Raw genomic sequence first — 288,358 nt, forward strand, 5'->3', positions numbered from 1 at the left:
AGATCTTGTCTCTATATAACACAAGGTAGTAGTTATATATAGTGATATTTTCTACCAAAGGTTCATGAGGTAGATACTGTGAATCTTGAGTACTGGCCAACATATATGTTAAACTTGTATGAATACATATAGAAATCTTTATGCATGCTTACAGCTCTTTTGAGATGGTTTCTCAAAGAGCTAGTACTTGTAGTTATGGTGACTTCAGAGCCATGAAATGGGAATTTTATGCATTGATGGTAAATGGAAGGCACAACTCACATCTCATGTATCCATTTTCTTCTTAGCAGAATATTATAAGCTAAGGGAATGTCAAGGACCTGACAAGTGACATCCCTTTCTACAAGACCAATAGGAGAGGTAACACCACAAGACCTAAAGATTTTTGCTCAACATCATCATATGCTTTGATAGTTATCTTACAATGGGGATAATTGGACTCTTCAAAATACATATAGAAATATTTTTGCATGCTTAAAGCTCCTCTAAGATGGTTTCTCAAAGAGCTAGTACTTGCGGGTATGGTGACTTCAGAGCCATGAAATGGGAATTTTATGCATTGATGGTAAGTGGAAGGCACAACTCACATCTCATGTATCCATGGTCTTCCTAGCATAATATTATAAGCTAAGGGAATGTCAAGGATCTGACAAGTGACATCCCTTTATACAAGACCAACAGGAGAGGCAACACCACAAGACCTAAAGATTTTCACTCAACATCATCATATGCTTTGATAGTTATCTTACAATGCTAGTACTTGTGGGTATGGTGACTTTAGAGCCATGAAGTTGGAATTTTACACATTGATGGTAAGTGGAAGACATATCTCACATCTCATGTATCCATGATCTTCAGAGTAGAATATTATAAGCTAAGGGAATGTCAAGGATCTAAAAAGTGGCATTCCTTTCTACAGGACCAACGAGAGAGGCAAAACCACAAGACCTAAAGAACCTCTCCCATTGGTCCTATAGAAAGGGATGTCACTTGTCAAGTCCTTGAAAAGTGCTAATACTTGCAGGTATGGTGACTTTAGAGCCATGAAATGTAAATTTAATGCATTGATGGCAAGTGGAAGCCATAGCTCACATCTCATGTATCCATGGTCTTCCTAGCAGAATATTATAAGCTAAGGGTGTTAGGAATAGGGTGTCTCAACCTTGGATAATTCCTATTCTTATTATTTTTTTGTAAAATGTATTTCTTGCAAATAATGTTGATGTGTCAGCATCTTGAATTGTGTATAAGGAGATCATTGCCAAAACGGTTATGACAGATTCCTATGACACGTAAGAGCTATGTTAGGAAGATTCAATGACAGGTGAAGATGTGTGGCAACTGATACATTTTTTGAGGTTCCTATTTTCTCAGAGAATGGTAAAACCCTAATATGGTTACCTTTGGGAGTAGCCCTAAAAGTGAAGCGCATGTTATAAGCATTTTTAGGGTTGCGAAGAGGTTGATGTGAAATAGTGTATTGTTGGTACTGTGAGTTGCTACTGGAGTCTTTTTTTGTTGCTATTGAACTTTCATTGCAAGTGTATTGTAACCTTGTGTTGAAGATAATACATTGTGCAGGTTCTGGAGGGGTGGGGTTGTTTTACCAAAAGGTTTTTCCCCACCGACAAATCTTTGTATTATGTGTTTCTTTCTCTGTCTATTTTCTTTATGCTTGCTTTGTTGAAATATTTTTGTTTACATGATATTGAATCTATAAGTGTAAAAGATTTTAATAGGATTTGCACCATACTTCTCTTAAGAGATTAGTGTAGGAAGCTATTTCCGCACCTGAGTTTCCTTACAAAGGGAATGTCAAGGACCTGACAAGTGACATCCCTTTCTACAAGACTAGCAGGAGAGGAAACACCACAAGACCTAAAGATTTTTGCCGCGTTGTAAGATAACTATCAAAGCATATGATGACATTGACCAAAAATCTTTAGGTCTTGTAGTGTTGCCTCTCTTGTTGGTCCTATAGAAAGGGATGTCACTTGTTAGGTCCTTGACATTCCCTTAGCTTATAATATTTTTCTAGGAAGACCATGGGTACATGAGATGTGAGTTGTACCTTCCACTTACCATCAATGTGTAAAATTCCCATTTCATGGCATCTTTAAGTCTTGTGGTGTTGCCTCTCTTATTGGTCTTGTAGAACAGGGTGTCACTTGTCAGGTCCTTAACATTCCCTTAGCTTATAATATTCTGCTAGGAAGACCATGGATACATGAGATGTTAGATGTGCCTTCCACTTACCATCAGTTCATAAAATTTGATGTTGAGAAAAAATCTTTAGGTGTTTTGGTGTTACCTCTCCCGTTGGTCTTGTAGAAAGGGATGCCACTTGTCTGAAATTCCCTTAGCTTATAATATTCTACTAAGAAGACCATGGATACATTAGATGTGAGTTGTGCTTTCCACTTACCATCAATGCATAAAATTCCCATTTCATGGTTCTGAAGTCACTATACATGGGCACATCTCACATCTCATGTATCCATGGTCTCCCTAGTAGAATATTATAAACTAAGGGAATCTCAAAGACTTGACAAGTGAGTAAGCCTCATCTATCCCCCTCTTGTGCAATATGTCTTGATCAATTACGTATTTCATAGCTTTTAGCCTCAAATATGTTTTCTCTTTGGGATTCATTCCTTTTGGACAATCTCCATATGTCAAGTAATAGGCTACATTGGAAAACCATGAGTCAGTGAGACTTACCAACAATACTTGTGGTGATTCCTCTTCTTTAATTGTAATAAGAGTGTTCTCAAAAATCAACTTGCATAGGCCCTTTCCTCTTACCAAGTTGGTCATCTTTATATCAATGTCATATTCTTGCAACTTAAATACCCAAGTGGCTCTTTTATTTAATACCACATCTTGTTAAGTCTAGATACTTTTCACGATAGCTTTAGCAACATAGATGACAGAATCAGAATGTAGGAAATAATATCTAAACTATTTAACTTCCTTTACAACAAAAAATGCTTTATTTTCAATGAGTGGATGTTTCAACTCATGGCTTTTCAAAGACACACTCATAAACGTGATTGGTGATTCAATACCTTGATTATTCTTCTATGTTAGGATACTTGATAGCATATGTTCAAAAGCATAACAATATATGATGAAGTCTTTCTTAAAGTCAGAAATTACCAATGTCGGAGCCAGAGAAATAGATCTCTTAATCTCCTCAAATACTTTCTTCCTATCTCCATTCCATCTAAGACTTCTTTCTCACTCATCATCTTTATTATGTCTTTCATAAGCTCTACAAAATCTGGCTTGAAAGCTTGAAGGAAATTTACCTGGCCAAAAAAAGATTTGACTCCCATTTTATTCACTAGAAGACTCAACTGTTAGATAGCCTTTACTCTTTGAGGATCTATTTGAATTCCCTTTTTTGACATGATATGTCCTATAAATTTCCCCTCCTTAATAAAGAACACTAACTTTTTAGGATTTAGGGATATCCCATGTTCTCTACACCTTTCTAGTATAGTAAATAAATCTTTGAAATGATTTTTTCTATTCTTAGAAAACATAGTCAAGTCATTAAGACAAATTACAATGATTATGTCTCTTAAGTCCTTAAAAGAGGAATTCATGGATCATTGAAATGTAGCATTGGCGTTGATGAGGCCAAAAGACATTCTACTATAAGAAAATGTGCCCAAAGGGGTTATAAAAGTTGTTTTCTGTTGCTCCACCTCTGCTACACTAATTTGGTTGTATCCTAAAAAACTGTCAACTATTGACATCATTTCTACTCCTGCAACCTTTTGAAGTAAATTCTCCATTATGGGGAGTACATAGTTATCCTTGAGACTAGCTTGATTCAGGTTGTGGAAGTTCACATAGATCCTTATTCTCCATTTTTATTCTGCACTAGGACTATATTAGCCACCTAGGTAGAGTGTTGGATGGAGTAAATAATTTGTGCCTTGAGAAGCTTTTCTACCTCCTTTAGAATAGCTCCATATACTTTAGGATTGTAATTTCTCAACTTTTTCCTAAGGGAACAACTTCTGGTTTCAACAAAATAGAGTGTCTGTACTCTCCATTTCTGAAACTTTTTAAATCATCATAATTCCAAGTGAAAACATCTTTAAAATTAGTTAATAATGATTTAAGCTTGTCTCTTTCTTCTGAAGAAAATATTTTTCCAATAGAAATCCATTTCTAATCATCACTGCTCTTGACATTGATCTTATCATATTCTTTGTTTGGTATAAAACCTTCACTCTTTTGTGAAAACATATTTTCAAGAGAAACTAACCTAGGAGGAATTTTGTTTCCTTTTAACTGAACTATCTCTTGAGGGTTCTAAGTGATATTCACTTAGTATTTTCAAAGAACCTTCAAAATAAGAATCAACAAAACATCTTGCATAGGTCATGAATTATTCAATCTGTTTATCATTATCAAAACCTGCCAATGACTTACATTATTGGGAACACTAGGACAATAAACCATCTCAATCCTGTATTTCTTCTGATCAAATTATGGATGTGGAAGAAGTAATGAAGCCGATATTGCTAAAGAATCTATTGGGGAATTCTCACCTTAGGGATATCCTTGATATTGAATGCATCAAAGGGCTAAATATTGTCCCATACTAGCTTTTGATATCGTTTTACCTAGTCATTCTTCACAACATAAAGACTTGAACTTGTTTTATAATTAGTTCAACATCTCGTTTTATAGTGAGTGATTTTATTCCTTTCAAATTTTCTTTATGAAATCCCAAAATAAGTGCTTCATACTCCAAAGTATTAGTGGTGTTAGGGAAATCTAACTTGAAGGAATGTGTTGACATGTCTCCTTTAGGGGAAATTAAGACAACATCATCTCTTGATCCAAAGCTAGAGCAACTTCCATCAAAATCCATATTCCACATTTATTCTTCCTCCAAGTGATTTACCTCTTCTTTAGAATAAATAAAGTAATTACCAAACTAAAATTCCTAATACAAAATGTGAGATTTTGGATAATCTAAAGGAAACATTGTGTATTTATTTTTCTCCTCAAGAGTTAAATAGACCTTCTTTCTACCAAAAGGATAATTGTTGCAGACTAGTCCATTTTTATCTCATCCCCCATGTCTTTGTAAAAAATTCTACTAAGAAACATTCTATAATTCATTGGTATTTCAGCGACCAAAATGGTTGATTTCAGTCTCTTGTTAGGATACACCACCAAGACCGTTTGTGCATCCTTTACCTAACCTATTAGAGGCACCTATTTTCCATCCATAGAATATAATTTTCCATAATTCTTGGTAAGAGTTAGTCCTAAGGCCTTGGCAACAAAAGAAGGCATTATATTGTTAGAAGCACCGGAGTCGATCATGCAATTACTAAGTTTCCTTCCATTAAGTAACAAGGAGATATAAAAAGGATTAGGTTTTCTTTCTTGATTGTCTATCTCAAGAATCATCAGAATCTCAAGATCTACAGGTTGCTCTAGGGTATGCTCATTAGTTGAAACAAGTGTTTCGTTAGAATTATAGGTTTCTCCAATGAGTTGGGAATTATTACATGGCTCAACTTTTAGTCTATCTAATTCCTTAGGATTAGATTTTAAGTAATCAACAGTAGATATAGTAACAATAGAAGATTTACAAAATTGAACTATATCAAAGGAAGCATAAGAACTTGAATTTACAATACTCTTTTTAGGAAAAACATTTATAGTACCTTTGGGAGGGTCTTCAGTAGGCTGAAATGAGTCTTTCACTTTTATAGCTCATGAACTCAAGCCTACTCCAAGAGTAAATTTGGACACCCTTTGACCTCCTATCAATATAGAACATGAGGGATCATTTGTGGCTAATAGAACATCTCCACTCTAGTTTGAATTGGACTTGTATTCTAGAAAGAATACTTGTGAGGTTCTCATTTAAGGTCAATCTTATTCTACTTCAGTAACAATCCCATGTTGATCTTTAGTTCTTTCATCTATAAGAGGCTTAGCTAGTCCATACATGTTTCACCATCATGATCTGTAGTAACATGAAAAGAACACATTACTTCTTTACTAGGGGGGCTTCAATCTACAACTTATTCTATGGGCCAGGCAACTAATAAGCACCCCTACCCTGCTGCACAGGGAAATTGTTTCATCTAGCTTGATTCTAATATTGGTTTGGATAAATACTAGGCCTACCTTGTTGTCTCTTTAGGGTGATAACATCATTTACTAAACTTTGGACCATAGGATTTGTACTTATAGACGCCTGAGGGTTTGAAGTTTGAATGTCTCTCCTCCATTTTCCTACAATTATAAAGTTATCCTCTAATTCAATGGCTAATCTTTGGGTAATGACCAAATAAATTGGTACATTTGTTCTCATCTAAAAAGAAATATTAGGGGGCATCACTCCTATGAAGAATCATTTCTGATTCTTAGTGTTGGGTCTTGAAGTTGTGGGAATTCTATCTAGAAGTTTGTTGTATTTGGCCACGAATTCCCTCATAGGCTCATGCATTTCTTTCTTAAGTTGGGATAATTGGATAAGGAGGGAATTACCTAGTTTTCAAATGTGCTTCAAATGCATGAGTCATGGTATCCCAATTAGTTATGGAGGCATGCAAGAGGTGATTAAACCAATCAGTTGCAGCATCAGTAAAGGTTTAAACAAAGAGTTGAATAGTGACATCTTTAGTAGGGATGTCCACATTCTTGCAAGATACTTTAAAAGTCTTTAACACCCTTGGGCATAGCTCTAAGGTCCACTCTTAGTTGGAGAGGCCCATTTTGTTGACCCCATAAAGCCATATGTGGATTGACAATGTTCAAAGATTTAATATTTATGGAGAGAACTACAGTCTTAGAGATATTAAGGGCTTGCAAAGCAAGAGAGGGATATATAGGAGGTGGTGGAGATGTAGGCCTACTAAATGACTAAACTTTCTTTTTCCTTCTTTTAGTATGATCAAGTTTGAAATCAATTAATTTTAAAGCTTCAAAGTCATCATCGGTTAGGCCTCTATCTCTATCTATCCTAGTATATCTTCTCTTGACCAACTTTATCAACCTTTCTTATTTAATCTCTCGTAGATTCTTGGGCTAACCTTTCTACCATAGTAGCTTCTTGAACCATAGGAATACCTCTCAGTCTCTCACCAATTTCTTCTTCTCTTTCTAAGACTCGAGCAACTTGGGCATATTTTTGATTACTTACTCTTTCTCTCCAAGTTATTTCATTTAGATCTAATATGAGGTCTTCCTAAGTATTATTAAAACCAATATTAGGTTATAAAATAGGGAAAATATCATAATGTGGGAGTACCATATTAGAGCATGATACTAGTCATTATTTGTGAACTACTCGGTCTTCTTTGCTCAAGTTCCCCAATAGAGTCACCATAAATCTATTGGTAAATATATTTTTCTTTTAAGAAAAAAAATAAATCAAAAGCCTCTAACCCCAAATTCATAAGACAAATACAATCTTCCAACAGTTGAGGAATACTATCTTCTTTAATTTCTCTCTGAATTTTAGTAAGGTTCAACTCCATTGTTAGATTTTCAATGAAAACATTCACTTAAGCAAAGATTAATTTTAACCAAAAAGTAGTAAGGCTTCCCATCTATTCTTGGATAGAGCGATAATCTAACATCAACTAAATAAACCAAAATTGAATAAAATGGAGAGAACACATAGTTTCTCTATCAATTGCTTATTCAAAAGAAATATGTAATAAAAGGATTATCTAACATATACACCATATAAGTATCAAACATCAAAAAGAGACCCAATACTTCAATACTAATTCAGTACTAAATTGGCAAAGAACAATCCAAAGCATATAATCCTTGAATATATATAAGATCAAATTCATCCAAAAAAAATCCTTGTTCTGGTATAATGCTAAAAAACTCTTAAAAAAATTCACACAATGACTAAAATATATTTATAGTTCATAGCATGATATCCATTAAAAACTGCCAACCCCTCACACTACTGAGTTTCTAGCTTAAATAAAGTAATGTCTGAGAATCTCCATCAAAACTTGATTCTTGAATAGTTTAAAAATAGTAAAAATAACCAAGTTTTGAAATAGGTACACGGACCCCAAAAGTAACTAATTTAAAACTAGAACTTTAAAAGAACATAAGGCAAAGATTTTCTAAAGAGAATCAACATCGGGCTTCTTCAATGACTCTTCTTCTTCCTCATCATTGTCTTGGGTAGAAGGTTCCTATGCAAGCTTCCAGACTCTATATGCACCTATGAATTTTGACATGGCATTCTTGTTTGGGCTCTTTATGCTCTATAGGCAAATCTTCCACATATCCCTCTCCTATTTCATTTGGTGACTCCATCTAGATATTCTGGGAATTTTTGGCTGCACATGTTGATTATAGTTTCTATTTTAGCAAGTTTAGTAAGATCTATCATGGTCAAGTCAAACCCATTTTTATTGCATTTAGGTGTTCTTCATATTTCTCAACTAGTGCTTCTACATCTATGCCTCCTTCTTTGAAAGGTGCCAAAGGAATCAAATTGATGGTCTACAAATCTTTATTCACACTATCCTAAATAGCCTTAAACTCCTCTTTGAAAGATTGTAAGTAGGAAATGAAAGAACTAAAATTAGAGACCTACCAAGCTATGTTCTTTCACAATATATAGATCAGCCCTACATCCACCAGCTATAAAGGGTTTTCCAAAAAAAACTACCAACCCCTCACAATATGATATCCATAAAAAATTGCCAATCCCTCACACTACTAAGTTTCTAGGTTAAATAAAGTAGTGTCTGAGAATCTCCATCAAAACCTAATTCTCAGATAGTTTAAAAATAGTTAAAATGACTAGGCACATAGACCCCAAAAGTAACTAATTTAAAACTAGAACTTTGAAAGAACATAAGGCAAAGATTCTCTAAAGAGAATCATCATTGGGCTTCTTTAGATACTCTACTTCTTCCTCATCATCTTCTTTGGGTCCTTGTGCAAGCTTCCAAACTCTATACACACCTATGAATTCCAACATGGCATTCTTGTTTGCACTCTTTATGCTTTGTAGGTGGTTCTTCCACATGTAACCATCCTATTTCATTTTGGTGACTCCATCTAGATATTTTGGGAGTTGTCGGTTGCACATGTTGATCATAGTTTCTATTTTAGCAAGTTTAGTAAGATCTTCCATGGTCAATTTAACCCCATTTTTTATTTCCTTTAGGGGTTCTTCGTATTGTTAAACTAGTACTTCTACATCTAAACCTCCTTCTTTGAAAGGTGCCAAAGGAGTTGAACTGATGGTCTACAAATCTTTATTCATGTCATCCTAAATGGCCCTGAACTCTTTTTCAAAAGATTATATGTGATAAATGGTAGATCTAGAATTAGAGACTTGCCAAGCTATGTTCTTTCGCAATATATAGATCAACCTTGCATCTACCAGTTGTAACAGGTTTTCCTCCAAGAATTTATTTGGACCATAATCCTCTACATCTCCTACCTAAGTATTTATAGACGATAATCTTTCAAATTCTACTTTCCATACTATCATTTGTATACGAGCCTCACCTATCACAACTTCAGCAAGAGTAAATATTTTGTTCAGGTCCCATATAAACTTGGTAAGCAGATTCACCACACCATTTATCCAATTATGGATGATAGAAATTATGGCTTTCCCCTTCTTTAGGTCATTCATTAGTTGTTGATTTCTAGGTGCATTGGGATCAAATGATGGCTGAGATGAACCATCAGTTGCTGAACCCTACCCTATTAATGACCTTATGTATTCTACCATGGTATGGATTTCTACCTTCAATTTCCTCTTTTCAATACCATCCTTCTATGATTGTAGGATAATTTTCTTAGTGGATGATTCTACCCAATGCTCTTTTTTCTCCTAATTTATCACACCCAAATTGGTTTGAGTAATCTCAAAATTATTCAAATCCAGTGCACCTATAACACCTTTTTGATTATAAGTGGCTACCTTAGTAATATTCTTTCCTATTTCTTGGTCAAACACTATCTAGGATAAGCTCTTAGTTCTTTTTTATTTTGAGGTTCTAGTAGTATATCTACTCAACATCTTGTCAACAAGAAAGAAAACTGGAACTAGGCTCCTATTTTTGTTTATTGAGGACACCAACCAATTTGGTGTGGAATCGGGGACTTTTTGAGATTCATTTCCTTTAATTGGAGTATTCAAATTTTCTATCCTCTGAGGAGAGGTTCCCATATTCATATGGACCTGTTGAAGATTATCAATGAGCATACCACCCATATCCCTATCAGGTTTACTATCAATATGAATAGCTTCACTAGACCCAACAGGGGTTTAGTTTATATAATAAGCTTTTTGCACCAGGGGAGGGTTACTAACCTGCATCCTATTAATCCTTGTTGATCTCCTACTACTTGCAACTTTGGAATGAACATTAGAATAGGATTCAACTAATTTTCTAGCATGTTGGGTCTTTTTCATTATTAACCAATAATTTTCTCTCTCAAACACATCTTTGTTCTTTCAATAATATTGTCTTCTTCCTCATAATCCCATGTTATAACAGCTTTGCTAGAAAACAAAGACTCAGTTATTTGAGTACCTATTAAATTTTCTTTATCTTCTTTAATATCAAAGACATCTATATCCAAATCTAAATGGAAGAGCTTAATTTGAGAAATGGTCAGCCTACTATATTCTCTCCTCAAAACCTCTAGTTCATCTGTACAGTCCTCCCAAAGATATTCAATATTAGGGATGTGAGAAAACTTCATCTAGGATTCAAAAAAGCTATGAGATATCCTTTTACTATCAAAGTTTTTCCTAGCATGATATGAACCAAGATGAAAGTTTATTAAATCTAAGTTTATGCATGTAGCATCCTCCATACTCCTGTAGGTTAATTGCCTAGTTTGAGGGGGGAAATGACATCAAAAACCTCATCATTGAAAGACTTGTTTATGAATGAAATTAATTGTCAAGATACCTTTTCCAAAATGAAACAATCAAGGGAAAATCTAGGGAGTCTTAAAGGCTCCTCATCAAAACCACCTATACTTATGTATGTGAACTTGGGGAATTGGATTTAAATGCTACTAAATATTAATTGAAAAAATTTCTAAGATTCAAAAGAGAATCTATAGTGAGGAGAACCTTTCATTTCAAAACACAATTTTCTTGAGAAAATGTCGTAAACCTTCCTGAAATTTTCCAAGACCTTGTCTCTATGTAACACAGAGTAGTACCTATATATAGTGATACTCTCTACCCAAGGTTCATGAGGTAGATACTAAAAATCTTGAGTATTATCCAGTTACATATTTGTTAAGTATGAAGACATATAGAAATCTTTCTTCATGCTAAAATCTCCTCTGAGTTGGTTTATTAGAGAGCTAGCAATCAATTTAGCCAAGTCTCAGAATTGAGACCCTTTCAAAACAATCTAAACATAAAAATACATCCATTCTTCAAAAGAAGACACATCTAAAGAACCACAATTTGGTGCAGCAAGACCTTGACATATTGAACTTGTGAGATCATTTGACCTTTCTTGAGAATTTTGGGCAAACTAGAGCCACCTTTGTAAGGATTCTCAATCCAACTCTTTGCAATAATATTTCTATAAATATTGGACCTTTCTAAGAATATAGCCAGTGATAAAGTAGGAGTAAAATCTGCAAATTCTTGCTCTTCAAGATGAAACAATTTGGACATGGTTTTCCCTAGAGATATTCAACAATATGCTTCTATCCTTCCTAAGAATATTTCCACTAAGCATATCATACATCTGAATACATTCCTGAACAAGTTCTAAACATGGGTATGTAGGTGAGAAGGTAGAGACCATGAGAAAATTAGTATCCAAGACTTTGGTGGAAATGGGATCTGCAAGTTTCTCACACAAAATTTATGTTACCCCTCCTAGGTCAACTCCTAAAAGGTTTGTGCCTGATACAATGAGTCACTTACTACATCAATTGTGGGTATTCCCAAAAATCCCTTCTCATTGCTTGAAAATTAAAGGAGAAAAACACAATCTTCCTGCTAACAGGTGGAAGAAAAAGAGCCAAAGAACACAAGATCTACCTAAAGAGCATAAACTATGACAACAACAAAAGATGGTTCTCCTATCTCAAATTCTTGGTGCTGACACTTAACCAACTGAAGAAGTTATTTTTCTGAGAAAGATAAATCTTACTCAAATATACTCCATAGTGAAGATAAGGCATTAATCATGGGAAGGAAAAAATGAATTACACATGTCACAGGAATGGGATGATGTGACAAGATGACACTTGTCATTAGATACAAAGCAAGTAACTTAAATGATATGTTACCTCCACATGTACCAAATTTCCACTTTTTCCCTTTGAAAATAAATCTCAATATTCTATTTATTGATTTCCTTATTCCAATTTACTACCTCTTCATAAATGATAAAGACACACATGAGTGTGTCAGAGCTGATGAGTTGTCTAGTTGTAGTGCATCTTCTAAGAATTGAACTTTGTGTCACATAAGGCTAGGAGCCACCAATAATATTGCATGAAGACTAAAAAATGAGTTGAATTGTTCAACCTTTTGAACTTATTTCAAATGGTACAAAGGGTATAAGAGGTTCAAGGATTATTAAAGAAAATGAAAACTTGAAACATGACCTCAATCACTATGTTTACAAAGGAGAATTGATGAAAAAACTTGGTCAACAATAGGCTTTGGGGGATGGAAAGGACAAGGCTCGTAGATGGACAAATGAAAAAAGGGGTATTATACCACAAATTAAATTTGACACTTGGCATAACCAATTGTTCAAAATAACCATTTGAAAATAGAAGTGAACCAAAACTAAAGAATAAAGATGGTGACTCTGAGAAAGAGAAATCTTGAACTAACAAGAAGCTATAAATACCATATATATTTAATTTTATCATCTAAACCTTAACAACTTATGGGATGGGATAATCGTAAAAGATAACTCCACTCCACTACATCACATACACTTCTCATCATACAATATGTTCCATAAGATAAATTAAAAAATATTCAAGTAGCCTAAGTATAAGATGACTATGGCACTTGGTCAATAATTCCTCTAACTATAATCAATGCTCACTCAGTTCTTCAGTAGTCATGTAGTAAGATGGTTGAGAAACAAGCTCTTCTCTAGGGATGAGATCATTGTCACATTGATGTGACATACTCGATATCTCATCTAGAAATACATTAGAACACTCAAGGAGGAGTGGGTGATTTCCATATGATACCTCTCGACTATCAACCCCATCCATGTCACTAAAAAAGACTTCAAACATCTGACATCCTATCTCATACTATGTTTCAATTATTTAGCTAAGATAATCTAGATTGAAATTGATCTCTAGTCCCCTCTACAAACTCCACTTATCTACCTGTTTCATCAATACAGTATACCAACTTACATGGACAATCTATACTCATCTAGTGAGAAGCTAAACGGTCCATACCCAACACAATGCCATATAATACTAGTGATAGGATGAAAAGATCAATGGTGGTGGTGAAGGTTCTTACATCTAACACACAACCACAAGTAGGGGAATCCATGGTCACTTTAAATCTCATGGTCAACTAAACTTTCCACTTATTAACTTGTTGTGCTACCACTAGCCCACATTGCTAAATACAAGAGGGTGAAATAAAAGAATATGAAGCACCATAATCAAATAAATTAGTGGTAGAAATACTATTTAATACACCTTGACATGGTTGCATGGTGTAGGAGTACCTATGATGATCAAGAAAGACCTATTCAATGGGTGCCCCAATTTTTTTTCTATTTGATCTATAAGACCCTATAGGTCCTCTGATGTAAGCATGGTATGGAGTATCTAATATTGAGGTCAAACTCTGGGCTTACATGACCATTAGGGACATTTAGGGCCATTTTGGTCAAGCTGGTTCAAGGAAAAAATATGTAGTGTAATGATCCAACTAGATCCAAATTGGCATAAAATTTCCTAATATAATCCTTTGGAGGGTTCTGGGTAGCTAGTTTTCTTATTTGGAGTCAATAGGCAAAAGTTACAAAATTGACAAAAAGTTGTCAATGCAACTCTTGTACAAAAGTTGCAACTTTTTAAAATTGGAATTTCTAATGGCTAACCAATTCAAAAAATAGTTAGATTCAGCTGGAATAGTTCTATGAAGAAAATATAAGGCCACTAGAGGCATCCTACAAGTGGTTGGAGAAATTTGATGTGGTTAAATCAATAAAAGACTAAGATTTTTTTGTTTTGCTGATTGTTGTACATTTCCATTGTATGAACCTGGATTGACCCTATGATCAACTTAGTATGGATGGATGGTAGGGTGTGTTAAATCTCTTTTCCATTTTATTTGAATTCATTTTTTAAAGTTTGAAGTATTCTAGGAATAAATCTTGATCACTATTTTGATAAATAGGATCAACTTATGGTTTTAGATTAAAATGTATTTAGTTTGGTTTCCAACCATTGAAATAAATCACATCCTTTCGTTGGAATTCAAACTATGAGAATATATTTTGAGACTCATGTAGTTTTAGGAAGGAAAAACTTGACAATTGCAAGATATACCAAGTTGTAGCCCAACATCTCTATGCACTCAAGTAACAACAAAGTGAGAGTTTGATTGTAGATGAATATTTGAGTGGTTACCTCTAATCTTATATGTGACATCTTGTAAAGGTATCCTTTGAATATTGGCAATGTACAAATATTCCTATAAAATATCATCTAAAAAATACAGGGCCATATCCATATGTTTGTGCTCCCTCCTAAGGCTACGTATATATTCTAGAGTAGGAAGATGTGTAGCTCTATAAACCTCATCACTCGACACAATAGGTGCAATACTGGATGACACCTCTAAAGATGATCTAGATTGACTGGGTCTACTCATAATATATCTACCTAGAGTGTCAAATCCAATGCTACCAGCTGTAATTGTAATGTGTCGTATCTTATCAATTGCTTTCCTCTAAGAAGCAATAACAACTCTATTAGTAGTAGTGGCCATTTTGGGGGTCACTGCTAGAGTCATCTAACCCACCAATTGTGGAGGATTATGTTGAGGTTGACCATCTTGACAATACTAATCGCAATCTACAAATCAGCTATATCCTTGACCATAATATCCTAGAAGCTCTAAATAGTTCACATTATGCCCCAAATAGAACTTCATGTACAACTGTTGGCAACATATAATAGTATTTGGTCATTATTGGGATAATGACCATGTGCTGTGGGAAATTAAGGGTATATCATGCATGCAATATATGTCATAACACATCTTGTAACCTGATATTCCTTCACCTATTTATGACCCTCATAATATAGGAATACCCCTTGTTTGATCATCTCCTTAGGACTAGGGTCTCAACCTGGGCTAAGGACATATCACTTGAGACCTCTACTCTGAGCTCTACAAAAGTATTATCAATAGATAGTGGCATGAATGTAGTTTTTGATCTAAGTTTATTAATAAGATCTCAAAGACTCATAAAAATATGCTCACAAATACCTTTATTTAAATGATCATCAAATCTATCAATCGATTGTCTAAGTTGTGCCACCTCTATACATGCTCAATGGAATGTATTGTCTAGATTAGGAGTGCAAGAGTAAATAGGGGATACAACACATGGTCTTTGTCCATGTCCCTATCCCTCTCCCTACCTCTAACCATGTCTATGTCCCTATCCCTGACCCTCAGGCTACCCATGATCTTGTTCCTAACCTAGAGGTTGTCCTTGATCCTATCCATGTCCCTGATCCTACGACAAACCATCATCCTATCCCTAACCCTAAGGTTTCCCATGGTCCTATCCCTAGACCTAAACTCTATCATGTAATGTCATCTACAAGAGTAATATGTGCAAATTAAATGTTAAGCGGACCCTACTAAATGCTAGTGCATATCTTATTACATCTTAAGGGGCAAACTATTAGGTGTTAATTTATCATTTAAATTAAGAGGTCCTATTAGGCCCTAAGACCATCCTATTATGGATTTATATGTCATATTACATCTTAATCTAGGTCTTATTAGGGGTTAATAGGTCAAATTAGGTGTTAATGTGTAGATCAAAATAAATATTGAAAGAGAAAGAGAAAGGGAAAGGAAAAGGGAAAGGGAAAAAGAAAGAAAAAGAGAAAGAGAAAGAGAAAGTGAGGATAGAGAGAGGAGAGAGAATGAGGAGAGAGTAAGTAGAGAGATTGGGTAGAGAGGAAGGAGAGAAAGTGAGAGGGGAGAGAGGAGAGAGAAAGGGGAGAGATAATGAGGAGAGAGAAAGTGAGAGGAGAGAGAGTGAGGAGAGATAAATTAAGGAGCGAGAGTGAGGAGAGAGAAAGTGAATGAGAGGAGTGAGAGAGAGAGAGGTGAGAGAAAATAAGGAGAGAGAAAGTAACAAAAGAGGGTAAGGAGAGAGAAAGTAAGGTGAGAGAAAATGAGAGGAGAAAGAGTAAGAAGAGAGAGTGATAGGAGAGAGATAGTAAGGAGAGAGAAAGTGAGGAGAAAGAGTGAGAGAAAGAGAGAGAGGAGAAAGTAAGGAGAGAGAGTGAGGAGGGAAAAAGTGAGAGGAGAGAGCTAGTGAGGAGAAAGATAGTGAGGAGAGAGAAATTAAGCAAGGAGAGAGAATAAGAGGAGACAAATAGGGAGAGGAGATAGAAAGTGAGGAGACAGAAACTAAAGAGAGAGTGTGAGGAGAGATAAAGTGAGGAGAGTGAGAAGGGAGAGAGAGTGAAGGGAGCTCAACAAAAGTAAGGATAGAGAGAAAGCTCAAATAGAGAAAGTGAGGAGAGATAGTGTGGAGAGAGAAAGTGAAAGGAGGGAGTGAGATAAAAAAGTTTTTTGTTTTCTATCTAGCTAGTACTAGATTGTTGTTTTTTGTTTTCTATTTAAACCTAGAGTTTTTTATTTTCTAAACCTTTTTTTTTTCCAACTATAGTTTTAAATATTTTTTTTTTCCATATTTTCTAACTATAGTTATGTTCAAAACTATCTAATATAATTTTAAAAATACATATATATATATATATAAATATAAATAAAAGGTACATTGAAAATAACTAAACTTTCATTAAAAATAACTAAACATTCATTAAAAATAACTAAATATTCATTAAAAATAATTAAATATTCATAAAAAACATAAAACTAAAGAAAATACATACTTGAATGCTCAAAAAAGGTAAAAAATGGTAGATGGAGATGCCTATGCAAGCTACGACATCATAAACTTTTCTCTATGCCCACTAGTCCACTAATTGGTCGAGACAAGAATGAGACAAAAAGGAAAAAGTGGGAATTTAAAGGATTTTTTGATAACATTAGGAGCTTTGAATGATTCCCTAGGCTTCATTTGAAGCCCCTATGACTAAGCACCATGTAGGGCTTCGAATGAAGTATTAGCTTCAAGTGAAGCCCCTATGAACCTTCATTCAAAGGTCAAGCTTTATTCAAAGCCTCTAAATACTGGAATTCATACTTTCCATCCAATTTCTTCATGATGGAAAGTGGGAACAATTATCATGGCCTCACCCCGCAAGGATAATAAATCTCAAAGAGTGCCCCATATTCTTCAAAGGGTGATAATACCTAGTAGAAAAAGAACTACTTCTTTCATGATCATAGTAGTGGTTCTCAATTAAGGAACTATCACACATGGTATCTCATCAAGTATTATGCAAGCTCACACTTTGAAAAAATTACAAATTAAAATGTCAAAAGGGATAGTTTCTATCACTCCATTGCACCTCAGAAAAGGAAACTTTTGGTAGAGTTCATGATGTTATCAAATGGTCAACATGATCATGTTATAGCTAATTATCCACATTATTTAGTTTAGGCCTCTAGTCAAAGATAGGATGCCTTAGAGCCTATTGTAATTCAAATAGAGTGTTTGCAATAATGAATAAACAATGGGCCAAAGACCAAGGGGCATTCATTAAAACCACATGTTTTTTGGGGGCATTTCTATTTTTATTTATTTATACAAGAGACATAATTTTTTCTAAAAGGTAGAGTAAGATGTTCTTCATTATTTTATTCCTCATTATGGTTAAACTCTTTTGTCACAACTTCTTAAGTTTCACTCCAACTCTCTTCTTCTTCTCCATTTTCTTATTCATCCCTTTTGTTCTGAATAATCTTGAGACATCATTAATTAAAGGAATTAATTAAAGAAACATAATACCACATACATCTAAATGAATAATCTCTAAAATTACCTTAACTTTATAACTCCTTTAGGAAATGAAGATATATTTTGTTTACCAAATAAACATTTCTCACAAAATTTTACTCTTAGTAACAAAATAATCATAAATCCTGTCAACTAGTTTCTTATCTAGAAAGGTCATAAGACATTTTTCACCCATGTGACCCAATCTATGGTGTCACAACATACATGCATTTTCAGTCTTAGTTTCAAAATCTTTACAATGAGTAGAAGAATGTAGCTTTAATAAAGTCCATATTCTTGATCTTTTAGCAATTTACAAACTTCCCCTTGTTGGAAATCTGATTGAAAAGATCATTGTTGAACAAGGAAGATTGTTTGCAAAGAGGGAGATTGTTAATAAAGAATGTTTTTAATCATTATTTTGTCACTAATGTCAAACTTGATATTTTTTGGAATAAAAATTGCTTATAAGACCCAAGTACTATCACTTAGTTGATTGATGAAGAGGATTTAATCAGCAAGATGTAACAAAAGTTCCTAAGGGAAAGGTTGAGTTATGGTTTTGTAATGAATTGCAAGGATTAGTTAAGACAATGGTAAAATAATGTATTGATAATACACTTGAAGATAGAGAGGTTGGCCACACTTAGAAACCTTGAAAGAATAAGTTGTAACAAGGTTGTCTACAAAGCTTAACTGAGTTAATTAGTGAGTGCCAAGCAAGCCAATTCATGTCGAGCAGATTTTTAATTAGTGTCGAGCAAAAGGAAAATCTAGTGTGTGCCGAGTAATACAGAAAGAGTTGAGCAAGTTCAGGTGCTGAGCAAGTAATAAGTGTTGAGTATAAAAAAAACTTAGTGGATGTCAAGTGAATCCACAGTAGATGTTGAGCATTAGTAAAATGTAGTTGGTGTCGAGTAACATAGTATGTGTTGAGCACCGAAATTTCATTAGTGTTGAGCTGTTGCATTATTTGAAAAGTCAAAGATTTGCCAAATCTAAGCTGACAAGTTTGTTACGTTGAATTTTCTAAACCAGATGGAGGATAAGGATGATGAGATGGTGGCACAAAATTTTAGGTAAACCATTTTTGGGCAAATTTGGGAGGATTCTTCATGATGTTTCTAGAAGAAACAAGATATGGGGTAGATTCATTGAATCCTACCTAATCCATTCAAACTAAAAGAAAGAGTGAGAAGATTCAAGAGAGAAAAGTATTCTAGACTTCTATTTAAGGAGTCACAGGTCAAGAAGCTAGATTTGCTAGGTTGAAGTTGTTGAAGGGTGTCAAGGAGAAGGCATCGAGAAGAAGGAAGAATAGAGCACAAAGACTCTACTTCAATAAGTGGCCATAGAGGAGATTGTACTGGTACATCAAGCATGGAGACTCAAGGAGACAAAGCTTGAAAGGAGGAAAAGTTGTTAGAGCTAAAGAGACTGAAAGCCAAGCAATGTTGTGAGCTAAACAAAGATCTAAAATCTACAAGTTAAGTTGTGAGTTGTATTAGGTCAAAAGCCCTTGTTGTTACTCTCTAACAATTGTATTAGTTAGAGTAAAAATCCTATGGACTTAGGTTGGTTTAACAGCCATTTGTAAATCCTTTAATAGGGTGGCATTTTGAGTGAATGTTCTAAAGTCCTCTAACTAGGCCCACTTCCATCAAGGTGGTTAAATCCTTTAACCAAGTCATATTTAATAGTGTGTTGTAGCCTTTAACAGGGCAGGCCTTTCACAGGGCATCACTTTAGAAGACTAAGAATTGAGTAGCATGTTACTGGTGGTTTTTCTCAAATTAAGTTTCCACATAAATCACTGTGTTATGTGTTGATTCTTCATGTGTTGTTTTTGCATATTGATTTTACAGTAACTTGCTGAGTAGTAAATTTTAAGCTTGGATGCATGAATATTTTAATGGGCTCACTTCACTTAATGAAATAGTTTTATTAGGACATTTGGACCTTGAATAATTGATTCACTGTCCCCCCCCACCCCCTCTTAGTTATTCTAAAGCATTTTTAACAATTGGTATTAGAGCCATCTGTTGATTTGGTTTAAAGATACTAGAAACAGGAAGATCAAAGATGTCCAAGAGAGAAGTTTCCAAGCTCAATAGAGATAACTTCACTACATAGAAAAAGTTGATGAAGCTACACCTTGGATCAATAAGTGATCAAGCACAAACCTCAATTGAAGTAGAACATGTTAATCCAATTGTACCCACTGTAAAAGATATGAAGAAAAAGAAGGAACACAATTAGGCAATGCTAGAGATTGCCTTTGCCCTCAACTATGATGAATATGATGACATCAAGTGATGTGACTTCACATTCAAGATGTGGAAAGCCTTAACTAATATCTATGGAGGAGATCAGAATGTTCAAAGAGAAAAAAGAGAAAGCCTTAGAGGAAAGTTTGATGACATGAAAATGGAGGAAGGTGAGAATGCTACTCAATATGCCTCTAGAATGAAAGAAGTGCAATAAGAAGTTTAGGTGGTCATTTAGAAGATAACATTGTTAATAGAAAATTATTAAGAAACTTGCTCCCCATCTATGCTATTAGAGTTTCAGCCATAGAAGAGTTAAGGTGTGTACCAGGAAACACACTAACTTTTGGAGGAATGGTAGCAAGACTCATTGCATTTGAGTTGTCCAACTTTGACAACTACACACCTGAAAATCTTGAATCTACTTTCAAGGTGAAGATATCATTAAAAGACACTGAGGAGATGAAACCAAAGAAGAAGAAGAAAAAGGTAAAGTATGCATCCAATGACAGTAGCATAGATGAAGAAGATGTGGAACAATTGGAAGCATTGCTGGCTAGAAGATTTCATGGAGGGAAAGGTAAATTTAAAGGTAAGCTTCCTATCATTTATTTTAATTGCAATGAAGTAACACATATTGCAGCAAGATGCACACAAATGAAGAATTATAGAGAAGGCAAAAAAACAAGAATAGAAGAGAAGATGATAGCAGAGATTACAAAGACAAAGGAAAAAAGTGTTACATTGTTGAAGAAGAGGATTCTGATGAAAATGATGATGAGGTAGTCTATGTAGCCATAAAGGATGAGTCAGATGAAGACGAGACAATAGAACTGGTAATCTATGTGAAAAAAAATGACAAATGGATCATAGATAGTGGATGCTCACATCACATGACAGGAGAAATAGGTAAGTTTGTTACCTTTACTCAATATGATGGAAATAGTGTTAGATTTGGAAATGATGCTCCATGTCAAATCAAAGGAAAAGGTTCTATCAAACTTATAGAGAAAATCTCATGTGATAATGCATATTATGTTGAAGGGTTGAACTATAATCTACTAAGTGTGTCACAATTAGGCAATATAGGTTGCAAAGTAGAATTTGGAAACAAATCTGCCAAAATCTATGACATTGATAGAAATATGATAGGAAAAGGTGAAAAAACTAGGAGTATTTTGTTTTACCTAGATACGGAAGATGCATCCTATTTTGTTGTTAGATTTGATGATGTGTGGTTATGGCATAAAAGGCTATGCCATGTTAACTTTGATAATCTGATTAGCATCAGCAAAATGAAAAAATTCAGAGGTTTGCCCAAGCTGAAGGAACCTGAAAATACACTGTGCAAACAATGTCAACTAGGAAAGATAACCAAGTCAAGTTTCAAAAGTAAAACCTACACTTCCAAAGAAGTACTATAGTTAGTGCATGCTGATTTATGTGGCCCAATAGAAGTGCAAAGATACCAAGGAGACAAATACATAATGATGTTTATGGATGACTACTTTAGGATGATGACTACCATGTTCTTAAAATAAAAAACTAATGCATTTCAAATCTTTAAGTGGTATTTGGCTAGGGTTGAGAAAGAAATAGGAAAGATTCTAAAGTGTCTAAGATCAAATAGAGGAGGATAATTCACATCAAAAGAGTTTGAGACATTTTGCAATGACAAAGGAATTAAAAGACAAACATCAGCACCAAGAACTCCACCTCAGAATGACATTGCAAAAAGAAAAAATAGATTAGTGATAGTCTATGCTAGAACATTAATGATGGGGGAAGATGTTGCTCTAAACTATTAGAGAGAAGCTATAAGTACAAATGTCTACACCCTAAATCAAGTACAAGTCAAGAAAGGTACAAATGCAAACACCTTTTGAATTATGGTATGGTCACTCACCCAATGTAAAACATTTCAAAGTATTTGGTTGTAAATGCTATATTCTTAAAGATTCTAGAAATGGAAAGTTTGATGCAAAGAGTGATGAAGGCATATTCTTTGGATATTCCACTAGAAGTAAAGCATATAAGTGTTTGAATACTAACACTAACAAGATTGTCGAGAGTGAAAATGTAAATTTTGATGAGCATGTAGAAGCTCAAGTTGATGAAATCAAGAAACTAGAAGAATAAAAATCCTTTGTATACTTCTATGAAGGGATGCCTAATGAAGAAGAAGCTACCAATCAAGTTGGGAATCATCAACAAATTTTAGTATCAACCGAATCATAGCCAATGAATGTCAAGCTACATTTAGAAGCCGAGTTGCAGAATGAAGAAAATGCACATTCTGATTCTGAAATCAGTACACATGAAAGAGATGATGAAATATTTGAAAGAAATGTGCATAGTGACTCTAAAATTGAAAGATCAAACATGAAAAGAAGGATAGAACCAAGACTATCCAAGTATGTGAGAAGACATTACTCTGCTAAACAAATCATTGGAGACAAGGAAGCTAGACCAATGACAAGGAATAGACTAAGAAATGAATCATGTCTACTGAGCAGGATTGAGTCCAAAATAGTGAAAGATGTACTACAAGATGATAGTTGGCATAAAGCTACGGAATAAGAAATAGATCAGATATAGAAGAACAAAACCTAGACCTTAGTTCCAAGACCAGCTAATAAAAATGTGATTGGTACCAAATGGGTATTTAGAAAGAAGCTAGATGATAATGGTGAGATTACAAGAAATAAGGCCAGACTAGTCTATAAAGGCTATGCACAAGAAGAAGGACTAGACTATGGGGAAACATTTTCTCCTATTGCAAGGACGGAAGGAGTAAGAACACTACTTGCATATGCTGCCTAAAAAGGTTTGAAAGTCTACCAAATGGATGTAAAATCTACCTTTTTGAATGGTATACTAGAAGAGGAAGTCTACATAGAACAACCAGAGGGATTTGTTGATGACAACAACAAGGATATGGTTTGGAAACTACATAAAGCACTCTATGGTTTGAAGCAAGCACCTAGAGCATGGTATGAGAGATTGCACAAATATCTTGTGAAGATTGGATTTGAGAGAACAGATGACAACAACAACCTGTATATCGAGGCAGAAAAAGGTAATAATATTTTGATATCTAAAATCTTTGGTGATGACATAATATTTGCAGGAAAAGATGTCTTATGTAAAGATTTTGCTGATCAAATGAAACATGAGTTTGAGATGTCAATGTTTGGAGAAATCAAATTCTTTGTTGGATTGCAAGTACATCAACTGAAGCATGGGTGACCTAATCAAAATATATCAAGGAGATACTCAGGACATTTGGCTTAGAAGATTCAAAACAAGTCAATACACTAATGGTAACAGGACATAAGTTATCCAAGAATAATGAGTCAGCTGAAGTAAATCAGACAATGTATAGATCAATGATTGGAAAGTTATAATATGTTGTGCATAGTAGACCAGACATTACATTAGCTATTGGAATAGTGGCAAGAATTTTTGCAAACCCAAGAGAAAATCATCTTATGGCAGTAAAAAGAATACTAAGGTACCTAAAAAGAACATATGACTTTAGATTATACTACAAGAGGAGTGAAAATTTTGAGTTAAAAGCCTACACTGATGTAGATTGGGGAGGTAATATTGATGATAGAAAGAGAACCAGTGAAGGAGCACTTTTCTTAGGTAAAAGATCGGTTACTTAGACGAGAAAAAAATAAAGTTGTACCTCACAGTCCACAATAGAAGCTAAGTATGTTGTTGTTGCTATCAACTGCACCAATATTATATGGATCAAACATTTGTTGCAAGGTATGAAGGAAGAGGTAACTGAACCTGTGATACTCTATTGTGATAACACAAGTGTCATCAACATATCAAAGAATCCTATGATTCATGCCAAAACAAAGCACATTGCAATTAAGTATCACTATGTAAGAGAATTGGTAGATGACAAGCAAGTGAGGATGGAATATGTTAGCTCAAAGGAACAAATTGTTGACATCTTCACAAAAGCACTACCTAAAGATGCAATTGAGTATCTTAGAGGTAAGTTAGGGGTGATACCCCTATCCAAGGATTTTTTCCCTGCATCAAGCAAGTTGTAAGTTGAAATGTTACAAATTGATGCAGAGGATACTTACTTTGGGTTTTTGCCTGAAGTAACTAAAGTGCTAAAGTTCCAAATCAGTCACAAGCAAGGTGATAGAGGGAGAAATTGGAGTTCCTGCAAAATCTATACTTGCATGGTAAGATGCTAAAATAATGTATCTTTGACATTGTTGTCAAAGAGGGAGAAATCATAGAAACTAATCAAATCTACATAATCAAATGGACAAAGGGAGAAGTAGTTGATACCAGAATAGCAAAAACTGATCAATTCATATAGAAGAAGAAATACTATGCAGAGGGAGAAATGGCATGGCACATTTAAAGAAATAGAATGTAAGAGGGAGAAATAGAAGTTAAGAAGAGAAAATCTAATTAAAGTGGTAAGCTACATAAAAGAGGGAGTCATATAGTAACTAATCATACATGCAGAAGGAGAAGAAATAACAAAAAGGAAACAACATCTAAGAGGGATAAGAAGAAGCAAAGAAATCAGGATAGTAGTTTAGAGAGGGAGATGTGAAACCTAATGAAAGTAGAAATGGTAAAAAAATTTCTTTTTGGCATTTGATTTATTGTTTAACCTAGTTAGCATTTTGATACCTTGGTTGAACAGTTTGGTTTTCCATCAATGCCAAAAAGGGAGATTGTTGGAAATCTGATTGAAAAGATCATTGTTGAAGAAGGAAGATTGTTTGCAAAGAAAGAGATTGTTGATAAAGAATGTTTTCAATCATTATTTTATCACTGATGTCAAACCTGCCATTTGTTGGAATAAAAATTTCTTATAAGATCCAAGTACTATCACTCAGTTGATTGAAGAAGAGGATGTAATCAACAAGATGTAACAAAAGTACCTAAGGGAAAGGTTGAGTTATGGTTTTGTAATGAAGTGCAAGGATCAGTTAAGACAATGGTAAAATGATGTATTGATAATACATTTGAAGATACAAATGTTGGACACACTTAGAAACCTTGGAAGAATAAGTTGTAACAAGGCTATCTGCAAAGCTTGACTAAGTTCATTAGTGAGTGTTGAGCAAGCCAGTTCATGCCAAACAGATTTTTAGTTGATACCGAGAAAAAGGAAAATCTAGTGTGTGCCAAGTAATACAAAAGGAGCCGATCAAGTTCAGGTGCTGAGAAAGTAATAGGTTTCAAGTATCAGAAAAATTTAGTGGATGTTGAGTGAATCCACAGTAGGTGCCAAGCATTAGTAAAATGTAGTTGGTGCCAAGTAACACAGTATGTTCCAAGCAACAAAATTTCAATAGTGCCAAGCTGTTGCATTATTTGAAAATTCAAAGATTCGCCAAATCTAAGCTGACAAGTTTGTTACCTTGAATTTTATAAACTAGATGGAGGATAAGGATGATGAGCTAGTGGCACATAATTTTAGGTAAACCATTTTTGGGTGAATTCAAGAGGATTCTTCATGATGTTTCTAGAAGAAATAAGATATGGAGTAGATTCATTGAATCCTACCTAATCCATTTGAACTAAAAGAAAGAGCAAGAAGATTTGAGAGGGAAAAGTATTCCAAACTTCTATTTAAGGATTCATAGGTCAAGAAGCTAGAGTTTTTGGGTCAAAGTTGTTGAAGGGTGTCAAGGAGAAGAAAGAGACTCTACTTCAATAAGTGGCCATATAGGAGATTGTACTAGTACATCAAGCATGGAGACTCAAGGAGACAAAGATTGAAAGGATGACAAGCTGTCAAAGCTAAAGAGACTGAAAGCCAAGCAAAGTTGTGAGCTGAATAGAGATCTGAAATCTACAAGTTAAGTTATGAGTTGTATCAGGTCAAAAGCCCTTGTTGTTACTCTCTAACAATTGTATTAGTTAAGATAAAAATCCTATGGACTTAGGTTGGTTTAATAGCTGTTTATAAATCCTTTAACAGGGTGGCATTCTAAGTGAATGTTCTAAAGTCCTCTAACCAAGCTCACTTCTAATAGGGTGGTTAAATCCTTTAACTAGGTCACATTTAATAGTGTGTTTTAGCCTTTAATAGGGAAAGCCTTTCATAGGGCATGACTTCAAAAGAGTGAGAATTGAGTAGTATGTTACTCATAGTTTTTCCCAAATTGGGTTTCCACATAAATCACTATGTTATGTGTTTATTCTTCATGTGTTGTTTTTGCATGTTGATTTTACAGTAACTTGCTGAGTAGGAAAGTTTAAGCTTAAATACATGAATAGTTTAATGGGATCACTTTACTTAATGAAAAAGTTTTATTAGGACATTTGGACCTTGAATAACTGATCCCCCCCCCCCCCCCCCCCCCAGTTATTCTAAAGCATTTCTAACACCCCTTACCAGCCTACAACTAGAATTATCAAATGTCACATGCATTCTAGAATCATTTTTCTTAGAAATGGAAAGAAAATTTCTTATAAGATCTTGACTAAGTAAAACATTATCATTTAAAAGAATCCTTCCATCTCTAAAGTATAAATTTACCTTTCGTTTCCCAAAAATCATAACCAAGGTGCTATCAAAAAGAAAAATGTATCCTCCATCATATTCCTTATACTCATTAAAAAAATTCTTATGAGGATTCATATGGTAAGAAGCACTTGAATCAACAAGCTAGGCATCATTACAAATAAAATTATCTGAAGTAAATAAAACATTTGAATCATGATCAATTGAAGAATTATATGTCGAAGCATTAGTGCTCTTTTTCTTATTTTTTCAATCCTTCACATTTCATATCTTACCACAATTCCAAATTTCTTCTCTTTCCAAGGGTTTTAGAATGTCCTTTTGACTCATTTTTCATCTTCTTATCCCATTTAACATCTTTCTCGCACATGTAAAACATCTTGGGAGCCACCATTCATAGTCTTTGTCCTCATCTCTTCTAAAAGAAGAAGATGAACTATACTATCCATCTTAGGCTCATGACTATCACTACATATGGAAATAACTAGGTAGTCCCAAGAGTTTGGAAAAGAGAAAATAAACAAGATACATTTATCTTAATCTTCTATCTTAACATATAATGATGAAAGATGACTTAAAATCAAATCAAATACATTCAAATGTCCAACAAAAGAGTCACCCTTTTTCATTTTCAAAGAATATATATATTTCATTGCAAATATATCTTGTTCTACAAACTCTTAATTTGATAGATATCACATATTTTCCTCCATTTCTTGTAGGTTGTGCCTCATGCAAAGACATTCAAGAGTACAAAGTATAAAATACACAATTGAATGGTTCACTATTCCTTCTTGTGTAAAAATTTCCACTCCCCATGTGATAAGAAAAATCCTCTAGTTTTCTTTCTTCTAAAATTGGAAATCATTGATCACTTTCTTCAAGGAGATCTTCAACTCTCAACTCCCACATTTCATAACCAATACCATTAAAATTCTCAATATCTTGATGAGAGCAAGAGACCATGTTAGAAAAAATTCTTGGTGCAAAGGTACCTAGGATGATCCATTAGGGATCTTGATAATAAAAAAATTCTTTTATCATGATTGTAATAAGGCCTTGTGATCCATTTGATTCAAAACTAAATTGTAAGGTCTTAGTGCTCTTGTTATTCATTCAATAGACAAATAGGCTTTATTGGGGTTGGTGGTAAAAACAAATCAAACATATGTAGGATGTGTAGTATGAGCAATTGTAATCATTTTGAGTCCTTTAAATCTTAGTTTGTTGGATTAAGTTGTCAATGAGTCACAGTGATGTGACAAAATGCAAAAAAATTACAATGTTATAATTGTTGCATAAAATTTGTTTACAACATTAACAACTTCTTATGTCTCCAATGGATAGTAAGTTGGAAAGGTGGTTGTATTTGGTTATATGGTGTTCATGAGAAATTTCAAACCATCTATGAACAAATTCATACGTAATGTTGAAGTTTTGGTATAAATTGAAGTTTTTGTCTCCATAGTTTTTTAATTTTCCTAAGTTTTTGTTGTTGTTTAGTGCAAGTATAAAAATTTGTATGAATAGATTCAAGGAAGACCAATGCATAGAATATTAATGTGATATGTTTAATTTACTTTACAGTTGGTTTGAACTGATTTGAGCTTGTAGTTTTCAAGTTACATACATTTCTTTAGTGAATTGTTTAGGAAGTTTTCAAACCCTAAAGGTTTGGATTCAAATGGATGAATCCTAACATTCCACCATGGAAAATTCTTAAGCCTTTGGGTAATTTTATTAAACATTCTACCATATCTATTGGAAGTGGTTTTGGAATGGTGGAGGTAATATTGGAGAAATTTTTTGATTCCCTAGGCTTGGCATGACCTTGCAACAAGCCTGGTTTATAAGAAAGGAATTAAATAAGAACCTTTGTCATGTGTGGGTACAACCAAATGGTGAATTTGGAATATAATATGATAGAAAGACATAAAAGAAAAATTATTGCCTCACCTTGTATTTACTAGTGAAGAGTTTGAGTCTATATGTCATTAATTATCCCTATTAGGCCTTATTGGCATAGTCTTAGGTGACCAGGTCAAACAAAGTACCCATATCCAAATTTGAGATATTTATTATAAATCCCAAAGGGGTATATAAAAGTATGATTTTTTGGTAGTTTTGTTCAATTATATTTGTATATAAAGCCCAAAAAGATAGGTTGGAGGGCTGATTCCAATTAAGTCTCTTATTAGGCCTAAATTGTGAACTTTGAATTATGGGTTTCTAGCAATGTATCAAAGGTGTCTAGTTGGTGGGTTGTGGTCATCTAAACATGAGGAAAAAACAACACACTTCCTCTTCTATGTTGGTTAAGATTTCCTATTAAGCAAGGGGTTAGGTTTTTTGCTTGAACGTGGATTGTAAAGGTTTGTGATGAGGAGTTGAATCTCGTTAGAAATTTTGGATTGCTTAAGGGGTTGCTCAACATGAAAGTACCAAAGCAACCTCAATATAAGTGATATAACCTTGAAGGGTTATCATTTAGGACCATTATTTTGTGCCTAGTTATATCCACTAGAGGAACTACCCAAGAAATGAAGTAAAACTCTACTCCCCTACATCACTTTTTTATATTTTCAAAAAAACAATGCACAAAATAAAAGCTCCCATTGGAGCAGAAAACCTTCAACACTTAAAGAGAAAGGCATCCATCCATCAATTTTTTTTAGCTTTGATACCAAATTTTCTAAAACAAGCTGAATAAATCTTGCAGTAAGAACTTAAATTGATTATTTATGCAAATCTAAACCTTGAGATTAACCATTAATAAAGTAATTGCAAAATAAAAAGAACTAGAAAGTCATTGCACATAAAACAACATATTTATATCGAGAAACCCTTTCAAGAAAATCTATCCACCACTAAAAGAGAGGAAAGTATAATACTAATCCATGGAAGATTACAACAACAACATACATCTCTGTAGATGTGTGAAATAAATCTAACAATACTCTAGTACCCAAGAAACTCAACAAAACTAAAAGAATAGATCTATCTCAAGACCCCAATTTATAGGAGTTTGTGAGCATAAATACCATTGTGGTATCATAAAACAATGGGTAATAAGATCACCTAGAGAAACCTCATTCCCACCCCCAAAAATAGCCTCTTAGAGATGTTCTTACAATTCTCAAGGTATCTTTCTTGCATGTCCAACTGTATAAGGAGTCTATTATAAATCATCATAATTGTCAACATACAATCTTATAATAGTTATCATTATTATCATAGATACTCTCATAACCTCTATAAAGTGTCCAATTACCTCAAAATAAAGGATTTCAAGAGGTGACACGTAGCTATTTTGTGTATTTTTCCTAAATTACAAGTGGTAAAAGTAACTTTTTCTTTTCATGGTCTCTTTCACCATCATTAGTTAAATAGTTCCAACTTCAATGGATAAAATACAAAATATAATGGAAAAATAATAAATTAAGAATTAATAAGTTGATGTAATCTAAATCCTAATAGTCAAAAGTCCTTTGAAAGCATAAACAAATCCAATTATAAGAGGACCAATCTAGACAGAACCATATATTCACACAAATGCATCCAATTATAAAACTAGAGTTTTTCTTGGTAGAAAAGGTAAATATGGATCTATGCATGCCATCTATTACATTAATAATAGTCTTAGTTAGACCAACTAAGAAATTTCTAGTGGTTTATAATGCAATTAGAAAATTCAAACACTACATTATTGGTTATAAATTTTTTGCCCATACTAATCATGAAACTATCAAGATCTAATAATTAAAAAAATTTGGAAGGCGTATTATTAGATGGTTAAATTATTGAAAGAGTTTGACATTAGCATTGTGTATGAAAATGTAAGGACAATGTACTTTGTGCTTTTCCATGAAGATTGATTATAAAGAGCCAATAGAATATGCATTTCCAAATGAACATGTATTTTCTATTCCATCCAATTATCCTTTGTTTTTAAATCTTACAAACTATATGATAGCAAGGAATTGTCCTTAGTTCAGCTCAAAAAAAAAAACTAATGTGTGAAAGCTCCAAACTTAAATAAATTGATGGTATGTTAGTTAAAATATGTCATAATCACATGATGATTGTGTTTTGTGGGAAGTAAGATGTATATTATTCCTTAATATATTTTTATGATGAACCAAAACAAGGTCACTACTCTTTTGTCTAAATAGATCACAAGATCCTTGATATTAGATACTACTAGAAAAAAATGTCCAAATATCTTTTCTATTATATAAGGCATTATGATTAACTCCAACATATGAGAATCTCAAACTCTACAGAGATCTCACTTCAACCTTAGATCTCTTTGGATCCTTTCAAAAGTAGGGAATTGACTTTGTAGGATTAGTTGAGGGAAAGCAATTTTTAAGGAGTTGATAGAGCTACAAATTATTCTTACAAGAAGCACTTTTAGTAATGATATATTTTTCATTTAGAGAAAAAATAATTTTTCATTGATATATGATAGATGGTGAGGTGGAAACAGTGGATCAATTATTGTGAACCATGAAGTATATAATATAAATTGGTGATTTCAGTTGAGTGTTAGATTCTTGTGTCATCTTGCACGCTTCCCATGGAGACTTTTTCTTATCTCCCCCTTAAAAATTTGAATTGATTAATTTTGGTCACACAATTTTTTTTTTATCTCATGTTATTCATCATAAATATATGGAAAATTATGTGTATAATTAGATCTCGATTTAGCCACTTGTCTCAAGAGTTAGATAGTGCCATGTTTGTGCTTGATTATATCATTTGGAATGGATGTTGTAATATGGTTTTGTGTGGGGATTATAGAGTAAGAAAATGACCAAACCACTTCTCCATAACTAATTTAGAGGTGGGTAAGGGGTATTAAACACCTCCCCTTAGCTTGAGTGAATATGGAGGAATTTTGGCACAAGGACAATTCTTATCTCTTAATAGAAGATGTAGTCTCTTTTATAGGTATTTTTTAATGTTTCAAATGTATATTTTAAGTTGAAATTTTTAGTCCTTTATTTTGGGAGTAAAATAGACCTTGAATCTTTAGTTTAAATAAATCTATAGTTAGAAAGACATAATATTATTGCATCCATGCAAATGATAGAATTTTTTTTTGGTAAAATGAAATGTTATACCTAGTTATGTCAAGTTCTTGCTTGTTTTCAATATGTAGGTTTATGTAGTTTTTTTTCAATTTTAAATACCCCATTTAGACTCACAAGTGATGTAATCTATTAAAAATATAAATACTACTAATAAGATAAACCATATCATGCACCTCAAATGAACGATCAAATCTTTTCTAGTTTGCATATTGCTTCTATTGGTTATGTTCCTTAAGTATATCTTGTTACTCCAACAAGTAATAATATTGTCAATTAGTGTCAAAATGTCAAGAGACAAGTGATCATAACAACTGAGTTACCATATTTCCCATGAAATGAAGGAGGAGATGTACAATTCTTGCTATTAGACCCAAGCTCAAGTACTTACTGAGTGATTCTACAACAATGAGCATTCAGAGTATACCAAGCTACAAAGAGGACATTGTGAAAGATTACACTAAGCTACAAAATATTAGAACACTATATTTACCGAGTGATACAGAGGCTACATAAAATTTTGAATCGGCACAAATCATGATGCAACACAATCATATTTAGAAAGAGAAATGGTTTGCACTAATCAAGGTAAATATCAGAAGAATAATTGATTGTTGCTAATTTCAAGGCTAGAAGGACCTATGATAAAAAATGATGAAAGAAGAATGAAATGGTAAATAATTATAACCATTGATTAAAAATAATGTACAAGTCTAGAAATTTCCAAAACCTTAATTAGGTTAGATAGAAAAAATACAAAAGGGAAACTATAAAATGACATGTCAAGAACAATTTTAAAGTTATTGTTGTTGTTGTTGTTTCTTAGAAGATTGAGAAGTTATTGATGCTATTGAGAGGAGTAGTAAAGTGAGGAAGAGATATCAAAGCTTAGTATAGAGGTTAGAGATCAAAGATATAGATAGTATAGAGAGGAATTAAATATCTATCATAGAAGTTGGCAACTAGAGAGAAGAAGAGGGATCTAATCTTGCAAATTAAGTTGCTACTATAAAGATCATTTGTTAATTCTTTCTAATCACTATAGTAGTTTCCTAAATCGTTGAAAAATGTGGACTTAATATTCTTGTATGTAAATCTCTTAATTGATGACACACTTGAAGAGTGTTGTAAAATCCTTGTAAAAGGTACATCCTTATAGGTATAATTGTATACTCCTAACTATGTAAGTTATCAGAAGTGACAAAATATTGTATCCCTAACAAGGCACCTTCTTACTATAGTAGTGATACCAAATGATTTTATTATGTGTTATTTTTTTTTATCTTATGTGTTTATAGTTGGTGAATGATGAATTAGTTAAGTTACTTTCATTAACAAAGTATTATGATAGAAGATTATTGATTACTGAGTTGAAAAAGGAAAAGGAAATATTTTCAATTTGTTTAAGGATAAAATATTTAAAGGGTACTAATTCACCCCACATCCCCCTCTCAACATCTTATCCCTCATAATTATTCCAATAATTAGTATCATATCTTTAAGTTCTCTTGCTAAAGATTTTACCACCTGAGAGTAAAAGATCTAAGTCATCAATAGGTATAGGCTTGATAAGATTATTGAGAATCAGATACTGGAGATAAGGATGACAATGAGTAAAATAAATAAGATGAAAGTTGTAGTGAGATAGTCATTCAAAAGAAGGAAGGAAATAGCTCATAAGACCAATGAAAAAACATATTAGGAGGAAATCATGAAATATTTATCTAATGGAAATATGTATGATGAATTTGACACTGCCATAGCTAATTTACTAGAGAAAAAACACAGTCTTACTAAGTAGGTTAAATCGTTGAATAGAGAAAAAAATTATATTCTACTAGGATGTGTCAATTGATGGATAAAAGAGAAAGGATAAGGAGGATAAGAAAATGATTGAAGAATATAAGTGACAAAGAAAATGATTGAAGAAGATAAGAGACAAATCATGACAAGACTAGATGCAAAAGATGAAGAAATCATAGGGTTGACACATAATCATTATGATTTGGTAAATGAAGTACTTAGTGCAAATACTAAGATCAGGAGGAAGATGGAATAGATTATTGTGCTAAGAATTGGGACTAAAAAACTGAAGAGTGAACTAAAATTTGAAAAATAAATCATTGAATGAATGAAAAGATCATAAGAAAGTGTCAAATTATTGAATGAACAACACAAAGGATAGAGGCATCTAAGAGATATGTATGCACTAGGTTATCCCAAGTGAGGTAAATCATCAAATAAATATTAATAGATGAATGTGTACGGTAATCCAAAGCCAAAGAAACCTACTTCCTATCATTATGGAAGTCCTAGACACAATACAAATGTCTATAGGAGAAAAATTGGTAAAAAAATATTACTCAAAATTTGATGGTTATTTTATCATTGCAATAAGTATGTACATGAATAATATGAGTGTAGATCTAAGTTTAGACAATCATTGAAGATGTATGAACTTACTAGTTAATACTAGACTTGCAATATATTTTGACACAAGTCACAAGTATGCAGATCATTGATGAAAAACAATTGGAAAATGAGAAACAAAGGTAATGCAATCAATGGGGTTACAAAACATGGTATTCATGTACTGCATGTGGAAAGTATGGTCATATTGTTGCAAATAGAATGAGATTACACTTTAGAGGAAGATCTAGTAATTGGAGAAATTTTGGTATTCCATGTTATCATTATCACAAGGTAAGTCATTTAAGTAAGAACTGTCGAAACTGAGTGTCACCATCAAAAGAAGAAGATCCAAAAGGTAAAGGTAAAGTAAATGTGGATGAAATTCATGAACAAATGAACAAGATCTGGAGAAGGAAGTTAGAAGAGAATGAGACATCAAATGAAAAAAATGGTGACACCTCATCTACTAGATTAGGTGTAACCACCAACTCTAACTAAGCCATAGAAGAAGGCAAGGAACTACATTGCTAAATATATATCTCACACAAGTTCCTAGAATTAAGTGGAAGGAAGTCCATATTTGCATAACATTTGATACACAAGCACAACACATGAAGTTTGAAAGTTTTGCAATTTGGTAGAATAACCAAATTTTTTGGTGACTAAGAGCTAACAATGGTGAAAGAGATAGTAATACTTAAGGTTTCATAATGTTTTACCCAAGTTTGATACAAGTTCACTTCTTTAACTAAGTAACAATAGAAATGGGAAGTGGTCAAGCAACTAGTGGTAACTCAGTTCATTAAATATGGTAGAACATTGACTATGATATATTTAATGTACCCTAATGGTTGTAAATGTAACTTTATCACATATATTGGGGTTTTCAATTTTTATTGTTTTACCCTACACTCGAAGAGAAAAGAGAAAATTTGATTGACTTGTGCTAAGAATCACTTGCAGAAGCTTAGTAGTGTGAAATTTGTTAGCAAATTTATGCACCAAAGATAGTTGGGAGAAAACATAGCAAAGAATAAGTATTTACCATAACCCTACTAGAAAAAAATGGCTTCAAGTTTTACAAGTGTGAAATGATAGACTAAGGAAAAGGTGAATCTTGTTAAGTTGATTTAGAATGATGCATGTGAAGAGCCAAAATATAAGTTATACACAAAAGTCACCACACTAACTGCTACACCCTTAATATTGGTGTATATAGGGTTATGAATAGTCAACTTGTGGCTATTGTAATCCTTAATTAAGTAATGTACCATTTATTATATTATTATTTAGGTAGGTAGGTCAGCCTAGGTATTATTTAGGATTGTGTCTATTCAACCTAAGCATAATTAGGTAGATATAGGAGGTTGTGAGTTTTATTTCAAGATCATATTGTGAAGTGTGTTCTCATTGGAGATATTTGGAAGTTTCCCCTTCAAAGTGGCCTATTACTCTCAGCTATTATCAATTATTTATATAATATTTCATATTATTTCTTCGATTGTGAAAGTTATTTCATTACAAGTGGTATTAGAGCATGATATTGGCACCATAGAAGCAAGATTTTTTCTCAACATTGGGGCAATTTTGAGAAGAGCATAACTTTCAAATTTTAGCAAATTTTTCAAAAGATTTTAAAGGGTTTTTGAAGACTATATTGAAGAAGCTATAGTCCAAAATTTAGAGGAATTGGAGAAAATTTGAGAAAATTATTGTAGAATTACTATTTCTACACAATTTATTAAGATCTACATATCTCTCACATCATGTCGAATTGGAGTATGACTTGTATTGGGTTTTTGAATATAGATGAGCCTACATTTCAAAGCTTGGAGAAACTGAAGCAAAAATAAGAAAGTTATTACAAAATTAGGAAAATTCGCTTTCAAAGCAGCAAATTTACCAATTTTTTGGATTTTTTCTAAGGGTACCTTGGCCCTAAAGCTACAATGAAAAATAAATAAATAAATCAGAGAATTTATATTTCATTTGTGTGATTTATTTCAAAAATATTGGTTTCCATCATGTCAGGGCCTCCAACAAGAGGCAAAAACAATGCTACCACATAGGGAAATCTTCTAATCAAGATTGGGAATCAATAGAGGATGGTAATCCCAATGAGGAAATAAGAAAGTTCAAGGAAGAGGTTAAGAGGGATATGTGTGATCTACAAGGAGATATATCAAATATACAAAGCATGTTAAGCACCTATATGAATGAAACAAGGAAGGAGTTGTCAAGCAATCAAGGTGAAACCTTCAAGTCGATTAATAATGGCACAAATTTTAATACTTCTATGGGATCTAGGAATTTTTTCCAAAGATGGATATGTGAAAATTCAATGGAAATGATCCTCTAACATGGATAAATCAAATGGAGAATTTTTTTGAGGTACATCAAACCCCATATGGACAAAAGGTCATGATGGCCTCCTTATATCTAGAACCAAATCAATTCATTTGGTATTGTTGGCTTTGTACTCATAGAAGGAAAAAGGGTCTCACCATATCATGGTCAAATTTTATAGAAGAAATCCAAGAACAATATAGTAATAGTGTGATAGAAAACTTCTTTAACCAACTTGCTAAGCTTCAACAAACAAGATTGTTTAAGGATTATATTCAAAAATTCCAAAATCTATCCTTAAGAGTAGATACAATTATAGAAGAGAACTTGATTTATTTATTCTTGGGTGGTCTCAAGGATCACATTCAACATGAGATATGCATGTTTAGTCTTAGCTTAGTAAATGAGTCTTTTATATTGGCACACAAGGTAGAGGAGAAGTTCTTGATTCCTAGAAAGCAAGGTGCTAATGTGAAAAGAGAAAAAGGTTATTCAACACCTTACCTTGCTCAACCTACTAGGTTGAATCCACAACAAACTGATGAGAAAAGGGGAAAATGATTGTGTTTTAATGTGATAGAAAATACAATCGAGGACATAAATGTAGTGTAATGAAATTGTTATATATTAAAGGTCCAATTAAGAAAGAAGAGGTTGAGCCCCATATCAGAGGAGGATAGGGAGTCAAGTGAGGAATCACTTGATTCTCAACCAATCATTTATTGTCATGTACTTTCAAGTTTTAGTACACCAAAAACTCTCAAGGTATTGGGTTTTTTAAACAATCAAAAAGTAACATTGTTGATCAACTTAGGTAGTACTCATAATTTTATGAACAAAAAGTTGGCAACTCTTCTAAATTGTTTTATATAACCAGCCCCAGAGTTTCAAGTTTTGGTTGTAGATGGGGGCACAGTTAGTTGTTCAAGGAAGTCTCATAGAATCAAATTATCCATGGAAAATTATCAACTTGATAACCCAATGTATGTGATATCCATGGGTGCGATAGATATTGTTTTGGGAGTACAATGTCTTACTACATTGGAAAAAATTGAGATGAACTTCCAAGAACTATTTATGTCATTTCAATCAAAAGGACAAGTAGTGGAGCTAAGGAGATTGAAGGAAAAATTCCCACAAATGGTAAGCTCTCATCAAATGCAAAATTTTCTTAAGAAAGGAGTGCATGGATTTGTGGCCCAGTTATCTTCATTAGAAGTCTCTCAATCTAACGGTCTTACTCATCCATATTTACAAGCAATAATTGACCATCAACTAGTGATTCTTGGAGATATACCTAAAAGACTTCCTCCCAAGGGGGGTCATGACCATGCCATACAACTAGTTCCAAGGAGCCAACCACCAAATGCCAAGCCTTATAGGTACCCACACATACAAAAAAGTGAGATAGAAAAAATTGTTGAGGAAATGCCAGAGGCAAGAATTATCAGGCATAGCTAAATTGCTTACTCTTCACCTGTTGTGATGGTGTGTAAGAGGGATAAAACTTGGTGCATGTGTCTAGATTATAGAGTGCTCAATAAGTACACCATTAAAAATAAATTTCCTATTTCATTCATTGATGATCTTCTAGATGAATTAAATGAAGCTATGCATTTTACCAAGTTAGATCTTAGATCAAGTTATCACCAAATTTGAATTAAGGAGGAAGATATTTACAAGAAAATGTTTCAAAATCATGAGGGTCATTATGAATTTTTGGTGATGCCATTTGGTCTTACCAATGGACCATCTACATTCCAAAGTTTGATGAATTCCATTTTTAAGAAGTTCTTGAGAAAGTTTGTGTTTGTGTTTTTTGATGATATATTAATTTATAGCAAGACTTGGGAAGAACATTTTCAGCATGTAGATCAAGCATTAAAATTACTCAAAGATCATCAAATCTATATTAATCCATCCAAGTGTTCATTTGGTCTTAAGGAGGTGGAGTATTTGGGACACATAGTTTCACATGAAGGAGTAAAGGTGGACCCTAACAAAATTAAGGCTATCATGGAATGGCCTATTAGAAAAACCATGAAGAAGTTAAGGGGTTTCTTGGGATTGATAGGGTACTATAGAAGATTTATGAATAATTATGATCATATAGCAGCAACCCTTACCACTCTATTGAAGAAATATTCTTTTCATTGGAATGAATTTGCTAATGTAGCATTTGAGCAATTGAAGAAGGCTATGTGTGCAACTCTAGTGCTTGCCACTCCAGACTTCACCGAGGAATTCATTGTGGAATGTGATGCTTCTAGAAATGGGATAGGAGTAGTTCTTATGCAAGAAGGTCAACCAATTACTTTTGAGAGTCATCAATTAAGAGGTAAAAATCAACTCAAACCTAGTTATGAGAAGGAAATGCTAGCAATCCTTCATGTAGTTAAAAAATAGAGGCCTTATTTAATGGGTTGAAACTTCAAGGTTAAGACAGATCATGATAGCCTAAAATATTTTTTGGAACAAAGACTATCTTTGGAAGAGCAACAAAAATTTGGTCATAAGATGTTGGGATATGACTTTGAAATTGTGTACAAGAAAAAGAAGGAAAATATTGTGGCCAATGCACTTTCCAAGAAGGATGAAAAAGATGAAGCCTTATTGTGTGCCCTTTCAATATTGCAAGAAAATTGGGTGGTAGAAGCCAAAGAAGAGTGGAAAAATGATGTTGCAACAAGTAATCTCATCAACCAAATAAAAGTTACCCTAGTAGTTCAGATAAGTTTTGTTTAAAGGGAGATATTCTTTGGTATAAAGAGCACTTGTATCTCTACAAGAATTCCACTCTTAAACACAAGATTCTCAAAGAACTACATGAGTCCCCAATTGATGGTCATTTAGGATTTTTGAAGACATATCATCAAGTCAAGAAAGATTTTTTTTGGAAAGGGCCAAAAGGCGATGTTCAAAAATTTGTGTCTGTATGTTTGGTTTTTCAAAGAAATAAGGGGGAAACAATTAAGACACTAGATCTCTTGCATCCTTTATCTATTCCTAGCCAATGTTAGGAAGAGGTATCTACAGACTTCATCACAGGGCTTCCAAAATCTAAAGGTCATAATGTCATCATGGTAGTAGTTGATTGCCTCACTAAATATGCACATTTTATTGCATTATCACATCCTTTTACAACAAGTATAGTGGAAAATTTTTTTTTGGAGAATATCCAAAAGATGCATGGTACACCTAAGGTGATCATTAGTGATCGTGATCCTATATTTACTAGTCACTTTTGGAAAGATTTATTATCATGTTTGGGCACTCAATTGGCTCGCAGTTCTTCATATCATCCTCAATTAGATGGGGAAACTAAGGTTGTTAATAAATGTATGGAAGGATATCTACATTGTTTCACTTTAGAAAAACAATCTCAATGGGTAGATTGGCTACCTCTTACAGGATGTTTGTATAAGACTTCTTTTCATAGCTCATCAAAAATGTCTCCATTTTTGGAACTTTATGGATATCATCCTCCTTCCATCACATCATCATTAAAGGTGTCACCAAGGTTTTAGGCAGTAGAGGACCACTTGCTTCATCAACAATAGGTACTTTCAGGACTCAAGGAGAATTTAGCTATGGCATAGAATTGATTTAAACAATAAGCAAATCAACATTGTAGTGAAATAAATTTTGAAGTTGGGGACTGGGTCTTCTTGAGATTGCAACCTTATAAAAAAAATTCAATGAAGAAAAAAAAAAGGAATAATAAGTTGTCTCCAAGATATTATGAGCCATACCAAATCATGAAAAAGATTGGTAGTGTTTCCTACATGCTTGAGTTGCCACCAACAACAAAGATACATCTAGTTTTTCATGTTTCTTGTTTAAAGAAGGTAATTGGATAGAATATTCCTACTCAAATAGTACTATCAAAGCTTGATGAAGAAGGAAGAATAATTTTGGAACCAGAGTGCATTCTTCAAACATGCACAAAGAAGCTAAGGAATAGAATCCTCACTCAGTATCTCATCTAATGGAAGAACTTACTAGTTGAAGAGGCCACATGGGGGGATGAGGAGTTCATTCAAAAGAATCCACACTTGGTTAGCATTGAGGACAATGCTTCTTTCAAGAGAGGGAGCATGCTATGCCCTTAATATTGGTGTATATAGGGTTATGAATAGTCAACTTGTGGCTATCTTAATCCTTAATTAAGTCATGTTATCATTATTATATTATTATTTAGGTAGGTAGGTCAGCCTAGATGTTATGTAGGGTTGTGTCTATTCAACCTAAGCATAATTAGGTATATATAGGAGGTTGTCAGTCGATCATATTGTGAAGTGTGTTCTTATTGGAGATATTTGTAGGTTTCCCCCTCGAAGTGGCCTATTACTCTCAGCTATTATCAAGTATTTATATAATATTTCATATTGTTTCTTCTATTGTGCAAGTTATTTCATTATACCAACAGACAAGGTGGGTGGCCTATCATCAATTCCACCTAGGGTTTTACTTGTTAATGATCCATTCTTTTTATCAATGTAAAATTGCCAAAATTGGGGATCATGAACTAAATAAGGTGTATGGGGAAATGTGAGTTGATGGAAATTTGAAGGATGGATATAAGCACTTGGAAACAACATGTCTCATTCATGCTCTACATTTTCCTAAATTTAAGGAAAACTAGATTCAGATAGTGTTGAGCAGAGTACATGAAATGCACATGTGGCTAGATGAAGCAATAAAGATCACAAAAGATATTATTCATATGTTCACTGGCTACCTTATTATAGAAAAGATAAAATCCATTTGAACGACATCAAAGAATGAAATTTAAGAGAATACTAAAACACAACGGAATGTAAGAGGTCTAAAAGTGGACATCATAACTAATTTAGAGATAAAATTTGGAGTTTATGTGGTTCCATACAAAATATTTCAATATAGAAGGATCGATAGTGTATTATGCATGGAAGTTGACCTAGGTTACAAAATTGTGAAGAAAGGAGATAAGTATGATATTGTTGAGCTATAGCTAAAGCAACTAGAAGATAATGTGAAGACTATTTGAGTTCCTTGGACTAATACATGCATGTTTGGTTCATTTTTGGTGCATTTTCTTTTATATGTAAAACTATTTTCTATATGTTTGTCAAGTGAACTAGAGGATAGATACCCCAGTAATTTATCAAATCAATTAGTATATCCATGCACTAGGCAAGAATTTTTAAAGTGTTATGAGTAAATATTTGAGATTTTCAAGTTGATAATGAATCAAAGATTCAAGATACCCCAAACATTGGTTGAAAAATAATATGAAAATTTTTCTTTTAGTTAATACCGATAACATGCTTTTAAAATTTTTACTACTAAGGGTTACATGGCTTGAACCCATGGACTATGAGGTGAACATGAACTAGGCTAACAAGGATATTGAAGCTCTTTTGAATGAGTTAGTAAACAAGGATGCCCTATGATTTGGGACATACGAGGAAGCCAAGGAAAAGATAAAAATGGACATGGTGGTCACCAAAATTGGTAAGAAATCTAATAGGATGATGAGTACACTTGAGAGTACATTTGGTGGAAGTAAATTTGACCAACCATTAATGATCACTGAAGGGAAGGATAGAGATGATGTAGGAGAAGAGGGTAAAGGAAAATCCATTATTTTTGTTGAGCTACAAGATGTGAAAGGAAAGAAAATACCCTCAGCTACACCAATAAGACCAAAGAATACAAGATCCAAAACCTAAGCTACACAAGAAGCTACTCCAAAACTAAAGAAGGGTATTGTTAAAATCATGAAGCCCACTCTACCACAGGTCAAAACATATCAAAAAGGGAAGCAACCCCCCAAGTCATCAAGAAAACATATCAAGACACCTATACAAAGAAGAAGAAAATTCATTATAAATATGATGATGATGATGTTGATGACAATGAGAGGACTGAATCTAATGAGGTAAGTAATACCCAAGGTATTGCATTAAAAGGGCCTAAAACCATAGATTAAATTACACATGCTCTTAGTGAAAATAGTGGTGTAATTTCTTTGAAATATTATAAGTATGCAAACATGAATGATCATGATAAAAAGAAAATAGAAGATGCTCTAATGAAAAAGTTCAAATATACACCACTGGAAATTGGAGATCAAGTCTGTGATTATCTATATCAAAGAATTGATAGTCAATGGAAATATGCACTCAAAATTGAGAAGGAAATGAGAGGAAGGGAATTGGCTAAGATTATGCTAGATTTTAGTCTGGAGTTTATCACTTAAGATTTGGAGAAATACAAGAATACATTTGTACAAAATCATAGAGCCATTTGTGTTTTATCCAATAATTTTCAATTGGTTGATGAATATTTTGAGATAATCTAGAGGCAAGTTTACAATATTAACAATCCAAATAAAATCATTGAAATTGATGATAGCCAACCTTAGGAGAATGTTGAACTTGATAATAAGGAAGATGATAATATCAATTTAACCCCACAAGACTTTGTAGATTTTGTACATGAAATAGTCCATGATATAATAGGAAATTAGGAAAGTGTAACCATTGAAGAATTGATATATGTGGATCATGTCAAGAAAATTAAGAAAGATGAAAACTTCAATGTAGGAACTGAGTTAGACACTAAGAGGAAATCACTTACTGAGCCAACACATGAAAATATACCTAGTTTTGATTCAATTATTGAGAAAATCTAAGCATTTCCCAAGCTAGAAGAATAAAATGTAAGTGACATTCCAATTGGTTCTTTACTTATTTTAGAAAACACAATTCTCATGAATACCAAGGGGAAACAAATGAATGTAGACATTGAGAAATGAACACAAAATACACAAGGTGAACAAGAAGAGAATACTGATGCTAAACATGCTCAAACTAGAGGAGACTATATAGAGTCCAATGCATATATCTTTGCTAGAGGTGATGGAGCACCATTCCAAGGAAATTCAAGTAAGGGAATGATTTGGAAAGGTCAATTAATTGTTTCAAATGAAAAAAGGACTATAAGACTTACTTTTCTAAGTCAATTATCAAGTTTTTTTAATCAATCCAATATTTCTACAAATGTCAATTCTACAATTACCTAAATTCAAGATATAGGAGCTATCAAATGGGGAGTCCAATAATAATGAGGAAGTGAATCCACTATCAAGCATGGATATAGTACCATTTTTAGCACCACTTCTTGTATATGCGATTGAACCTTTGAAAAAAGGGGAGAAACCACAAAAAAAAAACTAGAACCACATTGCAAAATTTGGAAATTCAAGTTCTTGTGCCATAGAACATCTCATTGAGCACTAGTAAAGGAAAGGAAATCAAGACCTGAAGAAGAAGTAATCACAAGCATTTAGGTGTAACCGATGATATTTGAAGAGGAAATTGTCATACCTAACTAGGACCCTAACATGTTGGATGATGATCAAATGGAGATTTACACCGAGCTTTATGAAAGAAATAAAGAACAAGAAAATTTGAGGAAGGAGAAAAAATAGGTACTTCATGATGTCAAAGATATATTGCTTGAGGATGTGCTCAAAATTAAATTGAATAAAAAATCCCCTATTTTGGATCAACTTTTACATATTGTTGATTAACTAAATGATCTAGATATAGACACTCAATCCAAATTATTGTGGAGAAATGAAAAGAAATTTGAGAACAAGGTATTGGAGAAAGTTTCTACCAGAATTTCTATTGAACAAGTGGCTTTATCCACTTATGTTACTCAACTAGAGATATTGTAAAAAAAATTAAAATGATTGTCTCAAATATTGTGTGATATTCCCTCTATCACCAAAGATGTCAAGGATAAATTATATAAGGTCAAATAGGACACAAAGGAAAGTGCAAATGAACTTAAAAATAATCCAAGAATGTCATCCATGTACTATAACTGAGTGAGATTCTTCATAGGCCTTCAACATGATTTATTACAAGAAGAGAGGAATCAAAAAATAGAGATAAATGAAATTCAAGCATTTCTATTACCTCATCTTGAGGTTATGAAAAATTATATTAAAGATTACAAAGTTCTCATAGCTACCCCAAGTCTTTCCATTGCTGATCACATGATTGATCTTCAAGCTAAACTAAGAATTGAGAAGTAGAGTATAGAGATGATAAGGTCCAACATGGAAAGCACATTGGAGATCATATTGAAGAGCCATAAGGAGTTTCTTGACTACTTTGGATTGCATCCAAAGCAAGTATTTTTTAATGCTAAGAGTTATCTTGACATAAGTGTCATGAAAGGGGGGAAATATGTTTCTCATCTTAGTCAATATGTTTTGATTACGTAAAAATAGGTTTTAAAGGACACAAAACCATGTATAAAGTATCATAGAAACAAGAGCATAGAAGCTTAGAAAATAGAAGGCCTCGTAGCCTAAAAAAGAACCGACTAGACAAGCTAAAAACAAGAGGCCATATTACAACTATGCATTAAAAAATAGCAAAAGGAAAGAAAAAAGACAGCCCCAAGATAGCCATAGTGTCTTTAGAAGATCCACTATTTGTTCTGCTAGGATGTTCATTTTTTTTGTAAAGGCTTTCATACCATGCAAATATTTTTCTTCTACACCCTCATTCTTCTTGGAATTAGCCCTTGTTCGCTTTCTCTGACCCTAGTCCTCTTTTATATCCTTAGAATCTTGGCCTTTACCCTATTATAGCTTGTTTAGTAGGGTGTTAAAATTATCATCCATGGTCTCCAAGATAGTGCAGTTCTGATCGGCCAATTTCTTGACTGTTTTCTCCAAGTTACCCACTCTAGTATCTAGATCATCCACTCTTTTTTGAAGGTCATTACCTAGCTGGTCTAAATTTTTGTTCTTTTCTTCAATAGGTGGAACATGTTTCATCAAATTATTTACCTCTTCAACATTGCCTATAACCTCAGAGATTCTATCAATGTATTGACCTAGAGTCCTCTCCCCCCTAGTTGTCCTACTGATCTTATCAAAATCTCTCAAGATGTCCTGCATTTTCTACTTTTGATTGTTAATATCCTTCATCATAGTCCCTAGGTTACCAAAGATTCCCTTCAAAAAGCCCTGGTCTTCCTCATCCCTATTATGCACAAAGTAATCCTCATGTCCCCCCTATTTGTTCCTATCTAGCTCAACCTCCTTAAGCTCTTTATTAGCATCCAAATCTTGAGCAATCACTTTTTTCCATTTTCTCTCCACCCTATTAATTAGGAGTTCATCATCAAAGTGGACAGAATCCCTTTCAACATTCTTCCCCTTATTTCCCAAAACCTTACTCAATGTTCTTCTCTTCTCAATACCATATTCCTGCTCCTCTTCAGAATCAATGTCTTGTTCAAAATCAATCTCCTTATTCTTCCTTTTCTTTCCTCTTCTTTATCTCAACCTCAGCAATCTCATCCTTTGTGTTCTCACCAAATTTCTCCTCTAGTTCACTTCCCTTTATCTCATAATCTAAAGATTTCTTGCTTTTTTGGGATTTATCCACATTTTTGGATTTTAGAATGTTGATGACTAGAACCATTAACCCCTCATGACAAGCATGATCACCCTCAAGATCATTTTTAAAGGCTAAAATAGAATTGCCAAAATATTATCTGAGGTACAAGGTTAAATTTAGCCTAACCCTATGCCTAAAATGGTTAACCAACATAAAATGGTGTCCATATATTTTACTAAAGTGACCATCTAAAGTAAGATACTCAATCACAACAAATATAATAAATATCCAAGGGCAAGAAGTAGAACCAGGGCTAAAGTATGAATTACCAATTTTCACTGGCCTATTGTGCTCCTGAACCATTTCCACAAACTCTTCAACTACCTGATCTTAAAGCTTCTTGTCTTGGTAGAGGTTAATACCCGCAGTGTCAAGACCCACTGCTTCAACAATAATATCTTTAGAAACCTCCATCCTCTGATTACCCACCAATATACTCCCATCTTTCCAAATTTTAACAAATTATCAGGTAATAGTAGGGTTACTACTTTTTAGTTTCTCCATAAACCCTATAAAATTCCCCTATTCCAAAATGTTCCAATCTCACTCTTCTTCTTTCCATTCTTTGTAGCTCGCCAGTTAAATTCTCTTCCTCCTTCCTCCCATCTTCTTCACACTAAGAAAAGGGCTATCACTTCTCAAGAACACCCACTACAATAAAAGACTAGAATCAAAATTGCAGCCACGAATTTTAGTGGGAAAAAAGATCCACAATATGTGTGGTAATGAATGACAATACATTGACCATCTTAGTTAATATGTTTGTGTGTATATATTTTGGAGATACAAGGAGACATTATATATACTGCAAACTAAAGTAGTTTTGAATTTATTTTTTAAATACAATAGTTATGCTGAGGAAGCATATGTATAGAGGGAGTTAGCATAAAGTTGAAGTTATTTTTGTACATAGTGATTTTGTCATTAATGTCAAAGGGGTAGAATATTACCCCTACAAGTAATCATATGGCCAATTAGTGTCAAAATGTCAAGAGACAAGTGTGCATAGAAAATGAGTTATCATATTGCTCAAGAAATGAAGGAGATGCATAATTATTACTATTATACTTGAGCTCAAGTACTCGCCAAGTGATTCTACATATATCGATCATAAGAATCAAGAAGAGACAATACTGAGTAGTCAGAGTATACTGAGTATAGAGACTACTAAACTACAAAGAGTACACAAGAAAAAGACTACACTAAGTGACAATATATTAGAAAACCATATTTATCGAGTGATATAGAGGCTACATCAAATTTTGAATTAGATCAATATCTGATGCAACATGATCATACCAAGTAGAAAAAATGCTTTACACTAATTAATATAGAAATCTGAAATAATTTTATTGAAGAATGTGAATTGATTATTTCTGATTTTAAGGCTAGAAGGATGAATGGTAATAAAGGATGAAAGATAAATGAAGTCATAAATAATTCTAACCATTGATTATGATCAAAGAAAAAGTTTGGAAAGTTCCAAAACCCTACTTAGGTTAGAAAATGAAAAGGAAAAAGGAAAACTATAAAAGAACATGTCAAGAACAATTTTAAGGTTGTCGTGTTATTGTTTCTAAGAAGATTGAGAAGTTGTTGATGCCAGTTAGAGGGATAGTGAAGCAAGAGGGATCAAATTTCAGTACAAAGGTCAGAGATAAGAGATATTGAAAATATAGAGTGGAATTACAAATGTATCATAGAAGGTGATAAATAAAGAGTAGAAGAGAGATCTAATCAAGAAAAGTAAGTTGCTACTATAAAGATCATTTACTGCTACTTTCTAATCACTATAGTAGTTTTCTAAATCTTTGAAAAAGGTGGACTTAATAGTCTTGTATGTAAATCTCTTAAATGAGGACACACTTGAAGAGTGTTGTGAAATCCTTGTAAAAGATAGATCCTTGTAGGTATAATTTTATATTGCTAATGAAGTAAGTCATCAAAAGTGGCAAAAAATTGTATCCCTATCAAGATACCCTCTTACTACAATAGTGATGGATTTGTGGGTACTATCCCCACTATGATTTTCTCATCAACTTCATAAATATGTCAAAATATTGATATGACCTATCTATCCATTGGAAAGAACCCTTTTCAATCAAATCTAAAAGATGAGATGAATATTGTGAATACCCCTTCATAAATTGGTGATAGAAACCACATAAACCCATAAATCCACTAAGGTGTGAGAGATTCCTTGGTAGAGGCCAATCCATAATAGCTCCATTTTTTGTGTATCCACACATAAACCCTCAACACTAATGATGTGTCCAAAATATAATAACTTGTTCATCCCAAATTCACACTTAGATATTTTGGCATACAAGGAATCCTTCTTAAGGATTCTCAAAATAGTATCGATATATCTTAGGTGCTCCTCCCAAGTCCTATATATCAATATATCACCAAAAAATATCAGCACAAATATCTATAGAAGACCTTGACTATCTAGTTCATGCAACACTGAAATGTAGCTAGTGCATTACTCAAATTGAAAGACATAACTTAGACCTCAAAATTCCCAAAATGGCACCTAAAGTATACCTTCTATATGTCATCCTTCATGACATGAATTTGGTGATACCATGACCTCAAATCTATCTTTGAAAAGTAGAAGACTCCATGTAAAAAATTAATCAACTCATCTATATGGGGAATTAGGTACCTTTTTCAAATTTCTTCTTATTCAACTCCCTCTAATCTATGCAAATCCTAAAAGTCTCATCCAACTTATTAACTAAGACAACTATTGAAGAAAATGGTCTATTACTAGGCCTAATATATCCCATCAAAAGAAGCTCATTAATTGATGTTTTGATTTCATTCTTATACATCTTTAGGTGCCTATAATGAGTAATTATCACTAGTTTATTTCCTTCCTCAAGCTCTATCACATGCTCCATTCCCTTATTTGGTGGTCTTCCTACTAGAATATCCTCAAAAACCTTAGAGTGAATGGTCAAAACCTCCTAAAACTATGAGGAATAATCATGCTTCTATTATGCACTATCTTCTAGTATCATCACAATACCTATTTCCCACTTTACCTGGTCATGTTGAATCAATTTCTTGACTCACCTAAGTGACACTACCCTAAGGCCTCTACTGGAAACTTATCTAATCATCATCTTCTTCCCTAGATTTTGACACTTCAAATACATTCTATCAAGGTTGAAAGTAAACTCATGTAATTATTTTATCCAAGTCATACCAAGAATAGAATCATAATCTTGCATATCAACAATGAAGAATTTACCAATCATATCACACTCTTCCATCTATACTTGCATGTCATTAATAAAAACTAGTGCTATGCAATGAATGACAACTATATATAATCACCCTAAATCCTTAATGTTATTTTGTTTGAATTTGTGTCCTCTTAACTAAATTATTTGATACAAAACTATGTTTAGAACTTGTATAAATGGAGGTAATCAGTTTTTGCCCCTATATTACACTCTCAACTCTAAAGGTTATCTCTTCGTCATCACCTAAGAGTCATTAGATTGTTTTCTTGTCACCTATTTCTTTACATGTATCTATTGCTTCCTTATCATCCTCTAAATCAGATTAAGCATCCTTGTCTTTTGAGACTAACTCATCTATTGAAAAATACTCTATTAGAGTTTCATTAGCCTTCAAACTACATTTATGAGATAAGTCCAAGGGTTCACTTTATTGGAAGCATAATTTATTCCTTCTTAAATCTTTAATATGATTATTATCCAACTTTTTTGTTTCATTTTTAGGTGGAGGAACTTTCTGAAAAAAGAAAAAGAAATCTTATCTCTATCTCTTTTTTAAGTAGATCTATTAAACTAAAATTTATCCATAGAGGACAAAGGCTCCATGTTCCTAGCCTTTTTATAGTCTTCTTGTAAAGTGGTTGGGTCCAATACCTTAATCCATCCATTAAGAGGCTCTACACACCACTAACCTTCTTTAGGAAATATATTAACTAAAAGTAAGAGTCTCTAAATAGCAAAGTAAGTTTCTACTAAACCCCATTGTTTTAGCTAATCTAAGTCTTTAAATTGAATTTAATGGTATTTCTTGTTAGAACATTTGATCAATGTCTTCCTAAAATAAATATAAGAAGTAATATAGTTATGGATCAAAATAATAATGCTATGGTGCCACCACTCATGTTAAACCATCTAAATTTAGTGTTACTATGGCCTCTTCCTTTGGCATAGGATTCAATTAAAAATACATGACCACTTGTTGCACCCATGATTTGGCAATCATCTTATCGGAACCATCAAAATACAATAAAGAAAGCTTGCTATTTTCTTTTTGCAAATAAAACTTTTATCCTCTACCACCTATCTGAGGCATGTATTTTTACTCTCACATTCATGTACTCTCTCAAAGTAATGGTTTTCATAAACTCTTCTTCACCACTTTCTCATTCTCTCCTAAACTAAGTGTACAACTCAACACTATGTGGCTCTTGACCTTGTTGAACTAAAAAATGAGGTGGAAAGCTAGGCACAATGGGTCTTGAACAAATAGTTCTTGTTAGTGTGGGTGCTTGCTCAAATTATCTCCAACTTGTACTCCTTGTCCATCATGTATTTTTTTATTTTCTCCATTCTAACCTACATTATTTCCATTGTTTCCACCATTATTTCCTACATTATAACCACCTTCATTTCCATTATTGTTCACACCTACATTCACATTAACACTCATCTATCTAGCCATAATTTGAATTAAAACACCCATTCATTTATTTTGTTCATGTGGTCTTTTTAACTAGTACATTTAAGCCCATTTTTTGACAAACATTGATCACTTTTTATTATGCCAATGTGTCAACAAAATGATGAACCCTGCTAGGAACTATCTTTCATTGGAAAAAAAAATTAGGAATGATGACAAAAACTAGGAATTGTATGTTTGATGAATATTCATCAAAAAATGACCACTTCTCTAGCTTGCTTTCAAATCATACATCTATTGTTAGTGCATTATAATTACAACAAACATTTATTAAATGTAATGAATTTGGTGTTGGATAGACAATATTGTCATCAACATATTGGTCGAGATGTTTTATTACAATACTAACAATATCGAAAATTATCCTCAAGGAATGGAACATGTTATTGATGATGACTTTTTTTAGAATCGTGATATTGGTGTCAAAACTCTCTTGTATTTCTTCACAATTCCAACAAAATACCCTTTGGAGGTTTGAGGTCTGAAGGGACCAAAATAATTTCTTGGAATTTTGAAAATAATAGTAACACATTTGCATCTCATCAACAATGAAAATGAAGGTATTTAATATAATAGTCACTTACACATTTAAACAAAAAGGGAGACCCGATGTCTAGAATCTTGAGATTCTAAGATGTATGAGTGGGATTTGACAAGTATCATATTGTGTGTGAAAATGAAATGAATCTTTATGTTTTGAAGTTTTTACCTAAATATCACCAAGTCCTGTGTGATGGAACAAAAAACCATACTTCCCAATAGGATTTCCCTGCTAGCTATTAAGAAATCATATAAAAATTTATACTTAAGTTAGTGGCTATTATGTTTATCTAATTTCATAATAGATAGCACTAAAATCCTATTGGGTAATATGTTTTCTGATCCATGATGTAGGACTTGGTGATTTTTATGTGGAAAATTCAAAACGTGAAGATTTAATTCATTTTTACACATGATATGATACTTGTCAGATCTCACTCATACCTCTTCACAGAATCTCAATACTCTAGGCATTGAATCTTCCTCTTGTTTCTAATGTTTAATTGAGTATTGTATTAAATAACTTCATTTTTACTGTCGATGAGTTGTGCAAGTGTTAATGGTTTTTGTGGTTACATGATTAACAAAATATGTCAAGCAATTATTTTGATCCATTGAGCCCTGAAACCTCCATTACTATAACTAAACACTATTAAACTAGGGTTTTAGGGATCCAAACAAATGATTTCATACCTTATATTGTTGGAATAATGTTTAGCAACTCACATCACATCTATATTTACAATATATCCCAACTCTATTAAAATTACTTCCTTTATGTTGTTTGATGATACATTCATATTAAAACCATATGAATTTGCTTGTCTTGCTAAATTTGAGTCGACCATGTATTTAAGTTACAAACACACAGCTATTGTTCATAGAAAAACTCTTATATTTTAATATAGGTTAGAACTTACAAATAAGTAAGGCTTCTAAGATTCTCAAATTTTAAAGGTGTATTTCCAATTAGGCATTTCTATGCACATTTATATGAAGCACGTGAAATTGGCACACAAATTTCAAAAACTTGAGGAAAATTATTCATAAAAACATACTTTCATGTTGTATAACTTACAAATAATTAAGATCAAAACATGAACTAACATTCTTTGCAATATAAGATTCAAGTTGATTCTTAGCCAAATTTATGGATAAATAAAAATAAAGCATTAAGAAAAAATCCTAAGATAGACAACAATTTGTTCAGTTCAAAAATGTTTATTAGTCATTTTCTCGATGTGAATTCTCAAACATATAGATAACTTACAATTCAAAAAAATCTTCAAATTACCCCAATTCCAAAGGAATCTTTTCTAACAGATGATTATGATTTAGTTTCTTTCACATTCATACAACTTGAATTGATAAATAAGCAATGGATACATTCAGACATGATCCTAAATTATTTTCCACATGAGACACCAAGGTAAGAGGAGCACCTAAATCCATTCATTATTTTGTAATTGAAATAATAAATAGAAAAATATTCAAAAAGAATCCACATTATTACATATATTGTAGATATCTCCACTTAGTCAATTCTGGGCCAAATCCCTAAAATAAAAATACATTGCATTTTTTTTTTAAATATCAAAGAAACCATCCACAATACAGCATCTTTTGGGATGGATAGCTAATTGGATCCAATAAAGTTATATTGATAGATCATTTATAATCCAATCTCTAACTAAAAAAATCTTTAGATTTGGAATCTCTAATAATGCTAAAGGTATAGGCCTCATCAATTGATTATTCTTTAGTATCCTGTAGAAAGAATTGACCTATAATTTGGTATATTGATTTACATATTTAAACATAAAAATATCAAAAGTTTAAGTTAACCTTGCACAAATATAATTAGGTTTGAGGATGACCTTTAACAAATATATAGATTTCCACAAACAATGAAATCATATAGCGAAAGATAATGAATTTTGTAAGAAGTCATGCAATTTTTTTGTATTTTTCAACTTTGATATAGAGAGGGATATATTGCCATCTAATCCATTAAATGAAACATCCTTGCACCTATAGATAGTCAAAAATAGTTTTTGCCTACTCTTTCATCACTTTTACATCCTAACTTGTCTTGTTTTCTCATTTCTCTAACTTTGATATTTTTGGCCAACTTGGTCATCATTCAATCAAAATGAAAATCATCTTAGAGAAATTAAAAACCATTTCAATTTCATATTATCATCATCAATCCTTTATGCATCATTACATCCTTCAATGCCTTATCAATATTCATTAGTATGTATTATGTGTCCTTAACATTGTTAGAAAGTGAATAGAAGGGAATAATGAATGATGTGTGAATAGAGTGAAATATGTGAGGGGGAATGTAGGACCTATCCTTAACCCAAATTCCTAAAATAAATGATCCAAATTGATTAATCACAAAGAAGTGATCAGTGCACAAATGAATAAAAACAATGGAGAATATGAAGAAAGGAGGAAATCCTATAATCTACTATAGAAAGCATGTACTTGAAATATTCAATGAATAGAAGATAAATATTAACCTCAAAGTAGGGAAAATCTAGAAAATGTTGATTTCTGATGTTTGTGCATAGTTTTAAGAAATTCTACAACCTGCTCTGGACTAGAAATGTCAAGACAAAGAAAACCCAAAAAAAATTGTCCTTCCAAGGGTAGTTTGGCCTTGACCCAAATAGCGAGGGACAATCTTACCCTGGGGTACAATCTTACCCCAAAAATTCAACCTTGACCTATAATGATCTAACAAAAATTATGTTCACAGATCTCAAAAGTTCATCAAAAAGGTTATCAACCCCAATTTGGAATCAACCTTGAAATGTAATTGAAATTGCAATATGTATAAACAAGGTAAATGGAACTATTCACCTTGATTATATTGAAATCATTATGGAGGATTTGAATCCTCGAATCCACAATTAGGGATGCTCCAAATGAATGTAGGATGTCTCAAATCAATGGCATTAGATCTTCAACACCAATCTTGAATGGATCTTTAGAATGGGATGCTTAAATGAATTTGGATGAAGAAATATTCAATAAGAGGGCTCCATAGAGATTAAATCCTTCAATGACTAATAATGGATCTCCTTGATGAATTGGATCTTTAATACTTAAATGCTCAAATGCTTGAATGATGGACGATGGATCATCTGATATCATAATGTGCCTTAGAGAAAATGAGAGGAGAAGGCTTCCTTATATAGTGTTCTAGGGAAACAACTTCTAGAGAGGATGGCATTGGAGAATTAAATCCCAATTAACCTTAACCCATAGAATGGACCTAGGTTAAATGCAATTTAAGAGTTTACCATTCCAAAATCTGAAACAATTGACCTGGAAGCAAGAAAATGAAACTTTTTGAAGCCCAACATCCTAAAACCTCTAGAACTTAAAATTTGGACCTAGGATCAAGGTTAAGGTTTACTCTACCCAAGGTTAGGGTCAAGGTCATCCTTAACCCATTAGGCTATCATTGACCCAAAAATTCAAAGTCTTTAATTTCTTAGAGAAAGTTGTCAAAAAGAGGCTAGAAATAGTGGGAGAGAAGCATCATAGGGGGGAAATAGCTAGATCCATGCAAAGACCTATTCAAGGTGCTTGGCATGACCTCAAACCACTTACTTAGAGGGCTAAATGCTCTTATTATGGATGCTTCCATTTTAAGATGATACATTAATCCCCCACTTTAGCAAGAGTATGGACTTGATACAAACTCTTGGTAAAGAAGATTGTAATGAAAATATAATCTTATTAGAATCAGTAGGACAAATAGATCCTCAAGCCCCCAAGGACTTAAGTCTTTTTCAACTCCAAGATCAAAAAAAGAGAGACATCTCTAGGAAAAGAGAAAGAAAAAAAGAGTGTGATTAACTCACCCAATGAGAACTTATGTCCCATTTTGAACCACACAAAGAAATGACACAGCTAGAAAGATGAATTTGAACTACCTAGTGAATGTGGCTACTCACTAGTCAACCCATCAAGCATTCACCCTCAAGAATATTCTATTCTATAAGAGTAAAACCAAAAAGAAAAAGAGATCCAATCTTAAGGACACATTTGACCTTAAGGGATCAAAAATTTTGAAACTAGAGGGATCAAGAGATCCTAAAATATAAATCCATGCTTTAAGGATTAATCACTAATCCAAAAAGGAAGAAAATGTATCTTGAAAAATAATATGTGTATCGAATAGTACGTGTGTTAAATAGGTGAGAAGAGCATATGTCTGCATGTTAAATTCATTGCTAACACTTTAACAAGAGCAATGGCTTTAATAGAAACATAAACAACTCCACTAATTACATTTCCACTACGGGATGCCCCTAATGAAGAAAAATCAAGGGAAATACATATAAACATATAGAGAACATAGAAGGGATCTACCTATTTTGGGGTCAGTATGATCATAAGATAATATATATGATATTATTACAAATGAATTGACATCATTCCCCAAAGAAATTAGAACTAAAATCACAAAGGAAGAAAGGTAACATGAGAGATATGAAGAAGAATCTTTTTGGACCATGACCTGGAGACCAAAAATAATCAGTGCTACCAAGTTGCGGATCCAAGCAGATTACACAAGGAAATATTTACAAAAAATAGCATAGGTAAAAAATAACATGAAATAACATATGGAAGAATAGAGATACATATACAAGAAATTTATAATGGATTTGATTCCTTTATCACCTTGCATCAATAGAGCAAGGGTTTTATAAAAGAATCTAACAACATTTAACAACCACATCACAGGAGAAGGACAATACAATAGGCAAACACACAACAAAGCTACCATAAAGGACAAGCCAATCAAGTGTACCTCCTACACTCCCCATCTTGTTGTTTATCATTTAGGGAAGGTGGGTAACTTGCAAGAGGGACTATATCCAACATAGTAGGAGTTGTAGCCAGTTCCAAACAAGGATCCTCTTCATAATCACAATGTTTAATTCTAGGTGTAATTGTTAATTGTGAGGAAAGTATTTTAGGTAAATCAATGTTAATGTCAATAGTTTCATATTCATTATTAACATCATTAGTATCATCAAGAGTATCTTCTTCATCTAGATTAATCAACATAGGATCTAAGATATGAATAGAATCATCAGAATCATGCATCTTAACATCATTATTAGCATCAACTTCTTCTAACACATCATGCATAGTTGTATCCAAAGAAGGTAAGGATTTTTGAAGAACAGAATTATCAGCTTTATCTTGAGCAAGATTCTTCTTATGACATTCATTAGCAAATTGATTACATTTCATCTTATTTGAAAAAATGTTGAGAACTAGGAGAAATTACTAGATCCTTCAAAGGTTCTATAGGAGGATCAATAGCGAACAAATAAGTAATAGGAGGAGCTTGATCAATAGATGTAGAAGCCATAGATAAAGGAGGTATGGAAGGTGTAGGAAAAAGAGCACAATTAAGATCCATAGGAGGTAAGCTTAACTCAAGAATCTTACTATGCTTATAGGCTTAATATGAGCAAAAAAGATGATCAGGTCTAGAAGGACATGAATTAGGTAATGAAGGCCAAAAGAAGTCAAGGGTAGCACAATCTCTGGGCCAAGAAGGGTGATATAAACTATGATTAACCATCTTCACTTCTTCATCATGAACAAATTTAAGACATTTATGAATAGATGAAGCAACAATATGCATGGCATTTAACCATGGTAAACCAAGCTTAACTTGAAATTGATCAAAAGTAGAAACAACAAAGGTAGTGTTCACAATTATTCCACAAAGTTCAACTGATAAATTAATAGAACCAAATGATGGATAAAGAAAATCATTACAATTTTGAATCCACACATCACATGTATCATAAAAATTGCACTACAATCTTTCAAAAAAAGATTTTTTTCATTAATAACATTGACTAAGGATGTAGGATCAACAAGACAACGATGAGTAGGTATCTGAAAAATCTTAGCATAAATATAAAGGGGACTATCGAGACCTTTAATAGTCTCAAAATCATCAAAGGTAATCAAAAGTTCTCAAGGTCTTTTATTCTTAGGTTGTTGTCAAGGTTTAGGTTGATTTGTTAATTTAGGCTTAGGTTTTAGTCGAGGTTGAGATAAACCTTGAGATTGAGGTGGAGATATAGATTGAATAACATGCTCCGCTTGATTAGCAATGTGATTAAGATCATCCATCATTGAGTTATACACAATATCCATAGAAGATAGTTTAACAATGGTATTAGTATCATGTGTAGGTAAAGGATTCATATAGATTTGAAGATTTTGATTAGGAAGAGAAACAAATTTGTTCCCACTACCATCAAAATTATCAACAAATATAGCATTAAAGTCAATTAAATCTTGAACCTTGTCTTTTAAAGAATAACAGTTCTTAGTATCATGACCATTCTGATGATTATATTGACAAAAAGCTTTAGGATCACAAGATTTAGATGCAATCATAGTAGGTAAAAGAGGCCAAATAAGAGGTAAAGTAATCATATTAGTAGTTAACAACCTATTCGTAATAGAATGTAAAGATTTTGAAAGAGGAGTAAACATGCAATTTAATCAAAAAATAGTGGATGCAAAAGTGGCATTGTGAGATGCAACAACTTGATCAAAAACTACATTTACTTGTTTGTTTATCTTGACATAGTTGTTGAATTTTTGAAATTTGTTTCAATTAGGAGCAGCATCAGTTTTATCACCAAGAACAAGAGCCATTGGAGTATTGCTCTCAAATTGACTCACTTGTAATTGGTAATGATGAAGCATTGCACAAAGTTATTGAAAAGAGAAAAATTCAGTAAGAAAAATCTTATCTCTAATATCCTTTTACAGATTTGAAATAAACATATGTTGAATATCAATATTAGGAAAAAGATAGGAAATCTAAGCATGTAAAAGCTTAAATCTACCAATAAATTTAGTCAATTTTTCCTTAGAACTTTTTTTACAATGCATCAAATCACTCAAAGACACTTGTAGGCCAATATTGTTTTGAAATTGTTGAATAAAAGCATTCACAAGTTGTGGAAATGAATTAATAGAATAAGGAGGCAAGGAACAAAACCATTAAAATGCCTTGTCGTGAAAGTTTATAGAAAACAACTTGGCTAAATCCTACAATCATGAGCATAATCACTACAAAGGATTTGAAATATTTTAACATGATGAACAGAGTCTCCCTTACCATTTTAATTCTCAAGATGAGGCATATTGGCTTGCTAAGGAATAGTAGTATGAATGATATCTCAAGACAAAGGACTTCCCATGTCACAAGTAGGAATACTAAATTTGTTGTGAGTCAAGGATGCAAGTTGTTGTAAAGATGACACAGTTTTAGCCAAATTGATAAGTGTTGAATCATTAGAGGAAATAGGAGGAATAACAACATTAGAAACACCAAGTAAAGTGTATGAAGTTGTAGGATGGTGATCCCACAATAATGGGTTCCACTTTTTGACTAATTTTGACACTAAAATCAATATTTTTGAAACAAACCTCACATTCGAGTGACGATATCTCTAAAACAATGAATAATTTCAAGATGACATAAACTAGTGATTTCTAGTACTTTGTTCCTACTTTGTAACCATATTTTTTAATTTTAAAAAAATTATTTAAGTCAAATTTTTCTTCTCCTCTGAAAAGTGGTACATATGAAAAATCAATATTTTTAAAGAGTGATAGTTCATTTGACACACATAACTTTTTTCTAGAAATGATAATGAGGTAATTCTTTCAATTTTGGATTTGTAACATCAATACCCAGAGGATTCATTTGGTTTGATTCAATTTGGTTGAATATTGTATAGTTTATGCAGTTTTGAAGTGACATTAATCGTAATTTAGACATACATTCGTTTTGACACAGATAACTTGAACTCAATTTATCATAAATCTATTTTTTTTTAATAGAAAGCTATCTCAGCATCCTATTTCCTAGGTATTTTTCAAAAAAAATTAACCTAATTTACAAATTTTCCTGAAGTGTCGAAGATAGTTGATGTTCAACAGTTAATGAACCTATAATAAGTTAAACTCATATTTGAAAGTATTAATGAAAATAATATGTATTACAATTATAGTTGTTGGAAAGCTTGCTCCAAGCAGCACAAATTGGCAATTTTTATTTTATAGTAGGAGATCATTCAATCTCAATTTTGGGGGTCAAAAGAGCCAATTTCATTTTTTTAAGAAAACAACACCAAAATTTTATAAATTGACATGTTCGTACAAACACTATGTTCGCACAAACGTATGAGCAAAATAATTCGGCAATTAGAAATTTAAGTTAACATGTTTGCACAAACATGTAAAATAATTTTTGTTCACGTGAACATACAAAAAAATAAAATTTATCAAGAAAATGGAAAAATGGAATTTTAATTGCAAAATTGCCATTATAATATGTTTGCATGAACATATTAATAAGGCATGTTTAGGCAAATATACCTTATTTAAACTCAATATGTTCATGCAAACCTATAATTGTTGTATGTTTGCACGAACATAGTAAAATTCAATATGGCAATTTTTCATCATTTCATGATTTCCTTCATCCCCCAAAAGTGGTACCTAGTATTGTGGGTTCACCAAGGAATGGAAGACACAAATGGAGGAACACTTGGAAATATAGTTGTCATAACATTATAATAAGTAAAGGGAACATTATGATAAGAAGGTTGTGATGTAGGAAGGGACATGGAAGGAACACTCATATGAATATAGGGAATCGTTGCAATCATCAAAGAAGGTATATAGGTAGGAATACTAGGTAAAGGAATAGAAGAAGGTTCTATACCAAGGACAAGAGGAATCAACCCTAAATCTTGAGCTACTTGAGCTAAAGGTTTAACATTTGAATGCACAAGGTAAGTAATACCATGAAAGAGGTTAACATCTTGATCACTGTCGTGAAGAACTTTCTTAAGAGCCTCTATAGCTTGAGTAGAATCTTGATTATGGTTTTCTTGAATGAGCCAATTACCCATTTTATCAAGTTCAATTGAAATTTTTTGCACTTGTTCAAGAGGAACTCTTAAAGCATCATCTTCATCATGAGATGAATAAGAAGAGTTTTGTTCAATAATAGGATTGGAATTAGGAATAATCATTCTCATCTAGAATCCTAAGGAAAGGAGGAGAAGACTTAGGATCAAAGGTACCCATAAGTCTATGACTTTATCTAACTAGAAGATTAGAAGTGGGACTAAAAGTAGTAAAGCTCCATTTTCATGCATGTAGCTGCTCCATTTTCCTATGGAGCCCTTGGAATAGTTTTTTGTCTATGAATACCATTAGTGGAATAATAATCTTCAAATTCATGACTGCAATACTCACCACCATTATCAGATCTGAGACATTTTAATTCTTTTCTAGTCTCATTTTCAACCAAGCATTTCCATTTCTTAAAAGTTTGAAATACATCAGATTTCTAAGGAAATAAACCCAAACTTTTCTAGTTGCATTATCAATAAATGTAACATAATAATGAGAGCCACCAAGGGAAGACACTTGAGATGGTCCCCATACATTTTTATGCACTAGCTCTAATTTCTCACTTTTATTTTCCTTTTGAGTCTTCACAAAACTCACTCTCTTTTGTTTCCATACACACAACTTTCATAGAAATCCATATTAACACATTTAAGAATTGGTAAAACTTTCTTTGGATGAAGTACCTTCATACCTTTCTCACTCATGTGCCCAAGTCTGTTATGCCACAACATTGTATTAGAATCTATAGCAGCTATTTTATCTCCCTATTAACTGCAACAACTATTTCTGAACATTCATTTTTTTCTGAAACAATCAAAGTAGAAGGAACAATATGACCTGTACAAAGATATAAGGTGCCTACTTTCACACCTTTTGCTACTACAAGGGAACCTTTTGAAACCTTCTAATATTTATCATTAAAAGTAACTACACAACTGAAATTAAATTCCTACTCAACCTTGGAACATGTCTTACCTCATGTAGTAGCTAATAATTCCCATACTGCAATTTAATCTTAACTTTTCCCTTTCCAACAATCTAACAAGATTCGTTATCCTCCAAATAAACAAGCCCAAAATCCCCTTGGACATAATCAATGAAATAACCTCTATGAGGTGCAGCATGAAATAAAGCACAAGAATCTAAAACCCATGAATCATGAACAATTTCTAAAGATAGAAGAAAAGCATCCTCTTTAGATTTGTTACTTACCACATTTTCCTCCTTGTTCCTTTCTATTTTATCTCCATTGTTCTTTTGAGTCCAATGATCTTTCTTCTTATGCCCTAATTTCCCACAGCGCCAGTAATCTCTCGATCCTCAAGATTGAGACCTCTTCCCCTTTGACTTTCCTCTTGATTTCTCATGATTTCTAGAATTATTTCCTCTCTCATTCATTATGCCTCTACCTTGTGCATTCAAAGCACTTCCTAATGTGGATCCACCTGAGGTTTTACTACAAGTTTCTTCACTCAAAATAACACCAATCACATCATCATATTTTAGGGTACTAGATCCAAAAATAGAATTACTCACAACTATTACCAAGCAATTCCAACTTTCAAGCAAAGAACATAAAATCAAGAGATCCCTAATTTCTTCATCAAAATTGATACCCATAGAAGATAACTGACTAGTAATACTATTAAACTCATTTAAATGATCTACAACGGATCCACCTTCTATTATTTTTATATTAAATAAATACTTCATGAGAAATACCTTGTTTAAAGCAAAGGGATTTTCATATAGGTTTGTTAAGGTTTACATCAACTCTTGTATTGTCTTCACTTTTGTAATATTAAATTCCATCGATGGTGCCAAGCATAATTGAATAATTCCAAGTGCCTTTTAGTCTAAAAGATCTCAGTCATCATTTTTCATAGATCCCTAATTCTTGGTTTTTCCTTTCAACGTCTTCCATAAATCCTTCTGATAAAGATAGTCCTCCATTTGCATTTTCCATAACTAAAAGTTCTACCCATTAAACTTGCCAACCCTCAGCTTACCCTCATCTTCCATCACTCCCACTCAACCATGAGACCTTCCTACAAAGGATCGCTAAAAAAAATGATGACGATCTAGCCAAAAAAAATAACAACCATCTAGCTCTGATACCATTTGTTAGGATTAACCCTAGACAAAAATAACAGTTACATGAAAATATAACCAATACCAAAAACTAGTAGATCACATAAAAGAGAACACAAGACACCAAGATTTAATGTGGTTCACCCAATTCTTGGGCTACATCCACCCAATTCTTAGGCTACGTCCACCAACAGCAAGTCCAATATTATTATACAGTGATTATAACCTGACTACAATCTGTAATCCCTTATACCTCAATACCACCACAAGAAGCTAAAATATCACCATTCATCATGAAATCCCTGACCCTAAGCCTTTTTATACAAGCTTTTTTTGCTTAGAAAATTAGTGCTAGAATAATAGAAAAATAGTAGCCGACACCTTTTACAATAGAAGGGCATTTTTGGCTTTGAGTGTGCTGCCCTTGAATACCCAAGCAAGGGTGTTACCCCTCAACCCCACCCTATACTATGATAGAGAGCACACCTAGGGTGATACCCTAGGACCTCGTAGGGGCACTGCCCCTTGACCTTGTCTTGGGGGTACAACTCCCAAACTCTTATAGAAATAATCTAGAAGGAATCATGCTAAATAAACCTCTGAGTTTGATTAGGCTCCACATCACAACGCCTGGAAATGTAATTGAAATTTTAATATGTATAAACAAAGTAAATCAAACTGTTCACCTAGCTTATATTGAAATCCTTATGAAGGATTCAAATCCTTGAATGCACAATTAGGGATGCTTCAAGTCAATGTAGAAATAAATGTGGGATGTCTCAAATCAATGGCATTAGATCTTCAATACCAATCTTGAATGGATCTTTAGCATAGAAAGAGGCTTGAATGAATGTGGATGAAGAAATCTTCATCAAGAGGGCTCCATAAAGATTGAATCCTTCAATGGCTAATAATGGATCTCCTTGGTGAATTGTATCTTTAATAGTTGAACGCTTGAATGCTTGAATTTTTGAATTCTTGACAATGGATCATCTGATATCATAATGTACCTTAGAGAAAACAACAGGAGAAGGCTTCCTTATATAGTGATCTAGGGCACAAACTTCTAGAGAGGCCTATATTGGAGAATTAAATCTAGATTAACCTTAACCCCTAGAAATGGACCTAGATTAAATAAAATTTAAGAGTTTACCATTTCATTATCTAAAACAACCGACCCAAAGGTGAAAAAATGAAAAATAAAACTTTTTGAAGCCCAACATCCTGAGACCTCTAGAACTTGAAATTTGAATGTAGGGTTAGGGTTGAGGTCAACTCTTCCCTAGGTCAAGGTCAAGGTCATCCTTGACCTAGGTTAGGTTCGAGGTCAACCTTGACCCATCTGGTTGTCATTGATCCATAAAGTTAAAGTCTTCATTTTCTCAGAAAAAGTTGTTAGAAAGAGGTTAGAAATAGGGGAGAGAAGCAAAATAGGAGGAAACAACTAGATCCATGCAAAGACCTATTCAAGTTTCTTGACATGACCCCAAACCACTTACTCAAAGGGCTAAATGTTCTTATCATGGAAGTTCTTCCATTTTAAGGCAATACAGAAAGTAAATTCCACCAAGATAACTAAGAGGGGTATTACTTAAGCATGTAAAAAATATAATCAACAACCATCAAAAGATACTCATACACAATAACACCATATATGTTGACTAGGGAAACCCTTGATTAGATGGAGAACCCTGGTGGGGATGGTACCCACAAAATGATGTACTAATATAAAAGTTCTGTATTAGAGGATGGACCTTGCTAGGAGTCAATAAAATACATTTAGGACATATCAGGCCCCGTTAGGAGTTTTTCCAACCCTATTAGGAGTTGTAGAAGGAAGATGGACCCACTATCCAAATAGCTCCAAGGGCAAGATCACTAAACTCACTGTCCAACTAGTCTCCATATTATTCCTTGCAAAATGATAGAAATGTATAGATCCTTCTCTCTCCTTTGACTAGACCAAACCTCTTCTAATCTTGATAGCACATTACCAACTTCACAATCAATAATCCCTTGGGTCACTTACTTTCATTTACCAAATACTCTTCTCTTGTTTGTATAATCAACACTACACATATATCTCCAAACAAGGAAAATATCCTTCCTTTATATCATGTCCTCAAAATAATTCCTTGAGTTGGCCTTGATGCTTTACCAATTAATTATAATAGGACCTCATTAAGATATTATAGAACTTTACACCTTTTCACAATTACAAATTACTGTCGGCTCACAATCTTTACAACTTCTCACACATGTGACTTTTGACCTTGTATGCTTGTTGACATCATCATCAAACTATCTTTTGTCACTTTCAAACTACACTCATCATGATTCTATCTCTATTAGGAGATACAATCCAAACATTGGAAACTATTTCTTAGATACTCTATCTATATACAACCTTTTATAAATCAGGTATATCTTCTACATGTCTATGAATTTCTTCATGTACACTTAACCACTTCATCAGGACACAATGTAGAACACATCCTTAACTGTGCTTGACCAGATCATCAATACTTTGTCCAGGTGACCCTATTCTCTCTCTACTACTCTGCTAGTCTTTATAGAAATAATGTTATGTTGACATTAATGACAAACACAATGATGAATGCAACATGTCAATCATGCTAACAATCTCCCCAATAGTTCAAGAAATGCTTAGGATACTCCCCCAAAGGAATACCATTATAATTTATGCTAATGGGCATATCATCATTTCATCATTCAATCCTTGGCATTGTTACATCCTTTAGTGCCTTATTAACATCCATTCATTAATACATGTCATGTGTCCTTGGCATATCATCATTCATCATCAATTTGATCGATGACATTTTTATTCCTTCAATGTCTTCTCATGTGCTTATCTTATCATTTTAATAGCATTGACTATGTTGGTGTAATTTCTATCAAACCTACCAATGAATTTCAATCAAACCTATGGCATTTACAGAGTGTTAAATATTATTTATCATTAATCCTTGCCACATGTCCTTAACAAGTCATCGATTTATGTCATTCATCTAGAATCATTTATTTCATTTGATCATTGCTTTAGTCCAATCCAATAATTTTATCCCCCACCCCACTTATCAATTATTCCTCTTTACTAACATTTCTCAATTAATTAATCTTAATTTATTTATTTTGTTTTCATGACTTATGGGAATTCCTAATTTCCTAAATTCTAATTCTAATTTCCCATTTTCCATTTTCTATTTTCTTATTTCCAAATTTCTAATTTCTAATTTCTAATTTCTAATTTCTAATTTCCACTTTAGATGGAATTGTGAGTTTTTAAAATTCAAAATCTCCCACTCTTACAAATTCCAAATTTTTAGCTTACACCTCTTACATCTTTGTATGCATTTCTCTTATACTTTCTTCTTCTAATTTTCTTACCAATTTCTATGCACAATTCTTACACATTGTCATATTTTGTCATAATTTTCCACTTTGTGGCACAATTTTCCAAATTTCACACATGATTATACATCTTTTTCTTTTTCATTCTTTCTTTCTATTTCTTGTATTTGGCTTCAAAATCCTATAAGTTGAGTTGTTATGCACTTGTTCTGGCTAACCGCGCTCCTAGTATTCTTATTATTATCTTGTCATTTTTATAACATTTTTATGATATCATCATTTTCATCTTTCTTTCAATTGTAGGTACATTTTCTCAAGATCATGAGTTATATCAACATTATTATAGAGAAGAAATGAGAACATAGGAGCTACATTTGAAAGGGGGTTTCTTGTTTTAATCTCTTTTGATTTCAAATGGATTTTATGTTAGGATATATTTTTTGCATATTCTTTTATGAGATTAGTAGTTCTCTCATTTCTATGAATATCTTATTTTCTAGTCTTATATTTGGTGAAACTGACATGAACATGCTTTACTAATCTTCTTTCTTTTTCTTGTGTGCCTGTAGGTGCAAGGAAAAATCTTAGAACACTCTTGGAGTATAATTTTATTTATTGTTTGATTTCCTTGTTTTGTGAATATAAAATGAACAACAAAGTTACATAGTATAATTAGGAGGTGAATGAACATCACATCATCTCATCTAGCCTAATTAGGAGAATCAAAGAACAACAAGTCTTTTTTTTATGTTCTCAAATTTTCCTTTCTTAATGGACCAAATGAACAACAAAGTCATAGGCTAATTAGGAGCTGAATGAACAATGAATATCACATAGCCTAATTAGGAGGATCAAAGAACATCATAATCTCATATTATGTTAAATTATCCTTTCTTAATGGCTTAATGAGCAAAAAATATCATACAAATTTAATTAGGAAGGAAAAGAAATATAAATCATTTTTTCTATCACATTTCCTTTCTAATTGGATAAAAATCATGAAACATTTTTTCTTCAAAGTGTTTGGTTTCTCTTATCACTTGTAATCACAAAAGTTTATATAGATGTATCCTCTCCCCTCACATTTGTGGAACTTGCGTGAAGAGAAATCTATGTATTTCTTTTAGAGTAACATGTTTGTGTTACTAATTATCTTATTTTTAGCATGTGGAAATTGTGTGATAAAGAGAATATCATGAAAACTACTAATGAATTTGATGTAGGATGTCATTTGAAAACCTTGTATGTTTGCTTTAGAACCAATGTGTCTTTGATTTCTTAGATTAGCAAACACTTTGTTTGAGGCTTAAAATAAACATTTTCTATTCTTCTTGGTGCATCTATAATATCTAAAAACCCTAAGGGTTATATGGACATATCATCTCCCCTCACCTTTGCGGGTCTTGGGTGTAAGAGAAATCCATGTGATTCTTTCAGAGAAGCCTAAATTGGACCAAGATATATGATATTGGGTATGCCAGGGGACAACTTTGGAGAGGTAACAGGTCAAAGCTAGGTCTCCACTCTAACCACTATATAAAGGCTCAATTGTGGGTAATGCCCAATTGCTGGTATGGCTAGGTGTTATCTCTCCTCTAGTGCCCTTAGAGGTGCATTGAACCTTGGTTATCAAGACTAGGAGACATGCTACAAGATTTTATCATCCACCTACTAAATAGAGTGTCCAATACTAAAAGCCTTTGTTGTAGTGGCCAAAATCCTTCAATCCACTGACTCAAGGGGTCACCCATTCCCATGAAGACATCTCACACTTTCGTGGTCCTTATTAGAGACAAAAATTCCTTGTGACGTAATTCCTCTTGGAAAGAAAATCTTGGTATGCCACTATAAGTGGGAGCCTATGCTACCAAGATTCTAGGTTTTCTACTCTGAATAAGCATGGTTGACCTTTGATTCAAGTGAGAATTTAGTAGATAGAGTCCTTTCCGCCTAGGTTGTGGCATGTTTGTTCACTTTTAAAACAACCATTCTTCTTTTATTATTTTCCATGAGTGCTTTCACTAATCAAGATAATTTCCAAATTGATGCACAAATACTTGTCAAAAAACTTCAAAATATTTGCAAAACAATACACTTGTTAAACACTTGCTCAAAACTTTCAAAAATATTTTACAAATGCACAGTTGTCAAACTCATCCAAAACATTAAAAAAACATAGAAACTTGTTGTCTTAGGATGTTATGGCATGTCTCTTAGAAATCATTTTGCATATCCATCTCAAATTTTGCATTACGTCATCATAGTCGTTGCATAATTTCCCTTTTGCATCTAGGAGCCCTTTTGTATATCATAATCCTTGTTGTTATCCCTACATTGTCCTCATTTTCCACTTATCATACTTTACATTATCCTCGTTTTTTCATATCCTAATCCTCAATTTGACCCTCTTAGTCTTCATTTTAATTCTATCATAATATTTGATTTGCATATACATGCTTGCACAACCCTCATTTTGATCTCATCATAACCCTCATTTCAAATCTAAGACTCTTTAAATTTGGTAGAAAATCCAAAAAAATTATGAGTCTTAGACTATACCCTTATTTGAATGAATAAAGGATCTTGACCTTGGTCTTTTTATCATTAGTCCTTTTATAATTTTCTCTAAGTGAATTTTTATCTATGTCTTGTTGGATTTGACTTCGTCCTTTTTATCAACTTTTTCATCTTGATTTTATCCTTTTTTCTTGGTCAAGATCCAATATTCATCTTTGTAAGGTTAGATTCATAGCCTTGTGTTTTCCAAATATTTTCCTCAAAATTTTAACTTCATTTTGCATGTCCTTAATTTTCATAATCCTCTTTTTAAACTTAGGTTGCATAACCTTGTCCTCATTTTACATAATCCTAGTTTGCATAAACCATAGTTGCATAAACATTGGTTTTCATATCCCTTACTTTTTCATATCATTCATTTATCCAAAAAATCCAAAAAACATAGTTGCATTTTTCATAATCATATTATAGTTCAAAACATTTTTCATATAATAATCCAAAAATATTTTTCAAACATAAAAATCCTCCAAATTCCAAGGAGCACTATCGACCACAAATTTTTTCCATGTCAATTTTTTTTTTCAAACTGAACATTTCTTTGAATAGTCAACCTTTTGCATATTCTCATATTACACTTTAACCTTTCATGTTCCAAACTGTTGAGAAATTTAGCCTCATAGTGAATTGAAACAAATTCCATGTGTGTGTGTGTGTGTGTGGTTTGGTTGATGGATTTATGTTGATATCCGTAAATATCACATTGAGATGATATATCTCCATATGTTTGAGAGCATATTTTGTTCCATAACAAATCCTCCCTAGCTAAGAGGGAGTGTTAAGATTATAGCTACAGTCAAATTGATTTAATCTTAAGATGCAATATATATATATATATATATATATATATATATATATATATATATATATAATTTTATACATATATAATATATATAATATAGGTTATATTGTGATTTATATTGTTAATATATATTAACTAATATTGATTAATCATAGAGACATGTCTCTTCATGAAACATGTTATCTATTCTTATATTTATAAGAGATTGGAATTTGCATTTGGAACACATCTATAAAAATGAAAATATAATTAAATTTCCATAAATGATCCATGTTACTTAACATGGTATCAAAGCTATGTTGCAAATGTTTGAAGGCAAACACTACTGGAAAGACCTAAAACACAAAGGGAAATATATGTTTATTTGATCTAGTACAATTATATGTCCATCATCCCACATCGTCAACACAACCTGGCATATTCTCCTAAGCTCTTAACTCATTTCAAAATTCAGAAACTATCTACATAAAAGAAAGAAAAGGACATGTAGGTCACCACTGAAGGCATATAGGGAAGATATTTGTGGAGTTATGCTTGTTCATCCTCAATAGAGAATATTTTTAATATACGATGTTGTGTTCTATTTTTCAATACCAATACAAAAGTGAAAGATAAGGGGATTTGAAAAAGGGAAGCCAGAATGTAGTACGATCTCCTATACAAGACATGATATATATTCCCAATAACCACTTGATTGATGGTGTGGACTCAACATAGTAATACATTGGAGGTAAGATTTGAGAAAATAAGGGTAATTGTTTTTGAAATTAAAAGTGACCAAAAATAAGGGGGTCGGCCCTTAATAGTCAAAAGGCTGATAACCAACACATTACCAACCAGTAACAAAAATAGACAAATAGAACAAGAGTACCAGCAGTCAGAGACAAAAACCAAAAACTAGAGAGCTAGAACTAGAAAGGAACCCTAGCAACTAACCAATGTCCAACAAGGCACCTAGGCCTTATAAAAACTTAAATACAGCTGATAACCAACAAAACCATAACTACCATAATAGTATATAAAGTCTTTGGATCCTTGGACCCCATAACTGAACAGAATTTAAAAAGACTTACATTTCTTTTTTCCCTTTTCCTCTTGCATGAAGAAGAATCTGGGCCCAGTCGTTGGCAAGAAACTTAAAGAGCAATTTTTTGTCCTCCATGTCCAAGCCAGCTTCCTCCTTCTCCTATACCAGCAATTGGAGGGTAGTTGCAACAACATGAGTAACTTTAAGTCCAAACTTGGAGAAGGTGAAAAACCCCTCCTCCAAAGCTTTGACCCTTTCCTCCAGGTTCATGTAATGCTCCTCCACCGTCATAGTCTCCTCTTTATGCTCCTCAACCTTCTTAGAACAAACCTCCTTCATTTTTTGTCCCTGTGGTTTATCCTCCATCACCTGTGGGTTAGAGGAAATCTTTGAATTTTCCTTAATAGGGGAAGAAATGGTAATTGGGGAATTATCCTTTTTTCTCATCTCATCACAAAAAGTAAAAGGTTTAAGTGAGAAGCTGGCTGAAACATGGGTTGTCTCAGTATTCCTTTCTTTGTCGTCCGACACTTCTGTTTGAGTGTCATCCATCAAAATGTTCCCATAATTGAAACTTTTTCCCCCTCCTCATTACCATCATCCTTTTTAGAGTTGGAAATACTTTCCTCCTCCCTTCTGTCACTGTTATTTCCTGAGCTATCTTCTTCAATTTCCTCAACAAGGTATCTGATGGACTTCTGCTTACCCCTAGCCTGGGATTGAGCTAACCTACCAGACCTTCTTCTTTCTTTTCTCCCAATATCTTCACCAGAATCCTCTCCAACAACCTCAACCACCTTATCAACTTTAAATTTCTTATTTCCCTTTTGTTCCAGGGCCATGTCAAGTTTTTTCTTTTTCTTAGTATCCTTGCTAGGAGATTGCTTAGGAGTATTGATTTTCATCCCCGTATTGGAGCTCGAGGGGGAAATTTGACTATGGTGGGGGTTTTCCACAAAAACCTCTCTGGGGGGACACAAAGTTAAGTGGAACTGATACAAATGGAAAATTAACCCCTAATGAATAATGGTGAAGTTTAAGCCTTCACTCTTTTTTTCCTTAATATCCTTAATCATATCCTCAATCGAATGCAGAAGGAAAAATGGAATGGAAATGAAATCTCTATTTATAAAGTGATTCAACAAAGGAAAATGATAGTAATAGCACACTCCAAACCTGCCTTCCAGAGTGAGATACTTCATCAGGACCAGACACACATCATCCCAGGGCTCAAATAACTTATCCCTTTTAAACCCTCCTCTGTAGCAAATCGGCTACTCATTCTTCGCAAAGAAGTTTTTCATGCTAGTCTCATCCAAGAATTTAGTGACTTTCTTCCATTTTTTACCCTTCATTGTGAGTTATGTTGCCATCGCAATTACCTCCTCCGTGACTTGAAAAGTAATGTCATTGATTGTAACCTTCCTATCATCCCAATTATTCACAAATTGTAATGCACAATTTTCATTGTGCCCAGCCATGGACAACATATAGGGCAAAAAACCCCCTTCTTTTAGAAGATACCAGGTTGCTATCCTATCCTTGAAGTTCTCTAATCTCATTGGCTCCAACCTATTCAAATCACCTCCCATTTCAATTCCTCTACTATCATGCCTCTCTTCCTCAGAAATACGCATTATAACTTTATCACTTTCAAATTCTCTGTGGCTGCTCTCTTGCTTAAATCCTTTGGGGGAATAGGGATCAAAATTACAAACCCATGTATGATGAGCTCCAAAATCCCATAACATCTTATTATGAGATTCGTGGGTATTAAAAAACTTAATTTTCTCTCCCCATCGATTTTTGACATCCCAATCCATAATATCTATCATACTTGTCATTTGTACGGCCACGTCTATCTCTTATTTCCAAAATGCTAAAGTTAAATTTAGCAACAAAGTTCTCCATCTTGCCAAATTTGGCCTTACTTTTAAATTTAGTGATCACCATTTTGAATTTTGCTGCCTTTTTCCTTGGATATCAACATCCTTAGATTTTCGTTGATATCAACTAAATTTTCCCAGCACGTGATTGCCTTAACGTTAAACCCCATGGCAGCCGCAGCGTTTGCCACTTGATTACCCTCCCAGTAGATATGTTGCAGGTGGACCATTCCCATTTCCTCCAATATATTTTTAATATCCAGGATGATATTTCTAATCTTCCATCCCAATTTTGCCTCCCCCTTTACCCAATCGATCACTAGTTTGGAGTCCCCTTCTATAGTTAACTCTAAAATGTTTCTTTCCCTAGAGAGTTGAAGACCCCATAATAACGTCGTAGCTTCTACCACATTATTGCTACCAATCCCCACCTGGCCTGCATAAACCAATAGTACATCACCATTCCTGTCTCTCAGCACACCTCCAACCGCTCCATGTCCTCCTTTTGCAGCTTCATCAAAATTTAGTTTATACTATGTGATGGTGGATGGTCTCCATATTGTCTATTGTCTCCTCCTCCTAGTGGAGTTATCAAAAAGGAAGAAGTCCTCTTGACAGCCCCAATTCTCAGCCACAATACCTTCAAATCTTCTGGCTTCCTCCTTTGGCATCTTGTATTTAGCTACCTTTAGATTTTCCTTCAACATTTTGTTCATCACTCCAAAAACCACTTCAACCATTCTATTTTCTCCCCTGAATATCCTGTTATTCCTTTCTTTCCATATGTGCCACCATACATATGGTGGGATAAACTTTCATAAAAGGATTAGTCTTGGATGATGGAATGGGCAATCCCAATTATCCACAAACTATCCCAAGTTATCTTTCATGACCCAAGCCACCCCCAATCTTTCCCAAACCTTAGTCCAGATGTCAACTGCAAACTAACATTGAATGAAAAGGTGGTAAATACTTTCTTCCTTTTATTCACAAAGGCAGCAACAGTTTGTTATGTAGAATACCCTTTTTTTCAAATTATCGATTGTTAAGATTTTTCCATGTTGAACCGTCCACCAAAAGAAATTAATCTTAGGTATAAGGTTATTGATCCATACCTTACTCCACGTAGTTGGGCATAGTTCCTTAACTGAACATTAGGGTATAAGAAGATTTGACAATGAAGTTCCCATTCAGAGTTAAATCCCAAGCCATGATATCTTCCTGTGGCAATAATAGGAGTCTATGTTCCTTTATTAGTTCTTCCAGTTCCTCTATGAGAATACCTATATCCCACGAATAGTCCTCCTTAAACAACTTCTTCCATCTCCTCCCTTGATCAATGTAGTCTCCCACTCTAACCCCTATGTCCTCCTTAAGGAGTTCCATTAAACCACTATATTTACTTAAGGCTAGCAGTTTTCCATCCATCCACCTATCTTCCCAAAACCTTATATTGAAGCCATTGCCCATAATCCACCTCAATCCTTCTCTTAGCAGCCCTCTATTTCTAACAATGTTCTACTAGATCTTTGAACCACCCGGGAGGTCATTATTATATAGGTTCCACCGAAAGGAGGTATTAGACAAATATTTAGCTTTCATAATGTTTCCCCACCTCGTGTTAATAGTTCCAAGTCAGATGTATAGAAATTTGAAATCCTTACAAACCATGCTATGCACATTGAAACAATGGTGTTGATATTCCAATTCAATAAAATCAATCACATGTAAATATGTAGAGAAAGAGCCCACAAAGAACACCTTGTTCATACCAAGGTAGGAAAAGGGTATGTGTAGGATCATAGTGTGCCAAAAAGTGGCGATGTGAAAAAATAGAGTTCAAAAATGTCTAAAAGCATTTCAAAATCCACTTTGAATTTTTTCCACCCATCCTGATACCAAAGCTAAAAAGTTAGGACCAAGCCTTATCGAGTATCTGATTTCATATTGGATACCTGATATTATCAGATATTATTGAGTATCCAATATGAAATTGGATACCTGAAACTTGTCACATTGATTTTTTTTAAAAACCCAAGAGCTCTTTTCACATTGCAATTTTTTTGTTTAAGAGTTCTCTATATTCCAGTATCAGATCTCAAAATGAGTATACAAGAATAGTAAGGTCTTTTTGGTTTTCTTAATGTTTTGAATGAATATTATTATAAGCTAGTTATTTTTAATTGAATTTGTTAAAAATTAGGTTTTTTAATAGAAATGATTGAAATTTAGGTTGTTTTTAATAGAAATTATGTTTTGTAAATTAATAGGTATGGCTTACCCAAATGATGATACTGAGGCAAGAAATAATGTTCCTCGTAACCCTCCACCAAATGATCCAGTGCCCCCTCAAAATTGTCCACCAAACAATCCCCTACCCCCTCAAAACCCTCCTCAAATTGAAGATTTGATATTTGAAAATCTTGCTGAATTGAGGGTTTTGTGAACCACATATAATATTATACCCACATTGGCTCCCATGTTATCCACATTAAACACCATAGTGGATAATATTGAAACACTTAGGAATGAACAAAATGCAGCTCTTCACTGGCATGACCAAATACATGCCATGTTTGATGATGGGTTGGACTATGATGAGGTTGCAACCCTAAATATAACTAAAGATGATCTGGTTAGCCTTTTTGCAGACCCAAAAAATGGTAAACAAGTCAAATGCACAAATCTCAAACTATCAATTAAATGGTGCACAAATGAGGGTATGCGTGTGAACTTTTGGGATCATTGGTGGATGGTTTTTGACATCCCTCCACACAACAATTTAAAGGTTCCGTTTTATTTCCTTAAAAAATTGTATGCAGAATTTGTGTTGGGCCTTAAGGTGAAGTATTGGAGCATGAAGCCCAACATGGGTGTAGAAGGAGGAGCTCCTCAAGATAGACCCTTTGCCCAATGAAAGAAAGCTGGCACTTTTGTCCCCCTACTAATGTCTCCCCCCCTCCCTGAGTGTAACATCCTGATATTATTGCAGAGGCTAGCTCTCAGACTATTAGAGCCATCCATAGATTGAGTAGCCTATTGATATCATAGACTAGGTTAGTGTTGCCTCCCTATGTTGATGATGCTAGAATGAGTTCATCATCAATGAGCTCATCACATGTTTGTTTGCCCCATACTTGCATAACATGCAAAAATATTTTTCTGGGTCCCATAAGTGATCTTTTTTGTTATCAGTTTGTATTTGAGGAGGATACACTAGGTACATGTATAGAGACTACACACCCTAATGTGAGAGAGGAAGGGCATGAAGAGGCATGGACTCCTTTTGTGTCAGTACATGTATACATTTTTTTGTTATGACATGTGTGATTTAAAGTTAATCTTTATAATAGAGTAATTTTAATTTGTAACCTATACTAACTTATACATGTATGTGATCTTCATTCATGTTTAGTTGATGACTAAGGAGGAGCTTGGACAAGTTGATAATTTCATGCTCTCGGCTATTTCATTTGGACTTGAGACATCTATGATAAATTATGTTGTGTTCTCATTTTTTTTTCTATTTGATATTATAGCATATATGGTTTCTAATATTTTTTTCTCTTGCAGGTATCAACTATCAATGGGGAGCAGAGTGCAGGGGATGAAGCACAACCCATTGACAAGGGAAAGGTAATTATGTGCTTTCTATTTGATTAAATATCAATGCATTCTTGTAAAATGTTTGTGGTACTGAAATTTAATTACATTCTTTGTTGTATAGGCCATGGCTACTAGTGATGAGTCCAAGCAAATTCCATGTCGCAAATGCTCTAGTGTTTACATTCATACTGAGAGCACCATCATATGTATAAGTATCATTTATTTTTTATTTTCTTTATTTTCATAAATAAATTCAAAACTAATTTCTCTGGTATTAACAACTAGTATTTTGTATCTCATAAGAAACACCTAGTGCACAGGAGGTTGGACGCCAGAGTGTTGTATCTTTGCTAACATAACCAGTATATCCAAAGGAGGAGTCAACACATGTAAGTTGTAGTTTGAATTCTTGTTTATATCTTATAAATTTAGCATACTATGAATTATAATGTTATAGTTTAAGTTGTAGATTCATCTGACAAACATACTTGAACATGCATAGGCCACAATCAACAAGGTTCAAGCATTGCTGAGAACATATGAGAGGACTCTTGATTGGCATAGGAGGTCAATGAGAGAGGTATTTATGATGAAATTTTAATACTATAAATCTTCATTAAAAAAAAATATCATTATGCATTTTAGTAATTCAGTGTTAGATACATAGAATCATATAAATTTAGTAGTCTAACTTTGAGTTTTCCCTTTTTGTTTATGTGGGAGGCATTCGACCCACCTAGTGTAGTGACGAGGCTGCATTTTGATCATCCACCAGTAGCCTAGGATAGTATAGTTGTCATAGGATGCATCATTAGATATTTTGAGATGGCATATGCCACATTGTTTACAAAAACATTGATATTAAACACATTTTGATGGCATGATCAGCCACATTTTATATATGGATCTATGTATTTTGATATATATTTGTGTAATTTGTCTATGGATACATGTATTTTGATATATATTTTTGTCATTTATGTGCACAATGATATACATATTAATTTAGTATAGTATTGTTCAATTTTATCGTGGATCATGTGTATTGTTCATGTTTATGGAATATCATTCATTTTGATCATGTTTGTTATATTTGATTCAAATACAATAATTTGTAAATAACATTTTAACAACCTTTATTATCAAATTTTGATGCAATGTTTTATTTTAAATGCTATCATATATGTTTAATTTGAAATAATCTCTACAATCCCTTAAGATGTCACTATGGTTCACTTGCCCAAATGCACTTAGAGCACCTTGGAAATAAGATAGGTTATTTTAGGCCTCAACATGACCATCTTGTAGAATTTTACATTTCATCGATAGCCCCCATGAGCTCCAAGTTACAACCCTTAGAAGATCAACCTCAAGATGCACTTAGAGCACCTTAAAGACTCTTCAGTATAGGGTGTGATGTACTAGAAGGCTTTATCACACCGACTAGTCCTTCTTAGGACTTCCAAAGGTCAATTTCAAGACATTGCTATTTTCTTCTTGCTTCTTCTACTTTAGATCTAACTAAGATCCACCTCCTCCACCCTGATACATCAACTTTATAAAGAAAAAAGAGAACAAGTGCTATTATGAGACTTTACTACACATTTGGCTTACCAAGCCCACATGACATTTTGGCAATGCAAGAAAGTTCAAGGCTTCCATCAGCATCATGAAATTGATATGTATGAGTTTGGATCAACCAACAACTCTACAATAACTAAAAATAATATCTCAAACAAATTTTAACTAAATGTTGTTGTTAGCACATTAAAATCAAAGTCATGGCAAGGTCATTTCACACCTTATATAGGTGTTTACAACCTTGTATGGTCATGATCAAACCCCTAGCTAACTCTTTGCACTCATTTTCAACTTTGCAAGAAAAAGTTGCAAAATTGCAATTTTGCAATTTTTGTAATTTTGCAACTTTTGCAATTTTGCAACTTTTGTAATTTTGAGCAATTTTTGCTATAACTTAAAATTCTTAATTAGACGAGTTTACCAAACTTGGTAAGGGGTCCTATTAGGTTGATTTAGACATTTCAAGATGGTTTTTGACCCTTGGTCAACTTTTCTACCACTTTGGTAACCTAACCCCTATTGAGCAACTTATAGGCATAACAGCAACCTAGGAGCAAAAACCCACTTAGCAACTAAGTTAACCTTACCTAAGGAGCTAATAGGTCTTATGAAACTACTAGTGATGTGGCTAGAATAACTACAAGCCAAAATGACAAGAAAGAAGCACTAGATACAAACTAGACTACCTACGTGCTCCTGCACCAAGGTGGTTGTGGACGATGGAGGCTCTCTGCAACTAGAACAAGGGTGTTAGTAGGGTTCACCTACCCATCCAAATATAATGGTACTAACAATTTGATGCCAAGATTAGCAGTTTCAAAGTTACACTATGATGCACCTATGAATTGAGGCATACTGCGAGTTTTAGCATTAAGTGAGATCATTGTGTCGAATCAAAACAAAATGTGATCTCTCAAAAATGAGATAGGTTATTTTAGGCCTTAGCATGAATATCATGTGACATTTAATATTTTATCAATAGCCTCCATGAGCTCCGAGTTACCACCCTTGGAAGATCTTCCTCAACATGCACTTAGAGCACCTTGGAGACTCTTCAGTATGGGGTGGCCATAGACAATGGAGGCTCTTTGTAGCCAAAAAAAGGGTGTTACTAGGGTTCATCCACCCATCCAAAGCTAATGGTGCTAACGATTTGATTTCAAGATCAGTGGTTTCAATGTTACGCTATGATGCACCTATGAAGTGAGGCACACTACAAGTTTTCACATCGAGCGAGATCACTATGTCAAAACCAAACAAAATGTGATCTCTCAAAAATGAGATAGGTTATTTTAAACCTTGGCATGACCATCATGTAGCATTCAATTTTTCATTGATAGCCTTCACGAGCTCTGAGTTACAACCCTCGGAAGATTGACCTTGACACGCACTTAGAGAACCTTGGAGACTCTTCAATATAAGGTGGTCGCAGACAATGGAGGCTCTCTGCAGATTAAACAAGAGTCTCACTAAATTTACCCACCCATTTGGAGGTAATGGCACTAATGATTTAACACTAAGATCAGTAATTTCAAAGCTACACTTTGATGCACCTATGAACTGAGGCACACTGCAAGTTTTGGCATTGAGCAAGATCATTGTGCCAAATCCAAATGGAATGTGACCTCTCAAAAATGAGACAGGTTATTTTAAGCCTTAGCGTGACCGTCATATAGCATTTAACATTTCATTGATAGCCCTCATGAGCTCTGAGTTATGACCCTCAAAAGATCAACCTCAACAGGCACCTAGAGCACCTTGGAGACTCTTCGATATAGGGTGGCCACAGATGATGGAGGCTCTTTGTAGCCAAAACAAGAATTTCACTAAAGTTTACTTTCCCATCCAAATCTAATGGTGTTGATGATTCAATGTCAAGATCAACAGTTTCAAAGTTACATTGTGATGCACCTATGAACTGAAGCAAACTATGAGTTTTGGCATTGAGCAAGATTGATGTGCTGAATCCAAATGGAATGTGATCTCTCAAAAATGAGACAAATTATTTTAAGCCTTGGCATGACCATCCTATAGCATTTGACATTTCATTGATAGCCCCTACAAGCTTTGAGATATGACCCTCAGAAGATTGACCTTGACACACACTTAGAGAACTTTGGAGACTCTTTAGTACGGTATGACTGCGAATGACGGAGGCTCTTTGTGACTAGAAAAAGTGTGTCACTAGGATTCACCAACCCATCCAAAGCTAATGGCACTGATGATTCAATGCCAAGATTAGCAATTTCAAAGTTACATTGTGATGCACCTATGAACTAAGGCACATTGCAATTTTTGGCATCAAGCGAGATCATTGTGCTAAATCTAAATAGAATGTGATCTCTCAAAAATGAATAGGCTATTTTAGGCCTCAACATTACCATCCTATACCATTTGATGTTTCATCGATAGACCCAACAAGCTCTAAGTTACGAACCTCAAAATATTGACCTCAACACACACTTAGAGAACCTTGAAGACTCTTCGATACAAGGTGGCCATGAAAGATGGAGGCTCTTTGTGGCTATAACAAGGGTGTCACTAGGGTTCACCCACACATCTAGATCTAATGGCGCTAACAATTTCATGCCAAGATTAGCAATTTCAAAGTTATGTTGTGATGCACCTATACACTACAAGTTTTGGCATCAAGTGAGATCGTTGTGCTAAATCCAAACAGAATGTGATCTCTCAAAAATGAGATAGGTTATTTTAGGCCTGTATGACTATCCTATAGAATTTGACATTTCATTGATAGCCCCCATGAGCTCTGAGTTACGACACTCAGAAGATCGGCCTCAACATGCACTTAGAGCACCTTGGAGACTCTTCACTATGGGGTGGTCGCAAACAATGGATGATCTCTATGGCAAGAACAAGGGTGTAACTAGGATTCACCCACCCATCTAGAGCTACTGGCACTAATGATTCGATGCCAAGATCAGCAGTTTCAAAGTTACGTTGTGATGCACCTATGAACTGAGGCACACTGTGAGTTTTGGCATTGAGCAAGATCATTGTGCCAAATCCAAATAGAATGTGATCTCTTAAAAATAAGATAAACTATTTTAGGTCTTGGCATAACCGTCTTGTAGCATTTGATGTTTCATCAATAGCCCCCCACAAGCTCTAAGTTAAGACCCTTGGAAGATCGACTTCGACATGCACTTAGAGCACCTTGGAGACTCTTCGGTATAGAGTGGACACAAACAATGGAGGCTCTCCATGGCTAGAAAAAATGTGTCACTAGGGTTCACCCACCCATTTGGAGCTAATGGCACTGATGATTCAATGCCAAGATCAGCAGTTTCAAAGTTACGTTGTGATGCACCTATGAACTAAGGCACACTGCAATTTTTGGCATCAAGGGAGATTATTGTGTTGAATCAAAACATAATGTGATCTCTCAAAAATGATATATTTTATTTTAAGCCTCAGCATTGCTATCCTATAAATTTAATGTTTCATCGATAGCCCCCACGAGCTCTGAGTTACGATCCTCGAAAGATCGACCTTGACACGCACTTAGAGCACCTTGGAGACTCTTTAGTATGGGGTGGCTGCAAATAATGGAGGCTCTCTATAGTTGAAACAAGAGCGTCACTAGGGTTCACCCACTCATTTGGAGCTAATGGTGTTATTGATTTAATTCCAAGATTAGCGGTTTCAAAGTTACGCTGTGATGTACCTATGAACAGAGGCACACTGCAAGTTTTGGCATCAAGCGAGATCATTGTGTCAAAACCAAAAAAAATGTGATCTCTCAAAAATGAGATAGGTTATTTTAGGGGCTCAACATGATCATCATGTATCATTTGATGTTTCATCAATAGCCCCCACCAGCTTCGAGTTAAGACCCTCAGAAGATTGACCTCGACATGCATTTATAGCACCTTGGAGACTCTTTGGTACAGGGTAGTTGCAGACAATGGAAGCTCTCCATGGCCAGAACAAGGGTATCACTAGGGTTAGTATTAAGTAAAAATATTATTTTTTACCTCTCTCAAGTTTTTGGCATTGGGCACGGTACAAGTTTGGTGTTAGTAGTGTATTTAAATAATAATTTTTTAGGTCCCTCTACATAAATTGCACTAAGTAAAATCATCTTTACTTCTTACATTAAATCAACAAGTTTAAATTTACAATATCTCAAGTGTTTCATTATTATTACATCAATACACAACTACCAAAAAACATAGTGTCAAAAATAGTAGTGTCAAAAGTCGTAGTGTCAATAAAAGTAGTGTCAAAAATCGTAGTGTTAAAAATACAATAGATTTTTCTTCATTCTGCTTCTTATTTAGTTTTTTATCTTCATGCATGGATTCTCTTCATGATGAACCTACATTCCAATATCATAAAAAATATTAGTATTGTATTAAACAAGATAATCATCGGTTCACCAAATCATTATGAACAAAATACCATAAGAAGTAAATATACCTAGTCGAGTGTTCAAGTAAGGTTCTCTCTATTTTAGGGTCTCCAATAGGGCTTCATGATCAACATTAGTAATAGTAAAAAGTTATTTTACTTTTGGTGTTCCTTGATGCTTCAACAACTTTACATTTTTTGTTATAATAAGATGCGAATATGTGATAATTGTTTTGTGCTTTTGATAGTCTTTGAATGCAGGAATTCCATTCATTCTAAGCATGTATGTCCATAGCCATGTTCCAATGACAACCACTAAACCAATAGGATATGTGAATCCATCATCATTTGTGATCAGTTGTGCAAGCTTTTATTTACCTCTTACACAATGTGCTAACCAATAATTTGATTTCTCATCATTCCCCTATGGTGCAACCAATACAAAGACATGTCCTGACTGAAGAAGATCTGATAGATGGTTATGCTCAAGTGAACATTCTATGTCATCATTTCTGATAGAGGGTGTGATAGACAATGGATTAAGATAATGTGGAGCCCATGTGTCCACCCACTCACTCAATTCACAGTGATCCCAATCACACTAAAAGAAACTAATAAAAAGGTAAGCTAGCTTTCGTGTCCAAATGGTCCATGTACTAGAATTAGAGCTTTGGAATGAATGCATTTTTTGTGAGTCTCTCACTATAGTACAATCTGATCTGTCACCTATGGACCCTTCCTCAACCAGCCAAAAGAACATGTGTACTACTGAATCAAGAGTCCCCCTTGTGATAATGTTGAAATACACCAATCAATAATGCTACGAGCATCAAGAAGCTCTGCTCCTAAAATCTTTAATTGCTCTGTAACTAGAGCTCTCTTCACACATGCCCCTACTCCATCATGTTCCCCTTTCCAATGGTTGGACTCAAAAAAATTCCAAATATGAAGCACCCCCCTATCTACATGCATCTTACACAACCAATAAAACATGCAAACATTCTTGAATTGACATATACAATTATCTAACCAATGATATGTCTATCCATAGCAATTACATGCTCCTATAAGAAATCAAAATAATTCTCGAAACAATGTTGCACAAACTCATGAGAGTGAGATCTATCATCACTCATATAAAAATTGTACTCTCTAATAATCTTCCAATTATCTTCCACACTATTAGGGGCATGTCTATATGTTATGTGCACAAAAATAGCAATCTGAATGGAGTTGTAATATTGAGATTATGTCTCATTTTGAGGCTATAATGTGTAGTTCTCAGCAAATTCAACAACTGATATAATAGTGCCAATGGCAAAAATCTCCTCACACATTCTAAATTTTTGATCCAACCATTGAGACCTATGACTATGTCTTGCATACTTGTAGAAAATATTTGTCTTGAAATCTGAAATAAAACTAGCCACTAATTTCTTTTGCAACCAATTCACATCTAGAGCCCTCACCACCACTCTTCAATGTGTATTTCACTATTTCATATGACATTTTTTACTATTGTCTTCCCAAGATCTTGTTCGCACCCCTCATGGAAACATGTGTCAAACTTGGATAAGCCACCACATTCTAAACACTTCTCATTTAAGCAAGCATTACTATAAAAGAAACAACCATCAACTCTATGACATAAAAAATGACCTAGCAAGTTTCTTGATGATTTTGGAAGACCACTAGCACCACAATTTTCAAACATTTCTTTACTATGAAAATTACAATAGATGGAGTGTAATAGTTCATGGTGCATAGAAAACTCGACATCATATTGGCAACAACGTGTATTTCAAATTTTAAGTGGCACAAAATAAAATGGCTTCAAAGATTCAAAAGCCCCTTGTGATATATGAAATATTGGATGAGTCTCTCTAAATTATTTTAATAACAGAGTTTGACTTACTTCCAAATAATGCTTAGGATGTGGCGTACAGTCTCTTATGCCAATTCTCAACTTTAACACTTCTTTAGCATGAGTGATATTCTTGAGCTAGAGTGCCAAAATTGTCTAATTTCTTCCTTCACATCATCGGATAGCTTCTTATCAAAATGTAGAAGTCTCCCACCAAAAGCCCATGTTTTATTTTGAAGAGGATCATCAATTCTCTCTTGTCTACTAAGTGATCTTCTCAAAGTAGTACAATTTAGGTTCAAGTCAATACAAGTTTGTCTCATAAATTTACCCTTTCTCAAATGATGACTTACCAAAGAGGTTGTAATAACCCTTCAAGTAGCTCACTTATCCTTCTCTCTACTATTTTTTCCAATGCTATTGAGAGCACCAAAAAGATTCTTCACAATAATGGCATTTCTTTCCAATTTTTTATTAACATGAATCTTCAATTTGGAAAGCATAGGTCTCATCTTTTGCATCTTTAATAAGTGCATAAAAATTTGACATTGCTCCACCACTGTCTTGTTGTCAAAAAACATGTTATATATTCTTGAAGCCCATAACCAAATGGTTCTTTCTAATTTTTTCCCTTCCAAATTGGTAATAATCACCAATTAGCCATTTTGGTGTTCTAGAACCTCCATGTCAATTAGAAATTAGGAGATATGTAACGTTCTTGTGCATTTTCATATTTGACATGGTCAATCATGCAATTTACATTATGACCTGGTAGCATTTCTCCAAATTTTCAATCTCGACATTATCATTATCAATTGATACACATATTCATTATCTGACTCTATGATTTCACCTTCAATCAATACATCATCAACTTGACTCACATTTAATATACCTTGTCTCTTCCTTCGTTGATTTAGCTTGTCCCTTTCCCTATATGTTGCAATGTCTTCATTCGATACCTTCCTTTTGTGTTTACCCTTTCGATGACTACTGCTCCCCATTTGGAAAACAATATCGGACACCTAATCATATATTATATAACCTTTTTTGATCGTATGAGCCCCAAAAAATCAATTTTATCCAAATTTGAAAAATGGGCCACAAAAAATGTGATTGTCAGCTCTGTAATGATAGGGAATATGTTGGGAAAAGCATGCCATTATTTCAAATACCCAATCTAATATTGAGTATCTAATCCCAAATTGGATACCCAATATGAGATCGGGTACCTAAAATGGATGCCCAAATTTTGGAGGGAAGTGAACAAATTTTGTGGGCAATGCGAACAAATTTGATTATTATATATGATTAATATATATGATTATTATTATATATGATTATTAATATATATGATCATTATATTAAATTATTATGATTTTGCCTATTATTATTCAATATAATATAGTAATATATATTATTATTGTTATTATTATTATTATGACCTATAAATATAATATATTAATATATATTATTATAGCTATTATTATGATCTATAAATATTATATATATATGATTATTATATTATATTATTATGATTTTTACTATTAATATTAAATATAATATAGTATTATATGTTATTATTATTATTATGAGATATAAATATAATATATTATTATATTATTATGATTTTTACTATAATTATTAAATATAATATAGTAACAGATATATTGTTATTGTTACTATTATTATTATGACCTATAAATGTAATCTATTAATATATACATATGATTATTATATTATATTATTATGATTTTTACTATTATTAGTAAATATAATATAGTAATTTCATGACAACACATGTCCCTAGGGGCCCTAGGACCCTTAAGGACTAATTTGGCTAGTTCAAATGTGTCGAAAGGGGTCATTGGTCAACCTATGACCCCATTCGACGCATTTCATGACAACATATGTCCCTAGGGGCCCTAGAACCCCTAGGGACCCATTTGGTTGGTTTGAATGAGTCAAAAGGGGTCATAGGTTAACCTATGACCCCTTTGATGCATTTCATGATAACTTATGTCCCTAGGGACCCTAGGACCCATAGGGACTTATTTGGTTGTTTCAAATGCATCGAAACCTATGACCCCTTTCAATGCATTTCATGACAACATATGTCCCTAAGGGCCCAAGCCCCTAGGGACCCATTTGGTTGGTTTGAATGTGTCAAAAGCTTTTGACACATTTCATGACAACATATGTCCCTAGGGGCACTAGGACCCCTAGGGATCTATTTGGTTGGTTCCAATGTGTTGAAAGAGGTCATAAGTTAACCTATGACCCCTTTCAATGCATTTCATGACAACATATGTCCCTAGGACCCCTAGGCACTAGTTTGGTTGGTTTGAATGCATTGAAAGGGGTCATAGGTTAACCTGTGACCCCTTATGATGCATTTCATGACAACATATGTCCCTAGAGGCCCCTTTCGATGCATTTCATGATAACATATGTCTATAGGGGCCCATTTGGTTGGTTACAATGTGTCAAAAAGGGTCATAGGTTAACCTATGCTCCCTTTCGATGCATTTCAAGACAACATATGTCCCTAGGCACCCTGGGACCCCTAGGGAGCCATTTGGTTGGTCTAAATGTTGTCATGAAATATTTCAAATCTATGACCCCTTTCGATGCATTTCATGACAACATATGTCCCTAGGGGCCCTAGGGGCACTAACGATCAATTTGGTTTGTTCGAATGTGTTGAAAGGGGTCATAGATTAACCTATGATCCCTTTCAATGCATTTTATAAGAACATATGTCCCTAGGGGCCCTAGGGCCCCTAGGGACTAATTTTGTTGGTTCGAATGCATCAAAAGGGGTCATAGCTTAATCTATGACCCCTTTCAATGTAGGGCCCCTAAAGAACCATTTGGTTGGTTCGAATACATCGAAAGAGGTCATAGGTTAACCTATGACCACTTTTGACACACTTAATGACAACACATATCGGACCCATTTGGTTGGATTGAATGTGTCAAAAGGGGTCATAAGTTAACATAGGACCCCTTTCAACATACTTCATGAAAAAATAACCAACGAAAGGGATCATAGGTTATCCTATGACCCCTTTTAACACATTTCATGACAACAATTGTCTCTAGGGGCCCTAGTAGGGCCTCTAAAGACCCATTTGGTTGGTTTGAATGTGTCGAAAGGTGTCATAAGTTAACCTATGACCCCTTTCGATGCATTTCATGACAACATATGTCCCTAGGGGTCCTAGGACCCTTAGGGACCCATTTAGTTGGTTCAAATGCATCGAAAGGGGTCATAGGTTAACTTATGACCCCTTTCCACACATTTCATGACAACATATGTCCCTACTTGCCCTAGAGCCCCTAGGGACTAATTTGGTTAGTTCAAATGCATCGAAAGGGGTCATAGGTTAATCTATGTCCCCTTTCAATGCATTTCATGACAACATATGTCCCTAGGGGCCCCAGGGCCCCTAGAGACTCATTAAATTGGTTCAAATGCATCAAAAGGTGTCATTAGTTAACCTATGACCCCTTTTGACATATTTCATGACAACATATGTTCTTGGGAGCCCTAAGACTCCTAAAGACCCATTTGGTTGGTTCAAATGCGTTGAAAGGGGTCATAGGTTAACCTATGACCCCTTTCGACACATTTCATTAAAACATATGTCCCTAAGGGCCCTAGGGCCCTAAGGGACCATTTTATGGGTTCCAATGCATCAAAAGGGATCATAGGTTAACCTATGACCCCTTTTGACATAGTTCATGACAACATATGTCCCTAAGAACCCTAGGGTGCCTAGGGATAGATTTGGTTGGTTCAAATGCGTCGAAAGGGGTCATGGGTTAACCTATGACCCTTTTTGATGCATTTCATGATAATATATGTCGTAGGGACATATGTTGTGATGCATTTCAAGACAACATATGTCCTAGAGACATATATGCATCGAAAGGGGTCATAGGTTAACCTAGGACATACGTTGTCATGAAATGCATCAAAAGGGGTCATAGGTTAACCTATGACCCCTTCTAACACATTTCATGACAACATATGTCCCTAGAGACCATAGGACCCCTAGGAAACCATTTGGTTGGTTCTAATGCATCAAAAGGGCTCATAGGTTAACCTATGATCGATCTCGATGCATTTGATGACAACATATGTCACTAGGGGCCCTCAGACCCCTATGAATTGATTTGGTTCGTTCAAATGCATTGAAATGGTTCATAGGTTAACCTATGACCCCTTTTGACACATTTCATGATAAAATATTTTCCTAAGGGCCCTAGGGCCCCTAGAGACTAATTTGGTTGGTTCAAATGTGTCAAAATGGGTTATAGGTTAACCTATGACCCCTTTCGATGCATTTCATGACAACATATGTCCTTGGGGGCTCTAGGACCCCTAGGGACCCATTTGGTCGGTTCCAATGTGTCAAAATGGGTCATAGGTTAACCTACGACCCTTTTCGACGCATTTCATGACAACATATGTCCCTAGGGGCCTTAAGACCCCTAGCAACCCATTTGGTTGCTTCCAATGCATCAAAAGGGGTTATAAGTTAACATATGACCCCTTTTAATGCATTTCATGACAACATATGTCCCTAGCGGCCCTAGGACCCCTAGGGACTGATTTGGTTGGTTTGAATGCATCAAAAGGGGTCATAGGTTAACCTATGATTGCTTTCGACGTATTTCATGACAACATATGTCCCTAGGGGCCCTAGGACCCCTAGGGACTGATTTGGTTGGTTCAAATGCATGGAAAGGGGTCATAGGTTAACCTATGTCCCGTTTTGACACATTTGATGACAACATATGTCCCTAGGGGCGCTAGGGCCCCTAAAAACCCATTTGGTTGGTTCGAATGCGTTGAAAGGGGTCATAGGTTATAACCTATGACCCCTTTCGATGTATTTCATGACAAAATATGTCCCGAGGGGCCCTAGGACCCCTTGGAACTCATTTGGTTGGTTCAAATATGTTGAAACATTTTATGACAACATATGTCCCTAGGGACCCTAAGGCCCCTAAGGACCGATTCGGTTGGTTCCAATGCGTCAAAAGGGGTCATAGGCTAACCTATAACCCCTTTTGACACATTTCATGACAACATATGTCCCTAGGGGCCCTAGGGGCCCTAGGGATCAATTTGGTTAGTTCAAAAGTGTCGAAAGGGGTCATAGGTTAACTTATGACCCCTTTCGATGTATTTCATGACAACATATGTCCCTGGGGGCCCTAGGGCCCCTAAAGACCAATTTGGTTGGTTTGAATGCTTTGACAAGGGCCATAGGTTAACCTATGACCCCTTTCAATGCATTGGAAACAATCAAATTATTCCCTAGGGGCCCTAGAGCCCCCAGGGACATATGTTGTCATGAAAATCTATGACCCCTGTCGATGCATTCAAACCAACCAAATGGGTCTCTGGGGGCCCTAGGGCCCCTAGGAACATACGTTGTCGTGAAATACTTTAAAGGGGGTCATATGTTAACCTATAACCCCTTTTGACACATTTGAACATACCAAATCAGTCCCTAGGGACATATGTTGTCATGAAATGCATCGAAAGGGGTCATAGGCTATGCATTGGAACCAACCAAATCAGTTTCTAGGGGTCGTAGGACCCCTAGGAACCCATTTGGTTAGTTCCAATGCATCAAAAGGAGTCATAGGTTAACTTATGACCCCTTTTGATGCATTTCATGACAACATATGTCCCTAGGGGCCCTAGAACCCCTAGGAACCCATTTAGTTGGTTTGAATGCATCGAAAGGGGTCATTGGTTAACCTATGACCCCTTTCGATGCATTTCATGATAATATTATATTTAATAATAATATAATACTATATATATTATAATAATATATTACTATATTATATAGCAATAATAATCATATATATTACTATATTATATTTAATAATAATAAACATATATATTACTATATATAATAATAATATAATATTACCATATATAATAATAATCATAATCTTATATAATAATAATAGTTAATAATCATAATCATAATCATATGTAATAATAATAATGCCCACACTTCCCTAATTTTTGTTTCCCTCTATTATGGGTCATTTCCCTCCAAAATTTCAAAAATTGGAAAATTTGGAGTTTTCACGTACCCGATTTTATATCGGGTATCCAATCTAAAATTGTATACCTAATTTGAAATTGGGTACCTGATTAGGATCGATATTTACCAAACTTGTTTAGTCAACTCAAAAAACATGTTTGAGAAAGGTTTCACTGACATTTAGACTTCAAGTAGCCATTTGACAATATTATTTTCCTTGAAATTCAATGAAACGAAAAGGGTTTTTTTATAACACTCTCAAGATTCTATCGATATAATTGCTGTCAAATTCTGAGTTTGATAAGTATTTATTAGTTAATTTTTAATGAAGATGATTGTAAAGTGTTGATTGACATGTTGATTGAAAAATAGTTACAACTTTCAAATGGTATAACATTTTTGAAATCCAAAAGTTGCATCACATTCTATGCTTCACCTAATATAAGGGAAAAAAATAAAAATTAATTTGGTACAGTTTTCAATTAGTTAAGGTGATCAGACATGGGGGTTTTTTATTATGGAAAAGTTATAGTAGAAAATTCATATTTAATTTTTTATTTGGAATAAAAATACCCAAAAATATGTATCACATTTGGGCATAAATTTACTTTTTATAGCTATAATTATATTTAAAAATATTATCATTTGAGTTTGATTAAGGTGGTCAGACATACACCTACTTTTTATTTTCGCCCTGAAATTTTTGTAGTACTGCATTAAAATCCAAACTTTTGACCAATCAAATATTTTTTTCTCTAGATAAGGCCTAGTATTTTAGAAACTACATTCAATTTCATATAGATTATTTTCTCACAACTTTTTGATATAAAGGGCAAAACCACTTTAAAATTATGTGTCAAGTTGACATAACCCTGATTTGTTGGTTTTTCACTACCACTTAAGGCCATAGTTTGGCTGACCATGATCCTACACACCCAAAAAAATGGACCATCAACACTAATATCATTCAACTCATACAATGAATTAAGGATAATCTTACTACTTAACTTCTTGTTGTATTTGAGATGGTAGGAGTTGATCTAAAAGCTGCAAGAAGTGGCCAAATTCACCACAAAAATCTCATCATTGGTATTAAAACTATAGCTTTCCATGTTGGTGAGTAAAAAGCCAATGGTAAACCCATGCTCTTCCAACAATCTTTACATCATTGTGGGATCACATGATTTGGGGGGAAACATCAAAACCAATAGGATATTCAAAACAATAAAATAGCAACTATTTTGACTATTATGGAATCTCAATAAATATAAAATTGGGGCTTGTAAGATGTCTAAATATAGAGAGTATGGAGAGTATGTAATGGATCCATTTGTAGTAGAATCAGCAATAGAGACTTACAAGAGATCATTACCAGTAGAATGTTGACTTGGGAGGGAAATTCAATAAGAATATATATCGACATTGGCATTTAGAAAGGGCAAAGATAGGAAGTGATCAATGATGGATATGTTGACATTAAGGTCAATTTTTTTATTAGTGACTCAACACTTGTCAATTGGTTACATTGCTACCGAGCTCTATAGTTTCTACCGAGCTTATCATTTAGTTTGTAGTGTTAACCAAGTGATTCACTTGTTCTTGAGATAAGTAGTCAGAATATAATGTCTACCGAGCATCTAGGTTAGTTTGCAATGTTTTCTAAGCTACACAAAGTTTACCAAGGTTTAGAGATAAAGTTTAGTGCAAATTGAGTGTAGCAGAGGCTACCAAGCTAGTCAATAGAAGTGAAAAAAATTGTAGTGTTAACCAAGTCCAATAGTGTCTACCAAGCTCACACGGTTAACAAAGTGGATCTAGCGTTGACTGAATCATGTAGTGTCAACTGAATGATCCAATTGCTACCAAGTTTCTCAGAGTTCACCAAGTCATACAGTGTTGACTAAGTTCAAGCTAATCGGAAGTGATTAGTATGGACTGAGCTTTACTCTCAACTGAGTGCCAAAGATTTCCAAGTGTAGTGTTCACTATGTATCAAAACATCATCGAGTTTGTCTTTAGAACCTAAGTTACAACAGTTGGGCTAGTTTTTTGGATTGTGATGAAATTGGTATTGTAGCTAACTCTAGTAAGTGGCAGTTTGTATTGGTATATATGCAATGTATTGTATCATACCAAGGAAGCATGTGAAAAAGAATATGATGAGAAGAAGTGAGAATTAAAGAGGGCTACAAGTAGTATAAGGAACAACAAATTATTATCTATCGCAGTCAGGTGATCATTGTAATACAAGGAATCTTAACCAAAAAATCAGAGTTGTAGATCAAAGATCAGCCACTGGTTCATCCTAATAGGTGCATCAGTTAAATTATTTAACAGGGTAGACTTAACAATCTTTGCTAAATCTCCTAACCGAGTGCATACTTCATTGTATGTTTGTAAATCCTTTGACAAGGTGGACCTCGCAATCCTTATTTCTCTTAACAAGGTAGATCACTAGAAGTGGTCAATTATAAGCCTTAACAAGTTAACTTTATATTGTAGTAATAAATCTTGTGGGTATCATCCCCACCCTAGTTTTACATTCTAATTGGAAGGTTTCTAGGTCACCATATCTTGTGTCAAAATGTTATGAATGTTTATTTTCTTTCATGCATGCAATTATATCATAATATTATATGAAGGATTAATTGGTGAAGTAAGATAAAGTTTTATTAGTTCCTAATTCACCCCTCCCCTCTTAATAACCTTGCATACCTTATATTTCCAACAATTGGTATCAAAGCTTTTTAGGTTCTCACATCAAAAGTTTAACAACTTGATAATAGATAAGAGGTAATGAAATTATACAGGCTAGATAAGGCTATTTACAATGAAAATTTGGATCTTGAATTGGCTATTGGAAAACTAAAGAAAGTAAAGGAACAACTCTCACAATCATTAAAAATAAGGAAAGATCTTGTTGTGCAAATGAATGACAATCTCTAAACTAAAGAAAGAATTGAAGATATTTATTTTGAAAGAAATTCAGATGAAGTTGATGAAGCAATCAAAGATCTATTAGAAAGGAATTACAATCTTCAAGAAGTCATAAAGCTAAAAGAGAACAAGAAATCCAATCAGTGAGATTATGTGAAGTCATGGAAGAAAAAGACAAAGCCAAAGAAGATATAGATGAAAAGAACAATGAAATTCAACATCTATCCCTTCAGCAAGCAGACTTCATTGATCAGCTCACCAATGCAAATGAAGAACTTATAAATATAAGATAAGAGAATGAAAGAGTTCAAAATGATCTCAAAAGTGGAAATCAAACCTATGAAACAGTGATGAAATTTTAGGAAAGCATGGATCAATTGAATGAACAAAGTTAGTATAGACACAAAGGCAAAGTTGGAGTAGGATACACAGAAGAAGGTGAATCATCTCAACAAGGAGCTCAAAAGAATCAAAGGCCTTCTTGCAATCAGTGTGGTAAGATAGGTCATACATCAAACAAATGTTGGAGTAATGGCAAAGAAAAATTCAATGGAAAGTATTACAATTGCAATAAGCATAGCCATAGAGCAAGTGATTGTAAAAAGAAACCTAAGTTTGAAGGTAGATGTCACAATTACAAGAAACAAGGACACAAATCTTCAAAGTGCAAAACCAAGCAATGGAACCTAGCAGAACAAATTGTGAAAGCAATATTTGGATGGGATAACAATACATGGTGCAGATGTCACTACTATGTTGAATTTGGGCACATTGGAGAAAATTGTGTGAAACATCATATGAGAAAAAGAGACACTACTAAGAGATGTTTTATTTGTATATAACTTGGACATCTTTCCAAAAATTGTATGAACACAAGTAGAATTAAATATGAAAAGAAAGCCAAAGATGAAAATATTAGAAAACAAATGAGGTAGAAATGGGTAACAAAATCTCTACAGAATGTAAATCAAGATCATGAAGTGAATGACACCCAATTCAATGAGTTGGGTGGTTCAATCATTTCAACTTAGTTCCTATGGAGATCACTGCAGCTGTGATTCAAAAAAAGAAATCTAACATCAGCCCCAGACAACAAGAAGAAATATCTAATTCAACATTCAAGATGCAAAGGGATCACCAAGCATAATGGAAAATAGAAGACCTTACAAAGCTAGGTCAAGTCACAAGACTTTACATAGCAAGGTCAGGTTAAATATTGTTGCAAACTCAAGTTGGTAGTTCCTACTGAGTGATGGTGACTCTATTGAGTTATAGATGTCTCTCAAGCATTGATGAATAAACTGAGTGGAGGAAAGTCTTTCACTGAGTGAGTGTGAAGTATGAAGAATTAATGGTGATTGATCAAAGGAAAATTTGTTAAAAGAAAGAAATCAAAGGCATTGTTTCACCACAAATTTCTAGAGCTATTAGTACAAAGCCAATCCAGAGCCTCTAAAAAATTTAAGTGTTGGTTGTTGAAATATTTTTAAAAGTTTTCAAAAACCCTACCAAGCATTGGCATCTTTAGTAGCAAAGCAAAGAAAGGATCTAAAATGTTGGTTCGTGGAGTTGACCACAAGGCACCAAACTTCAAGTTGAGTCTAGCAATTGTAAAGGTGATTGACCTAGCTAGTGCACAATCTCAAATTCTACCTAAGGTATTACTTGTGCATGAAATCCATTCCTTTAATCATTGTTTTATCCAAGAACTTAAGATCCTAGAGATGAATAAACTATTTAGGGAATTATGTGTGAACGGTGCATTGAAACCCAAACATTAGCATTTGGAAATCAAGGGCTTGACTCGTATCTTTCATATGCCAAGAGAGTTTTAGTTCAAATGGATGAGATATATTCTTAGTCATGTTCATGATGGGTAGTTATGGTTGGAGCAACTTATTCAAATAATGAAGAAAATGATTCATAGAATTATTGAGCTTCCAATGCTTAACAAAGAGAAGACAACCAAAACCCTATGTTGAGTGGAACTGGAAAAATAAACTCTTGTTGAGTGGGATGGAAGAGGTATGAATATTAGTGGTGTAACAGATATGGAGTTGAAGTTTGGCATTCATATAATTGCACATAAGATCTATAGTTTGAGTATATTAAATATTGTGTCATGTGAAGCTATTGATCTCGCTTACAAGGTTGTGAAGAATAACCTATCCTTTGACCTTGTTGAGTTACTATTGAACCAGTTCAACAAGAATATGGAGAGTATCAAAGAATTGAAGAATAATTCATGTAAGTTCAAATCCCTTTTAACATGTTTATTCTTCTTTGTTCAAAAATTTTTCCCTTCCAAAGGTATAGTAGTATGGAGGAAAGATGTTCCTATTTTGTATCAGATTAATGAGTATATAATAGAGATGGGTGAAAATTTTGATAGTATCATGAATAATTACTCTCAAAGATTCAAGGAGAAGATGATTAATAGATATAAAATCCCCAAGAAACTTGTAGAACATCACAAAGATTATATTTATTTCATGGTGGACTATGACAAAGTACACATTCTAGCTATCAAACTAGAGTGGCATGCGTTAAGCCTCTAGAATATGAGGTTAACATTGATGACACCAAGGATATCATAGAGGCTCTACTAAATGAGTTGTTGGATCCCAAAGATACATACTTCATATCATATGATGAAGATAATGCAAGAATATAACTTGAGATTAAGCTACCTCAAGTGGTAAATAAAGGAAGGAAAAGAGTAGAGAAGATACTAAAAGGCACAAAACAAGAAAGTTCTACTTTACTCACTAAGGGAAAAGGTGCTAATATTGAAGATGATGATGCAGAGGATGAAGAAGAAGAAGTTAAATCTAAAGATGAACAACATCTCAGGAAGAAAGGTAAGGTTATCAAAACTAGACCTACCAAGTCATCCCCTACAAGTCAAGAAAGAAATTTAAGTTAGGTGAAGATGAAGCTAAGAAAATGATGTAGGACCATCCTAGGTGTAAGAGCAATCTTGCATCACCCAAAAATAATTTATTTTCAATCTTTTCTATTTTAATAAGGACTAGTAGACAAAGTGGTTACTATTAATCAAAACTTTCTATTTTAGTAAGTTTGTCATACGAGCTCAAAATGTTCTCATTTTCTACATGAAGGTTCATTTTAGAGTTATAAGCCTACCATAAAAATCTCATTTCTCTAGCTTAAGTATCAGAGAAATTATTGTGGATTTTTGGTGGAAATATTTGTAGAAAAATGTCCAGGCTCACCGTTGGAGGCCTTAGATTGCCTAGATGAGGTTTGAAAATTCAATGGAAGGGTGCATGCATAATTTTAAACCTATAGATCAGGAGCTGGCATTTCCAAAAAGTGGTTATAATAGCCAATCGGAGCAACGGTTCATGAGGTGTGGTCTTTCAAAGTTGGGCTACCTAAAATATCTAAAATAATTGTCAAAGATGTATTTGGCTAACTCTATATGTATTGTTAGGTTTTTTCAGCCCTAGCTATTAAGTTTCAATGTCCACAACCTTCCTAGGCAGTATAAAATTGCCTATTTAAGAAAGGCTCGAACATTGTCTAGAATAGTTCTGAATGGTAGCTCGCAGCTTAGTCTTGTAGATTCCTATAATGAAGGCACCCATGTTGGTTAGTATTCTGTACTTATCAATTTTTTAATTTTGCACTTGCAGCATAGTTAAGAATTCCATATTTTGTTATTGCATTTGCTATTGTTTCTTTGTTTCTATTATGAGTTTATGGTTTTAAGTGGAGCACCCTTCATCTACAAATAATCTTCAAAAGAGATGCACCTACACTTCAAGAAAGATTAAAGAAAATGGAAGGAGTTGGCATGAAAATTTTCAAATCTCTCAAGTATGAGATGAGGAATGCAGATGAGAAAAAGAAGATTGAGGACATGTTGATGTCAAAATTAAGAATTTGAAAGTACTCCCCAAATCAGCTTGCACAACAAATTCCTAATGAACTTCTATAGGTAATCAAACCTAGATGGGAAAGTGAAAAAAAGACTATCAAGGACATCTTTGAGAACAACTTGAAGCAATGCATGCCAAATCTTAGTAAAAAGGAGGTAAAATAATCCTTCAAGAAAAATGAGGAGAAGTTCACTCTTAAATTCAACACATGTATGATATTGATGAAAGACATTGAGTATGTAGTGAAGGCAACCACAATTACATGGAAAAACATCTATCAGTTACATTAACCTAGTGAATTTATTGTTCATCTTCATGAAAAAGATGATGAGAAAGATGAGGAAGAGGATATTGAAATAAAAGATGATGAGATTGATGATGTCAATCTAGATGATGAAGAGGAGGAACAAGAAGCTACTAGAGGAAGTCTTCCAAAGATACAAGATATTGAGGAAACCGATGCAAAGAAAATTGCAGCAATAGTCATGGCCTCATTTCTACACTCTCCAAGGACAGCCTTAGTGCAATCTACCTCTAAGATAGCTTTTACTGAGTTGGTTGTGTATAACACCACTATGAAAAGCACCCAACCAAGCTCTGAATCTATTTGGCTAAATATTTCATTGACTAAAGTTCCCAACACTTTAATTGTCAAGAAGCAACAAGGTATTAGTGTCATTTCAAGTTTTGTTGTTAGTCCATCATTTTCCATAGTTGTTTCGATTCCAATTATACCTATAGAAAATACAATGATAGTTTTGAAAGAGTCTCAACTGAGTACTAAAGTATTAGAGAAGGGGAAACAAATTATTTCCACCATTTTGAAAGAAAAAGGGCAAAGAAAAAGAAACTGTTGATCTCAATAAGGATATAGTTATTCCAAATTAGGATATCTCTACCCTCACTCCTAATCAAATGAACACAATGGGTGAATTACTAAAGAAGAGAGATAAACAGGAGAAGCTTAGAGAAGAAAAGAAGAAAGAAACCTAAGTCTTTGAAGACATAAAGAGCATATTTGTTGATTCTCTAAGTATTGAGGTTGATGGCACACAACCTATTTTGGATCAATTAGCAGATATTGTCCAAAAATTCAATGAAGAATTGAATGGTCAAGAGAAGTTACTTGAAAGAAAAGAAAGGAAATTAGAAAATAGAGTGTTGGAACAAGTTTCATACAAAATTGTAATAGATCAAGTAGAGTTAGCTACTATTCTTGGTTCATCAGAAACCTCTGTCAATAATGTTGTATCACTATTTATCAAATTAAATGATACATCTATCTTCACAAAGGATATCAAGGAGAAATTATCCAAGATAGATGAAGACATGAAGGCAAGTGCACACCAGCTGTCACTTCACACAAGCCATAGCTCTATACATTATACTAAGATCAAATATCTGACTAGTCTTTAAGCAAAATTATTGAAGGAAGAAGCCAAGATCAGGGCCACACTTGCAGAAATCCAAGGCATGATTCTTCCAAACATGGATGCATTACAGAAACACATTGCACATGCAAAGACACTCATCCATAATAAAAACTTCTCCATAGTTGATCACATGATGGAACTATCAATAGAAGTTCAGATTACATTGCATGCAATTAAGGTTCTACAAGAAAATTGGGACAAGACAATGGTACTCATTCTAAAGGTACATTTTGAATTCTTGTCACATTTTGGTACTATCATATAGATATTATACACCTTTGGCATTTATGTCAAAAAGGGGGAGAAGTGTATGTATATAGGAAGATATATGTATGGGGTAGTAGTGTAAGTATGGATAAGCAAAAAATTTGTTTACAAAAATAATTTTGAAAAATCATAAAAATAGAATATGTTACCGAGCCATAATAGATGGAAGTCAAATTTGAGTTAAAGACACAGAATGATGACAAAGAAGGTTTTTGACCTATAGTTTTGAATGATCAATTTTTATTTTGATAAGTTTTTTGGTCAATAATGCCAAAGGAGGAGATTTTTGACATAAAGGTCAATTTAGCTATTAGTGACTCAACACTTAGTCAATTGGTTACATTGCTACCAAGCCCTATAGTTGCTACTGAGCTTATCATTTAATTTCTAGTGTTAGTCAAGTGATTTAGTTATTCCTGAGCTAAGTAGTTATAATACAGTGCCTACCAAGCATTTGAGTCAGTTTGTAGTTTTGTTGAGCTACATAGTGTTTACCGAGCTTCAAAGACAAAGTTTAGTGTAAACCAAGCGTAATAGAGGCTACTGAGCTAGTCAATGGAAGTGAAGAAAAATCATAGTGTTAACTGAGCTCTATAGTGCTAACCAAGTCCAATAGTGTCTACTACGCTCATAGGGTTAATGAAGTGGATCTAGTGTTGACCGAGTCATGTAGTGTCAACTGAGTAATCCAGTTGCTATCGAGTTTCTCATAGTTCATCAAGTTACATAGTGTTGACCAAGTTCAACCTAATTGGAAGTGATTAGTATGGACCAAGCTTCAAGTTCAACCAAGTTCCAAAGATTTGAGAGTGTTGGTAGTGTTCATCATGTATCAAAACATCATCGAGTTTGTCTTCAGAACTCGAGTTACAGCAGTTGGGCCAACTTTTTGGATCATGATGAAATTGGTATTGTAACTGACTCTAGCAAGTTGTAATTTGGATTGGTATATATGTAATTTATAATATCATATCCAAAGAAGCATGTGAAAAAGAATATGATGAGAAGAAGTGTGAATTAAAGAAGGCTACAAGTAGTATAAGAAACAACAAATTATTATCTATTATAGTCAGGTGATCATTGTAATACAAGGAATCTCAACCAAAAAATTAGAGTTACAAATTAGAGATCAGCCACTGGTTCAGCCTAATAGGTGCATCAGTTAAATCTTTTAATAAGGTAGACATAATAGTCTTTGCTAAATCTCCTAACCGAGTGCATATTTCATTGTATGTTTGTAAATCCTTTGACAAGGTGGACCTTACAATCCTTATTGCTCCTAATAGGGCAGATTACCAGAAGCGATCAATTGTAAGCCTTAATAGGTTAACTTTATACTATAATACTAACGCTTGTGGGTATCATCCCCACCCCAGTTTCACTTTCTAATTGGAAGGTTTCTAGGTCACCATATCTTGTGTCAAAATGTTATGAATGTTTATTTTCTTTCATTCTTTCATGTATGCAATTAGATTGAAATATTATATGAAGGATTAATTGGTGAATTAAGATAAAGTTTTACTGGTTCCTGATTCACTCCTCCCCTCTTAGTAACATTGCATACCTTATATTTCCAACAAGAGAAGGATATTAAGTCCAAATACTTCAGAGTTTGTGAAAGCTTTCTTAGAGAATAATATAGGATGTGCACATAGCTGCTACAAAGGCATCAATCTGTAGCAGTGGAAGGAATAAATCTTTGTTTTCCTTATTCACCACAAAATTAAGCCATAAGGGCCATATGCAAGGCTTGATCTCATCTACGATATTTCTCTTAGACATAAGTTAATATATAGAGACGTCTACAAAGTGAATAAAAGAGGAACAAGTTAAATACATGGAGACATTTGTAGAGTGAGTGTGAATGCCACATAGACAAAGTGTCCCGCCACTAGCCAAGTAAATATTCTAAGGAATATGACAAAGAACCCACTAATTTATAAGCTCATATTAAAGTCATCAAATATTAGAAGCATATAAATAAAGCTTCATACGTGGAGGATCAAATAGGAAGTGCAAAACATTATCACTAATCCAAAGGTAAGAAAAAGAAAAATATAATACAATGGAGTAGATGTAGAATACCCCGATGATATATTTCCATATTCTTAATGAGGACAATTCATCAAGGTAAGTATGATGGTAAATTAATTAAGGTTCTTTTCATATTATTATAAAATATATATTTTAAGTCTCTTGTATACTTAATATGATATGGTTTTTGGTATGATATTTTATTCTTATTTTTCTCTATCCATATCATATGAGATGTTATAGTTGAAATATATATATATATATATATATATATATATATATATCGATACATATATAATTAAATATTATATTTATAATTTAATATAATACTTTTTAAACATAAAATATTATTTATGAGAGTTATAGATGAAGTATATATTTTTTTACTTCTATACATCATTAAGTATTATATTCTTGAAAACATAAAATAATGAGTTATGTTTTTGTTAGTAATAGACATGAGTTAATTTTACTAACATTTTAATCAATGTTAACATATTCTTATTTTTATAAGCACTATAAGAGCCACATGCCTTGAACTTTTCCTCTTAGAATATTATTGCAAGTAGAGGGAGATTGAGATTTTGAGGGAGCTTTATATTTCATTAAGGGAAACCTTGAAAGAGAGGGAGCGAGATAGAGGATATGATTTAGTCAACCTTTGGTTATCTTGATCATATTGATTCAGAGGGAGTAAACCATGTTGAGATGACTTATCCAATGATCAATAAATTATAGAAATCAAAAGGACTGTAATTCATGCATATACCTCACAACTATGTGATTTTAATGGGCTTACACATTATGTACATCATGATAAAGTGGTGACTTCTACAAGATGTCGCTTGTGTTTGTAAAAGTTACTACAAGGAAATCCGAGTTGTTGTGAGATGTTAATGAAGTTTTTAAGAATTCATTTAAACAATCTACGAATCTCTCTTTGATGTATGAAACTTGACATATGAGTTGTAGAGTCATTCACGTGGCACAATAATAATCAATCAAGATATTGGTGTATTGTGGACGAGTTTATGTTTTCTTCTACTATTAAGCTAAATGAATGTTTGGACCTTGAATGGATAAAAAAAGAAAGTTATAACTTAGAAAGGAGTTGTCATATTTGATACAAAATAAATCAACAATATAAGAATAAGAGGAAATTTTATATTGTGGGGGGAATAACAGTCAATTTTCCATTCCCACTTTTAGAGGGGAGGTGTTTCATTCTCAAATAATCTAAAAAGGCAACTGTGAATCTTCATATGCAGATAAGTAATTTTATTTTTTATATTTATCTCTCTCTTATTTTTAATTTCTATATATACTATAAAGTTTATTTTCCTTGATCTTTTCCTTTATATTTGAGGATGTTCTTATAGAAAAGAAAGTTGGTACTTTACACATGCTACTAGATATTGTGTAGACTCAACCTAATGATAGTAGCTCCAAAGACTTTGATGATCAAGATGGATAAAATGAGGCTCTTAAAGAATTCATCTTTGATGATTAAGATTATGATATTCTTCTACATTAAGAGTGAGCATGACACTTTTTTGAAGGGAACACAGGAGCCTAGAAGATTGACACTCAGAGGGAGTCTAGAAATACATGTGACTGCATGATTTTGGCAGGCCTACTCTTGAGTGCATCATGAGGAAGTATTGACTTATCACTAGAAAATCAAAAGATTGATTTCAAATTTAGAGTGAGCTCAACAAGCATCCTTGGGTGAAGAGAGCTTCAAAGGAAGTAACTAGAGGACCTGACTTCCCAAGATTGATGTGCAGAGGAAGGATTTTGAGGTGCAATCCTTTGTAAATGATATCTTCTCATGAGGAGAAGTTCTAAGTAAAATTTATTGTAATGTATTCTTCTTTATGAGATATAATTTAGGTGAAAGCCTTCGTACCACCCTCTGACCTGGTTCATGTTGGTTACTATTCCACATATGATATGTAATGAAAGATGACTATCTTTCATTGACATGTGTAAATAGAAGGTAACCATTGTAAGGTGAAGATCTTATAAATGGTAGACCTTTTATCATGAAAGACTTCATTAAGTTGTTGTCCTGGAGTGTTCAAAGTCATGATAACAAACAGAAGGTAACTATTGTAAGGTGAAGACTTTCTCAATAATTAATTTATCTTCTAACACCAAAATGTGTCGAGGCAAGTGTTGTCATAGTTCTTTGGGCCATATTTTATCAAACACCTTGATAATTAGCTTATCATGGTTCTTTAGGTCAAATTAGTTGATCTATCTCCTAACACCAAATGTGTTGGGGCAAGTGTTATCATAGTTCTTTGGGCCATATTTTATCAAACACCTTGATAATTAGCTTGTCATGGTTCTTTGGGTTAGATTTTTTTGGACGCCTTGATAATCAACTCATCATGGTTCTTCAAGCTAGATTTTGTCGGACACCTTGATAATCAACTCATCATGATTCTTCGGATTAGATTTTATCGAACACCATGAAAATCAATTTGTTATGGTTCTTCTGGCTGATTCTTGTCGGACACTATAATTTAAATCTATCATAAACCACAATTAAGGTGGTGTTCAAATCTTGTATTATTATTGTTCTAATTCTCTCTTTTTTAAAGATGGAGTGTTAACAAATTTAGCCTCATAGTGAATAGAAAAAAATTCCATATGTAATATATGTTAATATATGTGTGTGTTGATGGATTAATATTGATATCTGTAAATATCACATTGAGATGATATATCTCCATATGCTTAAGAGCATATTGTGTTCCATAACAAATCCTCCCTAGCTAAGAGGGAGTGTTAAGATTATAGCTACAGTCATATTGATTTAGTCTTAAGATGCAATGTTGATATATATATATATATATATAATACATATGTTGTATTGTGATTTATATTGTTAATATATCTTAACTAATATGATTAATCATAGAGACATGTCTCTTCATGAAACATGTCTCCAACTCTTATATTTATAAGAGATTGAGATCTGCATTTGGAACATATCTATAACAATGACAATAGAATTACATTTGTAGAAACGATCCATGTTACTTAACACAAACATTGTCAATTCCCTACATACTTGCATATATAAACCCTTAGTTGTATTTTTATAAATCTAAAGTCCAATAATCCAAAACATCTTGCATGCTCATGTCCTTAGTTGCATTTGCACAATTCAAAGTTCAAAAATCCAAAAAAAAAAATTGCATACATACCCTTAGTGTGTGTTTTTCATACTTATATTCCAAAAAGCCCAAAAATACTTGCATTTGCATACCTTATGTTGGTGTTTGAAAATGTTGGAGGGTTTTCAATTATCCCAATGAGAATATGACATATCTAGGGGCAGCTAACTCCCATTTTCAACATGCCCATTCAGACACCAGGCCAACTATAAGGCTATACTCCTTTTGCACTTCAGGCTCTACAAAACCTAGGCGGGTGGACCTATGGATTCTTTATATGGTACCAGTTATCAAAGCATACACTGAATCTAATGTAAAGCAGATAAAACCCTTATTTCTCCTAATAATTCATGAACATCAATCTACGGTAGCTAAATGTAGATCTATGAATCTCAGAAGCTGAGTGAGGGCATTCTATTATAGCTCTTCAACATGAAAGGGGAAAAGAGTTTGATTATAAATGTTGAGTTTCAACAAATCATTCAATATGTAGAAGTATAACAAGTGATCCTATAACTAATCAGTGCCTAATCCATTGGGCAGTCCCATGAATTCAAAACATACATCTGTGACATCAGGACATATCTCGTATATCCAAACATCAGATCTATCTAACCACCTTGTGATTCAGACATCAATGTTCATTCAGGTCTCATTTTCACAAAATATCCTTCTCAAATAACCAGTAACCTTGTTTAAACATATCAAACATTTACTTGGCCCTTTGGTCCAACAGCAAAATACATAAAACATACAACTTGAAGGGGATGCAAATGGATCTTAGATCTTTGTTCCAAGACCACATAAGACTTACAAATTGCTGAGATAGGAGACAAGAACTAGAACGAAACTAGTGAAATTGTTGCTCATATGTATTCATTTCCTTGAAACTATACATTCAGATGCATAAAATTGAAACATGAAAAACACCTAACATATCAGAACTTCTTGTATTATCTGCACTACTATTGTTCACATGAAAGAATTATGCTGAAGTATGGTATCACAGTCAAGGAAACACATCAGAACTGGAACCAGAATATGGTCTCACAGTAATGTGCAAATTTTCTCCCCAGAATCGGAACCTACCGATTTCTCAGTCACCAAAAATTGGAACCCTTACAAAGCAAAAGAAAAAGATAGATATAGCAAGAAGGAATTCTCGGATTCAATCTGCAGTTGACATCTATCCACTTAGAAATCCTTCCCAAGAAGCTGAAAAGCCTCTCTCTAACTGAAAATCAAATCCTTTCATTTTTACCTCTCAAAAGCATCAAGTATCTCGGAAACTTGATGATGAAAGAATGCAACTGATTTCTAATGTTAAAATGCACTCGGTAAAAGTAACAAATCAGTTGAAAATTCTTGTAGAATGCAAGAAAACTAATTAAGTCTGATTTTCTTCATGTTCAGATTCCAAAAGGTCTTCAAAACTACCCTGTAACTGATTTTTATCATTAATGAAGAAATCTTCTCATTCCACTGCTAATGCCCCTAATTTCACAAATTGACCTACAGCTTGAACCAAGAAGCACCTGTGCAAAAACAAACTCCAGATTTGGAAAGTTCAGGTTCTCTCGGTTCCAATGGTATATTGAAGTGTCCATTTTGGTTTAAAATTGCTCCTATTATGCTCGTTTAAAAATTTGAGTCCTATTCATGGCTTTGCACTTAAAAGAATAAAATTTAAAAAATTAAAACATTCTATAGTTTAAAACTATAGAAATTTATCATTTTAAATCTTATTTTTCACTTTGACCATGAACGTGCACAGTTCATATCTTCTTAGGGAATCGGACAACACCACTTGTCATCATAGGATTGGCCACTCGACGCAAACGAGACCCACCTCTGAACTCCACCAGATTTCTTCAAATTTTTGGCAACATTTTTGGTGACCAGCAACCTTTTTTGGTGACCTCACCTATCCACATCATCGCCCACTCACCCACGCCACATTAGCATCGCTATCTCGCTATGGCTAACTATTGAGCATCTTCACTTAGCGAGATAGCGATTATCGTCCGATCATACACGTGGCAACATCTCCTCATTCGTTCTATGATCTCGCCATATAATCCTACTTGCTCCACTTGGCATTACCTGATTTTTTGTTCGCACTGTAGGTGGGACCCACTGGCTTATTTGACTCTTGCCAGATTTTAGAGCTTTCCGATGACCTCGCTATGTTGCTAGCTGAGATTTCCAAGATTTCTCGGCTAGCAAAGTAGTGAGGTGCCAGATTCTTGGGTTTTTCGATCGCCTCAAACTCTACTGACGTCATCGGATTTGGACTGCATCTTCATTCAAAATTTATGCATTTTCGTGCATCTAACATCAGGAGCGGACCCCACTACATGCTTGAGCGGCTTACAAAAGCCTCTTTTTGAAGACGCTATACAATATGTGAAGATTTGTATTTAAAAGTTAAAAAATCTCCACGCCTACTCAATGTGGGATAATCATTTAAAAACTGTCATCCTCTGTTCCTTTACATGCCAAAACTTGACTGCATGCTAACAGAGCTCCCTGCGTGATCTTGTTTGGATCTTCTTTGTTTGGCACTACTTATGTGGGGTTGTCCTTTTGGAAAGGCGTGAGCTCTATCCTTTAATTGCTGACAGATCTCATCTGAAACATTGCCTCTGTGTGAGTACCCTGCCTTTACATGCATTGACTTAACTTGCATGGAGTCTCTTCTCTTTGACTGGTGTGAGTATTATTTTTGGTATTTGCTCCTTGCATGAGAAGTTTGTCTTATGCACCTTCTTCTATGATATGTTGTGGGCAGTGCTTGAAGATGCCTCCCCATTGTTCTTTTATATGCTGAAGCTCTTCATTTATGTCATTAACTATTTATCTGTTTCCATTTGCGTGAATTGCTTTTACTGTGCTTTGGAACCGGCTTCTCATAATGTGCAAGCTGCCTTGGGCTCTCAGATGGACTACCTCTGCCTTTTCCTGCAAATTCCCTTTTTCATTGTTGTGGCTTTGTCTTTTGAATGTGTTGACTTTGCTTAGCTGGTAGTTTCTTTTCTTTGAATGTGTGGAGTTGCCTTAATCTCCCTATTTTTTGCTATTATATAGTCATTTGGCATGATTTCTTTTTATGGCATGTGTGGATGACTTTTGATGTGGAGCTGCCCTCTTTAAATGGCATGGGATGTGGCTTTTCTTAGCCGTAAGCTGATTCTTTTCAATGCATGAGAGATCTGTAACTGGGCAACAGGTTCTTTGTGTCATATCTTCCTTTTAACATTGTGGGTTCCTCTTTTAAAATTCAATCCATTGCTTTAGGATATCTTCTATCAATTGTCACTCGGAATTCATTTCTTTGGATATTCCTACGACCTTGTTCATGGGGCCTTCTGGCATCTGGAACAGACCACAAACCCTCTGATCGTTTAGCCTTCCTCGTGTCCATTAAAACATGTTTCTAAGACTCATTAATCCTTCCACCATAGTCTACTCCTTATCTTTTGTTAAATTTCTAAATTTTTTCATAACAGCCTTTTACTCTTTGGCATATTAGTCCACATAACATTCAAAAGATGTAAGCATTTGTCTCCACAAATGTGACATTTTGTCATCTTCATTGTAACCAGTCATACTCTTCGTACCACCTTTAGAAAAGCATTACAAATAGATACTCAAATCATATTTAATCATCCATACACGAACATTGTGACCATTGTTATAATCATCATGATTAGAGAATTTCAAATTCTCAATGCTTCACTTATTTCATGAAATCACTAGGGCCCTAAAGGGGTCCAACTAAAAAAAAATTCATTTTCAAACAACTGAAGCATCAAATTAATCCACTAGTGACCTGATACTGATTTATATCAAATTTAACTGCTGAACAATCAATTTGAAACTCATTTTACCACTTCCTATCAAACTATGAATTTCATGCCAGGAGGTCTATTGACTACCTTTAAAAACTGACTCGAACAACTGACTAGGCTCTAAAACCTAACCCACTGATTCTTTGTTCCGCATACTTTCACCATGTGAAATCTCATCTCATGATGAATTCCCAATCAAAAGGTATCGACTGTCAAAATTGCCTTCTCAAAATTTCCTGCAAGCAAACACATCAGAAAACAACAAACTAGGTTTGGATTTGGCTTGGAAAACTAGGCAAATGGGCACATGGGAAAATGAAACTCAGGGCATTGGTTCTTTGTTATGAGATGAGTATGAATCTACGATTTGGGCTCATGACGAATCATAGGTCAAATTTGGCAAGCATCTAAAGTTGGCTATCTGGATTTGCAGGACAGTGGACATCAGTAAAATATCATTTTTTACGAAAGGAATGACTCTGGAAAAGTGTGAAGATGAATTTTTCAAGACTTGAAAACTGACACACTTGTAGTATTTTCAGAGGACAACACAGGGGTATAATCCATTTGACTTGACCAATCATTGATTAGGAGTTATAACATCCCGAACAGAGGTCCCGAGCAATCTGCATTTGCTGACACCAGTAAAAAGATAGAAATTGCATTTGGAATCGCATTTGAAAACTGATCAAATAGATTTGTTATGAGCTGAAACCTGAAACATAACAAGTCTCTGACCTCTACAATGTGACTCAAAATGAATTTTAGCATTTGGGTCAACTGCTCAAAAGTTATAGCATGTCAAACAGGGCCTCCCAGAAATGTGTGCAATTTGCAAATGCATTAAAACAATAAATGACCAACTTTGAGGGATTCGAAACCTAATCAAATGAACTCAAAATGACTCAAAAAAAAGAAACATAGGTTCTCAGGCATGGATATTAGACACTTCTAAAGTGGCGAATCATGACACAATTTTGGGTGCGAGATATTCAGGTGCAAACAGGGCCTCCTGTCGCTATTTGACACTTTGGTGAAAATGCAAATTAGACATTGGCTCAAAACGAGATTTTTCCAAACAACTCAAAATATCAATTTAACTTCATGGAATGGGTGAACGAGCTAAAAGAAGGGTGTTAGAAACATTAAACACCATTTATGCATTAACTCAACAGCGGGGTACATAGGCTTCACAAAGCAATTATAGGCCTGATTTTCTCAAAATTTTCCAAACATGACTAAAAAATGAAGTATGCAATTTTTAGTCCCGACACCTTAATCCAATCAAAACTTTCATTTTCATTCCATCCCTTTGGAACCTTTGTATTATCATAACTTATCTTGCATTTTCATTTAAAAATCCAAAAATTCAAAAACAAAGTGCATTTTGCATGCATCCCTTATACTTATAGGTGCATTTGCATACATCCTTATATATCATGCAAATTTTTACAAGATCTCAAACTTCTACAAGGAAAAAAAACTTGTACCAATACATGTACATTTCAAGTGACAAGACTCCACAAATATTCTTTGACCCAACACAAGACAAACATTTGCAACAACAAATCTTTGACTCAAACACCACAAATAATTCACAAATACCTTTTGTTCCAACACAACGTTTTGACTCCAACATGATATATAACTTCACAAGGTGTTACCTCTTTTGATTCAATACAAATGACACCCACAAGAATTTATGATCAATCACTTGAATATCACATGCTCCTTATCAAAAATTTGCAAAGGAAAAAAGACAAGGAGTTTGAAAAGGTTAAAAGAAAATGGAATCCAATTTAAAAAGAGATTATGACATGGCTAAACTTTACAACTGTCCATTACAATTTTTTTTTAAATCTCACATAAAATATCTCATGGACAAATCACAAATGCCAAAACTCATTGCACAACTCACAGAGGCAAAGAAAAACTTCAACCAAATACTTCTTAATGAGGACCTTGAATATGATCAATCCAATCCTATTCCATTCAAATCAAGTGATCCTCCAACAATTTCACAACCTTTTGTGAAATCAATTCAGTCACAAACAAATTGGCCTTCAATAATATTGCAAGTTGATCAACAACACTTTGTGTCCTCAAATCCAACAAACACCAAGTCAAACATGTCAAGTTTTCCAAATCAAGAAAACATGATCAATAAAATTACTTTTAAGGAACATGTCCAACCCAAAAAATCTATACAACATGTAAATAAGAATTATAACTCACCAACACTATCAAACAATCAAAGGAAATTCAATTCATATACTTTGAAGCAAATCTTTCAAAAGTTATTTGAAAATGATGAAAAATAATAATTGACCCATGTCTAGCAATGGCTCATCTCAAAACTCTCACATTGGTGCAATAGAAATGTCCCATAAATAAATTTACCTTTAAGAAATATCCATGTCTTCCACCATTCCTTCCTCTCTTAAAGGCTCATATGATAATTTTCTTTCATCACCCTCAAGTTCCACTTCCAATGTTGAAACCTACCAAGCGCTATCCATAGAACAACTTCAAACTACTCACATCCTTTACATAACTCCATTTCATGATTCCCAAGTCCTAGATCCAATAACATTATGTACTTCATCTCCAAGAAATCCTATTTCAAATAGTCCAACTCAAAGTCTAGATCTATCATATCCAAACACTTATCCCTTTTCAAACTTTCATACCCCATTGCAAGAGGACGATTCAAAGAGAAACAAAATGTGTCATAAAACTAATCAAGATCAAGATCTCAACAATGTCCAAGCCAATCCAATCTTTGACCAAGACCTCATTTTTCTTGAGCCCCACAATAACCCCGTTGTCCAAGATAATCCATTTCCCCTTGTCCTTTCACTTCCCAAGAAAGATCAAGGTCACCCTTCTACTTTTCCTAATGATCCAATTCCAAGTCAAGGTCAAAGTATCCCTTCACTCCCAAATCCTCCAAATCATCCTATTATCCCTTCATGTTCACTACATGATCTCATTGCCCCCCTAGATCCTAATCAAGATCCCACTATCCTTCTAGATCTTCCACAAGATCCTATCCTACTAGATGATCTTGTCACTACTCATATTCCACTACATGATCACATTATTCCTCCTAATTCCCTCAATGGTTTATATACACTTATGCAAGATATTCACAAACCGTTTCCATTTCAAATGGGTTCCCTCGTTCTATTGATTCTAGTCCAATTCATGGTCCTATCAATTATTCCATATCATATGCATCTAAAATGGGACTTGCATCTAGTAGAAAGTATCCCACTGGTCAAAAGGTTTATCGATTCAAAGGGTCCAACATTAAAGAACAAATAATTTCAAAGAGAATTTTAAAGGTCATGACCTTAGTCCTAAATATCACTCTCAAAGGGTTGGTATCCCTTCCAAATTCATATCCAAACATATACTTCCTCCTTTCCCCCTTCCATCCATTTTAGCTCCATATGTTCCCCCATCCTCTAACTCACAATCCATTTACCCTTCCCATATGCAAGTCAAAAAGGCACATATCCTAGAGAGCCTTTCAACCCTCAAAAGTCCTCCATACAATTTTTATTCATCTCTTAATTACATTCCCTCTCTGAGTAATTTGGATGCCTAGCATAAGGTCTATAAATCAAGTAATTCACATGCAATCAAGGATCAACATGTCTAGTCTAATCGACATGTGAAAACAAAGAAAAATATGATCCAAAAAGAAATAGAAATATCAAAAAGGCCACAGAGGGCCATCAATCAAAAATAAAAGTCAAGATCAATATGGGGTCCTAAATCTCTTTGCAAATCATGCAATCTGGATCCACAAAAGAATTAAGAGACAAAATACACATGGATTCCCAAGAAGCTTCTTCAAGCACAAAGTCCTAAAGAAAGATCAAAGCTGGCATCCAAATTTGTTACCCCTCCATCAAAAATCCTTCCATCTTTTAAATCCATTATGGGTCGTTGTGTCCCAAAACCCATATCATTTCCTCTATCAAATCTGAAATCTCCTTTTCATCTATCATTCCATCACCCTTCAAGGTGTGTGCCAATGTTGTTATTGCATCCATTTCCATTCACTAAACATCGAACCTTCTTCCACTCCATCCATCCTCCTACATACTTTTCATATCCTTTCATTGAGCCTATCCAATCCTTTTCCTAAATCCATTTCATCCCCATTTTCATTACCCCACCAATGTCTCTAAGCATAATATCATAGTCATGGTTCATTATTGCATATCTTTCAAGAGAACCATTCAAAGAATAAGATACTTGAATCATTTGTCCATGTCATGTCATGTATCCATTATCTTCTGAAAAAGTTACAAAAAATGAAAAAAATGGAAAAATGGTAAAAAAGAAAAAAAAAAAATTTAAAAATAGTTGACTTGATGAAAACCTAAAAAACATGCATCTTGGCATGAAAAAATAAAGAATAATGAGAAATTGTTTCATACAATAGTGAAAACTTGGAAAATAGGTGCTTTGGACAAGTACCATGATGAAAACCTGGCAAACAAGTGTCATGTGTAGTCTATGAACATCTTGCATTCTACACTTGGGGCAAGTTTCACCCATGATATACCCTATTGTTTCATTTCAATTTATCATATGTTCATCATATCCCTTGTCCTATCAGCATGTACATTCCTACTTTCCCAACTTTCATCTTAACAAGGATATAGATCTCCCTAGAAGAACATCATATCCTATCCATTTTACACTATCCTATCCCCTTGGTACAAATTTCTCTATCGTATTGTAAACTCCATTCCATATCCCATTATCCATTATTGATCTTTCTTATCCTCTTCACATCTTATCATTTTCCTATCACAATCCCTATCTTGGTATTCATGAAAATAAGGACACAAAATGCTAAACATGTTTTCAAACAATCCTCTTGGCATTTACATCCTCATGCATTGCATGTCATCCATTGCCCAAATTCTTAAATGCCTATCATTATCATATCCAATCCTTGATCTTTCATAAATCACATCCTCCCATTTTGTGGATAGGCATTTATTGTTTGTCCTTTCCACTCATCCATCCATAATTCCCTTTCCTTGCTAGACAAATCAGGTAATTCTTGCTTTGTAAATACAGTAAAGACATGTTTTTTTTAAAAAAAATTCAACTATGATCTGAAGAAATCCAAAATATATATAAAATGCCCTTAAAAAATCATAAAATTTCTTGAACAAAACACTACAAATCAAATATGAATATGAACAAAAGCTAAAAATTACAAAAAGTCCAAAAAAAAAAATTGCACTAGAAAAAAAATCAAATATCTTTGAAAACCCAAAAAAATTGAAAATCCACTTGAAAACTTGCAAGAACCTTTGTAAATAATGGCAATAAATAATCACTCCTTTTAAGTCTGAAACAAAACTTAATAAATCAAGTAATAACGGATCTAAATGGTTGTTGACTCACATTATTTAGAGAGTGAATTCTTTTCTTTTCTTTTCTTTTGATCATGTTCCTATGCTACTCAATGATATAAACTGATTTATGAGAGTGGTCTGGATGGTTCATGGTCATTTCTTTATTTTTCCAATGTCCTTTGATAGTCTAGAGCACAATTCTATGCCTTAGGGAAGATAAGGTCATTCTTTGCCTGCATTGTGTTTGTTTGTGCAAAAGGCTTGCATTTTCACTCTAGTTATCTATGCCATGATGTGTTTGTATTTTATTTGCCATGTCAAGATAAAGCTCTTATGACATAAAGTGCACCTGCGAAAGAAAGCTTCATCACTCTTCTTAGTCTCATTTCCTTCTTCTACTAATATTTCTTTCATCAATCTTTCTTCTCATCATCTTTTCTTTTCAAAAAATTATCCTCAAGTCAATTTCTTTCCCAATTTTTTGAGGGGGCACCCTACCTACTTCTTTTAATTTCACTAGGGTATTGATCTTTTTCATTAGTATTCTTTGACACAATGCTCATAATAGCATTGTATTAAAGAGGGGGGAAATGTAGATGCTCAAAAATGGTTCACAACTACTTTTTAGATCATTTTTTACGTCCTAACTTGTCTCATTTTCTCATTTCTCTAACTTTGATATTTTGGCCAACTTGATCATCATTCAATCAAAATGCAGATCATCTCAAAGCAATTCAAAACCATTTCAATGTCATCTTATCATCATCAGTCCTTTAGGAATTCTTATGTCCTCCAGTGCCTTATCAACATTCATTAATATGTGTCATGTGTCTTTGGCATATCATCATTTCATCATTCAATCTTTGGCATCATTACATCCTTCAGTGCCTTATCACCATTCATTAATACATTTCATGTGTCCTTGACATATCATCATTTGTCATCAATTTGATCCTTGACATTTTTTAGTCCTTCATTGTCTTCTCATGTCCTTATCTTATCAATTTAATAGCATTGACTATGTCTGTTGATTTTACTTTTGTTAAGCCTATCAATCAATTTCAATCAAACCTATGGTATTTATAGAGTCCATTATGTCATTTTTCATCAATCCTTTCCATGTGTCCTTGACAAGTCATCAAGTTATATCATTCATCTAGCATCATTTATTTCATTTGATCATTGATTTGGTCCAATCCAATATCATCACATTTGATTTGCATTTTCATCACAATCCTTCAATAGGGTTATCTTGCATTTATTTAATCATATTGGGCAATCAATCTATTAATTTCTCGTATAGGATTAGATAACCCATAGTCTATTTTGTTGTCTTAATCATTTAATTTCATCCACTTGCCCCCCACCCCCCCCCCCCCCCCCCACAATTATTCTTCTTTACTAACCTTTCTCAATTAATTAATCTTTATTGATTAATTGATTACATTTTTATGAATTATGGGAATTCCTAATCTCCTAAATCCTAATTCTAGTTTCTCATTTCCCATTTTCTATTTTCTTATTTTCTAATTTCATTTTCCTAATTTCATATTCTTAACTCATAATCTCTAATTTCAATTTTAGAGGGAATTATGAGTTTTTAAAATTCAAAATTTCTCACTTTTACACATTCCTAATTTTTATCTTACACTTCTTACATCTTTCTATGCATTTTTCTTACACTTTCTTCTTCCTTTTTTCTTACACATTTCTATGCACAATTCTTACACATTGTCATATTTTGTCATAATTTTCCATTTTGTGGCATACTTTTCCAAATTTCACACATGATTATGACATCTTTCTCTTTTGCATTCTTTCTTTCCATTTCTTGCATTTGGCTTCAAAATCCTATATATTGAGCTCTTATGCACTTGTTTTGGTGAACTACACTCCTAGTATTCTCATTATCATCTTGTCATTTTGCTACTATTTCTATCATATCATCCTTTCATCTTGCTTTCAATTGTAGTTACATCTTGTCAAAATCAAAAGCTACATCAACATTAGTATAGAGAAGAAATGAGAGCATAGCAAGTACATTTGAAAGGGGGTTTCTTGTTTTAATCTCTTTTGATTTCAAATGACTTTTATGTTAGGATATATTATTTTGCATATTCTTTTATGAGATTAGTGGTCCTCTAATTTCTACTAATTTTCTATTTTCTAGTCTTATAGCACCAACATCATTTCAAGCTAAATCTAGTCTATTTTCTAGTCTTATAGCACCAACATCATTTCAAGCTAAATCTAGTCAAGACTTTGTAAGTTGTGTCATATCATGAAATGAACAAAATGATGTGATTTATTTTGATATTTTCCAAATTTTAATGTCTATTTGTAAATGTGTTACAATGTTTTTCACAATACAAACCTCATTAAAACCTATTGACAATAATCATGGTTTTCCATTATAAGATGAATAAAATAATGAAGTTAATATATATATATAAGAATAATAGTCATATCATTGAGGTCACCAAACCATAGTAGGTAAGATCTAATTATATGAAGACATTCTAATATATGTGGCATGCCATCATGAGCTAAACAAAATAAACACATTATGATATTCATCATAGTTTAATGTTTGTAAACATGTTACGGTGCTATTGATATCATAGACACCATCAAACTCTAGAAATGAGATATGATTATCAACAAATGAATTCAAAATAGTACAATAATTTGAGGCTCCTTCGTACAAAGTGTCGGTATTGCTTGCATCTAGCAACTTAGGATTTCGTCTATCATATAGAATTGACTATAACAAAAAAAATTGCTATGGTGGAAACTATTTTTTTGCATTCATTGTTTGAATGTGTATGCCCTTGTTTTGCATGGAGTACTCAAAACTTAATACTAACCCACTTCAAGTATTTGGGATGTTGCAAAACAATTTTTGAACCCATTCAAATATATAATTATTGTCAAACAATTTTCATATAATAAACATACAAGCTGGTATGTAGGCCAGGAATGATCTAAATTAAAGATTCATTTAATCTAATGATGTCCATTGTTAATTCCAAATAAAGCTCACTAAGCTAAATGCAAACTATGATAAAGTTTCAAACTCACAATATATTTAAGGATGCATAGTCACCTATCTCATCAAGAATCTACCTAAAAAGACCATTTCACTTGAGATCAATGTATGCACATCATAGGCAAGGAAAAAATAAGCATAAGATATTTTCATTCTATTAAATAGAAAGGGAATTCAAAATATCAAACACCTAGCAATATTATATATCCTTAGATTGCATTAAAACCCACTTGAGAAGTGTTCGCAGACATTGGTTGTAAACTCTTGAGATCGCCAATCACTAATGATATTTCTCTTCTAGGGTTTAGAAAGAAAAATTCTTGTAAAAGATATAACACATAAGCCATTAGAACTCATTAATAATGAGTGTATCCATCTAGATACCAACAAATAATCATTAATAATTATTCAAAACCAATTTTCATCAATGCTAATTGTTATGTCCTTGAGAAGATGGTAAACTTGCATTATTGGAGACAACCTTAAAAAATAGAAAGTTAAATACTCTGCTAATAAAAAATACATACACTATTACATAGCACTAAAAAAATCTTATAATGCAACCACATCAAAGTTGACAATATCAAAAGTTATGCCCCTCCAAGAACAGTAATCTTTAGAGTTGGCATCAATCTAGTCATACAAGATGGTGTCTTTGTCTCTACAAGATTTTGTTATTTCCAAGAGCATGGCCCCCGTAAAAATTAAAATTCTCATTCAAATCATCATACCCATAAACATAAATACCACCTTCAAAATGTTTTAAACAAATGGACACCAGTTCTCATGACTCAACCCCATCAAAGGCATAGATTGTTTGACAAAAGGCCAGCACTAATTCTTTCACCCTAAAAAGAATTCATCTTTTCAAGTAGTTGATAAACCTTGGGTTATGTACCATGATAAAAAAGTAAAATATAGAATAATAAACCATTGTATCATAGAGAAAAAAAAATGAAATAAAGAAAATAAAGTTGATTTTATCAATTACTAAATAAATAGAAAATTAAAAAAATACACAAGTGCGTAGCAATAAAGAAGCTTGAAATATAAACATTGTAGACCCTATTATACAATCATGTTATAGCATTTCCAATACCAATGTAAAGACAATAAATATCTCTAAAATGGCTAATTTTCCTTCATTTTTATTCCATCATATAGTACAACCACATTAAAGGTGACAGTATCACAAGTTATGCCCCTCCAGGAATAGTAATTGTTAGAGTTGGCATCAATCTAGTCATACAAAATGTTGTCATTGTCTTTAAAAGATTGCTTTATTTCCAAGAGTGTGGCCCCTCCGCAAATCAAAATTCTCATTTAAACAAACGATAGACAAAAAGTCAGGACTTAAACATACACCCCACTTCCCCATTTCACATCATTCATGGATGGTAGGCTTTTATGCCAAAAAAACATATACATGTTGTACTCCTAGTGCTACACCCATAGATATACACAATGTCGATCCATCCTTCCTCCCCTACTACATCTATTTCATAAAGAGACCAAGCTTAACCCCATCCCCAAGCTACATCTAATTTTTATCACTGGTTTTCATAGTACATTATGTAAATCAGAGATAGTGTTATTTTTCCTACTACTTGCCCAACCATTCATTGACAGATTTAAAAGGGCACATGATATGGAAAATATTCCTCTCAAACAACTTATTATTATCATCTTCTTCTTCAACTAATCAGTACACTCTTGACTTGAAAATTTTCCAAAGAAAAATACTTCTCGAGCAAACATGTTTCAACTCTTGATTTCATACCTTGGATTGATGGAATAATGTTTGTTAAAAAAATTACAAGAATTAAATGTGTAGAGATTAAACTCATGCTTTTTAAATGACTATAAAGGTGGTGTTTAATGGAGGGGGAATTGTACTCATTGATTAGTGTGCAACATTCAATTAGGGATGGAATGAACATTATTCTAAAAACAAGTACAACATCTTCCTTAAGAATAAAGAAGAAAACAATTTAACGTCCACAAGATTTAACAAGCAATTATAAGTCTTCAAGGAGATCTCATCACAAAAGAAGTGGACATTAAAAATTCGTCTATCTACATATCAAATTAGTGGTAGGTGTAGTGTTGCAAAGCACGATGGAGTCATCTTTAACATTTACCTATCGTAATCAATTCCACCATTCTTATGGGAAGGTGAAAAATAACACATGGATGGAATGTTCAAATTCAAGCATAAGATGCTCATGGAGGTGATGGATCTTTTACTGGGGGAAATGTTCTTCAAGGTGAAGAATATACACCACACCAACACTAATATTTTCTCAATGATAATCACATTGGCATTGCAACTAGGTAAGGACAAACCAAGAATTAGTTATGTAATGGAGAAATTGGTGTTGATCAATGCTAGAAGTGCTATAGAGGAAATACTACATTTATTCATTCCAAACTTGGGTATGTGGATGGGAGACCAGGATACAAGCACTGATAAAATTGATGGCACACAATTTGTTTCCTTTGTTTGGAGATTCAGCGAGGGTCAAGGGTGAACAAGATTTAAGCAAGCTCAAGTGGGTTGGTACCTATGTAAATTGCTAGTCATGGAACATGTTTTAGGTGAAGATGTGAAAGCCATGAAATTACAGGTGCATTGGTGCCTGGAGGATAAAGCTTCAATGGTGCTAATTTTACAACAATGGACACAAGACCCACAATTGCAATAAGAGAATGAATTGTTAATGTTTTAGCATTAGTAGAAGTAAAATATTGATTATTTGATATATTAATTTGTGCTCATGTTTTTAGATAAATTGTTATTGGTGATTCTTATATATATAATATATATTATATATGTAATATAATATATATTATATATTATGCATTATATATCTTATATATGTAATATAATATATATTATATATTATGCATTATATATCTTATATATATAATATATGATATATGTAATATAATATGTATTATATATATATTATGCATTACATATTATTATATAATAATATAATAATATTATATTACATGTATGGTTTATATATATATATATATATATATATAAGATGAGATATGCATATAGTTATTTATAAACTAAATGGTATTAAATATAGAGACATGTCTCTTCATGTCTCTTGAAGAGACATGTCTCCTCCTCTCATATTATATATATATGATATCCAAATCTGCATTTGGAAATCATCAATCGCAATGGCAATGAAAGTACATTTGCAAAAATGATCTTAAGGTACTTCAACATGAATCATGTCTATAACAAAAGGTTGATAATCTTACGGATGAGAGAATTTGCGACTTTGTGCCTCTAGTCCTAAAAGATGAGAGGCAATGATGTCATATCTACATAGTGTTCTATGCATGGTCTTTGTGACACTTAGTTCTCAGTTGCATTTTTCTTCTAGTTTGCTTATGTCATCTTATCAAAATGATGGTTATTTCTATGGGGAGATGGATTACTGCATGTGTTTTTTTTTCTTGAGAGGTAGTTGTTGGGTGGTCTACTATTTTTTTTATTTTTTCTTTTTCTTTTTTGTGGGGCAGGGGCGGGGTTAGATAACCCTACAAAATCTAGTAGGCTTATCTAGAGGATAAAAGCCCTAGAAGTAGCTAAAAGGATTTTCAAATTTTTTACTTTGATTTTGAGAAGGCCAAAGATGAAGGTTTTACTACAAGTATAATGTTGAATTTTGTTCTATGAAACTTTTGTATTGTTGGATTTGAATTTTTTTGGAATGTAAACTGAAAAAATTAATCCACAAGAAAATGAATTTGAGGTGATGTAATGTAATTTTCTATTTTTTTATTTTGAAAAACATCAACTTTCTCAATGTTGTTTGTTGTGATTGGTTGTAGATGGACAACGCAATTTTTGTACTGTTTGATCCAAATCATTTTTGGAATGTTATTTGAAAAATTGATCCTCAAGAAAATAAATCCGAGTTGACACAATGTAATTTCCTATTTTGTTATTAATAAAATATTTAAAAAACTATTACCAAGAAACAAAGATAGAGACGAGGTGGCAAGACCCATTTTGTTATACCCTTTTGTTATTAATAAAACATATAAAAATTATTTTAAATAAGATATATTTCTAACTTTTGAATACTTAAGACAATTGCATGATCACAACTTAATATATTATGTAGCCTACATACCTATGATTATACACTTAATTGCGAACTTAACCCTTTCGCATGCTCACAACCTCTAATGCTTAGGATTTATAAACACTGTGACCTTGTGTGTAGCTTAAACCATGGGTTCGTAAGTTTAAAATACTTAGAACTAATTGACTTGAAACCTTGCGATATGACTAAAACATAACATTTTAAATGTTTTTGAATGCTAACAATGTACATAGCAAGCCAATAACATTCCTACAACCTGGATTTGTTTGTCTAGCTCAAATTATAGACAACATAAGAACTATTTGAAAAGAATTAAATGCATCTTGTAAGGGTTTTGTTTTGAATATTTAACTTAATCCAACCGCATAATCACAGCTTATATACTTGTGATTATAAACCATGAACTTAACCCTTCTGGAAGCTCACAAATAAGGATTTTTTCATGCAAAGAAAATGATGTTATTTGAAACCTGGTTACAATAAATTAAGGCATCGACTAAAGACAAATATGATGGGAAATTAATTTGCTCTCCCAACTAGATTTGCACCTTCTTGATAGACACCAAGGCCTTTAGCACCTCATTTCGCTCTTCCTCAAGGGGCACTCTATTTTTTGTATCTTCCATTTATTCCTCAACTTCTCCCAATTATTGAGCTTCTCTCCCAACTCCCCACCCACTTCCCACCAAACCTGTTCCCTATGGCCAGCCATCCAGTTAACAAACTTTCTCTCTGCTTCAGCAATTGCCTCCAATCTATTAATCTTTTTGTTGTCTATGTGCATTTGAAATCGAAGCCACCTAGCCACCGCTTTCAACCTATTGTAACAAGAGGCCATCTTTGCAGAGTGGAGGGTTAGAGTGTCCAAATCAATTGAGCCATCATCTTTTCTCGAAGGCGAGGATTCTATAGACACTTGGGGATCATCCAAATAGCTTAAGTCCACCATGGGGGGGGGGGGATTGGATCCAATCAGTTTCAATTGCAAAGGAGCCTTTCTTCGAGTCCTTGGAAACTTCCACGATTTCATCTTTATTATCAAGGAGCTTATAATTTTTGTTCTTGGATTTGCAGGAAGGGAGAGGCCCAACCCCAAAGCTAGAGGAATTCTTGGGAGTAGCTAGAGTGCAAGATTGTCTCACCGTGGAAGAAATGGTGGTGATTCAAATTGTTATGTATTAACTAGTGTAAGAAAGATATGGCCAAAAATGAGGGTGTTTAACATGAATACAAACTCTTAGTGTTTCTAAAAAAATTCTTTCAAATTGTTTTATTATATTTGATTGGTTCATTTAAGTTTTCAATGAAAAGATTTTCATTTGTCTTTTTGTATATTGAAACAAAGGATGGTTGCATTAATTACAAATAATAGTAAATCAACTAATCTAATGCACATCAAAAGGTTCAAGAGAATAATTGAACTAGTGTAACTCGACCAAAATACCAAACAAAATTGTAATGCAATATTTGTCGAGTGCGATGTTATCCCATTCAGAGTTGTTAACATAAAGATTTCAAGCTTTAAAGTTCCTTGTCCACAACCAACTAAATCAGCATCGAAGAATGAGAGATGTATTTTAGGGTGCTTGGAACTATTTAGAACGAAGAAGCAAAGCAAATTCCACAAGTGAAAAATCTAATGAGCTAGTAATGTTTTTTGCGTTGAGAAGTCTTGTGCTGCCTCTCCATGGTGTTGTAATTCTTCCGCTCTTGTCCAAAATACCAGTTAGCAAAGGACAATATAAAGTTTTAAACGAAAGCATGACACGTGCACACTGTTAGTGGTGATCTCCTTCATTAAAATGTGTTGTCTATAGTAATAACGATAGTTTGCTTATAACGTTTAGATTATCGATTGCAATTGATAGGTCTCTCTTTTTACATTTGCTTAGCAAAAAAATACTTGAGATTGGCTTTTTCCTTAGATAATTGATTACAATTTGATTGATATCTTTTCGACTTCATTTGGTTCTTTAGAAAACAATGACCTTGACTTCTTTATACCTTCCATTTGAGTGAGATTGAATTTTGTAGGAAATTGTAAATCTGACCATTAAAAATGCTATGATAAAAATTATCTATAAAATGAGTTATTGTTAGCATTAACTTGCTTGTGTCAATTAGTCATGAACTATAGAGGTTATCAGTGTTGCATATATACATATGTCGTGTTTATGTGCCTCTCGTGTCAAGATTCTTAGATAATAAAAGATATAATGAGGAACTGTGTCAATTAATCGTGAACTAAGAGGTTATCGGTGTTGCATATATACATGATTGCATCTATGTATTTTGTTTTATGTGCCTCTCATGTCAAGATTCTTCACATAGTCAAAGATACAATGAGAAACTATGATAGACGCCCTTTATGTTAAAAATCAGTCAATGTATGGGCTGCTAAATTTCCATGCAATTAGTAAATTCTTGTTTTTCTACATTACCTTTGCACTAATATGATGAGTACGTAGGTTGTTTCTCCTCTGTCTTGTATCATGAACTTACTCCTATCATTCTACAAATGTACTTATCATGGACAAAGGCTAAGGCCGTAGTTGAACACTCAAACTACTCAAGCTCATTAATTACATTGCAAGCTAAAAAAATTAAAATACTCAAGACTGAACAAAAACTTGGGAAAACAATGGAAAAACTTGGGAAGACATATTTATCGAACATTTCAAAATACATATTCTACAAAAACATATTACTAAATTTATAGCACATAATACTAATTTCTATCATATAATATTCATATTTGGAGCTTCATACATATCATGACCAAAATAAAGCGTTCAATATTTGCTTACGTATGAACCATCAAAACTAGAGCTCATTGTTAAGTGTCATATAAGAAATACTCTTTTTCGTACTGCCAATAAATATCAGCCATCAAATGCAGATTTCAACAAATATCAGATTCTCAATCATCAAATCTGCCACAAGCAAGTATAGCCATGAATCAATCTAGTAACGAGAATAATAATGATTACTATTTATCAAAATATAATGAGAAGCTGAATTGCAAACACAAAGAAAGAAATTGTCAATGCTTGCAAATTGGCTTCATGCAAGTGCCAAGCAGATTAAAAGCAAATAAAAAATCATATTGTTCTACTCACGTACCCAAAGTTGCAACCGTCATCCTTGATTGTGTCCCCAAAATACTTGAAATCACATGAAACTTTTAATATTTGGCAGAAAAAAAGTTCTTATAATGATTTTGGCATGTTTTGGACAAATTTTCACGCCATATCACAAGTTCTGTTAGCTTTTGACAACCTTTCATACAAACATCACAGCCAGTTTCTCGAGAAATCAGAAACAAGTTTTTTAACAAGTCACCATCGAATTTGGCTCATAAATTTAGCATGTACTTGCAGAGTTTTGAATATAAGCACTTACTGGTTATTATATGTTAGCTTGATGGCAGGGCATAGCTCAGTTCCAAATACATTTTTTCAGGCAAGGTAATAAACATGGCTAGAATAAAATTTAAAGTGTACATATGCAACAAACGGAATTTTGACAAGATTGCAACTTCTGCAGACTGTCTGTATTGATCCACTTTTAACTTGTATATATAATGGATCTTGATGATAAATGAATCCATTACACAACTTCCCAAGTAGACCTAAAGCACGAAAATCCCTCACATACAAATGACTTTGAGTGACAATTTCAGCCTCACAAAAATACAGATGATAAATGATAATCCCAATACATGTTATGCAACAGCAATTGCATTTGACCCACTGTTGACATTGTAATCTTCATTAAATTCCGGAGGAACTCTATCAAGATCCAAATCTGGCTCTAGAGCAATGAATTCATTTGACTTACTAGCCAAATGTGCAATGCTTACCCTTCCCTGTCTCTTGATGTAATCTGCAACAACCTTCATTTCCTCCAAAGAAATATATATGTATTTGCCTCTATCATCCATAACTCCATAGAGCCGACCTGAATAGTTCCACCTTCCCAAAGTCTAAGAATTTCTTTCTTATCCTAACAACTAATATCCTACTTGAGAAAACAGAGGTAAATTTGGAACATGTACATTCTCCACAATGAAATTTCAGTATGTTACTGGAGTACCTATTGTAATGCTCACTTACCCATTTTTTCCAAGGCAAAGATTCGGTTGATGCAGTCCTGCAGAACAAAAAACAATTTAAATACACAACAATTGCTTATGATAAGTTGCAGCAAGTATTGTGTGAGCTTCTTTGAGCAGTCTTTTCCCAGACATGCTTCTTATATATTATATAACAAATTGCACAAGCTGATCTTTCAAATGTAACATCCTTGAATTTTGACAGAAAAGAGCAGAGAGTATCAACCATTGCCTAATGGAAAGAAGCGAATTACAGCTTAAAAGTTGTGTACCAAGAACTGGGGACATTTCAGTAAAAGATAGCTAACTTAATTGAGTTTCTCATTTAATTTCACTTGTTTGTTTGAATTTGCAATCCATGAGATTTGACTAGCAAAGTTAGCCTCTTTTCTCTTCCTGATTTTGGACTTTATTGGAATGGATCTCAAGAAGTCCAAAAATTTAACCAGTGGATCAATATATACACCATTTGGTCAATTCATACTTCCATGTCTTATTACAATTTTCCTTAACTACTTCACAAGATATCAGCTATAAGTAAAACAAAGAGCAGGCTGAAACTAAGGAGAGCAGGAGTCATTCTTAATGCCATTCTTTCATTTTTAGTAAAATTAACGTTTCCAATTTAATGCAATCATCTTTGTTTTATACAAGGTATTGTCAGCTTCTAATTTGAAACAATCAGTTAAATACATATAATTAATTGGAAATCGGCTAACTCAGGCATTTCTGCTTGAGACTTTTTTTGCACCTTGCAGTCAACTAGAGATCATTTTTTGAGACGACTAAAAATGTAAATATTCAAAAATTTAACTTCTTTGGATGTTAGTTGTGGTCAGCATTTTTAAATTCTATGTCAGGTTGAAAACCAAAAGAAAATTAAATTAGTGGAAAGAGAGCTTAAGCAATTAATCAGTGAAACCCTACTAGTTTTACTAGTTATGTTTTGTAAAAATTCTGATAATGTGGCGTAAATTGAGATTCTCAGAAATTGTCACTGTGCAAACCCATTCTCAATTGTCTCCTTTAGGCATTGTAGGTTCGCATTTGGAGGCCCCTTTCTCTTGATCACAATTTAAGATTCTCTACAAGTGTATCCATTGCCACAAAACCATGAATTGGATATAGATCATTCGTTTCAGTTTGATGCAATTAGCAGGCCAAAATTATTATACTTGAATATGAATTGTGATATGAAATTCGTAAATATGATTCAGTGACCTCATCTCATAGATGCAAAACTCAGAGTACTTGTGAAACTTGCCCATCAAAACCTGCAGTACCTTGCTAATCCGAAAATTTTATGTCACTTTTATACTTTGGATTTTATCTGTCACTTTCAAATGACTATATATTGAAAATCCGAAAATTTTATGTCACTTTTAAATGACTTTATAATTTATATTGAAAATCAAAAAAAATTATCAGTCATTTTCAAATGATAAAATTCTGAATAATGTAGAAAATGCAAAAAAGTAATCTCTGTGACTTAATATCGATCAGCACAGTCACTTTGAAAGTTTCAAATAATTTAAGAGTTTTTAATGAAGTTTGCTGGATTCCTTTCCTTGCAGGCTGTAGTTTTCAATAATATCTGTTGATTCCTTTCTATAGCGGAGCCTGAAAATGGTGAAAATTTGAAACTGAAAGTATTGAATCTGACAATTACAGTTCAAGTCTGCAGCTATAAAATATTTCAACTAGACACTAAGGGTTATCAAGCAAGATTCCTTTAGAGAAGGAAACGGAGCTTATGCCACATATCTTCATTACCAGAATTGAATGCTGAAAAGAATGGATGTACTTAATCTGCCTCTTTCAACCATGTTTCTCTCACTGTTGGTGCCACTAGATCTCTTTACTAGCATATGTTTCCTTACCCCATATGCTGTCATCCCAAACCTACCCCTTATATTTTGGAGTTAAGATCTTCCATTTTTTCTTCCTTCCTTTGAAGATTGCTTTTGAATGATAAATACTCCATTATTTTAGATTGTTTTTCATACATCTGAACTGTTGACACTTGACTTGCCCTTGCTGAATAAATAGAAATTAGTTTGCACATAAATTGTTTGTTGAAATTCCTATGGAACATTTGATCAAATCAGGAGCAAATTCCCATAGAGGGGTATTTCACAAAGAGTAGATTGGTCTAAATAGCTAAGCTTCTTTTTATTTCTTTCTCAAATTTTAGGGCAAAAATGAAGTCTCCAATTTAGTTAATAAGTGAGAAGATATTAGATATCATATCATAGTATGATGTACTCTGCAGCTTGCACATATTGGCATTTATTGCTTACGCTGGCGATGTAATAACAACACATAAGTCCTCAAAATGTAGGCTTCTAAGTTCTAACCACCAATATAACTCTCCAATTTACTTAATAAAAACAAGCATATACACATTGACATATGTATCATCCAATTCATTCAAACTCTATGTAATACCCCCGTTTTTTGCACACTCCTGAGCATTAATTATCTTCATAGTTAGCCTCAGTGGTTCCCGTATGCTAATGTGGTGATTAGGGGGGTCTTTTGAGGATGTTTTATGGCTCCTTACCTTACTTGTTGGTGCTTATTTCAGTATTATTCATTTTAGAGCTTTATTTATGTTGTGCCTTCCGGAGATCATTCAAGACAATTTGACTCAAACTTACTATTTTTAGTAAGTCGCTTGGATGTTTTGGTCATGCTTTATTTTGGCAGCTAAGGAGTTCATGAGGTTTTAAATAATTTAATAAAGTGTTTTATGGAGATAGATGCCAATATTGGGAGGTATAAGTCGAGTATACAATTAATTTATAAAGTGACTAAATAATTAAATTTATATAGAGGTCTCTTCATTATTATTCTCAATTGCAAGTTAATATGAACATGAAAAAATTATAAAAGGGGATTTGAGGAACTCACTTGACATACTTGGTTTGTTTAATTTCTCTCTAAGCAACTTGAGAGCTTTGCCTTATTTACAAGAAATCTAAGGATGGAAACGCTAGGAATTTCTCGGTTGTGTAGACAAGAATTCATTCAGCCTATTAGGTGGATGCATTTCAGAATTTGCATTGAGCTTTTTGTTGGAATTTGGCACAGAAAAGGAGCTAGAAATAACATTTATTTGTAGGTCTACAACTGCTAAAAGTTGTTATACATCGGCTAAGTCACAGGGTTTGAGTTCAAGTTTGAAGTTTGGGTGAAGTTCATCAAGTCAAAAAAAAAAATCTTTAAAAAAATTGACATTAAATTTGTCTAATGTAATTTTTAAAAAAATATAAGTATATATTATTTTTATTATCATATGTTTTAATAATTGATATATAAGTATTGACATGTTTAATTATAAGTTATGCTATTTATTATTCATAATAAAAAATAATATTGACGTGTTATATTTGATAAATAATATAAAATTCATAACAATAATAAACTAGAATAATATCAAAAAAATTATAAATACCAACTAAACCTAAAATTAAATAATCTTAAAACATTTAACATACTATAATAAAAATTTAAAACTACTAAATAGAGTCTAAACCTAAATAATATCAAAACATTAAATATCATAATCATGCCCCAAACCGCCAACAAAAAGGAATGGAAACGGAGTTTTCTACAAGCATCATTCATGGGGTATGAACTTTGTGCAGACGCCGTTCAAGAGATGCTGAAAGCAGATGGGAAAGAAGACAACCGACAACCTAACCAACATTACATAGACTCCCCTGTGACCGTACACACACTCACCTGTACATGGACTCCCCTGCACTCACGGTTTTAGAAACGACGACCTGCAACCTATACACAAACTTATCTACACTCACGGTTTCAGAAACAATGAATTTAGGACAAACTTATACGAATTTTTTAATATTTCTTTAGGTTTGAAGTATTTCAAATCTGGAGCTGAAAATTTGGCAAACCTTGTGACACAGTACATCGGTTTAGATAATCTTTCCTGCTAGGACAACTTGATTTGGACTGAGATTTGGGAGCCATTGAAGGTGGAAATAATATTTTCATGATTGCTAGAATATTTTATGAGATTTTGGCACAAGGTTTGCATATTTTGTAAGGGTTCAATAAGTTATAGCTAGGGTTTGAAAGACACTGGTTTACATCAGAACTTCTAAAGATATTTGCTGTTGTTATCAGCCGTTGCGGTGATCTGTTGAGGCAACTATGTCATCTACAAGTTGTTGGGCTTCCAACCTTACTTCCAAGTATGTGAGGATTCATTATGATTTTTTGTAAACCTTACGTCTGAAGTAAACAATTTTCTGCTGTAACTTTATCAGACTTATACCAGACCTGATTTGAGGCTAATAAAGTGATCTTTTATTGAGAAATTTGTTGTTTGTATGCTATGCATTCCTTTATCTTTCATTTCTACATGTTCTTTCATCATTTGGCATTCAAAACAAACATCACAATAAAACAAGAACTCAGAAATAAAAAATTGGACCTTGCATGCAAAGTGTTGACAAACTGTCAAACATCCAAAACAGTAAAAAATAAAATTAGATTGAGCAGGGACTCTTACAGCATCAAATTTGCCATCCTATTAGGTAGATCGTAAAATCAATGGACTGTATTTGTGGACAAGAAGCTAGTCCATTGTGGGAAAAATGCCTAATCTGGAAAAGATCATGAAGGTCTTGCTCAAGCACAACAAATTTGCAGCATTATGAACAATCTTTTTCAGGACAATTTAGGAGTTCTGGCAACTCGTCCACATCTAAAAGTAAGAGTTCAACACAAGAAGATAAAAGGGAAAAAATACTTAAAATGTTTGAGGAATATAATATTCTCCCTACATATATGTTAAGAGTTCCCTTTGATTGATTACATGGACTCACATCCAAGGCTACACTACAAGACTGCATTGGCCAAGCAATAATACCGCAAGACGGCTCATGATCTATCTGCACAAGGAGTTTGTGAAAATCTGTATAAGGAGTTTTCAGCAGTCACTAAACAGCCTACAATTGAATGAAATTTCAAACCAGGCATTGAAGGAAAGACTGAAAAGAGGCAAGGAATGAAGAGAAACTTAATTCACAGGCTACAATGTTTGCCAGAAAGAGCAAGAATCAGATGAGAAAGCAGAATTCACAGGCGACAAGGTGTGCCAGAAAGAGAAAGAATCAGATGAGAGAGCAGGTATGTTTCAAGTGTCAGAAGACGAGGACACCTCATCACAATTATGGGGTTAGTGAAGATGATGAGCAGATCTATGCCAACAAATTAGAGGACAGCAATAATAATGAGAATCACGAGCAATCACATGAAGATGCAGATTCTAAGTATGATAAATTCAAGGATAGTCAAAATCAAGGTAGTACAGGTAATTGGCTGAAGCCAAAGGGAAAATCCTTTAAAGAAGAAAACTCACAAGTTGCCATTGAAGAGAGGATGGAAAAGAAAGAGGAACCAACTACTTGTGACTTGCAGCCCACACATGGTCACAAGAAAGATGTTATTGATTTCATGAGTTTCTTGGTAGGAAGCTTGGACATAGCTCTAAACTATGAGGTTGACCACACTAGCGCATATGATGTGCATATTGATAATTCATATACAGATTTTTTCAATCAGCCAATGATGATGACTCCACATCTTATGAGTGTTGATGCTTATGTTGGTCCAGATGAAATGGTCCCAACTATAGAGTGGATCTTGCTTGGAATGGATCTACTTTTGACCATAGTGTTGTTCCCACTTCATCTACACAATTGGGCACCAAAGATGGCATTGATGATGTTGATATTAACCTCAAAAAGAAATCCAATTTAGTGTTGCATTATGTTATTCTATGTCACAGGGTTCGCCGCATTTCTTGTATGAAATTTGAAATTCAACGAATTCCAATAAAATCTATAAAATGTGTTCTAGTTTGCCCCATAATTCATACGGAACAAGGTTAGGGCTGATTTAGGTGAAATACATTTCGTTGTCTGAAACACATTCTTGGGCGGAATGAAGGATCTACAACATAAATGAAGAAACAATATTGATGCAAGGCACACCAATGTTGGAAGAGCCCCGAAAAGCATGTGAAATATTTTATTCACCACTCCATGCAGAGAGATTGAATCTACTAGGCATCTAGATTGTTCCCCACAATCAATGCAAATCCTTTTCCAACATGGTAAGCGATCAAAATCAGACTCCATTATGTAGCCCGCAAAGTATTTTAACTCCCGCAAATTTATATATAAATGTATATTAAGTAATAAATATATCATAAGCTAGTGCTGGAATATATGATATATTTATTACTTAATGTACATTTGCGAGAATTATTATTTCATATACAATAAATAACACTTTTTCTAATTTATATATTAATTAAATAAACAAGTAGAACTTTACTATGTTTGCATTATAATGATTTTTAAATTTATGAATTCAAAACTTGAAGTAACATTGATGTATTTTCTATAATCTTAACTTGTCATTTGTAAAATATTTATATAAAGTTTCAAATTTAATGTTACATTAATTTTATTTTAATAAATAATTAAATTAATTATTTTATTTCAATTTTATCTTACAATGTTAGGTTGTTTTTATAATTTAATCAATTTATTGTTATATATTAAAAAAATTATATAAAGCAAATTAAATGTCGAATTTTTTTCAAACTTTTTACCCTTGTTGAACTTCGTCAAAATTTTATTGTTATTGAATACGAACTTGAATTCAAACCTTGTGACCTAGATGTTATTCGTGAATCCAAAAAAAAAATGTATGGGTTGATAGGTCTCACAAGCCCTATCATTTGGCAGAACAGATAGAGGTAAATGAAGACTGCATTATTGCAGCCATTGAACATTTTGATGACAATTATAAGCTGATGGAAAAATGTTGTTGGAGGTCATCATGGATGCATATTAACCTTGGGAAAGAACATTCCCTTTTAGATTCACAGGAGAAGCCTTAGTGGTAATGCAGACAAATTACGTACAGCTACTTTATGATAGAGATCACCTTCTTATGCTTGTTCACATCTATTTTGATGTGCTAAAGGGAAAGAAGAGGAGATAGATAAGTTTACTGGTGAGCTTAAGGTTACTCAAGAATATTTGAAAAGCACTCAGATGGCCCTTCAAGAATCTGAATTTCAGATTTATAAGCTTTGTAAAAGATTGAGCTTGGCTGAAGCATTGACATCCACAGTAGAAATCCAATCTTCTATGGCTTCTATAACAATCGAGGATTAGAGGGTCACCCATGGTTTGAGAGAAGAACCTCTTATGATGGTAAAGCACGAAGAGCTTTAAAATTTGCATGGAGTTGAGGGCAGGCATGATTCTAAAATTACAGATTAAACACACAGTTTACATCATGGAGATCCTGAGTCACCTTTGAGGATGAGCTAATTAAGCATATCCCTGGTGAATATATAGAAGAGGTGAATGGAAATGTTGAAAATATGATACAAAGGTATGAAGCCTATTCTGATGTTTGCAAGAACAGTTCTAGTCATGAGGTAGCACCCATGTCACATTAAGCACATAATGTTATTGCATCTTCCAATGTTAACACCCAAGTTCAGGATATCGAACATGAGGTATACCTTGTGGATTCAAGCCACATGTTCTGATTTTGTATACCATACCATGGAAGATATAAAGAGGACGCAAAGCATGTGCAGACAATTGGCTAAGCCTTTGGTTGTACATGATGAGTTTGACATATTCTCTTTTCTGGAGGCTCACTTGGTAGAACCTACATCTTTTAGACCAGCTTATGATGGAGAACAGGTAAATTGTGGCATTGTTGACTCAGAACTGTTCAAGTATGAAGACACTCTTGAATAAGTTATTGATACACTACTTCCTCAAAATGCATATGGAGCTATTCTACTTTTAGGGTATGAGGTACGCATGATCATTGTTCCTCCTATTTAGTGTTTAGTGGCATTTACTTGCAGCAGCTGGTTGGAGTTTGGGGGGAGGGGGTGGGGGAGGGGAAGGGGGGGGTTTGTATCATCCTTTCCTTGATAGAGGTTGGCATAATGATGAGCTTCCATCATCATCCTTTCGCATTGGAGGTACTTGCAGCTTCAATGTGAGTGAGGTTCTCAATGATTGAGGATGTTCTTGTTCATGATAGAAACACAATGCAATTTGATTTGACTGATTATGCACGAGGGTTGATTCGGGATCCTGGAACCCACATGATTGGTGCTATTTTATAAACCATGATCAGTTGCTTTGCCACCCCAAGCATGGTGATGTTTACGTCGAAGTATTGTAGCGGATTGGTGGAGCAGTATTATGAAGGTTGATAAAGGATTTGGGCATTTGGTTTCAACATGTAGGTACAAACTGCTTGAGGGAAAACAATTTCCAGGAAGGGAAGACTACAATGTCCCCATTTTTGCACCTTCACAAGCATCAGTTATTTTGAAAGGTTAGCTTATTATCAGTGATTCTTGTAGGCTAATGTGACACTTAAGGGGCCCCTTTAAGCATGCTCTATGACTCTTTAGCTGACCTTTTGGTGCTTATTTCAGTATTAATAAACTTAATGTCTTGTTCTATTATTGATGATGTGCATTCTGAAGCTCACTCAAGAAACTTTGATTCACACTTACTATCCCCTGAGTTTACCCGGTTTGTTGGTTTAGCCTACCAGACCAGCCTAAGTACGAACTGGTACCTAGTCCCAGTCCAGTTCGCTTGCTGGTCTAGGTAGTGTTCGAAATCCATGGACCTAGTTCAAACTGCCATAACAGCAGAATAGAATCAGGCAGACCATTCTGCCAAAGGTCAAACTGCCACCAGATTTTGGCGAACGGGGACCCATGAACATCACTTAAGTGACTTTTTTTTGCAAAATTTATAAAAGTTTGACATTTTTAACCCTAAAAGGTGGATATGAAAAGCTTATGTTGACTTCTAATTCTCAGTTGTGGTGTGCAACTAGGTTCTTTTGTCTTGAGTAGGAGCAAGAGTTTGATTGTGCAAGGTGGAGTCAGAAGATTTGGTTTGTGAGCCTTCTTCAATTGTCTGTGCCTCATTCCTACACCTTTGCAAGCTTACAATGAGAGGAAGAAGTAAGTTCTTGTTCCATTTTTCTTTTTCTTTTCTTTAGGCTTTTTATTTTTTTCTTTTATCTCCATTGTCCATAAGATCTTATCCACTCTTTTCCAAAAAAAAATCACACTCTGCCTTTTGAGTTTTATGGTAAATATGTATACAATTTCTTGCCATAGGAGAAGGAACTACAATGGCATCTAGCTCTTCCTAAATAGGCAATACCTAATAGAGAATAGAACCCCAATCTGATTCTCCTTTGTGGAAGTATGTGGATATTGTAAGACCCCTTCTAGGAGGTGGTGCATTCTATTGGAAATGTCAGATTGTGATGTACAAAGGAATAGTTCATATTTTTGTGTGGTAGGCCATTTGTGTAGATACCCTAGAAGAGGAGTCAAGAAATGCCCTCGAAAAAAAAATACACATGTACCAAATTCAACAGTATGATATTCTAATACCCTCCCTTAATGATCATTGTCTAACTATTGTCTTTTGGTCACAAATTCTTCAAAACATTTCGGTGCTCCTAAGACCCTCCTTGGATCTGCAAAATGTTATTGACCAAGAAGCCAAAATCCATCGATCGAGAAATGAACCAGAGAACCAAAAATCGCAGCAATTCAAGCGATTTAGGTGATTTAGCCTACACAAATTTTGCTAACTTGATGAATTGGATCGCCAATATTTAGGCATAAATTGCCATGAATCACTGGTTTAGGGGATTTCTTCAAAAATTGCCCAATAAATCAGTCACGCGACAGCCAAAATTGTTAACTCAAAAACTTCAAAAAAAACTAGGTTTTTTAATGATTTTTTACCTTTTCTCTTTCTTATAACCCTAAAAGGTCTTCTATTTGCTTAGCATAAAAAAAGAGAAGAAGAGAAAAGAGAAACCACGCGTTTGCAACCAATAGGAAAGAAAAGCATCAAGGAGATCAAAAATGAATTTGGAAAAACCATAAGATTGCATTGGGAGCATTAAGGAGTCAATAGCAACACTCATCAACTCATTCGCAAGAGGTAAGTGTTGATTATTTTTGTATGTTAGTGTATTTCATTTTTTGATAGATTTCTTTAGTTTCCATTTGCAAATCTTCAATGTTTTTTACTAAATTGCAAGGTGCAATCTTGCAAAACCTACTACAATGTTTTTATAACAAATTTGCAAACATGTATTTACAATTTTCTCAAAAATAATGTAGGGTTTGCTGCTGTTTTTATTAGTTTAAGTTTTTAATTGAATTTTCTTATTGCAGCAGCCTTAACTTTCATTTTCCACAATGCTCAAAAAGGATGAGGCTTGGAACTATACTAAAGATTTTCCTAGAAGAATAGAACATCAAACAAAATGTATGTTTTGTGATGACATATTTTGGAAGAATTTATAGCTTCAGATACAATATTGCAAGCATATCTAGACATGATATTACCGTCTGCACTCAACAAACTGTTGAGGCAAGACATTTTTGTTGTATGGCATTAGAGCCAATAGAACAAGAAAAGTTAAATAAGAAAAGACAACTTGAACATTTAAGCGGTATTGGCTCCCATGCTCCTCATCCGGATCCGCATCCGCAGGTTGTGTCAGAAAGGATTCTTCCAAGCCTCCCTTTCGTCCTAGTGCTAGTGCTAGTCATTCTTCTACTGAGACTGGCCCTATTATATTTCAACTTAGGGTGTGGAAGTACAAATTAGATAGTTAATTTGTGTCATGCACTACTCCTGGCTCACAACCCTTGCTTGAGAGCATGAGTTTGAACAAGGAAATTCGTGATGCTGCCAAAAAAAAAAATTGCAAATTTTGGTACTTTTGCAACATTCCATTTATTGCAGCCAGGTAATTAATTCTTTTTTATTTGTTTGTTTTAAGTTTAAAGTTAAATTTTGATTATTTCTTCTTATGAAATCATAGATTCATATTACATAATGATTTGTCATCTAAATTTCTAATCATAATCTATTTGTGACAGGCCTTCTTATTGACAAGGCATGATAGATGTTGTAACGGTTTGTGGTTCGAGGTTTAAAATCCATACTCAGGTGAAGTTGAGTGGCTACCTCTTAGATGAAATGGTAGAGGATATGAAGCTTGAGCTAGAGGACCATCGAAAGGAATGGACTGTAAAGGGTTGCACCATCATGACTGATAGTTGAACAGATACGAGGAATAGAACACTCCTCAATTTTCTTATTTCCTGTGGAGATGATTGATCATTCTACTTTCTTACATGCATTGTGAATTGTGATTAAATAATTTAAATTTTGATTTGTTGATTGCTAATTTGTTGATGATTCGTAATGATTAATTGTTTTGCTCTATTTAAATTTTGTAGGATCCACCGTTGCTTTCTCTCATGTCAAAAATGCCACATACTTATATGAGGCTATTGAAGAAGTCATGGCAGAGGTGGGGGAAGAAAATGTGGTGTAGGTGGTAATAGATAATGTAGCAAGTTATGTTGCTAAAAGTAATTTTTTAGGTTCTAAGTTTTAGCTTATCACATTTTGACAATAAATTTATTTGAACTTTTCTAATTCTAAATTCTTAACATGTGTAAATTTCTAATTAATTAAAAATTGTTGCAAGTAAACTTTTGATGGAGAGGCACCCCCCAACATTTTGGTCTCCTTGTGTGGCACATTGCCTTGACCTCATGTTAGAAGACACTGGTAAGCTTGAGTGGATCATATAATGCGTAGAAAGAACCAAAAATATATGCAAGTTTATCTACAATCATACATTGTCCTCAACACAATGAGGTAATACACAGGAGATAGGTAGTTAGCTCAACCTAGCATCACGAGGTTTGCCTCGAATTTCATCACATTGAAGTCCTTGTTGACATCAAGGGATGAATTCAGGTGCATGTTTGTTGGGCCTAAGTGGACTACCTCTCCATATGCTATGACCACTGCAAGGATAGATGTGGCAAATTGCCTCTTTGATGAAGATGGTTTTTGGGCACCTAATCAAGAAACAATCAAGGTAAATTTCTTACAATTTAACATTTGGTATTATTATTAATTGTTTAATTGTTTACTAATTTAGCTTTACTTTCAGTTTTATATTTAAGTTTTGGCTCAAATGTTTTTTTACATTATATGCAAATCAATTGAAAGATCCCTGATGGATCTCTTCTGCTGATCTGTTGTAATTTTTTTTTTTTTTAAATTTGTTTTCCCTGTTTATTCAAATTTTCTTGCAGAGCTAGATGGAAGTTGCAGAAGGGTTTGATTGTTTTATGTTTTTGATGATTTTGCAATAAGTAATAACAAAAGTACAATAACATGAACAAATTCTGAAAATGTATTCCAAATACAACCAAAGCAATTTCGCTTCAAGCAGATTTTTTAATATAAAACCTAATTTGTAACCAGATGAAGATTTACAATAATATCCAGATGATTACAACCAAGGATAAACCCAACCTGAAGGTGTGAAGGAGAAATATGAGCCCAGAAGGAAGCTACGACCAGATTCCAGCTCTCAAATGCTGCACGTGGGAAAGAATATGGTTGCCAGGTACTGTCGTACAGCTGCAAAGTGCCCACACGTGGATAGAATGCCCAAACCCTAGCTAAAACTCTAACTCAATACTGCGTTCCCCAGAAGAAACAATGCACAATTTCCAAGATGCTTCTGACTACAACAAATCCAAACCACTGTTTTGGGGGCTACGTCCCAAACAAGAAAAGCAAGTGGAGTTGGCGTCCCAAGTGCTGAAAGCTCAATCAGAGCCCAAATCACAAATCCAAGATGTAATATGTCAATCATGCCTTAGAACTTTGTCTTTACCTCCTTATAACCCACCATACTTAGCTCGAACCCTAAAAGTGTCTCCATGTGGCGTTGGGTTATAAAATAATATATTTCTCATTTTTTAAGTGGTCAAGTATCCAGAAAATGACCTTTTTCCCAATAGAAAGAAATTTGTTCACCGAAATGCTCTGAGTCAAAAGAGAAATATTTAGAAAAGTTCAAGACCTTTCCAACGAGCTATTACACAAGGGATATGCATCCAAATGAGGCCAAAAACCCCTTATTACTCCAAAATGGCTATAACTTAGCCTAATTTAATTATTAAACGCTAACTTAGAAAAAATTAAAAATATAACCCAAGTAGCTACAAAATGCCCCAATGACACCACAAACCATGAAATCATCCTATCAGTTATTTGTGACTGAAGTCGGAAATCAAGGATCCACTAGCAATCTCATCCATAAAATCTAGGGATGCTCCTAAAACTTAGGAAACAAACCCTATTCCTCTGAAACTGAACTCAAGGAATCATCTCATGGAGATCCAACCCTAGGCATGATCATCCCTCCTAAAAAGTAGGAATAACCCCATAATTTTAGGAATTGCCTCCTAAATACAAGGAACGTCTCCAAATTGAACAACAACTGCCAAAACACTAAATTCCCAACACTGTATAACCATACTGGGTCTCTGTCCAACCCTGTTAGCCTACAAGGCCCCATAATAAGCTAACTCACAAGTATTCGTTAGATGGAGTTAAAGAGGCAACATGACATCAATGAGCCCCTTCTATCTCTCTTACGAACTGTTGATGGGGAGAAGGCCTCTATGGACTACACATACAAGGGCTTGAATAGGGCCAAGGAGGCCATTAGATCCCAATATGCAAGAGTGCAAGAGAAGTATGCCCTTGTTTGGGAGATCATTGATAGGAAATGGAAAAATCAGCTCCATAGGCCCATCCATGCAGCAACCTATTACCTGAATCTAGCATATCATTTCCATCTTGACTTCAAGTCAGATGAGGAGGTTCTAAATCGGCCTATATACAATGATGCACAAGATGAGTAGTGAAGGCAGTGCCTCAGCTGCAAGCATTGAGCTAGAGAAATTCAATTATAATTAAGGGCAAATTTTCTCTAGTAGGATAGCCATAGATGCTCAGACGTCATTACAGCCAAGTAAAAATAATATATTCCTAAAGTTAACTGTTAAGTTTACGGCTTATAAGTTATGGATTTTAGCTTTTGATTTTGTAATTTAGCCTAAAGTTGTACTTGTAAATGAGGCTAAATTTTTTTCCCTTATTTTAGATAGATGGTGGCAAATGTTTTGGCCCTCAACCACAAATCTTCGGAAGATTGCCATCTGTATTTTGAGTCAGCCTAGTGGTGCTTCTGGATGTGAGCACAGTTGGTCCATGTTTGAACATATCCACCCGAAGAGGCGAAACAAGTTGTCTTTGCAGAGGTTAAATTATCTTGTCTTTGTTCATTACAACGTTCGTCTTAGGACCAAACAAATTTTGGCTGCAGATTCCTCTTCAATCGTTTCAAAGGAGATTGATCCAGAGTCTAAGTGACTCACTGAAGCTACCGATGCAATCTTCACTGAGGACGACCAAGCAAATAGAGAGGCTGAGGCTCTGGCTCTGGCAAACGAGGAGGCTAGAGAACATTCAGGTGCTAGCAAACGCACACATGCACGTACAGACAAAGGCCCTGTTGTTGTTGTTCATGAGTCCATCTCACATGTCGAGGCTATGGCTCATTAGTTCTCTAGGACCCACCTTAGACGCCTTGCAGAAGGCAGACAGGATACTCTAAGGTTGAGCTTGAGGTTGAGCCTGAGGTTGCGGCCGACCTTGAGGATGATGATAAGGCTTGAGCTAGAGATTTGTTTTTTCATTTTGTTTACTGATAGCCATATGTTTAATGGATCTTCATCTTACATACATTTATGATTTTATGTCATTGGTTTTATGGATTTTCATCTTTCATACATTTACGATTTGACAACATCTATAATTCTATATCTCTATGTCATATGATCCTATGTTTTCTATTTACTTCAAGGACAATTTATATTTTACATATGTGATAGATTTATCATTTATGTTCTTTTTTTATGTATGTTAGCTTCTATTTGATGTTATTATAGTGCTATTGAGTTATATTCAATAAAGGGTGCATAAAATAAGTTTTAAATCGTTGCAATCTCTAAATTTCAAGGGTTTTCTCACTTCGTCGATTCATAGCCGATTTCGATCCGATTCACGATTCAAGTTGGCCCTGCTAATTCTAAGTAGATTTCGAATTTTGGTTCTTTGAAATGAACAAAGAAGGGCAGCCCCTTCTTCAAAATGCTTTGCAACAAAAGACAAGAGCATGTCACCAACTCTACCACTCAGATAAGACTGCCACTAACCCTCCCAGAATCAGCAAAACTTTTGACCAAAAAACATCATAATATATCCAACCCAATGTTGGATAACAGAGCTGTCTTCCCTGAAAACTGAGACAAACATTGAGAACAGCTCAAAAATCGGCAAACCCTCCAAACTTTGTAGATGAGCATTATGCCTAAAACAAACTGCAAAAAGACATGATTTTATGGTAGAAAAATCGACAAGAACCCAACACAATTTTTTAGGTGACAAATTGATCAAAATCCACCATGAATTTTGAAGTGAAAATCAATTAAAAACAAAGAATACAAAGCTTCATTTTTTTAGGAAAACGACAATACCCAACAAATAATTTTTTAGGAAAAAATTATAAAACCCAACAAAAAATTTTTAAGGGAAACAATCATGAAAACCCATTAGAATTTTTTTAAGGGCAATAAAACACAAGACTTTACATGGTAAACCAGCACATGCAAGTACATGTAAGTACACACAACCCTTAAAAATCAAATACTTTTGCTGCAAACAAGAAATTGTAGGATCAAAAACCCTTAACTAGGCTTGCAATTTCCAAAAAAAATCCTTGAAGACAAACCACAAAAGTTTCATAAAATACCTTTGACGATTTTTATTTCTAAAAATTGAAAAGAAAATTTCTAGGAAAATTTCTAGGTCAAAAGAGGCTTGAATTTTCCTCAAAAAATCTATCAAATTTTATGAAATCCCATCGACCTGCTCTAATACCATGTTATGGTAAATCAATGTTGTTGTAGTTGTATTAAACAGAGGAGATGAAAGCTCCTTATATAGATTTACAAAGACGATGTTTCTAAAAGAAACAACCGTGAACTAAAGACAAAAATAGAGATTACCTAATGAACTAAACACTAAGATGACCATTAAAGAAACATAATAATATTCTAATATTGATGGCATTGGTAATAAAAGTTTTTATAAAAAGAAAAGGGAATGCAACCCCCCATTGATGTTGTAATAGAAGACCACCCTTTTATACTAACTTAGCTGTCATCGAGTCTAAAAATAAAGCACCCCTTAACCACAAAATAAAAGGACCACTAGAAATTGCATTTCAATGTCAAAGTTAGGAAATCGCCGACATTGATGTGGCAAGATGCTTTTATGCAAATGAGTCATCCGTTAATACTGTTCACTTTCCATATATTGGCATTGGCAGTAAAAGTAAAAAAATAAAGCAAAGGGAATGCAACACCCCATTGATGTTGTAATAGAAGACCACCCCTTTTATGCTACCTCAACTACCACTAAGTCAAAAAATGAAGCACCCCTTAACCACAAAAGAAAGGGACCACTAGAAATTGCATTTCAATATTATAGTCTGGAAATTGTCGACATTGATGTGGCAAGATGCTTGTATGCAAATGGGTCATCTATTAATATTGTTCACTTTCCATATTGGAAGATCTTGAAAAGTTCCAACAAAGCTCCAAGAGGGTATAAGGGCCCCAATTTTGAGAGGGTACAAACTAGCTTGTTGGATCAAATGGTCAAGTTGATTGATGAGCAGTTGAAGCCCATAAAGGATTCATAGGTTGAGACAAGGGTATCAATTGTTTCATACGGGTGGAAAGATGCTAGAAATCGACAAGGGGCAATGTTTTTAGAAGTGGTGGATTGTAAGGGGAAAGTAAAGGATGGGTCACTTATTGATAATATTCTCATCTCTTTCATTGAAGAAATGGGTGCTAGAAATGTTGTCCAAGTCAAAACAGACAATGCAAAGAACTATAGAGCTAATGGTTTGTTGGTTGAAGAGAGATCTCAACATATGTTTTGGACACCTTTTCCATCCATTCACTCAATCTTAAGCTACAAAAAAAAATGAGATCAAAATTGAGTGGATCAAGGAGGTGTACACAAAGGCTGAAGACTTCCAAATGTTCACCACAAACCACCACATGACTCAAGGAATATTGAAAATATTCTCATGTTTGGAATTATTGAAGGTAAGTGAACTTGAACTAAAGTTAGTAATTTAATTTAAAAGAAAATAGTATTATACAATTTCTGATTTTCATTTTTTGATTATGTAATGTGTATTCTTTTCTAAAGTATGTATATATAGTTGTAATTTGTTTGCTCTAATTTATGTTACAAATTGTTGAGACTCATTTTGCATCAAATTTAATCGTCTTGAAACAACTTGTACAAGTCAAAGAGACAATTTCCAATATGATAATCAGCAACAATTGGGCTATATGAAGGCAAAGCAATAGTGAGTGAGCAGCCAAAATAAAGCAAAGATATTGGATGACTTATGGTGGGAACATGGGGAATATCTCATTAAGTTCACTGATTCCATTATGAGCATGCTTAGGTACACTGAGATGGATAGACCTTGCCTTGGAGAGATCTATGATTGCATAAGTCAATGCTTGAGAAGATCAAGCAAATTGTAAATGAAAAAGAGCAAGATCTCCAAGAGACCTTCTTCAAACAAAATGATGGAACAAAATGACCACTCCTTAATATATGCTTGCCTCATTGACACCCAAGTACAATAGGACCCAATATTCTAATCTACAAGGAAAGCTACCATCCTATTGAGATTTATAAGTGTTTGACGAATACAAGGGAAGCATTTGAAAGAACCTTTCTTGGTGATGATATGTGAGATTTGATTATGAGTGAGTTCATAGAGTTTGTGAATGCAAGAGGTCTAAGTAATGATGCTCTTCGTCATTGGTTTAGGAAGGATGCTCATAGTTAGTGGCATAGTTGGAAAACTCTCACTCAGCAACAACTCGCCAAGCGCCTAAAAGTTTAATTGGGAAAAAATTGGCCAATTTTTTCCAAAAACACTCGGGAACCTAAAAAAACCGCTAAAAAATAATTTAAAATACTTTTCTTTTTTGCAAATTTCAATGAGAAGATGCATTTAATGAGTTAATTAGAGAGAACACAAAAGAAACAAGCAGAATTTAGATATATATAAATGCCTCCCAACGCAGAAAATTAACTGGCAAACAAAACAATATCGTTTTTCTCGTTTATCCTGCTGTCTTCTAATGCAATTGGGTCGTTGCGGATTACTCGGCGATTAAATGGCAATTAAATGCAAAAAAAGGGCAAGTTTTTACTCTGCGATTAAATCTGCCAAAAACTCCCTCGAGTAAAAAACTCGGCGATTAGTGGGAAATCGTCAATTATTCAGAGATTATGCCGACTATGGTTGGCAATACTTTTGTGCACAAAGATTCCAAATATGGCAGCCTCTCGCAATCAAAATTATATCACAAGTTTTGTTTTAAAAAAATAGCTTACTTTATCTTCATGACTAGTAAGTAATTTTTATTTTATAAGATTAATAACTTTATTTTAATTATTTACCTCGTCTTGTCTTCATAAATTGCTAGTACATCTGCATCAAAAAGAAATTGGAGCACATTCTTTCATCCGCTCACTGAAGCAGAAAAGGTTGCAACCAAAAAGAGCAAACAACTTGGTATTCCTGCATTACAACTTGCTACACGTCTCACTCAAGAGTAAAGAATACACATAAGGGAAGACAACGAGGTGAGATGTAAATGCAAAGCTTGCGGACTTGGATGCTTCGACTTCTCAGCTTGCACTTGATGAATTTGAGGATTTTGGCGCCAAATTTATTATTGTTGCTGCTGATCCCATCGGCCTTAGTTCTATTGCTGAGTCAATTGATGTCGAAGAAGAAGATGATGATGATGATGAAGATTAGAATATTAATAAATTTTTAATCCATTAGTTGAACTTGAAACAATGATATTTGAACTCGCTGTTATAATTTAATTTTAATGTTTTGAATCTTTGATGTTGAACTTGAAGTATATGATGGTATGATCACAATTCATGATGTCATGATTACAAGTTTATGGTGTTTTTGTTGTTTAAATCATGTCTTTATGATACTATGCTAAGTCACAAGGTTCGAATTTGAAATTAAGTTTGTTGATCATTATATTTGGATGAAAGTTGGCAAGGGTAATAAATTCAGAAGAGGATCAGATAGGATGCCTAGAAGCATAAATTAAAAATAGAACGTCACATGGTATCTAACTCACAAGATACGTCAAGGGGATTCAAAGAACTCACTTGATATATTGGCTTTGTTTGATTTCTCCCTAAGAAGCTTGGCAGCTTTGCCTTTCATTTACAAGAAATACGAGGACAAAAACCCTTGGAGTTTTTTAGTTGTGGGGACGAAAGCATAATCAGCCTACTAGGTGGATTCATTCCAGAATTCACATTGAGCTTATTTTTCAGGAATTTATCATTGAGAAGCTGGAAATAACATTTAGTTGCAGATTTACAGCTGTTGGGTTTTGTTATCCATTGCTTTTAGTAATTATTCCAGCTAGGGAAACATGATTTGGACTGAGATTTGGAAGCCACTGGAGGTGAAATAATATTTTCATAATTGCTACAATATTTTATGAGATTTTGGCACAAAGGTGTGCATATTTTGGAAGGGTTGAACAAGGTATAGCTAGGGTTTGAAGGACAATGGTTTACAACAGAACTTCTGAAGACATTTGCTGCTATTATCAGCCATTATGGTCATCCTTTGAGGCAACTGTGCCATCTACGAATTGTTGGGCTCCATCCTTTGCTTCCAAGTACGTGAGAATTCATTTCTATTTGTAACAAACCTCAAATCTGAAGTAAACAGTTCGCTGCTGTAACTTTATAAGACATATCAAACCTGATTTGAGTCAATGAAAGTGGTTCTTTATTGAGAAGTTTATTGTTTATGTGCTCTATATTACTTTCTTTTTCATTTCTATACGTTCTCTCATCATTTGGCATTCAAAACAAGTATAGAAAACAAAACAAGAACTTAGAAATCGGACCTTGCATGCAAAGTGTGTGACAAATTGTCAAACATCCAAAATTGAAAAAAAAAAATCAGATTAAGCAGGGGTTCTTAAACTGAATGCATTCTTCCAACAGTCTTCAGATTTTTTTTTAAAATATATTAAGATGACACGGAAAAGAATGTTGTGGTGCACCAATTTGTTAGCCACCTAGTCAAGGTTTCAAGGGATGTACTTAGCTGAGTATTGACCAAAATGTCCCAAGTGATGGCAAATATAGTCAGCAATTAAGTCCAGCCTCTGATAAGACTTTTAAATGTTGCTGCATTGTCCGTTGATAATGTTGGTTACAGGCTGAAAATTACCTTTCATCTTGAGCCTCCAATATCTAAAGTTATTTGCAGTAGTAAGACCCAACTAAACAGCTTACAATTTTACAAGGCCGTTCAAGTAAAAGTCTAGTGTAACAGTTAAAAAAAAAACAAGATGTTGCCCTAACCATCTTGTGTTTCCTGAACTTGCTTAGGTCATGCCCAGAGGCCTAATCAGAGTCAAACTTGTCATAGCCTTAGATTGATGGCCCCCATTTTATTTGGAGGGATCGTGGACATCCAGAGGTAGAATCCAATCTGTAGATGCCAAATCCTTTACTAATGGGAAAGTACCATTCAATACAGGAGTAAATAGGAATCGCGCATGTTTTATGCACCAGCACAATTTTCGGGATATTTCTGTTGCATGCAATACAGAATTTGGATAGATGAGTGCTCTTCATGCTCAAGTGACAAGTATTCCAGCATTGCACTAACCCAATGTTCGAGAAGATAACAAGGAACCAGAATAACTAAGCCTCCAAAGTACTAAAGTTCAGGGAGCTTGGTCAAGTTTTTCCATTTTTCGACTTACCACTTAGCCATTGCTCAATTGTAAGATGCTGTCTGAATGCATCGGTAGGTATGTGCCATTTTGAAACAATGTTAAAATATTTTCTTCTCGCTCGGGGCATAGGGGACAAACCAAATACCCCATCCATCTCATTTTTAAAGAGGTGTAATAAAATTTACATGGTTTGTTAAAACTGTAACTCTGATCACATACTGGTCTGAATGTGCAGATCGCACAGACCTTACCATTGTTAAAATACTTTATGAAATGCCTAAAATATATATTGTTCTTTCTAGACATGATCAGCATCCCTTCTAGTAAATAATTATGTTAACCTTAACTAGTTTTAGTTAAGTTTATTTACATGTTCTTTACCTTGATTCGGCGGCAATCTTTAGGATGCATTCTAGGCCAACCTAGATAGGGTCATGTCCCTTCAAGGGACATGCCCTTTTGGTATGGTATTTAGGCAGGGTGTGATTTAAGGTTTAAGGACACACAAAAACATAGAAGTCTGTTCCTTAATCAATACTGCCCTAAGACGACTTGCAGAAATTAAAAGCAATTCCAGAATTATAATTCTCCATTCAAACAAGACTGTATATTGCAGATTGTCTACAGCAAGCATAGTAAAGGTACCATCTAAGTCTGATTCATAACAGAATTTTGCAGAAACTTTTCATGGTTAAGCAGCCACAAGAAGGATGCTTTTAGACAAGTACAAATCTACTGATTTGACACCATTTACGGTCACAAACTGTGGACTGCCCTATTATATGATAATATGTAGCTGCCAATATTCATTGACCTGTAATCATGTTTGCCTAAAGGCATGTGTTTTCGTTTGACCTTGTGACAGTACCTGGAACTAGTATAGATGAAAGAAAATTTAATCATATCTCATATTGTCTCACATTCTTTTACAATATTTTGTAAGCCAGGCTATAATCTTAAAGTTTAAACAATATACACAAGAACAGGATCGGTACTAAAATCAACATAAATGCAATCTTACACCCAATCATTATAAATCAAAAGACAGCATTGATATCATCCTTCTGGTAGAAAATCATGGAATAGTTTATTACAGTCCCATACGAAACAAGCATTACCCACAACATAATTTAAATACAAAGTATATATCAGACCTAACTAAACCACATGAAAAATGGTAGATCAAGAAAGAAACATTGCAGCAATCTTCGACTCAGAACCAATTATTGGTGACATACTCAGAAAATCACATTATATTGGCAGTCTGGCAGCCTGATCATCTAACAGAAAAGAAAATACAAAATAAGTGAACAATTAATATTGATGTTTATATGCATGTTTATTTCCACACATTGAATCATGGACGTATAAATACCAACCTGTGTACGGAGCTTGAACTCAGCAGCAAGATCTTCTAAAAGGACACATTTGTGCTTCTACATAGTGAACAGAAAAGTCAGATTCCAGTATGAGAATTAGAATTCTTCAAATTTTAGTAGCTCCTTTACACACATAAACCACCATCAGAAAAGAAATCGAGAATACCTTTTAAAATTATTGGCCTTCTGTTGCATAACTATAAACTGTATAGTAGATTAATATACATGCAAGATTTCCTAATAAGCAGATTCATGAGTTTCCAGAGATATTAGATATAATACAGCATGGATACCTTAAGACAGGCTAATAAATCTGTTATGAGGCATTGCTTTTAGAATTGTAAGGCTCTTCACATTTGAAGTAGAGATCTCAAAATAGCTTCAAATACAATGCATGCTGCTATGTTGCAAAGCAATATAAGGTATGGCCTCTTGACCAGGAGGAAGGAAGCGAGGGAAAGGTCAACAAGGGTACAACTCAGGCTATCTAATATCTATTATATTGATTCCAAATTTAAACTAAACAATCACATGTAAAAAAAAGTCACAATCCTATAGTTCAGTGTAGGGGATTGACAAACATGAAAAGGGGATGCCTAGATGTATCCCTAAAATCCTAGAAATGATATTTGAAAAGGAATATAACATCGGGAGGGAAATGAAGGAATGGATTAGGTATCCAGGGATGCAGGAGAAAACAGCAATCACTCCTTTGAAAGTTGTTTTTTCCCAAAACAACCATGGAGATAAAGTAATTCTAGGGATGAGCTTAAAATTCATTCTCCTGCACTACATGTGTGGCTTTTGGTAGTCTTGCTCCTATGGAAGTTGATATTCATCTCATTGTAACCAATTTATGTTTGTCGGCCATTACAATCCCTAAACTAACAATTTGATATTGTGTACTCTACAGGTAATGCCCACATAGAGGTTACTTTTTATGTCACTTAATTCTTGGAATCATAGCTCAGAATCTCAGATTCAACAAAAACTCAGCATTCCTAAAATTTGATTTGAACTTGTGACTTAGAAAAATCTCTAAACATTTTAAAACATAACTTTGTAAATAATCTTCAATAACATCAATAAATTGAATTTAGAGAGCTCATAAGTACTTTCCCTTTATTTATAGATCCCAAAACAAGCTCAAAATACATCATAGTGTCATGATATAACAATATTAATAAAAATTACAAGTTCCTATTCAAGATCTACAAATTTCTTGTAAGCTAAAGCTTCTAGGTGGCTCGATTAGTATCCCAGAACAAGACAGTAGTACTTTCTCTTGAGAAACAATGTCATCCTCAACAAGAGTCTCAAGCATATGATGTGCATCCAATGAAGCACCTACTGATGCCTCTTGTCTTTTGCCTCCTCATTTTCCATCACTGATACAAGACTTGATGAGTCTCAAGGTGAACTGACTAAACTGAGGCCCACATACTCATGACCTGAGTACTCAAATAGTTTAGTTAGACACACTGACTCTAATAGACACCTTGGACTTGTTGAGTCTTTCTGGGTAGACTCAGAATAGAATGAACGACAGTAACAGGCTAAAAAATAGAGAGAAGAAACAGGGTAAAAGCTATTCACTTGAGACTCTAAAAATCTTATTCATCTAATTTTAATTTCAAGCACAACGAGAGGAAAAAAGAGTATTGGAGCCAAAGAAACATGCCAAAGGAAAAAAAATCAAGCTACGAAGTTGAGCCACATAGATGGATTGAATATTAACTGAGAAGGTTTATAGATATTTTTTTACATTTTAGAGTTCATCAAACCAAGTAGAAACCATAGTTGTTTTTAATATCTTTTTATGAACAAACCCTAGCCACATATTTAATTTGTTTCATCTTATAGCTGCTAATCTTTAAAAAATTACCATTTTCTTAGTTTCTAAAATGATTCAATTAGAAACCATATAACTTAGTTGTTTTCCATTTATTTGTTATTGTGGCATACTTCACATTTATTACTTGTTCTCGTGTCAACCCCTGTTAGAAAGGATCCCTGTTGAAAACATGCTAAACCTTGGTCAAAACAGGGGAGTTTGTTTACATACATTGCACAACAAAAAATTGTGCAGTAAGCAATTATCAATTAATATATGTACTTGCACAAATAACACACTGAGATGTTACAACCATGCACACTTGTGCCTCTTTAAATTGTGTACAGGGTATTAAACTCATTAAAGACTTTTGTGTGGCAAAAGAAACTATAAAAGAATTGAAGTGAAGAGATAGCAGCCATTTTCTAGGTCTTTTAATAAATGGCAACGGTAGTACTGGTCCTAGTGTGAAGCCTTGAATTTGTGGATTTGAGGTAGATTTATATTTCATACCACACATTACTCTAAGTTGGCAACCATCACCTGCAAAGAAAGTTAAAATCCCAACAAGTACTCGCTACATTTTTAATACTAGCAAAAATATAAGTCAAGCGAGTATTTGCAGTTAACTTGCAAGTCTCCAGCGCCAAGATTCTGACAAGAACTCGCAGATTTTTTTCGTGGTACTTGCCAAAACTCGATCAGTCCACATTAAAAAGGCCTCTACACATGAAAACAAGAGTAAAACATAGGAAGAACAATGGTTAATTGTGCCAAAAACATGATTATCAGTTTACAAACCACTAAATTTTCCCTTAAAGACCACAAAGCATTTGATATGCCATTTCCATGAAGCAAGTTCCACTTTGAAATTGAGATGTTACGCTAATTATAAATCCTTCAAACTCAAAGGTAACATGAAGCAATGAAATTGTTAAACACCCCAAACAATTGGCATGGTTAAAACTTGAATCATTTGATCTAATGAGTATGAGAATATTGTAATATTTCTTTAATGGTCATCTTAGTTGTATTTAGTTTTTAGATAACATAGAGCTTTTCCTGTTAGCCGTTTACAAAGTTCTATTTTGTTCTCAATTATTTTCTATACAAGGGGACAACATATCCATTTGTAATTATTAGTTTATGTATAATGAAATATTGTCACGGTATCAAAGCAGGTTGGTGGGCTTCCTTAAGATTTAGGGAATTTTTTGAATAAGAAATTTGTAGCCCTTTATGTCTTGGAATTTATTCCTGAGTTTTTTTAATTGTTTTTAATGAAAAATGACTTTACAAATTCATTGGTGGATTCGAAGAATTTTTTGCTAAAAATTGCAAGCCTAGTCATGGGCTTTGGCCATGCAATTTCCTGATTTGAACAAAAGTTTGCAAATTATGTGAGTTGCATGTTGCTTGCATGTGCATTTAGCGAGTTGCATCTTGTTGCATGTGCATTTAGCGAGTTGCATGTTGCTTGTATGTGATGTTTTATCATGTGAATTTTGGTGTTTTGCCCCCTCAAGGTTTCTATTAGGAGTTTTATAAATGTTTTCCCTACAAAAATTATTTGGTGGCTTTATAATTTTGTCCCTTAAAGTTAAAATTATAGATGGGTTTCCTAAGTTGTCCTAAAATCATAGTGCTAGGGTTTTTTAGAATCCTTTCTCCTCCAAAAATGTTGTTGGGTTTTCGTAAGTATTTCCCTCAAAAACTTATGAAAAGATTTTATTACTTTTTGTCCATAAAAGGTTTATTATGGGTTTTTTCAATTTTGTCTTGAAAATCGTTAATGGGTTTTGTAGAAGCAACTTCATGAATTATAGAACCTAGAAACAATTTTTAAGACAAAATCAAAAAAACCCATAATAATATTTTTACAAACAAAAAGTTATTAAATCCTCCCAGAATTTTTTGAGGGAAAAATTTCTAGTGTAAAACCAACATTGGGCGATGCTGAGACGATTTTTCAAGACTGGGGGACAAAGAGCCTTAATTTTGGGATGGCGGTACAACAGCAGGGGGTGTTGTATACTATACATATGGAACTTGAAATGATATTCAAGTATAGCATACTAAATTGAAAAACTTGAAAATAGCAAAATCACAACATGAACCAAAAACCATTGAACATTCAATATATTAACATACTACATATACAATAGTAAAAATCAAAAATCAAAATTCAAACGGAAATTCAAATGATCAGCAATCAAAACATTCTAGACATCGTAGCATTTCAGACGCATCCCAACAATGCTTGGGTTGTGGAATGGAGGTGGAGGTACTCAAGTACTCCAAGTACTTATTCCAAGGAAGTCCCTACACTGGGTGCTTTGGGGTTTTTGGGTGATTATATATCCAAGTTTCACTAAAAGAAAGGTTATTAAACCCGAGCACTAATTTTTTTAGGACATAAACTAGAAAACCCATAAATAATATTTCAAGGGACAGCAATAAATCCACCAAATAATTTTTTCAAGGAAATTTTTTCTATAAAATCCTTCATAGAAACTTTGACGGAGTTAAACACTAAACTTCACGTGGTAAACAACACATGCAAGCAACATACAACACACTAAATGCAATGCAAGCAGTATGCAAGTAAATGCAACTCACGAAATTTGCAAGCTTTTCTCTAACCAAGAAATTGCACGGCCAAAACCCATTACCATGCTTGTAATTTTCAGCAAAAGATCTTCAAATCCGCCATTGAATTTGCAAAGTTAAAGACATATTATATATAATATTAAAATTGACTTAGAAAGTGTGGACTCAAATATAAAAGGCCAATTTAATATTATAAAGTGGGCTAAAAAGGACAAGGAGAGATAAGACAAAAAGCCAGGAGGGGAGTCGAAGAGTCACAACTGTGACGATAAAAGGAGAAGAAACTTTCATTTGGCATGATTGATTTATGATTCAAATTTTAGTTTCTCTCTTGCGAGAGTTATTCGGAAAGCTTCAACTTTCAGCCAGTGTGAGGACATAGACCCTCGTGCCAACAGACAGTGGATGCAAACCCATTGTCTGTGGAGACGTCACTTCAAGGGTCTCGTGTGCGCTTACAGGTTCTTCTCTTAGTGTTCCACTCTGACTATAAAACTGTGTTTAAGATTGGATTGTGAATGTTGGTTATTGCATTGTTGTTGCATAATGCAATAACATGTTTTAGAGAGTTCTATGAGAATTTACTAGGTTTTTATACTGCTAGTTTGTAACGAAATTTCATATGTTTGAGTTCTGAATATTATATTCAAGAAGAAGCTGGATAAATATCTATTGGGGATATTTCCTATGGTTTACATTACTGGTTTATTTATAATGTGATTTCATATGTTTATGATCTGAATGTCATCTTGAGAATGAAATCGGGGCAATATCCATTTGGGATATTTCAGGGAACTTAGAGTAATGTGTTGTGTATAGTATAAATCTACCCCAAATCCACAAATTCAAGGCTTCACACTAGGGTCAACACTACCATTGCCATCTCTATTCAAAGACTTAGAAAATGGTTGTTATTTCTTCACTTTATTTCTTTTTTAGTTCCTTTTATCAATCAAAAGTCTTTAATGAGTTTTATACCCTATTTTAGGGTTTTTACCATTTTTTCCTAAAATTGATGATTTGTAATCTTAAGTTTGTCAAATTTTCTTCAAAAATCATGACATTTTGCAATATGTTCTAGGGCATTGTGCTCATCTGCAAATGTTTGGAGGGTTTGCCCATTTTTTAGGCACATTTAAGTCTTGTGCTTCCTATGTTTTACTCATTTTTCATGTGCAGAGGTTGTGTTATGACTTTTAGGGTGGTCAGATCAAGTTTTAGGGTGCTCTTGTCTTGTGTTGTAGAGTATTCTAAAGGAGGCCAGCCTTCTCTTCGTTTTTCTACATAGATTTCAGCTACTCTTGGTCATTAACATTTTGCAAATCTATGGATGGCCTCAATAGCACCAAAATGTTCTGAAGAATTTATAACCACAAGACATGCATAGTCTTTTGTAGGATAGTAAGACGATGACCATTTAGGGAGGGCATTAGGATATTGTAATGTTTGTTTGATGGTCAGCTTAGTTAGTATTTAGCTTTTAGATAACATCAAAACTTTCTTGTTAGCCTTTAAGAAAGCTTCTATTTCATTCTCATTTATTCTCTATATAAGGAAACTACATCTTCATTCATAAGCGCTCTTTTATGAATAATGAAATATTGGAACAATAAGACATCAGATACAATGAAAATTTAAAATCCTTGAATATATGCTAATGTATTCAAACTCCATAAGGATTAGACACAGAGAATTCCTAAAACTCCTAGAGGCATTAGGTATTTCTTTAATTGAAAATGGAAAATATCAAGGATGCAAAAAACTCTACTATTGTGCAGTTATAAGCATTGTTTTTGTCGTTTAAAAAATTATTAAAAAATAGTATGCAACATGAAGGCTTGTGTGGTTTCTAATGTCCCCTCAAACCCTACCCTACATCAGGATAGGAAATGCACAAACTCATCAAGGTCTTATCTTCAAATGAGAGTAACAGACACTAACCATTAAATTCCTAGACATGAATTGACACCATGTTTCTAACATGACTTGCAATACATTAGCTATAAACAAAGATGTAAGCTGAGCAAAGAGCACATATGATAATTTGAAAGTCCTACTAATTGTTTCCAGACACATACTATAGTACAACTTACCTAAGAATAAATAAGCTACAAATGTTGGATAACTAATGCTAACAAGAGGCCCCATTATGTTGAATTGAATAAACTCAACCATAATTGCAAATCTTTTTGAAGAATAGCTTAAGAATCAAAAGCCAAATATCTTTTGAATTTTTCAATTGATTGGGAAAATGTAGGTTCAAGCTACGATTAAGAGTGCACTTGAAAAATTGAAAAAGATTGTAATGTTACTAAATGTTAATTAGGGTCACCAACATATTTTTGTAGTGTTAGTTGAAACCTTTCACCTTTTGTAATGTACCCTCTATTAGGGTTAGATTGGGACAAGTAATACATGCGAAATAATTGTAAAAATCAAACAAAACAAACTCTAAATATAATGTTCCACCCTCTAATCACTAACCCCAAACCTTAAGGACATCTCTAAATCCGGTGGAGTGTACCCCTTAAGGCTTTTTCTTGGATGGAACATCTTCTATCTAAGGCCACCCACATATCCATATGTTGATCATTAGAGTATTCTAGCATATCAATCTCAAGCATGTCGATCAAATGGAGATTATACCAATCTCACATACTGGTATTATAAAGATGGTGACAATCTTAATCCATTTGATCAAATGGAGATTATTAATCTCACAAACCGACATTATAGAGATTCCTCAATCTTAGGCATGTTAGTCAAATGGAGACCATTAATATCACATACCGACATTATAGAGATTCCTAAATCTCAAGCATGTTGGTTAGATGGAGATTATCAATTTCTCATACTGACACTATAAGCATTTAGATCAATCTCTTTCAATAAGGCAATATATTGATCTCATTATAAAATATCGATTAATAAAGTAAAAATAATCATCTATATATTATTCTTTGAATGTTTTCTAATGCTTTATTTATATATATATATATATATATATATATATATATATATATATAATATCATATACCGACATTATAGAGATTCCTAAATCTCAAGCATGTTGGTTAGATGGAGATTATCAATTTCTCATATTGACACTATAAGCATTTAGATCAATCTCTTTCAATAAGGCATTATATTGATCTCATTATAAAATATCGATTAATAAAGTAAAAATAATCATCTATATATTATTCTTTGAATGTTTTCTAATGCTTTATATATATATATATATATAAAGGGAATAAATAAAAAATATCAGTTTTCGGCCCTGCTGGACAATATGTTATCTGACCACTTTAGAGGGTATAGAGGACTTCCCTCTTATTCATTGTTGTTCACAATTGACTGAATGCTCCAACATGATCATATCCCTTATATTTTATTCGATCCAATTATTTTCTTTTTGTTCTCTACACTTTATCATGAATCCCTTCTCAGGTTACCAGTTTGAATATACTTGTCTTTCTCATTTACTTTTCTATTCCAATGAGAAAATGTTATGTTTTAATTTGGTGTTCGATGGATGATGCCTTAACACATCACTGGACTTCCTCTTATTGTGCAGTTTAACTCCCCAATAGTTCATCCACTCTCCACATCGCAATCTGATGTTAATAATTTCTTTCCTAGTCCCTGTGAATGATCTTCGATTACCACATATATATTAAGCTAAACGCAGGGATCATATTATTTCAATTTCAAGAATCTTGTCCTTTGTTATCTCAACTTTAATCCTACTGATTAATTAACTCCTTGCTGGCTATAAACTTGATATCATATCTGCAATAATTAACTTCATACTACTTAACTGCTCTCGGTCCTTGATTTGACTAGATCCATGATGGGTAGCTAATATATATTTAATAGGATTTATAACACTAATTAATAAGGTTGTTTATAATATGGATTAATGAACTTGTTTATATAAATAATTGAGGAATAACATTATTTATAATTTTAACAAACTATATATGCATTTAGAATAAATTATATTGTTCATATATCAATGATGGTCTTGTTTAATATTTATGGATCTAAGCTTAGTTACCAATTCGAGATTGATTCAAAATGCGGGTTCAAAGAATCGGTTTGCTGGTACGGCAAAATTTTGGATAGAGTTTTGGGTTCGTTTGTACAAAAACACATTAAAAAATTATATATATGTATATGAAGGCTAGAAGGATAGGTTAAAATTAGATTGTCACATAATATCATAAAATCATATGATTTAATCATTTAAACAAAAAAAACACCATAAACTTTAAACTTGTAGTTGTAATCATAGCATCATTACAAAGCATTGTCCAATTGATTGGCATATCTTATGCCTTACTAGACAAGTTGAATATTGTTAATGCATGTAGCTTTGGTTTGACATTACTGTGATCAGCATATCCATATGTATATATGTACAACAGTATGATGCACATATTGTTATACATATATGCATATGTACTTGTTGTATGTGAACAATTCACAATTTGAAACCGATGACATATATTTTCTGAGATCATTAAGGCATGATCAAAACTAATTTTGATTCCTTTGATATTTAGATCATTATCGATCTATCCTTTACATCGGGCCACAGATCTTAATGAATGATAATACATTGATTACTATGGTTAAAGTCCGTAATAAATCGTGAAGATTAGTTACCTCCGAATAGGTGTGAGGATGAATGTTCATGTCTCCGCCATTCATCCCTGCACCCTTTCCACTTGATATATATACCAATCTGCCCGAAGTAAACAAGGCATTGAAATCAATTAATGTAAGCACATCAAAGGATTGAAGGATATTTTGAGTTTGATAATATTGTTTTATCTCTACACTAACTTCTACAAATTCTAAAAGTGAATCATTTCATTGGCATTAGTGTTCATACCTGCAACAAAACAGTGGATCAATCTGCCATCAAATTGAAATCCAGTAACAAACTTTACATGGTATCAGAGCAAGGTTAAGGAGAGATCTCATTAAGTTTAAGAGATCAAATTTCACATTAAATTGTAGTCTATCTTTTCTCTACAAGATGACAAACATGTTAAGATTTGAACACCAACTTGCAAGTGTTGGTAACTTCGAATCCTGGAAACTTCATAAGATAATGTTATTAAAAGAAAACAAATTGGAATCCTTTGTTAAAGATAAGGAAGAACCTTATATGATCTAGAGAAAACATTATGGATCGAGAATAATGAGAAGGCCATGAAGATAATCGTGGATGTTGTTCGAGATCACATAGTGCCTATTGTGAAAAAACATGCAATAGCATATCACATGTTTCGAGCTCTTGAAAATACATTCATAATAGATAACACTGGTAGAAAACTTGCTCTTAAAAGACAAATGAATAATATCAGCATGAATAAAGAAGAAACTATAAATGCCTCTTCATGAGGATCACATATTTGAGAAATCAATTATCTGTAGTTAGTTATGAGATTGACAACCAAGAATTATCCCTAATAGCATTAGGAGGACTTCCAAATTCTTAGGAATCCATTCTACAGGGTATAAGTGCTAGATCTAAAATCCCAAAACTAGATCAATTAAGATATGATTGTCTTCAAGAAGAATCGAGATTAATGATAAAGGGAAAACATAAAACCTTAGATGAAGACGTTCAAGTTCTTAAAACAAACTCTCATAAGAAGGGAAAGAAGAAAAACAACAAAAGGAAAAGAAACTTTCATCAAAAAGGACAATCTCAATAGAAGAAAGACTTGTCCAAAATTCAATGTTTCAGATGTGATCTATATGGAGATTATGCAATTAATTGTCCCGATCGATCTAAACCTCAAGCATCATTTGCCAAATCTGATAAATCAAAGGAAGAACATGAATCTAAGAAATATGCCTTCTATTCAACAATGTCCAGTCAAATTTCAACCAAATCTAACACTTGGATAGTTGACAGAGATCTTCAACACACATCACTGGATATCAGGCTAACCTAGAAAGAATGCAAATAGAAACAGATGAAGAAGTTACAATTGATGATGATTCAGCACATTCTATAAAAGGAATTGGGACCTGCACCATCAAATTGAAATCTAGGAATTCTATTCAGCTTTCCGGAGTTCTTTATGTACCAGGTATTAAAAATAATTTAATATCCATATCTGCACTTGAAGATGATGGTTATAGAATTGCATTCATGGAAGGTAAGGTACTAGCTTGACCTAAGAATTCAACCATAAAGAAGGCTCTAACAATAGGAGTATGACAGGGACTATTATATGAACAATGCACTAAAACAAACTTTGCACTTGTGCATGAGACTTCAGATTCATATGAAATATGGCATAGAAGATTAAGTCATCTCAACTTTCGTACCCTAACATCTATGGAGAAGTTAGTTACCGGAATACCCAAATTAAGTCATATTCACAATGAATCATGCAAAGGTTGTGCCTTAGGGAAAAACACTAAAAAATCATTCCCTCATGGTTTGAGCAAAACTAAAGATGTGTTGGAACTAGTGCATTTTGATCTATGTGGACCCGTGTCTTTACCATCTATAGGAGGGTTCCTATACCATGTGATATTTGTTGATGATTTTTCAACGAAGATATGCATATACTCATTAAGTGCAAAGAATCTGAAGAGATTCTTTCTAAGTTTAAAGAATTCAAAACAATGACTAAAAACTCCTCGGGAAAGAAAATTAAAGTTCTGAGAACAGATAATCGGAAAGAGTACACTTCTGAAATACTTAAAGAGTTCTGCAAACTTGTTGGGATTAAGAGGGAGTTCACAGTCCCTTACAATCCTTAACAAAATGGTGTTGCTGAAAGGAAAAACAGAACTATTGTAGAAGCTGCTAGGGCTATGATTTTTTATCAAAACTTGAGCATGTCATTTTGGGCTGAAGCATCTAATACAGTAGTTTATATTCGGAATAGATGTTCTCACTCATATTTGGACAATAAGACCCCTAAAGAAGCATTTTTAAGAAAGAAAGTCACTTAAGGATTTTTGGATGTCCTATGTATGTTCATGTAACTAAGGAGAAAAGGACAAAGCTAGAACCTACTGGAAGAAAAGGAATTCTTATTGGTTTTAATGTAACAGTAAAAGGATACAAAGTCTACATACCTGGATAGAAACAAATAGAACTCAACAGAGATGTCATTTTTGAAGAAGATATTGCTTTCAGAAGAGCCAAAACTTCTAATGAACTAGATACGATTGACTTATCCCAAGAAGAGGCTCTTGCTCCTAAGATTCAGAAGGAGTACCCTGAAGAGACATCAAATAAAACTGAGATCCTTCCTGAGACTCAAAAAGAGAGTCTTGATCATTCTAAAGGGCCACTTTGGGCAAGGAAAATTATACAGGAAGGAGATGGATTTGCAACACCTTCAGGGACTTTCCGAGAGAGCAAAAGACCAAGAAAACTGGCATACAATGCTTTTATGTGTGAGAGTCCAAACCCTGAACCTTCAGGTACTTCAGAAGCACTTAAACATCAAGCTTGGAAAGATGCAATGGCGAAAGGGTATCAATCGATAGTAAAAAATGATGTTTGGGTAATAGTTCCTAGACCTAAGGGAAAATATGTTGTGTCTTCAAAATGGCTCTTCAAAGTTAAGTATGTTGCAGATGGTGGCATTGAAAAACATAAAGCTCGTCTTGTGGCTAGAGTTTTATCTCAAAAGGAAGGAATCCATTTTGAAGAAACTTTTGCACCAACTGCCAAGTATACTTTAGTTAGAGCTATAATAGCCATTGCAGTAGCCAAAGGTTGGAAAAACCATCAAATGGATGTAAAAACTGCTTTTCTAAATGGAAAAATTGAGGAAGAAGCATACTTGGAACAAACAGAAGGATTTGTGACTCATGATGTTGCCTCTTACGTATGTAAATTGAAGAAGGCTCTATATGGACTCAAACAGAGTCCCCAAGCTTGGTATGAAAGGATTGACAAATACCTTTTAAGTCTTGGATTCATCAAGAATGTGGCTGATCCAAATCTTTACTTTAAGGTAAATAAAGAAGAACATCTCATTAATCAGTGTAAGAAAGATTTGGTTTCTAAATTTGAAATGGACTTAAGAATTCTTCATTACTTTCTTGGTTTGGAAGTGCGTCAGAAATCTGGGAATATCTTTTTACATCAAAAGAAGTATAATGTTGATATTCTAATAAGATTTGGAATGTGGGACTGTCGACGTATGTCTACACCTATGGAAAGCAACTTACACAAGCTTAAGGAAGCAAGTGTTTAATCCAGACTAGTTGATCCCACTTTATACAAACAGATAATTGGGTCTCTGATGTGTCTTGTAAATACTCGACCTGATATCTACTATGTTGTGAATGGATTAAGTCAGTTCATGTGTGAACCTCGTGAGATTCATCTTGTTGCTTTGAAGCATATTTTAAGGTATCTCCAAGGTACTCTAATTATGAACTTAAATATGAGAATACCAGCTTGGAGTTACATGGATATATTGATCTGATTGGGCCAGAAGTGTAAAAGACCAGAAAAGCACATCAAGATGTTGTTTCAGCTTAGGATCAGCTATGATCTCTTCGATCTGCAAAAAGCAAGTATCAGTTGCTCAGAGTTCTATTGAGGCAGAGTATATTGCTGCAGCAATGGGAACCAGAGAAGCAGTATGGCTTCGAAAGTTGCTTTCTAACTTGTTTTGTAAGCCTATGAAACCTACCACTATTTACTGTGATAACCAAAGTTGTATCAAGTTATCTGTGAATCCGATATTTCATGATAGATCCAAGCATATAGAAATTCCTTACCACTACGTAAGAGACATGGTGGAAAGAAGAGTTATTCAATTGGAATATATTAATACAAGTGATCATACAGTTGGCATTCTCACCAAGGCTCTTCCTAAAGTGAAGGTTGATCATTTCAGAAAGAAACTTGGCTTGGTTGAAATGTAAGTTTATGAGATTGAGTCTCAACTTTGTAAATTTGTATTATTTTAATGAAGATGTTTGAAGTGTAAACTCTTTTGTCATATGTGTGACTCTATGACTCATGGGCCTACCCTATGTTCATTATTTAAAAGGTGACAATATTCTATAATGAAATGGCGATTCTAATAGTATAAGGTGACGACTTTATAATTATTAGATTACTATCACGGTGAATATCATGTGACTTGATATTCATGAAAAAATCATGATAGTTAAAAGAGCATGTTGATGGATATCATGTGATTTAATATCTGTTGAAGATCAGTATGTTCAAACTCATGGTGGATATTATGTGGCATAATATCTATGGATATACCATGATCTTTTATGGTGGATATCATGAGACTTGATGTAATGTCCCCATTAGTTTCTAGCATTAGAATTTCAGGGATTAGCCTAATATTGGATCCTCGTAGGCTAATGAGGATGGTTAGAGGATCTTCTGAGGATTGATTTGTCTCTAACATTCAGCGATTTATGGATTTGGCATTCATTTGATGTCATTTGAACTCCATTGCCATACTATGTATAGTAAGTTAGGGGTAATAGAGATGGACCCTTTCTATTTTAGAAAGTGTATTTGGTCACATGGGGAATTATGAGGAGAGATTCCTATTTCAAACGGCATGGCAATCAAACAAATATTTCAAGAGATATTAAAGTTCAAGTGACTTAAGTGATTTATTTAAATATTTTAATTTTATAAAGTTATAAAGTTACCTAAGTGACTAAAAGACGAAACTGGCTTTTGATCCCACATTGCCTAGTTGTTTGTGTCTTCCCTCATATCGAGGATATAAAAGCATCGAGCTACATTGGGATTGACACAACGAATATATGTTATTAAACAAATCCTAAAAGATTGCTTATTGTGACTGGATACTTCCTAAGGATGAAACCCCTTGAGGAAATTTAGTGAGAATAGACACAAACTCAGTAACTCACCTTAAGCTTTCAAACTAGAGTTAACAATAGCAGATACAAATCAGTAAAGAAGGTTTTCTGAAGATTGACAGCAATTAGTAAGGCATGAACAGCTGAAGTTGATAATTCCAAAAGCCGAGCATTGGTATATGACAAGTTCAAAAGTTGGGCAAGTAGATTAGACGTCCATAATCCATCGACATAGCAGAGGTATCTTCCTTAGCATCTTTGTGATAGTACGTAAGTGGAATCTGTCTTAGAGGTGATCTATTTGTAGGGATGTAAGCATATAGTTGGCTGAGAGGAATTTCCTGAGTCGGGTCTCCTCCAACAATGTGTATTACAGTCAACGTGTACACATCACAATTTGCAAGGAGCATAAGGGACGGCAGTGTTAGCAGCTTGAATATTGATTACAGCATCTGCATCTGCACTTACAAAGAGGTCACGGGTTATAGTCATAGACATTCCGCTAAAGCAGATACCAGTAAATCACGATGAGTGTTGGAGCATTTGCGATTTGACAGTTCCAGAATTGTAGCCATTGGAGGCATGTCGTGGACCACAACACAGACTTCCAGCTATCTACGACTAACCAAGTTTCAATTATCATTCTTTGTGTTCTTTGTGATAGTACGTAAGTGGAATCTGTCTTAGAGGTGATCTATTTGTAGGGATGTAAGCATATAGTTGGCTGAGAGGAATTTCCTGAGTCGGGTCTCCTCCAACAATGTGTATTACAGTCAACGTGTACACATCACAATTTGCAGGGAGCATAAGGGACGGCAGTGTTAGCAGCTTGAATATTGATTACAGCATCTACATCTGCACTTACAAAGAGGTCACGGGTTATAGTCATAGACATTCCGCTAAAGCAGATACCAGTAAATCACGATGAGTGTTGGAGCATTTGCGATTTGACAGTTCCAGAATTGTAGCCATTGGAGGCATGTCGTGGACCACAACACAGACTTCCAGCTATCTACGACTAACTAGGTTTCAATTATCATTCTTTGTGTTTACGCACTTAAGTAGGGTTTGTACACTACTTCCTGTTTAATAGAAATACTTGAGTCCATACCTGTAGTCTTCTTGCATATCTGAAATAAAGATAATCTATTATTAATTGAACTGTGACTGCACATTTAATACAAATTAGTCTTTTCTTTGAGATCACTGCTGTTGTAATTGATTTGGGAATGATGCGTTAATATGTCGGGAATAGTTATTTACCTAAATCTGATGCAATAATTGCAACAGTAGTATCTGCAGGTTCATTATTTAGTTTGCACGCCAACTAACTGATTCAATTTCGAGGGTCAAAAATTGATTTCTTTAGTCAAATTAAGGGCCAGAATAATACAGTGGTATCAAAGCTTAATACCAAGATTACATTCCAACTGTTTGACAAAATATCTCAAGTCAAGATTTAATTCATTTTGACCATATTAAGACTAGATCATTACACTTGATATCTATATACACACCATAACTGGAAAGAATATCATGAGACTTGATTTTCTTAAATATATCTAGAGGATATTATTTTTCAAATAAGGAGAACTTATATATATGCACTTTGTCTTCTCTAGCTAAGAGGGAGTGTTAATGCATATAGCTTCAATCTGACATTACTATGAGCAGCATATACATATGCACATATGTACAATAGTATGATGCACATACTGTTATACATGTATGCATATGTACTTGTCGTATGTGAACAATTCACAGTTTGAGACCGATGACATATTTTTTGAGATCATTAAGGCATGATCAAAACTAATTTTGATTACTTTGATATTTAGATCATTATCAATCTATCGTTTATATTGGGCCGCAGATCTTAATGATTGGTAATACATTGATTACTTTGGTTGAAGTCCGTAACAAATCGTGAAAATTACTTACCTCAAAATAGGTGTGAGGATCAATGTTCATGTCTCCATTTAGAGACATGACCATTCATCCCCACACCCTTTCCACTTGATATATATACCAATCTGCCCGAAGTAAACAAGGCATCAAAATCAATTAATGCAAGCACATTAAAGGATCAAAGGATATTCTGAGTTCAATAATATTGTTTTATCTATGTTATCTCTGCACTAACTTCTATAGATTCTGGAAGCGAATCATTCCATTGGCATTAGTGTTCATACCTGCAACAAAACAGTGGAACAGTCTGCCATCAAATTGAAATCTGGTGAAAAACTTTACAAATACAAACAAGAGAGCTCCTTTGTTGAAAGCCCTATTTATTGCAATAGGCATACAACAAGCACTTGGAAAGAAGTGTATCGTGTTATTAAAGAAGAAGAGTTACACCTGCAACAGTATTCTATCCGTCAATGATGGATTTACTTTATTCATGTCTACCACTAAAGAAGCTCATTGTCTCCACATTCATGATTTAGTCTATCCATTTTGTGCAATTCAACATGCTCTATGTCAGATGCAACCTGGGATGCCTACATATAACATCTTGCAAGAAAATCAAGGAGTCGTTGATACACCAAATATTTTTCAACCCTAGGCGAATTTTAGACAAATTGGACCCGAATTTGGTACTTGTTTGAACTAATACATGGTTCAGAGGGCAAAGTGACTTACCCTGGAAACTAAGGATCTAAGGAGAATGACTTAGCATTATTAATAATATGGATTGTTTATTATTAATCAATTACCTATATGAATTATCAATGGTCCATTTAATGTTATTTCTGACTAAGTCACAAGATTCGGCGAATATCAAGCTTGATATTCGGATATTGCCGAATTTGAAACTTGCCTTAAAAATTCGTTCAAATCCGCCATTCATTCGACTGCCAAAAACGGACTTCGTCAAGTAAATTTAGAAATTGCCAGCAGAGTTTGTAGGGTATTGTTGAGCAAAAACGTCTATAAAATCCGATGCGAATAAGAAGAAAATCCAATGCAAATAAGGAGTTTGTTGAGGCTGCGTTTTCTGAAACGTAAGTCCAGCGGCATTTTTTCTCTCCTGCGTCCTGCCTTCATCACGTTTTCCCTCTCCTGGCCTGGGTGAACGTCTGAACCCCGCTCGTGCCCGCCTGGGTGAACGGCCGAACCCTTGTCGTGCCGCGTGGGTGAAAATCCTGCGATAAATTTGTTTTTCGCGATTTCAATAGTTGTAACTTGTTATTTGTAATAATATGATGATGATCAAGTTATATTTGTAGATTTATAACTTTGTAATAATATGTATAAGTTTTTATTTTCAATAGGTATTAAGTTTATATTTAGTTTTATTTTTTTAATATAGTTTTTAGATATAAAATTTGCATATAGTTTTTTATTAATATAATTTGTATAAAAAATTTATTTCATTTTATATAGTTTTTTATTAATACAATTTGTATAAAAAATTTATTTCATTTTATATAGTTTATAAAAAATTTAATCTTTTTATAATTCTTTGTAATCTATTTTGTAATAGTTAATTCAATGTTTGATTTATTTTTTAAAATTGACTTAAAATAGTGATATATTAATTTGTAATTAACATAATTTGGAAAACTTTTAAAATATTAGAGTTTAGAGTCGATTAGATATATATTAATATGTTTACTTTATTTTGCTTTGTAAGTTTATAATTTTTATTATAATTTAATAAATAAATAGATATATTATATTATGTTTAGTAAATGTATATTTCAATTTTTAAATAATATAATTATTAGTTTAAATAATATAATTATTAGTGTTAACATGTTTAATTCTAAATTAACATTTTTAAATTATTTATTGAATTATTTTGTTTTAAAGTTTGAAATAATAACATATTATTTTGTTTTTTATTTTATAGATTGTAATATGGCTCCCCACAAATCAACTTCGGAGGCGTGGAAACATGTGACTCAAAACGGTCCTAATAAAGCTCAGTGTAACTTGTGTCCGAAAGTTATTACTGGAAGTTTAACAAGGGTCATGGATCACTTGCTTGGTATTACAGCAGGTAAAGGTGGGGGTGTTACTGCATGTCCAGGTGTGACCCAAGAGCTTAGGGCGATTTTAGAGAAAGAGCATTCGTCTTCTATTGCTCAAAAGATGAAGAAGGCACAAAAGAAACAAAGAATTGAAGACGTCTCTAGATTCACATCAACTATACCATCATCTTCATGTCTACCTCAGGTTGTAAAGGCAACAAAAGAGAGTGGAACTCTGAATAGCTTTTGGAAACCATGTGAGAAACAAGTAGTTGATGATTTACTAGCTGATTTATTCTATACTAGTGCAATTCCTTTCAATGTAGCTAGAAATCCACTTTATCGTGTTGTATTTCAAAAGGCTGGAGAGTTTGGCAAAGGGTACATACCTCCTTCTTCTGAGGCTTTGAGAACAACTCTCTTAGAGAGGTCAAAAGATAGAGTGACTGATAAATTAGATGTGGTCAAAGCCTCTTGGAAGGTAACAGGGTGCACTATATTGAGTGATGGATGGTCGGATATCTGTCAAAGACCATTGATTAATGTTTTAGTGTCTTGTCCTGAAGGTGTTGTATTCTTGAAGGTTATTGACACTATGAATCATAAAAAAACTTCTGAATATATATTTCAGATATTAGAGGAAGCAATTCTTGAAGTAGGGGTTGCAAATGTGGTTCAAGTGGTTACTGATAGTGCAGCAAATTGTGTGGGAGCTGGCAAGCTGATTGTAGAGAAGTACCCAAAAATTTATTGGAGTCCATGTGCAGCTCATTGTTTGGATTTGTTGCTTCAAGATTTGGCAAAATTCCCTTGGATACATGAAGTAATTCATAGAGGAAGAGAAGTTGCGAATTTCATACGAAATCATCGTCTCACATTGAGCCTTTACAGGCAACATGCATCTAGAGAGTTGTTGAGGCCTTGTGATACAAGATTTGCTTCATTTTATATCACTTTGAGAAGAGTGGTTGAAGAGAAAGCGGCTTTAAGATCTGTAATTTGTTCCAATGAGTGGGAAAATTCAACTCTCTCAAAAAGTGGTAAGGGGAAGATGATAGAGCAAATTGTTTTAAATAGTAGCTTTTGGGAAAGTGGGGCAAAGGTTTTAAATATATGTAGTCCAATTGTTGACGTGCTCCGCATGGTTGATGGTGACACTCCTTGCCTTGGAATGCTTTATGAAAGCATGGACCGTTGCAAGGAAGCTATTCAGAGAGCACTAAATAATGTGGAAGCAGAGTACATAGAGATATGGGAGACTGTTGATTCAAGATGGAAAATGATGCACACTCCTTTACATGCAGCAGCTTGCTATTTGGAGCCTAAACTGTTTCACATTGATAGACAAGGTGATGCTGAAATTATGGCAGGGTTTTATGAAGCCATTAGTAGATTTGAACCAGATCCAACAATTGCATCTCTAATTAGAGAACAATGTTGGAAATACAGAAAAGCGGAAGGGATGTTTGGAATAGCAGCAGCCAAATATGATATGACACGAGATGAGGTACCTAGTTGTAGATGGTGGATGAGCTATGGGGCAGAAACTCCTGAACTTCAGCGATTTGCCATTCGAATTTTGAGTCAAGGAGCAAGTTCATCAGCTTGTGAGAGAAATTGGAGTTGCTTTGACCACATCCATTCCAAAAAGAGGAACAAGTTGTTGTCTGGAAAGTTGGGAGATCTTGTCTATGTTCGCAGCAATTTAAAATTGCTTATGAACAAATCAACAAATGAGTCATCTTCACAACAACAGACTTTGGAAGACATAGCAGTACCAGACGCAGATGAGCCTGACTTTTTTGAGGAAGAATTGGGTAGTGATACTGATGATGATACTACACCATCTGAGCCAAGTGCTCTTGATGACTTCGAGCTTTCTTGAAGCTATGAAGTCTTGACTTTTGATTGAAAATATCTTTGCTATTGTGATTTCACATGTTTCTTATGTTTTGTACTTAATAAATGCCTCATCAGGCTTATGAAGTTGTGAGATCTATTTAGCAATTTTTACTATTTTGATAATTGATAAGATATATTACATACATCTAGAAAATAATTAAAATTGTATAAGGCGAATTTAATTCGAATTTTTTTCCGAATTTTTACTCTTTCCCGAACTTCATTCGAATTTTATAGTTGCCGAACTCGAATTCGAATTCGAACCTTGTGACTTAGATTTCTGATAATAGTATACATTGATAAGCTGTATCTTGATTAATAATAATACTAATGGTATATTGACTAGCATGGTTATGATGTCATTCACAATAAGATTATTTTATGCGCACTAACCTTTATCTTAATCAAAGTTCATTGCACCTTTCGGCATTTTTTTGTAACTTTTATATAATATTAATAAATATGCACATTAACATATAAAGCAACTAGATATTGTTAATTTGTTCATCAACTTTCATGTGCTATCTCAATTCAACCCTTCACTTATGTTTTAATGTCCTCTAACAAATATAATGAATGCCTTATCAGTATTATCATATGAATATTTGAAATTTCCTATATTTTTTAATTTCCTTTTCTTTAAGTAGCTTTCCCCTGCCATCCCCTAAAAATAGCCTCCCAAAAAACAGGTATTGGAAACACTTCCTAATATGCCTTGCTGTCCTTTTCCCAAAACTTGGTGTATCATACATATCAAGTTATATTACTTGAGAGGTCATTATCACTGCATGGACCAGTCCCATATTGATGTTGTACTTGGTCTTACCCATTGATATATATCTTTGTCTAATCCTCTTATTACTATCTTCTAAAATTCTTCTCTTTTGTACATTACTGTCTCCTTGCCAAAAGCTATTGCAAGCTTTGTTTGCATTGCAACTCACTTTATGTTATGAACACTGTATTTGTTTTCTACTCTATAGTGACTTCTATTTATTTGAGCATGTGTTTGACAGTATTATCACATTTATGTGATAGTAATAGGCTAATAGCTAAATGGGCTGATAAGTTTAACGATTTGGTAATAAAATACAATTTCTCAGGTGGACAGAGCAATCCTTGTTAACTACAAAGCTGCAAAATAAAAAAGATACTCTTCCTTTCTCATAGACAAAATCAGAAGAATCATGAACCTTATACTGGACGAAACTACAACAAGAGCTACGAATTCACTACTTTGATCCAACAATTATATTCACATTGTGATTCTTTAAAACGTGAAGACATTAAACATTGTAAACTTATACACACACGGATCATTTGTTTGTTTCTTGTTCCATCCTATCATTTGACAATATTTGAGCAAAAATGTTTTAAAGGGGACTGAATTGCCTCAAATCTCGGAGGGATAGCAAATTATTGTAATTACCATTTAGTTTCAGATCTATTATTAAAGTATGACATGTTTCAGAAAATGAATTGAGAACCACAGTAATAACTTTTCAATTGAAACTAATTTACACATTGAAATTTTATAGTTCATGTTTAGAAGTATTTCAGTGTATATAAACAATAAGAGGAATACACTTGCCTGCACTGTTGAACACCCTTGAAATCTGCCAATATAATCTCAAAGTACAAGGCATGAAAATTTGGTATGAAAGTAGCATAAAAATATGATAACAACTTTGTTACTGTCAACTACTGGACATCAAGAAGTTTATAAATGACTTTACCGCAGGAACGTACATGTCTTGAGAGCATAGTCAATGAATGGATGGACACAATTAAATCGTTTTAAATTACAAAATGCAAAAGAAACTAAGAAGTCACCTTGATATATTCAACAAAATCAAAGAGAAGCCCTTGACCACCATGTTGCATTTCCTCCTCTGCTGTGCCTTCTGTATCAACTGAGAAGGCATCTTTCCATCTCTCAAATTCTGCATTTGTAGCTTCTTCTTCTTTTGCCTTTTGTGCTTGTGCTGCTTCTTCCTAAATCACCACCAAGAAAATTATATTCAGGTCAGTTGTTAGATGTTGAACCTTAACATCTAAGGCTAGATTTTGATTCTTTCTTCTGCATATGATAAAGAACTATATAGAAAATAGTACCTTTCTGTGTTCTTCCGCTTCACGTTCCTCATCCTTTTGACGCCGCATTTCAGCATATCTATTCTGCTTCATTCTTTGAACTTCATGTGCCCCTTGTTCTGCCTTGTGAGAATAAATCAATAGATAGTTCAATCAATGTCCTCAATATTAATCAAAAGAAAAAAAAATTAAAACAAAATATGGTTTACAAGAAAACTATCACATGCATGTGCACACACACACACATTTGTATTATTTTTTACATTGATGTAAGAAAAAGGCACATTCTTTTAATGATTAATAATCATTACCAGGCAGGAAAGGTATTAATACCTGTCTCCGGGCCTCCCTCTCTTGCCTTTTTATTTCTTTCTTCTTGGATGACTTTGACACATAATAATCAGCTTCCGGAACCTCTTCATTATCCTCATCTAGCATCATGAAAAGATCGTTGGTTTCCAAAGGCAGAATATTTGTGAGCAAAGAAAACACTGGTATCTACCCCTTAAAAAGTTCTGATCCAAACTGGAAAAAGCTATTTAACTGTAAATATGTAATTATTTGCCAGTCCTACTAAACCTAAGAGTCAGTTCAGTATATCTTCATCACAAAACATACTCTACCTGACCACAATTCTATTATTCTTTGCAAGCAGCCTATAGGAGAACAAAGATTATAAGTTCATGTTACCAAGCAATTCATTGATCCATCGAATCCAATAATCAAAACGGTAGTAGTCCTCAAAGGTAGAGTGAATGGAATATTTCTCCAATGCAGGCCATCCTGTCATGTCCCCTCCTTAGTTGTTTAGATTATATTTATTAAATAATCAAGAAATAATTAAATATTTCCTGCGGAAGGTCTTAATAAACTATAATAAGTGAGTTTACATTCACTTTATTAAATAAGGTTATGGAGCAAATTCAAATAGATAATAAAAGGCTACAATATGAAATAAGCCTTAGCATTCAAATAAATGCATTTATTATTTTAAAAACAATTTGAATGTATCTGAATGTGGAGGGCCCGATGGTTTCAGTAAAAGCCTAAGATGAACTTCGGAAAAATAAAAAGAGGTAAACATTTTAATAATTCCATGCTTGGCCCATGAATGGCATTGCATGAATTTGATTTGGCTCGAACTACAGTCTTAACTATAGTGCTGAATGAAATCTTTGCCATGATTGGAGGGACGGAGGAGCTTGGCATTTTGGTGGCAAGAGCAACCGTAGAGATTTTTAGATGGAGAACGTTAAGAGAGCAGCAGCGATCCTTTTTTGGGCATTGATTTGGGGAGAATATTGTATCATGCCACTAGCAGCTCCACTCTAGAGAAGACCGCAGCATATGTAGGCTCAAGGACAATCCCCCTTTGCTGCTTCTAGCTGAGACAATAGCCTCAGCAAGTGTATTGGTTATTGCAGACGTCAGAATTCTCAATTGTTGCAGAAGAAAAGAAGAAGAACCAGGTCAGAGCCACTATTAGTGTCCAGAAATTAAATGCAGACTTGCAACTAGGGTTGGCATAAAGAATTCAGATCTCCAGCTGAGTCGTATGTGTAAGGATAAGGCCTGGCAACTACTATGGTTGGCTGGGTGAATTAGTTGCAGGGAAATCTAGCCCCAAACCCTACAGATTGGGTCAGCAAATTGAGTTGACTCAGCCCAGAATGAAAGGACTAGAGCAGATCGGCACATGGCAGGAATTGAATAACAAATTACATGCCAAATCCAATATGTATGGTCTGAATTTGTACTTTCCAGGGCCTGATGTCAACACTATCTTTCTGTAGCAGCACCCTTGTTGGTGAGCTATCACTACTTGGCTTCACAAACTGCAATAGAATCAGCCTTAGGCCTGGTACGATCTCCATCAGTGTTATTCCGGTTTCAGAAATAGATCAATATCATTGGAATTATAATTTAGAATTGCATTTAAGTTCTCACAAATTGCATCTTGAAGTTGTTTCTTTCTCTGCAATCAGACTTCCTTCCAAATCGCTTGTAATGAGCCCTGCTGGCTCACTCCTGACTATGCTGAAAAATAATTCTTTTTATTTGAAACTTCTATATTTTCTTGTGTTTTGAGATATATGATTTGTGCAATTTTCAGAATATATAAATGGCAATGCTTTGAAATGCAAAGTTAATGATTATCTTGGAACACCAATTCAATTGCAGCTCTTCAGATTCGCAAATATTTACAATGCACAGCACATATGCAATAAACTTAATTTATTTAAGAACCTGGTATTGATAAGTGACATTGGGAATTTGATGAAGAAATTATTTGCAGCAGATGTTCAAACCCATCCCAAAGATCTCTATGCAATCACAGCTCTAATTCAGTGTTTGCTGCCACTATTTGGTAATGAAACGCTGTTGTAGATGAAACACAAATGTATTTGTCTTACTCACAGCCCTCAGATTAGCCATGCCACAAAATATGATAGAGCAGATGATAATTGGCAAATGCTGTTTCAGCATTTTTAAATGCAGCTCATATGTATGCTTCCCAATGGCAGTAACATGCAAGATTTAGCAGAGAATGTTGATGCCAAACTTAATTCTCTTCCTTACTCCAATTGCAGCAATGGTAATTGACAAACCCTCAGCCAAAACCTTCAATTTTCAGCTTCTAAATGCAGATCAGAATTCAGTAAAGGCACAATTCATTGGCATTGATGGCCAATTCAAAGTGCAGACCAATAATGAGAACTCTTAATTTCTTAAAAACATAAGCAACATAAATGAGTTGTTTTCTCAAGGCATTGCTTTTATAATAATTAAAGATGTCTTCTTCAAGTCACCAAAAGAAAGTAGCTTCTCTCACACACTTTTCACTAAAGAGCCTTCATCAATACACTTTCCAATTAGAAGCCTTCATTTAGTAACTTTGAGTTAATTATAAATAACTCCCAAGTTAAAAGCTTCATGAAAGACACTTTTCACTTAAAAGGTTTCTTCAACACAGCTTTCACTTAAAAGCACTGCTTTTAAGACTTAATATTATATTCATGTGAGCTAATGATTAATACCCCCACTAGGTGCCCAAAAGCAATTTATAAAACTTAAACTCTATATATACCACTAAAAGTGCCAAAATCATCACCGACTAAATATAGCGCCTAGGTACGCCTGCCAAAACTAAAAACAACCATCCCTAACTTTCTAAAAATAGTAAGTCAAATCACTATGGACCCTCTAAACATCCTGCCAAACCAAGAGGATCACAATGATCGACTAGCCTCATTAACTACCGACCAACGGCTAGAAATAGGGGACTTTACAATCCTCCTCCGTTGAGCTTACTTGTCCTCAAGCGATTGTCAGAGCCAAAGGCACATATCAATCCACTTGGATCCCAAGGAAAAGTGTGTGTAATGTCCTTGGCATCATTTACAAACTCATGTGATAATAACTCTATCCATAAAGCTATCATGACGTAATGTCACCATGCCAACAATGGTAACTCAATCAATCAGTAGTGTTGAACTTATCTCCACTTGGATTCCAGTGAGATGAAAAATCACATCCATTCATAACAAGGAAAAATGGATATCTAATATCATCTACTAGATCAAAACTCCCTATACAACCTACCATTCTGCCATGAGTATGAAGTTTATATGCGCAATAGGAACTAGTACTCTCAAAAGCATCTAAACTATAACCCAGATATCCATCCTCTGCAAAATTGTCATGGATATGCTAACTCTGCAAGTAGCCTCCTACTAACTTGCAACTACTAACCCCATCAACTGCAAATGGTGCAAACCCATCCCATAAAAGATGGTGTGAACCTAGAGCCAACCCCACACCTGCGCTAAACCAATTCATCTACCTGTGGGTCACATGAAAAATGATGAGCACTCCTCACTGTGTAGTTGCGATAAAATGTGCCAATCTTCATTAGAGGCCCATCATCATCAAAAATGAGAACCAAGAGATGCCTCCAATCTCTGTCCCCGATCAACTAGTCAGGTAGGATCCCCAGAAACCCTCTCAGCAAACCCAACCACAAAATCCCTCTGGAGAAGCATTGTAGCCAAAGTCTCCACAATCTTTCCCACCAAACATCAAATACCACGAAAACCCCAGATGAGAGTATCCTCAAAAATTATAAATGGTCCCTCCTAAAATTTCAAACTCTTTAAGAAGATACTCCATAAATGACTTTGTGCAATAGAAAATATATGAAGAAGCATCAACCTTCTCCCTTGCAGCCCATAGCTGATCCCTTTAAAACTATGGCACTAACAACTATCTATTGCTATTAGTTTGTATGAGATGAATTAATAGATTTGTTGCCAACAGAAGGAAACAAATCCCTGTGAGAGCTTGCCTCCAATCAAATGATACCCTACCCAAGTCCTGTGAGGAAGTAGTGACAAGAACTAGCACACATTTCTGAAGAATCCACTACTATCACATCAAGACTCAATAACTTGTTTCGCATCATCTGACAATGTGCTAACTACTAGGGGACATAGTACAACAGGAAGCTCTTTGTAGTCCTCTATTGATGCACTCATCCCATCTATAGCTACTGCACTCATATCAAGGATGGTTGTAACTGCATCCTCACCACATCCATCATCCCTATCCATTGAAGTCAACTCACCACCAACCACCACTATATGTAGTTGAATTGGATCTAGGGCCGGCATAGATTGTACATGCTCCAACTCCACGGCTGCTTTTCTCAACTGCAACTACGAATCCTGAAGAGCTTGTTGGGTGGATATTTTGCAACCGATAGTTTTATGAAAAAACTATTGCAAAATAGGATGACCAACCAGAGTGTATGAGACAAAGTCTCTCCTACCTTAAAGGGAAGGCTCCCCCTTCCCACTGTTCCTTGGATCAACTCAAGGTAAGCAAGAAGTTGAGAGATTTGTAAAAGGTGTTACCAATATTCTTTCATCTTAACTTTCAAGAAAGAATCCACTTACCCATGGAGTAAGAAATGGGCAAGATCAAATCTCTAACTAAACTTCTATCTAGTAGCTGGAATTAATGATACCGATAAACCAACACCAACTCAAAGGCTGATTGAAAGCATATTAGTTTGGCTCTAAGTCCTATTTGTCTAATTTATAAGATAAACCACAAAGACTTCTACAAGTAAATGATCTATATCTACTCTGTAACTTATTTTTAATTCAAATATATTCTATGAGAAAAACCTTTACCATTAGGGTGCAAAGACTTCCAAAAGTAGGGAAATTCTAACTATTTTGTGTGAATTTGAGATGGTAACACAAGCTACAGTCAAAGCTCCTGGTCTATGTATTACCACAACCGCCCCTGGTCAAAGTTTCAGCGCTGATTACTTCTTAACTCACTATGCTTTATTATTGAACACACAATAATAACATGAATCAAAGACAATAGGCACAAACTACAGTCAAAGCTTCTAATTTGCTCTATCACAATTACTTCCAGTCAAAGCTTCAAATCCAATTGCTTCTTTTATTCACTTTTCTCTCAAATTCATACCACACAATCAAAGTTATGCATGTACAAGTTTGGCAGAGCTTTCTTGCATACAACAAAAGATGATTTTTACAATGAGAGGTCACTCCTTTATATAGAAAGGAGTTGAGAAAAAAGTGGAGGAAAAAGTGGGAGCAACTCGACCAACTTTGACCAAGTCAAATTAGGTGAGAAATTTTTGGATTATATGCAATCGAATTACATATTTTCATGCAATTCATTCTCTCCAACTACAAACATGAAAACTAAAGAACGAAGAAAATGGAAGAGAGTTGAAACTATTGATTTTAAGTGACTCAACCCTGTAGATTATCAACAAAAGCCTTGTAATTCATGATGATCGTCGGATCTGGGATTCCTGTATTCTGCACCACTGGATTCTCTTCGATGAAGTTTTAGTTGTCATTTGAAAACTTGATGTGATAAGGATTTCCTCAATCGAGTTATCATGAATTCTCCTTTGTAGATTGGCACATTCTAGAGTCTCTGACACTTTGAAGACCTTCTTGATTCTTGATTAGCACCTACAACTAACTTTTTTTCTTTTTTGAAACAAAGTGCTTGGCGCATTTCCACACGCACTCAAGTTCTCAGTCAACCATTGGGAAAATGGAGACCAAATGAATACAGCTTCTTTAGATTCAAGGCATGTCTTCTTTACTGGATATCTTCATCTTTGAAGAAGTTTTGACATATCTTGAAAACTGCGTTGTAACATGAAGATGAAAACATCTTCCAATGAGATTGGGTCCATAACAACTTTGGAATTTGAGTTACAATGACGAATCCATAAGGGATGTGTGTTCAAAGTATTGATTAGATACTTATGGAACACATATGATGACTAGAAATGAACTAGAAAGCATATGTATTTGGGTGAAAAAGGTCAAAATTGGACTCTCAAGGGTGGAATACATGTGGGAAAAGATGGGCTTTTGTGGGTATAGCCAAGAATGCAAGCTAGGATGCATATGCAAAGGCCGAAATACAATTAGGGAGATGAAAGCATGTAGGAAAAATGATGACTCTTGACTTTTAAAGAGTGACCTTTAGTCTAAATCGAGTTCTCTGGAAGCAATTACATGTAAAGTGATTTACATGCGATTGTGACTTGATGTGAACATGCAATTGGGTTTGGAGGATGAAGAATGAGATTACATGTAGGTGTGGATGGAGGATGAGATTACATCTAATCGCATATGGAAAATGATATGCAATGTGTTATGACATGTAATGATGGATATGGAGTGAAATGATGTATTTGCATGAAAAGGTGAAAAATGAAATGAAGTGAAATGCACTTAAGTTATTGGGAAAGAACTTGCAATTTCTTCAAAAAGAAGAAAAAAGAAAAAGCAAGCAAACAACCAACAAAAACAAACACATACCTTTGGCCTTAAACTCAAACATGTAAATAAGCAAGTTGCTCTTTTATGCAAATTCAAATTTGAATTTTGGTAAAAATCCAAGCATGTGAAAATGTAGGTTTTTCATCTTATTTAAAGAGAATTTGCACTTTACATGGCATATTTCGACAAATGTGCAAGAACAAACCATAATATGCACCAAAATAGCAAGATAAGCATGAATTAATGAGCAAGCTGAAAATATCTGCTTGGAGATCAAGGAGCCAAAATAGGAAGATTGATAAGTTTAAAGAATGAGTCTCCTCCAAATTCAAATCTTCAACCAACTATTTTGACTTCCTCCACACTTGCAAATAATGGATAGTAATGAGCAATCAATGAGGCATTTTTCATTCGCAATGCCAAAAATGTGTTTTTTAAACTCCCAATATTCAAGGCATTTTTGCAATCTTCATGTTCTTGAGATGTTTTTGGCAAGATGTGATTTCAATATGTAAAAGCATGAATTGTTTTGCAAGGAATGTCAAAAACGTGATCTCCTAAAGCAATAGAATACATCCACACTCAAAAACAACCATTTATTGGTGGAAAATGCAAGCTGGAAATGCCCAAATCTAGGTGTTTTTAACCAAAACGTGCTCTTGAAAGGCAATCAAAACAAAGTTTTTTTTGCAAGGAGATTCAACGTCCAGGGCATAGGAATACATGGAAATACCAAAACGTCCCTCTTGGAAAGGATTTCATGCCTTGAATCAAGCAAATCTGAAGATTTTAGCCAAAAATGTATTCTTTAGGAGCAAATGCATGGATGTTTTGCCCTTGGAAGCCAAAATTGGGTTCTTAGAATGCATTGGCATGTGTCTCAAAAACAAATCGCATTCTAGGAAGGAGATTGCATGTTTTAAATGTCATCAAATGGAGTCTTTCATGCAAATCGCACTCTGGGAGTGCATTTGCTTCCAGGGCATAGGAATACATGGAAATACCAAAACGTCCCTCTTGGAAAGGATTTCATGCCTTGAATCAAGCAAATCTGAAGATTTTAGCCAAAAATGTATTCTTTAGGAGCAAATGCATGGATGTTTTGCCCTTGGAAGCCAAAATTGGGTTCTTAGAATGCATTGGCATGTGTCTCAAAAACAAATCGCATTCTAGGAAGGAGATTGCATGTTTTAAATGTCATCAAATGGAGTCTTTCATGCAAATCGCACTCTGGGAGTGCATTTGCATGTTTTAAATTACACGAATTTGGCTTCTAAGTGCAAATCGCACTTTTGGAGTGCATTTGCATATTTTGGAACTTGCATTGAAATGCCTAGATGTAAGTTGCATTGTAGGAATGAGATTACATGTTTTAAAAAGGCTCCAAGATGCAAATCGTGCTCTAAGAGACTCATTGCACATTTTAAAATGCATGCATGTACATGTTTAAGAGTTTTTATAATGTCTTATTAGTGCAAAATCGTGGTCTCCAGACGCATTTACATATATACATGCAAAGAGGTTAAAAGACATGCAATTGCACAACTTAAGTGATCAATTAAGCACATGTAAAATTGATTTTTGAGAAAATATCATTTGACTGGATCAAAAATAATATTTGTATAATAGAATTAACATATTATGAGCAAATAGCATTTCAAAAAGTAATATTTAACTTATATGTTTTAAATAGAACATAAAGTTACTCAAAAAAAAAATCAAACTATATAGTTAATAAAGTCACTCAAGTGAAAAATTAAAAACAACTCAACTTAAAAATACAACATTAAGTGTTCTATAGTTACTTTAAGTCATAAATTTAAATGATAAAGTAACTTTTTGGGTAGTAAAATGATTATATCTTTTGATTGCCAACTCCGATTAAGCCCTAAGATAAATTGAATCGAAAGGAAAACCAAAAGCAATGATTTGAGAAAAAAATAAAAGACGTTGAAGGCTTCAAAAATCAAGCATAGGCTCAACAAACTGAAAAACTACAAAGACTTGATGAAAGCCTTCAATAAAAGTGATCATTATATGAATTGGAGTCAATTGATTGATCAATATTAGCCAATTAAATACTGAACTATCTCAGAGAAATGCAAAACTAGTTGAAAAAGTTTCATACTGTTACCTACATTTTGTGGTGATAAAATGCAGGACAACAGAGCCAACTAGGTGCTCTCTAACACCCCAAAAGTCACCTTAAGCTCATGGGTGAACTCAACCATCTCCTCTTTCTCTAACAATGTCTCATAACATATATAGCCTCTCTCAAACAAAAAATTTTGAGTTGCTAAAAACTATAAATAATTATGTCTCATAATCCTAATAGCCTCTTGGGAAGCATGAAACTCCTCAAGCGAAAGAGCACCATCATAGTGCTCATTTGTCATAAGAGCGCTCCAACCGTAGGTAGCCAACATCTATTAGGAAACATCAAAGTGCTCTAAAGTTGTGGCACTCATGTTATTGCTAACCTTCAGCTAACCAACAAAATGATAGGGAACCTGTAATCGCTAACTCCTACACATGTCCTCTAACACAAATTTGACATTATGATAGGAGACTGTATCTACATCACTCACCTCATGACGCATAACATCATGCCTGCTATCATCCTCAAACACATCAACAATTGAGGTCTTGTTGCTAGGTACCTCGGCAAATGTCTCATCTAAATAAGTAGAAGTTGTTGCTATATCAATCTCCTCATATGCTTCCACTCCCATGTAACTGCAAGTCCCTAAAAGGCACAATGCTAGGACCTATCATCAACCAATGAATCCTCGTATTTGCTAAAGTCTTATATGACTATTCAAACTCACTGCAACATGAGTCATCTTCATAAATAATATCAATAGTACCCAAATCACAAGTACCAACATCATCCACTTGTGAAACCTTTACTATCTCATGTTCTTGCAAGCATAGCTCACTGTAGTCATAAAAATCAGAATCATTATGGCACAAGTCCGCGTCATATAACTCACGTCTAACACCCAAATCCTGAGTGTCAACACAAGGGAACTCTATGCAACCATCACCTACACATGGAAAAGTTGTTATTTTCGCATAGGCACACCATTATGACTGGTCATAAAAATCAGAGCTATTAGAGCTCATATTTTCCATGCAATCCTCAAAACTAATGCTCTCATCATGTGAGTCAAAACTCATAGAGATACCAACAGCATTCTCCACACTGACCCTATTATCAACGGCATCAAAAGCCTCAAAAATAGGATCGCTGTAATAAAAAATCAGACCCTATATGACTTAACATTTTCATTACTACCAACTGATGTAAGGCTTCCATCAATGGTGGCTACCATGTCATTAACATTATGTCAGTCACTAGCTCTTGTCTCATGTAAATTTTGGGATTTGATGCAACTATCCTTGAGCAAGTCTGTTATAACCACATGATCCCGAGGAGAGCCTTTAACATCACGTGTAGGAGGACTCTAGTAGCTGCTCCACCAAGCAAAGGCTCCACCACTTGATGGTTGTTGGCTATTGAAACTACACCTCTACAATCCTCTTGATTCTCTTCATGTTTTCTTTTTGAGGAAGAATTTTTTAAAATGGGAACCATATACCTTGCACAATTGTCTATAGTTGTCGGGTTCGAAAGTAATTCATCCATCTTTTTTTTATTTTGTCTTATCTTTTCCATACTTTCCATCAGAGCATTTGTTTGCTTCCTAAGACCATTCCTACTATTCAACTAGTTTCCACGTTTACTAGTTTTCCTATATCTATCCATAACTGAAACAACTATAAGAGTGTTGTTCACTCAAATAACAACAGCAAGATCAAAATGACAATAATAAATTCCTACCCCACAAGATGACAAGAAACCACTCTGATACCATTGTAATGAGCTATATTGGCTCACTACTAACTATGTTGAAGAATAATTCTTTTTCTTTGAAAGTTTTGTATTTTTTTTTGTTTTGAGATATATGATATGTGCAATTTCCAGAATATATATAAATAGCAATGCTTTGAAATGTAAGGTAAATGATCATCTTGGAACACCAATTCAATTGCAATTAGTCAGGTTTGCAAATATTTACAATGCACAGCACAAATGCAAAAAACCTCACTTATTTAAGAACCTGCTATTGATAAGTGACACTGGGAATTTGATGAAGAAAAAATTTGCAGCAAATGTTCAAACCCACACCAAAGATCTCTACCCAATCGGACCCTTAATCCAGAGTTTGTTGCCACTATTTGCTAATGGAACATTGTAGTAGATGAGACGTAGATGTGTTTGTCTTACCTGCAGCCCTCAGATTAGTCATGCTACCAAATATGATATAGGAAATGATAAGTGGCAAATGCTGCTTCAGCAGTTTTAAACCCATCTCAATAGATGCTTCCCAATGGCAGTAACAAGAAAGATTTTGCAGAGAATGTACACAGAAAACTTAATTCTCTTCCTTACTCCAAATCACAGTAATGGTGACTGATGACACCTCAGCAAAAACCTTCAATTTTCAACTTGGAAACGTGGATAAGAATTCAGTAAAGGCATGATTCATTGGCATTGATGCCCAATTCAAAAGTGTGGAATATTAATGAGGAAATCTCAATTCCTCCAAACCCCACATAAAAACCCTTTATCATTTCAATTTTTAAAAAACATAAGCAACATGAATGAATTGCTTTCTCACAAGGCATTGCTTTCATAATAATTAAAGATGTCTTCTTCAAGACACCAAAAGCAAGTAGCTTTTCTCACACAATTTTCACTAAAGAGCCTTCATCAAATACTTCTCAATTAAAAGCCTTAATAACTTTGAATTAATAACAAATATTTCCCAAGCTAAAAGCTTCATAAAAGACACTTTTCACTTAAAAGGCTTCTTCAACACACCATTCACTTAAAAGCATTTCTTTTTTAAGACTTAAGATTATGTTCCATGTGAATAAATGATTAATACCCCCACTAGGTGCCCAAAAGCAACTTATAAAACTTAAAATTCAATATATACAACTAAAAATGCCAATATCATCACCGACCGAATATAGCGTCGGGGTGCCTGCTAGAACTAAAAACTGTCATCAGTGACTTACTCTAACATAGTAAGGCAATCACAATGGACCCTCTAAACATCCTACCAGACCACGAGGATCACAATGATGGACTGGCCTCACTGACTACCTGCCAAGTGCTCAAAATTGGGGACATTACAATGCTGTCCAAAGTCATTTATAATCAAAACTTCAGAATTTTGGCACAAAAGGACGCTCGGGGATCTTTCACATCCTAACTAGATGAACTCAAGCAACTAGATCCATGAAGAGAGCTTTCTTTAAAGTGCTCCAGTTACCTCCATGAAGTGGACCTCCAAAACTGTCCATCTTGAATGCAAAATAAAATCAATCCTTCAAAGACCAAGGAATCAGAAGCATAAATGCTATAATTTGTTACACGAGGGGAATTCACAAGTCTTTCTCATGCATGCAAAAATAAAATCCAATTATTCTTAGAGAAGTCCATCTGATGAAAATCTGAAATTACAAAGAATTCATCTTTTAGCACCTATAATACCCTAAAATAAATCAGTCGATTGTGAAATTCTAGAAATCATGTGGAATTGGTAACAAAAATTCATAGATGGATATGAAATAATTCAGTATCCCTCTCCATGACTAGTTTAAGCTTCAGAATTATCCATATTCTGAAATTGCTTTTTTTCAGTTATCATTGTACAGAAAGAGGTAGAATTCATGTCAAAAAAGGGATAAATACTAGAGAATACCTCTTAATCTTTCATACAAATATTATTAATGAGGGTGAGATTGTAATTTGGGATCAAAAGGGATTAATATATGACTACTGAAAGTAGTTGTTAAATGGCTGCACCTAAGTATTCGTAATGATATTCTTAACTTGCTATATGGTTAAAAAAATGCACACAAAGAAATGACAATTAAAAAACAAAACACCAGGTTTGAATATTAGGCCAGAAGGTGCCATGGATTAAATTTGACTAATGAGTAAGAAGCAAGTGATCATGAAATTGCTTGAGCCACTACCTCCTTTGACAGATTCTGCTTGCATATCATGCCTAAGAGCCAGCAGATTACTGTTTGAGTTAATGAATTGTTTAAAAAGGAATGATATAACTTATATGTATGTAGTATGCACTATGACATATTGTTTGCAAGCTCAGACTTAGGAAAATCGCATCAAAGCCACATTTGACTTGGACTCAGCAATTCAAACAAAATTTAACAAATATTTAAGTAATTTGGACAAAATCAACAACTTATTAAAAAATTATTCAATTTAAAACTCGCAAGATTTGGTTTGCACAAGTTTCCCTACATACTGAACAAATTGCAATCTATGATATGATGTGAAAAGAGATCTTTTAAATTAAAATATTATATTACTTTTCCTATGGCTTCAAAAGCATGTTGCTCTTAAATCAAAAAACAAAAAAACATAATTTTATCTTTAGCCTGTTGTTGTTGGTACTTCTCAATTTTTGGCTTACATTGCTTCAGCAACTTGTTGACCAACTTACAAGCAGTTTTTGAAGCTTTGTGTTATTACCTTGAAATTGCTACCAACATATGCATAGGAGACCGAAAATGAGTATCACTCTCGTTTATGGTCATAACCATAATAGTTTCCATAGCTGAAAAAATATAGGCATGGTGCTCTTTCTCAATTGTGCCCAAGAAATGCTAAAACATGGTACGAATTAAATCATACAATCCCATGTCAAGCATTAGATTGCACAATCGGATTTCTGCAAATAACTTGAGAATGGAAGCTCTTCTACAGTCACCAAGATGCTGAAAACTATCAATGATGAGTTGAACTACCTCCTTCATGATGACTTCTTCATAGGGCTCTTGCAATGCTAAAATTCTTATGACCTCCATCAGAATAGAAATAACTAGAAGTCTTACCTCACCCCTAGAATGCTTCAACCACTTGTGATGATTCAACCCTGTCAATGTAGGGGCAAGAGCAATCCACAATAATTCAGGAGGTGATTGCTCTACCATGGTAAAACATCCTTCAAATCAATGTGTCGAGAACATATCCCATGTTTATAATTTCCAACCCAAGTTGGTTGCCTGTTTCATAGAGTACTTAAGTCAACTTTAATATGTCACTTGATGCCATTTTAAAACTGTTACCACAGTCAAGAGGTACCCCTGTTTTTTGCACTAATTATTTTCCTTCTCCCTCAAAGCCTCATATTGATCCAGCGCTTTTAAATTGGGTGTCATTCTCTCAATTTCCAATGTAACAAAGTTCATTTTGCTTTTGAATTCTGGCTCAAGTTTCTGTTGATCAGCTGATCTCAGATCTTGTTGGTTCAATCGGCTAAGTTTTGAGTAATCAAAATTTGTTACACGGTAGTTGGAACCTGACAAATCAATTTCCATTGGGTCTAATAAGGCAGAAGTTTTATATGTTCCAATTCACAGTTTTTAAATTTCGCCTGCTTTTGAGATTTTAGCTATTCAATTTGTGTCTCCTTCACAGTAATCTGGCAGTTCAGTTTTTCAAAGTTTGTTGTAACATTATTAGCTTGTTTTTTCAGTTCCTGTATAACACTTTCGCACTCACCTGCCTTTGATTTCAGCTCCTCATCTTCTTTTTTCATTTCATCTAGTTCCTGTCCAAATTCATTCATTGACAATTCACATCTGCCCCCTTATTTTGCACCCTTTTAAGCTCCTTTAGGAGTTTGCTCAGAGATGTGGTCAAGTTTTCAATTGGAGCTCAAGTGTCCCACCTCTGCTCATACTTCAGCTGATACTTCAGTTCTCCCATCTGACTGCGCAGCTCAAGATGTCGCGCAGAAATTTCTTGTGCTTCCCTTGATTGGTTTTCCTCAAACTCACAAACTGAAATCTTTATAGATTCTGTCCACTATCTCATTGATTATGTTCTCAATGTTTTTGTTTCTGCTTGAAATAAGTTTTTTTAACTTCTCAAGTTGTGGCTTCAATTGGTCAGTCTCAACTTTGATATTCTCCCTCTCCTGCTGTAATTTTATTAACTTATCTTCTATAGTTTTCTTTTCCATTTCAGCATACTAAATCTTTGATTCAAGTACACTTATTTTTTCAAAAGCTTCCGACTCTTTGATCTGAACTTCTCTTGCAGATCCTAGCTCTGCCATCTAATTTTTTCAAATGCTTCCGACTCTTTGATCTGAACTTCTCTTGCAGATCCTAGCTCTGCCATCTCTGATTCAAAGTGGTCTTTGTTTTTCTTAAGAGCTTCAATTACACGATCATATACCTCCTTCACATTCCTCCACTTTGCGATTTTCAACCCATGCAAGTGAAAGCCCACAGTAATCCTCAGAATTGCTTGTGCATGGTGAGTAGGAATACTTATCTAGGTGAAATCTTCATATCTATATTTGGACTTGTCACCTTGTCTGGTTGTGGCTGCTGGATAACTTCCCATGTGTCTGTAGTCACTCACTCCTCAATATGTGATGTTCATTCCTATTCCATATTCTGATAATCCTTCCCAACCGTTGACTTTAGTTAGTTGTCATAAGGGTGTGTTACTTACCTACTGTCTCAGCTTGTCTCGAGCTCCTTTTGTGCAAGTCAGGATTTCTTTCCTCAAACGATTCAAGTCTTGTGCATTTTTTAAAATGGCATAGAGTTCGACTAACCTCTTGTAACGTACCAAAGTTGTTGGAGAGCCCATTAGGAATGTTTATATATATCCTATGCAATTGTCAACACCTGTAACAGAGATTCTACTTGCCCAAGAATTTGCAAAAGCATTTTCCAAAGAGACAGATAGCTGTCATAATACTGATAAGGCCCAATGGAAAAATGAATTATCTGAAACCCTAAAAACTATTATTTCTTAACACCTTTCTAAGACTGCTCTCATCAACATTTCAAAATAATTTTGACCCGATAATATAGTGCCGATTAAACATCCCCTTTTCTAACTCTTATTATGTTTATCCATGTTGGACTTGTTGATACTCTGTATTCTACCCAAATGTTCTTTACAACAATGCTAAGCACTACAGAAACTCTTTCGTTACAACATCCCCAAAAGATTTATTCATTTCCCTTGCAAATCCAAAACTCATGGAATTACATATTTCTTAATTCCTCTTGACTTCCAAGAAATTATGCCCATCCCCAGTCTATCAGCAAATTCAGACTTTCTACAATATTAAACTCTCTTTGCAGTTCCAGTCTTTGTGCTGATGCTACATCGGTTCCCTTCTTTAAACATTTGCTACGTTCTCTACTCACAGCATTCAATATAGTTCTTTCCTCGATTCTTCTTGTGTGTTAAAAATTGGTATCGTCAGCTCTTCACTCACAACAAAGGAAGCATTCTACAGTGAATGGGCATGCCACCAAAGGGGACATAATGCCTTCATCTTGTCCAGGAATATGTTTGCCAACATCAAACTTACCAGCGCTTACCATATAGAATATCCTTCCATGGCAATACGAGAGTTCAAATGAAATATACTCAATATTTACGTGCACATATTCATTTGCACATTACTTTCATTTTCCTCGCAAGTTCACCTACACGCATAGCTATGATTTTTTTGTCAACTATAGACTGCAAATTCCTCCATCTTTTCTGTTTCCTAACCCATGTGAGATTGTATCACCATCTTCAAACAACAATGCCACAGTAGTGAAATATATAATGCAGTTGGAAACAAATAGTACCAATGCTTTATAGTTACTGGATTCAATTGTGTAAGATTTTTAACCATCAATGTTTCAGATCACATTCTCTGATCCATCATCAGGATGCAAGAGAGTAGCAAAAGAGAAAGATGACAGGAAGAAAACCCAAGAGGAAATATAAGGAAAGACTGAGAGTTTATCAAGGCCTATCCAAGAAAAAGCTAGAAATAACTAGAAACGAGACTTACAAGAAGCAAGAATGGGTCTTCGTCAACTCTCGATCTTTGTGCCCTCCTTTCTCCCACTTCCTTAGATGTCCTCTTGGGTCTGCTTCTTGTCATCTTTCTCTTTTGCTACTCTCTTGCATCTTGATGATGGATCATAGAGTGTGATTCAAAAAGTTGATGGTAAATAATCTTACACAATCAAATACAGAAACTATACAGCAATATTATGGATTGAGGAAATCTAATAGTTTTAATAGTACCAATTTCAGAGACTCCCTCTTCAAAAGTACTTAGATAATATGTCTCACGACAACTAATTTTTACCAAAATAATCATCAAAGCACTTGATAACAAGATTATTAAAATATCTAGCCACAAATATGAGCCGAGATTTACTTAATATCGAACTTTTCAGGAGGTGCCACTTCAATAAATCTCATGTTAATGTATAATAGACTTACACCAATCTTTTTTAAATAGTGATGTAATTCATTCACTCCTCTACTTGTTTTTCAACCTATTTCCCTAAACCAGATAAAAACTTTACACAATTGTAAACATTTAATACTCAAACTCCATTTAACTATGTTATGATGAAACCTCCCCCTATACCTAACAAGACGGCAAAATAAATGTAAAATAAACCAGCAAATAACCAGTAGAATACTGATAAGTAGGAGATAACTTCCACAGCAAGTCAAACTATGATATTGCTATCAAGATTTAACTATGTGATTTTGAGTCAAACTCATTGACCAATGTTTCATGAGTAGTGATTCAACATGAATCCATCTCTGATGAGAATAAATGGAACACTTAGCACTCATTGGATCTAGGTGATGCTCACAAGGGTGAAGCGCCGGGACTTCCCAGGAGGTTGCCTATCCCAGTACTACTCTAGCCTGAGCGCGCTTAACTGCGATGGGTGACCTCCTAGGAAGTCCCGGTGCTTCACCCCTGTGAGCATCACCTAGATCCAATGAGTGCTAAGTGTTCCATTTATTCTCATCAGAGATGGATTCATGTTGAATCACTACTCATGAAACATGGTGTAATGTTTTGCAAATTCTGAGTCTTGAATCAGACTTATAATTGTCCTATTCTTTCTTTCAACTACCCTGTTTTGTTCTGGGTTATAAGGAACAGTGTACTCCCTCTTGATCCCCAATTCTTTACAAAATCTTTTAAATAAGTCTGAGGTATATTCTCCTCCATTATCTGTTCGAAGGGTTTTAATTTTATGTCCTAAAAAATTTTCAATTAATGCTTTGAATTCTTTAAATCTTTGTAGGATTTCTTCTGATTCCTTGCATTTTAAAAAATAAATCCATGTTTTCCTAGAGAAGTCATCTATGAACAAGATATAATACCAGAATCCTCCAAGAGAGGGAACGGACATAAGTCCACATAAATTTGAATGAATTAACTCAAGTACATTATTTGTTTTCCTAGTACTATCATGAAAGGGACTTCTAGTACTTTTACCAAGAGCACACCCTTTACAAATACTAGGGTGATCTTTATTTAACTTAGTAATCCGGTAACCATCTTTTCCATAGTTGATAAGGTTTTAAAGTTTAGATGCCCCAATCTTCTGTGCCATATTTCGTTTGAATCTTCTGCTTTGTGAACTAGGGCTTGAATGGATCTACTGGGTTCTATATTCAATTCATACAAATATCCCTTTCTTTGACCAATTACTTTAGCTTTCTTGATGGAAGAGTTCTTAGCCCAAGTTAATACTTTGCCATCCACAAATGCAACATTGTGTCCATCATCTTCTAATGTTGTAATTGAGATTAGGTTTCTTTTAATCCCCAGTACATAGAGTACATCTTTAAGAAGAAGAGTATTTCATGTCTTTAGTTTCAAAGAGCAACTACCAATTCCTTCAACTGAGTGTGCAGAGTTATCACCAATAGTAACTTCACCGTTAACTTTCTCTGATAAGGAGTCTAGAGTTTCTTTGTATCCCGTTATATGTCTTGAAGATCCACTATCAATTACCCATGCTTTATTTGAGATTTCATTTGATAGAGAGGAATACAAAACACAGTTCTCAGGGTCATAAGTCTCTTCTTCTCTAATGACATTTGTACAATTTGCCTGTTGTTTGGAATTTTCCGGACAATTAGACCTATAGTGTCCAAATTTTTCACATTTGAAACACTTTATTTTAGATAGGTCTTTCTTGGGCTTTCCATTCTTCTGATTTCCCTTTTTCTTCTTAAAGTGTTTTTTCTTGCCTTTATAAGAGTTGGCATTAAGAACGTGAAGTTCTTCATCTTCTACTTTTGGTTTTCCTCCTTTCTTTAGTTTTCTTGACTCTTCTTGAAGACAATCATTCTTGAGTCTATTCAAGTCCGAAAGCTGATCTCTAGCACTTATTCCTTGTGCGAATGTTTCCCATGATTCTGGCAATCCATCTATGGCCATGAGCGTTAGTTCGATGTCATTAATGATGGTTCCTATGCTTGATAATTCATCTCTAATGCCAGCAACTCTTAGGAAATAAGAGTTTATCGATTCTCCTTTCTTTATCTGGATGTGATTCAGTTGTCTTTTTAATGCAAGGACCCTAGTTGCATTGTTTACTTCAAAAGCATTCATCATATCGTAGGCAGTTTGGTGTTTCGTAAGCATAGGTACGATATCATTCTTAACTCCATCCAAGATGATTTGAATGGCTTTTCTATTTCCATTGGTCCATATGGATTTGTGAGGTTCAATTGGTGGCTATTTAGAAGCTCCATCAACAAATTGTCTAACATTGTTTTCTTCAAGAATCATCAAGATTCTGAATTTCCATGCTTCAAAGTGTTCCTTTCCATCAAATCTATCCTCAGGGCTGATTGTATATGCCATTGGAAATGGAAGACAACTATTGAATATATAAAAGGTCTAATTACTGAAAAAATTTGCAGAGCCCTAGGTCTGATAACTTGGCTCTGATACCATGTAATGTTCTGCAAATTCTGAGTCTTGAATCAGACTTATAATTCAGTTCTGAGATTGGCTGAGAATGATCTTCTTAATATTATCAATATTAAGTATGTTGTTGAAGGTTTATCTTGAATGTAGATTCAATGTTCTATTTCCAAACTGATAATATATAATATTGCAGACTTATTGATTGCTGGAAGTGAGATGCTTATAGGAGCAGACTGTTGTGAATTGTGTGTCCTCTAATCTGCATCCACAACCGAATATATACCTTGCTAGAAGGTGTGTTCCTTAAGGGACATAACCCTTCACTTGACATTTAATAATACCTCTTCCTAAGTCAGCAATTTCAGGAGACTTAGTTTAGGATTTAACTAACTAAACATTAGTTTAGTCAAACACAAACAAAGACATCCCTAGAAAGTTGCTGGCACCTATAGGATAAGCAAGTTCAAATATTAGATGCCAATCTTAAGATATATCAACACTAAGAGAGGTACGGTCTGTACTGTCAGACCTGTAGGATTAGATAGGTTAGAATCTTACCACATGGGTCAATGAGTTTGACTCAAAATCACACAGTTAAATCCTAATAGCAATATCATAGTAGAATACTCATATGAAATACCTCAATATTCGTTATTGTATTATAAAACAACAAATACAATAACATGCATAGAAATCCAGTCTTGAAGACAGCAATAGTAGTCAGCTTGTAAACACGTAGAGAAGGACATATAACTCCAATATGAATTATGATGTGAATTCACCACCACTGTTGAACCGGGTTGACGTCTGATCTGGCGAGAAGACCTTGAAGGTTTCCGTCCTCATGTTCTAGAAACTAAAAGCCAAAGCTTCCCATCTCAAGTTTTGGAAACTGAAAGCCAAAGCTTCCCCTTTCCCAAAGAGAAATCTAAAACAATTTCTAAAAATCCAAACCTACCTGAAATGAATGAGACTTCCTCTTTTAATGCTCAAAAAGAGGCACTTCAGCTTCCCTTCCTTGTCTTCTTGTCCTCTTGCCATTTTGTCTCTTATTGACCCTCTTAGATAATATCATATTGACTTTAATAATTCTGCACTAAGTCCTCCACAAGTCAATTTTAATATATATTTGGGTTGGCCTATTAATTCTATAAAGTCCAAGAATTGGGGACATTACACCTTATGTTTTCAATAGCCATAGTACATAACCTACAATGGGGCCTCACAAAAAAAAATGTTTGAAAAATGAACTACCCTATCCCCTTAGTGTCCATGACTAGTAAACTTGGTGGAATGTAAATATTTACGAGATCTTTTTAAAAAGCTTAATCATAGATGTTATATATTTTCTACACAAATCTATTTCAAGGTTTCTAATGAGTAAAAGTATTGTTGCGCTACTCATGTATCAAATATTTCAACTTCAAGATTGTTAAGCTACTAATGTATCAAATATTTCAACTTCAAGCCTTCAGACTTTATTATCTCAAAGAACACTGAAGATATTTATTCTTTATTTTAGTCGATTATCAAATTAATATTCTCAAACAAAAATGCAAATAATGTAAAGAATTGGGAATGGCTAAATTTAATAAACCTTCTGAATTTAAAGCCGATGCTGAAGTACTTGCTACAGTACGCCTACGCATTCGCCGATTTGTAGGCTGCCTTGCTGGAAGATTAACAACAGGAACCTGAAAGTCCAATTTATTTCAGTCTGTTTCTTAAAGGTAAAAAATTATTCATTCTTCAAGACATTTACAACTTCCAAAAAAATCAGGAAATAATAACTACTGAGATTTAATAGATTTAAAAATAGAGTAGAACAGCATGCAATCGGAAAATGCCATATACAAGACAATCAAGCCTTGATAAGTTAACTGGCATCTGATTAAAGGTAGTCCTGCACCAAAAGGGACTGCATATCACCCCAGAAGAAGCAAAATATTGCAGCATTCACTTGTAAAGAGGAAACCAATCTTATAATCCACAGAATAACCTTTCAGAATTAAAATGTGCTAGCTCTTGTCTCTTCTCTCTTTAAGCTGAATATAGCTTCCATAGGAGATAAATGTGAGATACAACATTCTAGCAAGCTCTGATAAATGATTATTAACGAAAATTTTAGCACTTAGTGACTTACTAAGCAAAATTAACTTCTATGTTCTCTGTAAATGCAAACCGACTGAGGCTTGATTAAAGGAAAGCACTTTAGAATTCTTTGCAATTTTTAACAGTACTACACAATTGAGTTAAAATCCATATGCACACAACTCAAAATGATGGAAAAGAATCGTGAAATCATTTCACAATTACTTAACCCTAGCTAAATCAACAGAAATTAATTTATTTTCTTTACGACTAAAATTTGGTCAGAAGAAGTAGAAAAATAATAATACATCCAATGACTAAGAAGCCTGAGTTGTTTTCTTCAAGGTTAGACCACAGAAGCAGAAACCGGTAATAACTCCCAATTATATCTGATTAATTGGCAGCAAGAGCTGGGGCCAATTTTTTCCCCAAAATATCAGGAAAATTTGAGCAATGGCAGTCAACAAGTTTTTCCATAAAAATGATTTTTTCCCAAAAAATAGGGGTTTTATCAGGCAAAAATCCAATTAAGTTGGGATTAAACAACAGTGAGCGATCGTATCCATGATCTTCATAAATACATAAAAAGGAGGCCAGGGATCTGGAAGAAGTCATGGCCATGACATCATGTTCAGAAGGTTCTTCGTCAATAGGAGTAATCATGTTAGCAGGGGAGATCAAAGGCTGAGGTTGGACCATCGGCTGAGGGACACCAACTAAGAACTTGCGTATGTTCTCTTGCTGAAAAGATGGTACTGCAAACCCTAAGACGCACCAAAATATGTCAGTGATTTCCTATAAAAACAGCGCAATGCAAACGTGAACAGGTATCTGACAGAAATTAGTCTCAACTTTTATGTTATATTCAGCAGCAGAGCATGTATCAGCTTTTTTTTGTATACGTATTGATACACTGAATTTTCTGTATATCCGTCAATTTCTTTTTGTATATGCATCAAAAACATTTGTAAGAGTATATATGACTGCTTATACTATATGCTAAACACAAAATGTAATGTCCCCATTTTTACGTCTCCCCTAGTGTCGGTACTAGCTAGCAGGATTGGCCTATTAGTAGGGTCCTGTCAGCTGATGAGACAGGTCAGGAACCCTTTCAGGGACTTGTGATGAGTTGTTAGGGCTTGGGGAGTCAATTCACTGAGTCTTGGGTAGGCTCCTAGATTTTAGGAGCAATCAATAATTTTTTATTGATAAACTGGGAGTTAGCAGGGACAGAGAGGCCTTTGGGATCAGCATGAACACGTCTGGCATAGTTCTTATTTTTAAGGAGAATTCCTAAATTCTAGAATGGAACTACTAGTTAGCTCACCATCATTAGACAACATTAGTGGACAAGGAGCTTCAGACAGAATTTAGATCGGGCTCAGGAAAAGGAAGGAAATCAGTTTTAATGTGAAGTAAGAAATCAGAAAATAGGTTGGAGCAAAGAAAAATAATCACATGGGTTCATGCACTGTTACCAGCTATACATCAGCCTCTAGCACAATTCTACAGCCGCCCAAGTTAGTTGCCTCTTAAATTCAGTTGGTGATTGTTCTTCAGCAAAGTGGTGAAGAGTACAGAATATGAATATTGCAAGGAAATCAGAAATTTGTTGTTGTGCTACCCCCAGCCCTCTTTCATACTTGGTACATCCATTGACTGAAAAGAATTTAATAAAATCAGATTTATCAAAGACTTGGATATTTTAGCAATCAGATTTAGTTTTTTTCATTATCAGCATTGTTATTTTATGTATTGCAATTTATTATTGGTAAAAGACAAAAGAAGATTTATTAAAAAAACTCAAAAAAACAAAAACAAAATAGGAAAAAACAAACCAAATGCAAAAATTTAGGATTCTAGAAATAATTCAACCTTGGCAAAATCCATATAAGGGGGTGGTCATTACAGTGGTAATAAAGCACAAATATTCCTGCCATCTTGTGCTTGCAGTTGAAATTCAGAGTTTGATAACGGACTCGTATGAGCAGAAGAAGAGGGAAGAAATTCTTAGCATGCTTGAGGAATGTGATACACTTCCCCAAGCTATTAAGGAAGAGTTACCTTTCAATGGTTTCATGAACCAACATCTAAGATTGTGCTACAAGACTGAGTTTGTGAAGCACCACATGATAGCTCTTGATATATTGGCCCAGGAAAAAGAAGAAATATCAGTAGTGAAGTTATGCATGATGAGTTCCTTGATGTTGCTTATTGAGCTAGTGACATTTTTGAGTACACTTGTAAGCATGGCACGGGTAGACAGGTTAGCACAAATAGAGTTGTTTCTATTTGTGAGAGGGAACCTGATGTATCTTTAGCTACAGCTGACTAAGAGTATGACGATGGTGACTGTGATAACTCGGATCCACAATATACCATTAGATGTGATGATGAAGATGTACAAGATAGTTTGGACAGCAATGGAGTCATTTGTAGCAGGGATGATAATTCTGATATATACCCTTACCATAGCAGCAGACCACCTTCTCCACAAATTCAGAGCTTGGAATCCTTCAGTAACCTGTTGTTTGAGATGGATGTTGAGGAGTCATCTGGCAGCAGGATTGTATATGATAGAAGGCAGAATATCACCTGGTTCTAGCATGAAACAAGGAGATTATAATATGCTATTGGCATTGATAGATGACATGGGCCATGAGGTGGAAGGTGTTTCCCAGCTTGAAGGTGATCCTACTTCGCATCATGGGATGATTTTTTGCTCACTAGGGAGAACGCCGGATGTGATACATGCAAATGAAGAGGAAGACCCAAAGTCAATAGGGCATATCATGGCACTTGAGAATGTGGTTTCTTTATCGCAATGTGGTTTCTTTATGTGATGCATTGATTCTTAGTGATCAGTCTTGGTTCGATGTCTATGTTGGAGATTCTCAACAAGAAGCCATGGAGCTGATTGAGACTCATAGGGGTGAATCTTTGAGATGTGAGAATGAAATTTTCAGACTTGCAGGCGCTGATTTCCTTCTTAGTTGTGTTTCATTGATTTCATCTACAGGTGGCTCTAGGCAAGTTTCACAACAAACTTTGGTGCATGATCAGATTGGTACATTTGAGAGTGTTCCAAGGCAAAGGACGGCCCATATGTTTAGTTGTGAGTTCACTGATTGGTTGCAGATCAGTCATATTATTACATGGTTTGCCCTTGTACCTGAGAGTTGAAAAATCCTCCTGGGTCCACGCAAGGAGAGTTCACAGTTTCAAACATTGTGGAGATTATTTCCAGTTACTTCCAAGAAAACCTTGAGCATAGCATTGCTCAACATTTATTCTAAGTCTGTGGGTCACTCTTATGTTGGAAGTGGAGTGATGAACCTAGTGATTTCAGATTGTTTTCCACAGAACTCAGTTATGGGCAACAGGACTGTGTCACCTTGTATTCATGAGTTAGTGATCTATGCTCCAAAAAGAGGAAATAACATAGGCCCTCCATACATTGAACATGATGACTTTGAAAAAGGCCTGCAAGAAGATACCTTGGGAGTTTTGAGATAAATTTTGAATTGGTGGTGCTTGTTGAATCCAAAAGAAGCAAAGGAGAAGAGCATAAAAATCTGACTTGGGGCAGTGTTAGTATATTTTCTCATTTTCATGAGACTCCGAGCCATGCACATGGAGTGACGAATGGGGAAGAATATACAAGTGTAAGCACTCAAAATACAAAGATTGGATGTAATGTACTTTAAATAGTTTTACATACCTGTTGTACTCCCCAATTTGTTTTATTGTTCATGAATTTCCTCATACAAATCCTATCCATGCTATTCTCTGCATTGTTGGTCTTTACTATATAGATTTCTAATAGGTTGTTGATTGTCTTTGAGGATTTACTGTGATTCCTTTGTGTTATTATTGTTCTGGCTGTTTACTATGTTCTCTATTTGAGCAAATCTGACCATTACAACAAATCCTTAAACTGACCACTTAATTACACATGTAACTTGAGTTTGAGTATTGATGCATTACAATACAACAGACTTGTTCATTCACAGCGTCAACAGTTTGCATTGAATTATATGAGGGTTTGCATAATACTAATAGTAATGAACATGCATGTATCTGGAAAGGCAACACCCTTCCCAAAAACTCCCGTGGATGAACTACTATTTGCCTATTGGCTGTGATATTAAGTTCATATCAATTAATAATCATGCCAACAAGAAAGTATATACATTAGACCATCCTTATTTCTATTAGTATTCTGATATCATATCAATATGCTGTATTAGACCATCCTTGTTTCTATTAGTATTCTGATATCATATCAATATGCTGTCAGACAATGTCTTTCACCAATAGAATATGACTTATTTTCCTTTCTAATCTTGTCCTATTAATGATTATTAAATATATTTTTGTTTATATATTACACCATCCTTATTTCTATAAGTATCCTGATATCATATGTGTCTACCTAGACCTTATGTATGTGTCTACAGAGACAGTATCCATCTTTTCCATGAAATCTCTAAACTGCAATAAGGCTGGCCATTATCCAACGGAAATGTTACAAAGTTTGTATGTTACTGAGAAATAGGAAAGCTTAGGTCATAGAGTATCTAAACAGAATATATGTAAAGTGTATGATTCAGATTCAACCCCAAATGTGTAATGTCCCCATTTTAGCAGTTGACCAAGTGTGTGTGCGTTAGCCTTGTTCTACATGGTCCCGAGGGCTAACGAAGGGTTTAATGGGATCTTGGAGTGTTTTGGCCTAGTCATTTCCAGTTTGGGCCAAAACGAAGTTGATTTACTCAGTTTCAGGCATACTTACTATTTTTAGTAAGTCGGCAGGACACAGTGCAGGTCAATTTTGGTGATTGGATTCGATACTACTCGGTGAGAGCTTTCCGATGAGCTATCACTCGCATTATTCGGAGTTCGATTGCTAATACATTTTAATGCCTGAAGTTTTATTAAAGTAACGTCTAATTTAATTGTAAAATATTAAAGTGTTACTTTAATATTTATTTTATGGTGATGTGTACCCAAGGGAGACATAAGGGGTATTTTAATATATGTTTTATATTACACATCTTTTATCCCACATTGCCCATATGAGTTGAGCGGACCCGTGGGAATAGAATAAAAGGAAGCATCTGTGGCTTCATTAGGCAGGTTGAATATGAGAAGAAATTGGTGTATGAGTTGCAGCTCTGTTCTTGGCATTTGAGGACGTTTATCCTCTTTTGTAACATTCTAGACGTCATTCCCTTGGGGTTTGGCCTTTGGAATTCTTTGTTATCGGCTTCATTATCAGGCAGTTTAGTTGCATTTCCGGCTACAGGCAGATTTGATATTTTGCTCATATCTTCTTCACTACTTGTCCGACGCTTATGCCGCTTGGAGGGAATGGTATTATGAAGGTAGTGCACTGATTGGAGGACAAAGTATTGTAGCAGCAAGTTCATAAGCATGGGCTGGAGTATTATGACAATATTGCTGAAGTAATTAGTGAGTTGATAAATCTGTCATGTATTTAGTTTTATGAATTCTGAAAATAACATTTTATTAGCAGCCGTTCATTTCCACTTTGCATATTATTGTAGTTTCTTTCTTGTTTATGTTGTATGATACCAATTCCATGCACGAAACACAACAAACAAATAAACGTTTGATTTTTGGAGTTATAAGGGGTTTTAAGAAGTTGAATGCAAACTGTTTGACATAATTCCTTTCAGCAATTTGGTTTAGTTTTTTAGGACATCCAGGGGTGTCCATTACAGTGGTATCAGAGCTATAAGTCCGGCCATCCTGTGGAGGTCTTATAGGGAATTTGGAACAGCCGGATAGAGGGAAAAAGTAAGTAAAAAACACAAGCTAAGCATTTATGTTTGAGCATGCGACAGGGGTCTTATAATTTTCGCGATACCAAAGCAAGACAAAATAGGATTTCAGACTTGCAAAGCAAACAGTCTAGTACATCCGTGCAGGGGGACATTGAATTCAACCATACAGACACAGAGGAGATATTCTGTGATCAGGACAATAATATGGGTGATCGAGATGACAGGAATACAGGATTAGGCGGAGGCAGAAATGCTGGTCCAGATCAGGAGGAGGTACTGTTCCGACAGTTACTGGATACATTAGAGCAGGGGCAGCGTATGCAACAGGAGCAGAATAGGCGAATGGACATGATGCTGCAGCTCATGGCTAGACAGATGGGTGTCAATATTAATCCAGGTGATGCCAACAACAGAAACAATAACAACGAGGGAAACAATAACAACGGGGGAAACAATAACCATGAAGGCCAAGGCAACAACAATGGTCCTAAGAATAACATTAATGGTAATAATGGACACGGCAATAATGGGAATGAGGCTGATAACTTTAGACACGTTGCACGCCCAGCACGGACTGCGAGCTCGAGACCTCTTCTACCCACTTTTCCACCCAGAGATCCGGTTCATCCAGTAAACGAACCGCAGATTACCGAGTTACAAGATCAGTTCAGGAGGGACTGGGAGGCTAGTGGACCAGAGTTTCAGGCGGATATTTCTCTTAGAGATTATATGGACTTGAGGATGAGACACATGCCTAAAGCAGGAGGGAGGAATCAAAACTTTGAGCTGAGGAAGAAAGTTGGAAAACTTTCTTTACCTTATTATGATGCTTCAGGGAAGATGACTGCACGAGCTTGGGTGCAGAAGGTAGATACATACTTGCAGCTAAATCCTATGCTTGAGGAGGAGGCTATCAAGTATGCGGCTATGCACTTGGATGGCATTGCACATGAATGGTGGCATCATGGCATGGTGACTTTGGGGCATAATCAGATTACATCCTATGAAGAATTCACTGAAACATTGATTGGGAAATTTGACACTAAGGATCCCGAGTTACATTTCAAGGAGCTAGCACAGTTAAAACAGTCAGGTTCTGTGGATGCTTACATTGCCGAGTTTCAGCGCTTGTCTGTACTTGTTACTGATATCTCTCCTAGGAGATTGGTGGTGTTATTTTGTGATGGTCTTGCTGATCCATTACGAGGTTGGGTGAAGGGACATGATCCACTCACGTTAGCTGAAGCAACTAAAAAGGCACGAGATTTAGCCCCTTCGGTATACAAAGGAAAAAACCATTCAACAGATTCTTCCTACCGCAAGGACAAAGACAAAAAATCATTTCAGAAAGAGTATAGCAAACCCAAAGAAGGATCAAAAGGACTAGACAATGAAACCTTGAATGAACTTCGAAAGAAGAAGCTGTGCTTCCATTGTAGAGAGCCTTGGGACTTATCTCATAAATGTTCTCTCAAGGCTAAGGCAAATCAAATGGAGTATTTTTCAGCAGAAGAGTCAGAGTCAGAAGGGGAGGATCAGCACTCCGATTCAGATGAGGGTAACACTATAGAGGAGAGCAACATTCCTAAGGATGATAGATCGTTGGCATGCTTGACAGGGGCCCAAAAAGCAATCACATTTAAGGTTAGGGGTACTATCCAGGGGCAGAAAGTGATATCTCTTATTGACACTGGGGCTACACATAACTTCATAGATGCACAGTTGGTAGCCAGGAGAGGGTTACAGACAGAGGAGCATGATGGGTTTAGAGTCATGGTGGCTAACGGTGATAAGTTATTATGCACTCGGAAGATATCTAATCTTCGCATCAGGTTTGGAGATGGCTACGAGTTGGAGGATGAGTTTTATGTTGTGGACATGGGAGATTATGATGTCATCCTTGGCATGACATGGATGGCTTCACTAGTTGAGTTCACACTCAATCTAGCGAAATTGGAGATGAGATTCCAGCATGAGGGGAGAACTGTGGTACTTAGAGGGCTTTCAGATGGAGGTTGCAGAATAGTGTCCTTGAGGAGAATGCAAAGATTTTTTCGTCATGATGACATAGAGTGGGTGGCAGAGTGCCACATTATGCCAACTTCACCAGAGCCACAAGAAAAGAGTCATCCACTAGATGTCCAGAAGATACTCGATAGACACGCTAAAGTATTTAGCGATATTCCTCATGGGGTTCCTCCTGACAGAGGGATGGAACATGTTATTGAGCTCGAGGAGGGAGCCAAACCAGTTATGATTACTCCCTATCGTCATCCTAAGAAACACAAGGATGAGATAGAGAAGGCGATTAAGGATTTGTTGGAGATGGGGCATATCAGGCCCAGTAAGAGCCCTTTTGCTTCAGTAGTAGTATTGGTAAAGAAGAAGGATGGGACGATGCGCATGTGCATCGATTACAGGGCACTGAATAAGAAAACAATTAAAAACAGGTATCCCATTCCTAGGATTGATGAGCTGATTGATGAGTTGCATGGGGCATGCTTCTTCACCAAAATTGATTTGCGATCCGGATATCATCAGATCAGGATGAGAGCAAAGGACATTGAGAAAACAGCCTTCCGATGTCACTATGGCCACTTTGAGTTCATGGTTATGCCATTTGGTCTAACCAATGCACCTGCTACATTTCAAAGTTGTATGAACCAGGTATTCAGGAAGCAGCTGAGGAGATTTGTCTTGATCTTCTTTGATGACATCTTGGTCTTCAGTAAGACCTGGGAGGAGCACTTACATCATCTAGAGGAGGTGTTATCTATTCTGGAGAGAGAGTCATTGTATGCCAAGGAATCTAAATGTGAGTTTGGCATGACTGAGCTCCTTTACCTGGGGCATATCATTAGTGCAGATGGCGTTCGGGTTGATCCCGAAAAGATTAGAGCTATTGTAGAATGGCCTACTCCCACAAACCTTACACAGCTTAAGGGATTCTTTGGTTTATGTGGTTTTTATAGGAGGTTTGTTAAGGGATTCTCACAGATTGCTACACCCTTGACAGATCTTACCAGGAAAGGAGCCTTCGTGTGGATAGGGGCAGCACAGAGGTGTTTTGAGCATTTCAAGCAGGTAATGTCTTCATGTCCAGTTCTAGCTCTACCGGATTTCACGAAGCCTTTTGAGCTTCATTGTGATGCATCTGGTGATGGGATTGGAGCAGTATTGATGCAGGAGAAGCATCCCATTGCATTCGAGAGTAGGAAGCTCCGAGGAGTTGAGAAAAGTTATTCTGTCTATGACCGGGAGATGTTGGCCATAATGCATGCATTGGCCATAATGCATGCATTGGCCAAATTTCGATCATATTTGGTAGGTGGACGTTTTGTGATCAAGACTGATCACAACAGTATTAAATACTTCATGAGCCAGCGTGATCTTAATGACCGGCAACAAAAATGGGTGACTAAATTGCAGGCTTATGACTTTGACATAGAGTTTGTCAAAGGTAAGAAAAATGTGGTGGCTGATGCCTTATCTCGGAGACCTCACTTATGTGCTCTGGCAGAGATTTCAGGAGATTGGAGAGATCGGATTATAGCAGAGTATGTCGGAGATGCTTGGGCTTCTGGATTGATTTCAGGTACCATACAGGATGATCGCTATGAGGTGATAGATGGATTGATCAGAGTTCAGGACAGGGTTTATTTGATTCCATCATCACATTTGAGAGAGGCGATACTGAAGGCATTTCATGATGCACCCACAGCTGGACATCCGGGGGTCTTCAAGACCTACAGGCAGATCCGAGAGCGGTTTTCATGGAAAGGGCTCAAGGATGATGTTCAGAGGTATGTCAGGGAGTGTGTGGTTTGTCAACAGAATAAGGGAGAACACACATTTCCTGCAGGTTTATTACAGCCCTTGCCCATTCCTGATAGGAAATGGGAAAGTATTTCGATGGACTTCATCACTGGTTTACCACGAGTACAGGGAAGGGATTGCATCTATGTGGTGGTGGACCGCCTGACGAAGTTTGCTCACTTCATTGCTATTCCGTCCACTTACACAGCAGCACAGGTGGCAGAGCTTTTCTTTAAAGAGATATTCAAGTTACATGGGTTGCCCAGATTCATTGTCAGCGACCGGGATAGTAAGTTTATGAGTGTTTTTTGGCAAGAGTTGTTTAGGTTGTGTGGTATAGATCTTACACCTAGCACTAGTTATCATCCACAAACAGATGGGCAAACAGAGATTGTGAATAAATGGGCGGAAGGATATTTGAGAAACTATGTAACTACACAACAAAAGGCTTGGATCAGATGGTTGCATATGGGAGAGTATTGTTATAACACCACTTATCATATGTCCATCAAGATGACTCCTTTCATGGCACTCTATGGATATGAAGCACCTAGTTTCATGGATTTAGTTTTGGGGGACAGTAGAGTGCCCAAAGCCAAAAACTTATTGCAGGATAGTCAGGACATCCTGAAAGTGCTCAAAGAGAATATACAACAGGCCCAGAATCAACAAAAATTGTATGCTGATCAGCACCGAATAGAGCGTAGCTTCGAGGTAGGGGATATGGTTTACTTGAGGCTACAACCATATAGACAGTCATCGCTCAAGAAGAGCGGAGCTGAAAAGTTGAAACCTAGATTTTATGATCCATACAGGGTGAGTCGCAAAGTGGGCAAAGTCGCCTATGAGCTTGAGCTTCCAGAAGGCAATCGAGTGCACAATGTGTTTCATGTGTCTAGGCTTAAGAAAGCCATTGGTCAGAGTGTAGTGCCTTCTGCAGATTTACCCCCTTTGGATGAGGAGGGGAAGCTTGTGTTAGTACCTGAGGCTATTCTGGATACCAGAGAGAGGAAGCTTAGAAGCAGGATAGTGAAGGAGTATTTGGTCAGATGGAAAGACCTGCCGGAGGAAGATTCTACATGGGAGAGTGAGCAGGTTATTCAGCAGGCTGGACTGAGATTGCTTGAGGACAAGCAATTTCAAGGGGGGCGGACTGTAATGTCCCCATTTTAGCAGTTGACCAAGTGTGTGTGCGTTAGCCTTGTTCTACATGGTCCCGAGGGCTAACAAAGGATTTAATGGGATCTTGGAGTGTTTTGGCCTAGTCATTTCCAGTTTGGGCCAAAACGAAGTTGATTTACTCAGTTTCAGGCATACTTACTATTTTTAGTAAGTCGGCAGGACACAGTGCAGGTCAATTTTGGTGATTGGATTCGATACTCCTCGGTGAGAGCTTTCCGATGAGCTATCACTCGCATTATTCGGAGTTCGATTGCTAATACATTTTAATGCCTGAAGTTTTATTAAAGTAACGTCTAATTTAATTGTAAAATATTAAAGTGTTACTTTAATATTTATTTTATGGTGATGTGTACCCAAGGGAGACATAAGGGGTATTTTAATATATGTTTTATATTACACATCTTTTATCCCACATTGCCCATATGAGTTGAGCGGACCCGTGGGAATAGAATAAAAGGAAGCATCTGTGGCTTCATTAGGCAGGTTGAATATGAGAAGAAATTGGTGTATGAGTTGCAGCTCTGTTCTTGGCATTTGAGGACGTTTATCCTCTTTTGTAACATTCTAGACGTCATTCCCTTGGGGTTTGGCCTTTGGAATTCTTTGTTATCGGCTTCATTATCAGGCAGTTTAGTTGCATTTCCGGCTACAGGCAGATTTGATATTTTGCTCATATCTTCTTCACTACTTGTCCGACGCTTATGCCGCTTGGAGGGAATGGTATTATGAAGGTAGTGCACTGATTGGAGGACAAAGTATTGTAGCAGCAAGTTCATAAGCATGGGCTGGAGTATTATGACAATATTGCTGAAGTAATTAGTGAGTTGATAAATCTGTCATGTATTTAGTTTTATGAATTCTGAAAATAACATTTTATTAGCAGCCGTTCATTTCCACTTTGCATATTATTGTAGTTTCTTTCTTGTTTATGTTGTATGATACCAATTCCATGCACGAAACACAACAAACAAATAAACGTTTGATTTTTGGAGTTATAAGGGGTTTTAAGAAGTTGAATGCAAACTGTTTGACATAATTCCTTTCAGCAATTTGGTTTAGTTTTTTAGGACATCCAGGGGTGTCCATTACAAAATGCCTGTAACACTGGCATGATCAAAATCCCAGAACCTAAGCATGTGTTTTATATATGTTTTTGTAGAGAGATTACACACATCATTCCCATGAATGGAATTGCTGTGAACAGTTTTAGAAAAAAATAAGTATTTTATATGCATATCTGGAAAAAGTGTCCATCTATCCCACAAAATACACTATACATTTATGTATATGTCTACAGAGAAAGTATCCATCTTTTCCATGAAATCTCTACACCGCAATAAGGCTGGCCATTATCCAAAGGAAATGTTACAAAGCTTGTATGTTACTGAGAAATGGGAATGCTTAGGTCATAGAGTATCTAAACAGATATATGTGAAGTGTATGATTCAGATTTAACCCCAAATGCCCGCAACACTGGCACGATCAAAATCCCAGAACCTAAGCATGTGTTTTATAAATGTTTTTGTAGAGAGATTGCACACATCATTCCCGTGAATGGAATTGCTGCGAACAGTTTTAGAAAAAAAATAAGTATTTTATATGCATATCTGGAAAAAGTGTCCATCCATCCCACAAAATACATGGATTGGGGTAAAGGTTTGACAAAAGGTTTCAATATTTATGAAATTTATGGTTTAGTTGTATATGGATTCTAGAGCAATGATGATCCCCCACAATGCAAAACATATTAATGATGCAGTGCAAGGCAAGAGAATCACCAGAGGAGATGTCCTAGCCCCCAGCAATAACCACACAATGGAATATAAACAATAACACAGAGATTTAGATCCAGAATAACACCAATTTCAGAATACATTCATAAGATTTTCATCCAACATGCTCGGCTGTAAGACCTTCCGGGATACAGCCAAATACATCAACAAATTACAATAACAGTTTTGCAAGACCTCGCAAGATCCAACCACTAGCTAGCCCGAACCCACAATCTAGTAGAGAACTCCAAGAAGAATCTAAACTTGTGCTCTCAAGCCACCAAGCAACCTTCTTGTTTCCCAAGCCCACACTTAGCTACTAGCTCTTCTCAAACTTCACTCCTCTGAACTACTTCATGCTCAACTCATGACTCACTGATGTCTCAAGACGAGACAAGACCCCCCTACTTGTACTAAACCAAGCCACAAGATGGCCTACCAAATTACATTAAATAAACATTCACATATTAAATAAACCCTCAAGCCACAAGTCGGCTTGGCAACAATCATTAAATACATGAAATAACTAAATACTTAAGACAAGCCCCAAGTTTACAATGCATTACTAACTCGTATGACAACATAAAAATGTGCGCTCTTAGGCATAGGTCCACATGTCATCCAACAATCAAAATCCAATTGCGCACACGCCAACTCCCTCGGATCAAAGCTCGTGGAAACAATCTCCAATGTCTGCCAAAAAATCAAGAACATGCAACCAGCGGTCACCAAAATGACTCTAACTCCAAGACAATAACTCCAAACTTTATGTGCACTTAGGACAAGGTTGCCCAATATGCCGCAAACACACCCCCAACTGCGTGAATCATAACTACACAAATCCAAGCTTGAAGCCCCTACATACAAGATTGTTGACTTCCCTAAGATGCTCTTGCATCAATTAACCACTAGGGGAGCAAGTCAATTCAAGGGAACAGAATTGTTACCGCACTAGAGAGCACTATTTAGAGGAGGAAGGGTGTAATGTCCCCATTGGTTGCCAACATCAGAATTTCAGGGATTAGCCTAATATTGGATCCTCATAGGCTAATGAGGATGGTTAGAGGGTCTTCTGAGGATTGATTCTTCTCCAACATTCAACGATTTATGGATTTGGCCTTTGTTCGATATCATTTGGAATCCATTTGCCATACTTACTATGTATAGTAAGTCAGGGGTAATAGAGATGGACCCTTTCTATTTTTAGAAAGTGTATTTGATCACATGGGGGATTATGAGGAGAGATTCTTATTTCAGACTGCATGGTAATCAGACAAGTATTTCAAGAGATATTAAAGTTCAAGTGATTTAGGTGATTTATTTAAATATTTTAATGTTATAAAATTATAAAGTCACTTAAGTGACTAAAAGATGAAATTGTCTTTTATCCCACATTGGTAAGTTGTCCGTATCTCTCCTCATTCCGAGGTTATAAAAGAAAGCATTTGCATTGGGATTGGGACCATGAAAAGAAATATATTAAAATATTGTTTTGGAAAGGCAGTTGCTTGGATGTGACTGGCTGCTGTAAGGACGTAAACCCTTACAGCAAGGAGAAAGAACCGGACGTCGCCCCAATGATTTCTTGGAGAATCATCTTTTGGAAATAATTGGTGAAGCACTGTTTCAGCATATTTGAACAGGATTGAAGACTCAACATATGAACAGGTACCGCTGAGTGAATAATAGAAATGCTTGCGGGAGTTATTGTGAATGCAGTATGGTAATTAAAACAAAGGAAGACAGCAATACGTCAACATCCTGATATACACCGCAGTAACCTTCAGTGAGGACAGGAGCCTTATTGAACAGGGAAGACACTTGGATTGGTAGCCACGTGATCCTCAGACAGGTTGCAGGAGTTTGCATTGATATTGCAGAGATCAAATGTGGGTTCAGACATGTGGGGAATGAAGGAAAGCCACACTCCAGGGTTTCAGCAGCTGAGGTGAGCATTTAGCATATGAACAGGTACGACTGAGTGAATAATAGTAGTGCTTGCGGGAGTTATTGTGAATGCAGTATGGTAATTAAAACAAAGGAAGACAGCAATACGTCAACATCCTGATATACACCATAGTAACCTTCAGTGAGGATGGGAGCCTTATTGAACAGGGAAGACACTTGGATTGGTAGCCACGTGATCCTCAGACAGGTTGCAGGAGTTCGCATTGATATTGCAGAGATCAAATGTGGGTTCAGACGTGTGGGGAATGAAGGAAAGCCACGCTCCAGGGTTGCAGCAGCTGAGGTGAGCATTTAGCAGGAGCACATAGGGCAGTGAAAAAGCACGGTGACTTAGAATCAGCTTCCACTATGGTATCCTCCAATGCAACTCACAGCGGTATATGGTGACTGGTCGTGAGTATGGAATAAGTGCAACAGCAAACCCAGAACATTATAGCGGCATCCACTCTTGTCTGTAAACGGGTCTGTATTACCATATCTCACTTGCATATACAGTTGTTGTTTTAAGTTAATCTCCACATGATTTGAGAGTCCAGTCAGTGTGTTTTAATCAACAAATGTTAGTTGCTGTTCTGTTATAAATCGATAGTTCAAGTTGTTTTATTATGCCATGTAATTGTGTCTGATCTGGAAGTTTCATTAATAATCCAACTACCCCACAGCATCAGTAAAAAATGATGTTATAGTGGTACTTGCTTGAGACTCTCTGTTTGCACACCAACTGTTTGACGAAATTCCATCAGCACAAATTTAAATTATCTGATCAGATTAGGAAGGGATTCTTGCAAAGGGAGCAAGCAAGAACCAAAGGAGCCTATTATTGCAAGCCTTGAGATAAATTCCATTTACTGAAAAGAATGTTTTTTGCTCCATAATCATATTCATAATTTGAATTATTCCTTTTTTTTATTTCTTACTATGACAATAGATTCTAAATATTCAAAGATGAATTTATAGGTAAATCTAGCATAGTGACTTACTTATCAAATGTTTGTATGTTTGAGTCATGTTGGTGACTCCCCCAACAAATATAGCATCACCCAAAGACTCCTCCAAATTCCTTTCTGATGATAAACTTTGATGAAGACACTAAAGATAACTCAAGTCCTTCAAGCTTGGATGCCTTATTATGGCCTCAAATGGATCATTATTTTATGTCATTTCCAAGAAACTCTCACCAAGGACTAATAATGAGGCAGGCCCAACTCCTAGTTATGGATCTCTTACTGGCTGGCAAACGTGAGAATGAACTAATCATATGAGGTGTCTCAATGGTATTGATTAAAGTTATCAAGAAGTTCGATAAAAATTGGAATCCTGATTATATTCTCCAAGAAGCCTCGAGTTTTTTATATCTTCTTGGTTTTTTAATGCCAGCAACGTTATAGAGAATCTAATTTCGCTACAAATAAATTGATAATAATGCCATTGATAATGAGGAGATCATTGTATCAAACAATCCCTTGGCTTGGCATTTCATGGAGAATTTTTGGAACATGTAATGAATTGGCATATCATGATACATTAAAATCCTTGAGCTTCCCAATGGATTTGGAGGATAGGCATGATTCATGTGGACTCCTAGACAACTCAAGCATGAGAAACATAAATTGAACATGATGTTTGGCAGCTAATAGAGGTGGTTTCACTTTGACATTCCCCTCATTCCACCAATAATATGCTCTCCTACTATCATTTTGTAATGGCCCCTTGTTGAAATAAGATTTATTAATAAACAATAAACAATAAAGAATAAAAATATAAAAGAATAAAAATACAATTTGATATATTCAAATTTTACTGAAGTAACAAGTTCAATAAATGGTCTAAAGGCATGAAATGAAACGTTGTGACTCACTCAAATGTGAGATATTAAAGGGAGAGAAGAGAACTTAATTTGACGGGATGATAGAAAGAAAGAAAGGAGCAAAAGGACCTAAGAAAGCATTAATGGAAGAAGAAAGAAATGGGAAGAAGATAAAGAAGTGCCACTTTCAAAGGGTAAGGAATGCGAAGAAGATAAGGAAGTGATTCTTTAAAGAGGCAGCAATGATGAAGGATTGTGACCCTTTTAAAGGGTGGTAACTGTGAAAGGTTGTGACTATTATAAAGAGGTGTGACTCTCCTTCATATCCTCCAATATGAAGGGGAGAAGATTTCATTTCAAGAGGAGAGCCAAGGGAGATCCATTTAGGGAATAATATATTATTCTCGAAAGCAATTATAAAAAAGGTGACTCAATCCTTATGAAAGGTGGTGACCTTTCTACCAATGAAGTATAAGGAGGATTCATTCCAAGCATTGAAGGGGACTTATTAATCATCACTCACCCATACCTCAAGGAATCAATCAAGGAAGACCAAACCATTGAGCAATAACACTCACCCACAAGAGCAGCAATCAGCATTCAAAGGTAGAAAGTCAGCAGACTTAATATTTACAAGGTGCCTGGGCAAGATTTAAGGCAATCACAGAAAGGGAACATTACATGTTTTTCCATGGAAGTGATTAACCTACACGCTCCCAAACATGAGATGACACTCACTATTAAAGTCTCAAAGATCCAATTTGGGTAAAATTTTTGCCATTAACTCAGACTTTATTAAACCTGGCTACTGTTTTAGAGGAGGATTTTGTGATGGGAAATGCGCTCTCATGAGTGAACTTTGACATCATAATGGAGTTTCTTATGAGATTGCAACCTATTGTCCTCAATTTCGAATTCACCAAATTTGACAACCATATGAAATTTCTCATTAATTCATAGTTGAATTCTCTACAGTTGGAATTCCAAATGATGTTCTAAAAAGGCAATCAATTATCCCTTGAATTATCCTAAGTTTTATGTGCTATTCTCAAAGGTTACCATCAACTTTTTCTTTTTCTTTCTTGCTAAGATGGGTTCTTCTTCCCTAACTGCGTGTCCTCAATTTTTGGTAACCTTCAAGTCCTTTTTTATTTTTCTTGTTTGTTTTGTTTGATTTTGATTATATTTTCATCATGGGTTTGTTATTTTTTCAATTCCGCTCGTTTCAAGCTATCTTGAGCCTAATTCAAAGCCATATTTTAAGAGATAATAAGGAATTAAGTAATCCATAGATGAGGTTTTTATGCTTGATTGCAAGTCCTTGTTCTTTGTTTAAAAGCCTAATGTGGAATCAAAAGTCCACCAAGGTCTCTTAAGTAATGAAATACAAGCTTTTGGTGAGTCATTGCAACTTGTCTTGGTTGTCATTTACTTACATTAAGGAAAATAAAGTCCATCATTACATATTTGAAAGGAAATATGTAAACTAGGTGGAATTTTTAAACTTGCAAGTGGGCTTTTTAAGCTTGATTGCATACCTTTTCCTTAGCTCAAAATGTTTGAAAAGGCATTTTAAAACTCACTTATTACTCGAGGACATTATTTTAGCAAAGCATTACTAGTCTTTAGTTTAAAAGTTTGAATGATGTAAGGAGCTTTTAAAGCCTATTTGTAACTCATTATGACTTCGTAAACATAAGATTTTTATTTGCAGATGCCAAAATAAGTCCACCCATGACTTAAAACGTGTTTGTAAGATTTTTATTTGCAATTGTGATTCAAAAGTTTGTCGTCATGATTAGAAATACATTTTCAGCTTGCAATGTGATGTAAGGACAAATCTTTCTCAAACCCTACCTTCTCTTACGGTCTTCTCTAGGCCACTTCTCCAACCTATCAGGGTTCTTCCACTAACCCTAGTTCCAGAGGATCCTATTCTCAATCCTCCACCTCTTCAATTTGTCGACACCAACAATAAAACCAACTCAACTATGCATGCTTCACTTAATGTCTTTTTTTCACCGTTCATGCCAAATGATCAAACATGACCAAAACTAGTCACTAATGGAGAGGAGGGTCTACTCCTAAGTCATTGAGTCCATTTCAATGCTCAATAATACAAAATGCAATAAGATCCTTATCGATCTCAAGAAATTACTTCAAAATAGGCATTTTAGGGTTACAAGGAATTAGGCCTCAAAACACACCTTTTGGCTTTTAACTCAAAAACTCCATTAACAAGATGGCAAACAAACTTCAGTTCCAAATACCCTTTTGGAAGACCCCTTAGATATATCTGGTCTCACTTCTCCAACCTGTCCATACAGTGGGTTGCTAGAATTAAGCCTAAAAACAAGGGTTTTGCACAATATTGTCAGCAATCACTAGGGTTTGATCAACCACATAACCAAACCTATCACCATGACCTCTCGTTTAGTATGAAGCTTCTCCACACTCATACCCTCCTCTCCACATGCTTTGGTTGAAGCAATGAATGCATTCAACCCATCCAAATGTTGATGCAATCACTATGATCCCTAACCATGTTCCACTGGCTTGCCTAGGGCATCACTTCACAAATTGAAGGCTTGCTTTCCAACGCCCAAGCTTTTCCACACCCAATGTACAAGGAGTCATCTCACAAATCGCAAGAAACTATACAGATGTCACAGTGGGAAAGTGAGTTATGACCCCATACCCAAAAATTGCTTGGTTCAAACCAACAACAGTGCTAAATACAAGTAGTTTGCAAAATGCAATGAAATGAAACTATTCAACCTATCTAACCACACACAGAATGAAGAAATTATATCTACTAACTATTTCACAAGCTATAGTGCAGAGTTCAATCCATCAAACGAAAAAAATGAAAGAGAAGGTCCTCACTGTGTCAAAATTGCATAGAAATTGTACTTGTCTAATAACCAAACTTCCTTTCAACTTTCTCCAACCCTTCTCATGGGTCAAGGGAGGACTAATATAGGTGTTCCCCACATGTCCTAACTATCTAGAACAGTTATCCATCGTCATGCTCAAAGATGCAATCAAGTTGCACTAAAATTGTTATGTCAACTTTCGCAATTTTGCGAAGTTGTCATGCCACTTAACTTTTTGCAAATCAAGCCCAAACTTGGCCAAACCTTCATAAAACACTAGCAAATGTCTAAATAGACTCCCTAGACCAAGAAACCACCACTCCAACCTTTCCTTGTCCAATCTAACCCTCATAGTGCAAAATGATGCACTATTGACAACAATTGCAACATTGTCACACTACAAAGCAACTTAAGGAACTATGTAACTATGAAGATTATCATGACCTAGCTAGGCCTCCTAGTGATCAAGGCATATCCTAGGACCAACTAGCCCTAGTATTTCATTAGTGGATCGGCTAAGACCACTACAAGCCAAAACTTGACTAGGAACCCTAGGTGACAAAATAGCCCTACCTAGGTGCTCTTGCACCACAATGCTTGCAAAGCCCGTCATGACTATTTTAGAACATTTATAGGGTTGTATTAACATTGAAGAAGCTCACCTCTACTTGCAACAACATGCCTAAAGCTCATTTAGGGTAAATGGGGATGTTTTAGCAGAAAGGCAGTGTTATTTACAAACATTCTCAGCTCGTAATGTTAATGTCAAAGCATGCCCTAGGCATTTTGAGGGGTTTTCGAAGATACAAACTCTTGTTCTTGTGCCAACGTCACTCCTAAAGCCCATATAGGGAAAATGCAAGCATATTTAAAAAGGAAATAATATTGTTAACTTGCAACAAGAGTTCTAAAGCCCGTTCAAGACAAAAGATAGGTTGTTTGCAGATTGTGACAAGCAAAATAAACAGTGCGCTTTCCTATTGTGCATCGTTTTTCTCTTCTAATGCAAGTCGACTTGCAATGGCATGATAAACCATGTCTTGCATGTTTGAATCAGTCTTTGGGTTCCTATCTTTATGCATTTTGATTCTCATTCCCAACCATTTGTCAAGAGATCATTAGACTCAAAAGTACATTGGTTGTTTGAGGAGATTTGGTCAAGTCTCGTTGCTTATTTAACTAAGATTTGGAGGTCATTCTCTAATTTCGAACCAGCACAGATTTGAGGCTTTTTCTTCAAAGTTCAATCATCTTTTTCTTCACATTTTGGTTTTTGCAAAGGAGATTTGTGTAGTATTGTTCTCACAAGCAATGCATATTCTCCCCAAAAAAACATGCAAGTTAACAATATGAGTTTTTCCCCAAATGATGCAAGTTGTAATGCAAAGATCTTCTCAAAAAAGAACTCCAAAAGTACATCTTTTCCCATTTTGTAAACAGAATTTAAAAACCCCCTGTTTGTAAGCTAGTTTTGCCAAAAAGAGTTGAATTTTTCCCATACTTGCAAGTGGACTATAAAACCCAACTTGCAAGTGTTTCTAAAGCACAATTGAAGTTTCTTTAACCTGTAAGTAGGCTTTGAAAGCCCATTTGCAGGCAGAAAACCTTCCCAAAATGACTACTAATTAAATTTATAAACACCACTTATCGGGAAGAGGAACCGTCTATTGTATATATATGGACTTGCATCTCATTTCCATACAAAAAACTTGCATTTCATCCACTTGCAATGCTCACCCATAATTCATCTTTTCCCCCATTCAAAAGCTACTTCTTTTTGTTTTCCCTCAAGGTTTAATTGACGTTGTGTATAGCTCCAGATTTTCAAAATTCTAGCTTGAAAGAAAGATCCACAGCTTCTCCTGCCCTTATGATCTACCCAATCAACAAATCATGTCATTGGTTTTTGTTAGCCTCAGTTTTGAGTAGCCATATTTTAAATTTTCTCCAATTCCTTTTTGAAACTCGAAATCATATCTTATAAGTATTGCCAGGCTTTGCATATAGAGATTAATCCTGTGATGTTTGTCGCAGTTCTCATTTCTCGAACCCTTTGAACTATTTTGAACCTCAGTTCAAAATAGTTCAAAGCAGTTCAATCTAAGGATTTTGATACTCACCTTTTCTGCAGGCGGGACCCGAGTATATTGGAGATGTTTGTTTGAACCTCTTCAAACCTCTTTAAACTTTGGTTCAAAGCAGTTCTATCACTAAAGGCTTTTGCGCACAAGTGCTAATGATTCCTGAAGGGCAACCAGTTCCCAAGGAATTAATTGAGATGTCAGAAGTAATGATTGAAAATCTTGTTCAAGTCATTTTTGTTTGAGATGAAAGATTGGTTGTCATCATGATCAAAAAGGGGGAAAACTTTCATTTGGGAGTCGGATCATTTGTCAAAAAATTGTAATTATTGCAAGGACACCCGCAAAGATGATCATTCAATGAAGGCATCTTGTCACAGTTTCAAGCGTGCAAATCAGGCCGCAACAAAATCGCCATGAATACCACATTATGAGGTGGTACTTTCGCCTGTATGGCTCCTTCCCTTTTTAAAGCACAAGTTTCCCACTTAATTGTTTTATCATGTGAAAAGGCAAATTAAAGGTGGAATAGCAATAAGCGAAGAAAAGAGGTCTGGGTTTCTCTCAGCGGATTACAGGCGAGAATACAAGAAATCCCTTGTTCTTTCTTCTGTGTGTGTTTTAAAGAACAAAGCGGTGTTGGGCTTTTATTTCCTTTGCTTAGAATGAGGTCTGTCCTGCATTTCTTCGGAAATATTTCCAATTTAGAGTGTAAGAGGCCTATCATTTCTGATACTAATTTGGAAGGTGTCAAAGTTGAAAAGCTACAAGGAAATTTCCTTGAGCAAGCTGATGAAGCTAATGATTGCTTACAAATTCTAACAAGCGGTTTCGTTGACGCTGCGGCTTTCCCTCCTGCCCTTTTGAGTCTTCAGCTACTCTAATTGTACATTGATCATTATGATGTAAGAACCAAGAGTATTCTGAATAAAGATGGGGAACCAGTGTTGTCTATTTCTAGGGTCATTATTGTGTCTACCTAAGTGTACCTTTGCTGCTTTTAGCCCTACCCAGTCCTTGGTTGAATATCAAGGATGTCCAGACAAATACAGTAACATGTTGTATAGGAAATGGATAGAAACTACTTATAAAGGTGGTTCAAGATTGCCCAAAATAATTACCAAAGATCATATGAAGCCTCATGTTCATAATCTCATAGTTTTATTGCATTGGGTTAAAGGTTGTGCAGATGTTTTTTTCTTTGAAGATTGGATGTACCATTATATAGAAATTATCCTAAAAGGAGAACAGTTGTTAGATTAGGCAAAATTGATAGCCAGTTCATTAAAAAATCAGCTTAAACACTCTAAGGTATTTAGAGAAGATTTCTATGTCTTCCTATCTGACCTATTGCATTGTGTGTGTCAGCAATATCACTTCCATTGTGAAACTTGGAATGAAGACGTGATTGTCTACCAGTATTGTCCCCTACTTTAAAGAGATAGGGTATTGGAAGATTTCAGGAAAACACATGATGTTCTGATAGAAAGTGTGTATTAGAACCTTAGAAAAGCACCCCCATGCCAAGGATATCCCTGGAGGCCCAAAAGCTGATTCAAGTTTATGGGAGCTATTTCATCCAATTTCCTAAGTTCACATACTTACGAATAGGGAGATTTGAAGAAGAACCAGTGAAATTACCTCGGTATGCTTTAGACTGTTTTATTATAGCTGAGATTTGTAGACAGTTGTTCTCGGTGATTAAGGATGATCTACCTCAGGAGGAGTGGGAGTCTGTTTTCCCAGTTAAGCTTGGCTATTTAACCTGTAGTAATATGATCAATGCCTTGGTGGTTGGAAGTAATTTACTCAATTTCAATTTTGGATCCTACCAAGGAAGGAGGAATTTTGACTATAAAGGGTTTGCAGCTAAAATACTTGGCTTAAAAGGTCAATCGCCGATAGTTCCTCGTCTGGAAGATCTGTAGCAAGATTATAATAATGAGGAAGAAGTGATAAAGAGGGATCATTCAAGACTAACACTGCCACAAATTAATTCTCTCAAATTAAAATTTCAATTGGAAGGGATAGTTGAGGATGGTTCAGACACTATTGAACCAGCATGAGAAGAGGCAAGTGAACTAAAACAATTAGAAGTGCACTGGAGTCAAGGTGAAGAAGATGATATAAACTTGAGAACCAGATCTATTCTCACCCATACAGATAACTGGTTAAGAAGTATGATAGTTGTCAATGAAAAACAAACATCAAAGTCCCCAAAAGTGGTTTCTTTCTTTGAAACAATAACTTTTGACATTCCAATTTCGTCTCATGTGGCAGGTAACACCCCAACTCCCAATAAGCAGAAAAGAACAGCATCTCCTAAACAAATCACGGCCCCTAGAACCAGGTCTAGGACTAAATTTGAGGCACTCATGCAGCAAGAGGTTCAGAAGGAAAAAATGATGACTCGAGAGCAAGATCTAGGAGAAGAGCTTTCCTTCTCGGATACTCAAGACGATGATGTGCAGCTAATAGAGGCTCCTAAGTCAGATCAGCCTAATTTCATGACTCCTCCTAGAGGAAATCAAGGGACTATAGCTATTCCCACCATTCCATCATGGTTATCTAATTCAGTCAGCAAGAAAAGGAGTCTTGAACAGGTGCTACACCAGTTAAAGGATATCGTCACCAAATATGCAGCCCGTGGTTCCAAAAGCAAAAAGATGAAGAGTGATGCACGTTTGATTAAGGACCCGGTAACCAGAAAAGTAACAGCAAAGGTGGCTACCTACAAATAGAAATATGAGTCTGAAAAGGATAGCAAAGAATAGAAAGAACTAAGGGCGTTGGTAATCACTATGGCTGCTTATATAGATTCCCTGATGAATTTGGGCGCCCTCCCATTGGTTCAGAATCCACAGTGTTTTGATCCCAATTCATCAGACAACTAGCAATTGGTTAAGCAAATGCAAAGGGATAAACTACTCTCAGACGCAGTACAAGAATGGGTGGGATCCATAGTTAAAGAAGGTAGTAAATTTATTCTAGATTTTACTACCACATACACGGAAGGCGAGGTGTTGTTAGGTGAAATTCAAACCCTTGTGCCAGTGTGGGAGGCTGATCAAAATCAGTGCCAAGTTATTGTTTTCCAAGTCCATGAGGTTGAAAAATACGTAGTGTTGAAGTTTCTGAACGAGAACCCCATGAAAACTATAGACTCATGCATGTTGTTCATCCTCAAAAGCAATATGGGTTGGAAGGAGTCGATTTACAAAGGAGCCATTGAAGAAATCCGATCAATGGAGGTTGAAATCGCTAGGATGCATAAAGAACTCCTAAAGGATATGTAGATTGTTAACTCTACAAGGATCGTACAGTTTGAAGACGGCAATATGGACTCCGAGGTTTTAACCAAAAATTTCAATGATGTCATGACAGGAATCGGGGACAATGACACACCCACTTCCGGAACTTCACCACCCTATCCACCATTGAATCAATGCTATATTCGAACAAGAGCCTCATGCCGAGACAAAGTTGCAAGATTAAAGAGCTTAAATGGCAAAAGGATGCTTACAAGTCAAAGCTTCCCAGCTCAAAAAACCCTCACTCTCATGCAATACAGGAATTCATAAATGCCTTCAAGAGCTGGAAATTGGTCAAGCAGACCATGGCCAATGGAGAGAAAGCTGGCAAAGGAGTTTAGTCGAAAACAGTTATCTTCTGTTTCGTTTTCTTTGAAAAACTATTTTAAAACTGTTTCTTTTTCTTGTAATTGTTTCCAACCGAAAGGCTAGGCTTTAATGGAGGCCTTTTTAAGTTTGTAAAAAACTATAAATGCTGGAGCATTTAGCTAGAACGGGGTTTTAAAATTTTAGTAGCTAAGAATACTTGATAAAGTTAGTACTATTTTGATTATGTGGAAATGGCAATAGATAGATAGTAATGTATATGAAGATCCTCTCTTAATGACTTGGTGCTTGGAGAAGTCTTTTTGATATAGTAATGTATATGAAGATCCTCTCTTAATGATTTGGTGCTTGGAGAAGTCTTTTTGATATATATATATATATATATATATATATATATATATATATATATATATATATAATATTTTGTTGTGCTTTAAAACTTAGCGTTTAAGGCGAAATCAGTCATGGTTACTTTGTGGGCTGTGATGATTAATTCTGTATGATATCTGCTACTATTTCTTTGTTGTTTGTCTATATTTATCATTCCCAAAGTTTAGTTTGAGTTGTTGCAGAGTTTAAATTCATAATCAAATCTTGCTTGCTTCTGGAGAGACTGTGCGCTTTTCATTTTATTGCTTTTCTGAATATGTAATCCATTACCTCAGTACCCATGAGTATATTAGTGTCCCTTAAGCACTTTCCGGCAAAAGTGTGCACTAAGTTAATTTTGATTCTTTTGAATTCATTAAAAAATCATTTCTAAAGGGAGCTGTCCCTGTAAAAATTCAGAGGGGAACGAATAATAGAACGTTACCCAACTGTTGTGAACTTTATTGAATTTTCCAGCCTTGGGCATAGATTGGATTTTTATTTTAGTAGGAAAAGACAATCTGTTCACTAACAGTTTTCTTTTGCAAACCAATTCCAAAACTAAAGAGTGACAAGAGGCAAGAACAATCACATGATGCAGTTATACAAGGAAAAGGATGAGCAATAGAATGATTATAGGCATAGAATGCTTTCAAAACAGAGATGGGGAGAAATATTAAAAGGATGCTTTTCCAATAAAGACTTTTGTAAAGTGGAATGATTCAAAATGCAAGTTCCTATTCCAAGATGTTTCCATCAAACCTAAACACATCAACCATGGAGCATCTTGTAGCAGTATGAAGACCAAAAAAGGATGATTTAGTAGAAGTTGTGTCTTGCCAAATACTTGGTTTATTTTCATCATGCATTTTGCAATTTTGTTATTGACAAATTACATGTAATTGGGAAACAAGTTGTAATTACAGGGGAACTTTCACCTATAAAGTGATTGCATGTAATCATATTGCAGGTCAAGTGCATTAGGATCAGTAATCTTGAATAAGTCAAAGTATGTTTTTGAATAAGTCAAAGATTGTTAAGTGTTTCCCTTTCTTTCTCCATCTTTTTCTCTTACTCCTTGCCTATAAAAAGGAGTGGCTTCATCATAAATAATCATCTTTTGGCAATGCAAGAAAACTCTGCCAATTTGTATATGCACGTTAAGACTTTGAGCTTGGATGTAGGTTAAATTGCTTTCAATAAAAGAGGAAACTTGCTTTTAATTTTGGTTTTGATTCAAGGTGTTAGGCAATGAAATTTTTTTAATATTGATTGTGAGTTTGATGCTTCAATCAAAAGGGATTTGAAACAAATCTTGCAGACTTTGAGCTACATGTTGCATTCAGAGTTATAGTTCAATTTGGATTTTTGGAGACTTTGTGTTGCAGAAAGGCAAATTGTTAGAGTTGATAGTGGCTTCAAATACTTAAGACTGAAAGGCTTTGTGCTTCAGTGCTAAGTATTTTCAAAATTAGTGAATATTTGGTAAAGGATTTTGTGCCTTACTATTTGTCCACGTTATTAAATCTTCATTCGGGATAAGTGCAAAAGACTTTAGTTTTCTGCAACTATTCTACCTATATAAAGTAGATTGGTGTCTTTTGTGTTGTTCTTACGTCAACTCATAAGCCTTCAATATTATCGTAGCAATTGGTGCTTTTTGTAAAGTTTTAGTGTTGTTCATAAGTTGTTTGCAAAATCATTTTTAAGAAAAGGAGGATAGATTAAGAGAACCACCCTTCTTGTAGTTTCAATTAAGTTTCTATTGGAGCCATCTTCAGAAAGAAAGGGGTCTCCCCTTATTACAAAGTAATTGGTAAATGCTTGCTTGTTATTAACAGAGACTGAAAGATCATTCTATACAAAAGAATAAAATGATATTCCTTAGGAAAAGATCACAAAGAATAGAAACATTCTATTCTAGCTAAGAAAGAGAAAAAAGCTACAGCTAACTAAAGTTAACTAGATACTTACAATAGATTACCATTAACTAATAATAGAGGATTATCTATTATCAACAAACAGAGTAGTCAATCTTGTTGGTAACATCTGTATATCCCCAAGTATCCGACGAAACCAAACTACTTCACATTCTACCTTAACAGTCCCTCTATAGAGGAGAGAGAAATTGCTTGTTGCTTCTTACTGGTCCTTGTGACTGCATCGGATCCCAAACTGAACAGATATCCAGAAGTTGATTTTTTATCATCAACAGAGCCTGCCCAATCTGAATTTGTGAACCAACTGAGTTTAGGATTAGAACTTCGAGAGTACAAAAGTCCATAAATTGAAGTGCCTTTCACATAATGAAGCACATGCTTTGTTGTCATCCAATGATCAGCCTTAGGAGCTGTCATAAAGTGTGAGATATAGCCGACTGCGAAGCTCATATCAACCCTAGTAGCAGAGAGGTAGATGAGGCTTCCTACTAGTTGTTTGTATGTAATATCATCAACGGAAGGAGAATCAGACTTTGCGGATAACTTGAGACCTTTCTCTATAGGTGTAGATGCAGGCTTGCAATCCTACATACGGAATTTGTCCAACAAAGCCTTGGCATATTTGGACTAAGAGATGAATATACCAGAAGACTGTTGCCAAACCTCAACAACTAGGCAATAATGCATGAGCCCAAGGTCTATCATATCAAAAGACTAGCATAAATTATGTTTGATTCCCTGAATCAAAGATGTCGAACTGCCAATGATGATCAAATCATCCACATAAATAACCAGAAGGATGATGTCACAGTCAGTAGTCTTGATGTACAAATTTGAGTTTGAAGAACTCCTCTTGAAGCCTTGATCACTGAGGTACTTATCAATTTTAATGTAACATGCTTGAGGGGCCTACTTCAAACCATAGAGAGCTTTTACCAATCTGAGAACCTGATGGTCTTTACCAAAAACCTTGAAACCAGGACGCTGCGTCATGTAGACCTCTTCATGGAGATCACCATTCATGAAAGCACTCTTGACGTCCATTTGATGGACCTTCCAACCAAATTGTGTTGCCATGGCTAGGACTAATCTGATGGTGCTCATCTTTGCAGTAAGAGCAAAAGTCTCCTCATAATCAATGCCCTAACACTGAGAAAAGCCCTTCGCAACTAAAACAAGCTTTGTACTTATCCAAAGTACCATCTGATTTGTATTTGATTGTGTAAACTCATTTGCAGCCAATGGGTTTCTTCCTTGGTAGAAGATCAGAAAGGACCCAGGTGTTGTTCTTTAGTAGGCGCTGGTGTTCAGATGTCCCACTCTGAAATTCCTTTAGCCTCGGAATATGTTTGAAGTTCAAACACACTGTGAATGTTGGCCATGAGAGCAAAGTTAACAGACTTTGTAAGTTTGCTCTTTTTCCAAGCAGTTCTCCCATTAATGAGCTCATCATTACGAAGATCAGCAAGTGTCTTAGCCCACCACTTAGGCCGAAGAGGAGAATGACCAACATTAAAATCAAGAGATGCTTGGTGATCATGTTCCTCATCAAAAGAATCTAGATCGAATTCAAGCGAAGCATACAAATCGTGGTGATCCTGTAGGAGAAGCTGGAGGTGTCTGTACATGGATCACTAGTATAACTAGAGCTACAGGAGCTACAAAGCCCTCCTATCCGGTGGACCTAATGGAAGTCAAACTCCAAAATCATGAGCCTTCATAGGTTGGTCTAATGGATCAAGAACAGGAGAAACAGGCATGAATGATCCTCATTGCTCATCAAAGACTACATCACAACTGTAGATGAGACAAGATGTCTCAACACTGATCAAGCGATAGGCTTTGTGAAGACTGTTCTATCCAGCAAGTATGAGTTTCTAACTCTTGGCATCCAACTTCGTGAGTGAAGCATCAGGGATCCAAACAAAAGAAAGGGAGCCAAAAACCTTCAAGTGATTGATTCTGGGCTTGGGTCAAAAGACTGTAGAAATGTGGGTGACCAGTTCAACAAAAAAACTACAGTGTTAACTTCTTTGGGACATGTCTATGTTCGAGCATGGATCGAAGCATCTCGGTGATTGTCCAGCTCTGACGTTCAACTACATTGTTTTCTTGTGGCGTGTGGGGTGTGGTTAACAGGTGTTTGATGTCATGTGTATCCAAAAAGCTAGAGAAAACATTAGAACAAAATTCCCCCCCAATTGTCTGATCTAAGAGTAATAATAGATTTCCCACTCTTTTTCAACTAAAGGTTTATACTTCTCAAATACATGAAATGCATCTGATTTCTTTTTAAGGAAATACACCCACATTTTTCTACTAAAATCATCAACAAACAACAGAAAATACCTGGACCCAAGAATAGGAGTGGCCATAGGGCCGCAAATATCAGCATGAACAAGCTGAAGTAACTAAGAAGCTCACCATGAATCGCCACTGGTGAAAGGTGTGCAATGTTGCTTTCCAACCTAGCATGCATCACAAACTCCAAGCTGTTGAGTTTGTCTCTCTGGCAATCCAAGAACAAGCTCATCCCGAGCAAGCTATGAGAGATAATGCACGTTTAAGTGCCCATATCGCTAATGCCAAAGTGTGCTAACAGAAGCCCATGGAGCAGCCATAGGTAAGCCCCGAGAATCATCAAAATCAGTAAGTCTGAAAAGACCATGATCCTCAAGACCCACTGAAACAGTAGACTGAGTCGCCCGATCGATTATGGTGCACTAATGTGAACTGGAGGTGACATCCAAGTGTGGAAAATGTTGCAACAGTTGACTAACTGAGAGTAGATTTAGTTCCATCCTTGGAGCGTAGTACACATCGGGGAAAATTAGATTCCTCCCAATGGACTAAATCTGAATGTTGCCTTTGTCGACAACCGTGTACTCTTCTCTGCCACCAAAGTAACAATTTAAATAAGGTTGGTAGTCAGTAAACCAGCCTCTGCGGTGAGTGAAATGACGAGAGGCACTTGAATCAATGTACTAGGCAAACGACTTCACATGATCTGCAGGTCTTTTAGCCATGAAGGCATAAAAGGCAGACTGTGTCTGCTCAGTGTGCTCTGCATTGTTCGCTTTGGGCTGCGAACCTAATTGCTTAGATTGTCCAGCTAAGCATTTCCAATATTCAACCTTCATGTGTCCAAACTTGTAGCAGTAGTTGCATTGAATGTTCTTCTTTCGGGAACCACCTGATGCCGAAGCAAAAGACTTCTACTGAGATGGCTGTTGAAACTTGCCTTTATCCTTCTGAAAGGATTTAGTAGCAAAGGCTTGCTCTGTGGAGGTGGAGTTGGAGCTACTACCAAATTGTTGTTTCCACTGATCTTGCTGAAGCAGAAGTGTGCAAAGATTAGTGAACTTCAAATCAACACCAGAAGACGTGATGTTGAGAGTCTCGATAAAATACTTATAGGACTTTGGTAACCTCCGAAGAGTGATAACTACAATATCCTCTTCCTCCATCTTGCGACCAATGGCAAACAACTAATCATGGAACTCCTGAATCCTATTCAGGTGTGCCTAGAACAAGGTTCGCTCATCCATGACAATAGAAAACAAAGCATTTTTCAAGAAGAAAGCTTTGCTTTTGTTAAAAGTCTCATAAAGACCTTTGAGATATGTCCAGATCTCGGCAGCTATCTTGCCAGATGGAATCTAAGAAAGTTGATCATCAGCCACAGATAACTTGAGAAGCATCACTGCCTCTCAATTATTCAGATCCCATGTATCCTGATCAAGACTAGGAGCAATTGGACGCTTTGTAACACCCAAAACAAGTTGATCGGTGTTCCGGTATTCAAAAATTGCTATGATCTACTACTTCCAAGTGTCATAATTTCGACCATTGAATTTGGAGTTGTGCTCAAGAAGAATGTTTATCAGAGATGCCATGGCACATTTTTCAATGAAAAAATGTGAAAATCTGTGAAGGAACATTCTTCAAGGCAAAAACATGGAAGACCCAGAAAAATTGGAGTGACCCAGAAGAGAGCTTGAAAAATCCAAAAGGAATCTGTTGTCGTTTTCTGAATCCGCTGGCTCGAAAATTGAGGCATAAAAATAAAAGCACCCAGAAAAATCTGACGACAATGTAAGAATTTGCTTTAGGGCAATATGACACCAAGATCAAGAAGCTCAAGAGCAAAGCACAGTATGGACCAAATGATGTATGATCATAATAACAATATGAGAATGAATAATTGATGTATACACACTAGAAGTGTCTGTATATAAAGGCCTCTAGAATGACTAGGAGTTAGCAAAGTGATAAGCCTCACAACTAAGCACATGTCCACCAAGTGTGGATTATCCTCCATTAAGCACAAGAGTTTGTGCGGTGATGAGAGGATAAGCTTACATAGGTGTATCTCACAAAAAGATGTTGTAGACACCATGTGCTTAATTAGAGTGCGAACAACTGTGTTGTCTACATGACAACTCACTTGAATATGCAAACTCCTATGTTATCAACAAGACAACTCATATGACTACGCATACTCCTAGTTGTCCACATGACAACTAATAAAATAATGCATTTAACCTAAGTAAACTTAAGTAAAGTGTAAATAATAATTAACTATTTACACTAATAGACAACCCAATGAGCTCTCAAAAAACCCACCAAGAATCTAAAATCAAAATAATTTTTCAAGCTCAAAAAACTAGGGCTTTCAGCAAAAAACTAGGTCTACGGTCATGGAGGTCAAAAACAGTAGAAAAATGGCAGAATGTTGTAAAATGATGCCTGAAAATGGACAATGTTGGTGTTGAAAGAGGCGTTTAGGTTGTAGCAGTCAAGAAACAACCCCGAATGTTGCAAGAAATCATGATTTTTGCAGGCAGAAATCACGATTCTTATCAGACGTTGCAGACCCTTTTTTCCTCTACAAACGGCATTTAGGGTATAATTTATCAAACATTGCAGGGGTTGAAAACATCATTGATCTGTCACATTGAGGTCATGACAGAAGAAAAAACATAATCTGAAGCTCGTGATTTTCAAACGCAATTTTCAGAGGCAAAACCGCAATTTTCGCTGCTTGTGGAATCCCAAACGAAAACCCTAAGACAAAGCCCTTGTTCAAAAAACAAAGGATTTTGATGTGACAAAGCAAGGATGATAGAAAAATAATTTTGAAAATGGGTCTAATAATTCCGAAAGAGGCAATTATGATTTTCAAAAAACATTAAGAAATAGGCTCTAATACTATATCACAAAGTAATTGGTAAATGCTTGCTTGTTATTAATAGAGACCGAAAGGTCATTATATGCAAAAGAATAAAACGATGTTTCCATAGAAAACAATCGTAAAGAATAGAAACATTCTATTTTAGCTGAGAAAGCAAAAAAAGCTACAGCTGACTAAAGCTAACTAGATATTTACAATAGATTACCATTAACTAGTAATAGACAATTATCTATTATCATAATACCCCTATTGCTGATAGGGGAAAGAAATCTCTTGTAAGTTGCTTGAAGTTACAGATTTGCAAGTTGTGGTCACAGTGACATATAGAACTTTTAGCCAACACAACCTTATATCCATGATAGGGTTGTAGTGATAGCTCTTGAGGTCTTCTAAATCAAGACCAAATACACTTAAAGACCTCAACTTGGTTTTGGATTATTCTAGATTTGAAGAGAAGTGGTACCAACCCCAAAGACTATGTCCCCATGGTCATTCACGGGGAGCTATCTAACAGGTGTATTAAGGTTGGATATAAGTTTATTAAATCTCCAACACAAACATGAATTGTAACCACATAGATCAAAATTACGGGATCGTCATCTATTCTATAAATATTATGCATTCAATTCTAGATCATCATCTATATTATGATGCATGATCATTGATGGCCTATTCTAAATATTTAATTTGTTTCAAGCTTTCTATGATTTAATATTTCATTTTTGTTTTGACTTTTGTTTGTTCATAACTTCTTTGTAGATTCACAAAATGGTTGCAAGTGCTTCTACTACTAGAAACTCTTGATTCAAAATAGATCAGTGCTCTCCACTATAGAAATATGTGGAAATGGTTCAACCAATGCCAAGTGGAGGAGGTTATCTATGGTCTATGGATTCGCAGCCATTGCAAAGAGGAATTTAGTAGCTCTTATAGTAGAGTGAAAGCAATTTGTGCTTTATTCCTCAAAAAAGCATTAAATTTTGTATAGGGAAGCCAAAAGTTGACAGAATGAAACCTAAAAGCTTCTTGCAAATCAAATTGTGAACAAACACATTCAAGAACAAAAGCAAGCTAATGAAGTTGTTGGGAGGGAAAATTCTTCTCATCCATTGCAAAGTGGTAGGCCTTCGAAGAGAGAAAAAATATCATCTATGTCTTCAACTTCCACTACCGATGAACCACTCGTAGAGGGTCATCCATTCTTGTGTTCCCCTCAAGAACAGATTGTAAGTAAGAGACCAATGGGAGCCTTGGAAACATCATTTCAAAATGAAGCTAGAGACATTGCTAATCAAGCCATTGTTAGATGTGTCTATGCAAATGGATTGTCATTTCATGTCATTCGCTCATCATATTGGCAATACATGGTGAGAGTTGTTATTGAGGCTCCAAAAGGGTTCAAGGGCCCTGGTTATGAGAAGATAAACAACACTTTATTGGATGAGAAGGTGTTACGTGTAGAGGTTGTCATACTGCCCATCAAGGATTCATGGACTAAAACAGGAGTAACAATAGTATCAAATGGATGGAAGGATGCAAAGAACTGTCCTTTGCTGAATGTTATTGCAGTGTCTACAAGAGGTGCAATGTTTCTGAAAGTTGTGGACTGTGAAGGAGAAGTAAAGGATGGTCCTTTCATTGCAAACATTCTCATCCAAGCTATTGAGCAAGTTGGCCCTTAGAATGTTGTTCAAGTAGTAACTGACAATGTGAAGAATTGTAGGGTTGCCGGCTTATTGGTTGAGGAGCAATATGAACACATTTTTTGGACACCTTGTGTTGTGCACTTACTCAACCTAATGCTGCAAGAAATTGGCACTAAGGTTGAGTGGATAAAAATGTATGAAGAGGCACAAGAGATCCAAATGTTTGCCACAAACCACCATATGACACAAGTCATATTCAAACCATTCTCAAAATTGGAGCTCTTGAAGGTAATTTTAATTGTTTAAAATTTAAACATGTTTTAAAATGTAAATCTATGTTTTCAAATTTTTAATCTATTATTGTTTCGATTTGAAATAGGTTGTTGAGACCCGCTTTGCCTCGATCACTATTGTTTTGAGATGCCTTGTCAAGGTTAAAGAGGCATTGTCTAGAATGGTAACTAGTGCTAATTGGAGTGTATGGAGGAAATCTAATAATGCCAAGGTAGCTGCCATAAGGGGATTGATACTAGATGAAACTTGGTGGGATCGTGTTGAATACCTTCTGAAGAACAAATTGTAAGTAAGAGACCAATTGGAGCCTTGGAAACATCATTTCAAAATGAAACTAAAGACATTGCTAATCAAGCGATTGCTAGATGCGTCTATGCAAATGGATTGTCATTTAATGTTGTTCGCTTATCATTTCGGCAATACATGGTGAGAGTTGTCAATGAGGCTCCAAAGGGGTTCAAGAGCTCTGGTTATGAGAAGATACGCACCACTTTATTGGACGAGGAGGTGTTGCGTGTAGAGGCTTCCATGCTGCCCGTCAAGGATTCATGGACTGAAATAGGAGTGACAATAGTATCAAATGGATGGAAAGACGCAAAGAACCGTCCTTTGGTGAATGTTATTGCAATGTTCGCAAGAGGTGCAATGTTTTTGAAAGCTATGTACTGTGAAGGAGAAGTACAGGATGGTCCTTTCATTGCAAACATTCTCATCAAAGCTATTGAGCAAGTTGGCCCTTAGAATGTTGTTCAAGTAGTAACCGACAATGTAAAGAATTGTAGGGTTGTCGGCTTATTGGTTGAGAAGCGGTATGAACCCATTTTTTGGACACCTTGTGTTGTGCACTCACTCAACCTAATGCTGCAAAAAATTGGCACTAAAGTTGAGTGGATAAAAAACATGTATGAAGAGACACAAGAGATCCAAATGTTTGTCAAGAACCACCATATGACACAAGCCATATTCAAACAATTCTCAAAATTGGAGCTCTTGAAGGTAAGTTAAATTGTTTAAAATTTAAACATGTTCTAGAATTTAAATCTATGTTTTCAAATTTTTAATCTATCATTGTTTTGATTTTAAAATAGGTTGTTGAGACCCGCTTTGCCTCCATCACTATTGTTTTCAGACACCTTGTCAAGGTTAAAAAGGCATTGTCTAGAATGGTAACCAGTGCTAATTGAAGCGTATGGAGGCAATCTAATAGTGCCAAGGCAGCTGCCATAATGGGATTGATACTAGATGAATCTTGGTGGGATCATGCTAAATACCTTCTAAAGATCACCGAGCCTATATTGAACATGATCCGATACACTGAGATGGATAGGCCTTGCTTGGGTGAGGTATATGATGGCATCGACCCCATGATTGAGGACATTAGAAATATTATAAATGAGAAAGAGCAAGATCCTGATGAAATTTTCTTCAAGGAGCTATAGGTAATCATGGTAGAGAGATGGAACAAAACGACTACCCCTTTGCATCTACTTGCCTTTGCATTGAGCCCCAAGTTCTATAGCCAATCAGTCCTTAGGGGGAGTACCACTAGAGTTGCCCCGTATAGAGATCCTGAAGTTGCTCAAGGGTACAAGGCAGCCTTTCGAAGACTCTTTCCTAAGCACCTACGACCCACAGTGAGGTCTAAATTTATGAGCTTCATGAGCACCAATGATTGTGGTCTTGATGCTCTTGAAGACAAGCACAATGCTGATGCTCAAAAATGGTGGTACTTCCATGGACAAATGTACCAACACTTGCAGCCCATTGCCATCAAAATTTTATCACAAGTTCGTTCTTTAATCTTAAGATTATAATTTCTAGATTCTTGTTGGTAAATACTCAAAGCTCTAATTTCTAGCTTCTTCTGAGTAAATTTGCAAATCTTGTTAGGTTGCTAGTTCATCATCATCTAAGAGAAATTGGAGCACATGCTCCTTCATCCACTCAATAAAATGCAACCGACTAAACTCCAAGAAGGCAGATAACTTGGTGTCTGTGCATTCAAACTTGAGGCTCACAAATCACAAAGAGAATACCTACAAAAAGGGGGAGGCAAAACAATGGGATGTCAAGCCAAAGGCTGCAGAGTTGGAAGTCCACTTTGATGCACTTGTGATTGAAGATTGTGATCCTCAGACGCATAGTGATGATGGAGCTGATTCTAAGGCTATGGCTGAGACTACTAATGCTAGTGGCACTAATTGTGCTTCTAATAAGCAACTGCCTACTGATGATGAATTCTTTGATGTTACATTGATATTTGATCACATATGAGTCTATGACTGATTACTGATTACTGATTACTAATTAGTAATGTTGACATTACTGTTTTAAAGTTTTTTAACTGAAACATTCATATGGTGGTGCATTTTGGCATTTTCTTGCCATTCAAACAAATATTAAAATCATTAATATATGTTGTGGTGTGTTTTGCTAAATTGCTTTATATTAGGATAGTGGTGTATTAACTTATTTGCTGCAGCATATTTTTACATATATATTAAAAATATATTTTTAAAAATATTCCTTGTACAAACGAACCCAAAACAAACTTGAACCCAGACCAAAAAAAATTTGAGCAATTTTTGAACCCGAATGTCAAACCCGCACCCGAACCAAAATCCAAACGGGCAACTTAGTTTTTCATTTTTAGGACAGATGCCCTGCAGCTTCTCTAGATGTCTATCATTTCCAAATCTTCAATAAGCGTCAAATTGTTAAATTCTGGGTACTTTGTTGACTGGCCCTAGTTTATTGAATGTAAGGTCATTTATGGCTGAAGTAGCCACATTAGAAACAATGGAAGTGGGCCTTGCACACAGTTTACAGGTAGTAAAAATAGTGTGCCGCGCACTGAAAAGTAGTTCGGAGTGAATTGGTTTATTAAACTGGGAATGTGAATAATTGCAAAGTAATTTTCCTAGATAAGGATTTCACAGAGACTCAAAATATCGGAATTAACTATATTGCACGGTAGCATCCAAATACGTGATACTATAGCTAATTGTAAAATTCCAACAACTTGTTAACTGTAGAGCTAAATAACAATAAAGTGGAAGGCTTGGCGTGGATGACCTGGTCCTGATGGTGAAGTAGTTGTGGCTGTGGTGAAGAGCATCGTCTGAGCAGCAGCAGGGCCACGAATGCCACCACCAAACCCATCACCGCCGCCACCAAGTACAACATGCTCTCGCTCTCCATCCTCGCCTACATACACCTCAAACTCACCCCACGCACTAACTCCGCCTCTGCAGCCCTCGATATCTAAATATAATCGACTGAACAAGTATAAATAACCAATTTAAGGATGCCCGACTCGCACGGCTGACTCTGTCACAACACTCTCACAATTTATGCCTATCGGCCTGGCTGTGCTATTGAAAACTTCGCCTCTCACCCTGGCTATCGCATGATCTAAAAATATAACTTATGCTTTTGTAGGCTGGAAATCGGCATACGCGTATGGTTTTCTACTCGACATGGTACCATAAGGATAATTTCACTGCTCAAAAGATGTTTTTAGAATTTGGTCAGGGGAAGAGTTAATATTCGTTATAATATGTGTATTTTTAATGGTATTTGTTTATTGTTGTAATATTGTGAGATCTGTTATATTGATTATAGTGGAGAAGGATTTCCAGTGGTGATCACATGAAGTGTATGTGCAAGAACATATACAAAGTTCAAGTTACGACAAATTTTAACATTGAAGAGTCTATGACAAACTTAGAAACTCAAGACTCAAACACTTATCAAATGAGCTTATAAGGTTGTACAACCTAAGTTGGCCTAGTGGTGGAGAACTTGTACTCTTGAAAGAGAGGTCACAAGTTCAAATCCCACTGGGGGGTAGGGTATGTATGCCTCATTTGTAGTGTCAAGCGCCTCTCGAAAAAGAGTATGAGGTAGTCTCATATCACTGTCACCATAGGTAAACCCAAAAACTATGGCATAGTGTCGTGGACTATAAAACCCCCTTTCCTTTCCTTTCCTTTAACCACACACAACTGTATTCTTAATTTTGATAACATCTTTGGCATTTTTCATATTTTATAATGTGTTTAATATTTGAATATGGTTCATCCTTGAATGGGATCTGAAGCAGAAGTATATTGGGTAGTCGACAATATTGCATCAACCAAAAATATTTGTTTTTTTTCTTTTTCAGTTTATAGTCTATGAGTTTGCTACAACAAACCTTCTAGTTGAATCTGTGGTTGTCACAAACATTATGGCATATTCTAGTCTTCGTGTTGAACCTTTGTCTAGGTTTGCTCCTCATTCAATTGTTTCTTGAGTGATATCATGTGGATTCTTGGTGGGACCTATTTGTTCTTCATGATTTGTGGTTAATTTGTACTTTTTGGTCTTGCAAAGTTATTTCCCAATCGATAAAGCTTAATGGTGCATATCTTGATGTTCTTGGGTCCTTCGTTGACATTTCTCTTAGATTGTTGTTCTTTTTTCATCTAATTGACAAAGATCCATATGATTTGGGTCTTGACCTATAGTTGTAGTACATTTTCTTGTTCTTAGAAAATGTAATCATTTATGGACCAACTTGATGTTTGTGAAGGCTCTTGGTGCAGGAGCACCTAGTCCAAGTTTTCAATTTTGGTTTCATAGTTGGTTGAGTTTTGGGCTTGTATTGACTCTAGCCAAGTCAGGGATGTGGGTGAGTTTGAACCTTTGTAGAAGTCATTCTTTTGGGTTGACAAGTTGCTAGGTAGATGTTTTTGGTGTGTTTATGAGTAAAATTTGTGTCAAGGGGCATAGGTCTAGGACCTAAAGAAGGTTGAAGAAGGTGTGCTTTTAATCCACCTTGTCATCTACAATGTGGTTTCACTCTCTTGTATGGATGAGGACTCTTAGCATGTAATTTGGGAAGTGGGAAGTGAATAGATGTAAAAAGATGTCAAGTTGGGCATTGATGTCTTAAGGGGAAAATCATGTTTAGACATCATTTTTGGTCCAATCTAGACATGTCAAGAGGTTCCCAAATGAAGGAGACCAGAGTTGCTCAAAGAAGCCAAAAGTTGTCAAGATTGTGCAACTTTTTGGCAAAAAAATTGCAAAGTGCAAGGAAGAACTTGTTGGTTATGCCAACCACCTGCAACCTCTTTGGGGACCTATAAAAACATCATTCAAACATATTACAAGAGTTGGGAATTGTAATAAGCAAGTTTGAGCAAGTGAATGCACATTTTTCTAATTGAAACTAAGACACTTTGTAGCATTTGAGTTACTTGTGCAGACAAATGGATTGAACAATCCAATCTGGTGTTGGATTCCTGTTGCTTTATGTTTGTATAGTAATTTTCTCTTATATTTGCTAGGTTCTAAGTGTTCATCTGATTAGGTTTTGAAATTCTTTACTAAGTAGGTTGTGTGTTGTTTCAATTTTGGTTATTTGAGCAATAATGGCTCTCCCATGAATTATTGTCGTGAGTTCTTCATGGTTTCAGGGGACACGAGAGTAGAGCCTACGTATATATTGTATATAAGATTTGGGGCCCTGGAAAGCATGGAAAGTAATTTTAAGGTGATGCCATAAGCAAGTCGGATGCACTTGGTTAGAAAATCATAGATCAAAAAGAGAAGTTTTGGGGTTTGAAAGTGTTTGATACTTCAAACCAATTTATGCAAAGTAAGGAGAGTTGAGTAAGGTTAACCTCTACCAAGGGAAAAGATTTTATGATAAATTTTTAAGGGGGAAAGAACATACCCTAACCAAACCAATCAACATTAGAATGAAACCCTTAAAAGTAGGCTTAAAAAGTTGTTTTCTGGTGTACAGACACCTCAGAGATCTGAGACCCACAAAATCTTCAAGATTTTCCAAAAGGGTATTCAGATATAAAGTTTGTTTTCCACCACCTTTGGAGAAGTTTAGAACTAAAACCCAAAAACCGAAGTTGGAGGGCAAATCCTGATAGCCCTGTTTGTGGTAGTTTTGACACAAGAGCAAAGAACTTGGTGTTAACTTGTAAGATTGTTGACCAAAAGTCCAAGACTACTAGCGACAACCCTCACTCTAAATGGATGAAGAATTTGGTTTGGAAACCATTGGAACAAGGTCAGTAAATGAGTTGGGAGAAGGTATTTGTGTAAGGAAAGAACCATAATCATTTGTGTAACTAGGTGGAGAGTGGACAGAGGATAGAATGGAGGTCCTCTAGGGATTAGGGTATCAAAGGAATTTTAATAGGCTAGTATAAAGCCTCAGCAAATCCTTGGAAAAGTAAGGATTTGAAAGCAGTGCAACCTAGTATTACATCATAGTGGTATCAGAGCAAGAAGAGTGAGATTTGTGGGTAGATGTTTCAACCTGCAGATTTAGTTGGAGAGTCCAATATGGTGACCTATGCAGAATTGGCCAAGGAGATGGGTGAGAAAAAGGAGAAGAACTGAATCCTTGAAGAAGCTTTGGAAGCAATGAAGACCAAGTTGGAAGAAGTTGCTAAGGAAGCTTATAAGAAGGATCAAGAAGTGAAAAGTAGCACTAAAGGTAAAGAAAAGGTGGATGAAGAAGACCTTATCCCTGAATCTGACCCTCTTATAAATGAAGAGCCATTCCTAAAATCCATCAAAGCCTTGAGTGGAAAGGCCCTAGAAGGAGTTCCCTTATTCAGTGGTAAGATGGACCATGAATTGGTGATGGAATGGGTGGAAGGAATCGAGAATCACTTTGAATGTGAAGGTGTGAGTGAAGCACAAAAAGTTAAAGTAGCCAAGTCTAGGTTGAGGGGGTCATCCCTAACATGGTGGAAGTGCCTCCAAGAAGAGAGAGAAAATGTGGGAAAGAAGCCCATTGCAAATTGGAATGCCATGGTGACAAAAATGAAAGAGCAATATCTACCAGAAGACTATGAGGTTCAACTACATAAGAAGAGACAAAGTTTGAAGTAGAAAGACATGGATATAGCAACTTACACTAAAGAGTTCCAAAGGTTGTGTTTAAGATCAAGGGTGCAAGAAGATGAGGCCATCGAGTTAGCTAGGTATCTAGGAGGTTTGAAGTGGAGCATTTAAGAAGAGATCAATTTATGGGCTCCTACAATAGTCCATAAATGCTTCCAACTTGCTTTGAAAGTAGAAGAGAAGAATAAAAACAAGGTAGACTCAAACTTAAGAGGAAGAGGTAAGGGAAGAGATAGAAGAGGCAGAAGCTATGGTGGAAGAGGATTAGATTATAGGTCACAAGGAGACAATAAGGTAACTGAACAACAAAAAGAAAATCTAGGAAGAGGAGATTTCAGCAAGGGTAGAGACTCTAACACAAGTTGGAGAGGAAGGAGCAATAACCGAGGAAGAGGATCTTACTTTGCCACCATGAAGTGTTATCATTGCCATCAGCTAGGACATCCTGCATATAGGTTCCCTTAAAAAGGCTCAAATTTCCAAGGAACCACAAAAAGAGTCAATTATGTCCAAGAGGAATCTAGCAGCAGTAATAAGCACTCTGTGGTACCCCTAGAATCATAGGAAGGGGAGAATATGATGATAAGAAGAACATTGACTAAAGAGCCAATCAAAGAAGAACCAAGTTAGAGGAGAGCGCTTTTTAGGATCAGATGTAAGATCATGGGAAAGTTATGTAGGGTTATCATTAACTCAGGCTCAACTAATAATATAATCAATGAAGAGGAATTCATACGAGGTCACATGGCTCAATAAAGGTCAACATATACTTGTTAAAGAAAAATCATGGGTGGAGTTCACTATAGGGAGATATAAGGACAGAGTACTATGTGATATTCTTCTCATGGATGCATGGCACCTTCTACTTGGAAGGACATGGCAATTTGATAATCAGGCTATACATGATGGGACTAAAAATTCCTATTCATTCATGAAGGATGGAGTAACTTTCAAGATCCAATCCTTTATAGAAGAAGGAGAGTTGAAGACCTCAGGACCAAGTGTGCTTATGGTTGGTGAGAAGGAGTTCTTGCAAACTCTAGAGGAAGGAGATGGAGTTGGGATTGCACTAGTTTTAAAACCTAAAGATGGGAATGTTGCCAAGAAAAAAAAGATACCAAATGATGTGCAAGAATTACTTGAGGAATATAAGGCCATTCTTAGTGATGGGAAACTTGCCACCTTACCTCCAAAAAGACTTTTTAGCCACCAAATAGACTTTATCCCAGGAGCTACCCTGCCTAATAAAGTTGCCTATAATATAACTCCTCAACAAAATGAGGGAATTGTCAAACAAATTCAAGAGTTCCTAAACCAAGGCTTAATTAGAAAGAGCATTAGCTCAAGTGTAGTCCCTACTATTTTAACACCCAAGAAGGGGGGAACTTGGAGGCTTTGTATGGATTATAGATCCATTAATAGGATCACCATTAAGTATAGGTTCCCAATACCTAGAATTGAAGACCTAATGGATTATTTAGGGGAAGCCAAGTATTTCACCAAGATAGACTTGAAAAGTGGCTATCATCAAATTAAGATAAATGAAGGGGATTAATGGAAGAAAGCCTTCAAAACTAATGAAGGTTTGTATGAATGGCTTGTGATGCCATTTGATTTATGCAATACGCTATCTACATTTATGAGGCTAATGAACAAGGTGTTGGCAGATTATATTGGTAAGTTTGTTGTTTTCTATTTGGATGACATCTTAATTTTTAGCAAAACTAAAGAGGAGCATATTAAGCATTTATAGAATTTTTTTTTTAAGAAATTGCATGATGAAAAACTAATGATTAATTTGGAAAAGCGTGACTTCATGAAGCAAGAGTTAGTATATATTGGCTTTGTTTTGTCTTAGGGTAACCTAAAAATGGATCAAGAGAAGGTATAGATGCTATCCTAAGTTGGTCTACTCTTAAGACTGCATCAGATGTGAGAAGTTTCTATGGATTAGCTCAATATTGTAGGAATTTTATCAAACATTTCAGTGGCATATGTGCTCCTATGTTGGACGCAATCAAGGGAGGAATGACAACAAAGTTCCTTTGGACACCTCAAGTAGATCAAGGCTTTGAAACACTTGAGAGGAAAATAGAAGAGTTGCCTACCCTAGTACTTCTTATTTTTGATAAACTCTTCCAAGTGGAATGTGATGCTAATAGTGTAGCCATTGGAGCTATTCTAAGATAAGAAGGAAGACCAGTGGCTTTCATAGTGAGAAACTTAATGATGCCAAGAGAAAGTACTCCTCTTATGACTTATAGTTGTATGCTCTAGTCTAGGCTCTCAAGAAGTGGAGGCACTATTTGCTTCCAAAGGAGTTTTTTGTGTATTCAGACAACCAAGCCCTTGGCTTCCTCAATTCTCAAGACAAAATACACAACAAGCATATGAAATGGGTGGAATATTTGCAAGCCTACACTTTTACAATCAAACACAAGAAGGGAGTGCAAAACAAAGTAATTGATGCATTGAGTAGAAGACTCCTCATAGTCCAAGAAATTCAACTTCAAAGCATAGGTATAGACAGTTTCAAAGATCTCTATGCTGATGATGAAGATTTTCCTCAAATTTACAAGATATGCAAGGAGTTCAAAAACAAATTTCATGGTGAGTTTTCTGAATATACATTGTAGAATGATCTTTTTGTTTAAAGGCAGTCAACTTTGTGTTCCTAGAGGGTCAATGAGGGAGAATTTGATCTAGGAGAAACATAATGGGGCACTTAGTGGTCATTTTGGAGTCAACAAGACCCAAGAGTTAATCACTAGGTTCTATTTTTGGCCTAGAATGACTACGGACATTAAGCAATATGTTGAGAGTTGCATAGTGTGCCAAAAAGCCAAGGGGACATCCTCAAATGTTGGTCTTTACAAACCACTTCCAATCCTTAATAGGCCATGGGAATTCATAAGTATGGAATTTGTAGTTGGTCTACCAAAAACAAGGTAGGGATATGATAAGACCTATGTGATTGTGGATAGGTTTATAAGATGGCTCATTCTTTGCCTTGCAAGACTATCCATGATGCTTTTTAGATTGCTAATTTATTTTCAAAGAGGTAGTTAGGAATCATGGACTACCTATGAGTATTGTTTCAGATAAGGATGCCAAATTCATGAGCCACTTTTGGAAAACCTGTGAAGAAGACTTAGAACTAACTTGTCTTTTGGATCTACCTACCATCCAAAAGGATGGTCAAACAGAGGTTACAAATAGAAGTCTTGGCAACCTGCTAAGGTGTCTTACAAAGGAGTTTGGGCAGACTTGCGATCAACTCATTGGACAAGCTGAATATGCTTATAATGACACAGTAAATATATCAACAAGAATCCCTTTCAACTAGTTTATGATTTGCATCCTAGAGGAATTTTTGAGTTGAGAAACTTGAAAGATGGGACTCCAAGTAGTAGCTATGCTGAAGATTTTTCCCAATCAATGAAGGAGGTCCATGAAAGTGTAAAGAAGACATTGATTGAAAATGTTTATAGACTGAAACAAAAGGTGGATGCCTCAAGAAAGGATTTACAGTTCCAGATTGGGGATCTTGTGATGGTCCATCTAAATAAACAAAGGTTACCAAAAGGGAGACCACACAAGCTCCAAATGAGAAGGTTAGAACTCTGTAGAATACTTTCGAAATATGGGGAAAATGCTTATAAGATTGAGCCACCTGCAGACCTAGGATTGTCACCAGTTTTCAATATTGTAGATTTGGTTGCCTACAAAACCCCTATCCTTGATGTTGATTAGAGTATCCAAGAGGTCACACAAGATGTAGCAGGCTTGCAACTCAATCTTCCTCTCCCTCTACAAGAAGCTAGAATATTGGTGTTGATCTGAGTATCTAAGAGGTCATGCAAGATGTAGCAAGCTTGTAACTCAATCCTCCTCCCCCTCTATAAGAAGCCAAAATATTGGATTTCAAAGTCTACAAGAAGACTAGGACCAATGCCTAATTGGAACATCTTATCCATTGGCTAGAAAAAGGTGATGTTGATGTTACTAAGGTTAGAGAGTCAAAATTCAATAGGTTGGGCATTGATCCAAGCCTCCTTAATCCAAGGATGAATTGACTTCTTTTTGTTTGGGAGAGTATGGTGTAGGAGCACCTAGTCCAAGTTTTCATTTTTGGTTTCATAATTGGTTGAGTTTTGGGCTTGTATTGACTCTAGCCAAGTTAGGGATGTGGATGAGTTTGGAGCTTTGTAGATGTCATATTTTTGGGTTGACAAGTTGCTAGGTAGATGTTTTTGGTGTGTTTATGAGTTCAATTTGTGTTAAGGGGCATAGGTCTAGGACCTAGAGAATGTTGAATAAGGTGCGCTTTTAATGCACCTTGTCATCTATGATGTGATTTCACTCTCTTGTATGGATGATGACTCCTAGCATGTAATTTGGGAAGTATGAAGTGAATAGATGTAAAAAGATGTCAAGTTGCACACTAATGTCTCAATGGAAAAATCATGTTTAGACATCATTTTTGGTCCAATCTAGACAGGTCAGGAGGTTCCCAAATGAAGGAGAGAAAAGTTGCTTAAAGAAGCCAAAAGTTGTCAAGATTATGCAACTTTTTGAAAAGTTGTTTGACAACTTTTTGGTAAAAAAATTGGAAAGCACAAGGAAGAAATCAGTGATTATGCCAACCACCTACAACCTATTTGGGGACCTATAAAACCATCATTCAAACACGTTCCAAGGGTTGAAAATTGTAATAAGCAAGTTTGAGCAAGTGAATGCATGTTTTTCTAGTTGAAATTATGATAATTTGTAGCATTTGAGTTACCTATATAGACAAATGGATTGAACAATCCAATCTGGTGTTGGATTTGTGTTGCTTATGTTTGTACAATAAATTTCTCTTCCATTTTCTAGGTTGTAAGTGTTCATCTGACTAGGTTTTGAAATTCTTTTCTAAGTAGGTTGTATGTTGTTTTAGTTTTAATTATTTGAAGAATAATGGCTCTCCCATGAATTCCTATCATGAGTTCCGCATGGTTTTAGGGGACATGGAAGTAGATCCTATGTATATATTTTATATAAGATTTGGGGCCTTGGAAAGCATGGCAAGTAATTTTAAGGTGATGTGCTATGCAAGTCTGATGCACTTGGTTAGGAAATCACAAATCAGAAAGAGAAGTTTTGGGGTTTGAAATTGTTTGATACTTCAAACCAATTGATGTAGAGTGAGGAGAGTTGAGTAAGGTCAAATTCTAACAAGGGAAAATATTCTATGATAAGTTTTGAAGGGGGAAAGAACATGCCCTAACTAGACCTGTCAACATTAGAATGAAACCCTTAAAAATAGGCTTAAAAGTTGCTTTCTGGTGTACAAAAACCTCAGAGATCTAAGACCCACAAAATATTTAAAATTTTCCAAAAGGAAATTCAAATATAAATTTTTTTTTCCACCTCCTTTGGATAATTTTAGAACTAAAACCCAAAAACCCAAGTTAGAGGGCTAATCCTAGTAGCCCCGTTTGGGATAGTTCTAACATAGGAGCAAAGAACTTTGTGTTAACTTGTAAGATTGTTGTCTAGAAGTTCAAGACTACTAGTGACAACCCTCTAGACATGGATGAAGAATTTGGTCATAGGAACAAGGTCAACAAATGAGTTGGGAGAAGGTATTTGTGTAAGGAAAGAACCATAATCATCGGTGCAACTAGGTGGAGAGTGGATAGAGGATAGAATGGAGGTCCTCTAGGGATTAGGGCATCAAAGGAATCCTAATAGGCTAGTATCAAGCCAAAGAAAATCCTTTGAAAAGTAAGGATTTGAAAGCAGTTCAACCTAGTATTACATCAACTCTATAAGCTAACGTATTAATTGATCCTTGAGGTAGCAAGTTTTGGTTAGTACAATTATGATAGCCTCTTTAAGGTTAGGTGTAAGGAATTATAAATGTAATCAAGCATGTAAGATTACATCTTGCATATCCATTGTACTTGAATTTGTTGATAATAAGAAGGCTCATTTGATTTGTCTCTCAAATGTTTTGTATTGTTTCCATTGTGTTACTCTGGTTGCAAGGATTGAATAGATCTTTTGGAGCCCTTGACATCCTTGGATACACAAAATGCTATCAAAGCAAGTTTCATTGCTTGCAAAGGTTAAATCTTAATTCCAATTGTTGCAAGTTCCTAAGTTGATTCTTGTTGAGTGGAAGAGTGAGGACTTGATATGAAATTACAAAGAACTTGTGCAAAGATGGTTCAAGGAAGAGGAGATGCAGATCTAACCATAATGGACATGTTAAGACAAATTATAACTGGGCAGAATTTGTTTAAAGTACCAAGAGAAGAGGTAGGCATATTGAAGATGTGAGCGAGGATAAAGAAGTTGAAGAAGTTACGCCAAAGCTTGAACATAATATGAAATAATCATAAGATCCATAATTAGAGTGAATGTAAAACCTCATTTTAATCTAGTTGATTATGATGGTAACTTAAATTTATATGAGTTTCTTGATTAGACTATAAAGATGGAAAAGCACTTTTAATTTGAGAGTATAAGAAAAAATAAGAAGGTTAAGTATTATTGTACAAAGTTATGAGTTCATGAATCCTTATGGTGGGACAATTCATAAATTAAAAGGCAAAGAAGGGGTAAGGAGAAAATTAAGTCATAGGATAAGATGGTGAACAAGTTGAAATCTAAATTATTGCCTATAGATTACCAAGTGAATTTGTTTAGGAAGATGCAAAACCTGAAGCAGAAAGATCTTAGTGTGAAAGAATTCACCAAGCAATTCTATAAGTTGGACATTGAATCTTCAATATGTGATTATTTTGGTCAAGTTACAGAATGTAGAGGAAGTTTGTTAGTATGCCTAAAAGTTGAGGAGAGACTAAAAAAGGAAGAGGATGAAGATTTCAAATAAGAAGAACATTTATTGGAAGAGGAATCTCTTACAGGGATAAGAACATATGACACATAGAATTCAAAGAAAAAAAATTCATTCAAAAGGAATGACAAGAATTTTCATAGAGGTGGTAGATCCAATAGCTATAGGAGAGATTATAAAAGAGTATTTAGAGGAACCTTTTTCAAGTGTAGCGGATAAGGATGCCAAACATTTAAATGCACCCAAGGGATTTCAAGCGAGAAGGCATAAAGTGAAGATATAATTTCTTATCTGGAAGAAGAACCTATCGAATCTTTGAACTGATAAGAGGATGGAGAAGCCCTAATGGTGGGAAGAGTCTTATGCCATGAAGAAATACATTGGGAACCATCCCTAAGTAAAATCTTTTTAAAGACAAGATGCAAAGTTGAAGGTAAATATTGCAAAGTGATCATTGATAATGGTAGTTCATTTAACCTAGCATCAAAGGAGTTCATGGAAAAATTGAATTTATAAAGGTTGAAGCATCCAAAATTCAATTAGATTGCATGGATAAAGGATGATCATAAGATACTAGTAAGTGAGAAATAATTATTAAAATGAATGGATCTGATCATGATGATTTTTTTTTAAATATTATGTTGATGGATGTATGTCATGTCCTATTAGGTAGACCTTGGTAGTATGATAGACAAGCTTTGTATGGTGTTAGAAGGAATGGGTATACCATATTTTCCAATGCAATGAGACAAGTATTGATGCCTTTGATAGAGAGTCCTAAGAATGATAATTGTAATAGTGTTAGAATTTGTTTAGTTTAAGGAAGAAATTCCTTGGATGACTTGAAGAGTGATAGAATGTGTTATGCTCTAATCGCTAAGGAGTCTTGTTAAGGATTGAAGGACGAAAAAGCTAAGGAGGTAAGAGAATTGTTAATAAAGTATGAAGAGATCGTATTAGATAATGTACCGATGGATTGTCATATGTTATGAGTATTAGTCATTTACACGGATCCAATCCCTGAAGCAAGTTTTCCAAATAAAGTAGAGCACCAAATGACACTTGAAGAGAATGGGGAATTGTATAGGCAAGTGCAAGAACTATTATTGAAAGGTTTGATCAGAGAGTGTTTGAGTGTTTGTGTAGTACCAACAATGTTTGAACCTAAGAAGAATGGATAGTAAAGGATGTACTAATTCAAGAGCCATAAATAGGATTAAAGTGAAGTATATGTTTCTTTTACTTAGAATGGATGATATAATGGATTTATGAATGGATCTAAGTATTTCAAAAAGATTAAGTTGAAGAGTGGTTATCATCATATTAGAATCAGAAAAAGAGATGAGTGAAAGACTTTATTAAAGACAAATGAAGGATTGTATGACTGGTTAGTGATGTATTTTGGACTGACTAATGCACCTATTACTTTTATGAGGTTGATGAATGAGGTTTTGAAGAAAATCTTGGATAAGATTGTGATTGTTTACATGAATGACATTTTGATTTTTAGTAAAAGAAAGGATGATCATTTTTTTCATTTGAGACAAATGTTACAAAGATTAAGAGAAGAGAAAAGTTTTTGATAAATATCAAGAAATTGTCCTTTATGAAAGATGAGATAGTGTATTTGAGAATTTCTATTTTGGAAAATGGATTGAAGATTGACCATAGGAAGGTTAAAGGAATTATTGTAGAGTGGTCTACACTTAACAATATTGGAGAGATAAGATCATTTTATGGATTGACTACTTTCTACCAAAAGTTCATTACAAGACTTTGCATTTTGTTTATAGTTCTATGATTGATTAGTTGATGAGAGGAGATAGGAAGGATTTCAAATGGACACATAGAGTAGATAAAAGTTCTAAAATATTAAAGAAAAAGGTGAATAAACAAACAATGTTGGCTTTATCTAATTTCAACAAGGAATTATTGCAAGTGGAAATGTAAAATTTGGAGCAATATTTAGTAAAAAAAAGCAGACTCATTTCTTATTTTAATGAAAATATGAATGATGATAAGAGAAGATATTCAATTTATGATCATGAATTTTATGTCATAATTTTTCTTTTGAAGAAGTGAAGACATTATTTATTGCCTAAGGAATTTGTGTTGTACATCAATCATTATGGATTGTAATTTTTGAATAGTCAAGGTAATTTGAATCAGAGACATATGAGATGTGTTGAATTCTTGTAGAGATACATATTTGTGTTGAAGAATATTAGGAGTGGTAAGTCAAATAAGGTTGTTTATGCTTTGAGTAGAAGGAGAAATTTGTTGACTGATATAAGGATTGAAGTGCTTGGATTTGAGGTAGTGAAGAACCTTGAAAATCTTGCAGAGAACCTATTGAACCAGAGCAAAGCAAATGGTTAGATTATTTCATTCAAGAAAGTATGTTATTTTTAGGATATTGGTTATGTACATGTAGGAGTTTAATGAGGGATAATTTGACAAAGGAAAAATATTATAGAGGACTAGCTAGACACTTGGGTATTGACAAGACAATGACTTTGGTAAGTGAGAATTATTTTGGCCTAAAATTCATAAATATGTAAGGAAGTTTGTTTAGAGTTGTAGATTTTTTCAAGTTGCTAAGGGAAGTAGCCAAAATGAGAGATTGTATACACTTGTTCAGGGGGAAAATGACATCAATGAGTCTAACAATGCAAGCTAGGTATAACAAGTTTAACACTTTCTCCCTAAGCCATTCAATATAAGAGAAAGAGGGGCATCCAAACATATCTCTCAATATGACCTAGGTTATATTAGTAAAAATCTAGTGTGATAAGGAATGTGTTACCTCGCGTATGGATCCCAATTTGATTTTTTTTTAAAATGTAAATCTTTGTAGGTGGAATTAGAATGGAATTGGTAGTTGAAATTCTAAAAAAAATCTAATCCATTATTTGGGTCCGCACAATCAGAATTGGAATTGGGAAACATTAGAATCCGGTATCCCCATTTAACCCCCAAAACAAGAATTCCAAATTCCTCAAAATACTTGTTATATGGAATTCCCATTTTAATTCCCATTTTAAATCCCATTTTTTGAAAATAAGGATTTCAACTAAAGTAAAATTTAATTGGGTTTGACATCCGGATGCCCATTTGGTGGCATCTATTTTTGCACAATTTTTTTAAATGGGGGAAAAAAATATCCGCTATTACTTGCTCATATATTTGGATTAAATAAAATAACTAGTACTGCACATATCTAAATTCTTTCCTCTTTCTTTTAACTTTTTCTTGAATTTTTAGTTTGCAATGAACATTGACATTTTTGGCATGTGCGGATTTGAAAGCATCATGAATAGGTCCTTGAAAAAATTGGACATATGAATCGTCTTTCTTAATGTAACTTTTATACTCATTTTTTGAACCATATATTCATATTTTGAACCAAACAGGCTTGGAATAACAAATTCAGAATATCAAATATTTTTAAGTTTGAACCAAATAGCCCCTAAACAAATTCTAGAAACCATAATATGGATTTCAAGTTCTAGAATCCCAAATCAAGAATTTAAAATTTCAATTCCTAAATCATATTCCAGTAACCAAATGGTAAATGGTTCAATTGGTTCAAAGAAGTTCATATGGCATATGTAAATTCTTATATTTTCAAATTCTTAGTTTGGGTGCACCAAATCAAAATTGTGAATAGGAATATGTATTCCAATTTTGGCCAAAAACTGAGTATTTTACAATTTCACCTAAATAGGTGGATATGGAATACGTATTCCTATTCCAGTTTCATTTATTTTAGAAAACATAATTTTTTGGGTTCTTGAATTCCCCATCAAATTTCAATTGAACCAAACAAGAATAGGAATGTATATTCTTATTTTCTATTCTAGAATAACAATTCCAAAATACATATTCTTATTTTCTATGCTCGAATAACAATTTTAGAATACATATTCCTATTCCCATATTCTTATCCCCACAGCTAAAGAAATCCTTATGTAAGGGCTTGTCTGGCGAGCAGAATACACCTGGAATAGGTATTTGTCTATTCCTCAAAACTCTGTATTCTCCGTTTGGGTGCAACATGCAGGAATTAGGAATTGGCATAGAAGGGGAATACATATTCCATTTTATGCCAAAAAAGAGGGTATTTCAATTCCACCTAAATAGGTGGAATTGGAATACCTATTCATATTCCACCTAAATACTTTGTTAAAAACAATGAAATTTCGGGTCCATCCAAAATCTGTCTGTTCATTTTTTTGGGCGCTGTGAGGCCTCTCCCAAACCCTTCATAGCATAGTTGATACCTTATTATTTTGATACTTAGGACTCAAGATGTCGAGACACTATCTAATGCTTTGAACATATTATATTATTTCATGTTGTGTGATGTTTACTTTTAGATATTTGAGTTCGTTATTTAATGCTTTATGAACATGTATGTTGATGAAGTAGGTAAATACAGGATTAACACTTTGATTATGAAATTGTAATGATTAAGAATATGAGTAGGACGAGAGAAACCTTGATTGATTGAAAGATTTATGTTTTAATTTATGTGATTCCCTACTACGTATATACATATGTGCATGTGATTTTATGGGGCTACTGATGTGTGCAGGATATTTTAGCGAAGAAACCCGATGGAGGAACGGAACTGATCCCTATGTGCCATTCATGGAAACCTTGTTGTTCGTAACTTAATTGTATTGTGAGATGTATGAATCTATCTTTCTGTAATTTAGTAAATGTTAATGTTTTGTAGTAGTATTTTTATAGTGTCGCTTGACACTCATGAATTGTATATACATTCCAGTATGCTAGTTAGGGTTAATTGTGTAACCTTTGGACCTAAGTCAAACTAAGTTAGTGACCTTTTTGATATTTTTTTTTTAATCGAGTTTAGTTACCCCTAATCTGGATTAGTGCTTAATCTGCATTTTGGAGTTGTTAGATGGTCCTAAATTTTCCTAGCATTTGTTTGGTCCCTAAATCAATTCCTAAGGCCTTAAATCATGAAATCTTTATACCCAAGGGGTATGGGTATGGGTTGGGGGCATTTTCCACCCCTCAAGCCCCTTTTGTTGACTTTTGAGGTCTCTCAAAAAGTATATTTTCTCCTTAGTGCGAAAATTGAAAGTTGTTACCATGAGTTGAATAACCTCGACTCTGCTTACAGGTTAACCTTAGGTTTGGTTGAGTTAGAAACTTCTAGATTTTTAGGTGAGTGGGGAAAGTTATTTCCCTTCTTGGTGGTTGAGTTTGGATCTTATTTAGAGGCCCTTTTTGAGTAGTTTTGGTTGTTACCCAATCTCTACTTTTAGAGAGAAGTCTTGGAAGATTGCAGGCAAGGAAGGAAAAGCTCTTCTCAAATTGTTCATTTTACCATAACCTCTTTGTGAAGGTAGGAGTTCTTCATCTCCTTTTTTGCTCATGTTGTTTCATGCTTGGTTCATGCTTATGTTATTGAGTTGTTTATTGGTATGCTTGTATGTGTGTTGGGTATGCTTGAGAAGGATTGAAACCATGTTTTCTTGAATGCTTTTCTTTCATGTTTTGCTTGAATTTTGAAGTTTTCTTGTATGGGTGTTTTGGCATTACTCACCCTTGGATAGGGTAGAAGTGACCAATTTGGGGAAAGGTATTTAGTTGGGCTCCAACAGTGTAGAGTCTCTTCTCAGGATGAGAAGAGGGAGAGAGGGTAGGGTGTTATGGGCCCCTAGCTGTCAGCACAAACCACGTATGAGTTTTGGCATGTAAGAATGGAAGAACGGAAGTTCTTGATTTATAGCCCCGATTGGGCACCTATTTTGGTGTTGTGTCTAACATCTCCTGTTGGAAAAATCCACCTTTCCCTAGTTTTGATTCAATGTTGAATCCTATTGTGAAAACCTAGTATGAATATGAATGTTTGATTTTGTCTCCTTGTTATGTTTGTTTGTCACCTGATCAGTTTTTCATTCCCTCCACAACCTCAGTGATGTATTATAGAAAATGAAATGGGTCCATTTTTAAGGGCCATGAAGGATATTTAATTTGATTGTTGAAATTTTGAGATTGAGATCCTGTGTAAATTGTATTTTAAAAACCTTTGTTTTTTATAAGGTAAACAGGTTTTAAGGGGTCCTGAAACCCATAAGTTTAACAACAAGAAAGGCTGAAAATAAGCGAAAAAATGCCCAGCCAAAACATAAGCCTTACAGCTGAAAATAAGCCCAAAGGCCCAGCCCGAAACAACTGCCCACTAAAAAGGCCAGAGAACCAATCAGAAAAATAGAGACCAGACAAAAAGCCAAAGCCAGGAGAAACAAAAACCAAAGGACAGAGACCCAACCTAGCAGAGTACTTCTCCATCTCGAGCATGGTCTGGGCAGCTTCGGCGCACTCTTGTTGCTCTTCTGCCTTATGATCCTGGGCGTTCGTCAAATCCTGCTCCATAGTGTTGTCCTTGGCTTTATCCACATCCAGCGTATCTTTGTCTTTGTTCTGTTTATCATCTTCCTCCATCTGGTTCCTGTCTTTGAGATTTTCCAAGAGAGAGAGGATGTTGTCGTTGATCGAAGCGAGGAGGGTAATGGCAACGACGTTGGGTTTTCTTCTTGGTTCTTTCTCGGCGGAGCCTTTGAATTAGGTTGTCAATAAAATAGAGCTTAAGTGATATTGTTCTCATGAGGTTTTCGTAATTTCTTTTTAGTTATAGGAATGAATATCAAGATAAGTTAGAATGATGATGTTCAATTTTTAAAATTTTCAAGTGCAAATATGTTAAGGCAAATTATCAAATAAGTAAATAAATGATTTTATGTTATGAATGGTTAATATTTTAATTCAATTTCATACTTATTAGGAGATCAAATGGATCTTTCATTGTTAACAAAACTATTAAACTCTATGTTAAACCCATAAAAAAAAAAAAATAATACCCCTTTGTCACAAAAAAATAGTTGCTTGAAAAATCTATACTTAGCATAAATTAAGACTTAAAATTTTTTTTGCCCCAAAGAGTAAAAAGTCTCTGGTTTTTATATGCAATATGTTTTATTCTCTTATTACAACAGAGAATATTCCCTGTAGATATTTCATTTTGTTTTGTTTTAAAAAAAATATATTATATACATACTTATATAGGAAATTATATTAAAAAAAGAGAGGAAATATTTAAACCTTAGTCTAGCTAATATCCTACCAACTAAACTTTGCATTTAACTCCTCCTTACCTTAGCGCCAACTCTTGGTATGGGTTTGAGAGAGTTTAAAAGCAAAGTCAATATAATCATACTTAGGGTGACATCACCCTGGTACTACATAGGTTTTCGCAGTCCTAGGATTTGACATACATTGTGAAGGAAAGTGTGAAAGGAGGTTCTATTGATTAAAGCCTTCTCCCACCCTTATTAATCTTGGTCGCCACATCATACTTGAGGGTGGTCAGTGCTTGGTGGGTTTGGGCAGAGTGCCACACCTCCTTGGTAAGCACTTGGAAAGCGCCCAGTCTTAGGGAATTGTGCATGGGGGATTGGAGGGAGATGTGACATGGGTGTAGGGTGTAGGGGGTTAGAAATTATATGGGGTAGGTCAGATATGTCTTAGCATAGGTTTTTAATTGAGTTTTGTTTTAATGTGAGTAGTATTAAATTTAGTTTGGTTTAGTAATATGTTAATTTTGAATTAAATTAAATTTAGATTTATTTTAGTTAGATTCAAGTTAGCTTAGAAAGTAATGTATGCATTAGAGATAGATTTAGATTATTGTATTAGGTTTATGTTGTTCCTTTTTAAGTTAGTTTTAGAGTTAAGTAATCTTAGTATCTTTAAATAGTATCTTTTGGAAATTTTATTAATTGCAAGTTGTTTTATTAGATTAGTTTAAGTTTTAACTAGGAGTAGTAATTAATGACATTTAGATTTAGTTTAATTCATTAGTATTAGATTTGTTTAATATTAAGTTAGTAGTGTAAATGTCTTAATTTTCTATTTTTTTAAATTTCTATTCAATTTAGTTTACATTTTTAAATGGGACTTTTCAATAAATCGGTTAGATTGTCAATTGATGTTCGTCTAAGAGGTTAAAAATTGATCAAAGCTAAATAAAGTATATTTATGTGTATGATTAGATGTGATATTTCTTTTAATTAGTTCTTGATTAGATACGTCAAATTAATTAAACCCAATTTCATTTAAATTGTTATTCAAATAAATTTTAATGTATTGTTGTAAAGTTAATGTAATAATGTAACTATTGTTGATATCAATTTAATAACGAGAGTATTATTTTAGCGATTGATTCATTCTCTTGATTATAAACTTTTTAGGAAATGTAGTGAACCTATACTTTAACTTTGAAATACACGTATCAAACTTAGTGACTTTTAATTATTAACTTAAAAAAAATAAAAATAAAAATTCGTGTGTTTTTGCCCTCGTATTTTGGGCATGACAGGCACTCAAAATAGAATTGCTCGTGCACGACTTCTCTGGTTTAAAGGTAGCAATTTGTTCTATTCTCTCTAGTTTGGAAGTAGGGATTTTCTGTTCTTTGTGGTTTTATTCCTTATCTCTTTGCTTCTCAATACGAGTGCATAACAGATGTGCGGTTTAGGGTTTTTTAATAGGAAGATAATACAGACTTGATTTCATGACAGTCAGATTTATTTTTTGTTTGTGGGTGTAGGTAGAAGAACATGGCTTCTCTGGTTTGAAACTTTGACTACACGTGTGAACCATAGATAAAATGATACTAGGTAAGAAGACCATAACCCTTATAATGTATTTGAGCAACATGATTTTTGGTACTAAATTATTCAGGATACAAGTCTTGTTTCATGTTCTTGTTCATCTTCTTTACAGGTAAGTCATATTATTTCGCAGATGTGCTTTTGTAAGAGTTATTCTCTCTTTGATCTTTGATTTTTTGAAAGGGCTTTAGCACAGAAGCAAATTTTTGTGTGTTTTTGGTTGTTCATTTGTTAGTATTGGTATCATCGGTTATTAGGGTTAGGGGTTTTTGTTTTCCCTAAATTATGTTATTATATTCTTTTATCATATTGTGGGTAACAATATTTTATTTTACTCAAACAACGATTGTAAACCATGTCTTCCATTCTTATCCCTTCTGTATCCTCCACAATGCATTTGATACTCTGCTTGAAAATAAATTCCAAGTGATGACAAAAGAGGATAGTTGCTAATTGCTTTTTTCTTTGGCTGCTTGTTGACCCTGCATTTTCCATTGCTATACAGAGCTCCACCAATATGGGCTCAAAGCATATATTGTATTTGGAGAGTTGTTCCTTAACCCACTCAATAATAGCGGTTAGAGAATCTTCTTCTTGCGGAAGCCATATTAAGGGTTTGTTTCCAAGCTCCCCAAACTCAAGAGCCAGGATATGGAACTCCACAACCTTTAATATGTGCTGTTTGGCAACCCAAATGGTTGTTAAAGCTTCATTTCCTCCCTCTTCTTTCATGTATATGTTCCATTCTTCCTTTCCCCATAGCCAATTCACTAAACCTAGATTTTTTAAGCAAGAAGATTTCTCATTGCTATTGTTGGGTCTTGCAATATCAAGTGCTTCTTCATATAGCCGATGAGCTCTACTTAGCTTGTATTTGAGAATGCAAGGTCCATAACTTTCATTGGCTACTTGTTGGTATATCTCGTTTCCTTTTTTCCTAAGGGCTTCGCTACCATATACTTTACTGATGGATTTCTGGGAAGCCATTTCTTATGCCAGCAACCTTGTGTAAAAGTAATTTAAACATTGTAAAATAAAAATCAATTGGAAATACTTGGAGGCTAGAGGAAAGAGTTGATTCATATTCTCAAAGTGGATACAAAAAAGAGTTAAGCATGAAAGCAAAGGCAAGATAAACACACCAACTTATATATAAGCAAGCAATTGTTCTATGCTCTTGTTCTTCAAATATAATGTTCTTGAGTTGAGTATAAATAAACGTAATAACTAATTTCGTATTGGGAATGTTTTTGGAGATTAAGTGTGTGTAATGCTCTAAAAATCTGAATCATTTATATGAGATATGAATATATAGGTTTTGTGTTAGTTTAAACTCTCAGTTATTTCCTTTTTTAATGTGGATGCTTGATACTTAACACAAAAGGAATAATGATGGTTACAATAAACAAAGAGTTAATCGAAAAAGGAAAAAAATAATATTTTAATTTAAGCAGATTTGAAAAATAGCAAAAAAAAAAAAAAAACTTGTACCAATAGTTATAAGATAATAGTGATGAAAGAAGATGGCATGGTCTCTAAACTTGCACGTCCATAGTGGTGCAAAGAAATGATAATAGAAATAACACAGTTAACCTATCTTTGGGAAGATAAGATAATAAAAATAAGGGAATCAAAGAAATAGGAGTGCTACTATTCTCAAAAAATTATTGACAGCCAAAGAAGTAATAGATAATGATGCTTAAGACGAATTGCTGAAGAAAAGATTAAAGTTCATTTGTGATCTTGATAATCAGTTATTGATGAAGTCAGTTTCAAACAAAAAAAGTAGAGTGGCTATGTTTTGGTTGGGGGCAAATAAAACTCATAACATAGTCTGGATTTTTCCACTAACATTGGCACATTATAGGAAAAAGATGTTTGACTTACCAGCTTTTATAATTCTGTTTATATAACCTAGAATATTAGGTCAATATTTATATAACCTAGAATATTAGGTCAATATTTACAGATTGTTGGGAAATTGAAAGTATAGAAACATACATGGTTTTGGCATTTGCTCATCCAGATGGGTATTTATTTTTCTCTCAACAGTAATGGGGGCAAGCAATGCTATTGTTTCCAATGACCTCTCTAATGGTGTCGGTGGCTCCATTTTGTAGCTCACTCTTTTCTTCTCAAAAAAGAAATATATTGTTTAATATATAATAACCAGAGGGAGGAAATTCATAAACAAAGCGGGACTATATATATTCAAAACAAAAAAGGTTTATATAGAAAAACTAAAATATTCAGGTGCAACTTATTCTACAAAATCTTGTGAGAAAGTGATTACGTGTAGGCAAGGATTGTTTTCTCATTAATTTTCTATGAGGATTTGGTTGTTTGAAACAAATCTTATTTACTGCCTGCTTTCCTATCTTTTTGCTTATGTTATTTGTTTGAAAAGATGTTCGAAACAAAAGTGTAAATAAATTTACAGTAAATTATAGGAAATTGAAATTAAGTTTGCTTTTCCAGATGGATTTTTCCACTAGCATTGGCACATTATAGGAAATTGAAATTAAGTTTGGTTTTCCAAATTATTGGAAATTGTAAGTCCAGAGGAATAGAGTGATACCCTGTGTGTAATAATTACTGAGACATTACTAAGGCCCATGATATAGTTGCATGGGAATTCCTCTTAAAGGAATTAAACATTGACCATCAATTTAACTGGGAGTTCTGTATACACTACTAATACTATTCATCCCATTAAGCTAGACATTGCTAAGGCCCATGATATAGTTGAATGAGAATTCCTCTTAAGGAACCAAACTTTGGTTATCCTCTTCATTGGATCAATTTAATCAAGAGAAAATGTGCAGAGAAAACTTTGTGGATATTTTGAATTTATTTCTTCTTTGGGGCATTCGAAAAGGAAAGAAAAGCATGAGATTGATGTAATGCCAAATTGTGTTGAAGAGATAAGATGTCAAAATGACACATTAATGGATGAAAGTGACTAATTTAAAAATACAGTGCAAAATATAACTGCAAACATAAATGGAGAAGATAAATATATTGTTACAATTGGCTTCAACAAAATCTTATAATTATACTCATGACAGTAATCTAAAAAGTTTGAGAGCTAAGTTGACACCTACTCAATGCGTAACCAAAGAAACATAGTTTTCTTTTCTTTACTTGCTTTAACATTTTCCCTTAAGACATATTATAATTTTGATGGACTCCTAGCATATCTCTATATATAAAAAAATGCATATAGAAGTTATCTTTTATTGGACTAATAAGACATCTTCAAGCTGATTCTCAATTATAGTCACCTAACTACCATCCAACTGTCTAATTTTGTTTGACCCCATTTACACATGAAATATCTTGTTCTTATCATAAAGATATACCTTCAAACTTCTAGATTTAGAATCTCCCATGATTTAGAATCTATTAGTTACCAATCCTCACATACATATTTCATGACCTTAATAAGATTTGGTTCCTTTGGTCACAAATATATTAAATTATTGAATGTCTAACTTTCTTTCTAATATCCTTCTCTATTTTGAAAGTATCACAGACTTTAGTATAAACTATTTTCAAAGTATCACACACTTCAATATAAACTAAGTTCATCTTCAACAATATCATCATCACCATCAATATCTAACGATTCTTTAAAATCATCTATAACCATGGCAACAAGCTTTGACTTGACAGAGTCTATTCTCAGGTTTAGTAGATTGGGACTTCTTTTACCTTTTTGATTTTATGATTGCTTGTTTAGAATCAAGTACTAGCTATTTTAGCTTTATAGTTATGAGCTCAAAACAACTTCAAAAAATGTTAAAGTTTTGATTATGATAGAGTCCTCTTATAAGCTCTCTCTGAGTTGTTCTTGTCTATTTGTTGGTTCTTGTATATACAACTAATGGTTTCTTCTTGTATGTTGCTGCAATTTCTTCTCAAAGTTATTGTTGTTATTTGTGTTGTGTCTAGTTCGTTTGCTGGATGTAATCCCATAATTATGGAGTTAAGGTTTTTGGCTCTAGCTGGAATTTATTTATATTGATTGTTGTTGATGGAGAACATCATCAATCAAACGATAGTGACTAGTATTATCTGCAGAGTATAACACATCAACTTATCTGCATCTGATCTAAAGTATATACTTGCCTTAAGTTGTAGTCTTATCTGCATTCAATCTGAAGTATATATAATACAAAGATTTTATGGCGAAGAAAGTTGTCTCTCCAAAACATCCTATGCATAGTCCAATCCTCATACATTTCAATAATATGAATTATATCGCCAAACTAGTTGTGTATCAGATTTATTACTTATAAAGAATGTGTTTGAATCAGCCTCTTCCTTGCTTTTCTCATCTTTATTAATATGGAAATCTAAATTAAATCTATATATGTGTCTATAGGGCATTCAATGGATCCTGTTGTTGATAAAAAAGTTTACGGAAGCATTGTTAGGAAGATTATGCTCTTGCGTGTACTTGTAGTTTTTCTTGTAGCCCAAGTAGTACTCAAAGTAGCATCTCACAAAGATGCTAGAAGACAATGACACAAGTGAAGAAGAGCTACTTTTCCTTTCTTTAAACGTATTATATAGTCTAATGACACAGATTGCCATGACCAAATACGCATGACTAGAGGAGCTTTCTTCAAACTCACCAATATTCTAAGGGAGAGAGGGATCATTAAAGATATGATAAACATGAAATTGGAAGAACAACTAGTCATGTTCCTACATACCCTTGGCCACAATCTAAGGAATCGTAAGATTGGCCATAACTTTGGTCACTCAGGAGAGACTGTGAGTTGCCACTTCCACAAGGTCTTGAAGGCAATAATATTGCTCCATGACGATTACTTTTTGCCCCCTTCTCTAACTACCCCTCCATAAATTCTTGGGAAGGACCATTTTGATCCATAATTCAAGGTAAATCTCCTAGTGACATGTACTTTGTTGCTTGAGTATATCATTATGTATTTGAATATAATATTTTTGGTGTTCTAGGATTGTGTTGGAGCAATTGATGGGACCCATATATTAGTTACCATTGATGTGGACAGCCAAGCAAAATACTGCAATAGAAAAGGAAACCTATCACAAAATGTAATGGGTGTTTGTTCCTTTGACTACAAGTTTCAATATGTTCTTGCTAGTTGGGAAGGTTCAGCTATAGATAGTCATGTTCTTGCTTCAGCTCTATCAAGAGCAAATCCACTAATAGTTCCCCCTAGTATATTAAATCATATTTCTAATGATTATATAGTCATTATCGTAAACCATAGTGTTGATGTTATTTCAATCATAATACTTATTGTTCTTTTGTATAGGAAAATTCTATTTAATTGATGTTAGCTATCCAAATGTTCCTGGATTTCTTGCCCCTTATTGGTGTACGCGATACCACCTAAAAGAGTTTTCTAGAGAAAACCCGATCAACAATGCCCATGAGCTATTTAACCACCGACACTCCTCTCTTAGGAATGTGATTGAGTGCACATTTGGTATTTTGAAGCAACATTTTCCTATCTTGAGGCATGCGACATCTTATAGTATGATGAATCAAACAAAGATCATGTTAGCATGTTGCATACTACACAATTTCATTACGATAGAGGACAATGTTCCACAAGATGTGGAAATTGAAAAGGACGTTGATTGTGGAGGGATAAATGTTCCAATTCTTGAGACTTTTGGGATGACTTAAAGAGATAGAGATGATTGGGAAAATTTTCGAGATGAAATAGCAAAAAAGATGTGGGAGGACTATAGATCTCAACATTAGTTGATCGCTTTACTTGCATTGATACATTCTACTTCAATTTTGAATTACTAGAATACTGCATTGACACTTTCTATACAATGTTCATTCATTCTGATATATGATTCAACATTTTGTAAAACTATGATAGTGATTCAACATTCTATAAAGCTATTTCAATATTGATTTGTTATTTTAGTATTCCATATGGTTCACTTATTTGTATGATGTGTATTGTTTCTTTAATGGCCAGCTTAATTAGTCTTCAATTTATTATTTAGTTTCTATTTTTGATCTTAGTTACCGATTGTTTTGTTCAAAAACATTGTCATAGGGACTAACCAAGTCAAACTTCATTAATCTTTAGAAATTTTTGTTTCCTCTTCTTGCATGGCAAATTCAACTGCAGGTCATCCACAGAGGATTTTATGTCCTTTTCTTTTAAGGACTCGAAGGTGTAATCGGAGCCTTCTACTATATAACCTCCATTAGCATTGTCTCCTTCTCCCTCTATACTTAATGTAAGAGACTTTTCCATGCTTTTCAAGGAGGATCTCCTGTGATTTTCCTGCAGACACCCAAAAGAAATTTCTTTTTAAATTTTTTCACAGTACTTGCAAGAATACTAATCATCTACTCCAAACATTAAATTCCTCAAGTCTTTAAATTTTTTGGGTTAGATTACATTGGTTAAGATGGCATTACAATAATTTGTCCTAAAACATTTAGGATCACAGTTTACTATCTATCTATCTCATCTAGTGGAATTGAGAGATTCTTTTTGAATTACATTATACAATCTTTCCTATTCATCTTTGAAATATGGGTTAGTTAGAAAAAGAAGGAAAATGAGAGATATTTCCTGACATAGAATATAATTGTTTCTATCTATCTTATAAAGTTAGTATCATGTTTATGAAGCATGTCAAGGTGAGATTAGAAAAAGCAACTGAGAGTTTAAATTTTTTTGATATAGGTTATCTAAGCTTCATGTTCTACATCTAAAAATATAATGGGTTACATTCTATGATCTAACGTCAAACTGCGATAGAGAAGAGATTGAAAATTTTGAATCAAATTATACATTTTTTCACTTCACCTTCTTATATTTGAAATCACACTTTATGATCTGTGATGAAAATAAGACAGCAAAAATAGAAAGTAGTGATGAAACTAGTTAGCTATAAGAAAAATATTAGAAATATTTGTACCTTCTTTTTCATAATCTGTGCATTCAAGCTATTGTAATGACTGTCCATGTGGTTTATCATGAACATGAGTTTCTGGTTCTCCTCCATTATATGGTTCAATTCAACAATGAGCTACAAATTTGATTTATGTAAGAAAATAAAGACACATTTTATGCTGTATAAGAAACTAATCATGAGATTAGGTCATATGTGTACCTCACTTTTATGATGATCCATCTTGATTTATGCAAGAATGCCTCATAGGGACTAGCCAAGTCAAACTTCATAAACCTTGGGTGTGCAATTTACAATGCATTAAAATCAGAGACCATTGGACATATCTGTAGGACAACCAGACATATTTGGCAACTGATCCAATCATGGTTGTTGTTTTTCCACCCCTGAATTGTATGTTGCACACTATCTTGTGACATCATCCATATCCAAGGCATTCACAATAATTTGAGATAGCTAATTTATTTTGTATTTGCATGCTACTAAAGCTTATTGCATTTGCATCTGCTTCAACAATATTGTCGGATGGTCCAGCACCCAATTTTATTCTCCTGGGCCATTGTTTTTCAAAAGTTGTCTGTGATTTTCAGTGAACTGCTTTTACATTTTGTTGTTTATTTGTTTACATTGTCATTACATTTTATTTTATAATATGACTTAAACAATATATATAATGTGCACTATTGTTTTATGGATGTTTTCCAGCAATATAACAGCTGCTTATTGCAGCAATATGTCTTTCAAAAATCTTTTGACGAGCATACATGAGGAGGTTAATATGCCCCCCATTGCTACCCTTGTTGCTACACTTGTTTCTACTCCTACTTCAACTTCTTGTAGAAATCCAAAAGTTGTATGGACTAAAGAAATGGAGAGAAAACTGTTGGATTTGCTCCTTGAGCAAGTCAACCTAGGAAGGAAAGGTGAAGGAGGTTTTTGTAGAGAAGCATGGAGTGCTATCGAGAGGAGATTCAATCAAGAGTTAAAATACGAACCTTGGAAAGGAAAATTTCAGAAATAAGTTGAAAACATGGAAGACGGGGTATAGAATAATGAAGGAGTTATGAAATACTAGTGGCTTTGCTTGGAATGAGGTAACTCAATGTGTGGATGCTGAGGATAGCATGTGGGATGAACTTCTGAAGATAAATCCTCTTCAAAGTTTTTTTCAATACTAATGTCATAAAAATATCTAATTATTTAATTTTGGCAACGTGTATAGAGAAAAGAATTCAGAACTGCAAAAGTGTATAGGAGGCAACCATTCCACTATTTTAATGATCTAGCTATCATAGTGGGAAATGACATGGCAGAAGGAAGTGTAGCTGGAACACCACAAGATGTTGAAGATGGTAACCTTTATGATGATGCTGTTGATCTGGATGATGATGATGATTTCAATATGCCTGTGAATGGTGCTGCTGATTTGGATGAAGATTTCCTTCAGTCAAATCAGTCCATTGCATCCGCTAGAAGCATTCCTTCAACACCAACAACAAGGAGGCTGAAGAGGAGGAAGGCAAGCATGGCCGCTTCTGTGGATGTAATATTTGAAAGCATCCATGAGATGCGGGAGGGAATCAAACAGTTGCACACCATCAAATTTGATAAAGACGATACTAGGAAAGAAGCTACAGATTTGTTTGCTACCTTGAAAGCCATCCCCAGAATTAGTCAACAGACTATGACTATCGCAGCTGATCATTTTATGCAAGAACCAACAAGAGCTATTTGGTTCTTAGAGATGGATGACATAGCGAGGGAAGATTATATTAGATATAAATTTGGAGGATTGTAATATTCTTAGGGATAAGGAAAATAGTATTTTATATTATCTTCAGTCTTGTTTAGAACTATTTAGCACTCTATATTGAGTTTTCACATTTTGTTGAGCACTTTGGTAACATTTATACTTCAATGTTTTGTTCATGTTTTAATACTCTGCTCTATTTCAGAATTTGTAAACAGAAATTGTGTATTGTGTATTGTGTTCCAGATGTATCAAGTTTATTGATGTTGCATAATTTATGAAACAATTGCATTCTTTCCTTTGAAATAATTGTATTTTTTCCTTTTCTTGTATATGTATCAGCTTGAATGATATATGGCTTAGCCCTGTATTTTTTCCTTTTCTTCTATATGTATCAGCTTGAATGATATATGACTCGACATATATAGCCATACTGGTTGTTCACCCTCTTAAATTCAATGGCTCTATAATCCCTGGTAAGTTTGTTTGATCCATACCACCGAAATGAATTCATTTGAATTCTATTTAACCTCTGTATCTGGAGGTGTTCTCAGCTATGAAATCACACATGCTAGTCTCACTCTATTTGATCTTGTCAAATGTAACATGCAAGTATATACTTTGTTGATCAATGGTAGAGTTTGAATAGTCGAAGATATTGTTATTTTGAAATTGAGTAGAATAAAATAGTTCATATGTTAGGTAATGGAGTTTTTGGAATTGATTATATTTGTATAACAGTGCTTTTGGATTTGATTATATTTTAGAAAATTTAGATTTGACTCTGTGAAATTGAATTTGACTTTGTCGAATTGTTCTGTAATGAAGTTTTTAAACTCAACTTGTGTAATAAAGTTTAAGATTTCATTGTGATGAAATGCTAAACAATAAACCTTTGTATTTTTGTTATAGAGTTGTTATGTAATTGAGTTTCTGAATTTAGCTGTGTTTAAGGAAGTTTCAGGATCTGGCTGTGACAAATTGTTGTGTAATAAAGTGTAATAAAGTGCCTTAAGCTTGTGAGTGTTTATAAATTATAAAAAGCCTTTAAGACAATAATAGAGTTCCTTCTTTTGGCTGGAAAGTTTATAAAAGTACCAGATAGACTGTTTCTTGCCATTTGTGGCATTCGTACTCTTCTTATGCCTGAGTGGCAATTCACAACTCTCCAACATTTTTTTATGATGTTGTATGCTATCTGAACTTTGAAGGTACTAGTTGCTAGGCTAAAGACTACCTAAGTTGCATAATTCATGGATCCAACAACATAGCATCATAGACCAAAAAATGAGTTCAATAGAATTACATACCAACTTCACCTTTTGGCTTTAATATTTAGTTTCTTTTATAAGATTAAAAATGTTTATTTTGAGGACTACTTGATGATGATTATTAATGCCATCATCCTTTGATTCCTATTTAATACTTAATAGCTATAGAGACATTTGTAAATAAATCATCATCCTTGCCAACTATGCAATTGATCATGACAACCTGATCAATGATTTAGTAATAATTAAATCATGCCAATTTTGAAGTAGATGGTGACAAGGAAGAATTATTGTTGTGTAAGAAGGTTTTTTTTGCTTCTGTGCAACAATTTTTAGTTGCTCTATAACAACCTACTTGTTCCTGTGTAACAAGTTTTTAGTTGATATGCAACAAGTCTGTAGCTGCAACGATTATTTTTTCATATCCAACAAGTCTGCAACTACAACAAGTCTATATTGAGCAACTTAAAACAAATACACACCTTGTACCTTTGCAACCATATCTTCACATCAGGTGCACCCTCGTTACTTCCTCCAAAATATGCAACTAATAAATGGTTGGGCTCAATCTGTAGAACTAGTCAGAAGCAATGCTAGAGGCCAATGGAATAAATGACATGAATACATTGAAAATTACTTCGCTTGCCTCAACAATAGTAGATGCATGGAAACTATTAAAAAGAGCAGTATGAGCTTCAAATGTGTATTCCTCTTTCACAATAAGTGGATTTGGAGTAGGCAAAGGCTCCCCTATTGAATTTTGGATTAAGTTAACACTCTATGAGTATTGCTTGTCCATCTTCCTACATAACAACATTCACAATTGCATTACATATAATATTTTTACTTGAATAGTCATTCATTCTAATCAGCCTCAATCCCATTAAGGCACATGGATTTTGTATTGCTGGGTTAAATGGTCTTAGAACATATCACAATTTATGTACTCGTTTAGAGTCTTAGGTGATTGTTCTCACTAATGTTCAGCTCAAAAATAAATGATTTTTTTGTTTGAATCTTAGATGATTTGACTATTTTAGAATAGATTGCTCAGTGTGATCTTGAAATCCTGATGTAGAAAGCATACACAGCCTATGCTAATTCATAAGTAATCTTTATCTTAAAATGGAGGGTTAAAAACTAATACCAATTAAGAACCTTTTATGCAATATGTGCATTTATCTCTCCAGCTGATAATGAAGATTGCTTTTGGTTTCATTGGTTTCATTGTATATATTTACAGGTTTAAAGCTAACTAATTTTTAATAAAAGTGAGTTTTTGTTTTGCAGTTACCTTTGTAGATGTAGGCAATACAACTCTTAATTTTGAATACAACAAGTTCAAATTCCTCTCTTTTCTGCCTTTTAGGATAATCTGGCTGAGAATCCTTTTGTATAGCGAGAGTTTTATTTTTCTGTTTGGCGAGCATTGAATTTTGGATTAAGTTAACACTCTGTGAGTATTGCTTGTCCATTTTCCTACATAACAACATTCGCAATTGCATAATTACATATAATATTTTACTTGAATAGTCATTCGTTCTAATCAACCTCAATCCCATAAGGCACATGGATTTTGTATTGCTGCGTTAAATGGTCTTAGAACATATCACAATTTATGTAGTCTTTTAGAATCTTAGATGATTGTTCTCACTGATGTTCAACTCAAAAATAAATGGTTTTTTTGTTTGACTCTCTTGGTTTCTTCTTTTATGCAATCCAAGTTGAATGTGTTCTAATTCAGCATTCATAAGGACTCCCCCAACGACTGCCTTTGCTTCCCAAGTGCTTTACTTGGATCACCAATAATTATTGGATAAATAGCCCGAATTTGAAGAGTGGGATTATGTGGAGCAATTGTATATAAAATATTATATCTTGCTAATTGAATGTTTCATTTTATTTGTATTTGTTTGTATTTTATACAGGTTTGATGGATTTAAATTTTTCAGTGTGTGAGTGTGGCGGTGGTGTAGTAGTGAAGACCTCGCACACTAAGGATAATCCAGAATGTAAATTTTATTCTTGTCCAAATGCAAGAAAGGTTATTACTAATTTTTGTTGTATGAACTTACATTTTTGTACCAACTAATTATTCTGGACACTACTAATTTAGAATTCATATTGCAGGGGGATGGTGGTTGTAATTTATTTCAGTGGGTCGATCAGGTCCCCCCAACATTTGTCGTAGCTAAATCCGTAGAACATGAAAGTACTGATTGCAAGTTGTGCAAGATCCGAGAGAGTGAAAACATGTTTATTTGAGGCATGTTGGGAATTATAATTGTTTCAATTGTACTAGTCTTTTGGGACCATATGCGTAAATGCAGTTAAAAGCTAAAGCAACTATTGTAATTTATTTTATGATTTTGAATAGAAATAGTGGACATATTTAATAATGATTTGACTATTTTATTGTTTGGAACTTGTTTCTAATCATATTGTGGTGACTAATTCTATTAAAATGATGAATAAATTATACTAGTTTCATTACTATTTCAATTGATTGACTAATTTAAAAAAACAATTCCATATTTTAACTTGTTGCTTCATGTTTCCTTATTTTGGAGAGTTGAGTTTTGATTAAGAATTTGTTACATTGGAAAGAATGATTTTTTATTTAAAAGAATTTAATGGAGGATTTTATTTTTCATAAGGAACAAAAAGGTTTCACGTTGAATTTAATGGAAAAATGGTGTTTTTAAAAATATTTTATTAATAGAAGAATTTGGCTAAGGATTTCATTGTTTTAATATAATTACTTACTATAATGCGTTAATGAAGTTTGAATCTTACTTACAAAAATTATGACGACTAATGATCTTTCAAAAAATCATTTCAACAATCTATTTATTAGCTTAATAATATTTATTATATTATAGGTTGTGCACAAATGATAGGCAACGCCTATGCAACCGACCAAATCTACCATTTGTTATTATTTAAAATTACAATAGAAGTGTTTTGGTAATTTTTAAAATAATTTTAAAATGACATTAACCAACCATTTTGTTGGCTGGATAGCCATTTCGCAAATGATAAGGCCATAAGGTTCTCATGTTGGAGAGTATATGTGATCTTTGTGACTTAAATGTAAAAATTGAAAAACATAAAAATAAAATTCTTAAAAGTAATCTAATTCATTCAAATGTATAATGAAAAAAAATTAAATAACAAAAAAAAAAAACCTTATTCCAATTCCACTTTTGCACAACCAAACATAGGTTATACATATTCCCTATCAAATTATGGGTGAACCAAACAGAGAATAGGAATACGTATTCCATTTTTGTATTCCTTGAATAACAAACCCGAAAAAGATATTCCTATTCTGCTTGCCAAATGGGCCCTAAATGTTAGGCCTAGTTTGGTTGCAGGAATTGGGCGGGAATAGGAAAATCTAAATACCCGCATTCACCAATTTGTCGTTTGTTTGTAAAACACAAAATTGGAATTAGAATTCGCCTATCCTAATTTGACCTCAAAATGAGCATAGCAAAATTCCTTTAAAAAGTTGGAATAAGAATAACTTATTCTTATTCTAGTTTTTAATAAACCCAATTTGATGGGTTGTCGGGTCCATCACTTTTCCATTTGATTGTATTTTGCCACTGAAATGCATTTTTAGACTATTTGCTTCATTCATCATAAGATATAAACTAGGTCAAAATTATTTAATGTTTAATATGTGTTTTTTAAATGACAAAAAAGACTAATATTAGATTTGATATCTTTCTAAACTTTCATAAAACTATCTTTACAAATAAATCTTGTATTTAGTCTTATTTTTTAAAGTTATGTTGAAAGATTATTTAAGTATCATATTAATGGTCTCAATTTATTTGTATTTTTTATTTTCTTTAATATATTTAAAAATTAAATGATTTTATTTTTGATCTTATACTCATTAAAATAATTTGATTTAATTTAGAATTAAACTTATAATATAGAATATAATATGTTCTTTGAATTTTGATGAATTTCAAAGGTTGTGGTATATTCACTTGTAAAGTCAATTTAAAAAATTAAAATAATTTGACTTAAAAAAAAAAAACCTAATTTTGTTTTGATCGATAAACGGTCGAAGCCTAGATTAATTATTGTTATTTATTATATATACATATTTTTTGGATGTGTTACGTGAATTTGAACTCAAGACCTCCCACATGAGAGGCTCACAAGTTACCGTTGTGTTGTAGGCTCTTGCCTATAAAAACAAATTTGTATTAATCTTGTTTATTTTAAATACTGCCAAATTAAAAATAATAATTTATTTATTAAAATTTTAAAATAGAACTTATTCCAATTCCTATTTCAATTGTTGCAACCAAACATAGAATATGCATATTTTGACTCCTCTTCCAAGTCAACCAAACAGGTCCAAATGATATTCCAAAACTTATTTTAAGAATGTACGAATACCAGAAAAGAGCTTATTCCAGCATAGATGAATGTGACATTTGACAATTCTTGTAGCCAAACGAGCCCTATAGAAACATCAAAAGAACATTGGCAACATTCCATAGGAAGAAGACAGATTGTGAATATGTAAGGGCATATACAAACCATTCATTGGAGTTCCACAAGGGAGGAAATATGAATAAGGTTGGACATTCGAATGTTGAGAATCACCAAGGCACCATGGTCATGGTTTTACAACCCAAATATTAGACAGTCAAAATTTGGTGTGGTGTTCATCACCATATATGATCAAGTTAAAAGTTAGTGTAAACACAAAAAACACATGTACATAGATAAAAGATGGATAAAATTTTAACGTCCACGAGGCTAAAAATAGCCTATAGGACAGCAAGACAACTCAAGTAGACTTAAGTAACAATGTTCGTTGCTTGTGCAGGATGATGATGAGTCCACCCAATTGCTCAATGTACTCTTCGTTGAATAGATTATGCCAAGTACTGTCACATATATATCCCATGCGCATTATCTCTGTTCAAAAGCCCGGTAAACAAAATATGCAGTGGTAGGTGCCATGAATATTTGAAGAACCCGTAAGTTGACAAATTCATTTTGAACCCCATTTGTGTGAATAACCCAACATCATGAAGACATCATGGCCTCGCGGTTCGAACAAGGGAATGAGAGCCATGTGTGCCAGATATGAAGCACCATAAACTGCGTGCAATTGTTTGACAAAATGTTCCCACAATTTATAATGGTAAGGATGTGAAGAATGCGGCTTCCTCCCCAACAGAGCATAAGCGTTCAACTAAGTTCACTTCTCAATAGGCATCGACATCCAAGGGATTCCTAAACACAAACGATGCAACCAAAATGTCAGGCATCTTTTATTTTTGATGGGTTTATGACCATCCGTAAAAGCCGCATCGCCAATCATTAATGGCTCGACACTCACATGTAAAGGGTGCTCAAGAACTGTTTGACTTAATGTCAACAGGTTTTTTCCATGATAATTGGCCACAATGTGAGACTCACAAAGGGAATACCACAACTTTTTGGCAAATTGCCTTCTCAGCTCGACACTTATCGGGTGTTTTGTCAACTTATAGATTGAGCAGGACACTAGATCTAGAAGACGTCTCATCCAAGATAGCACATTGCAGAGTCCATTATGCAGATGTTTTTTGGTCTCAAAATAAACATAACGGTTCAAGATATCTGTTGGTGCTAGGACAACCGTAACTTTCATTTTTGGCTTGTGCAATGAAGCAACTTACATGCCGTGCTGAAAGACAGAGAATCATCTAGATTTTGATAAGTAGGAGATGATTTCCACAGCTAGTCAAATTGTGATGTGAATATCAGGATTTAACTGTGTGATTTTTGAGTCAAACTCGATGACCCATGTTTCATGAGTAGTGATTCAACATGAATCCATCTCTCATGAGAATAAATGGAACACTTAGCACTCATTGGATCTAGGTGATGCTCACAGGGGTGAAGCACATCTAGATTTTATTGAAGGTATGGAGTGATGTGTAAGAGATGTTATCGGTTTCAGTCCAATCACATGCAACTAGATGAATATGCAATGTTTTGTAGTAGGTTCTCATAGTGGGCACATGGAAAATAAAGACCTTCACATGTTAATTACTCACATGCTCCACTTATGACGTGGCATCACACCTCACATATGAAGCTAATAGTATTATAATAACATTTGGTTCAAAGGAACAAAACATTACATGAATCATAAAAGGTTTGGAATAGCTTTTATAAAACTTTTTATAACAAAGATACTCATCCTCAAGAATAAGTTGCAACAAGAGACGCAATGCGTCATAGTTCCTGCCTAACGCATAATGGTTGTAGAAGTGTAGATGAGTGAGAATCTAAATTAACATTGCGAATGCATTGATTTTTGCCTAGAAATGCACTTGTGATTTGATAGGATTGCTCATATTTTGTTGTTAAATTCTCGTCCTAGAAATGTGCTTCTGATTTGATAGGATAGCTCATATTTTGTTGTTAAGTTCTCATGTTATATTATTATATCTTTGGGCATTTAAGCCCAAGACTACAAGGCCAAAGTCCCCAGTATAGCACTAGGTACTTAATATCATACTACGATCAATACATATGCTTTAGAAAAATTTGCACCTTCTACATTGACAACTTAAATATATGCAATGAGGAAAGATATCCATACCAATATTTGAATTACAAAACTTGAAGAAGTGATAAAGCATTTGGAGTATCACATTATATGTTTAAGCATACCATGCATGCTACTAGAGAATCATAAGTAGTTGGAATAACTCCCCAACTATTTATTATTCTTATCTTAATTATCAAATGAAACTCACACTATTTTTAATCATTAGCACTGGACAAAAATTAGGATAGAGATATAGATAGAGATAAATACCAGTATACAACAATAACAACATAAACGTATATGTAGAGGAAAAAAAAGGATAGATAATATAGAGAAGGAAGAGGAAGAGAGATAAAATAGTAAGATAGAGTGATAACAACATAAGTTGTGTGTGTGTGTGAGAGAGAGAGAGCGCTAAATATAATTATTTTTCTTAATAAAACAAATAGTCAAAATAAAATCATAGTTATAATAAAAAATTAAAATATATTATATTTTAATTAATGAAACTAAGAATTTAATTTTTATATTAAAACTCACATTTCTATAAGAAAAAATGATATGTATTGAAATATAAAAATATTTTATAACTAAAACTAATTGTTTAATTTTACACAATTAGAGAAGGTTTACTATTTAATGTTTTGTATTTCCAAACTTTTCATACAATTAAGTAATTTTTAATTATGAAATAATATCTATATAATTTAATATGTACATTTGTAAATAATAAATAAATGTAATATATATAAATTTGATGTTGATGAATAAATATGATGTAATAAATAAGAAATAAAATATAACTATTTAATTTTAATACATAGCTTATAAAAACATAATAATAATTTATATATCTTTTAGAATTGAATTATTTCTTTTTTGTGGTTATTTCTTTAGTATTTTTTTTGATATAAAATATAATTATTAATTTAATATTAAAATATATATTTAAGTTTTAAATGTATTTAAACTAAATGATAAATTGTTTAAATAAAAAATATTAATAATAATAAATGATATAATTTATAAATTGTAACACTTATCAATTATACATATTGCAAACACTATTATAAAATATAATTAAAAATAATATTATTTAATTTATTTTTATAAAAGTAAAATAATAGTAATAATTTAACTACTTTTATGATAAAAATAAATAAAAAAATATAAAAAATTAGAAATTCGAATACAAAGATATAACATATTGAAATTATATTAAAAAAGACACATTTATTAGTTATATATATAGAAGTATAATTTGAACTTATGCATTACATGAAGTTCTAGGAACAAGTTATATCAAATAGTCAAAAATAAACATCAATGTAAAACTAATAATAAATATATTTAAAATAAAAAATAAAAAATATTTAATAGATTGTGATAATTAATATTGATTAGACATGTTGTGTGAGGTGGAAGATAAAATGATTGAAAAAATAAAATGTTATCAACTTGTCACAAATGTAGAAAATATAAAGTTGTAATTAATACATTCATTAATACAAAATAAAGTTGTTAGAAAATATTTGTATTTTTTGTTAAAGAAAATTAATTTTCTCCCCACCAAAAATAGTATTGACCAATAGAATGGATGAAAAATGTGATTTATAAAATAATGAAAAATTAAAAAAAGATATAAACATTAGAAATCTCATATAATCTTTTAAATTTTTTGATTTTATTGGTTAGTGTTAATGTCATATTTGCATTGACATGAATGCATAAGTATTCCTACCTTGGTAGGAACTAATAATTGAATGATAATCTAGAAATGCAATATATTGCAAAAGATTCAAAAGGAAGGGGCTCAGATTCCACCTTTGGCTGGAGACTTTGTGTTGCGTGGGGAGGGTTTTTCTTTCTATTTTGGTTGTAATTGAAGGGGAGAGAATTTTTTTATTTTTCGGATTGTTATTTGTGAGTGTAGAAGCAATTAGATCTTTGTTATTTTTTTTTGTGTAATCAAAGAAAGAAGATAGTTATATGCCAAAGCTTTGAATTTGGACATTTATTTTATTGAGATCGATCTGTGAATTGATACAGTCTTTTGTGAGTACAATTTTGTCTCGAATGATTACATTCATGATAAACATCTAGTCTTTGAGCCTTAGTTATTCATGTGTTCATAAGAGAATGATATGCCTTTATTCCTTCATTTTCTTTGTAATGTCAGGTCTTGATAAATACTCTTTGTGCCATTTATCTATTGTCTTAGTGTTTTTTTTTTCTCATCTACTTTGTGTTTATGGGTAGATGTTTGAGTGCCTTTTTTGCTTTCAAGTTAAAATCATTCCTATTTGTAGTTTAGTGGATTCATTGGAGATCTCATATGAGGAGTTGTACCCAAGACAATTTAGAGGGAATTTAAGCATTTCAATTACAAAGTGACCCAACGGTTAGTTGCAGTTATTTGTCTTCTTGGTTTGGGCATTCAAGAGTCAGTTTAAAGTCATTTTTCTAAAAGAAAAATTTGTTCACTAACAGATTTTTGGCCACTCTACTAGGGAACATAAGTGAAGTTTCAGTGCTTTCTTTTCTCATATATTTGAAATTTCCTCCCCGAGGATGGAGGTTGGTGACTCTAACTTTATCTAGTGGAAGAAGCCTAGTGTGAACATGGCTTTGATTGCAACTCATTCGTGACAGCCATAGCATGGTCCTTTTGGTTTGCCTCATTACACAACCATGCATATAGGTTCTAAAATATACATTCCCAAGTTCTCTAGAGGAGGTGATCAAGATCCCTACAATCACATCTAAGTATTCCAAGATGCTTGTGGGATTATTAGGGTCTTGGAAGAAGATACATTTGTTCATCTTTTTGTTAGATTCCTTGTTGGTGATGTTGTTACTTGGTTTCAACATTTAGAAGATGGATGTATTACCAATTGGAATGTGTTGGAGGGTAAGTTTCTTGCTAGGTTCAAAATAACATTCAATGTGGGTTTTCTTGTATGCCATTTTTTCATAATCAAGAAAGGAGATAACAGAGAGATACGAGAGTTTGTGGATAGATTCAATCTAACCTTCAACAAAATGCCATAGGTCGATCAATCCAATCAAGTCAATCTGTTACTAATTTTCATTGCAAGATTGCACTTGGAGATTAGATTTTATCTTAAACTAAGCAAGGTGTGCGACTATGAAGTTGCTAAACAAAAGGATGTTTAGATTGAAGACAATTTAATATTGTCATGAAGACAGTTTAATATTGTCAGGAAGGTTTGAGCAAAATAAACCTTCAGAAATTTCACATAAAGATTTGAAGTTAAAAGATAAGGAGCTCTTATTTGATAATTTTGATTCCTTAATGAATGGCTGCCATAACATAGAAGGAGAAGCCGGGTGAAACAAAGAATCTTTGATTCATGATGCATAGTTGGAAAAGAGTTATATGATTATGGAAGCTCAATTAATGAAGAAGAAGATGAGTATTTTCCTCCTTTGATCTTGTCATCCATACCTTCTGGTGTCATGAATGGTAAGAAAGGAGAAAAGTCAGTTGGAGAAACTGTTGATGAAGAGAGATGTATTTCAAGTTTTGCCTCTAACTTTGAAAATTCCACTTGTAGAAGTATTGATGCTACAACCGTTGAAATAAAACAACCTCTTATTAGAGTGGAACAATATGAAAGAAGTGCTAATATGAATGCTTTTCCATCATTATTAGAGGCTGGAATTAGTATGCCACCAAAAAAATATAAATGTGGGAGATAACATAAATATTGGTGAAAAATTTGGATACACCTCATCTTTTTTAATCCTCTTTTAAGTCAAAGACAACCCTCTCTTTGAATTACATGTTTACGAAGATATAGAGAGGTTAGAAAGATGTGGCCTCCAAATAAACACTATAGGTAATGATAATGTTGAAACTAAGTGACATGTGGTAGAAGAGGGGAATCATAAAAATCTAGAGCAAGTCCTTTGTATACAAATCATTGATGATTATCTCTCAAGAGAGATTACTCTAGATACATTTGAGACAAACCAAAATATTAAAAAGATTGTTGATAAAGAGTTATTGAAAGAAGATTAATAACAAAATGAAATAAAATAATCCAAGAGAGCTTGTAATGAAAATATTTACCATAAACACAAAGTCAAAGAGAGCATGGAATAAGAAAAGTCCAAGGAACAACCACCAATAAATCAACAAAGGAAACATATATTTAGAAAGGGGAAAGCAAAGAAAACCCCTTGTGAATAATATGAATGAGGCAAAAGCCTAAAGAATGAAAGAGAGAGGAGATGTAATGCCCCGCAAAGGGATCCAAAGAATTAACCTAGAGTTTTCACTAAGTTTAGTAGCATTTTTTTTTTCCATAGAAGTAAACATCACATATAACTTATGCACAATAACGGAAGCAATAGCAATGTCCATCTAAAAGTAAACATAACATAAATAACAGATTACATTCTTTAAGATCCCTTAACGTTGAATTACATACGTGAATTCATCTAGTACATCATCCACATGAAATAATAATGATAAATCCAATGTTTATACATTACATTTCAAATGCTCATTCATCCACTGTACATGTCACAGGGTATGACAAGCTCAAAGAATATACATACATAGAATAAGGTACATCATCCTATTTTAATCCATGATACATCAAGTAAAGACAATCACATGAGACACCATCATAGAAGATATAAACATCCATCATAAAGATCAAACATAATAAACTAAGTGCATGGTTCCTCCCAACCGTCAATAGCATCATTAGACCATCGTGGATCCTAGCCATCCCTTCGTGCGTAACATTCCAAATCATCGAAGAGATCATTGGCACTAACATAGTAGGAATGTCACTCCTAATAAATACAACATCATATGTAGAAAGTAATCTAACATGCAAATAAAAGCATAAGATAACATCATCTAACATATGCTAATCATCAATGAAAAAGGATACAAATCCACCATCATGAAGGACGCATCAACCATGATGTCTCAATGAATCTCAAAATGATAAGAGTGAAAAATACACTACCACCCGACCGCGTGGTACCTAAGTGGTCCACTCCCACCGTGCTGAGGAGATAATCTCAAGTCCCAAACAGGCTATCAAAATCACATAGCACATATCTCTATAAGTCCAGGAATCCTAAAAGTATACTAACTCAAAGGTTCCAAACACAAAATCTGACATCTAATCCCAGAGGCACACAATGACATGTAGGAACCTACTATGCAAGCAGGAAAGTGTCATCGCAATTATCACGTACAAGTTACCCTGGTAGTTAGCTAAACTCCACGGGTCCATACTGATTTCATGCGGCCACTAGTATCCTCTCATACTGACGAGGCATACTATGAAATGCAAGGTCGCAACCATGCGTCTCACTACTCCCATCCTAGCTTGTACAAGTGCTCAAGGCATGGGCGAGAACAAAACACTTATCTTTTTAGGTTCATTCTGTTAGTATTAGGTGTGAATGTTATCACTTATTAATCCGACTTACAATGAGTTACCCTGGCAGCCTCTTAGGGCCCCGACCCCCATTGCAAGCCACTTCCCATCACTACATGCAGATATCCTACCCTAATGCTCATGGATTCATAAATCTTAAAATCACGAAAGATAATTCACAACAAGATCATCAAATATGCATAAAGCATCAAATCTCCATGAGCAACATACATAGAAAATCATGAACACAACAGCTCTCTATTGGCAACTGAAGTATCACTGATAATCAAATATCCAATGGTTCTCAATAACCAAAAAATATATATCTCAATCATATTGATCGAAGACTCCAAAAATGGTTGAGTCAAACATGTCACAACATGACATCATCAAGAATAAATCCACATCTCAGTCCCATCATGGCGACTAGAAAACAATCAAGGATAACTGATCGATGACCAAAATAATGGTTAGGTCAAGAGTCTCATACACAAGAATCTCAACTATAACAATTAGTAATCACATCCAATACATAGAGCATTCCATCACAAACCATGGTTGGGTTTATAAAGATCGAGATTAAAACATCATCATGACATCACAATCACATAACCCCAAGCCTTTGGTAGATGTCCTATACTGGTCAACACTAGTCGACCCAAAACCCAAAATAATAGCATAAATAATACACAATGTAAACACATGTTTTGATTTTGCTAAGTTTTCAAATTTGAATTTAAAAGTCTCAGTTTACGTTTTTCCAAATTATATTAAGTGAAGAAATTTCACATTTTTCCTAACCCATGTATTTGTTTGATAGATAAAAGTTTCTCCCCAAAACTATTAGACTCAATTTTCTAATTGATCTAATAATATTTTGTTTATATAACATTGTTTGAAAATTGAAACTCTAAATGAATCAAAACTTCAATTATATATTCTAATAACTAATCTTAATTAAACTGAGTTTAATTAAATTAATTATTAATATCTCTTCATAATTGACAAGCTCAATATCAATATTTTAAATCATTAAAAGAGTGATCCATTAATTTAGAACTTTATAATATTCATTTATAATTAATTATATATACATATATACTTATATACATACATACATACATACATACATACATACATACATACATACATATATATATATATATATATATATATAATAACATTTAATAATTAATGATATTGCAACAAAATCGAGATACATATCCAAATCTCATATGAAATAATGTTGCAAATAAATTTTTATATAATTTAAAACCAAACTCAAATCTCTTTAAAATCGCGCGGCCCAATACATCCACACTGCAGGTACACTGCGGTCGCAGGTACCCTGCGATCTCGCAAGCCTGCGGTGGGTGGGGTATATAATACCCGCCCAACATCATATATATATATATATTTTTAACGCGATTTTCAATAACTTTTTTTATAAAAACGTTTCCATGCGATATGAAATACTATTAACATGAAACTCTATCGTGATTTGACATTCGATTATTATATATGTATAGATATACATATGTATGTATATATATATGAGTGTATATATATATGAGTGTATATATATATACACACACACACACACACACACACACACACACACACACACACACACACACACACACACACACACACACACACACAGAGTTTATCACCATCACAACAGATACATATATATATATGTATATAATGATATATACGTATATGTGTATGCAGATTCAAGAATATACACAGTTTACTTAGAAATTCTAATTTTCAAAAATTTCCTTTAAATCTTTGATCTTCAAATTTATCCAATAAATAATCTAATGGGTTTGGCTATGAATTTAAACCTTAGCCCCATTTTCTTCCAGATCTATGCATATAAAGATTTCCACATAAATTCAATTGCCCATATTGAGAATGCATACAATAAAAATATGAAATTCCTCAGAAGACATATGGAAGACACGAAGAAGACAGAGAATGCAAGATGCGAAAATAGCATAAGTAAAATCACAAGAATCTACCCGGATTCTGATGCTAATTCGCTCTTCCTCAAAAAGCTCGCAGAGCAAGCTCCCTTCTTCAGAATTCTCGAATCCTCCAATGCTCCAATTGCACTCCAAACGCTATGTCTAAGCTTCTAGGGATACCTGAATATAAAGAGCTCTCAGGAAACCTCTAGAATGCTTCTAGAAACAGCTGGAAGGTGTCACCAACTAAGCATGAGTCTTTTCCAACTTTCAAGATGAGCCATAGGGTTGTAGACACCATGTGCTTAATTAATGCACTAACCGCCATGTTGTTGACACATGAGAAATAGAAAAGTGCGTTAACTCCCATGCAAGCTTATAACTCCAATCCACTTTTTATATAATTTTTATCTAAATATTTATAACTTTCATTTTAATTTTTATAACTTTTATTATTATTATTTATTTATTACTTTATTATTATTTTATTATTATTATAAATTTTAATTTCTAATTTTCTTTTATTTAATTCATTTTCCTCAATAATTCTCATTTAATTAATTACAATCAAAATATCAAATAACATGATATTTTATATTAATTTTCTCAAATAATTAATTTATTAATTAAATCCATTTATTAAGACTTAATTAATAAAAAATTCACCATAGACCTCCAAGATAAAATATGAAAACCCATCATAGAACAAATCATACAAAATCAGTCTAAAGGGTTAAAAATCACGAAATATGTCATCCGACACATTCGGTGGGTACTCAACTCTGATACTTGTCTTAACTCACTAGGACAAATGGTTTAAGGGTTTGGGATTTGGACTTGAGAATTTATCTCCCTTCTCTTATCATTGAGATAGTATAATAGGGTACGCTCATCCTGGCAATTCAGGGAATTCGATACCCGATACCTGCAACCTACAGAAAAACCACGCATGTACATGCAATATATATATATATATATATATATATATATATATATATATATATATATATATATATATATATATATATATATATATAATGCCAAGCTAAACAGACAATGGAAGGAAGTGGTGCATCGTGTAGATCTTGACTAAGTAGGTGACTATGACTCCCTTCCTTAACCACATCAGAAACGCCATACAATAAGAAAACACGCACACCATACACATGCAAGTATGGGGTAAGTATCCATAATAAAACACATAAGATAATAACCATCCATCTAATCATCAATAATGATTGAAAACAATATAATGATCATCATGTATGCATGAAATATAAAATCTAAATGATCTCATCATATAACCTCTGAATCCATAATGTCTGATAGTGTCAAAACAATACCACTAATCCATCAACATAAAACTAGTCTATCATAGTCTGATGATAATAACAATGTCCAGAAAAGATGTGAACGAGGGTACGTACTACATCCACCCCCCCTTGGGTTAGGCTTACTCCTGGAAGCCTACAAACAAATAGGGATATAACTCCCTCAATCTAGCTGCATCCCCCCAAGTAGCTAAAGAATCATCAGTAGGGTCCCATTGGACCCTTACCTGCTCGATGGTTCGACCCCTGAGGGTCAACCTCTGCTGCTCCAGAATACGAACCTACTCCAAAGCTAGCTGCCTGTCCTCTACCTGCAACACATTCCAATCAAGAACATGTACAATATCAAGAATATACTGCCTAAGCACTGAAACATGGAAAACATCATGAATGCGAGCTAGATTGGGCGGTAGAGCAAGATGGTAAGCAACCAGACCAATCCTCTCTAGAATCTCGAATGGTCCCACAAAGCGAGGTGCTAGCTTAGAACCCTTTCCATATTGGATCGAACTCTTTTGCGGTCACACTCTTAGGAAAACCTTATGACCCACAACAAACTGCTTATCAGTCCTATGAGCATCGGCATACTTCTTCTGCCTATCTTGTGCCATAGTCAAGTGCTCACGGATACGCACTACCTGTTGCTCCATATCACGAAGCATCTCAGGACCCAACAGGATGCGATCCTCAAGACTGTCCCAACTCAATGGTGTACGACAAGGACGACCATATAATGCCTGAAATGGTGCCATACCAATAGAACTATGATACTCGTTGTTGTAAGAAAACTCCACTAGATAGAGATAATCCTCCCAATGTGTCTGCCTATCCATCACATACATCCGTAGCATATCCTCCAAAACCTGATTCACCCTCTCTGTCTGACCATCAGTCTCTGGATGATATGCTGAACTGAAGTTTAATTGCGCTCCAAGCTCATGCTGCAGCAATGTCCAGAATGCAGATGTGAATACAAGATCCTTGTCAGAAATGATCTTTCTAGGAATACCATGTAATCTCACAATATCACGCATAAAGACATTAGCTACAGAAGCTACTGTGTAGGAAGACCTAATCGGTGAAAAATGTGCCACCTTAGTCAACCGATCAACAGTGACCATGATATCATCATGACGTCGACCTGTCATAGGTAATCCCACAATGAAATCCATGGAGATGATATCCCATTTCCAAGAAGGAATGAGATTAGGCTGCAAAAGTCTAGTAGGGTGCTGATGTTCTGCCTTGACTCTCTGACACTCAAGACACCTAGCCACAAAATCAACAATATCTCGCTTCATCCCAAACTAAAAGAACAAACGTCTCAAATCCGCATGCATCTTCTTGACACCTAGATGTGCTGAGTAAGGTGTACGATGGGCTTCTACTAGTATCAAGGTGCAAAGCTCATCTGAAAATGGCACATAAATCCTCCCCAACTGTCTTAAAAGACCATCTGACTCTCGAACATAACCTGCAAACTTACCTTCCAAAGATCTTCCTGAATCAATCTCTCTGCATACTTCCTGATACCAGGAATCCGTAGGAAGTTCCTGAAGAATCTGACTCCTCAAATCCACACTAAGAGTCATCGACGATAACACATGTCTCCTGCGACTCAAAGCATCCGCCACCACGTTCTCCTTACCCTGAATGTACTTAACCTCAAAATCATACTCGAATAGAAATTCCATCCATCGCCTCTAGCGAGCATTCAAATTAGGCTGAGTAAAAATGTACTGAAGACTATGATGATCGCTGTGCAGCTCAAATCTGTGCCCCAACAAGAAATTTCTCCACCTTGTCAAAGCATGGACTACTATTGCTAACTCAAGATCATGCGTAGGATAATTTAACTCATGATCCTTGAGCTTGTGTGATTCATACGCAATCACCCGTCCATTCTGCATCAACACTACCCCAATCCCTTCAAGAGAAGCATCTGTACATACCATGAAATCACCTTCTGGATTCAGTACAGCTAGAATCAGTGCACTGGTCAAAAGCTCCATGAGCTTCTGAAAAGCTTCCTCACATTTCTCTGTCCATACGAACTTCTTTCCTTTCTTTTGAAGAGAAGTGATAGGATGTACTATCCTAGAGAAAATTTGGACAAATCTGCGATAATAACTAGCTAAACCCATGAAACTACGAATCTCTGACACATTAGTCGGTGTAGGCCAATCTATTATCACCTGAATCTTTGCAGGATCCACTGAAATACCATCACCTGAAATAACATGCCCTAAATACTGAATCTCCGATTTGAAGAATTCACACTTAGCTGCATTAGCATAAAGCTAATTGTCCCTTAAACACTGCAATACCAACCGCAGGTGTTCCTCATGCTCCTTCTGAGTCTTAGAATATATCAATATGTCATCAAGAAACATGAGTACAAACCTGTCCAGATAAGATCGAAACACACCATTCATCAAACTCATGAAAACTGATGGAGCATTAGTCAATCCAAAAGGTACCACTGTGAACTCATAATGCCCATAACGAGTTTGAAAAGTAGTCTTGTGAATATCTGCTTCCTTAATGGGAAGCTGGTGGTATCCTGACTTAAGGTCAATCTTGGAGAATACTGTCGCTCCCTTGATCTAATTGAATAAGTCATCAATCCTAGGTAAAGGATACCTGTTCTTAATAGTCACCTTATTCAACTGTCTGTAGTCAATACAAAGGCGCAAAGAACTGTCTTTCTTCTTCACAAAGAGCACTGGAGCTCCCCATGGTGAGACACTAGGTCGAATGCTCCCTTTGGCCAGAAGTTCTTCTAGCTGAAGACGTAGCTCACCCAATTCTTGAGTAGTCATACGATAAGGAGCTTTAGAAATAGGCTCCGCTCCAAGAATCAGATCAATACTAAAATCAATGTCCCTCTTAGGAGGCATGCCTGGAATCTCACTTGGAAAAACATTCGCGTACTCCTGCAAAATCAGGTGATCTAAAGTCTCCCTCATAGGATCTTCCTCATCAAAGATCATTTACCATAACAACGAATATCTGACATCCCTTACGAAAACTTCGCTTCATTTGCATAGCAGAAATCATCCGCAGAGATATAGGCCTCGGTATCCCAACTATCAACACATCATTCCCTTGGTCATCTTGGCACATAATAATCTTCTTCCTACAATCTATACTGGCTCTATGAGATCTGAGCCAGTCCATACCTAAAACCACATCATAGGAACCAAGGGGTATGACTCGAAGATCCGCTGCCATATCGAAGCTTCCTAAACTAAGCCCACACTTATGAACTATAGAATCTGTGGAAACCTTAATGCCTGAGGCTAGTTCCACTTGCCAACCACGATCTTGCTTCACCACATCCAGCTTACACTTAGAAACTATAGATGGTGAAATAAATGAATTTTTAGCTCTTGAATCAAACAATACTGAAAGAGATATACCTCTAATAGCACCTGTGGTTTCAACCACTGTTCCTTGATGATCTGCCTGACGCTGATCAACTGCTGCAAAAACTCTATGAGCTCTACCTGCATCACCAGCTGTAGGTCTAGGTCCTAAAAACTAAGATGCTCGCTGAGGACACTGAGCTGCATAATGTCTAATTTGACCACATGAAAAACATTCTGAATTTTTGCCAGAATCTCTTCCCATAGGTGGTACATTAGATTTTTGATGATTGTTCCTGCTTACAAAAGACTAGCTACTCTGAGCTGGCTGATTGGTCTGATTCTGTCTATTGCATTGAGCATTGCGGTTGTTCTTGGTGTTAGAACCTTTGCCACCACCTTGAGCTTGAGAATTTGAGCCCTTCTGCTGCTGTGTCTGTTGAGACTGTTGCTAATACTGTTTCCCCTTAGAGAAAGAAAACTTCTTGTTACCACCTGAATTGTAGTTGCTTTTAGATCCTGATGCTGTTGGCGCTCCTACAAAACCAACTTGACCAAGGTTGACACTTTGCTCAACAAGGATAGCTCGATGCACCGCATCCTTGAGGGTTTTTTGGCTCAAATACCTTAACTCCCCCAATAATATGGTTATTCAAACCCCTAATAAAATGTTATGTCAACTGAGCTGAATTTTCACTGAATCCTGAAAAAGGCATAAGCTCATAGAACTTATGCTCATACTTGGTCACTGACAAGGTATACTGTTTGAGATTATGAAATTCATCAGCCCTTTGTTGTTTCCATTCCTCTGGTAGGAATCGTTCATGGAAACTCTCTACGAATAATTCCCATGTAACACTACTCATATCGATTCCCAACTTCTTTTCCTCTATCGTCCACCAAGTGGCCAAAAAATTCTCTAGATTAGTGATCGCAAACCTTGCCTTAACATTGCTGTCGAACTCCTGCATGGCAAAAATCCTGTCGAGGGAAATAAGCCACTACTCGGCCACATAACCAGAACCTTGCCCATTAAAAGGCTTGATCTTGGATCTTGAAAGATCCTTCATCTGAGTGGACACAATGGACCTTTGACGATCCTTCCGAGGACTTCTAGATCTGGGTCTATGCTCTTGTTCTGTCTGATGCACTTTGGGTTGTTCTTGAACAGGAGGTAGACGTTCTAGAATAGTCTGCAGCATCTGCCTCAAGCCAACCTCTTAAGACTCAGCTTGGTCCTCTCTATGGCTCTCTTCTTGCTGCCTACTAGAGTGCTCTTCCCTGCTCTCTACATGAGTCGATCCATCATGGGCAGACTCATGGGCACTGACAGCTCTGTCATGACCACGACCTCTTCCACGGCCTCTACCACGGCCTCTAACAGAAGACCTAGTCCCATATACCATCCTACAACAGTACAAGGTACTAAGTTCAGTTCTATGTTGTTTAAGTAAAATTTCCAATTTTGAAAACTAAGTGTTGAAGTATGAAAAATATACAAGTAACAGTTCAAGTTCTGTTTCAGTTCACCTAGTTTCAAATTGAACAGATACACTTGATAGTTCATAGTTCAAAGTTCTAGTTGTTCCAAAATACCCAGAGCTCCCAATGTAGAAACTCGGGCTCTGATACCAAATGTAATGCCCTGCCAAGGGATCCAAAGAATTAACCTAGAGTTTTCACTAAGTTTAGTAGCATTTTTTTTCCATAGAAGTAAACATCACATATAACTTATGCACAATAACGGAAGCAACAACAATGTCCATCTAAAAGTAAACATAACATAAATAACATATTACATTCTTTAAGATCCTTTAACATTGAATTACATACGTGAATTCATCTAGTACATCATCCATATGAAATAATAATGATAAATTCAATGTTTATACATTACATTTCAAATGCTCATTCATCCACTGTACATGTCACAGGGTATGACAAGCTCAAATAATATACATACATAGAATAAGGTACATCATCCTATTCTAATCCATGATACATCAAGTAAAGACAATCACATGATACACCATCATAGAAGATATAAACATCCATCATAAAGATCAAACATAATAAATTAAGTGTACGGTTCCTCCCAACTGTCAATAGCATCATTAGACCATCATGGATCCTAGCCATCCCTCCGTGCGTAACATTCCAAATCACCGAAGAGATCATCGGTACTAACATAGTAGGAATGTCACTCCTAATAAATACAACATCATATGTAGAAAGTAATCTAACATGCAAATAAAAGCATAAGATAACATCATCTAACATATGCTAATCATCAATGAAAAAGGATACAAATCCACCATCATGAAGGATGCATCAACCATGATGTCTCAATGAATCTCAAAATGATAAGAGTGGAAAATACACTACCACCCGACCGCATGGTACCTAAGTGGTCCACTCCCACCGTGCTGAGGAGATAATATCAAGTCCCAAACAGGCTATCAAAATCACATAGCATATATCTCTATAAGTCCAGGAATCCTAAAAGTATACTAACTCAAAGGGTCCAAACACAAAATCTGACATCTATTCCCAGAGGCACACAATGACATGTAGGAACCTACTATGCAAGCGGGAAAGTGTCATCGCAATTATCACGTACAAGTTACCCTAGCAGTTAGCTAAACTCCACGGGTCCATACTGATTTCATGCGGTCACTAGTATCCTCTCATATTGACGAGGCATACTACGAAATGCAAGGTCGCAACCATGCATCTCACTACTCCCATCCTAGCCTGTACAAGTGCTCAAGGCATGGGCGAGAACAAAACACTTACCTTTTTAGGTTCATTCTATTAGTATTAGGTGTGAATGTTATCACTTATTAATCCAACTTACAATGAGTTACCCTGGCAGCCTCTTAGGGCCCCGACCCCCATGAGCAACATCCATAGAAAATCATGAACACAACAGCTCTCTATTGGCAACTGAAGTATCACTGATAATCAAATATCCAATGGTTCTCGATAACCAAAATATATATATCTCAATCATACTAATCGAAGACTCCAAAAATGGTTGAGTCAAACATGTCACAACATGACATCATCAAGAATAAATCCACATCTCAGTCCCATCATGGCGACTAGAAAATAATCAAGGATAACTGATCGATGACCAAAATAATGGTTAGGTCAAGAGTCTCATACACAAGAATCTCAACTATAACAATCAGTAATCACATCCAATATATAGAGCATTCCATCACAAACCATGGTTGGGTTTATAAAGATCGAGATTAAAACATCATCATGACATCACAATCACATAACCCCCAAGCCTCTGGTAGACGTCCTATACTGGTCAACACTAGTCAACCCAAAACCCAAAACAATAGCATAAAGAATACACAATGTAAACACATATTTTGGTTTTGCTAAGTTTTCAAATTTAAATTTAAAAGTCTCAGTTTACGTTTTTCCAAATTATATTAAGTGGAAAAATTTCACGTTTTTCCTAACCCATGTATTTGTTTGATAGATAAAAGTTTCTCCCCAAAACTATTAGGCTCAATTTTATAATTGATCTAATAATATTTTGTTTATATAACATTGTTTGAAAATTGACACTCTCAATGAATCAAAACTTCGATTATATATTCTAATAACTAATCTTAATTAAACTGAGTTTAATTAAATTAATTATTAATATCTCTTCATAATTGACAAGCTCAATATCAATATTTTAAATCATTAAAAGAGTGATCCATTAATTTAGAACTTTATAATATTCATTTATAATTAATTATATATACATATATACTTATATACATATATAAATAAATAAATAAATAAATAATATAATAACATTTAATAATTAATGATATTGCAACAAAATCGAGATACATATCCAAATCTCATATGAAATAACGTTGCAAATAAAACTTTATATAATTTAAAACCAAACTCAAATCGCAATGTGATTTTAAAATTGCGCGGCCCAATACATCCACACCACAGGTACACTACGGATCGCAGGTACACTACGGTCGCAGGTACCTTGCAATCTCGCAAGCCTGCGGTGGGTGGGGTATATAATACCCGCCCAACATCATATATATATATATATATATTTAACGCGATTTTCAATAACATTTTTTTATAAAAACATTCTCATGCGATATGAAATATTATTAACATGAAACTCTATCGTGATTTGACATTCGATTATTATATATGTATATATATACATATGTATGTATATATATGGGTATATATATGTGTATATATGTATATACACGCAAAGTTTATCACCATCACAACACACACACACACACACACACACATATATATATATATTTATATATATATACGTATATGTGTATGCAGATTCAAGAATATACACATTTTACTTAGAAATTCTAATTTTCAGAATTTTCCTTTAAATCTTTGATCTTCAAATTTATCCAATAAATAATCTAATGGGTTTGGCTATGAATTTAAACCTTAGCCCTGTTTTCTTTCAGATCTATGCATATAAAGATTTCCACATAAATTCAATTGCCCATATTGAGAATGCATACAATAAAAATATGAAATTCCTCAGAAGACATATGGAAGACACGAAGAAGACAGGTAATGCAAGATGCGAAAAATAGCATAAGTAAAATCACAAGAATCTACCCGGATTCTGATGCTAATTCGCTCTTCCTCAGGAAACTTGCAGAGCAAGCTCCCTTCTTTAGGATTCTCGAATCCTCCAATGCTCCAATTGCACTCCAAACGCTATGTCTAAGCTTCTAGGGATGCTTGAATATAAAGAGCTCTCAGGAAACCTCTAGAATGCTTCTAGAAATAGCTGGAAGGTGTCACCAACTAAGCATGAGTCTTTTCCAACCTTCAAGATGAGCCATAGGGTTGTAGACACCATGTGCTTAATTAATGCACTAACCGCCGTGTTGTTGACACATGAGAAATAGAAAAGTGCGTTAACTCCCATGCAAGCTTATAACTCCAATCCACTTTTTATATAATTTCTATCTAAATATTTATAACTTTCATTTTAATTTTTATAACTTTTATTATTATTATTTATTTATTACTTTATTATTATTTTATTATTATTATAAATTTTAATTTCTAATTTTCTTTTATTTAATTCATTTTCCTCAATAATTCTCATTTAATTAATTACAATCAAAATATCAAATAACATGATATTTTATATTAATTTTCTCAAATAATTAATTTATTAATTAAATCCATTTATTAAGACTTAATTAATAAAAAATTCACCATAGACCTCCAAGATAAAATATGAAAATCCATCATAGAACAAATCATACAAAATCAGTCTAAAGGGTTAAAAATCACGAAATATGTCATCCGACACATTCGGTGGGTACTCAACTTTGATACTTGTCCTAACTCACTAGGACAAATGGTTTAAGGGTTTGGGATTTGGACTTGAGAATTTATCTCCCTTCTCTTATCATTGAGATAGTATAATAGGGTACACTCTTCCTGGCAATTCAGGCAAGTCGATACCCGGTACCTGCAACCTGTAGAAAAATCATGCATGTACATACAACACACACACACACACACATATATATATATATATATATATATATATATATATATATATATATATATATATATATATATATATATATATATATATATATATATATATATATATATATATATATATATATATATATATATATATATATATATATATATATATATATAATGCTAAGCTAAACAGACAATGGCAGGAAGTGGTGCATCGTGTAGATCCCGACTAAGCAGGTGACTATGACTCCCTTCCTTAACCACATCAAAAATGCCATACAATAAGAAAACACGCACACCATACACATGCAAGTATGGGGTAAGTATCCATAATAAAACACATAAGATAATAACCATCCATCTAATCATCAATAATAACTGAAAACAGTATAATGATCATCATGTATGCATGAAATGTAAAATCTAAATGATCTCATCATATAACCTCTAAATCCATAATGTCTGATAGTGTCAAAAAAATACCACTAATCCATCAACATAAAACTAGTCTATCATAGTCTGATGATAATAACAATGTCCAGAAAAGATGTGAATGAGGGTGGGCACTACAGGAGAACATATATGGAGTCATTGACTCATTACAAAAAATGACATGGTGAACATGTGTTGAAGAGAATGAGAGAGAGACATATCTTGTATAGATATGAGAAGAGGAGTTATTTAGTAACTCCCGTGTGAATGATTGGCACATACATAAGTGTGTGCATAACAAGTGTCATAATCCTGTTATGGAGGAATAAACTATTTTCCTTAATAAGAGAATTACAACAATGAGTTGTCCTCACACATGGACAAGAGGAAAAGAAAATGACATGTCCTCACATGTGGACTAAAGGACACACAAGGGATACCTTGGTTTATCCCATTTAATAAATAAAAACAATGAAGGAAAGATTACTAATTCTAATACCCCTCTTTAATCTTTACTTAGGGAACGACGAGGGATATTAGATCCAATTTATAGTAATACAACTTGATCTTTGAAATGTCTTCAATTATGCAAGAGGTCTCTTATCAACACATATAAATCTTTATAGAGCCAAGATAAGTGAATAGGTTCTTTGAATGTGTTACATCTTCAAGTGGATTCGTGGTGCATATGATATGTACAACAAATAATAATGTCTTGTATGTGCCTTGATAAATTAGTTGAAGAATAGAAACAATAAACAAGACAACCATCCACAAGGAGAATCTCATCTTATATTCAAATTAGCAATCCTTTGGAAATATTATAAGGATAGGAAAACTTTCATAGAGAAAAAATAGAGAGATAAATGAAAACATGACCTGTCACCACAAAACAATGGAGTTAACCTAATATCAAGATAAATCATATATCCAAAGTACAAGTTAGATATAAAAAGTATTTATCAAAGCTCTAATGAAAGGGATATAGTAAGGCACAAATGACCATAGACAAGGCCAACTAATAAAACATATATCAACAATACATCAATCACATGGATATAGAGATTCCACTAATGAGTCATCTCACTAGAAGTTAATGGGTAGCCAATCCATAACTTGCATGACTCACGATCTAAGCAATGAAGTATGCAAAACATTATCACATTAGTACATTAAATAAATAAATATGAGAGACAATTATCACATTAGCATTAACATATTTATTAACATTTTCCAACATGTTTTTCGCAAGGTACCAAAGGGAAGGATTATGAGTATTAACAACATATTGCCTTCAAATAAGAGCATAGTGCCTTCAAGATGGGTCAAATCAATTGGAATTGGAGGGAAAATCCAAGAATAACATCCTCTTCATGAGGAACAAATAGATAAAAATGCAAGAAAATTTCATAAATATTATCTTTTAAAGTAGATAAAATAGAACCAAATTGAGGGAAACTCCATATAAATACCATCCTTTCAAAGTGGAACAAATAGATCAAAAATGGAGGGAAACTCCATATATATATCATCTTTCAAAGTAGAAAAAATATAACCAAATGAAGGTAAACTTTGTATAAAGTAAGTGCACACCATTATAGGATGGAGGAGTATTCCATGGGTCGATAAGGAAACTATGTATCAATTATACTGAGGGGACCTTCATGATATGAGTTAGATATAACTAAGGAAACCTCCATAGTTAACCTTGAAATTTTTTTGGCTCCCAATGAAACTTACAAAAAAATACAATAAACTTCATATAAATCAATGATACAAACCATAAAGTTGCAACATGGGCATAAAATGATACTACAAAAGTATTAAATTGCACCTATGTGCAAATCAGTAGAGCATAATAGAAATTGAAGGCAATTGTGTAGGATAACTCATAATTTCAAATAATGGGAGTTAAATGAAGTAATACTAGGAAGATCATTGAGCAATATAAATATATGGATATCAAGTAGAAAACTCCATTGAGGGTGAACATGGGTACTTTTAAAGATATTAATTTTTCAAAAGAATATACCCGTACAATTGACTAATCATCACACTTACAGTAGCTTGTAGATTTAGCTAGGTATGTATGTGTGCATTTATATATACTTGAATAAATATACCTAAAATATCATGGTATGAAATCACACAATTAAAAATTATGAAAAAAATCATAGTCCTTACCAAGGCAATAAACAAAGGATGACTCATAATTGTGAATAATTATAATTTATAAGAAGCAATGCTAATGGTTTGAGTAGATAAATTAAATGCCACAAACCTTGATGCTCAATGAAAGGAAATGAAAACATAAAATCATGTTCTAAGGAGCTAGAAAAGATCTCCCTCCTTTGAAATTTGACCAAAAGAAATAAATCTCACATTTTCCACATACCTTTGCTTGAAATTGATCCAAAATTTGTACATTAACAAATAATCCCCTCTTTTGGTAAAAATAAATATTTGAGAAAAGGTTATTGTACAAGGAATTCGTTCATCATAGTAACTGACTAATTTGAAACTTAAAAACATAAAAGACAAAGTACAATATACATTTAGTTTTTTTTACAATGCATCAATCTCACACATGAATTTATATTGTTGATATGATCACTTAAATGTAAATCTTCTTGATAAAAGCAAAAAAATCTTCTTAATATAAAATGATTAAAAAAATGTAATCATTTTAATGATAAGCATCTAAATATGCGCTCTCAATTTTTGGAAGACGATGAATTCCAATACACGTGCAATCTAAATTGCATCTGGATAATTTATGGAATGACAAGTAGGAAAGGTGCAACTACTGGGGGGGTGGGGGTGAATCAGTAGTTAAAACATGAACCCATAAAACTTTTCACCACTCATCCATCTCATGCATTCAATAGATAAAATTGAAATAACATGCAAAGCATAAACATCTAAAACATGTAAACACATAAGCAATCACACATTTGAAAACTAATATGATTAGCTAGAAACCCTTCAAATGAGAAGGTAAAATTGGGGTGGGGATGACACCCACAATTCTTCACTACTGCAGCAATAAAGTGTCACCAATTAAGGTTACAATGAGTTGACCATGAGACATGATCTACCCTATGAAAGGCCTGCCCTGTTAAAAGCTTACAAGGATTGTTAAGTCCCACCTTGTTAGAGGATTTCAAAACCCTATTAGAAGTGTGTCTAGCTAAAGGACTTTAGAACATCCACTTGGAATGTCAGCTTGTTAAAGGATTTACAATAGTTTGTTAGGACTACTCTACTTGGGAGGTTTAACTAAAATCACCTGTTAGGATGTTTTAGCATAGATCTTGTGATTAACTTTGGTAGCCTGATTAAAGAGAAAATTTGTACTATGTCCTTCTTGATCCTCTCTGATCTAATATGGTATCCTCTATCCTTTGTTCTTCTCAAACTAATTCTGCAATCTGTTCTCTTACAACTTCTAGGTCTCCATACAAACTTCACTGCTCTCTACCTTCAATTTCTTACGTACACACACTCTTAATGAAGTTTAGGGTTTCGTCCTCCTTAAGAAGACTAGAAGACTCAAGGTTAGGTATGAATCTATTGCTAAGAATAATCCTTTTTGCAACTTAATCCTTCCCTTTTTCTGATTGGCTACATGTAATTACATAGGAAATCCACGTACAAATTCATACTTATCTTCAAAAGATCGTATTCTATCTTTAGGTCAGCTGAAAAATGGTTTACATAGTTGTTTGTGCAATATCAAACAACTATGTCAAACCTATGTTACTTAGCACTTAAGTTTATTGATGTTCGACAGATAGTAAATTTATGTCTTTGACTCAATACCTAAATTGCTTGGCATCTACTATTTGCTTGACACTTGAATCACTCGGCATGTGCTATCTACTCAACACATAAGTGACTTGGCACATGAGTGACTCGACGCTCATTGAAACTCGACATGTATTATTTTTACATATCACACTCGACATGTATTACTTAGTTTAATATGAACTTAGTGAATGTTTTAAGTTTGTTGATACTCAATTGTCAAAACCAATCTGAGATCAACAATCTCCTTGTTTGACATGAGTGTCAAAAACATGTAACTTTACATAATCAATCTAATCTTCTCGAGTATAATATATTCACAACTTAGCTTACATACAAAATTTCAAAATTTTCAATTTTTTTTAATAGATTATATACCTCACAATTTATAACTCCCCTTGAGTTAATGTGCCTGTATTATCCAAAAGTCTATTCTCCATTCTAAGTAAGTCTATTTCTTGATGCTACTCTTTATCTAATATGCTTTGTTTATGCTCTTCAGTTTTCTCTTTTTGTGGTTTCTCCCCCTATGGTTTAACTTTATCTCCCCTTTTCTTTCTATCTCCTTCTTTGCACATTTATCTCATCCCCCCCTTGTTTATTGATCTCCCCCTTTTTTGACACTTATGTCAAAGGGTTTATACACTGATTGTGTATTTGTCCAAGAAAGACTTGTGGACCTCCATTATTATTTTCAAAGCAACATCCCAATTATCACATGCAACATCAAGTGACTTGATTTGGATTTCTATCTCTATTGCAAGGTGAACTAGCCCATCAAATGTAGAAAGATTAGGATCTTTCTTCATCAAGGTTTCTGCATATCCTAGTTCCTTGTGGAGTATCTCCATATAAGGGGTTAGGGAGGCTTGAATTTTAAGCAACTTGGCTCTTATATTAGCCTCTTCTTCTATTAATATAGCTAATTGACTTTGTGATTGAAGCAATGAATGAAAGTGCTTCTCACTTTGAGTTGGGTTTTGAGGTAGTTGCATACCCGATACCTTTAAATTTCTCTCTAGACTCAGAATTCTATGGCTAGTTTCTTGTGTAAAGAGTGCGAGATTACACAATTTTGTGTATAATGAGAATATGTTCTCAAGTACCTTCTTCACTGTCTCAATTTTTGTAGCCAATTATACCTGTACTAGTGCTATATCACCAGATATTTTCTCATTGACTTTCCCTTGAAATTTTCTTTCTGACCATTCCATAAGTTTTGCATTTGTATCTTGGTCTTCATCATTCACTTGATCCTAATATCTATTCTAATATTGGCTTTGATTCTTCAAGTGTAGGGAAATTGAAAGCATCGAAGAAAATGTCTTTTATTTCCTGCAATGCTTGCCTCGGTTTATACTCCTTTATGAGTATTTCTTGATTTTTCTTCTTTTCTAAGGTTTGTTGCATTAAGCCTATTTGTTCCAAGGTAATGGTTTCATAGTCATATTTAGGTATCACTATTTCTTCATCTAAATTTACATCTCCATATGAATTACCTTAGCAACCTTGGACGAGCTGGAGCCTGGTGTTGAAATCTGCACTAGTTAAACTTTAGTGCTTGGCTCCTGAAGGACTTTTGTAGGAGTGCTAGATGTTGGTAATGTTACCAATGGTTGAGTAGCTTCTTGCTCCTTCTCCATTGGCATGTCCTTTTCTTCAAATATCCATTGATCAATTACTATTGTCTAGCTTGCACCTTGTATCTGTGTTATAGGTATAGATATATCTAATTGTCCTATTTGTTCTTCTATATCTTTTGATGTTTGCATCAAAGGTTGAGCACTAGTAGCTAAAGGGATAGCAGAAGGTGTTTCTTGTGTTTTCACCTTGTCTCTTGTAATATCAACTACTACCTTCTGAAGTTCATCAACACTGACCAACACTAGGCTCTCACACAATCTTGCTTATAGTGTGGATTGGTCAAGGATCTTCTTCAGATCTTCTATAGTTAATGGGTTGATGTTCTAAGCTGAGCTATCAGGAACATCCTTTACAATTATAGTATCTGCAAGCATGCTTGTGTCATGTGGAGGGCTCATGCTCGACATTTGTGTGTCTTGCACACTCTATTCTTCCTGCTACTCTTCAATTGTAGCGGTGTCATTTGTTTTCTATTGTGTCTCCTCCATAGTAGCATCATCTTTTCCTCTTGTTGCTTCATCTTCCTTGTCTTCCTCTTCTTTTCCATTGTTTCTTCCCTCAAAGGGATCCTCTTCTCCTTGTTTAACTATTGTCAAACCATTTATTAATTTCCACATTTGAGTGGATTTCTTTACAAAATTCTCAATATTATTCTGGAGTATGCTGAATGCTCTGTATTTTGGTGCAAATATGCTACCATACTTCTTATTTGCCTTAACAATTTGACCTTTTTTCAAATCTAGCATTACCTGGGCTAGTGTTGATTCCCTTATTTGCTTCTCCAAGTTTAGGCAATAATGCCACTTATTTTCAACAATTGTATACAATTCCTTTGACATTGTATTGTCTAGTTCAAGTGGAGTATTCTTGAACTTAGACATCATTGCATAAATTGATTCTTCAATCAAATTTTGCTCTATTCTACCAAGTTTTTCAAA

At 34.5% G+C, this 288,358-nt stretch overlaps 1 protein-coding gene across 2 annotated transcripts; it reads right to left on the reverse strand.

Annotated features, from left to right (window-relative positions):
* Window positions 1–123,479: 123,479 nt before the first annotated feature.
* On the reverse strand, window positions 123,480–228,285 carry LOC149542955 (DDRGK domain protein). 2 transcript variants are annotated; one of them, XM_089797888.1, is made up of 9 exons: window positions 227,952–228,285; window positions 189,987–190,083; window positions 169,039–169,136; window positions 168,727–168,828; window positions 168,445–168,606; window positions 146,431–146,487; window positions 146,290–146,331; window positions 124,127–124,163; window positions 123,912–123,971 (listed from the first exon to the last, which is right to left on the reverse strand). In XM_089797888.1, exons 1-7 carry the CDS (start codon window positions 228,075–228,077, stop codon window positions 146,290–146,292), a joined length of 684 nt encoding a protein of 227 aa, XP_089654014.1. In that variant the 5' UTR covers window positions 228,078–228,285; the 3' UTR covers window positions 123,912–123,971; window positions 124,127–124,163. The 2 variants fall into 2 exon arrangements, with proteins under 2 accessions (XP_089654013.1, XP_089654014.1); XM_089797887.1 differs by lacking the exon at window positions 146,290–146,331 and having other exon boundaries at window positions 123,480–123,971.
* Between the last annotated feature and the right edge of the window lie 60,073 nt (window positions 228,286–288,358).

The sequence above is a fragment of the Cupressus sempervirens genome, chromosome 8 (genome assembly GCF_028749045.1).
Source record: "Cupressus sempervirens isolate cs-2001-9-10 chromosome 8, ASM2874904v1, whole genome shotgun sequence".
Lineage (NCBI taxonomy): Eukaryota > Viridiplantae > Streptophyta > Pinopsida > Cupressales > Cupressaceae > Cupressus > Cupressus sempervirens.

Excerpts from the sequence above, each read along its gene's own strand:
- LOC149542955 (XM_089797887.1), bottom strand. The coding sequence starts at position 228,077 with ATGGAGAGCGAGAGCATGTTGTACTTGGTGGCGGCGGTGATGGGTTTG. Across the intron at positions 124,164-146,430 it reads AGTTCAAGCTCCGTACACAG|GACTGCATCAACCGAATCTT; the intron begins GTTGGTATTTAT and ends TTTGTTCTGCAG. Across the intron at positions 123,972-124,126 it reads CTTTGCCTTGGAAAAAATGG|GTCGGCTCTATGGAGTTATG; the intron begins GTAAGTGAGCAT and ends GGAACTATTCAG.